Raw genomic sequence first — 288,358 nt, forward strand, 5'->3', positions numbered from 1 at the left:
GTCTAGGTTCCTAGAGCAATAAACAGTAATAAACTGGTCAGATTGCCCTCTTCCTGTTCCTTTTGCTTTTCTCCCTCTCGGTACAGTTTTCTAAATAACAATATTCTGTATAAAATATGAAGGATTTTCTTTTTCAGCCTCTGTCTGTGACCTTTTCCTGGTACCCACTGTACTCCCAAATTGTGTCAGCTCATCAGAAGGGCTCCCAGCAATCAACCAAGACCCAGAATGAAAATGAATCTTCTGAGAAACACTTACAACTCTCCTTAACTCTGAAACAAGATGATGTGAGGAGTTGTTTAGACAGCTTTAGACTAAGGAATACGGTGAACTAATCACCCCTGAGTTTGCAGGGCAAAAGCTGTATCAAGGCCTTTCTGACAATGTTGAGTTCCCATTTAGAGTAGAAAATAGTGGAGCACAACCCAGATACCACTGACTCCAGAGTCCTGCCACTCACCTCTATTGGGAAGTGGCTGCCTTGTCCTATGTGGCTGGGAAAGAGATTCAACTTTGTGATGGGGAATTTCCATTGTTAGCCAGTGGAAATCTCCCTCCCCCAAACAGTGCTCCAGTGACCCCCATCTTTAACCAAGCTCCTCTGACCACACTGCAGCCATGACCTGTTCCTGGGGTTTTTGGTACTCAGCACAGCACAATACAGCCCCATTTTTCTCCCATACAACAACATAACTGGCTTCTGCTTTTTTCCCCATCATTCTCTTCTCCTCATAACACAACATGACTACTCTAACCACTCTTCTCTTCCATTGGCGGTGCCATGATACTCACTCAACGCCTGCTTCCAAATGCGTATTTCTAAAACCCATTTGCTTTACCCCACAAGGCTTTCTGAAATTGCCACCATAGTCTCCCTATAAGCTATCATCAGACCTGACACATGTCACACACTCCATAAAATTTTTTGGGTTAACTATTTTTAATAAATTCAGAACATGACATATTAAAAATTTCCAGCCATATAAGAATCACAGCCTTGCTGTGATATTTATATCTTCATCAGAAAAATCTAGTGCCTTCATCCTTCTCTTTCCAACTGTGTCTTCTATCTCTTTTGTTATCAGTAATGATGATTGTTGTATATTATTTCTTTGTTGATTTATTTATATGCCCCTTGGTTCTTTTTTTTTTAATGCTGTGCTGAGAATCGCACCCAGTGCCTCACGCATGCTAGGTAAGCGCTCTGCCACTGAGCCACAACCCCAGCCCAGCCACTTGGTTCTTTGTTCTACCAAAGCACCTAAAATACAGCAATATGAAACATTTAAATTAGGTGGAGGGAAACAGGTCAGGAAAACAAAAGTACTGATATAAAATGGACTTTAGTATATCATCGACGCTAAACTTCACATGATTAGAACCAATACAGCTGGTCTGAGTGGATCACTCATCTGGATCCCAAGCTCCCACCTCTTGGTGCCAAAAGGAAAGTTCTGTCATTGTCACACTTCACAGTGTTGGTAAGAAATATAAAAGAATCACTCAGAAGAAACACAATTATTCTGGATAAGACCAGACAGAAATGTCTCCCATGAGAGCCATGAAAACAGTCCAGAGGATATGCCAAGCAAGCTTACAGGGAACACACAGAGGTTTTTATAAGACTGCTGGAAGAGAGCTCTCCTCCAAAAGCCTGTGGCATCCTTCCCAGGGACAAGGAAGTATAATCACCTTGGCAGGCCCCACTAGGAATGATATGGTGCAGACACACAGGTCTCTGGCCATCTGACTTAATCCAGAAACCACTATAAAGATCTAGAACAGACGCTGCAAAGCTTCCAAGAAATTCTTCCTGGAGATGGCTTCTCTCCAGTGGAGTTTTGATTTAAAAGTAGGTCCAATCACTACCAAGGAGAAACCAGCCATGTGTCAGCCCCTTCACATGTTATTGGGATCCTGAGATCAACCATGGAGGTGAATTTTTTTATTTTATCATTTTATTTTATTTTTATTTGTTCTTTTAAGTTATATATGGCAGTAGAATGTATTTTGACATGTCATACATGCATGGAGTATAACTTCCCATTCTTGTGGTTGTACCTGATGTGGAGTTACACTCGTCGTGTATTCACATATTAACATAGAAAAGTTATATCCAATCCATTCTACTGTCTCTCCCATTCCCATCCTCCCTCCTTTCCCCCATTCCCCCTATCTACTTCAGTGAACCTCCACTCCTCCCTCTCCCCTACCTATTTTGAGGCAGTCCCCACATATCAGAGAGAGCATTCAGCCTTTGGTTTGGGGGATTTGCTTATTTCATTTAGCATGATAGTCTCCAATTCTATCCATTTACCTGCAAATGCCATCATTTCATTCTTCTTTATGGTCGAGTGAGTAATATTCCACTGTATCTATGTACCACATTTTCTTTATCCATTCATCTGTCCAAGGGCACCTCGGTTGTTGGTTCCATAGCTTAGCTATTGTGAATTGAGCTGCTATGAACATTGATGTGGCTGCATCACTATAGTATGCTGATTTAAAGTTCTTGGGTATATGCTGAGGAGGGGATAACTGGGTCAAATGGTGGTTCCATTCCAAGTTTTCTGAGGAATGCTGGAGATGGATGTTATCCATTGGGTTTATGAGGGAGCTGGACCTCTGAGGAGGCCACCATTGTTACAAAGTAAGGTCACAGGGATTTAAAACCCAAAGCTTGATTCAAACATATCTAATTTTTTTTAATTATAAGAATTCTCAGAGAGGCATAGAGATGAAGTAACAAACAACCATATATGCACCAAGCAGATGGGCAGGTGTTAATACATCCCTGCTCTCCTTAGCATACCAAGTTTCCTCCTCTTAGTGCTCTTTAGTGTCTCAGAGATGGAAACAGACTAAGAAAGATGGGAGAATTGCTTTTTTTATTTTGTTTTATTTTTATTTTATTTTTTTAAATTTTCCATTTTAATTTATTTTTAAGCAAACCAACTACTAGTTCAGTACTTAAAAGGTTCTAAATTATTACATTAAAAATCATTGCATAGAGTTAAAAAAATGAGTGGTAACAAAATTCAAGTGATAGATATTATAATTATAACATGGTAAATTATAAATTTGATAATATTGATTTCACCAACAAAGCAAACCTTATGAAATTTAATCCATACTAATGTATGTATTTCTTTTTTTTTTAATTTTTATTGTTGGTTGTTCAAAACATTACATAGTTCTTGACATATCATATTTCACACTTTGATTCAAGTGGGTTATGAACTCCCATTTTTACCCCGTATACAGATTGCAGAATCACATCAGTTACACATCCACTGATTTACATATTGCCATACTAGTGTCTGTTGTATTCTGCTGCCTTTCCTATCCTCTACTATCCCCCCTCCCCTCCCCTCCCCTCCCTTCTTCTCTCTCTACCTCATCTACTGTAATTCATTTCTCCCCCTTGTTTTTTTTCCTTTTTTCCCTTTCCCCTCACTTCCTCTTGTATGTAATTTTGTATAACCATGAGGGTCTCCTTCCATTTCCATGCAATTTCCCTTCTCTCTCCCTTTCCCTCCCACCTCTCGTCCCTGTTTAATGTTAATCTTCTTCTCATGCTCTTCTTCCCTACTCTGTTCTTAGTTACTCTCCTTATATTAAAGAAGACATTTGGCATTTGTTTTTCAGGGATTGGCTAGCTTCATTTAGCATAATCTGCTCTAATGCCATCCATTTCCCTGCAAATTCCATGATTTTGTCATTTTTTAATGCAGAGTAATACTCCATTGTGTATAAATGCCACATTTTTTTTTATCCATTCATCTATTGAAGGGCATCTGGGTTGGTTCCACAGTCTTGCTATTGTGAATTGTGCTGCTATGAACATTGATGTAGCAGTGTCCCTGTAGTATGCTCTTTTTAGGTCTTTAGGGAATAGACCGAGAAGGGGAATAGCTGGGTCAAATGGTGGTTCCATTCCCAGCTTTCCAAGAAATCTCCATATTGCTTTCCAAATTGGCCGCACCAATTTGCAGTCCCACTAGCAATGTACAAGTGTATCCTTTGCCCCACATCCTCACCAGCACTTATTGTTGTTTGACTTCATAATGGCTGCCAATCTTACTGGAGTGAGATGGTATCTTAGGGTGGTTTTGATTTGCATTTCTCTGACTGCTAGAGATGTTGAGCATTTTTTCATGTACTTGTTGATTGATTGTATGTCCTCCTCTGAGAAGTGTCTGTTCAGGTCCTTGGCCCATTTGTTGATTGGGTTATTTGTTTTCTTATTGTTTAATTTTTTGAGTTCTTTGTATACTCTGGATATTAGGGCTCTATCTGAAGTGTGAGGAGTAAAGATCTGTTCCCAGGATGTAGGCTCCCTATTTACCTCTCTTATTGTTTCTCTTGCTGAGAAAAAAACTTTTTAGTTTGAGTAAGTCCCATTTGTTGATTCTCGTTATTAACTCTTATGCTATGGGTGTCCTATTGATGAATTTGGAGCCCGACTTTTTTTATAACCACACTACCAGAGAAATTTCCTGGCTACCTTGCCTTACAAATCTCCTACTCTCTTTGCACAAAATGGTGTGGGTTGAATTATTTAAGACACTCTGTGCTTCCCCTTTACTTTTTTCTTGGCTTACATGCAGGTGCAATTGGGGACTGAAGCCATCATGCTGCCCCGCAGAAGAGGCTTAGTGACTGGTTCATCTGCCAACTTGTGACAAGAAGTGGCAGTTGCCCAATTCCACCCTCAGAGAGTCCCAGATGACACAAAACACGGTGTGTGCATGGCCAATATCTTTTCCTTAAGTTTGCTGGACATGAATAATGTATGTTGGGAGAATATCTATTTCAAGGGTGCCATTTGCTAGTCAAGTGAACTCTTTCAAATAAGTTGGATGTTGAAATTTTAATATAAGAATTAAACTGGATTTAGGATCTCATAATCACAGATAGTTGTTGACCTGAAATATCCTTTTTAAGGGATGAAGTTGTACCTCAGTGGTACACTATTTGCCTAGCCTCTGTGAAGCCCTAAATTCAATCCACAATACTGGAAAAAAAAATTTAAAAAGAGGAGAAGAAATATAAGGAGGAGGAGAAATCTAATTGTCATTGCTTGCAGATGTGGAAATTTAACTAATTCTCAGAAAAGCTCGGAAATACTTTTCATCTTCTTGCACATCTTATTTAGTGTTAACTCTGAGAAGACAGAAAAACTAAAAGAAAATTGTTAGTGCACTGGGTGCAGAGACACACACCTGTAATCCCAGTGAGCGGGAGGCTGGGGCAGGAGGATCGTGAGTTCAAAGCCAGCCTCAGCAACAGTGAGGCACTAAGCAACTCAGTGAGACTCTGTCTCTAAATAAAATACAAAATAGGTCTGGGGATGTGGCTCAGTGGTCGAGTGCCTGAGTTCAATTCTCAGTACCTCCCCCGCAAAAAAAAGATGGCCTAAATTTCAGAAATAAAAATGAAAAAAAGCTTTAATGGGTCGACCCCCTACATTTACCCTTTAATCAATACTACAATGAGGGACTGAAGAGGGAGGATGAGTGCCAGACACACATATACTCATACACATGGATACATACATGCATGCACATTCATGTGCAAAAGCACAGATAGATTCATTTTCTTCAAATAATTAACATGAAACAGGATGACGTGATATACCTCATTTAAGTAAAAATGTGGTATATTTACTCTCATAGCTTTCTATTGGACTCCGTTTCTGAACCACCATAAGTGAAAGAACTTGTTACACATACTAGGAACATTTGAGTTAGTGGTCCTAAGTTCCAGATGTCCCACTATTGGCACTCAGAACAAATAAACAAAAAGAAGCACAGAAGAGCTCAATGTTCCCTGTCCATGTTTATTCACTACCATGTCTCAATAAATATCTGGGGCCCTCTGCTTTCTTCAGCCAATCTTTAAAGATTTGCACTCAGTTCAATTTTGTAAAGATTTGTTTTAAAGCTGCTTCCCAGGCAGAAAGTCACTGCTTAGACTTTGCACTACGGAATGATATACAATGACAATCAGGCAGAGTGTGCCTTTGTCTCCTGAACCAGAGACATAAAACAGTTATATGGATCCTTTGGACCAAAAATTCAACATTTGTGTGTAATTGTGTGTTTCCTAAAAATGTCAATTTAGAATCATAAATATTTACAATTAGGTAATCCTTAGTGATCTTAATGGTCAATTTTCCTCCGTTTCTTTTAGACTTGTACTCCGAGGTCAAAAGGTTCAAGTGGTTTACCCCAAGTCACATGACATGTCCATGGCAGTCAGCACAAAGTCCCCCAAGTCTTTTTGTCACTCCAGAAAAGCAGCACTGGGCTCCTGAATTTCCCAGGCAGTATTTCTTTCTGTTTTCTTCTTCTTTTCTGTTTCTTTTTTCTTTTCCTTTCTTTAAACTTGGAGACAAAGCTGTGGCTCTGATTTAAGTTAAATCACAAGGATTTTTGTGTAGCTGCTCAAAAGGAATAAATCTTCTATTTGTTTTAGTAGGTTTATTCTTTTAGCTCTCCCAGGAGAAGCCACTGTCCTCCTCTCTTTCACTGACCCAATAAAAAGATCGTTAAAACAGGCCAAATATTTTAATTCCTCCCTCCCACCATGAAAAGTACAAAAATATACATTCAGTTTCTCTCTCTGTCTCTGTCTCTGTCTGTCTCTCTCCACCCCCCACTTCGCACACACACAAACAAACGCACACCCCTATTGGGGCAACAAAATCAATTGCTGAAAAGCAATACAATAAAAGAGACAGAGACAGCCTCTGACAAGTCTAGTAAAATTCTTATTTCGTCACCAATTTCACGCTCCTGAACTCTGGTTGATCCTGGTCTAATATCCTCCGGTTACCATTTCTTGGTGTCCCAGCTCCAACTGGACATTGGATATGGAGCATGAATCTGTCCATTAAGGACACCGTGCCTGTAATCAAATACTAAGACAATATTATCTCAGAGTGTACAGAGGATATCACTTTCTTGCTCTTCTTAAGTATTCATAGCTAAATGATTTATAGGCACACAAATGGATATAATGTCCCATAATATATAACTGGACTAATATTTAATGTGTTTCTTTTTTACTTTGTTTGAATAAAATCCCCCAAAATACTTTTAGCAAATGATCATTAATTATGTGCATTGTCAAACGCTCTTGGATTCTAATAAGCTGGCCTCAGAATTTACAGTCCCCGGCTTTTTGCTAGTGCCCATAAATTCAAAGTGGGTGACGGTACTCAATAAAATAGCCCATCACCGGAACAGAAACCTCCAATGGTTCACTTTTGGACACACTACAATTTATTTTCCAATGCTTATAACCCAAGGAAAAAAGTACCCTTTACCAGTGTTATTCCAAGGAACCTCTCTGATTATTGAAGCTGTTCTTTAATAGAACTCTACCACCCACAAGGGCTAAATTTGGCCTTAAGCCTTTGTATTTTATCAACTGCATCCTTTGGATAGATGGACCACCTGGGATAGAGATGAAAACCACAGTGGCTTCTAAGGGAATATTTATCACCAAATATGTTTTCAAAATAGAAAATTAAAGAAAAAAATGTTTAAATACAGTTGTGACTTCTTAGTCCATTTACTTAATCTTCAGTGTCACAGCAAATCCATTATGCACTTGGGATGTCAGAGGGGTCTACAAATTACCAAGTTGTTTGAAGTTTTCTGCTTTCTGAAGTGGCTTTGGTCATTTATTTTCACAGAAATGTTATTTCTTCGACTTACAAGGTATGTAATAGCCAGGTCTTTTGAGACAGCTGTCTGAATAGCAAGTGATTATCCATGTTTCTAAAGAAAAGGTACCTTGTTCTTTATAAGAAGTCCTCCAAGGAACATTTAGCATTTTAAGAACATGAAAAGGCAAAGCTTCAACTTTTAAAATCTGTAAGAAGAATCTGTGCAAGAGAGAAATGCCGAGAAAATAAATGGAGAGACAGTTGCTTTGACCTGGGAAGGGGAAGAAAAACACAATGTACTTAACCTCAATTTCTTTTTATCTGAAATTCTCCAAATACTTCAGATGAGAAAAAAGTAATGTAAGGACATGTTATTGTCTTGTCATTTGAATTCCAGACGAGAGTGAAAACTATTTGGACCTTCCATTTGAGCTGGAATTAATGATTAAGAATGGCAAGCTAGATTCTAGGGCAAGTGGCAGACCCATTCTAGAAAGGCTATCCTGTGGACATTAAAGTACCCAACTAGGGCTGGGGATGTGGCTCAAGCAGTAGCATGCTCCCCTGGCATGCTCACGGTGCTGGGTTCGATCCTCAGCACCACATACAAACAAAGATGTTGTGTCCGCCGAAAAACTAAAACAAAATAAACATTAAAAAACTCTCTCTCTCTCTAAAAAAAAATAAATAAATAAAAAAGTACCCAACTAAGTGGAGGAAAATTCATATGCTACTAAACAATATAACAAGTGAACATTGCCATTAAAGATTTCATGTAAAAGATATACTGTAGTCCAAGGCTCCAACTCAAATGAACATAAAAACAACGACCCAACAAAGGAAAAAGTGTAAATGCAGGGGAAAAAAATAAAGAAAAAGAAAAAAAGAGGATAACTTACTTGTCCAGAGGTTTAAAGAAAATAAATAGAATAATGAATAAAGAACAATCTAAGGTCCCCAAGTCCAAATGTAACAATTTTTGTTTGGGGAAGTTGCACCCATGGGGTGCAGGGTACAGGATTATTGACTCCCTGGCCAGCACCATCTGCATTCTACAGGGTGAGACTGTGTATCACTCCACTGCACTGCAAACCACAGACCAGCTTGACCCTTAAGTCAAGACTGCCAAGCACCCGCTAAGACCCAGGCTTTTAGCTTCTCTTTCCTGAAAACGGGCCTTTCCTGATTTTGTCCAGGTATAATTTGTATATCCCAGTGTCAGGTTCATCCTAAAAGAAGAGGCTCCTATCTCTGGACCAGTGAGAGCTCGTCTAGCCCAGAAGACATAGTTTTTCACTATTTGCTTCAAAGACACAGTTGGCTTCCGCAGAGTGACACAGAGGAGGGCTGCTTCCCACACTCCCTCTGCCTTCCAGGTGGGGAACCTGATCCTGCTGCAGGAGGGCTATCTTCCCTTGGATTTCCCTCGTTCAGCTCCTCCATCGGTCCCTGCTACTCCCTTTTTTCTTAATGGGGACCAAAATAAGAAATTCCCCATTCTCTCAAATGCCATCCATTGTTAGCCTTCTCTGTGCCATTCAGGACAACTCTTGGCTCTCCTTAAGAAACAGGGCTTTTAGAGCCTTGGTTTGATTTCTATTGCTGCTAATCTCTCTGCATCGTGGTCTTAAAATCTTGCTGGTTTGTTTTAGAGGGATTGTGTTAAAGTTATTTGGTACAGTAAGCCTTCAGGCAGTGTCACCATTGTTTTTCAAAAGGGTTTTGTTTCTGAGCTCTTTGATGGGAGAAGTTATTTATTTGGGTTTGAGGTTGTGCTTTTGGAATGGGAAGACGGGTTACTGGGGTCATATGTCCCCATTAGGGAAGGAATTGTAACATTAAACAAGAGTCTCAGAGCAGGATTTATTATTCTCCCAGTGATTCACCCTTCAGGAAGGAAATATTTGCCTCTCCTGAGCAGAGAGAGAGATTGCTTCACCATGTTCACAAGTGAAACTAAGGCAGAGAAGTAAGATTAAAAGTAGACATTTTTGAATTTAGATATCCAAAGCATATTTTTCTATTGATTCATACTTAAATGATCAAGAGGTGTTGTAGAATGGTTTAGGGAGAACATAAATAACTTCTGAAAGAAAACTGAGAGCAACTAATGATGAAGGGAAGGAAGGGGCTTTGAAATCAGGGTTTTATCAAGCTATCCAGGAAGCAGAGGTCGCTTCTTAGTGTACATTGTTCAATAGTGATATCTGCCTGCAGAGCTTGAAAATGTTAATTTGCTTCTAAGGATAAGATCAGAAAGGTAATTCAACCCTGATCCTGAACACCCCTAAAGTAGCAAGTCACTAACAAAAGCATTGCAATATTTTGGCAAGTAGTCGCATCTGGCAATTTCATTAGCTTGTGTTTTTCATCTGGAAATGGATACAGATGTTTTAGGAGCATTTGTATTGGATCTGAAGGAATCTGGATCCTTTTGGCAAAGTGCTGTTTTGTAGGCTGATATCAGACCCTTGGTTCCATCTACATAAAAGAGTCCAGAATCTGTTTCTATGTGATTTAGACCCAATGGAAAGGCAAAATGCTTTTGTAATGTGTGCTCCATTCTGATGGGTCTGGAGACTGTTACTCTGTTGGCTCCTACAGACCACCCATAAAAAGAAAAGAAAAATGACCATCCCTAGAGTTTAATGCAGAGCATAAACATTGACTACTTTATTAGATACTATGTCCTCACAAAAATTGGCTTTCCTATTGAACTAAACTAAACGAAACTTAGATGAATCAGAAAGACCTAACTGAGTGATCTATCACATCTCCTTTCTTACCTTTGGAACAGATTATATTTACAACTCAAATCAATAAAATGCACAATACATTTAAAGCCCCCTAGAGAAGCAGATTCTACAATTGTTATTATTAGTCCAGTTTGGTTCTTAGACCCTCAGTGAAAAGGAAATTATGTTTATTGGGAATTATTGGGTATGAAGAACCTACCTTCCCTCTGCTATGGTTTATGGGCTACCTGGGAACGGAGGGAAGTAGTTCTGCATTCATTTTCCCCCTTTCTTGAGTAGACTCTCCAATCCCATGGTCCAAGTATAAGGATCTAACAGCTACCTCCTGACTAAAATAATTCCATTGCTAACCTAATTTCTATGTCACTTTTATGGCTCTGTACTAAAATCAGACTGTCCAATTTGCAAGATGTGCAAAATTGGGCAAACTGTGTTATCATTCAATTTCTTCGTCTGGAAAATGATGGCAATAACAACACATACTCAATATATTGTTTTAAGAAGCAAGTAAGATTATTTATGATTACTTATAAGTGATTATCATGGTAAGTGCTCAAAAATTGCCCATCATAATTGTGTGTATGTTTAAAACTATGGTACTAATTCTTTCTTGATCCATTCTTTTTCTCCCCAATGCTTACCTTTAGATTCTTGACCATAGAATAGGGATTCTTCCATAAAACGTATTTTGGAGCAAATGAAGCTATCCCAAACCTAAGCCATGGAAACCTTAACATATTCCTAAGCTTGACCATTTAGGGTTAACTTTTTACATTCCATCTTCTCCTTTAGTTCTCACAGAAACTTTCTGATATATAAAATATATATTTACATATGTGTGTGCATATATATATATATATATATATATATATATATATTCCAATATTACCAGTGAGTTAACCAGTGTTCATAAGAATCAATACTTGCCAAAGGCCATACGAATAATGAAATTTCCCATGTTGATTTCATGACTTCAAGCTTTCCATCACTGCACACTGCCTTGAATCAGATCTAGAAATTCTGGTTTCATACTAACTTGCAGCTCCAGAGGAGGTCACAGAGGGTTGAGCGTATGAAGAGAAAGAGGCTTCCACTTATTTCAGAGGAGCTTTGATGTATCTCATAATGTTTTCCTCTCTTTATCAGAAAATAAAATATTTTAATTCTAACTTAACCTCAGCATATGCTCAAGTCCCCCAGACTTTTGTCAATTGGGTAATGCAACCCAATGTTAATAGCTCCCAATTTTGAGTATGCATAAGAATCACTTCATGAAATTTTGATTCAGCGGGTCAAGGACTGGGACACAGAGATTTAGATGTTTAATTAACACCTCAGTAGATATTGATGTATATGATCATATTCATCCCTACTGCTTGAGCTCTGGGACATTGGAAATTCTCTACTCACAGTTTCTCTTGGTATTAACTATACTGTAATTTCCTTCTACTGATTTTATACCCACTGAGATATATTTTTCAAGTTAAATTTGCTGATCATGTTATATGTATAAGCATCAAACACTGCATGATGTAGATCACTTTTCTGCAATATAATAAGTGTGACAGTGTCATAAAAGAAAATTAGAGTAGTCTGACAGGATTTAAGCAATAACCAGTTATTTCTGAAGGTGGTGTTAAACGAGATGTATTATCCATAGAGAACATTGAACTGGTCCTAAATTATTGTTATTAGTAATAGGTAGTTTTATTTTTTTATTTCTAAGATACATGGCCATGATAATATGATATGGTAAAAAGTAACAGACTTGTTCCTTTACAAAATTATAGAATTAGAGGGAATATGAATTCAGTTCACATCCAAATCTTCCATGTTTCCAATGTGTCTGGTTACAACCTTGAGCATAGAGCCTATTTTTATAAAGTTGATTCACAGGATTTGTCCTTCAGTTTCTCAAAATGATCCATTGGCTTGGTGGAATTCTAGACAATCTGAAGTCTAAGTTAAAATACAAGTCTCTGCAAGTGTGTGGATAGTTATGGTGGGTGTTTATTTTTGTATTCGTGTATATCAACATGTTATGAAGCATTAAGATGTAGTCACAAAATTAACGAGTCAGATTTCATGAGAATATTTTCTATATGAAATAAAAATCAAATGTCTACATGATATAGCACTTGATGCATATGTATGTGCGCTACACAAACAGTGGTACAGAGGAAAATGTTTAACTTGCTCTTTGGAAGGAAAGGCACTAGTTTAGCATTTGCCAATTTCCTTGGTGTAAATGCTCCCACCATGGCTGCTTTAGAGTTAAAAATGTGGTTGAACTTGCACAAAATCAGCTGTTTCCTGAGCTGACAGGAACTGGCTTTCACATGCCATTGCTATACACCTCTTTCAACTTCTCGTTCTCAAGAGGAGAATTTGACTAACGAATCTCAAAAGGTGTTTTAACACTTAGCATTACTCTTCTTTTATTTATATGTATGCACTATAATTAATTGGTATAGCTTGACTAGGAAACTAGGTGGTCCACAGTGCCTTTAATTCTACTGAAGCTAAAACGTTTATCAAAGCAGAGATTTAAAGGCTGTTACAAAAATCTGGGGCTTGGAAATCTACTGCTTCTCCTACTGTCTCTACCCCCCATGTCTGCAGTATTGGATTTTCAACTGGACTTCTTATCATTGCAATCACTTCTTCCCATGGGATTAGCATATCTTTGTGTGTGTTTTTTCTCTTCAAAATGATTTTCTTTGTTTCAGATGTTAAAATAAGAAATCTTATTCCCCTTCCCACCAAAAAGAAAAGGGGAACAAAAGTTAATTGTATCTGAACTGAAGTGTAACTACGGCCCTATTAAAGAGGTGTAGTTATGGGCTATTGATCGCAGCGCACAGGAAAAGCTTGTCATGTAAAGTCAAGAGGTTAATGTAATTACAAGAATGGGCAGCAGGATCAGCTGTAGCCCAGAAGTGGCGAATAACTAAAAGCTGCTTTAGAGACACATAATGTTGTCAAAGCATAAATAATTCATTCTAGCATTCGAGAAGAAATTATTCCTGTGTGCCAGCCTATTATTCAGCCATTAAAATCTTGCCATCTAAAGACTTTTGATGTAGTCATATTTTCCATTCTAAGTCTTCATGAAGCTTGCCACCTTCATTAAACCTTATTTTGTGGAGTGTTCAAAGTATTAGAGAGGATGTGGGACAGAGACACAATTTGTTTAATAACCACAGTACAGTTCAGATAAGAGGAAAGAAGTTGGGGAGATGTGTGCTGAGTCCAGTAGCCAAGCAGGGACAATGATTGAGTCATGTGGGTACCATACTTCATTCTCAAGGTGGGTCAAGTCCTATTCACCCCAGTTCCTTGCTGGCACCAAGCCCTCAGTGATCCAAACCCTGAAATATTTATTTAGAGCCAAAGAAGAGGAGGCAGGAGAAGCAGCCGTTGTTCCACTGCCCTCCTTGTAAGTTTCTTCACGTGAACTGCTCACCAGCTCTGATGAAAAATGCCCTGACAATGTGGTTTGGAATTGAATTTGCTTTTCTTTGGATGTCCTTGTTATTGTTTTTCCTTCCATCTGTGTGTTTTGTAACACCGTTGCACATTCATGGCAAATTGATAGCTTCAGGCCCCTCAGAATGGGGAGCCACCTGCTATCTCTATACTTCTCACAACTATCATTTAGCTCACAAACTCTCAAACGCACCTAGGCATCAAGGTATCTTTTGGCAGGTAAATGACAGCAAAGAGGCAACTAGTGTAAGAATGAAAATAAACAGGACATCATATAAGCAAAAGGGACGGACAAATGTAGTTCTCTGTTTTAACCCAAATCCATTTTCTACTGTCCTGACCTGTGTCCCTATAAGGTGAGACAGGAACCTGACTTTCTTCTGGTGATCATCAATGGGAGACCCTAGGCACCAATCTAAGAACTGGAGGTGGGGGGCATTTCTTCACTGCTTTCTCTCTCTGTTGGGGTTCAGTTCTGGAGAGATTTGTGAGCTCTGGTGCAGCCTTCAAAATTCCTTTCTTCCCCATGTCTGGCCTCCTCCAAGCAGTGATGTTTCTGTTTTCTCCTTTGGTGCTCATAGACCTGTAGGATCTTAGCTGCACATCAGTCTCTGAGCACTTCTGCATACATGGCTGCTGCTCTCTTAATAGTCCCTCTATAGAAAATCTTCAAAATACCCATCTTAGTAATCTGTCCATTTTCCCCAAGGATCCTGATGAGTACATACAACTAGGCAGGGAGCAGAAAAACAACTCCTCCTTAAAACATTCTATAGAAAGATTCCTTGCCATCAATGTTTAAGACTTGTAATATTTACCGAAACCATGATCAAAATTTTTTTTAAGGAATTCATATCAAAACAAGATTCTGATACAATCCAACAATCAGGGAAGGGTGGTGACCCTTTGACAATCTAGGACATACCTAGATTGGCTGTCTGTGAAGGAGCCTGAGAACAGTTTCCTCTCTGCCCATGTTGGAATTGGGCTATGCTTTTAACACATTGTATTTGATTCCAGGTATGCACTGGATATTGTATATGTCAGTCATAAATATTTTCTGCTTAAAACTATGTTTTTCTTGATTGTTCCTGGCTTTAGGACTTAAAAGGAAATGATGTAAGCTTTGTTATTTAAAAAAAGAAATATAAAATATTTATCCAAAATGTTTGAGACATTCCCATTTACAGAGCCAACCAGCAGAGATGCACTAGCCTGAGCTGCACAATATATATTATAGGAGTGACACTGTGGTTCACTTAAACTGTGCCCAGCTAATGTCTGCAGTACTGGAAAAATATGGCTATTTCTCAATAGCACCCAAGGAGTCATGATTTTATTATTTCCTTATTTCCATGTTCAATCCATTAACCTATTGTTATCATTTTGAGCCTCAAAAATACATTCAAAATGTCTATTTCTATCATCATTAAACTCCAATTCAACCTGCATTCATTTCTCACTTGGATTAATATTAGTTAAATAACCTCACTCCTTCCTTTTTGCCTCCCAAGAATCACTGTACCCAGTGCCACTGGTGTGATAATGTTTCCAAAATGTAGATCAGATTGCATCACTACCTCTTGCCCCCATGAAACCCTCCAGTGGCTCCCTTGATCTACAATACTCCCATGTCACCTTCCTTCTTCCTGACATGCCCCCCTCACTCATGATGCACTAGCTTTGCTGATCTTCTTTCAAAGCCTCAAACACAGCATCTTCCCGTCTGCTGGCTTTCTTGTTCTGCCTGGAACCATCTGCCCCAAACCCTTACTTTGATGTCCAAGCCTTGCTGTTCAAATCTCAACTCAAATCTCAGTCCTTTGGAGTGAACTTCATAACCTCACCCTAAAAAGCTGTGCTCCATCCCATCTTACTGTGTAGCTTTCTTTCAGTGTGTATCAATATCTGAAATGCATCATTTATTTATTTATTTGTTACTCACTGTCTTCTCATTTAAAATGTAAGCTCTGTGGGATGGGGAATCTTGTCTGCCCTATTCTCTCCTTTCTCTCCAGCCCTGTGAGTGCACCAGCATATACTGTTCATTGTCTTTCACCAAATACCATCAATTTATTGTTTACCTTGTGCTCATATTATTTTATCTTCTCTTAAAATGTAACAGTAAGATCTCATCTTACTTTTTTTCTGTGTTGAACAGTATTAAAATGTATGTGATTATAAAATTACTCTCATTTTCAATGAATGATTCATGAATTGGTTTTAAACCTTTGATTCTTAGATACCACATTAACCTTTTGGTCAAGTAAAGAATGTGGAGTTTAAGAATGCAGAGTGGGACAAAATAAAGGAGAGATAAAGAAAACAAAGAGAAGACCCCCAAATCCAAGTTTTTTCCAGGATAAGCAAGTCCCATTCATACCAGACTGGGGAGGAGCTTAACCAGTGCTCCTCTTCTGGAAATTTCAAAACCAAAGCTTTCTGCATAGGATCAGGGATTTTCTGATCTTCTGTCTACTCATGACATAACTTGATGATGTGGAGTCTGATCTCTGGATTTGAATCCCAGTGGCATTGAGCACTGGACTTTGAGCAAGTTATGTAGCCTCGCCCAGACTCATTGTTCTTGTCTGATAATAAGGTACCTGCTAATATTTGCCTATCCCAGTGCAAGGCCAGTCAGGTAACCCAGTGTCTGTGTAAGTACTTTGAGGCACATAAATTGCTACACAAATTCTCGCTGTTGAAATCATTGTGAGAGAGATAGAAAAATAACTTACAGAGACAAGAGGTAGAAACCTGCACCAGGCATCATTACAGTATAAAAATTCCCCAGGTGCTGAGCACTCAGAACATGGGAAGAGATCAGAGCATTATGGAGAGATAGGAGCCCAGAGAGCATGGTGGTCTAGAAGGTATTTAGTGATAATGAGACTTGAACAAAGAACAGAAGAAAGAGACAGCCATCATTTAGTGTACAGTAAAAGGAAAGGGTGGTGTGACAGCAGGATTGACTGCCCAAAGGTCAGAGAGGAAAGAAGGAAGCAGGAGCAGAAACAGTTGTATGGAAATGCCAGGCAGGTTTGACTGGCTGGAGGACAAAGGCACAGAGTGTGACGAAGGAGGAGAAGAATCAGCCAAGAGAGGAGCTGAATGGCAGGAAGGCTTCACATCCCAGATGAGGAGAATGTGTCTGAGTCTCAGAGTGGGCAAGGGCATGATTAGCACCACCAAAAACCCTAATGCCGTTGTCCACACTAACAGGAGCTGCCTGTGCTAAGGAGGCAGAGTGAACCCCACTGCATCTGCAAATCAGCTACATCTGAAGAACTGGGTTTTGACTCACATTGGCCACATTTTTAAAAGGACATCAACTTCAAAGTGCCCAGAGAAGGGTGAGCAGAGGTAAGGGACAAATGAACACAATGCCATGCAAAAAGAATTTGTAGGGTAAGCTTGTATATAACCCAGAAAACTAAAGAAATATGATGTGATTGTCTTTCTAATGGGGATAATTTCTTTAAAGATATTTTTTTTAATTTAGTATACTCAATATGATTGAGAAATCTAAGAAGTATTTGGAAAAAGCCCACTTACCTAGAAGCTGGTTGACTTGGATTTAATTAATTTTGTCCCCAAAGTACGAGCACATTGCTCACTTTCCAAGTTCTTGGTTAATATGTGTGTTAAAAACAACATCTAATTATAATGGGAGATCTCTAAAACAATCACACAACTAGCTAGCAGCAGAGGAATGAGAAACTGTCTACTTATCTAAGTCTAGGAGTTAGTTAAATGACCAGAAATATGGAGCCATTTCCCTCATTAGAACTTACCTAAAAGGATGCAAAAGAGAGGGGCAGAAAAGGGAGAAGTTTGTCAGGAGTGAGAACTGTATGAGACCATAAGTGCCGGACTACAGGTCGAAGTAAAACTGTCCAAAGATCATGCCACAGTTCAGAGTCACAAACTATAAAACTTTCTTGGGTGTGGCTTGAAGAGACGCTGGATGGGAGATTGGAAGAAAACTCTCTCAAACAGTGTCCAACAGAATCCCGGAGTTTCTGGGGGCTAAATCTACTACACTGAGAAGAGAGAAAGAGAGAGGGTTCTATGGTAAAATACATTTGGGAAATAATAGTTTCAACAAAATAACAGAGCTGCCTTTGTTGCAGGAATTCTCAGTACCTTTAATGTGTTCAGCTGTTCTGGCACTCAATGAGGACGGTACCCAAATTAACTTCTTTCCTTCTTTTTTTCTTTTAGCTAACACAGCACCTCTCATTTCCTTCTGTAGGCATTTTCCAATGAGAAATGTTTGTCAAACATTCCTTTACAATAACCCCAGAAAGTCTAACCCTGGGTTGAGTGGACCCAGTAAGGGAGATAAGAATGCTCAGCACACCCTGGTCATAAATCTAGAATCCCCAAGTCAATCCCTTTACTAATGAAGCATCTACAATTGTCAATCACTGTGGTGGAACCAGAGATTGAAACCCACTGTCGTAACCCCACAAGTTTTCGAGGCACTCATAAAATGAAATTTATACATGTGAAAAGACAAATAAGCATGTAAGACTCTCTTAGGTGCTAAATATCAGAAAGAGCAGGTGGGTGAGTCTCAAGTTCACTCCAGCACTCAGAAGAGGCTTCCCCAGGGCGGGAGCTGGCACTGTTTCTGGAAAGATGGGCAGGATCTGGTCAGTTTACAGACAGAGTCAGGCATTTTAGCAGAGACTGCAGACAATGTCAGGGGCTTGGGGGAATATGGAAGAGATCAATCCACAGCTAAAACTTGGAAGAGTGAAAAAATAATGCTAGAAAATCAGGGTGGGGGTCATCAGTTGCAAAGAGCTAATTTATCAGATGCAGGATACTGGAGCCCTGACATACTAGTTTTGGCAAGCAGCTTAAGTTTTAGAGCAAGGAAATGACATGATCAAACAACTATTGTCACCATCAGCATGATAGTCATAGACCAAAGCTGCTGAGTACTCATTGACTCCCATTTCAAGGCAGACAATTTTTATTTCTGGGAAAGCATTTACCATTGACCCTCTGTATTCAGAATTTCCAGATCCACAGATTGAACAAACCACAGATCAAAATCTTTTGAAAAAAAAAATCACTGATTTTTTTCCTTGTTGTTTCCCAAACAATACAGTATAATGACTATGTACATTGCACTTACATTGTATTAGGTATTATAATTTAGGGATGATTAAAAGTTTATGGGAGGATGTGTGGAGATTACATGCAAATGGTCCCTTTTACATACAGATGTTTAGCATCTGCAAATTTTGGTATCCTTGGGAGTCTTTGGAACCAGTCTCTCTATATACCAAGAGATGACTATATTCAGTTCCAGAAGGAATTTAGGGAGAGCAGTGAAAGCAGCGTTTCTGTTTTCTTTCTCCTTTTAACAAGCAAACCTGCATCTGGTAGAGGAAAGGACGTGGTGGAGTCAGGCCTCCTGCCAGAGCCCCCCAGTGATAGAAGACACAGCCATGTTCTAATAAAGGTGCAGCTCTTCTGCTTGGCCACCTCTACACACTAAGTAAACACTCTAAAAATAATATAATAAACTTATACAACCAGGAAGACAAGCTGTGGATTGTAAAGTGATTTAAATTGCTTCCCTGTTCATTTTGGAGGTTTCTTTGAATTCCAGCCAGAGAAAAAGCCACCAACACATCTAAGGGAAGGGACTTCAAGGGAGGTGAAAGAGCCCTCCTGTGTGCATGGGGAGCCGTTCCTCAGTGAAGGCAAGGGTGGTCAGCAGTGTGACATGGGTCCTCCCCATTCATGTCACGGGTCCACACTCTGCCTGGCCTCTGCTGGCATTTCACTGGTGATTCTGACATTGAGGGATGGGGATAGAAATGGAGTGGAGAAGAAAAGCTCAGAGCATCTTCTCCTGTGTCATCCATGCCCCAGACTCACCTTCCCCCACCCTCCTCCTCCCCCATCCTGTCTCATTGACACTGTCTACTGCGTGTCCATCAAAGCCACAGGACCGTGAGGAAGAAACCACACTCCAAGGATCCCTCTGTGCCATAAAGACCTTCTCAGGTGAGGAAACAAGTGTGAGACCAGGTGTCTAGGGCACCCAACAGCCCTAGGGCCAGATTCCTTGTTACAAGTTCAGCTATGCAAGTTGAGTCTCTTCTCCAAAAAGCTTGGGATCAGAAGTACTTCAGATTTCAAACGTTTAAACAATTTCAGAATATCTGCATCTACATAATGAGGTGTCTTTGGAATGGGACCCAAATCTGAACACGAAATCTCTTTTTGTCTCATATATATCTTACAGGAATAGCATGAAGGTAATTCCATACAACGTTTTAAATAATTTTTTGCATGAGACAAAGTTTCATGGTGTGGAATTTTCCACCTGTGTTGTCACATCTGTGTTCAAAAGCTTTGGAGTTTGGAACATTACCAGATTCCAGATTTTTTGGATTAGGGACGTTCAAGCTTTATTTATAAAAGTTACTTCAGAAACATATTTTTTTTTCTCGTATGAATGTCACCAAACCTTATACATTGCTTCCAGTGAAAATACCAGGCATCCATATTGGAGATGTTTATTCTTTACAAATTATATTTGAATTTTGATGGTCTGGACTCCTTTTATACTTCAGTTAACTTGAGACTTAGGAGATCATTATACTGGCAAGCCTAGTTAGCAATAGAAGAAACAACAAACAAAGAACTGGAATGGCTAGAAAAGTAAAATATCAGACATTCCAAAATTATTTTCCAGGCTCCTCTGATGACCTCCTAGAAAAAACCTCTGCTTTCCACTGAGCACTAGTTAAAAACCACTGCTGTGCTGGCTTCCAACTCCTCCTTCTTACATATGTGGCCTGCGTCCCCACCCACATAGCCCAGCCCTGCTGCCAAAACGACAGTGTTTGGCATTGCGAGTAGATGCAATTGGACAGAACAGTAAGTAGAAGTCAAGTTCATCTAGACGGAATCACCAGATAAATATTCAGTTGCTGCTGCTCTCTTTTTCTGTCTCTTTTGAAAGAAAAGCCTGAAAATCTAATGCATTGCTTTTTCTGTATTTTGCTTGCTTACTCTAAATAATGCAATCCATTCAGCCCCGCCCTGGATGACAGTGCAGGCAGACAACATCCAATCCCATCAGCTGTCCTGCCAGATCCATCCTACCACAGCCTGGCCCTCTGCAAAAGCCCATTTACAGAAAAAACACCATCAAGTGGTCTCCAAGGAGCTGCCCCCATGGGGACTATGATGTCATTGCCTTGAAGAGAAAGAAATTCACCTTGAGATGCAATAAACTGACAGTGGCTCCGAGGTGTCATCTGCCTGATCTCATGCAAGAAGAGATGAATCCGGGATGCCCAGTGTCTATCCACTGATCTATGTGCTGTGGGAGCCAGGAGGAAGGCGAGAAGATGTTGTACGGTTACCACATGCAGCATTCACCTTCTTCCCATGATGAATCAAGGGACGTAATATTCACTCTGTTAGAAATGACAAACAAGGGGAGAAAACCAGCAGCTCCTTATCATTGCAAAACCTGAGTAGGGGTATAAGCAAGGCCCAGAAGCAGCAGAGAGGAGAGAAGGACATGTTATCTTCCCACTAAGAGTTTGAGAGAGTGAAATCAATCAGCCCCTTTGAAGATACAGAGCAGCCTCCACTGGCACGAAGTGGGGGGCTGCACTTTCTCTCCCTGAAGTTTCTGAAGCATCTTTGAGGTTAGGCAACTGTGGCAAAGCCCAGATGAACAATGATCAGGATCAGAGTGGCTGCCAGGAAACCAGGAGGAACCCTGTGAGTGTGTGGGCAGGGAGCCAGCAGCATGCTGACCAGGGCAGGTCAGTGGATACTGAAGCCCAGGTCCTGGAGGCCCACAGTTCTCTCTGACCACAGCTAGGCTATGACCTTGCTCAAAGATAAAACAGGAAAGCAGGTAATCTGGGAGCTGTCAGGAGTCAGCGGCCATCCTGGAGAGCCAATGTGTTAGAGCCTGTGTGCAGAGAGAGAAAGCCACAACGGGGAATGAAGGGGAAAGCAGAGAGAGTGATGAAGGGTGACCACGTGATTCATGGTCCACCCAGGAACGTTGCTTCATAATTCTGCCTGTACAGTTGGAGTAAACTGACAAAGCAAAATAGAGGCTCATTCTCATTTTGGACAATGTCAGGAGAAGAAATGCGAACAACCTCACTTTTATTTGAGAGATATGTATGCCTACTTCTCCATCCAACTCTGCATCTGAAAAAATAATTGAAGATCTTGCTCTAATTGGGCAGCATCTGAGATCAAGGTCAGCCCCACAAATCTGGAGGCTCTCCTACAAATGGTGTGGACCCCAAAGGCACTCTCAATGGGGCAGAAGGTGTGATTGGGTCAGATGGACCTAGCTTTGGGTCCAGACTCTGGTATCTTCTCAACTTCTTTGAGACCCAGATTTCTCATATCTAAAATAAGATGGTATCATTGAGAGGTTCCAATGACAAAATATACTCTTGTAAGTATCAATGCAGCTCACCACGCAATGGATTCTCTACTCCCAGACATGATTTACATGTATTTAGATGCATCATTTCTTTCTGGGCACCATAGAAAAAGTTTTCTGTCATAGAAAAAATTTTCCAAATTTGCTAGTTATTAGCCAGCAAGACTTTGTCCCTCTACCTTCTTTTATGACTTAGAATTTGAACTACTGAAAGAACCATGAAGAATATAGTCATGAGCCAAGGATGGTCATAGTTGCTGCCCTGAAGTTCTCATCATGAAATTATTTCAAAATTTGATCTAGAAATACAGACTCTAATAAATGATATGGAGGAAAATAATACAGAGTAGTTTCGCGGGTTAAATTTACTTTAGAGTAGGTATTCAAGAAAGGTCTTGCAAAGAAGGTAACATCTATCCAGTAGTATGTTCTGAACCCTTCCAGAGAAGTAGGATGAGGGCTGTTTGAGAATTAGTGCAAATATCCTGACCCAAGCAACGGGGCATGTTTGAAGACTTGGAGAAGATGGAAGAAGAAGGAAGGAATCAAGAAGATAACTACCCCAAGTGAGGGTCCAGCCTCAAGGGGTGACTGTACCAAAGAAATCCTTGGAGGACAGCATACTTTGTGTGTGTGTGTGTGTGTGTGTCCTGTTCTCCTTTGAGCACATGTTTAAATTTAATAAAGTTTAATGAAATGTTTAGCACAAGGATTAATATCCAGAATCAATAAATGGGATGGATTCAAACTAAAAAGCTGCTTTTCAGCAAAAGAAACAATGAGTGAGGTGAATGGAGAGCCCAATAATTGGGAACAAATTCTTGCCACACACACATCAGATAGAGCACTAATCTCTAGAATATATAAAGAACTCAAGAATCTTAACACCAAAAAAACAAACAAACAAACAAAAAAAAAACAAATAGCCCAATCAATAAATGGGCCAAGGACCTGAACAGACACTTCTCAGAAGATGATATACAATTGATCAACAAATATATGAAAAATGTTCAACATCTCTAGCAATTAGAGAAATGCAAATCAAAACTACTCTAAGATTTCATCTCACTTCAGTCAGATTGGCAGCTATTAAGGATACAAATAACAATAAGTGTTGGCGAGGAAGTGGGGAAAAGGCACACTCATACATGGCTGGTGGGACTGCAAATTGGTGCAGCCAATATGGAAAGCAGTTCGGAGAATCCTTGGAAAACTGGGAATGGAACCACCATTTGACCCAGCTATCCCACTCCTTGCTCTATACCCAAAGGACTTAAAAACAGCACACTACAGGGACACAGTCACATTAATGTTTATAGCAGCACAATTCACAATAGCTAAACTGTGGAACCAACCTAGATGCCCTTCAGTAGAAAATGTGGTATATATACTCAATGAAATATTATTCAGCATTAAAAGAGAATAAAATCATGATTTGCAGGTAAATGGGTCAAGCTGGAGAATATAACACTAAGTGAAATTAGCTAGTCCCCCAAAACCAAATGCCGAATGGTTTCTCTGATTTAAGGACGCTGATCCATAATATGCTGTGGGGAGGGGGGCAGATGGGAGGATTAATGAACTCTAGATAGGGCAAAGTTTGGGAAAAGGGGAGGGAGGGGAAGGGAAGGGGGATAGAGGTAAGAAAGATGGTGGACAGCGAAGGTCATCATTACCCTAAGTACATGTAAGAAGACAAGAAGGATGTGACTCTATTTTGTGTACAACCAGAGATATGAAAACTTGTGATCTATATGTGTAATATGAATTGTAATGCATTCTGTTCTCGTACATAACAAATCAAAATTTACAAAAAAAAAAAAGAGTAATGAAATGTTATTGAAGAATTCCAAGCTCTGAAGAAGCATGAAGCACAATCTATTTACATTTTTAAAGTATTATCCTGGCTTCTAAATGAAAAATCAGTGGGGAAGGAAGCACAGACGACAAGAAGGAGTCCCTTACTAGGAAAGAGTGAATGGAAAATTGGAGGAAAGTGGTCTTGGTGAAGGGAGAGAAGCAGATCAACTGAGAATGTGTCTGTAGATGATGCTGATGGCACCTGGTGATACTAGGTATGGAGAGGAACAGAGGAAGGGTATGCAGAAACTTCTGTCTGAGATGTGGACACCAGAATGAGCAAGAATGAGAGGACCAGCCATGAAAGGAAAATTAAGCACTGCTCGGAGATGTAGATTTTCAGATATTTTTCAGATAATGAAGTAGAAAAACCCAAGTACATAAGAATCTGAAGCACCCGAAAAAGATGTGACCTGGATGTATATAATTGGGAGCAGTGGAAATGGGTATGTCATTTAAAGATGAGCATAGAAGCAATTATATAGAAACCCTAAAGAAAGAATAGAGGGCAAATTGTGTTCAAAATCCTCATGTCCCCATTTCCTCACTTGTCCTAAGAATTATTACAAAAGAAAAATAATGATAATACAGAATGAATCTTTGGTTAAAAAGAAGAATTTCATTAGTAGCCACTTGATTTTTTATTATTTGCCATATAAAACCTTTCACACATTTCTTTTAGGATAGTCTTTTAAAAATTGGTTTATGAATGCTCTTTATATTTTAAGGATATGAAAATATTTTCTGCTATGTTGCACATAGTTCTGAGTGACATTTATCTTTTAAAATTCTTTGTAAGATAAGGTTTATTCCTTTTATTTGAGCAGCATGATTTTTTAAAAATAAGACTCTGCCTTTGGTATAGATTTTGGAAAGTCCTTGCCCACTAGCAAGCTTTTAGAACAAAAATGTAGCAACTCATAAGTTTATTATCATTGTTTATAATAGTAATTTTTTTAAAAACTAGAAACCACCTAAGTGTATAACAATAATTGATTTGTTAAATATGTGACATTACATAATAAAATGATTTCCAGCCATTACAAATTATGTACCTCTATTTGCTGAAATTGAACTATCTCTATTAAATATTTAGTAAAAAAAATATAAAATAAAATACCATTATAGGATGACTCCATTTTAGTAAGCTCTTTTATATTAACAACTCTATCTTTTTACTTCTGTTTCATTGAGAAAAGACTCAACGTTTAATTTATGTGTCTTAACTCTCAATTTGCTTTCAAGCTTATGTATTCTCTTCCTATGTTACCTATTTATTAAATTAATTAATTATTCAATTATATTTTGCACATAGGAATAAGTGGCCATTTACGATTTCCAAAGTGTATATGGCTACTACTAGTTAATGCTAACATTTGTTTAATACATACTATGACTAGAATCTGTCATATGTATATGTCAATTTAAAAGGGGAGATAACCGTCAACAAATATTTCAGCAACCACACAATGAAGTTATCACTGAGTTTCACCTAATTGGCAAGTCAGAACTGTTCCAGTTATTTCCTGGAGCCATCAGGCTGGGAGCTTTCCCCTCTTTCATGGCCAGAGGCAAATATTTGAAATAATCCAGTATTGACCTTGACAGTTTCCCACCTGCCTTTTTGCCACACTCTCTGCCTCTCTGGATAGCAAAACCAGCAAGCTAACCTCAGACTCAGATTCTGTTCCCACATAGATCTCCTTTACACACACAGGCAGGGTCCTCATCAACCAATCTCCTCTCCACCCTCTTTGCGTAGTTGGTCTTAGCTAGGAATTATGGAGCAGGCAATCGGAGTCAAATGGTTTTTCCTAGGTATTCATAGTTAATAGTCTATTGATCTTCCTGGAATTGAATCAAAAGTAAAATTATTTGCATTGAAAATAAAATTAACATGTGAAAAGGGAAGGAACACTCATTCGTGGAATATTAACTAGTGTAACCATCTGAAGGCAAAGAAGCCCTACACATATCCTGAGCAATCCTTCCCTGGCTAATGGTCTTCCTGGAGGTGGGCACAGGGAGGCAAATGGGCAGCACCAATGCTCTTATGATGCCTTTGACTTTCCCAGTTTCTTTCATGTCCATACTTCAAACCCCACAGGGCCTCTAAAACCTCTGCCCTTGTCCTGTTGTGTTTGATTCATGAAGTCCTGGTGTAGTTGGGGACTGCAGGGGCAGTGGGTTCCTTGTGTCTGAAAGCATCTCTCCAAAGGGAAGTTCAGGAGGATGCACAGTGCAAGGCAGCCCCAAACCATTTCATTCATCCATATTCCGCATCAACCGCACGTTTCCTGTCTCCAAAGAGTCTCACCAGATCCCAAGTTGGCCAGGACTTGAGAAAACTGAGAAACCACACTGTCTTGGTCCAGAGAAATAGACACACAGGGCTTACATTTTTCTCTTCCATTAGCATTCAAGTATTTTAATGAATACCAGATTTTACTATTTGTTCCTAGGGGAGGATATTTGAGTTTTCTGTGGCTCATTTTATTTTTAATTTTTAAAAATCTTTTCCCTCAATGAGGCATAGCCATAATTACATTTGTAAGAAGCAGGCTGCGTTTGGTTACTGGAACTGTTTCCTAAATGTGGTGACAAAAATTAACTTCATGTTCCTTTTGTAAGGTGCTTTTTCCCTTTTTACTTTTCCATTTATTAAGACCTAAAGGGTTTTAAGCCAACCTGAATCCTGTAATGTGTGAAGACCGGCGCCTAATGACTTCCAAGAAGACACTGAAGCATATATGGATAGATAGATAGAGAAAAACCCCTGCGCAATATAAAGGGTATTCAAATTGTTCCACCTAACCACGAAGAAGAATAAATCATTCCCAAGGCATAAAGTGGTTTAAAGACAGGGAATTGAGAACTAAATTTGAGGCTGACATCTTGACAGGCTCATGACCTAGTTTCAGGCACAGAGCTCCACAAGAGTGACAAACGAGGAAAAAGAAAGGGAGGTGAGCCCCAGGAGCCTGGGGAAAAGAGGAACAAGAGGAAGAGTGTGAGGTGGTGAGGGAGGAGAAGACAAGCCACCAGATCACAAATGAAACAGCTTCTTCTCAGCAAAGGAAACAATCAATAATGTGAAGAGCGAGCCTACAGAATGGGAGAAAATCTTTACCACGTACGCCTCAGAGAGAGCACTAATCTCCAGGATGTATAGAGAACTCAAAAAATTTAACAGTAACAAAATAAATAACCCAATCAATAAATGGGCAAAGAAAACTATAAACAGACACTTCTCGGAAGAAGAAATATAATTAATCAACAAATATACAAAAAAATGTTCAATATTCTAGCAATTAGAGAAATGCAAATCAAAACTACTCTAGTACTACTCCATTCAGTAAATGAATGGAGCTAGAGAATACCATGCTAAGCAAAATAAGTCAATCCCATAAAACCAAAGGCTGAATGTTTTCTCTGATATGCAGATGCTAATTCACAATAAGGGATGGGGGCTAGGGAAGAATAGAGTTACTTTGGATTAGGTAGAGGGAGTGAAGGAAGGGAAGGGGTTACAGGGTAAGAAGGATAGTAGAATGAATCAAACATTATGATCCTATGTGCACATGTGACTGCACAACAGGTGATTCTACACATGTACAACCAGAAGAATGAAAAGTGATATCCTATTTATGTATAATATATCAATGTGCCTTCTACTGTCATGCAAAACTAAGTGGAATGAAAAAAAAAAAAAAAAAAAGAAGAAGGATACCTTACCAGAACAAAATATAGCAGGTACACTGACTGCCATATAGCTGTTCTTTGGCAGGTGATGGATACATCAAAACAAATACTTCAAGTCTGAATATGATTTCATTTGTGAAATAAAAATTTATGTTTTTCAACATAAGAGTGATCAGTGCTCTGTCTACTAAAACAATTCAATGAATATTAAAAGAGGGAAGATAAGTTTTATCTTAGCCACTGAGATGGCTAAGGCACCCCAAATACCTTAGGATTTCTTTCAATTTCTCTGTTCTTGAAGGTCTCGCACTGGGGAAGATGAATGCCCCAGGAGCCTAATTCAGAGTTTGTGGTCAGTTGATCTTAAATCAGTGCCTTTCTTTTGACAAAAGAGACGATCTCAAACTTCCACTTTAGTCTCAATGTGTCTGAGTTTAAGAGATAACACCATGGGCCCCCCAAACACAGAGGGAAGATGAAGCAGATGATGTCATTGCAGAGTCACTGGCCAACTGGGTGTGCAGCTTTCAGCTCTCCATTTTAAAGGGTGGCTCATCAGGAAACACCACTTGCAGTTTTGTCTTCTGTCCCAGGTGAACTTTCTGTGTGTGGGTGAGCCTCTTGCACAGTCTCTACAGGGTGACAACCAAATGGGTGAAATCTGAAAAACTTAATCTTCTAGAAGTTTCCTGCTATATGTGATATTGGACTTTAATTTAATATACAGATGTTGATATAGATATTACTAAGAAGAAATATTCCAAGAGGATCAATCTAAGGTCAGGAGAGACTCCCTAAAGATGTAGCCAAATTAGAAAAAAAATTGAAAAATATCAGGATTAACTGTATGTACTTTCCTAGTAAACTAGCATACGTGTAGAAATTACCAATAGTACTCAGCTAGATCTACCATATGTTATTTCTGTTTAGTGTCATTCTTCCTCATTAATCAGGTTCAACCCTGATTGTTGGGAAACATGGCAGGAAGTGGTATTTTTAGAATGCGTGGATAGTTTTGATTATAGATGGTCTGGGACCACATTTCTAAAGTAGCCGTCAGCTTTGATATTTGTGCAGTTCAAAAGTGAACACCTACAACAGGATTTCTCTTCTATTACTACCTAAAGTTCAGCTACATTCTTTTTTTATTTCAGTCCTGCTGCCCTGAGAGGGTATGAGGCAGAATAGGGGCCTCCATAACACCTCCTCCTTCTCTCAAAGAATCCATGGGAATTGAAGGCTTACACTTGGATGACCGTAGACTCAAGAATCTAATTGTTTCCAATATGCACAGGTACAAAGGAGTTCCCTTGGGCAAAACAACACTGTGTTCTGATCCCATGAGAAATTCAGATATGCTCCTTGATTTCTTTGAAGAATCTGACTGAAACCAGATTATAGGAAAGACAAGGGCAGCACTGCGAGTGACCTCACCTCAAGGTGGGAGTCTCTACGGGAGCCAGACACATGGAGACAGAAGGACCATGGGAAGAGGAAACAAAAGTGCTCCTGATACAGGGCGTAGCTGCTCCACGATCCCACCTGGCCCAGCCACTTTGGCAGCCTGTGCCTGTGCCTCATGGGATGAGGAGGCCACATCAGCAGCCACTGTCCTATAAGCACCAGCAGTGAGTCTCCCAGACGTTGGACACAATAGCAGCAGCTGCAAGGTGAGCAGAGGTTAGTCCTGTCTCCATGTTGCAGGCTCACAGCACCATCTGGGATCATGCCACATGGATACCACAGCCCCGTGGACAGCTTAATGAGCGAGTCCATAAGTAAACCTGGGACACCTCACAAATAGGAAAGGGAATCAGGAAAGGCCTGAAAGCCCATGAAAGTTGGACATGAATGGTCAGTGTAGCCCATTCATACTCCCAGATAGAGAAGGCTGGTCAGCTGAGTTCTGTTTCTTCCTGTGAGTTATCACATAAATCCTCTCAACAATGGAGATGCTGAAGATTTAACTCCTCTGAGTGACAACCTTCTAATGCTTAAGGTTCTTTTTGTGAGTCTTCTCCTGTTCATGCCTCAGAGATGGAAGGGCTGATTTTTTTTTTTCAGGATATGCTGGAATTTAAGATGAAAACACACATGCATCTTCCAGGTTCAGTATGACCTGGCAGACCCCTTCATTACCTCAGTGCCCATTCGTGATCGGACTTGCCCTACCCCTGTAGCAAGGCTGGGCAGAGCCAGGAGCTACGGTGTTTAAGTTAGTTGAATATTAGTGCAGATTTCACCGTGGAAACCCAGCCCTAGCCTTTCCATAATCAGGCTTTGGTAGACAGAACCTCCATGGATTTTGTCCAGTGCTTAATTTCAAAATCCATTTAGCATCTTTCCAAGGTGTTTTCAACGTGAATGAACTGAGATTTCTTTTAAATATAGCTTCAGCTTTGGAAATGTTTAAGATAAAATTTGTCATAACAGAAATGAAGCACTGGTTGCGATAGATGTTCTGGCCAAGGACTGGCACACATTTTTCTGCAAAGAGCCAGATAGTGAATATTTTTGGCTTCGTAGGCTAAACAGTCTCTGTCACAACTACTTAAACATGCCACAGTACTATGAAAGCAGCCATAAATAATACATAGATAAATGGGTGTTGCTATGTTCCAATAAAACTTTATTTACAAAACAGGCAGATGGCCCCCAGGTTGTCGTTTATTTATTTTCATGCTAGGCTCTTATATTCTGCCACTCATTTCTTTATTTTGCTTAGTTGCATGGAGTTTTTAACAATGGTAGCTGTTGTTGAAATGAAAGTTACTTCATGAGAAGAAAAACATGGATTTCAGAAAATGGGGTTGCAACTGTTAGAAGTGGGAAATGCCTCTCTTTGTGTAAGAAGATCAGATTGCTGAACAAGCAAGAAATATAAGTATTTTATCTAAAAAATTCCTCTCTGTTTGAGACAAAATCTCAAATGAGAAAATAAATACACCAATAAACTCTTAATGTCGGGATATTAAAGGAAGGTCTGGTAAAGTTCTAGCCTAATTATAAAACCATACACATACACACAGTGAAAAGAGTGATACTTTCAGAAACAATAAAAGAATTGCTTTATTGTGTGGACTGATGAATATTTGAAATGCACAGCTACATAAAGTCACATGTGCCCACGATAGCGACAAAGCTGTGTCTCCTGATTGCTGATTAAGCCCATAAGTTCCAGAGGATGATAGGCAGAAAGAGCCAAAGCCAGAAAGAAAAACAAAACAAAACAAGAGAAAAATGGAACTTGCCTTACTTTGCTGTGGTCTCCGTCCGTGACAATCACCATCAAAGCTATAAAATTTGGACAGAAAACTTTCCTGTTAAGGACAGTGGTTTTTCATTAGCAAAATACGTCCAAAGATAACATGCTGATTTAAACTTTAAACTTTCCTCAAGAAATAACTTTTATGGTCTTGTATTTTGGTAAAACTTCTTTTCAAGCAGTAAATGTACAAGTAGGAACATGTTGGTTTCCTGTAGTTTCTATAGAAAACACAAATTCCTCATATGATTATTCATTTTGTACCTCAGAAGACTAGTCTCTTTCAAATTTGAAAAACAAAATGATAAATTCAGAGCGGCTTACCTGGTGGGTATTCAGTAGATTCCGCAACTTCTTTGTGCATCTGTAAAGAAATTCCTTTAGCATCATTCTTGGTTTCCCCCCACTTTGGGGGGTTTTTAGTTGGTTTTGGTAAACTGTACTTATGATTTAAGTAAATAGTAATTTGTGTCAGTTATTCTTTTCTGCCCATGCTTCTTGCCTCACTTTTAAAATTTAATTTTCAAATTAACATTCAGTCAAATTGATTTTCTGATGTACAGTTTTATTTAACACATATGTAGATTTATGAAACTACTACAACAGTGAGAAGAGAGATCTGTCACCCCAAACTGTCATTTGTAGTCCCCAAGCCTCCACCTCCCCCACTGGCAACCTCGGATCTCTTCTCCATCCTTAGAGTTTTGTCTCCTCAGACTTGCCATTTAGATAGAAGTACACAGTATTTTAGCTCTTTACACTGCCTTCCTTCACTTGGCATTCTGTTTTTTGAGATCTGAAAGGCTTTCTAATTGGTCTGTAATGCTGTCTCACCATCTTCCCTAAAATAATAAAATAGTTTTGCTTTCCATTTTGCCTTTCTAGGTTTCTATTTATACTTTTACTACAAATCTACAAATTCTATCTCCTAACTCCTAATTCTTCTCTAAGAGCTGAAGAATCTGTACTCTGAAAAAGATTATGCTCACTCGTTCAGCATCTCTTTTTTCTTCCTCCTGTTAATCAGAGATATGATTCCTATGTCTAGAGGAACAGACTCATTTGATTAGGTCCTACTGTGGACTGGTTGAGTCACCGAGTTTAAAACAACACCCTCCTTTGCCAGGGACCAGCCATGTCGATTCAGGGGTATATGGAATTTTTCAGGAGAAGAGCTGGATTATTTCCACAAGGTAACATACCTATGAATTATAGTGCATATGTAGGCTTGCCTTCAAAAGGAGATTTTTAACAGCCTATCTCAAAACGCATGGACAATCTACACTAGAATGGCATAATGTAAGTAGCAGAACTTGGAAAACAAACTTGCATTTGCATATCTAATTCTTGAGCTGAACCTGCTGTGGGCTAACTAACAATGGTAACAAAAGGGTATGTGACGGGATTTTCCTGCAAGGATTCATTCTGAAAATTTCCAGGGCCCAGGGAGTGGAGAGAGTGAATGCTGAGGGATTAGCCAGAAAGCAATAAACCTTGCTCTGGATCCAGTCCCTCCTGATCCGTCCTCTGATGGTGATCCTGGAGGAAGTCTAGGAATGGACACAAGCATGAAGGGAAAGAGATGTGTGGAATGACAGGCACTGGAATGACAAGAATGACAGCAATGGTGTGAGAATGTGCAGGGGAGGCTGTCAGGAAATCATTTGCATTTTTTTCACTGGAGGTTTTCAAGATTAAAGGTGGTGGGAAATTAAAAGTGGTCTTTAAGAGGGATAATTTGACAGCATTATATAGGATTACTTGGAAAGGGTAAAAAGGAACTAGTTGGGAGTCTCTTGAAATAAACTTGCTCTAGAATCCGAATGTGGACTCCACCTTTGAGTCTTCTGTGCAGCTGGCCCCGGACTCCTCTCTGGTTCTTTCTGTGGCAGTTCCACTTTCCTACCTCAGCCAGCACCTTGGGGCTTCTAGGCTGGGTTGCTCTTGGTTCCAAATTTCCTACTTATTCTCTCCTTAAGAAGGTTTAAACAATTATCTCATCTAGATACCGCACATCCTGGTAACATTTAGATAGGAAAGGGCAGTGACTTAAAAAAGATTTTCTCGAGAATATTTTCAGTATAAACATTGCTTCACAGATTGTTATTTTCCATGAAAAGAGAAATTCAAGTACAGAGTTATGTGAGTCAGTGGACCCTCAACCCCTTCTCACTGCTGGGAAGGCAGGTGCTGGTGCCGTGATACACCCCAACAGGGCCCTAAAGCCCTTGGATGGACCAAGTGCCTTTCCCAGAGCTACATTTTCTTGATAGAATTGAAGAAAGGGAGCTATTATAATCTAGGCATTCCTAGGGTTTGGGCCCACAGAAGGTCATCATCAAAGCCCATGAAAAGGACTAGACTTGAAATTCCTGAATTTAGCACAGGGCTTTTCTATGCAAAGTTTCTTCATGTGAACAGAGCTTTCTAAATGGAGCTCAATATCATCATATTGGATTAACATTATTTTTACTCCCCCATTTTCTTCCTTGCTGTAAAAAAAAAAAAACAATTAAAATGAGCAATTAAAAGAAAAAGGCCTTTGGAAGAGAAAACTAGTATCAGATTAGATGTAGATCACATTAAAATAGCTGCACAAGTCTTGTCTTGGGGAGGCAACCTTGTGTCCAAGCCACATGATGAGGCACTGTGTGGTGTGTGCACAGGGGAACCCCATGGTAGTCATGTTAGATGATGCAGAGTCTCCACGTATTTAGAGTTCAGAGGGAAATGTTACAAAACAAAGAATTCTGCTTGGCTGTCAGGGTCAATTTTTCATTCACTCTTATTTTCTACCTCTAAGTAGTTAGAAATAAAACAAAGGACAGAAGCAAAACGGGGGCAAATTTCGAAGGATCTTATCTTCACTAGTCACTGATGGATTGCACATACTTGGTTAACAGTTTAATTTAAAAAAAAAAATTAAAAGTTTGATCATGTTCATGCCACCACTTTTAAGAATTGCTTGGCAGTAAGAACCAACCTCACCCATTCAATGACTCCATCAATCAATAACTCAACCTTTGTACATTTTCTGAATGATTTTGCTCATCCAAACATTTTTTTTTTAAATCAACAAATTGAAACCAGTGTATTAGCAACCAGTAAGCAATGTTAGCTTGCTTGGTCTTTTAAATTATCACAATGTTGACTAGGGATATAGCTCAGTGGTTGAGCTCTTGGCTAGCATACATAAATCTCCAGCACCAAAAAGAAAAAAAGAGAATATGAAACTAATCTCATCCTTTTGGAGGTTGGATTACAGACTTCACCTTTTTAAAAATAAAACGATGTAAGATAAATGAGTAAGATACCACAATAAGGAATACATTATACACATCCGCAGTTCATCTCTCCATCTAAAACGGATATCTCGGGCAGTGCTCACACTGAAGATAACCTAACCAATACCAGACTGACTTGACCAGTTCACATGGTTAGTGATATCTAGTTTTCCTATTTACCAGGGAGTATGTTTTTAATTGGCCACATTTTTTAAAAGCTTCTACAGGATCAGTTCTATCATCTTCAGTGTTATGGCTACAAGATTGAGAAAAAAAAGGCTCCTTTTAAGAAAATCACATTATTTTTCATTATGCTTCCATTGTTAAAAACTGGGTTTAAATTTCAGAACAGTTCCAAATAATTAAATCACCTCCCCTTTCCTTCATCTTATTTGTCTCATATAATCATGTCTGCATATAATTCATCAAAAAGATTATGAAACCTAACCCTGGGAGAAGCCAGGACAACTATACTTTTGCAAATATTTCTAGCTCTTTCTGAGGCTCTGTGTGTAGACTTCCCATTTTCATTTGTGCTGAGTTTCAATGTACCTGGATGACCAGATTCTAAAAGATGCATTAGACAGAGATGGCTTCTGAATCGGCAGCTTACCTGATACCCAACCTTCAGCAGAACACCTCTTTTATCACAGTGTCTATTTCCATAAATGTTGAGGGGAGAGGGAGATGACTTTACTAGGCTATCTTTTGCTGTTACCTGTCATTAGTCAACATTAGCAAGCTCAACAAACAAATCCTAGCAGTTTCATGACTCTTCTCTCACTGGTGCTCCAGCTCCCAGAATTTGAAAACAATTTCCAAGCATAGTTTCTCACCCATTGAATGGCTTCCCAGATGAAAGTCCACCCTTAGTTCCTGAAGGTTGTGGGATTCCCCATTTTTCTTCCCCTTTTCCCCATTGCATATCCTCAAGTCTAGCTGGGTGGCCCATGCTATGTCACATAAGGTTAATTAGCTACTGCTTGTCCGTTTCCATCCCCTCTGCTTCTAATGTCTGTCTTGTGTACTCTGTGCATAATTTATCATCTACCTCTGCTCCTTGTTACCACAGAGTGAGTCCCTCTGGTAAAGTATCAGCCAAATTTTAAGTCATTTTTCTTTATTTTGGCACACCGAACAAATATTTGTTGAATAATAACTGAAATTGGTGAGGAATAACGAAACTATAGGCTCATGGACAGGCATGGCTTCCATTTAACTTTACTGTGAATTTTACCAGTTTATGTTATTAGCTGCTATTTCATTGTAATAATAGTTATGCAGAAAGATAATACAGGATTTACTGCCACCTGCAATGAATGACTGCTAAAATTGGGCCAAACTTCTATCTTCTCACACTACAATTCTTTTTGTTAATCCATGACTAAATATCTGCCCCTTCCCCACTGCCCCAGAATTACAAAAAACATATGGACAAAAATTGTGGGACCCATTATTCTGAGTCTTGAGTTACTAGAAGTTTTAATGCCCATGAACTAGCAGCCAATTGTGATCCTACACATCCTTCCAGGGAACCTCAGCTGCAGTCTTGGAATTCAAACACAAGTGGAAGTGGGAAGTTGGCTTGTCTCAGTATCAATAAACTTGTCTTTATAACGAAAGACAAGTCTTGTTTGCCAGATCTATAAGGAAAACATATCTGTTTTGTGTACCGCAGAACATGGGTGCATGGACAGTGTCTGAGTGAAGGCAGAGGCCCTCTGTACCGGAAAGAAAGGCCTTGCAAGATCGAAGGGCTGCCTGATCTTACCAAGAGCACACAGATGCTTGCTTGCCTGCCTGCCTTGCAGAGATTAACTGTTTTCTATCCTCTTGTGATTGTCCTTTTAAAGCTGGTCCTGAAATCTGTTTAAGCTTTCCCAGTCACATTTCTGGGGATTGATACCAAAAGGAGACACAGATTTGGGGTTTATACAAAGCAGGAAATGACCATAATTTTCCATGTGATTTTTTTTTTTTTTTTACAGAAAGACATCTGACCCTGGGTAAGTTCATTTATAAGTGAAATCTTGAGGTTTATTTATATTTGTCAGTTCCTTAAAGAAAGAAGAGAGGAGAGAGAGGGTAGTCAATTTCCTTTTCAGCACAAAATTTTGTAAAGACATTCTAAAATGGTACAAAAGGAGTTACATCAAAAAAGGATGTCTGTATCTCTATACTACCTGGGTAAACTGAGTTGGCTAGTATAAGAAAATAATTTAATTAGGAAAGGAACTGGGAAATTACATTAAGATAGTGATGCTAATATAAAAATTAAGGTGAAAAAATGTCAATCACACAGATGCATTTTTCTGCTCATGAGGTATAGCATTTTCTTGTTTCCCTTTTGTGATGTGGAGAGCTGACAGGAGCTAACTGGAAAGGACTGATGCCGTTGGGAGTGAGAGCCTATGCAATAGCAATGGATGCTTTTTCTTTTGCCCTCTTTGTTTACACACTCTGTTCTTTAAAATTCAGCTCTTGTGTATTTCATCTCTCTTATTGGAGGCATGAAAAGCAAACACCAGGTCCCTGAAATTCAGACAGCAATCATCTGGATGTCCTATCATGCTAAAGAAAGTGCTCTAGGTGGCTGGTGTAGCAGAGTGTGATGGTGTCAGGAGAGACCTTGGAAGCAAAAGGGACAAATTTCATTCCAGGCTCAGGCATTCCTCTTTGGTTGAATAAGGGAAAATTTTTTTAACTGAAAAATGGGGATAATAATTCTCATCTCAAAGGGCCATTGGGAAGACTAAAGGAAAGTTAATCTAGTCACTTGTGAGCTGATACGTGCTACCTGGCATGTGCTTCTTCCAGGCCCTGTATTTGGCGATAGTGGCGCAACACGCATTGTGTGTTATTTTAGATACGAACAAGCAGAGATCCTGCCAGCTATTGTTAGGAGGAAAACAGAGGGGGTTTGTTCCATTAGTCATGAAAAAAATAAGAACTGTCATTCCCAGAAGGTGACTGAGAGAAGTGACAAGAATATAGTAAATACAGTGTTGCCTGAAATAGGAGCCATCATAATAAGAAGAGTTTGTTAACTTTCTTTACCTTATTTTTGCTCCTCTTCCATAGTGAAGATCCAAGTTATAGTTCAGGGTAAAGTTTGGAATCTGATGTGCAAAAAGAACAAAAGAATGGTGTTATTCTGACTAACTGGAAAAAAATCTTACGCTCCATAAACACTAGGCTCTGGGATATGTTCATTTTGTGGTATGACAATAAATCACATTGTGATATTTCTTGCCCCATGATAAAGCATGTTTTAAAGCATTCTAATTGACAAATAGCTTACATATGTTAGAGTACACAGACCATAAGTGAGTAACTGAGTGTGTTATTACAAATTGAAGACACCCTTGTAATTTGTGTTTAAATATAGATGATTATCAACTCCACAGAAAGCCCCCTGTGCTCTGCCATTTGATTATCTTCTCCATTTTGTTGTTGTTGTTGTTGTTTCTAAAAACACCAAACCCTCAACAAAATTGGAATAACACAACACCTTTACAAGTTTTGGGTGAATTTAGCCAGTTTTAATATTTGGCTGCATTTGCTTGCTGGTGTCTATTCCTGCTCTCTCAATGGTTTAACCACTTTGAAAAGCATCATAACACCACAATCCTCGAAATGTGGTGTCTCTCTTAAGAGCAGATATTCTCCAATACAATCATTCTCCTATATAAACATTATCACAGTAAATTAAGCATTAATTCCATAACATTGTCTAATATCAAGTCCATATTCAAGTTTTCCAAGTGTTCTCCTTTGTAGCTTTCTGTCCATCCAGGATGGATGTTTCTGTCTTACTTCCAGTTATTATGTCTCTGTAGCCTTCGTTGTTGTGAAACACTCTCACCATCATTTTCACCTTCAGGACTTTGGAAACACAAGCAAATTGTCTTATAGACTGCCCTAGAGCTGAGTTCTGATGTTGGGTCTTGTGGCTTTTTTGGTTTATCCTCGTTGGCTATGTATCTATACCTGAGGGGGCTCACCTCAGATATCATATGCAAGATCACTCATGGGAGCTGTGAAAAATGAATTCAGAGCCTCTTACTCAAAAATCATGGAAATACTGCAGTTTAAGATACTAAAACAGAAAGCTTTTACCTTTGAAATATCATGTTATCACTATAAAGTATATTGGTACATAAATTTCCATACAAACTTAAAAACTGCAAAACAAATTGACATCATGTTATACATGATAATAAACCTAATACTTTATTATTAATAAATGCACAATAACTTGATTGATCATAATGTTTCTCTGGTCTATTTTCCAGTAAGTCAATCAAATTTATACCTTTAGCAACTTCATTTTCAATCAGTATAATTGAAAGCAATTGCTTTTGACAAAGGAAAGATCACAAATGATTTTTCATAATTCTTAACTTTGAGAAGGATCTTTCTACTGCAATTATAACCAGAGCTAAGAGAGTACACTATAGACTATGACAATATTGGGAGATATTTCAACATTTTGAAATATATTAATTTTGATACATGTAGAACTGCAGATTCTTGAGAAATAATTTTACTAGAAAGATTTAACTCTTCATACAAATCAAATTTGTGTTAGTCTGAATTTAATTATAAGTGTAAGTTTATACCATGGCATTTTATGTTTCCTCTGGCAGTTTTTCTTAATTTGTAAGGCCATTAAAGAAACTAAAAGGGAAGTCAAAATTTGCATTTTTCACATGCCTGTTTATTTACTGTATCACTGCATCTTCACACAAGGAAGCATTAATCTTAAAATTGTTTTCTTGTTAATAGTTGGTTCATCCAAAGCTTCATTTGAACACGTTGTCCATTGAATGGGATGATCCTTAAGTTTAATTTCTATTTCTAAACCTGTGCATATTAGATTTCCAATGGTGCTGTGGTTTCAAACCCAGACAGTCTAAACTCTGAAGAATTTTAATAACTTAGTCAATTCAGGCTGCTGTAAAAAAGCACCTTAGATGGGTGTTTTATAAGCAACAGAAGTTTCTTTTGCACAGTAGTGAAGGCTGGAGATCTAAGATCAGGGCACCATAATGGTAGCATTCAGGGGAGGGTTCTCTTCCCCATACAGATTTCTCTTTGTAGGCTCAAATAGCAGACAGTGGATGAAAAGAGCTTTCTAGGGCCTATATTATAAAGGCAATGATCTCATACACAGGTATCTTTCCCATAACCCAATCACTTCTCAAAGGTATCATCTCCAAATACCATCATGTTGAGGATCACAATTTCCATATGTAAATTTTGGGAAGACATAAACATTGTCTTTTGTACATTCATTACTTTTATAAGATTTATTGTTTCAGTGTGTTTGTGTATACTCTTTTTTTGTAGTAGTTTGCCAAGAACATTTTCTGCTTGGATATCAGTAGTTCTTCTCCTTGACATGGAAGATCACAATGCCTGACTTCTGTTGCTTCTTGTATCCAAGGGGTCTCCATCTACACTAGGCCTACACATGTGCCCTGAGTAGCCAGGCCAGTGGCTGAGCTTGTGAGCCACCCACTACCACGTTTTCCATGTCCAAAATACCTCCTATCAGGCAATTTATGAACAATAGAAGTTTCTCTCTCACAGTTCTATAGACTATAAAGTCCAGGATGAAAGTATGGCAGATTGGATATAAGGCGGGAGTCACTCTATTTTCAGGGTGGAGCCTTGCTGCTCTGTCCTCCGGAGGGGGCAAACATGGTGTCCCCACATGGTACAAGGGATAGCACGGCACAAAGGACTAACTAGTTTCCTAGAGGCCTCCTATGTAAGGCACGAATCCCTGCATGAGAGCTCTGCCTTGTGATCTTATTGCCGTCTTATGGCCCTACCTCTTAATACTATCACCTAGGGGTTTAAGGTCCAGTGTGTGAATTTTGGCGAGACATGTACACTCAAAACCACAGTAGGCTAATATCCAAAGTATAGAAGACGTTCAAGCAACTGAGTATTAAGAAAACAAGTAACCCCATTTTTTAAAAATGGGCAAATGACCTAAATAGATATTTTTCAAAGGACACACAAAGGCTAATAGGTATATGAAAAGGTGTCCAAGGTCACAAATCATCATGGAAATAAAACCAAAACTATAATGAGATATCGCCCCACACCTGTTGAAATGGGATACACACACACACACACACACACATACTATCTTTCTACTTTGAAAAATACATATTAACAAGCAACCAAAGCATATAAGTAGGTTAGATTTGGCCTGTGTGTTCTTGGGTTTTAACTCTTCCTCAAGGAAATTGTGTAAATTAAAGGGTCAATTGTGAGCTGAAACTTTAATGTTTAAAATTTGATTAGAAAGCTAAGGCAGTGTATATGCCTATAATTCCAGCTACTTGGGAGACTTGAAACTGTTCCCAAGTTTAAGGCCAGCCTGGGAAACTTAGACCCTATATCAAAATTTAAAAATTATAAAGGGCTGGGAATATAGCTCAGAAGTAGAGCACCTCTGGGTTTAATCCCAAGCACCACACACACACACCAAAAAAAAAAAAATTGACTAGAAAATTGGGTCAGAGATATAATTCAAATAAAGCTCAAACCAGGGGAAGTTAAACTGCATTACTTTTTTTTTGGTAAAACTTATTAATTTCCCCTGGACTCTAGGAAGAAGTAAAAATTATGATAGCAAATGCACAGGTACGTTCAGGGTTGCATTATCAAATTAAAAGGAAAACACATCAGAAATTAGGTAAAAGAATTTTCCACTATAGACATGAGACAAAACAGAGATAGAATGTCTTGGCCTAATTTTCATCTGAAATGCAAAGTACTTCTTTCCCATTAAGCCATCTTTCTCCTTCTTCTTTTTTCTCATCCCAGGCTCAAACTTCCCTTCAGCACAAATACTGTACAATTGGCAGTGCAGACTCAATATTCAACAGCCATAATTAAGATAGCTAGAAAGCAATGATGGTAGATTTTTCATAAAGTGAAAAACTACCGCTGAATTCATTTTACTTAGCAGCAATTAAAACACATTTGTGAATTTATAAATATTTTGTAACGTGGTTCTACAAGTGTTTCTAATTTGAGCAATGACAGGTGCTTGTTGTTTAAAATAAATAGTAATCCTGGGGTCTTTTACCTAGGATTCAAGATATGTCACTGAAGAGGGCTAAATTGAACGCCAGCTAAATTTTCTTCAGAAACAAGATCTAATATGCCCTGCTTGGTGAACTCTGACATGTGTCAGAGTAGCGGTGGGAAGAAGTGCCTACTATGTACCAGGTGCTATTATACCTACTGGCATTTAATCTTCAAAAAATTTTGAGACTTTGGCCTTAGTAGCCAAATGTTATGGATGAGGAATCTGAGCTGGAGAGAGTAAATGATGTATCCAAGATCATTTTGCCAGGAAGCAGTAGAGTTTGAATGCAAACCCTAAGATTTTCCATTTTGTGGTCACTGGTGAGGACTCTCTCCTTTTGCCAATGGTGGCTCAGCTGAACACCTGCAGGAGCTGCCAGTGGAGCATCACCCCTTTTACCTGCAACCTAGGAAGAGGGTTTCAAGTGAAGAGTGATCCAGATGTCTTCTTGTGTTCATTTTTAGGAAACAATCGCAAGATTAACTTCTAAGCTCTGAAATCAAACTGTTAGCGTTCAAATCCTGCTGCTGCTTCTTCATAGTTCATGACCTTGGGCAAGCTCCTTGGCTGCCTAAAGTCTGTTTCCCCCCTTTATAAAATGAGGATGCTAATAGCACTTACCCCATAGGACTGCAGTGAGAATAAAATTACATAATGCATATAATTTAACAAGTGCATAATTTTGCACAATGTGGAAATGCAAAAAAAAAATCTTGGGTAAGGCTGAGGATGTGACTCTGTGGTAGAGCACTTGCCTAGTATGCATAAGACCCTGGGTCCCATCCCCCACACTGCAAGGAGAAATAAAAAAGTATCATTCTGAAGTTTAATTTAAAAGGGCCATTGGGAGTATTTTCTACCCCCAAATATCCTGTCTACCCAAAATACAGACCTCAAGCCACAACAGAACAAATTCTGTCCCTTTAGTCCTTCCTTTCCTTTCCAAGATATCCCATATATTTTTGGGTACCATTCTGTTTGTCAGATTATACGCCACATTACAAGAGATACACCTCAAAATAATGTTTTACCAGCCATCTGGGCATCCCATAGCCAGTCAAATTGACACAAAGTTTACCCCTGTAAGTGAGGTTTCCAACATCTGCAAGGCCATTCTCTCTACATCAAATTCTGTTTTATTCTACTATGTTTGCTTATTTGACTTTCAGTCTGCTTAGACTCTGTGCTCTGTCTTTCCCATCCTTGGGTATTTGGTGAAGTGCTGGTTCTCACCCTAACCTGCTGTCACAGGCTCCTATCTCTGCAAAATGTTCCTCTACTCGGGGCGCATTTCTGAGAATCCTCGTGCTGAGCCACCTTGCAGAAACAGGGCCCGCTAGTGTTTTGGGGACACACCTGCCTCTCTCTTTGGGTACCGTGTTGTCCCCACTGTGATCTCTTCCAGACCCTGCTGGAACACAGCATCTGGAGTGAGCAGTAACTCTGTGAACAAATGGGGAAGAATCCTCCTCTCCCTGTTTGCATTTTGCTTTGTTCTAAGGTTTCCCAAAGAATATTGGAGAGCCAATTGGGGGGAAACGGCTTGTTCCACTCCAGGCAGAGTCAAGAAAATGGGACAGATCAGAGGAGAATTTCAATGAAATAAAACCAACTAGAAGTCAGTCTGCTTTTTACTCACAATGCTCCAGCAAATGAACGACAATAGTAAACATCTTTAGTTGATCTAATTATTTATTTATTTATTTTGTATTGGGGTTTTAACCCAGAGGTACTAAACATTGAGCCACATCCCCAACCCTTTTTATTATTTATTTTGAGACAGGGTCTCACTGAGTTGCTTAGGGCCTCTCTGAGATGCTGAGGCTGGCTTTGAACTCATGATCCTCCTGTCTCAGGCTCCCAAGCTGCTGGGATAGCAAGCATGTACTACTGCACCCAGCTAGTTGATCTAATTTCTTAACAATGCTGTAGTTCTTGTTGAGCTTTCAATGACAGCACTAAGGACAAAAATAATAGTACCAATATAGATCTCCAATTATGGAGCTTTGTTATTTATCCTTTAAGACACATGGCACACTACATAGAGTTAATTCAGAGAACTCTTAGTTGAGCATTCAGTTTGCAAACACACAGGCTCAGCTACAATTTCCTTTGAAGAGCAAAGGATGGTTTGGAGTCAGTCCAGCTCATTTGGGCATAGTTTATGTTTGTGTATCCAATCCCCTGGATCCTACATATTCCTGCATGTAAGCAGCAGATTTGCAATAATGATGGCTTGTTTGTTAGTTGAGAGATGAAGAGACAGAATCTGAGTTCCTTCACCTCTTGTGATTCTGGGTGATTTCTTGGCGGTTTGGGGTCTGAAATTTGAAAACAGCAAAGCATAGTGCAAGTTTTTTAGAATGTTCATTAAGTGCAACTTCAAGTTGGTACATTATTTTTTTTTTCTTAAAAACACTGTTATTTATTCATGTTCTTTGTAGAAATTAACCCCACATTTGGAGGTAGGAAAAGCTACATCCAATCTTTTTTTTTTTTTTTTTTTTTTTTTTTTTTTTTTTTTAATTTTTTATTGTTGGCTGTTCAAAACATTACATAGTTCTTGATATATCATATTTCACAATTTGATTCAAGTGGGTTATGAGCTCCCATTTTTACCCCATATACAGATTGCAGAATCACATCAGTTACACATCCATTGATTTACATATTGCCATACTAGTGTCTGTTGTATTCTGCTGCCTTTCCTATCCTCTACTATCCCCCCTCCCCTCCCCTCCCCTCTTCTCTCTCTGCTCCCTCTACTGACATTCGTTTGTCCCCCTTATATTATTTTTCCCCTTCCCCTCACTTCCTCTTGTATGTACTTTTGTATAACTCTGAGGGTCTCCTTCCATTTCCATGCATTTTCCCTTCTCTCTCCCTTTCCCTCCCACCTCTCATCCCTGTTTAATGTTAATCTTCTTCTCCTGCTCTTCGACCCTACTCTGTTCTTAGTTACTCTCCTTATATCAAAGAAGACATTTGGCATTTGTTTTTTAGGGATTGGCTAGCTTCACTTAGCATAATCTGCTCTAATGCCATCCATTTCCCTGTAAATTCTATGATTTTGTCATTTTTTAATGCAGAGTAATACTCCATTGTGTATAAATGCCACATTTTTTTTATCCATTCATCCATTGAAGGGCATCTAGGTTGGTTCCACAGTCTAGCTATTGTGAATTGTGCTGCTGTGAACATAGATGTAGCAGTGTCCCTGTAGCATGCTCTTTTTAGGTCTTTAGGGAATAGACCGAGAAGGGGAATAGCTGGGTCAAATGGTGGCTCCATTCCCAGCTTTCCAAGAAATCTCCATACTGCTTTCCAAATTGGCTGCACCAATTTGCAGTCCCACCAGCAATGTAGAAGTGTACCCTTTTCCCCACATCCTCGCCAGCACTTGTTGTTGTTTGACTTCATAATGGCTGCCAATCTAACTGGAGTGAGATGGTATCTTAGGGTGGTTTTGATTTGCATTTCTCTGACTGCTAGAGATGGTGAGCATTTTTTCATGTACTTGTTGATTGATTGTATGTCCTCCTCTGACAAGTGTCTGTTCAGGTCCTTGGCCCATTTGTTGATTGGGTTGTTTGTTCTCTTATTGTCTAATTTTTTGAGTTCTTTGTATACTCTGGATATTAGGGCTCTATCTGAAGTGTGAGGAGTAAAGATTTGTTCCCAGGATGTAGGCTCTCTATTTACCTCTCTTATTGTTTCTTTTGCTGAGAAAAAACTTTTTAGTTTGAGTAAGTCCCATTTGTTGATTCTAGTTATTAACTTTTGTGCTATGGGTGTCCTATTGAGGAATTTGGAGCCCGACCCCACAGTATGTAGATCGTAGCCAACTTTTTCTTCTATCAGACGGCGTGTCTCTGATTTGATATCAAGTTCCTTGATCCATTTTGAATTCACTTTTGTGCATGGCGAGAGAAAGGGATTCAGTTTCATTTTGTTGCATATGGATTTCCAGTTTTCCCAGCACCATTTGTTGAAGATGCTATCCTTCCTCCATTGCATGCTTTTAGCCCCTTTATCAAATATAAGGTAGTTGTAGTTTTGTGGATTGGTTTCTGTGTCCTCTATTCTGTACCATTGGTCCACCCGCCTGTTTTGGTACCAGTACCATGCTGTTTTTGTTACTATTGCTCTGTAGTATAGTTTGAAGTCTGGTATTGCTATACCGCCTGATTCACCCTTCCTGCTTAGCATTGTTTTTGCTATTCTGGGTCTTTTGTTTTTCCATATGAATTTCATGATTGCTTTCTCTATTTCTACAAGAAATGCCTTTGGGATTTTGATTGGCATTGCATTAAACCTGTAGAGAACTTTTGGTAATATCGCCATTTTGATGATGTTAGTTCTGCCTATCCATGAACAGGGTGTATTTTTCCATCTTCTAAGATCTTCTTCTATTTCTCTCTTTAGGGTTCTGTAGTTTTCATTGTATAAGTCTTTCACCTCTTTTGTTAGGTTGATTCCCAAGTATTTTATTTTTTTTGAAGATATTGTGAATGGAGTGGTTGTCCTCATTTCCATTTCAGAGGATTTGTCGCTGATAAACAGGAATGCCTTTGATTTATGCGTGTTGATTTTATATCCTGCCACTTTGCTGAATTCATTTATTAGCTCTAATAGTTTCTTTGTAGACCCTTTTGGGTCTGCTAGGTATAGAATCATGTCATCTGCAAATAGTGATAATTTAAGTTCTTCTTTTCCTATTTTGATGCCTTTAATTTCTTTCGTCTGTCTAATTGCTCTGGCCAGTGTTTCGAGAACTATGTTGAACAGAAGTGGAGAGAGAGGGCATCCCTGTCTTGTTCCAGATTTTAGAGGGAATGCCTTCAATTTTTCTCCATTCAGAATGATGCTAGCCTGAGGCTTAGCATAGATTGCTTTTACAATATTGAGGTATGTTCCTGTTATCCCTAGTTTTTCTAGAGTTTTGAACATAAAGGGATGCTGTACTTTGTCAAATGCTTTTTCCGCATCTATCGAGATGATCATATGATTCTTATTTTTAAGTCTATTGATGTGGTGAATAACATTTATTGATTTCCGTATATTGAACCAGCCTTGCATCCCAGGGATGAATCCTACTTGATCATGGTGCACAATTTTTTTGATAAGTTTTTGTATCCGAGTGGCCAGAATTTTATTGAGGATTTTTGCATCTAGGTTCATTAGAGATATTGGTCTGTAGTTTTCTTTCTTTGAAGTGTCTTTGTCTGGTTTAGGTATCAGGGTGATGTTGGCCTCGTAGAATGAATTTGGAAGTTCTCCCTCTTTTTCTATTTCCCGAAGTAGCTTGAAAAGTATTGGTATTAGTTCCTCTTTAAAGGTTTTGTAAAACTCTGCTGTATACCCATCTGGTCCTGGGCTTTTCTTAGTTGGTAGTCTTTTGATGGTTTCTTCTATTTCCTCAATTGATACTGGTCTGTTTAGGTTGTCTATATCCTCCTGACTCAATCTGGGCAGATCATATGACTTAAGAAATTTATCTATGCCTTCACTATCTTCTAATTTATTGGAGTATAAGGATTCAAAATAATTTTTGATTATCTTCTGTATTTCTGAAGTGTCTGTTGTGATATTGCCTCTTTCATCCCGTATGTTAGTAATTTGAGTTCTCTCTCTTCTTCTCTTCGCTAGCATGGCTAAGGGTCTGTCGATTTTGTTTATTTTTTCAAAGAACCAACTTTTAGTTTTGTCAATTTTTTCAATTGTTTCTTTTGTTTCGATTTCATTAATTTCAGCTCTGATTTTAATTATTTCTTGCCTTCTACTTCTTTTGCTGTTGTTTTGCTCTTCTTTTTCTAGGATTTTGAGATGAAGTATGAGATCATTTATTTCTTGGTTTTTTCTTTTTTTAAGGAATGAACTCCAAGCAATGAATTTTCCTCTTAGAACTGCTTTCAATGTGTCCCATAGATTCCGATATGTTGTGTCTGTGTTTTCATTAATCTCTAAGAATTTTTTAATTTCTTCCTTGATGTCTTCTATAACCCATTGATCATTCAGTAACCTATTGTTCATTCTCCAAGTGATGTATTCTTTTCCCTTCCTTCTTTTATCGTTGATTTTCAGTTCCATTCCATTATGATCAGATAGGATGCATGGTATTATCTCTACTCCTTTATATTGTCTAAGAGTTTCCCTGTGACATAATATATGATCTATTTTTGAGAAGGATCCATGTGCTGCTGAGAAAAAAGTGTAACTGCTTGATGTTGGGTGGTATACTCTATATATGTCAATTAAGTCTAGGTTATTAATTGTGTTATTGAGTTCTATAGTTTCCTTATTCAACTTTTGTTTGGAAGATCTGTCCAGTGGTGATAGAGGTGTGTTGAAGTCTCCCATGATTATTGTATGGTGGTCTATTAGACTCTTGAACTTGAGAAGAGTTTGTTTGATGAACATAGCTGCACCATTGTTTGGGGCATATATATTTATGATTGTTATGTCTTGTTGGTGTATGGTTCCCTTGAGCAGTATGTAGTATCCCTCTTTATCCCTTTTGATTAACTTTGGCTTGAAATCTATTTTATTTGATATGAGTATGGATACTCCTGCTTGTTTCCGAAGTCCATATGAGTGATATGATTTTTCCCAACCTTTCACCTTCAGCCTATGTATGTCTTTTCCTATCAAATGCGTCTCCTGTAGGCAGCATATTGTTGGGTCTTGTTTTGTGACCCATTCTACTAGCCTGTGTCTCTTGATTGGTGAGTTTAAGCCATTAACATTTAGGGTTATTATTGAGATATGGGTTGTTCTTCCAGCCATATTTGTTTATTTATGTTACTAAACATGGTTTGTTTTCCTCTTTGATTATTTTCCCCCCTTTAGTGTCCTACCTCCCACTGTTGGTTTTCATTGTTATTTTCCATTTCCTCTTCCTGTAATGTTTTGCCAAGGATGTTTTGAAGAGATGGTTTTCTAGCTGCAAATTCTTTTAACTTTTGTTTATCGTGGAAGGTTTTAATTTCATCTTCCATCCTGAAGCTTAATTTCGCTGGAAACACAATTCTTGGTTGGAACCCATTTTCTTTCAGTGTTTGAAATATGTTATTCCAGGATCTTCTAGCTTTCAGAGTCTGTGTTGAAAGATCAGCTGTTATCCTGATTGGCTTACCCCTAAATGTGATCTGCTTCCTTTCTCTTGTAGCTTTTAAAATTCTCTCCTTATTCTGTATGTTGGGCATCTTCATTATAATGTGTCTAGGTGTGGGTCTCTTATGATTTTGCACATTCGGCGTCCTGTAGGCTTCTAGGATTTGGGGTTCTGTCTCATTCTTCAAGTCTGGGAAGTTTTCTCGTATTATTTCATTGAATAGATTGCTCAATCCTTTGGTTTGAAACTCTGTCCCTTCCTGTATCCCAATGACTCTTAAATTTGGTCTCTTGATGTTATCCCATATTTCTTGGATGTTCTGCTCATGGTTTCTTAACAGTCTTGCTGAGCTGTCTATGTTCTTTTCAAGTTGAAATACTTTATCTTCATTGTCTGATGTTCTGTCTTCTAAGTGTTCTACTCTGCTGGTAGTATTCTCAATTGAGTTTTTAAGTTGGCTTATTGCTTCCTGCATTTCTAGGATTTCTGTTTGTTTGTTTTTTATAACCTCTATTTCCCTGTGTAGTTGATCTTTTGCTTCTTGGATTTGTTTATGTAATTCATTGTTGAAGTGATCTTTCATCATCTGATTTTGCTGTCTGATGTCTTCCTTGAGACTCCAGATCATCTGAAGCATGTATATCCTGAATTCTTTATCTGACATTCCATCTGCTGCAGCTATTACCTCTTCTAACGTTGAGTTGACCTGCATTGCTTGTGGTCCTTTCTTTCCTTGTCTCTTCATACTGTTCGCGTTCCTTTCTACTTAGTGAAACTGTTGTGTTATTGAATTTTCCCCCTATATATTTATATTGGTCTTGTATAGTTGCAAAGTCTCCCTCGCAGGCGCGGGCGGCGGCTCTGTCCCTCTGCGGGCCGCTAGGCTTGTTCTGTGGGTGGTCACAGTTCTGTCTACTTTGCAGGTGCCGGCAGCGGCACTGCCCCTCTGCAGGCCTCTGGGGCTGTACTGCCAGTGGGTTGCAGGTCCGCCTACCTTGCAGGTGCGGGGGTGGGGGGCGGCTCTACCCTTCCTCAGGCCACTGGGCCTGTTCTGTCTCTCGGTTGCAGGTCTGGCCTGTTCTGATGGTGGTCACAGTTCCACCTACCTGGCAGGCGCGGGGGGTGGGGGGCGGCTCTGCCCCCCAGCAGGCCCCTGGGCCTGCTCTGTGCGTGGTCACAGTTCCCTCTACCTTGCCGGTGCAGGGGGAGGGGGCGGCTCTGCCTCTCAGCAGGCCGCTGCTCCTCTTCTGCCAGTGGGTCACAGGCCCGCCTACCTTGCAGGAGTGATTGGAAGCTCTGTCCCGCCACGGGCCACTGGGCCTTTTCTGTCGGTGGTCACCTGGCAGGGGCGGGGGGTGGTTGGTGGCTCTGCCCCTCAGCAGGCCGCTGGGCCTGCTCTGTGCGTGGTCACAGTTCCCTCTACCTTGCCGGTGCAGGGGGAGGGGGCAGCTCTGCCTCTCAGCAGGTCGCTGCTCCTCTTCTGCAGGTGGGTCGCAGGCCCGCCTACCTTGCAGGAGTGATTGGAAGCTCTGTCCTGCCGCGGGCCACTCAGCCTTTTCTGTCGGTGGTCAAAGTTCCACCTACCTGGCAGGCGCGGGGGGTGGGGGGTGGCTCTGCCCCTCAGCAGGCCGCTGGGCCTGCTCTGTGCATGGTCACAGTTCCCTCTACCTTGCCGGTGCAGGGGGAGGGGGCGGCTCTGCCTCTCAGCAGGTCGCTGCTCCTCTTCTGCGGTTGGGTCTCAGGCCCGCCTACCTTGCAGGAGTGATTGGAAGCTCTGTCCCGCCGCGGGCCACTGGGCCTTTTCTGTCGGTGGTCACCTGGCAGGGGCGGGGGGTGGTGGGTGGCTCTGCCCCTCAGCAGGCCGCTGGGCCTGCTCTGTGCGTGGTCACAGTTCCTTCTACCTTGCAGGTGCAGGGGGAGGGGGCGGCTCTGCCTCTCAGCAGGTCGCTGCTCCTCTTCTGCAGGTGGGTCGCAGGCCCGCCTACCTTGCAGGAGTGATTGGAAGCTCTGTCCCGCTGCGGGCCACTGGGCCTTTTCTGTCCGTGGTCACAGTTCCCCTACCTGGCAGGCGCGGGGGGTGGGGGGCGGCTCTGCCCCTCAGCAGGCCGCTGGGCCTGCTCTGTGCGTGGTCACAGTTCCCTCTACCTTGCCGGTGCAGGGGGAGGGGGCGGCTCTGCCTCTCAGCAGGTCGCTGCTCCTCTTCTGCCGGTGGGTCGCAGGCCCGCCTACCTTGCAGGAGTGATTGGAAGCTCTGTCCTGCCGCGGGCCACTCGGCCTTTTCTGTCGGTGGTCACAGTTCCACCTACCTGGCAGGCGCGGGGGGTGGGGGGTGGCTCTGCCCCTCAGCAGGCCGCTGGGCCTGCTCTGTGTGTGGTCACAGTTCCCTCTACCTTGCCGGTGCAGGGGGAGGGGGCGGCTCTGCCTCTCAGCAGGCCGCTGCTCCTCTTCTGCAGGTGGGTCGCAGGCCTGCCTACCTTGCAGGAGTGATTGGAAGCTCTGTCCCACCGCGGGCCACTGGGCCTTTTCTGTCGGTGGTCACCTGGCAGGGGCGTGGGGTGGGGGGTGGCTCTGCCCCTCAGCAGGCCGCTGGGCCTGCTCTGTCCGTGGTCACAGTTCCCCTACCTGGCAGGCGCTAGGGGTGGGGGGCGGCTCTGCCCCTCAGCAGGCCGCTGGGCCTGCTCTGTGCGTGGTCACAGTTCCCTCTACCTTGCCGGTGCAGGGGGAGGGGGCGGCTCTGCCTCTCAGCAGGTCGCTGCTCCTCTTCTGCTGGTGGGTCGCAGGCCCGCCTACCTTGCAGGAGTGATTGGAAGCTCTGTCCTGCCGCGGGCCACTCGGCCTTTTCTGTCTGTGGTCACAGTTCCACCTACCTGGCAGGCGCGGGGGGTGGGGGGTGGCTCTGCCCCTCAGCAGGCCGCTGGGCCTGCTCTGTGCGTGGTCACAGTTCCCTCTACCTTGCCGGTGCAGGGGGAGGGGGCGGCTCTAAGTTGGTACATTATTTTACTGAATTTCAATATCATGAAATTGAAATGTATTCTTTTTATATGGCTTTTAAAATAATGAATCAAGAAAATAGTGATTATAATTATTATATTATTACTACTAAAAATAGTAGAGCAGGGAATGTGAAAATTGTCAAGCAATTCACTCTATCGCAGACATGAGGTATCAGAACAAGGGGTGCTCTCTGAGCCACAGAGAATGAATTTGCAGATGTTGGAAACCCCAGTTATAAGGGTAAACTTTATATGCTAACTTGACTGGCAATAGGATGCTCAGATGGCTTGTAAAACATTATTTTGAGGTGTGTCTGTGAGATTGGCATTTGAGTCAGTGGCCTGAATAATGACCACTCTTATGGATGATGGTGGGCATCATTCAATCCATGGAGGGTTCCCACAGAACACAAAGGTAGAGGAAGGGGGAATTCTCTGTCTCTTCTTGACCTGCGACATCCATCTCCTCCTGACCCTAAATGTCAGGGCTTCTGGTTCTCAGGCCTTCTGACTAATACATCAAGATCCAGACCAGAGAAAATAAAGTCTAAACTGGAGAACCAAGGATAAAACCCTCGCTTCTCAATCAAACTTGTTCTGCTTCCCACCTTTCTCCATTCCCAAGGCCTTTCAAACTCTTGTGCAAAGATTCCCAAGAAGCCTGCCCTGCTGGTTCTCCCACATTCCCAGCTCCTAGGCACAGGGCCATTCACACTGCATAGAGTCAAGCTGGGACCCTGCACCTTTGTACAGTCTAGTCCAGTATTGAGTCCAAACAAGACAGAGATGTAATGAATGTTAAGTGACAAACGAAAGAATGAAATTAAACCATGGTAACAAGATGGTATTTCATCTGATCTGTTTTCCTCTTGACTAAGTGAGGGAAGGAAAAGAAGGAGGATGGACGTGAACGGAAGTCAAGGCAGGGTTTAGTAAGCTGCTGCTTAGACTGGGGAACTGGGCTCACTTCTTCACCCTGCCAGGCTGAGCAGGAACGGACTATTTTGTTCACATGCTGTTACTTCCAGTGTTGAAGCTGAGCAGTAGAGAGTCCCTTTATTGTTGCTGTTTCCATAGCACTTCAGGTTTGATGCTTTGCAACCATTAATTATTTATTCCTCTAGGCACTCAGGAGAGATGGCTCAGACTAGGAAACACATGGAGCAAGATCGAGTGCCTTGCCAGCCTGGGAGCACTTCAGGGGGAACGAGGACGACGGGCTGTGCTGGGTCCCCAGGGCCCTTTCATCCGCCTTTTCTGAAAAGGTGAAGCAGTGCTGCCTGGCTTCCCGAAGCCGTCAAAGACTGGAATCACTCACTTGTGCTTCATCATAATTGAAGACCTTCAGGAAAATGACTTTAGCCTTTTGAAAGCACTTTAAGGTGAGAAAAGAAAAAAGAAGCATTTGCATTTCCAATGCAGAGTCTTGACTCAGTTTTTGCATCCTTATGAAGTGGTGACCAGGGATGAGGCAAGATTTTACAGAACCCACCATTCTGAATCCTGAGGGTATTTGGTATTTGGATCTCTCCTGCAACAGGGCAGGCAGTTAGTACTCCACAAACGAGATTGAAATAGGACTTCCAGAGTCTCCGGAGACTCCCACAGTAGGCCTGGCCTCCCTGTCTCTTGCAATGCTAAAGCCACCTTGGGGGATTTGGGGAGGCCCACGAAACTCCATGTGCTACTGGACACATAGGGCCAGGGCCATAGCCACAGCCACTTCATCCCTACAAACTAACCTAGAAAATTCCCAAAGAAAGGCTACACACAAAATTTATGATGTACCTTCATCTAAAAAGCCATGACAGCTACTCTGATCTCACTTGATATCTGGGTTTGCCATAGCTGCTTACAGTTTATAAATTTCCACTTTCCCGTTTTTCCTTGGGCTTTTATTCTTCTGAGATCTCCTTGTCTGACCCAGTCTCCCCTGACTACCCTGCCTCCAGACACTTCCACTCTTCCATGGGAAATTCAGTTTATTAATGACAAATTATTTATTTTTATGGTCCTGGGGATTAAACCCAGGGCCTCAAACATGATAGGTACCCGCTCTACCACTGAACTATATCCCCAGTCTTTTTCAAATTTTATTTTGAGACAAGGTCTTACTACATGGCCCAGGTTGGTCTTGAACTTGTGACCCTCCTGCCTCAGACTCCTGAGTAGCTAGGATTAAGATGTGTACCACTATGCCATGTTTAGCCAAATTCTGTAACCCCAACATTTTCTCCAGGTAGGTCTGGTTCCCTCTTGCTCTAACTGAAATCTGGCCATGGTCTGAAGTATGAGTGCCCCCATATCCCTCATCAGCAATAATGATATTCTTCTACCTCTCCCAGATATCCTAGGGCCTGAACCTGAGGTGGCTTCTTTCTTGCCCCACTTAGCCACCTCTGCAATTTCTCATCTTGCCTCCCTCACACACAGGCTTCCCTGGGACATGTCTATCAGGGAGCACCATTTGCTCTCCCATTCCAATTAAGCCTCCTTCTTTGCTGAAAATATTAGGACCCAGATCATTGCATTTCTTGCCAAAATGAATCCCGTCCTATCATTACCATTGATAACTTCAACTCTAGCAAATAATTCCATCTCCATAGCCTCTCACTTCCATCACCTTTCCTTTAGTTCACCTTAGGCATTAACTCTCATGGTCTTAACAACCAAGATCTCATGATGACTCAGAACTCTATTATTTCCATTATCTTGATTTAAAGCCCCGTACACTTTGACCAAAAACTCTATCTTTCCAGGTCGCATACCTTAACACTACTCCCATTCCAACAATTCTTTGATCTTCATTTGGGCTTTCATTCTATTGATTTTAACACATCTATCATTCTTCCTAGTCTTCACATATCCCTCATCTTATGTTCTGAGGATCACACAGTTTTGTGGCTCAGGAATTGGAAGGAGCTAGATATTTCTGGCTCATAGTCTCTCTCATGCAATCATAATCAAGATGTCAGCAAGGGATGCAATCATCTGAAGGCATGTCTAGAACTGGAGGCTCTGCTTCCAAGTGGCTCAACCACATGGGTGTTGGCAGGAGTCTTTAGTTCATCACCATGTGGACCTTTCCATAATTGTGCTTAAATGTCTTCACAAAATGGCACTTTCTCCAGGGTAAATATCCAAGAATAAAGGCAAATAGGAAATTACAGAGTCTTTCTTTCTTTCTTTCTTTTTTTAAAGAGAGAGTGAGAGAGAGAGAGAGAGAGAGAGAGAGAGAGAGAATTTTTTAATATTTTTTTTTTTAGTTTTCGGTGGACACAACATCCTTGTTTGTATGTGGTGCTGAGGATCGAACCCGGGCCGCACGCATGCCAGGCAAGCGCGCTACCGCTTGAGCCACATCCCCAGCCCAAATTACAGAGTCTTTCATAATCTAATCTCATAAGCCTCCCACCACCACATCTGCCCTATAGTTGTTTATGAATAAGAATGTTTCAGTCAATGATAGATTACTATATAATGGTGGTCCTGTTAATATTATAATTTTGAGTAATGTTATAGTTATTTTATTTTATGTGAGTACAGCAAGTCTATGATGTTTACACAATGATGAAATCACCCAAGGATGCATTTATCAGAATATATCCTCATCATTAAGTGATTCATGACTATATTCTGTTTGTTAGAAAGCAAGTTGCTAAATTTCATCTATACTTAAAAGGAGAAGTAGGTACCACCATTTGAAAAGAAGAGTGTTGAGGAGTTTGTCTACATATTTTAGAATCACTGCACCATTTTATAAATTAAGAAATAGACCTTTTTATTTCATAAATGAAGTCAGATAACTTGCCTGTGATCACACAATCTCAAATGTGAAAGAATTTTTTTCTTGCTCATATAATGTTGCAATCAAGAAATGCTTCTCCAACTAGCAACTCAAAGACCCACTGGGCTTCCATATTGTGGCTCTGTGACCTTTAATAGGTGGCTTCCAAGGTTGACATTTTTGTGGGCATCAAACTCTGGAAGGTAAAAGAATATGGAAAATAAAACATAGGAAGCTTTATGGGCAAGTCTGATGTACAAAATAACATTATTTTCATTCAAATTCCATTGGTTACAAATCAGTCATGTGAACACACCTGCTGGGAACACTGGAAATGTAGTCTAGCTATGTGCTTAAGAAAAGGAAGCCATATTTGGTGAGAATTTAGCAGTTTCTGCAAATCCCATGCCCATCCTTGTAACCACTATGATTATAAATAGAAAATGTACATGTATATGGCTGGTTGGGAAATGGTGTCAGATGGAGGAGCAGGTAGAACAATAACTATTTTCACAAATAGAATTTTTTGTGGAATTTTAGAATAAATCTGCAAAACCATGTTGCATACATTCAGATTGTTTCCATATTGTCATCATTTTTATTGTTTTTTCACTTGCTCCTTATTGGCTACAGACTGTTAGCCAGAGGTCTCTTGTTTGTTCACTGAAGCTACCACTGGATCCACATATCCACTCCACTGTGTGTCTAAAGATAATTTTCTAGGCCATCCTGGAGATAAGCATGTAGCTGCAGGCCAAATATATTATTTCATTATCATAGCATAGATACAAGATTCAGTCAGAGCTTTATTTTAGAATTATCTAGAAGGTGGGTTCAATTTCCCACTTCATTTATGAAACAAAAATGTGCAAAGCCTGTGGAGACAAGTTAATCTGTGCCAGTCTCTTGTTTGTTTAGGAGTGGAACACCTCTCCAATACTCCTCCAGGAATTTCTTAGGACCCCAGCGGTAGTAGCATCCGGTGTAGGAGCACCTTGCTGTTCTCAGCAGCAAGTACACACTCTTCCACTGTTTCACCATCTTGCCAACACTCCTTTCTGGCTACAGACTGTAAGCAAGAGGCCTCTCTTTAAACCATGTTTGACTCTGCTCTTTCATCTCCATAGGTGGCTACTCTGGACCGTGAGAGTACCAAAGACTAGTTATGATCTACGGCACTCATGACTTTGCTGGTATTTTATTTTCTAGCTTTGCTACTTTTGGTAGATAATAATGTTGTTGAGGGAGTATATTACTTGTCCCTTGCCCTATGACAAAAGATAATATTCTCACCCATCCCCCATCCTATCCACACGACTTGCCTTGACCTCTTGCTGGATAAAATGTACCTCTCTACCCCTTGTTCAACCACTGATTTGTTTTCATGAGTATAATATGAGTTTCTATGACACATGTGGTGATTTGAAATACACATACACGCTTCAGCTTGGCTTATCACTTTCCTACTTTTGCCATGAGAAGAACATACCTCATGTAATGTCTGGTTCAAGAAGAGACAGAAACGTGAGATATACAAACACATGGGAGCAGGGGAAGGAAGACCCGTCTCAGTACCTGTCCTGCACTCAGCCCTCAGCGTCTGCCTGGCCTTACTGAAGGTCTCCTGCCTCTAGTAAGGAAGCAAGGGCTTCATCTGCAAAGCTAAGCCAGACAGCTCTATCCCAGATCAGCAAAGGCTCAGCTAACCTACAGGGGGCAGGAGAAAGAAAAGAAGGCTTATTGCTCTATAGTCTCCATTTAAAGGTGGTTTGTATGCAGTTTGTATGTGACAGTTTAATCAAAATGAAGCAAGGACCCTAATTCAGTTTGAGACTTGTCTAAGATAGTTTGGTACATCTGAACCATAGTGGCCAGCCCACACTCCCCATTAGCTAATTATAAAATTTCTTCAAAATAGCATTTAGAGTGGCTATGGGTGTAGCCCAGTGGTAAAGCATGTGCTTAGCATGTGCAAGGCCCTACATTCAGACCCCAGCACCAAAAAGAAGAAAATAAAAAGGCATTTGAAGTAAGACTCAGTACAAATTTTCAATGCTTATGTAGACTCAACATTTCCTATTTTTCAGGGAGAGGTTTGCTGAGGTTTTCTCCATTTCATTGGGCTCTCACGAATCCGATATCTTTCACATAAGTGAACTTGCCCTCAGGGTTGGCCGTATCTTTGCTGGCAAGCATTTCACAAAGAAGGCATTTGTTTCAAAAATCAACATTTAATTTGGACAAATTTTAATAGTCACAGAGCTTGATGCTGATGAAAATATTTACTAGCAGCATTTCTGGTTTGGAACCATTTGTTTCTATTATTTTGACAGAAACAAAATTTGGTTGGTTGTTCGTTGGGATGTGAAATGGTTTTGTAAGCATTTCAGCTTGATGCCCAGGCAAGCAGTCACAATAATTCTTCTTCAAATAAATAGGAACCACCATTTTTCTATTCATTACTTCAATAAGAAAAGTTCTACAAGTGAAAGGCTTTGCAAAATACTGCATCATAAAAACCTTGAAGTACATCGCAACAAAAGTTAGTACACTGTAAATATTTTTGCAAAAGATTTGGGCCGTCTTTTCTTTCTATAAATACTTGTCTGCATAGCAAAGGGAATGAAAAGTCAGAAGAAAAAAATTGTGTTGTCTCATTTCTACTTTGGAGCATCAAATATCATTGATTCAGCAGAACCACTTTGCATGCCTTATGAATTATACCTAAGGTGGAAAAGTGGAGAAGAATTTCATGAAAACATATCAAGCAACATAGAAGTGACTGCTGTAATTAAATCATTTTTTTTAATCATCAAAATTGAAAATAAGAGAAAACAACTTCTGAAGAAGCCGAGGGTCAATCAGCTAAATAAACTGAAGTCGTTCCGTCAACTGGCATTGATTCGATTTTAGCAGGATGGAATTGACTTTGCTCCAACTCCACCCACTTCACAAACTAATTAGGAAAGCATATCGGCAACATCTTCAATCAGCTAAGGAAGATAAGTGGGCTTCAAAGTCATCAACTATAAAACTCTGTCAAGAATAGCAATAGATTCTCAAAAGAACTTCAGAGAGCTTTCAGAAAGTTACCCAATGTCAATCAGAGGAACAAAACCTCAAAGCCATGGGTTTTAATTTTTTTTTTTTGGGGGGGGGCTTTTGGGATAGCAAGGCTGACTTATAAGAAAGAAAATCACACACCAACAAAGCATATGTTAGCATCCAGTGTTCTCACTCAACTTCCGTTCACCTAAGTCCCCATCCAGGAAGAGCAATAACGATGCTGGGGTCTCAAGGATTTGAAGGGGCATTGGGCAAATTATTTAAAATATCTAGAAATGTATAAACTTGTACAGTCCTTAAATGGAGGAGAGAACTATTAGATTACTTCTTCAACGAACACTGTCTGCAGATCAGTAAAAGATGGTACATTTATGAGTGTCTTGTTCTCTTTACCAACCAAAGTACCACAGAACATTTTCTTCATTTTTTGAATGGAGAAATGAATAAAAGAATCACTTTGAGTTCACTTAATGGCACTTGAAATGCTTTTTTTTTTAATGTGTGTTTCTATTCCCAAAGTATTGGAAGTCTAATATCTTAATGACAGATACCTACCTACTCACTGTTGTGTTCTGATGAGAATCCTAAGTAACAGATCCAGGAAAACATGAAAACACTGATTTCCCCCTCCCCCTTTAAGTCTCATATTTTAAAAGAAGAAGGGCAGGGGAAGAAGGAGAAGAAGGAGAAAAGGAAAAGAAGAAGTGCTGGCTTTGGCAGCACACATCCTAAAACTGGAACAATACAGAGAAGATTAGCATGGCCCCCTGCGCAAGGGTGACACAAAAATTCATGAAGCATTCTGTGTTTTTTTAGATGCACACATGTGTCAGCCCTACAAAAAGTAAGTAAAGCTAGAGGCTATAAAGGAAGGATTCTTGTGTGACAGTGCCTAATAATAATGATCACAAAGGACTCTAGAGTCGCAAATTTGTCCTGAGTTAATTTGAGTCTGATCTCATAGACCTACAAATCTTCCTAACCTCCTTCATTGAGAAACTCGATCTGTTTTTCACTGATAAGATCATGAGTTACCATCCCCATGGTTTTCAGAGACTGGCTAAAATATCAATTGTTTTTATGCTAATTGTTTACAATTAGCACTTTGCTGTCTTGTTTATTGCTGTCTTAGCATAAGCCCTGCCCTTTGTATGCCTTGTCCTGTCACCTGCCACCAGCCACTATGGACCTCTGGACTGCTCTGAAGCTGAATGCCTTAACTATCCACATCCTACTTGGTGGAGAACAAGGACTTTGGGTTACTTCCCCCAACTTCACTTCCTTTCAGCAGAAAGCAGTTTGGACATGTCATTGCCCATTTTTCCATAGAAATGAAATGTAGAAATTGACAGTGGGAAAATGTAACAGTGTTCCATTTTAAATATAACCCTCGCTGCTCTGCCACCGTAACTTATTTTTAAAGTGGACATATTTGATTCTCTTCCTTTCTCCCCGCTCCTCCCTGATCTCTCCTTGTCCCTAATCTCAGGGGAAACAGGATTACCTTTCTTCCCTATTTTAGCAGATTTGTCTGTCCTTGAGCACACACCCACCATAGGTGCTAAGTAATCCAGACTTTGGGAATGGTACCAGCTCAGAAATGACTATCTCGCAAATTAACAAGTGAATTACAAGTCCAACCAAAACATGTGGAAGGTGGCCTTTAAATCACCTCTTTAAAAGCCTCCTGTTCCTGCTGATGGGCAAAATCACAGGCTCTGGGAGAGGAGTCTCCTGTGTTTTCCCTTTGCTAGCAAAGCAATAAACCTTCTTTTTCCTTTTTCTAGAAGAAGAAGAAGGGGGGTGGGGGGACAAAGGGAAAAGGAGAGAGAATGGACACAGGATGATACAGAAAGAGATCGTGGGTGTCCAGCATGATGTTAAGTTTTCATGTCCACCTCATCACCCTCCAGTGCTAGCACAATAGCCACTGCTTTCTCCTCCACCTGCACTCTCCCCCGAGTCTCTGATTGGGATGATAGTTGGTTTATAAGGGAGAAATTGTTTTAAACCTTAAAAAAAAAAAAAAAAAAAAAAAAAACTTCTATGAAGAACCATGACTCTGCTGCATGGGGGTTTCATTAGGAGAGCTGGAGTAAGGCAGATGCTTCAGATGAGCCACCACTTACTAAGTAGCATGGGAGCATTTGAATATTGTAACAACTGCCAGAGAAGTGCTTGTGTGTATCTGCCAAGTGAAGGTGCTGCCTTTCTGCACCTTTGCCTAAGCGTTCTTGCATTCACAAACTCATACCCAGCAACCACAGAGTTTAAGACACACATTGAATCATAGAGCTGAAACACATTAGAGATTACAAAGTCCTGGTTTTAAAATAAGGAGTCATGTGAGATGTACCCATGCTCACAAAGCTCTGTGGCAGAGTTCAGGCCAGACCCAGCATCCTCTAAACTGCGCAACATTCTTCTCAATGACATCAAGCAGAGAGTGCTACTCTAAGTAGGTTTTCTATCACTAGGGGAAAAATCAATTTCAGGATATCGACCTGAGAATTAAAAGTGTTACTTAAGATGTGAAATGTTACTGGTTCTCATGAAAACACAAATTTCACCTATATCCAACTCTTTCTTCTGTCAAGACATCTGGACAGACAATGATAATGATAGACAACTTATACTAAAAGAACCACTAAAACATAAGGATAGCAACACTTCACTGCCACCCTTTGTTTAAATGCCACAGGAAATTAACCAGGATACCACATTTGTTTCCAGTTGTATCTTCACTCCTTTAAGAGGCTTCATGGAATTCTAGAAAGTGCATTAACTTTGGTTGCAGACGAATATAACACAAATCTCAGTACAGTCATTTTACAAGCAGTTAAGACTTGGGAAAGCACTTAATCTATTTAATCCTCATTTTCCATAGTGGTAAAATAGAAGGGATAATACTTGCAACCTGATCATTGAGAATTAAATAGGATAAGAAATACATGTACAACCTATAAATCACCGATCTCACCAGCGAGTAGCTATAAAATGTTGCATTCTCTTTTCATGGTTCCAACTTTCTTCAAGCTACTAGTGGCAGATAGTCTTCCAAGAGTTTCTCAGTCTCCTGTCTCACATAGTCCTGAACAATCTGTCAATCCTTCTCTCTGATCCCTTGCACTACCCACAGTGCTCAGCTATTTTTCATGACAGCCCCCCACTGACTCCTCCTTGTTCTTTCTGTGCATTTACACAATTTTCCAAATCACAATGGGGACAGGATTAGGGAGGACGTGGCTTACCCCAGACTTAACAGAGCTTTAGAGATTCAGAAGTAGCTTGCAATTGCCACCATCGTATACAAACCAGTTCTCCTTACTAGGTCAAGCTGCCTGTCTTCTAGACTGCTCCTCTGAGCAACAGCCACTGACTCTCACCATTGGAAATATTCCAGATGCTCTCACGCCTGATTCCAGGGCCTCATGAAAGAAAAAATGTCCTCTCCAGCAATCCAAGGGCCAGAGCACGTCCAGTCCTGCAACCTCTTCCTTCTAGAGTGATTCAAAGTGGCTAGCCTTCCATTCAGAGCAAAAAAATTATCAACCATCAGATATAGACTATTCCAATGGCTCAAACATGACATTTACAAGACTCAGAGATATTTCCCAAAATCTGCCTTGTTCAATCTTAAAACCTCCTATAGTACACAAGTAACTCCATCTAAACTACTAGGAACAGCCCATCTCCCTCAAGAGTTTCTTTAAGAATGAAATACAAGAACATGACAAAGTATGATTGCTTTTGTTACACATTCTGGTAACATCCAGGTCTCACATCCTGATCGCCTGTGGATAAAAGGACAGTTTCTCACGTATGTACATAAATTCACGTACTGGCATGTACATACCAGATGCATACAAGCAATTCCTACATGAGAACGTACGTATACATTGGATCTATGTAAAAAAAAAAAAAAAAATGGAAGGGACCAAAGAAAAGTCATGACCTAACTCTAAATATCAGAAACGTCTTTCAGACCCATAGATGATAGAGATTCAGCTTAAAACACTTTACTTCCAGTTGCCCTAATAATAATTTGTAATTATTATTATGTATTATTATTAAGATTAATAGGGTGCAATAATAATATCAAACTAAGTAAATTGAAGATCAGATACTAAATCTAAGATTATAGACCTCAGGGGGGGAAAATCACAATGTGACTAAGATTATGGAGCATGCAGATCAAGAATTACCATTTATTAAATGCCCATTACCATGCAGCTGGATTTACCAACTACTAACTTTCACCTGGCAACCTTACATGTTGGAAATTATCTTCCCTCTTTATGGGAGAAAAAAAAAAGAATTTATCTAAGATGACATAGCCAGTAAATTATAGACCTAAAATTCATGACACAAAAGCCACTGATCTTTCCAATATCTCTGAATGTATTCTTCCATGGGCCGGAGACCTGGGAAGACCATATGTGAAGATGAAGATGGTGATTTGAAGATGAGGGGAAAATGAAGGAAGAGTTTTGATAAATTTGTGAAGATTCACCCATATAATATAAGAATATATGCTATTGAGTAACACCAGCCTATTTTTTTCTTCTTTCCTTGAATTTCAATGAAATAAAGACAAATCACAAGGGTTCATTCATTCATTCAAGTCAATTAGCCAGCACCCATTGAGTAGCTACCCTGTGACAACCACAGCCTTAGGCATGAAGATATAGACAAGAAAAAGATAAGATTCCTGCTTTTGTCAATCTTAGACTCTATAGATTCTACTAGAATCACCTATCAGGGAAAAGCACTAAGAAAATGAATAAGTACTCTACATTATTTTATCTAATTAAAAATCACTTTAAACAAGGTAAACACATAGGGAGAAGAGTGGTCACCCAGCCCAGAGAATGACAAAAACCTCCATGAGGCTCTGACTCACGATCCTTATGGGTGAGCTGCACCTAATCATATGGACATGGTCTATAAGAACAGGAAACATCGTAGGTAAGGCCCTAAGCCCTGAAAAAGCTTTGTACATTTGGAAAACCATAAGTAGTTCTCTTTGAAGCATGGATAAGAGGCTTTGCATTCTAAGGCTTGGTTTCTTTATGGATTATAGATTATAAAAGTACCTTCTTTGTGGAGATAAATGGTGTGCTTGAGCTAAAGTGAATTAGTAGCCACCGGTTCTTGGTACTTCATAAAGCTGCGTGATGGTAGCTCTTGTTACTATGGAGAACCTTGGAGGCCCTGGTAGATATGCTTCTGGTAAACAGAAACAGCAAATCTGGGTCAACTGACTTACACAATAGTTTCTAATATGGAAAGGAAAGGAGAAGGCCATGCTCCGGGCAGGGCTTAGCCAGAGATACGAGCTGCTTAAAGTTCATAAATGTTTAACAACCAGCTTTGTAGGGACGGAGAGGAGGAGAAGGAGGAAAAAAAAAATGAAGAGGAAGAGGAAAAAAAAAAGAAGAAGCAGATCTGATGTATAGGTTTTGTAGATTTTCATGATGTAACTTTCCCCTCAAGGACCAATTTTAAGTTACCAAGATTACATGAACAGGCTCATCAGATTCCTGAATATTTCTCCATTAGCTCTGAGGAGGCTGTCCACGCCAGCTCCAGTACACCACAGCGTCCAGCTGTTTCTTTGAGATTCTCTTCATCCTTTCTCCATCCCAAGGTTGGCTTTTCTCACAATCACCAAATGGCAGCCAGAGGGAATGGTGCCTTGTGTTCATACGAGGGTAGGATAGGGTACAAGACAGATTGTTTCCCATGCCATGGAAAACAAGATTCACATGTCACTCTGGACCACCTCGGAATCTGTGACTGGGTCAATGTTTTCTGGGGTTCTGGCCTATTAGAGTACGTTTAGAGTTAGGGATGGATCCTGGGAATGCAAATCATTGGAAAATTAGCCTCTCAATTTTAGATGCCAATTCTTATTTTAAAAGCAAGTCCTGTTTCTAGCATCATGGCAGTTTGCATCAGGAAAACCATGTTCTTTATGTTAGTTCAGGCTTTAACGTCAGATATTTTGTAAGCAGCCAGGACCTGACTTATAAAGAGGCAATTTGTGAATATCTTCTCATTTCACAAATGAGAATTTGTTTTGATTCTATAAGTTCCTCACCATTTTGAGGGGAGAAAAAAAAAGGTGAACTCAATTAAACCTTAACTGAATGGTAAATGAGGTAGTGATTCTATTATGTCATTCACATGATAATGCAAAAGCAAGAAGAACCTACAGGGCAATTAGCCCCCTGAGAGACTCTAATATTTCAATAAGTCACAGAAATAAATTCTGAGCCATTTAAAGAAGAAGAACTCAGTTAATTGCAATGTTCACCTGCCCATATAAAAACGGTTGCACATGAGTGTCTTCTTGCCTTTTTCTATTAAGTATTTCTTGAACTTCTTTGCAACTTTTCAGCCCCTCACATTTGCCTCTGGCTGATTTTAAATTATGCTAATTGGAAGAGGGAAAAATGCTGGTAATGGAATAGAATAGAACGCTATTTCTTATAGCATCTGGTGCAATCTGAGCCATGTAAAAGTGCATCTTATGGAATAGAGATATGAATAAGCAATGCCAGTCTGATTACAAACAACATGGGTCTCATTAGAGTACGTCACTCTGATTGCTAGGTAGTGATACACTGCAGATTAGCAGGCCATAATTGCCTTTTACATATTATGGGTATAATATATAGTTTCTCTGAGTGTATGATAAAGCCACTTTCTCTCATGGCTATCTTTTCCAGCCCTACACAAAGCAATGTCTGTGTTCTACTAAGCTGATTTTAACTGGGTTCTTGGGTCCTAATTCTATTTTCTTGGAAGTATTCATCAAGTTTTCTACTGCAGTGCTGTAAACAAAGAATTATGTCTAGGGTGATTGCCAGAAATAAGATATGTCAGTGGCATATAACCCCCTCAACTGGGAGCAGTCAATGGCTCAGGGAACTTCCTCCAAAGGGAAAGGGTAAAATAACTGAGGCCAAACCCCATGATACAGCTACAGGTCTTAATTAGGTTGTTGATTTAAGTGTGTGGTGCATTTTTTCACTGTCAGAATCCATTTGGTTCTTGACTGTGACTGGAAGAACTCAGACATCTTAGCTCAGGTCATGACTTTGGCACACATTGTGCAGTCTCTGTTGTACAACCTCCTAAGCTGGCTTTGAAATCAGAATTTGATGGTCACGTTTTGCAACTGGTAGCACAATCTCTCCAACCGTTGCTCTGCATCTCACGTGTTCTTTTAAAAAATAGAACAGCCACTGGACCACAAGGCAAAAAGGCCAATCTCTATTCAGCTGCAAACTTAGTAAGAACTTGGAACACATGTTGGGGCGTGGCGGTGGAAGGCACAGTGGATGGGGATTCAGCATACTTGAGCTCTGGTGTTGACCTAAACATCTGTGCAACGTGGGATGCATTTGTTTGTCTCTTTCAATTAGGTTTTTTTTTTTTTTTTTCATTTGAAACTCTCTGAAGAACAGATTTCCAAAACGTGCCTCAGAGGAGTTTTATCTGACTCTTCTGTTAGAAAGAAGGATTTCATTTTCTAATATAGTCACAAAATGCTAAGTTAAATTGGCAAAATGGGTTTCTTTACTATGGGACTTTTCAGAAACTTTCATATACCAAGGTGTTCTCTGGAGCTTCAAAGGAGGTTGTGAAATACACCACTATTATCCGGTCTTACCTGGCAGTAGAATTCTCTCCACCACAACCTGCTCATCAATGTCTTGTCTACCTAACGTTATGACCAAATACCTGTTCTCTGTTGGCTCTGTTGGAAGGCATCACTCGCTCACATGACTGGACTATGTAGACATCTGTTTGCACTCTTCTTACTTCAGCCGATTCCCATAGAATTGATTGCACTGATTTCTCCCAAGAGGCTGGCAATTTACTTCTATTTTAAAGATGAGTAAGCTGAGTTTCAGGGAGGTTAAGTGACTTATCCAAGTCACACGATTTGAAAGTCACTGAGCCCTTCATTATATCATGCTCAGCCTGTACCTCAGTTGATTTTTCTCTTGTCTTGGGACCTGACTTTTGTTTCTGTTTGGATAATGACTAGCTTCTTTGTCACAGGCCATCATCAAAGTGAGGAATGGCCTCTAAGAAGTGCCGTCCATGGCTTTATGCTTAGAACGTGAGAATGATAATTAAAGAAAATCACTACCTCTTGCCTGATTATCAGATGGAAATATCTTAGCTGCAATAGATCACACTCTGCTTTTAGTGAACAGCAGAAGGCAGAGATTCTTACAAAACAATGTGTTAGATGAACATTATACCTAAGTCATAATTTGTTCCATTAGAGCTTCCCAAAAATAAACAGCATGGCAAATCAGTCAAAAATAGTCCACCTGGCTGGGCGTGGAGGTGTTCTTTTATGATCCCAGCAACTTGGGAGAGGCTCAGGTAGTAAGAGTACAAGTTCGAGGCCAGCCTGAGCAGCTTAGCAAGATTTTGTCTCAAGATAAAATTTTCAAATGGGCTGGCTGTGGCTCAGAAGTAGAGTGTTTACTTAGTATGTATGAGACCCTGGGTGTAGAGGGAAAAAAAAAAAAAAGCAAAAACAAACCAACAACTAGGCAAAAACAAGCCATCTAGCAACAGCAGAGGCCAGCAGGGGCCCAAGGAGAAAGCAATGGCACAGATCATGCTAATTAGGATGGTCAAGCTGGAACATAAGCCCCAGACAAACAGTTGAATCAGATGGGATACAGCTACATGGACAAGCCATATAGTGTCAGGGTGGCTGAGAATCCAGGGGCAAGTTGTAGGAGTCTGGCTGCTGGTGTGTAAATCCAAACTTCCAACCCTAGGTGACCTTATACTAGTCATCCACCCTTTCTTTATTCTGTAGAGTTCTCCTCTATGAAATGAGGGCAAGAGAAGTTCTTTTCTGTGCTTCTGGGCTCTTTTGAGAATTGAAATAAACAAAGCTTAGCACCATCCTTGGATGAGGTCATTCATAAATGCTAGAAGAAATAAGTGTGGGTTCCAGCTCCAGTTCTTTTGATGTCTCAGAACAAATCTTTAAGTCTTGCCCATCTGATAGAGGTCTAAGGGCTAAGGTGGTGTGGTTTTGCATTTTCCAATTGTACCTTTATTTTTTAGAGGAGAAATAACTCTTCCAATCTCTGGCCAAGGATGATTTACTCTGAGCTCCTACTCCTTTCCTTCCTAAGTGACCAGGGCAATTGAAATCCTAAAAGCCAGGCACTTCTAGGAATCAGTGGAATGCTGTGCCTAGAGAAGACGTGGAGATCTGCACACGTAGAAAGGAAAATCCGGTCAATTCCCAATGCATCTGGATATCCAAGGGTGAAGACACAAAGGGTACAGCACTTCTCAGCACAGCTCCTGCTTTGGCACCTCTGGGAAATGACCCCTGCCCACGTTTGAGGACCAAAGTCAAACTCAAAGCTCAGAGATGTGCTCACTTGTAGGGGAAGCTCTCTCTGACTTCCTCCAGGCGCACTGTCCCCCTTCGTACTTGTGCAGGAGACCAACTTGCTCCTTGAGTTTCAGTTTCTCTTCCTATGCTTTTCCCAGCATCCTAGCACCTGTGTTTGGAACCATGTGATTGGGTTCTGGGCAATGAGATAAAAGAGGCAGAAACAAAATCCCCTTTCCAAGTCCAGCCATAAAGCTTCCAACAAAAGTGAACACATCTGTCTTCCCTTATGTGATGACCTTTGGACACATATTGTATATGGCAGTATCACATGAGATAAAGGAACTTGGATCTATCAGTCACTGCTTGGAAAAGAGTGACCAGGAAGATCCTTAGATTCTTAATCAAGTTGGATCTTAATCAAGTTGGGATGTAAGCTAGAAATATGTTTTTGATGAGTTAAGCCACTGAGACTATTGGTCATTTATTATCGAGAAAAGTTGGCATTCATTTCCCCAAATACAAAATCCCATATTACACTACACTAAAATCAATCTCAAAATTACTGTCAAGATTGTAGGTAGCAATTTTGATACAATCCTATCAGCTCTTTCTAGAAAAATGTATATGGAATGATGTTTTGTCTTGCTCAACAAGCAAGGGAGAAAATTCCAAATCTATTCCCTTTCAAAACCTACTTATGCTGACAACTACCACACAGCTATTACTCTAACTGATTCTAGAGGGAAACTTAAGAAATAAACAGAAAATAACCAAACATGACCCAGACTCTGAAATTCTTTTCATTTCATTACCCATGTTTAAAAATGTTGCTGGTAAGGATAACTGGCCTGCCTATGCTTGCTTAAGCCAGCTGCTCTTAGGGCTTTGGTTAATATAATGTACTGAGATGTCTTGAGCCTAATTTTTTTTTTTATTGACAGTGACTGCTAATTAATCATTAACCATATGAAATAGCATCATGGTAAGAGCATTCATCCTTAAGACTGCAGTTTTTAATATATTTTTATCCCATATCAACTTAGAATTTGATAAAATTTATGAAATCTCCCCATCAAACTGCATATTCAGATATAATTTTAACATTTGCAGTTTTAGGGGCTATCTTGGAACTCTAATGTACCTGCAAGGATCCTTGGATCCTACGTAAAAAGACCCCTGGAAATAAACTGGTAGCTGGCCTTTCAGGTCAGTAATAATGATATAGGAAAACAAAGTTCTTTATTATTTTTGGATGCAAACAAGGAAATAGGCAGAGGGGAGGCAAGAGACTTGCCCTAGATCACATAAATAATAAATGGGCAGAACCTAAACCAACCAAAATTTTTAGTCTTAATTACAATGGAATATAGAATGAGAATATTGTATCTCAAAGTCAGTATTTCTATTGCATTGTTTTCCAGGACAAAGATTAGAATTAATGTTTTTTTTTTGTTGTTGTTGTTTTTTATACTCAGGTATACGTATTGAATTATCACACTGTATTCCATAAACTAATACAATAACCATTGAAAAAGTTAAAATGTTTTTTTATCCTTTAAGTAAGCATGCTCAATTGAAAATTAAGATTTTCTATTTTAATCAAATGACAACCATTAATTAATTAATTTAGAAGTACCCTACACATGGTAAAAATAATCAAAAAGACACAACCAGATCCCAGGTTTGTATACGGCAACTACTTTATTATTTTTCAAATGCAAACTCTTTGCATTTAGTTTGCTATTTTACAATTTTACAAACTAGGTATAAAAGACCATAAATAAATGACATAAGTTATGTGTACCTAAAGTTCATGAAGGGAAGAAAAATACCTTGACGAATTAAAACAAAATAGAAAAATCTATGACTAACTCAAAAGATTGCTCAAATTTTGGAGCATGAATGAACCAATCAATGATCTGTTAATTTCTTTTTCAGTATGAACTAAATTATAATATGCCTTATACATTCTAATTTTAACCACAGTCCTTGCATATTCCAACATACTTGGAGTGATACAAAAAAATAAATGCACTCTTCAGTGTGTATCAATGCTTGATGTTGTTTGGACAATGTTAAGTGAAAATATTGCTTCTAGAACTTTCCTTTACTGGTCAGAATTTAAGTGTTTTTCAGACAAATATTGAGGCTATACGAGTGTATGGATTAATACACATATCTTTCACAGATTGAATACGAGGTCTCAAAACACACACACACCAGCAGTGTAGTGAGAACCACCCTTCTTTTAGGTAACTTTTTAAAACACACCAGAACATTTCACTTATAAGATCGCTAAAAATAATTTGGAGCCTGCAGACACATGGTGAAGCTATTTGATTTGGTGCAGCGGAAAGCTTCACTCTGCTTAATAGAAGATCTGAGAATGATGTAGCATCTAAGCTCACTAGACCAGTGCTTGCTCGTGGGCCAGACGCAGCCCAGAAGTTGGACCCCTACCCTTACCTCTGGGAAAGATGACCTGCTCAGAGATTCATCCTCATTTCTTTATACATATTTTTCAGGCATCAATGCATAGGCACATCCCTTTAAAAATATATTAAGGTCCCCAAAAAGGGGTGAATTAACTTTGTCACTCTGGCATAGTTATGAGAATACAATGCCACACACCCTGTCAGAATGCAATAAATATTTATTGATGATTTTCCTCTACTTGTTCAACAATATATGGTTCAGAATCATTTTCCCCTGATTTGATGTTATAGCTTATATAAATGGCCACAGTTTCTGCAACCACAGCTTAGAATAAGCAAGGCAGCCACTCGGATTATCTAAAAGGCAGTATGTTGGCTGGAGTTTGGTACACGTATCATATCAGAACTGAATCCTCACATACTGGAGCTCGGATTCTAGAAGACTGACACCCTTTTGAGGCAAGAGGAGTTAGCTGCATATGAATTACTCGAGAATTTTCCATGTAATTTGGGAACCTGAAATTGTTTGAGACCATTTCATCCCAACTACATTAACCTCAAGAGTCACTGGCATGTATTTTTCTGTGATATCAGGAGACAAAGTATTAATCCGGACACATCATCTCAAAGCTGACACACATATCTACGTTCATCTCCAAAAGTATATGAATTGCATATATTTGTTCGCATTCAACAAGTCCATTTATGCAGGGAAACAAAGGCTACTTATACTCCACGTGGGGCTTCTAGACGGATTCCTTCCCCTTCTCTCTCCACTGAGAACTGGTGAGTCTGATGAGTTCAATCAGAATCTGTGATTTCATGGATGGGCTGTTACCTGAATGTATTTATATTCTAAAATTACTCCACCATTATAAGGTGAAATTGCCTCCATCCAGAGCTGTGGAATTACTTCTTAAGGTTAGTGTGGCAGCTACGAAATACATATATAGATACATGACATTTAACATTTCCAGGTTGTCTTCCCAAGGGAACGGGCACCGTCTCCAGGCCCAATACATCATATGGTTCTTTATCTTGGAGCTGGTGAGAAACCAGAACTTTCCAGGTGTAGCATTCCACAACATTCACAGGCAGTTCTAAGCATGAGGTTATACACGCACACATGCCCATTCGCACGCACACACACACACACTCACACCTATGTACACACATCAAAAGAGATATTCAGCTCATATTTAGTCTAGGAAAAAAAATATATTTATATCACTGCAATGGCACACCCTGGGTAAAATGTCACTTCAGCAATGCATATCATAGGCAGCTCATGGGAACTGGCTTTGTTCTGTATAGTGGCACCTGACCGGTGTCCATAATAAAACCTGTAGCCTTTGGTCACTTGCTGCCACACCAATGCAGCCGTGACGTACAGGAATGAAATATGGAAATACATATAAATTAAACCAGGAGTTTGGGAGCAAGGGCTCTGCAGAGCTGGTGCCGTGAGGCAGTACATTCCTCAATGCGACTGGAGAACAGATGCTGAACCTCGATGCTGCTGCTTTTCCACTGGGAAGGGAGATGGGAAAGTCAGACATTTATTCTTCCCAGGTATCGATGCTGTTTCTTCAGTGTCTTTGCCCCAGAACTGGCACAATAGAAGCAGAAGAAACACATTTGGAAGGAACTGAGGAGGGCGTGTTCTGTTTTCTTCCAAGGGCTTTGTAATCAACAGGAAGGGCTGTGAGGCCAAGATAGCAGATTCTATTCCCTGTAGAGAAGAGAACAACACTTTAGACAACACATCAACAGTATTCCCTGTTGGCTGTCAACAAATATCGGGTGGAAGAATACAGGTCTATAGAAGCTGGCGTGGCTCAGTGAAAGTAGTTTAGACGTGACATAATGAATTCCTACTTTCCTCGTCTGAAAAATAATGACAATTACAAAAATAATATCTGTCAGCAACTAGGTAACAACTCTGACGGGTGCTCTATGTAAACCTATTGTATGGATGAGGAAGCTGAGGCACAGAGAGGCCTGTGTAACCAAGGTCATATACTCTGACATTGAAAGATGTGATCAGAACCTGCAAAGCCAGAGTCTACAGCCACTCCTGAATCACTATGTCAGATGGACAGACTCTTTGAAATGAAGATCGTGGCTTATTTCAGTCCACAATCGCTTGTAGTCATCACTAATGATTGGAAATTTTAAAAAAAAGGTGTTTTCCTTAAAAAAAAAAAAAAAGGTAACTTCTGATAAATGGGAGCATCTTATTTAGTGAAGGATCCATGTATTCTGCTGGGAAACAGACAGCAAAAGGAGATTGGGGCCAGAGCACCTGGAGAAACTGCTGATGTCAGTGATGGAGGTGAGAGATACAGCCTACCTTGGCGCACCAAGAACCCATCAGCCACAACCCAGACAAATGCCCAGGCCTCCGTCTAGAATCAAATCAGGCTGACAAAAAAGCAAGGAACCCTCTAGACTCCTCACCATCTTCTCATTTGTCAAAGGATTGACTCAAACCAAAAGAAGCAGTTGTTGGTCTTTTATTTCCCATCAAAGTTCTTCTTGGACTGCATCCATTAGAGGGGCCATGCATAGCACTGGCTTTAAGTGGAGAGCGGGAAGTGAGAGCGCACTGCACTACTGCAGATGATTGGCTTATTAAATCCATCAATTGTTTCTTTCTTTTGTGTAGGTATGTGTTTATAAGAAGAAATAATTAAATTTAATTTCTTTGAGTTAAATAATCATATTTAAACATGTAAAAAACGTAGTCTATTTGGAGAGACAGAAATAAAGCCTTATGAATTATTCATATAGAATATTTTTTATAGTTACTGAAAATTTTAAATGTGGGCTAGGGTGTAACCACCAATATCTTCAAGTCACTTGTTCAGGATAGAAGGAAGGGTGCCAAAAGGGGAGTTGGATTTGATCAGTGCATACGCTGTGTGCATGTTTGGAAATATCACATGGCATCTCACTAATATGTATAATTAACATGTGTTAATAAAAAAGAAGTGAGTTGAAGGTACTAAGATTGTTCATTTTGACAAATTATGAAAAATGAAAGAAGAAAAGAAACAGAATCGGATATATTTTTCTAATTCTTTCCTCTGAGGAAATCAGTAAGCTCATCAAATGTAATTTTTGAAACCTGAATGCGCAGGAATTTCACCCAGCAAGCATGCATTTATGTGAAGGACAAGGAGAAAGTGAACTTGACCTTAAAACTCTAGAGTGCAATCATGCTAGGGGGAGAGGCAAACTTTTTGATGAAGAACTTCTTTTGCTACAAGAAATTTCATTCTTGCAAAGGAAAGAGGGGTCTTATGAATACACTCTCTCTTTTTCCATCTGCCAAGCCCCTTCTTCACTTAACACCTGGAATAAAATATCTACTATGTAAATATATTTGCAGTTTTAAGTGAGCATTGTGGGGACTTCTGTTTCTATGAAAATGGTTGGACATCTGAAGTTACAAGTGTGGGAATGTGAAGGCGTCTATCTAGTTGATCGCAAAAGAAAAGTAGAGACCATAAGCCCGTCTCCTTTGAATTAGGGCAACTCCTCTATCATGGGTAATTTCTTGGATAAAGCAATTGGCTTACAAGGGGGTCACAGTTGTTAAAAGAGAATCCACAGTGACTAAGTAAACAAGGTGCTGCTCCTGCAAGTCAACTACCCAGACCTCAGTAGATCCTGCCCATCCGCTGCTTGCATCCAAGTGGGGTTTCACTTGTGCTTTTCACTCTTTTCAATTATGAAATAGTAATTTCATAAACTTCAAGTCTAAAATGTGCATGCCAGTCCTTTTGAGTGTAATTAGATAGGACTGCCACCTTTCAGGTATTCCCACATTTACAGGCTCATAAACGTATTTAAGGTGAAGGCGCCTCAGGCACATGGCCCCGGCCACAGAAACACACTTCACCCCACTGGGGCATGGGCAGCAAAACATCCAGGAACACAGGAGAAAGACAGAGGAGTAGCACTGGGGCTCGGCGGATACAAGGGTGCCCGAAGCTGCGGAGCACACTGTTTTCCCTGAGAACATCTCACGTACACGTAGGACAATACCAGGCTGTGAGAAAGGTGTTATTACTAAGGTGTCATTAGCTTTCTAGTTCACAGGCGGAAGAACTGAGTTATAAAGAAAAGTGGGGTGAACTTCCCAGTGTCAACATTTGGGTTGGCTTTAGAATTCATAGCTGTCCGGATGCCAGGGTCTGGCTCCAGCCTCAGGAAACACTGGAACGTTCTATTGTTCTGCCATTACTCCTCTAAAACTGCATCGAGGGAATGGGGGTAGGAAAGGCTTTTATTGCTACTGGATATTATTTTTGACACTTGGAAAATCCATTTTTGTCTTTCTATTGGCCTTGACCCTAACAAATGAATGTGTTAAAAGCAAGGTTCAGAAGGTGACCTTTGAATGACATAGGATTTCATGTTCCACCTGATTATTTCATTTGGAGGTACCTGCTGGGCAGTGGCAAAACTACTGCCTCAGAACAGATGATGACTTGTTAGATAACTTTCCCTTTCTTTGGAAAAGTTCTGCTTTGAGTATGTTTAATGTTTAGAAAAATACTTCAAGCCCTAAGTTGCTGACTTTAAAGAATGCCAAAATTCTAATTATTCAATGAATGCAAGGTTAACATTCTGTTTTTCCTTAAAGTCTAATTTCATAATGCTGTTGACTGTAGAGATTAAAAGCAAAATACTCCACAGCTTTTCTGAAAGAAAAAATAAAAATTTTAAAAGCAAATAAAAAGAAGAATCATTTGCCTACTTTTAACATGAACATCCAGAATTCCTAGACTTCAGCAAGCATGGCAATAAAATAAAAATTGCTGGACTGGTTTTAGAAACAAATTTCACATTCTTTCTGAACAGAAATGCTTTTACAACTAATGTTGCAAAAAAGGTTTTTACTAAACTGTCATGGTTTGACAGCATTAAATTTAACATTCCTTGCTTGGAAAGAAATAGCTTTCGGGATAAAACTGAAAGAGAGAGAGGGAAAAAAAAGGTCATTAAAATTAGCCAAGCTTTCATTTAAAACTGAAAAAAATAGTTTAAAAAAATAGTTAACATTTTCTCAGTCCAACATTAGGTCTTTTACTTCTAGGAATGAACAAAGCCATTTAATTCACCTGTTTCAATAATAAAACTCTGGAGAATAAAAGAAAAGTTGTGGGCTTGTGGATGAACAGTGCATTTTTAGTGGTCACTTTCTGATAATGACAAAGTCAAGGCTCAAGACAAATCTCCTTGCCTAATCCTGTCTGGTGAAGGGTTTTAGGAGCATAGGAGGCTAAAGGAAAGACTTCCCAACGCTTCTCCAGCAAAACAAACCCTCCACAGTATGGGCCCATGATCCAGCCATTGGGGAGAAAGGCTCCTGAGGTTCTTGCCCAACACCCATAAGACAGTCACTAACAGGCACAGCTTGAACAAGAGGTACCAAAGGACAAGAGGAACCTTCCTGAGAGAACCCACAGCCAGTGGGTCTGGGTCTCACCCTCCTGAACCTGACCTCACCTCGTGTAATACAGACTTCACTTCCCCGTGGAAGAACATCAGGAGCGTCTTTCTGTTTGGGTCTCCACTCCTACTGTCAAGAAAGGACTGAGATCCTGAAAGAACCCAACCCTATCTGATAGATGAGAAAGAATATTTTCCTAACAGTGTTTCAGATGAGATAAAGTTTACCGAAAAAATTCAAGGGCAGGGAGGGGTTTATTGGAGAAAGACTTGTCGCTGGTTCTTTTGACTTACCTTGTAGATTTGGGATTGCTTCTTTAAAGGAGGGTAGTATGAAATTTTCCTAGTCAAGATTGTCACAGCCCACTAACCATAAGGTAGTTATAAGTTTGCAGGGTCCCAAAGACTTTATATGGCACAGCCTCAGGCCCAAAGAAACAGACCTCAATTGTTCAGTTAGGGATTATGGGGTTTGAAAATTTTTTTTATATATCCACTTTTCTTTCCAGCCCCCATTGTTACAGGAATCTACCAGGTGATGTGAGCCCTGAGGAGGCTGCATGGGTGAGCCACAAGATTTTCACCCAGGTCTTTTCCCGTGGTTTGAAGAAAGCTTTAAATGCTACAACTGAGTCCTTTAAAAAATGTTCCTGGGCATGGTCATAATTCCAGTTGAGCAAAACGAGTGTCAATTATGCCACAAACAAAATACTGCAGTTGTAATTCCAAATGGAGGGAGGGTCAAGGACATCTCAGAGCAGCGCAGGGTCTGGCAGCAAGTACAGCATCAAAACTCAGAGGCAGAGATCTATTTATATAGGTACACGTATTTTACAGACTGGTGATGGACTTAAGTACTGGTGAGAAACAATTAGTTCCAGGTCTAATTCCAGTGACCGGCTGTCATTTCTGCAAGCCCCACAGTTTCAGCAATCTGTACACCAAGCGACGCTGCAGATAAATTTTTCCTTTAATTTCAGAGGGCGAAGACGAAGTAAAAAAAGTGCAGTTCTTCAATTAAAGTGCATGGATGAGGTAAACTAATTTCAAGAGTTTTGAGTTTATTCAGTACTGGCTCAGACAGGGACCATCCTGCCGTGCATCTGCTGCATTTGGGTTCTCATGGCCTGGACACTGCTCAGAATCTTGTTCTGGTGTGTGATGGCCGTGATGCCAATCCTTGCCAGGTCGCTGTAGGTAGGACATAAAGAGAGGGAGAGAAAATGTTAAGGGGGTTGAGAAGCTGGGTTTCCTGACTTCATGCAGACACACATTTGAATCAACCACAATTGATACAGCACAACAAGGCAGGTGTATTAAAATGTTTAATCAAGCAATTCAATGCAACAATGTAGGTGCTATATAGAGACTGTGTAAAATTACACTCAATCAGGATGGCAGACATTCCAGTTTTCTTTTCTTTTGTTTTCTTTTCTTTTTAATGAGTAGGATGATTATTGATTATGGAGCTCAAAGAAAAAAAAACAAAAAAAAAATAAAAGGAAAATACTATTAAATCTAGATTTACCCTTTGGTGTTACATCGCTGAGTACTTACTCCTGGTTCATGTGCACCACAGCCTCTAGGGTGGTGTAACCAGCAGCTGTGAAGTTATCCTTATACCGGTCCATTTTAATGGCCTGGAGCCAATCGCCCACAGATACTACAGCAGAGAATTCAGGGGAGCTGGGATCCAGCAGAGCAGTGTTAGGCCTGGAAAGAGAACAAGAGAGTATAAACGAACAGGTGCCATGGGTACGACAGGAAGGCTAAAACAGGCAAGGGGAGCTAAAAAGCCAAGAGGTTTTAAACAGAACAACTGTGGTCAAAGGGAACCATGTGATTTTTTTGCCCTTATTTCACAAAGCTGCTAAAGTATGTATCCATCGCTCTTATTCATTCTTAATTCCATTTCCTGCCCTTGTTTTATGTGGTCCTCTTATAGCAGTTCACACCCTTGCTTGGGGTAAAATTTGGGGGAGCTCTTGTGGTTGAAGTCTGTTCAGTCCCTGCCAGCTCTGAATATCATGGGCTTAGGTTCAGCAACTATGGAAACCTTACTGAAGTATGAGCAAGGAAAACTGCAAGCCTGCAACCTGCCAGTCTTGAGCAAAGTGGCGGGAACAGCAAGGGTTCAAGTCCATCATGGTTCCAGCCGGGTCTGCAGGCAGGCGGGTGCACTCATACAAACTCAGGCCAGCAGGGAGTTAATCCCCTCTAATCAGCCCATGCCTGACCAGCACGTGTGCCAAGACTGGCAGGAAGAATGGCCACTTTGATCACTGTTTGGATTATGGAATGTGCTTCTTTGCTGGGCTCCTGAATAACGATTTCAACAGATTCAAAGAACTTCTTATTAACTTATTTATTAGTTTACGTATTTCTCAAGCCAGGTGTTTTATACTAGATCACTGTCAAGAACAACACAGGCAGGAATTCTGTTGCTCCTCTTGATATTGATGTACAATAAATCACCTATTTATGAAAAGTATTTATTAAGAGAATTATAGTCATCTTCATCATCAAACTACTTAATAACTATAGGATCGGTCTTCAAGAGGTATTTTAGAACACCTTTACTATAATTACCCACATAGCAATACTGTTATTTGTTAAATTATATTTTCTTGAACTTCTCTTTTCCCTGAAAATCACAAACTGTGTTTGATTTTAACATTTTGTCCTGATTTTCATTTGAGATTATACTTGAGTACGAACATTTAAATTGGAATTACCTCATACTACTGAATTCTTAAACAAAAAAAAAATGTTTCTTGAAAAAACAAAATTAATATAACGTCTTGATTAGTTTTCTAATAGCAGAAGTAGTCCAATTTTAAATTCATTTTAGAATATTTCATTTTCGATGTTATTTTGATATGCATGCTTTCTTTTAACATATTTTAACAAAGACTATGTTTTAATTTCTCAATTTTGTGTCCAAATGATAGTTTGCCTGTCTGACCTTTCTGTTGTGTCCATTATTTCTATTTTTCTGAGTAAAATTATGCAGATGTTCATAGAGAGAATAGTCAAAATTTAATTCTTCTCCCATTCTGAGTTAGTGACAAATACTATCATGTCGAATTTTAGCTATTTAGCTGAGTATTAGATGTATAGCAATATTTGTTGGTAAATAATGACTGATAGTTTGCATTTACTTCCAACTTTAAGCCATGTACACAGACAGAGTAAGATATAGGCTCTAAGTGCCTGACAAGATCAACATGAACTTAGGATAAAAATATCTTCACTCATATTAATTAACTCTATCGGTCTTTCTCAAGCTTGTTCTGGAAGGCTTTGTGTTCTTTGTGGAAGGGCATGACATTTCCTAATTTTGTGCAGAATGCTTGGGCTCTGTGGCTGAAGATCTAACAGCTGGAGGAGATTTACCTTGGAATTGAAGAGGCTGGATTCCCCTAGAAAGGAGGGCTCACAGTAAATTATTTTACCCTCTCAGAGAAAAGAGTAACAAAAAATAGCCCAGAAATGGTAGATTTCTTTTCTTTTCTTTTTTTCCTGATAACACATGGCAGAGGTAAGATGTGAATTCAGCCCTTTTCAATGTTGTTTGCAAAGAGCACAGCTGCTATGGTTTTAGTCTAGTGGCCAATGGGAGGGATTTGAAAGATTAGAGAAGAGAGGAATTTTTTTTTTTTTTTTTTTTTTGCCATTTACTCCAAATTCTTCTTCACGTGTTGTGATCACAAATGTGTCCTTCTCTTCCAGGACATTTAAGCTAAATTTTCAGTGGAAAGATGGGAGGACCCAGAGGGCCAGCAAACACTACAAGGCCTTGGGCATAGGGACTGAGAGGACTGCCCTTCTGTTTCTGACTCCAGGTCATGCTGAAAGACAAGCTCCAATTTGGAGGCACACAGGCACTTCACTTCACACAGGCCTGGGCCACTAGTCTTATCATTGTTTGTTTCTTAATCCAAAATAGATTTTTGTTGTTGTCACAAATTGGCAAAGACACACATTACTATTCTCCTAGTCATTGAAGGCTCCCCTAATGATTTCTTTGACATCTCCAGGCTGGGACTGTTTCTATGTGTCCCAAATTTGTTGGCAGGAAAGCCCAGACTCTATGTAGAAAATGCTTCCTAGTGAATCATAGCAATTATGTATCTCTAGGTTCCTAGTAGACTGATGTGTCTCCTGCTGCTTCTCCCAATGAAATGACCACCTTCTTCACAGCTGGTCCAATCATTTTGGTTTTCAAACCCCTTCTTTAACATGCATCTGCATACTCTGCAACATTACCAGTTCCTATACCCTGCTCTGCAAGATTCAGAAAGGGGAAAGCAGAAAAAACAGACCTCATAGCTCTCTTGGTACAAACACTTGGTAAGTTGACTTAAAATTGCAGAGTTTAGAGACCTATCCTCCAGTCTTAATTCCTCACTATTTCAATGTTTTTTTTTTTTTTCCTTTTTCAAAACATAGCATCTACTTACCTAAACGTCTTCTAAGACTACATTTCATCCCTCTTCCTAAATTTTCAAGGCCAGCATCATAAAAGAAACACTTTATTTCTTTTCTTTTTTTTTTTTTTTTAATTCTTACCACTATTTGAGGCCTGACAGGCACGAGGCTGTTCAAAATGATGGAGAGAACTGTCTTAAATACTCCACTGATTGAGAAAGAAGCTGCCCAGATTATACAGAGCTATGAAGTGGCCACTGAAGAAAAGTCAGGAACTAAACTGAGTCACCACTGGTCTGCCAGCTCCAGTCCCCTGCCTCATCCATCACTATTAGGTAAGCATAGCCAACCTGGAGCTTTCTGTCCCCGTCCTCTTCAAGCTGTTGGGATTGCGGATGAGTTTATCCAACATGTTGACAATCTGCCCAAATTTAGGCCTGTCGCTTCTCTCCTTCTGCCAGCAGTCCAGCATCAGCTGGTGGAGGGCAATGGGACAGTCCATTGGCGGAGGTAGCCGATAGCCTTCCTCGATGGCTTTAATCACCTGCAGAAGACAACAGGATGGGAGGTTAAGCCGCCAGGCGAGCTGCTGTCAGAGGTTCACCCTCCAGACGAGCATGTTTCTTGTGCCAGCGAGCTTGAGTAGGGGCACGGTTCCAACTTCTTCACAGAAGCCAAAGACAGACCAGAGTCTCACTGGCATGGAGAGAGGGAAACCAGCTGTTGCTTTGAGGTGTCCTCAAACGGCAAGCAATGCCAATTAGACATGAAGATGAGAAATATTCCACAGTAGTTAGAAGCCAGCTAGATCAGCAACACGGTATCAGCTCTGGAAACGGCTCTCAGGTCACCTGGTTCTGCCACTGCCCCTCTGCTCTCCTCTATGCAGCATTAGCACACCTACACGCTCCTAGCAACAGACTCTCTAGTGCCCAAGACCTTCCCCAGGGGGGATGTAATGTAATTCCCTTGCTTCAGCTTAAGCCTGTGTCCCCCTGCTCAGACATGAATGGGCCAACTCCAAGCCCCCATCTCCTACATGCTCAGCCAGTTTCCCTTTGGAAGACCACACCCTTAGGCACCAATTCTATATCTTTTTCTGGTTTCAAATGGCTAATTGATGACTCTTTTAGAAGTATAAGTAGATTTTTTTAAAAGTGTCAAGAAAAAAAATGACTCCTTTTAGGGCATTTATATTGGAAAGGGAGCCCTGACACCTAAGGAAGGCAGGAATAATGGTAGGTGATGATTGTCCTATTGCCCAGGACCATCCAGACTGGTCTCCTTGCCTAATAAGAAAGAAACACATCATTCCACAGTCTCCCTGCTAATCCTAGTTTTTTCTAATCTAGCCTTGGAAGTGTTACACGGTTTTCTCATAGGCTCTTCTCTAATCCCCTTCCCCTTCAGGGTGTGAATCCAGGTAATGTAATAGGGTACGACGCATGCCAAACTGAAAGAGGGGAATGACTTCACAGTTTCTTGGCTATGCATAAGCTTTGTTTATGAGTATCCAATGAGATCCTGTAAATGCTTTTATTTGTTTGAGGCTTTAAAAAGTTTTATTTGTTTTAAATCAGTGCATGTTCTTCCCTGCCTACCAACATGATGGCTGCCAAAGAAACCCACAGTGGCTGCAGATTCTGTAATCACCCCACTGATTTTCTCTGCATTGAATCTATAACTGCACAGAAACTGGCCCTCCACATGCTGGATCTGATTTTTCTGTACCAGTTTGTTGTCTTTTTAATCAGCACTCTGCTTCCAGATAACAAGCCTCTTAATTTAAGGGCCCCCATGATCCTTTCCCTCCCATGGGTTGTTGTTGTATTAGTAGTACCTACTTCTCCTTCGAAGGCAGATTTCTCTATGCTATCTCACTTAACTCTATCCTATTTATTTCTGGCAGCTACCCTAGGTCAATTTGATCCTCTGGCTTTCTTTTATCTTACCTGGTACACAATATTGACTCCAGACTTGATGGAAACATTTCAGATTGAATGGATGAGAATGTAAGCAGCACTGGGCTGGTGCCAGGGCAACTCAATTTTCTGTAACCCCCCTGACTGATTAATACCCTTTCCTATACTCACTCTCCACTGTCAGCTTGGAAGATTGCTTGTGGGTTAACAAAGCATATTTTCTCAGTGTACTGATGAATCTTATGGGGGCAAAGGATTAAAGCAAACAAAAAAACTTGCTAAGTTGAACACATTTTCAACAGTTACTTTCACTCCATTTCCCCTAGGCCGAATGAATTCTGCTTAGGAAAGTCATTCTCCAGCTACATTTCCTATTGATTCCTGTTTCACCCAGAATCCAGCATAGAGACAAATACACAGAAGTGGATGATAGGTTAATATTATTTGTGAGCCAGAAATGGATTGAAATGCTTTTTTATAGATACAGCCAGAAGATTGAAAATGTAAAACAACCAAATCGTTTTAATGTAATACAGAACCTGTCAAAATTACAGGTCTGAAAACATTTAGGGTGGAAAAAACTGATCATCTTTAGATACTCTGTTCTTATGGATATTTGGCTATGACTCATAACTGAAATAGTCAGTAAATAAGTCCATACACTGCTTGCTCATTTAGTTTGTTTTTCTTTGTCCCTCTGAGAATCTCTAATCTGAATCTAATGTTGCTACTTGAAGGTCTCTACCTTATATAATCACATCAAACAATGGAGTATACATATTACTCACCTTTATAATTACCTATCACTTAGGCAGGCTGCCATATTTCTTCCCATTTACCATGACTCTTCTTCTTCTTCTTCTTCTTCTTTTTTTTTTTTAACAAATTACTGATAATACAGTGTGGGTTCTACCATTCCTTTTAATCTGGTTAGTCACAGTAGAATCTTTCTGCCACACTAGGCATGGGGTGCATTAGTGTCTCTATGACTCTGAACATTCTTTTACTGATAAGGCAGCCTGCATTCTATTTAAGTTCATCTGGGTCTTTGTTTAATTGTCAAGGCTTTGCAACTTCCTGCTGCGTGAGGAGAAGGCGGATGGTCAGGCATCATCCTGCATCAGAGAGACTTTTTGAAAAGAAGACTTTCTAAAATAGAATTTCAATTGATAAACTGAATACCATGCATTTGGAAACACTCTCTGATAATGTTCTAACTCATGCATAAAAAAAATAGTAAAGCTCATGAAGTATAGGTGACCATGTACTTTTGATCAGACTTCCAACCCTTCCTATACTAAACCTCTTGCAGAATTAGCGAAAACATGTTCTAGGAAGACCCCCTGATCTGGGGCTTTCTCTTGTTTTGTTTTTTTCCTTCCTCACTGGAGATGTTTGTAATTAAATTCTATTACTCTGGAATCTTATTAGTGTCATTATTGAATGCTTTTCTGAAATTGCAGGCACTGTGGATACTCCCTTACCAACTAGTCCAGATGGTACATTTAAAGGGATGTGCATAATTTACAAAGGGTCATTTAGTGGAGCTTTATTTTAGAGTCCTCAAGGGGCAAACTCTAATTACAACTATGCCAGCTTTAAAATATTCACTAGTTTTCTTTCATGTCAATTTCATCACATGTGAAATTTGTTTTCTCATAATCCTTGCATTTTCTTAAAAGTCAAAGTTCAATTTTGTTTCAGTGTGATTTTAAAAGTCTGCCTGCTGAACATATTAATCCATACTGTTTATCTATGGGTCTATCTCTCATACTATACCATAGTCTTTGAAATGGAAAGTCACTGTTGATCACACTGTAGAAGTGGATCTAAAGACACATTTGTATTAAAAACTTCAGCTTTAATGCATCATTTGAAGCCAAAAGCACACTCTATCATGCAGTAATGCACAACTTTCTGAATCTCAACATAAAGACATATGTTTCAGGACACAGAGACTCACGTCTTGATTGGACATGTCCCAGTAGGGTCTCTCCCCATACGACATCACTTCCCACATAACGATTCCATAGCTCCATACATCACTTGCTGATGTGAATTTACGATAGGCAATTGCTTCTGGCGCAGTCCACCGGATAGGAATCTTGCCACCCTGTGACATTGGAGCCATAAGTTAGTCCCTAAGTACATCACTGACATGCTATTTTCATTTCTGAATGCAGTTACTACTTGCCAAGCAAGACCATGGCATTCTGGAGATAGCAATCAGAACAATAATAAGAGATGTGTTTATTTTAACTAAAGTCTTCTTTCTAAGTTGAGGTGGTTCTCTTCATGTGTTTTCTTTAGTCACAGGGAAGTGAACAAGTAATCTGTCTACCTATTTTTTAAAACTCTACCTATTACCTGAGTTTTGCTTGAGGCAATGTCACAGAAGAGAGGGAATCTCAGGTTTTACAAAATACACATGTTATCCAGGGCATATCAAAGCATATTTGTGGCTGACATTTGTTTTGACTTCTTGCTGAATTCTGTCATCCAGCAGCACAAAGGCAATGCTTAATATTGCATCAGAAATCATGAATAAAGAAAGATAAATATGAAAATTCTTGTCCATCACACTGTCTCTAGTCTTACAAAGCATGAGAAACAAGCTTGATACATCTAGAAGATAATAAGCATCAATAGGCCCTGAGAGAATGCCAAAAGTAATGCCAGATATTAAATCCATTACTGACTTTAGTGGAGGAAGGGCAAGATTTTAGTTATTAAGTTATTATTTTGTCTATGTGGGTTTTTTAAATACTTTAAAAAGGCTAGGGATTTAGCTCAATGGTAATGTGCTTGCCTAGCATGCCTGAGGCCCTGGGTTCAATCCCAGTAATATTACCCAGGAAAAGTTTAAAATGCTTTCTCCACCGGACTCTCCCACCTCCCAGCTCTTTGTTGGACCCTCCCACCTCCCAGCTCTTTGTTTATCCTTATGTGCAACATATTTTTAATTGTGTTTCAAATTTCTGAGGATTCCATCTGGAGAAGTGAATTCAGCCTGAATTCAGACCCTTGAGCAGTGGGAGCAGCACTGTTTTACACGTTTCCTTGGCTTTATTAGGGCTACTAGACAGGACCATCAGTCTTCCTGGGAATTGCTGTGATGCGGGGGAGGCCCCTCACTCTGTAACCCAGGGCCTTCCTTGTGTTTCTACTCCTCACCTCAGGACACTGGTGCTCCTCTGCCTTCATTAAGTGTGTCTCTAAGGGTTTATCTATGAAATTCTATCACACTAGAAGATTCCTTTGACTTTCCTATCTTCAACTACTGGGAAAAAAAAAAAAATAAGAGATCTTTGCCTGTCACAAAGAAGTGTTCTTTCCTTAACAAATGGACTTGGAATTCAAAAGAGAATGCTATAAGCATCAAAACCAAGGGCCAAAGAAATTTAATTGAATGCCACCCCCCAAAAAAAACCCTAGCCAAAAAACAAATCCCCGAGGCTTGGAATTGTAGAGGAAAAGTGGTGCGTGTTAAAAAGGGAAATTGTCTGGTGAGTGCCTCATGTTGATTTTAACAGTGTTGGCTTTAATAGCCAATAACTGTTTTATGATTCTGTGTTGATTCCATTAGTATTTTATATGCAGATTTTCAGATTAAGGTAGCATGGCCATTAACTGTATTCTGAATACGCTTAACTATGTCTCATCCCTGTTATCCATCTTATCAGTTCTATATATGTATTCTAAGATTCAGCAGTCAACCAACTAGAAACATTGGTTTGTCTTGTTTAGAAAAACGATTTCTTTTCCAAGAGCAGAAAAGAGCCAAATAGAAGATCTCAGACAAGAAAGTGAAGAAAGCAAGAGAGCCAACTGAAGTGTAAAAAAAAATACAAGGGATGTTTTCTCCTGACTTTTTTTTTTTTTTACTAATTGACACTCTGTTGTATAAATCGCCCTTCATTTTTCCTTCTCATTTAGCTCATTTTTAAAGATACTTTCTTAATGTTCATTAGCACTTTGCCCAAGAAAATTCAGAGGAGAATTCATTTTTGCTTGTAGTTTATGGTACTGTAAAATTGTCATTTTTTTCAGAGTCTGCTTCAAAATTCCTTTTTTTCTTTTTAGAAATGTGGTTTAAAAAAGGGTGCAGGGACTTAAAACAAAAATAACAACAAAAACAAATCACAACGGGCTTAAACATCGAGGTGTGACAAGAAGTCCAATCTAATCAACATGAAAGGCAAGTCACCTTACCCTAGTAGTATAAGCTGCTTCTGGATCGTCCTCAAGCACTCTGGACATGCCAAAATCAGACACTTTGCAGACCAAGTTGCTGTTTACCAGGATGTTCCGTGCAGCCAGGTCACGATGCACATAGCTCATGTCAGATAAATACTTCATTCCGGACCCAATGCCACGCAGCATGCCCACCAACTGGATGACTGTGAATCTGCCATCATTCTTCTGCACAGGAAAGGGGCAGGGAACAATCCCATTAGCATTAGGAGAAATTAATTTCGCCAAGCATTTATTACTTGGGTTTTTTTTTTTTTTTAAATATATATCTGTATCCGGTATGCAATGAAACTCAGCATTATTTCCGGGCCTTTCTGATCAAAGTCACTAATTCACTAGTAGAGTGTACCCTAGAAGCAAGGTTTGCTTCCTGATAGATGGAAATTTTCCAACTGTAATGAATCTATGGCTGGAGCAGCTCTATGATACAAGAATAAATCAAACACTCCTTTCATTGCCCATGGATTATTTAATAGCCTTAAAAATCACATCATTCTTTATTTCTCCATTTTAAAAAGTCCATGAGTACAACCACCCAGGATGGATAGAAGGAATCTGTTGGGGTTTTTCTAAATACCAGTATTCTTGGGTTTAATAGAAAGTAGATACGTACCCTGAGGAATGCATCCAAGGAACCGTTCTCCATGTACTCTGTTATGATCATTACTGGTTTACCTAGAGTTTTCAGAAAGAAAAACAAAAACCCTTGATGAGCGCTGCAGTTAATGAGATAAAAATGGGCTGTGCACAATTTTACTGCCAAGACACCTGTCTTGTGCGATCTAATTTAATTAAAACAAGCCAAGCTTATGCCTCAGCTGTGGGGAGCTAGGAATGAAATATTAAAAGGACGAGTAGGTGTAAACTCCATCTGGAAGGTTAACCCTTTGGGTGGCTTGTTGACAAGGTCTTTAACGAAAGTGGCCTCGGGTACCTCGGGAGCACATCAGTGGATAATTGTTCTCTCAAGCAAAAGGGGAAAACGATAAATGGGCAGGCCTGTTTAAACGTGAAAAAATCTTTAGGATAATTAATTTATTGTGCTCCCAGAAGAGCCACTTGTGTGATGCTTAACAGTGCAATGGATGGAGAAAGCATTTTTCTTTATTTAGGGACACCCAAGTTTCAGGGGGCAGTAGCTTGTTGGATATGCTTCATTATTCAGACACCATCTTAAAACCCAAGTATGCATGACATAAACTGCTTTCCCCTCATCTTGTATTGGTCAGGGTCTGCATCTTTCTCTTTTCTTTTCCTATCTACAAACAAACTTGCTCTTTTTTTTTTTCTTTCCTTAAACTTCCCATCTTAAAAAACAAACAAACAAATTCCAAAACCATCACAGGAAAGGTTTAGTAAATCATTTCATCTGAAACAAGAACTTCCATAAAGAAATCAAAATGAGTTTCAGGCCTGGGGGAGTGGAGAGAAGCAGCACTTTCACTTTACTATAGTTCTCTTTCTAGGAACCTTAAGAACCTTTCTTTGGTCTCTTCATTACTTTTAGCGGACTTAAGGTATCTAATGCCTTCTGTACACGGGGCATTGTTGAGGGATGGAGAATGGTAATCATCCATTTTTTACTAAGTTAAGAGGAAAGAGTTCGTAAAAGATTGCTTTGGATGAAAACAAAATGTCAGTTTGATGTATAAAAAATATTCACATTTATTGCTGTTTTCCTTGACTGGGCTTAGTCATTTAGTCAGGGAAAATGGTCTGGATACTTCCCTACAGAAGAATACCCATAACTATTCTAATCTTTCACCCAAAGATGCTGTCAGTAATTTCTACAATAGGGAAGTGGGAAACATCTTTACTTCAGAAGTAAACGTTTTGAGGAGTCAGATTTTTAAATTTCAGTTAAGTCTGATGTTTTCTTCATGGTTTTCATTGTCATGTCTAAGAAATCTTTCAGAAGCATTTTTTTTTTTTTTTTGCATCACAAAATAACACAGTGGAGATTGTGTTTTCAAGTAAGGAATGAAAGCCCACAGAACAAGTAGGAATCTTGGTGCAGACCAAAAGACGAATAAGAACTCTTCCAGATTCCTCCTTTGCTGGAGGGGGTGGGTTCTGGTACTTACTTCCACCCTCCATCAATGTAAGTAGGAAGCTCTTAGTCCTTGGACACATTTACCCTCTCCATCAGGGACCAGACTCTGTACAGAACAAATGCATCTAAGTGAGTTTTAATTAACCTGCCTCAATCAAAGGACACTTTGTCAACTAATGAGAAAAGGGCAACTCTTTGGGCCATGTATTAACACCTACTTTCATTTCACCAGATTTCTCTGGAGCTTTGGAGAAGAGTAGAAGATCCAACAGAGAGGGAGTAGTGGGGAGAATTTATGGTCCTCCTGTCAATTTAGAAAGTTCCTCAAGTAACTGCTTGTAATGAAATCACACTCTTCTATCCCACCCTCACACCTCCCTGGTCTGACTTCTGGCACAATCTTCACCATTTCTCTGCATTCCTTTTTCTGTTCACTAAAAGTATCCATTTATCAGAACCTTTACGAGTTCTGCAAGAGGAATAAAGATGAATGTCGCCATAAGCAGAAGGGCTTATAAAGTGGACCCAGGCTGGGCTCATGGATGGAGGTGACTTCCTTCCCTGCAACAGGCAGGGAGGCAGCGGGGAGGGGAGACGGGAGGGATCAGGACAGCTTCTCCGGTAGAAATTTTAAATCATTTTAATTCAGTGACAACTGCATTATGCAAATGCATCCAGTCGTTTATAACAGTTACAGCTGTAATAGCTACGGGTTTTAGAGGCGCGGTGGGACTTTAATACAAAGATTCCCTGTTCCTTCTCTTCTCTGCAGAGGTGCTATGAAAATCACTGTCTGCGGCAGGAAAAACAGCCTAAGCTGAACAGAGCCTCCTTTTGAGAAAATGGACCTGCAGAAGTATTTAAACAGGAATGTTATCTTTTAATTAAAGTAGTGAGGGGCTCGAGGCAGCCGTGAAGGCCACAGGCAACAGAAAAATATCCTGTCTGTAAAACTAATCTTAAAAAGCAAATAGAGCTATTCTATGCTAATTATAGTCTTCACCTTAGGCAGAAAATTATATCTTCTTAGTTTCCTTTTTGGAAGGATTTTGAAGATGAGGGAAGATGGACTCCTTAAGACATAATAGCACTACTGAATAACACTAAAGAGGTCTGTTTTTTAAAAAAATAAAATAAAATAAAAAATCTGCCATTATGTTAACCACTCTAAATATTTCATTTTATTGCAAAATAAATTCATAAGGCAAATTCTATTTTTAATCTCCGTTTTACAGATGAAGAAACTGAAAGAAAAAGACAGAGCGGCCAGTCAAGGTCACCTGTTTACTAGCCATAGAACTCAAGAGGCAAGTCTTTCATCCATCAGGCCAATGGCTCACACAGTGGGATCCCTTGGACCTGCCAAACTCCTGCTGCTGAAGCAAACTTTTTGGGACAAGGCCCAGGAAACCATTTCAGTGAACCTTCCAGAAAAGCCTCAGGTAGGTTTAAATCTGAGAACCTCAGAACTGGTGCATATTTTCACTCTTTAGTGGTCTCCTCATTTCCTCTTCCTAAAGACTTTGTTCCTTGGATCCCACTACCAGTCCGTCCCAGACCTAACATCTCCATTTGCTCTGAAACCCCCCTCATCCCCACTTCACCTACCAGAGTAGCCATATTCTCACTTCTCTGCACTTGCTGATTGACAAGCTTTCCACACACACCTTGAATCAATAAGAGAAACACGGGCCTCACTGAAGACAGAGCCAAGACCTGCAAGGTCCTTGACTTACACTAACTGCAGCAGGTACCGTAGCTCCTGGAACAGAGCCACCTCAGACGGTAACCGCTTGAGCTGCACAGTCGGTGGGACCCTTCATAAGTTGGCCTCAGCCAGCCTTACATCTGTCGAGCTGGGTTGCATTTTAACTGAAGCATGGTTCACAGGCTCAGCGAATGCTAATGGACTAAAAAGGGAAGGTTCAACCAGGTGTTACTTTAAATAGGTGCTGAACAGCAAGAGCCATAAATCAGGCAGTGCAGACAAGCAAATCCCCTGATATAATGAAGAGTCCCAAGATTCACTCCCTGCATCTGGAACAGAAGCTTCCAGTGCAAGGTGTGTGGAGGTTTTGTTGTGCTTTATATGAAAAATACTTAAAATTTATTTTGCTCACCATCTGCTTGTGCCTACCCTGTGACAATCAGTTTGGTCTAGTAAAGATTTGAAAGATGACTTGGCGTACCAAAAATATGCAATATTAATTTCCCTAAAAATCTCACGCAGGCTGCCTTGGAGATAGGGTATCAGCCAAAATCGTAGACTCATTGAGAGCTGACTACAAGATTAATGACTTGTCCTGCACTGATTTCCTCCTATTAGCAATCAGTGGGTCTGCACCATCTGTCATTTCCCTAGAAAGAAAATGTGTGTTTAATTTCCCAGTAACTTCGGACTCGGCTTTGTGACAGGAATGACCCACGTACATTTGGTGACGACGCCTTCCAGGTGAATTATGTTTGGGTGGTCAAATTGTCCCATGATGCTGGCCTCGCTCAGGAAGTCTCTCCTCTGTTTGTCTGTATACCCAGCTTTCAGCGTCTTGATGGCCACACAGATCTCTCTCTTGCCAGGCACTTTGAGACGACCACTGCAGACTTCACCAAACTCACCTTAGGAAGAGAAAAGGGTTCTACAATGACGGACTGGAAATGCATTTAAGATGAAAGAGGAATAGTTGACATCCATTGCATGTCTATTACATGACAGCATTGTGCATACGTATTACATAAATGATTTCACTTACTCCTCCCCAAAACTCAGAAGTCGTTGCTATTATTAGCTCCGTTTTTTTTCAGGGAAAACTAAGACTTAATGAAAACAACTGGCCAAAGTCTTATAGTTGGTAAGAAGTGGAGTGAACATTTTGAATGCCATCGATCTGACTTCAGATCTCATATGCTTATTAATTTAATCCTGGGAATATATTGAAATCTGTGCCAGAGTTTTTCATTGCACAACACATCTTATACTTCAAATAAGGAAATTTTGTATGCACCAATGTTTACATATATGAATGTGCATACAATACACTCATACACGTGCATCCATTTATATAAGCCACATACATATATTTAACATCCACCAAGAAAATAGACTTATTAGATAATCAGACTTACCAACTCCTATAACTTTTTCAATCTTAATGCAGGATGCGTCAATTTCTTTGGCAAATTCTCGAACTGCCTGGTTGGGGTCTTCATATGTAAAGGGATCCACGTAAGTCCTAACACCTAAGTAAGGAGCACGGAATAAGTTGGCTGAACACAGTTCAGGAATGACTAATAAACATAAGTAGTCTGGATCTAAAATCCTTAATGTAGGAAAAGCCAGGTTAGCTGTGTGGTCTTGCATGTACAGAAACTTTAACTTCTTGCTCTGATTTTCGTTAGTGGGTAGACAAAGACTTGTTAGCTATTTAAGACCCTGAAGCTCTACTGACTTCCTGGAATGTCTTCCCACTTCAAGGACAAGAATTTAAAAACAACACATCCCACAGAGGAAAATATGGTCTCTAGGAGGAAATTTGGAATGTGTTAGCTGAATATTGTTAGCCTATCCAGGCTCGTGGCTCCTCTGTCCTTGCACTAAGTCCAAGACCTACTTTCAGTTAATGTCCCTTACCAAGAAAATAGGGACTTTCTTTTTCAGCCGGGCCTGTCCACAGTGTCACATTTCGCCTACTGTCAACCTGTTAAATTCGTGACCTCTAGTTAATGAACATAGACTTGGTTTATATAGACAAAAAGAGCAAATCTACTAGCTGACTTGAGAATATACTGACTCTATTGAACCTATACTTTCTATTTTGGAAAAAAGGTGTAATAAACAAAGATATTGATGTTCACCTGGAAGCTTCAGCTGGAGATAACCGTGGAGACCTAATTGTGAATGGATTAGATGCCAGGAAGTGCAATCCAGCCACGCTGCACACAAATGAAACTCAGAGCATGAGCTCTGAGAAACGCTGGGGACAGGCATCACCGAGAGTTTCCAGTGACATTTGCACCTGTATTCACTGGAGTTCCTTGGGGCCCTGTGATTGTGTGGGCCACCAGTCAGCCCAATCTCTTTGATTTTCCAACCTTGTCCATCTTTTCCATTGTCTCTGCATCCACTAATATGAATAATCTACATATTGGCAGTTTCTTGCTACTTCTCTTGTATGTGTATGTATGTGTGTGTGGGGGGGGTACTAGAGTTGATCCCGTATTCTTTACCATGGAACTACTTTCTCAGCCCTCTTTACTTATTTATTTATTTTCTCATTTTGAGACAGGGTCTCTGTAAGTTGTCCAGGTTGGTGTCCAACTTGCTGTTCTCCTGCCTCCCTGGGATTCCTCCCAGTGGGATTGCAAGTGTGCACCACCACACCTGGCACTACCTCTTTTTAGTATATCGTTTTTGTTTATGAACATGGTAGGTATGACGACAAAACTAAACAGTATAGTTTTAAAAACAAAACAAGGTGGGCAGATAACAAGTTGTCAGATACCCCATATGCTTTGTTGCTTTCAGACTCTAGTCAGAAAATCTTCCTAGAAAAAAATCTCAAGCTGCTCTCTTTCGCCTACCTCCTGGTACTCATTTCTGTTAGTGATGAGCCACCCATGGATATGAAAATGTAAATGGGTTTAAATTAGATTTAAAATTCACTTCCTCATTCACATGGTCTACGATATTCGATTGCACTTGTGGCCACAGGTGAACAGGGCAGCCACAGCCCACTGTCAACATCTCACAGGGTCCCACTGCAACCTGCTCCTGGAGAGGTCAACCACTGCTGCTTTCAAGGTCATTCTGGAGTCTCTTCTTTCAATTTATTCTTTGACTCCATTTGGAACATCAAAACACCTAGAATCCACTCAACAATTGATGAGGGTCACTGATTTCACATCACATACTGCCATTTTTGGGGGGAAGTAGTAATTACTGTTCAATTTCTTAAACTTTTACTGGCCCTCCCCCAATTTTTAGCTGGTAAAAGAAAAAATTAGCCATTTTAATCTTGCACCAAGCTACAAAAATATGCTACCTTGACTGACATTTTTTTTTCAGGCTAAGATAAGGATAAAGAAGATTCTGAAGGAACTTCTCCACATTGACTGTGTCTTTCATTTCACTTGAAATCGTCCTGGATTACCTACTTCAGTTTAATATCCTTAAAGTGTATTATTTGGATAAGGAATACATTATATAATCACTAATGGCCATATTAGTTTTATCTAGACATTTTCTAAACTAGAAAACATGACACATGCTCTAGAAACACAATTCTTTTAACCTAATGTTTTGTACCTTGGTTCAAATGTTTTTCTTCATCCGCTTCTTGTTTCGCTTTGCTGTATTTACTCCGTCTATCAAAAAATTGTTAAAATAAGAAAATTATTTCCCTCCAACACAAAAGCTATAGCAAAAGCCATAAGATGGGTTTCGCTGTGAATCGGGCAGATATGTGATGCACATTTCACAAATGAGAAAGCTGAGACTTAGGAGACATGGAAAAATGAGGTAACCATTTGTCACCTGGATGTAGTCGTGGTTCTTAAACATAAAGCAAGCATTTTACGATTATAAAAATTTCAAACTCTCAGAGGAAATTTGTCTTATTGAAAATAAGGTCATATTTCTGTATTCTTGATTGAAATAAACTGTCATAGGCAATTCTCCATGAATCAAAAGGCAATAACGTTCAGTATATAACAAGTAATATAATAAGTCTTGTTGTTGTAACCAGGATAGCCACTACCACAAGAACTTCACATCATATTATACTCTCAAACAATATGGTGACTCAGTTTAGCTGCCACATATAAATCCCTAAATTATTAATGAAAATAATAATTATTTTGAAAATTTAAGAAGCAAATATTTACTTTCCACGGGACTACAATTTGTAAGATTTTGTAGAAAACTAACAAGATTAAAATGGAAAGTTTTTATTTGCTTTGCTAATTCTCTTCTTGAAAATGATTCATTAAATCTTGAATCAGGATTGTATGTATCATTTACATGAACTGGGAAATTAACACAATTCTTGGGAATCAAAAATCTATAATATTAAGTTATATATATGTATAAAGAATTTTTTGCAGTGCTGGGAATTAAACCTAGAGTCTTGCTCTTGTTAAGCAAGTCTTCATTATATGTAAAAATTGAGTCAGGAGAATATATATCAATATAATTCTTTTATATATAAAAGAATTAGAAATCCTCTTCTCAGCAAAGCAAACAATTAATAATATGAGGAAAGAGCCTACAGATTGGGAGAAAAATCTTTACCACATGCACCTCCAATAAAGCATTAATCTTTAGGATATATAAAGAACTCGAAAAACTTAACACCAAAAAACCAATAACCCAATCAATAAATGGGCTAAGAAACTGAACAGACACTTCACAGAAGAAGAAATACAATTGATCAAAAAATATAGGAAAAAGTGCTCAACATCTCTAGCAATTAGAGAAATGCAAATCAAAACTACTACTCTAAGATTTCATCTCACTCCTTTCAGAAAGGCAATCATCAAGAATACAGGCAATAATAAATGTTGGTGAGTATGTGGTGAAAAAGGTACATTCATACATTGCTGGTGGGACTGCAAATTGGTGCAACCCCTATAGAAAACATTATGGAGATTCCTCAGAAAACTGGGAATACAACTACCATTTGGCCCAGCTATCTCACTCCTTGATTTATACCCAAAAGACTTTAAATCAGCATACTATAGTGACACAGCCACATCCATGTTTATAGTAGCTCAATTCACAATAGCTAGACTATGGAACCAACCTAGGTGTCACTCAATAGATGAATGGATAAAGAAAATGTGGTATATATACTCAATGGAATATTACTCTGCTTTAAATAAGTGTGAAATTCTAGCATTTTCCAGTAAATGGCTGGAGTTGGAGAATATCATGCTAAGCGAAATAAGCCAACCCCACAAAACCAAAGGCCAAATATTTTTTCTAATATGTGGATACTAATTCACAATAAGGCAAGGGACACTAGGGAAGAAGAGCATTTTCTTAGATTAGGTAGAGGGAAGTGGTGGGAAGGGAGGGGAAGGGATGTGGGTATAAGAAAGATAGTAGAATGAAACAGACATTATTACTGTATGTATATATGTGACTACATGACCAATATGATTCTGTAACATGTACACTCAGAAAAATGAGAAATTATATCCCATCTATGTCTGATATATCAAAGTGCATAAATGCATTCTATTGTCATGTACAACTAATTAAAACATTTAAAAAATGAATTAGAAAATTAGTTGGTTGTAACTCTCTAAACCTGAAATTATATTAGTGAATAAAACGTGTAATTTTATGACTGTCCAAATATAAAATTCACATTGGGATCTATAATCATCCTGACTTTGAATTTCAAAGACAAGGTAAGTTAGGACTCTCACAGATGAGGAAACTGAAGCCCCCAGGTGAGGAAATCTCTCCCCACACCACAGTGTGATCCTATCAGGATCTGATACCCTCGACTCCTAAACATTGAATAGGCAGAAAGGCAGGATGACCAAGCAGAAGCCAAAATAGCAGAGAACCTAAAGGAGTAAGGAGGGGCAGCCAGAGAGGCAGCCCAAGGCAGCACATGGGCATCAGTGGGAAGCCTTCCTCCCACATCCCTCCTGGAATTGTCAGCCACACAGGATCCAGCTCAGCAACCAGACCTCGGCGGAGCCTGCAGATGTTGCTCCATGTGGATGATTCTCTTGCAAATAATAATACCTTGCACTTTTACACTGCATTTAACTTTTCAAAGTGCTCTCATCACATATATTATCTCCTCCCCTAACTGTTTGCAAAGCAGGAACCAGCTTAGCAAAACAGAGACCCCAGTTACTACTCTTAACGACAGAGTGCATATTTCAGTACCAAATAATAGCCTGTGTTTTCCTTTGCATTTAACTTTTCAAAGGGCCTTAGAAGGGTGTATTATTTAATTGCATCTTCATGACAACCCTATGAAAGGAATTAGGTGGAAGGACACACACTCAGTTCCATTGTACAGATGAGGACGTGGAGCCAGGGGGGCGAGTGAATCACCCACGTCCCTTCTTGGCAAGTACAGGATTTGGTGAGTGCCCTGATCGGGCCCATGCCTGCACAGCATGTCTTGTAGTGGGGATATGGTTGCAAGGGCAACTGATGAGACTTACATGAGCAATGGTACATTTTACATCAGTAAATCCATTTACATTTCATCAAAGAAAACAAACAGGTTTAAACACCCCAAACCAAACAACTTTCTCTGAAAGTTAAAGTTCCCTCCAAATCCTCCTCCTTTACCCTCTTTTAAAGTAAATATAAGAGGGTCAGGTCAAAGATTACTAAAACATTTAATGTCAGGAGAACACCATGACTGGGTCCCCAGGAGGTAACAGGGTCCTGCCAGCCAGAAGGATTGTATCTTAACAGAGCTCCTAAAAGCTTTATCTAAAATCATAAGCATGTTGTTTAAGTCATTTTAGATCTATGATGCTAATGCAATTTTTTTTCCTTTAAAGGAAAAAAATAATGTATAGAACAAGAGAGCTTTGATAGTACCCCCCACCCCACTATTTCGTGGGACCAGGGCAGAATAAAGGGCCTCAGGTATGCTAGGCAAGTGCTCTCCCACTGAGCTACACCCTCAGCCCTGAGTAGCCACATTAAATTGTCAGTGAATTAGTCAAAAACCTGGCATCTACACAAACCAGTGACTTCACACTGCCCAGAAGCATGACTTTCTGTTTGACACCAAGCACATTCATTTAATATGGACAAAGCCACAGGAATACAAAGTGGCAGGGGTCACATAATTACAAGGTAGAGCCACCCACCTACCCCTTCCTCAGACTTCCAAACACACAAGGAGGAATTCAATGAGTGGAGAAGGTATATTTCTGAAGAACTGCTTTACTTGGAGGGCTATTTGGAAGAGGGGACCCTTCCAGGCTACAGGGAACACTAAAAAGGAAACACAAGGATTTCTGTTCAGAGACTAATTGTAGCCTATTAGCTCTCTAATAATACCTTAAAACCCAAAATGCCTATGTTCTGCCCTACCTTTGTCACCTGATGACCCTTTCTCCTTAGCCCAGAGCAGGACAATGGGGCTCATTATTGCCCCAAGAAAGAAAGGCCACTGAAGCTTACTACTGGGTCAGCCAGCGTGGAGGAGCCCAGGAGCCTAAGGAAGAGATGACTCCAAATTGTCCGCTGGGGAGCACCTGAATGGCAGAGGAAACCTTTGTTGAAGATTTCCTAATTATGGAGATGTGGGCAAGCCAATTAAAAAGGGGCAGGAGAGCAAGTGAATGGTCCAGAAGGAAACATGGAACCTTTCAACAGCAGGAGTTACAGAAAAGGGCTTGCTCTGCAGGTGAAGCTTTGAAAGAGGGACTGGGCCCTCCCTGCAGTCAAAGGGACACTGTAATAAGGGTATTAGCCCACATTGTGGAGGAACAGCATGAACCCTCGGGGGCCATGTGTTGATTCTGGCACCTTGACTATTCAATACACCCAACAGAATAGAGGAGGTGAGCGTGGCAGGGGCCCTACCGCATAAACCCTGCTTTTATTAAAATACTAACTTTCCCCATCAAGTGGACAGATTTGATTGATGTGGTTCACTGTTCCAAAACTAATTAGTAAAAGGTAAGTAATTTATTCAGCTAAAGTGCAGATTAAGGGAGATAAAGCAATGCAATAAGCAGAACTCCAGGTGGGACCCTTCACAGGGCTCCCCAGCATTGCCATGAAGATTCATAGACTCGATTCCTCTTCTTCCCCTTCCTTAAGCTGTCATTGTGCTTGCACCGAATGGTGTCTGAATGTTCTTTGTGAGCAACATTTTGAAATAGTTGGAATCAAACCGTACTATTGCAGGCAAGTTGTTTAGAAATGTTCTGAGGTACCATCTGCCCCCTAATTGTGTGAATTTACATGATTTCATCAGTCGATTTAGGCTAACATTTAAATGCATTCATTCTTATGTGATCATAATATTGCAGAGGAGAAAATTAGGGTGCAAGGAAGATACAGGCTAAATGGAAACTGTTTTTGCATTACATGTACCGTTAGCTCCAAAATGGAAAAATCTTAACATTCTAGAAGACAAAGCTAACTTACAAATTTGAACTTTATATTGTGCATTAGACTTGTATATTAATTCACAGATTGCAAATTCCCAGTACCTAATTTATATATGTGATATATATATATATATATATATATATATATATATATATATACATATTTGTATATATGTAGATATACACATATATTTATATTGCCATAGCTATTTTATTTAATTCTTTCTTTCTTCTTTTTTTAAATTTTCTCTTTTTTTGCATTTTTTTTCCCTAAAATCAATTCATTTCTTTTTCTTTAATTCAGGTAGAAGAGGTATTTTATAACCCTAACATAAATGGAAAGTCATCATTAAAACGTTGCTAAGAAAAGCAGTTATCAGGTAATACTTCCCCCTGACCACAAAATTTCTCCTTAAAAAAAAAAAAAAAAAGATCTCTTCTTGTATTCCAGTTCTTTCTTAAAATTGTTTCTCATGTTTGAACAATAAAATATTGTTGAGGAAAACAGACTAGCCTGAAACAATCTGAATTATTACTAGTTTGTATCATTAATATAAAGGAACGGGTTTGTCAGAGAAATTCAACACTGATCCAGTCCTTAGTCCTTAGCACTTAGGACTTTATGATGGTATTGTTAACAGTCCCTTTAAAAAACACTTTACAAAACAAGTTTTGAAAAGTGGTTACATTGTGGAGAACACAAAGTTAAAATATGTAAATAGGGAAATGGAGCCTTGGATTAAGATACAATTCCACACCCCCCACCACCCCTATAGTGCCGGAAAAGCATTCTACCACTGAGCTACATCTCCAGTCCCTTAAGATAAAATTTCGAGGGTCAGCATCTCATTTTTGCACCTAAAACAACCTACACAGCAGATTTGATTATGTACTCTGAAAGTCTAACATCAGTCTGACATGATAACTTGAAGAAGACACGAGGAATCAATGATGCCTATACAAATGTAAACTGATTTATTTAACATATCGTGAGTGGTAAAAACATATACAGATCAACTTTATAAAATCTTGTTTCAAATAAAGTTCATAAATTTAGTAGTTTGAGTCTTTCACTGAGATCCCTAAATGCTTACACATTGAAGTGGCTGAAAAAATAAGTAGATCATTTGAATTAAAGTAAAAATGGGAGATTATTCTGGTTAATCCTTAAACTCAGACTGCTCAGCATAAATTGAAAACAACATAGAAAAATCAATTGCTATTAAAAAATAAAATCCAGCAAGAAGCTACATGTGAACCTGAAGCTATTTCCTTTTAATAATGAATTACAACAAACACGGTTTTCTCCTTGAGGTCATCAGAAGAACTGAGGCTTTTCTCACCAGGTAAGTCCTTTCTATCTACTTTCTTACAAAATCTCATAGGCCATCAGTAGTGTGGGATCCAGTTCAAGGGGACTCCTTTAAGGGCTCTGTTTCTAGCAGCCTTTCTGCCATCAACATCCCGTGACTCTAAGAAGCAAGAGGCAGTCCCACTAGAAAAAGGACAGAACTGCAATTTTTCAGGCAAGGACGTTTGATCTATTGCTTTCCTGTACTGCTGGATGAAGTCTGGCAAGATTATTTCGGAGGTACCATTTACTACCTTTTATTGGTATTTTGCTGAGAGCCTGGGCCTGACTTTTGTTCATAGTACCTGTCTCCTTTCTGTTCACCTGTTCTTGTCCCATTTAAACATTTGTAGTCCAAGATAAGAGAGCAGACAACCTGTGCCGGGAGAGAACTGGCTGAGTGAGCATCGGCTGCTGCAAGCCTGTCAGCTACCTGGCTCCAGGCAGCCCTTCCCATGACAGCTTTATGGCCAGCACTAAAGAATAATCAATATGAGGGCAAGGGGTTGACATTTCATTTTCTAAAAAGTGATCCATTGAGGACCAATCACCAAGCAGTGTTTATCAGCCTTGGGAAGTGACTTTTTTTTTTTTTTTAATGGGGGAGAAGGGACAGGAATCATCGCTAGGTAACTCGACAGGCTCAATTCTCCAAGGGGGGAAGGCTCATAATTGGAAATCCGATGCATCCTGCTATCAATCCGGCCTTATGTAATAAAGTGATCAATAAAAGCAGAAAGGGAATTAAGTCATCAAGCTTGAGGATGCTATTTTCTATAGCCATGGCTTTTAATAATCTTGTCTCCCTGCATTACCTTTTCATATGTTTTTTTCTTTCTTTTCATCAAAGCCAATATGTTAACCAGAACGTCCAGGAAAAACTTAAGAATGAGGTGGCTTATTTGTAAAACTCCAGTTTGACTCTGTATTTAGGGCCACTTAAATGAAAAAGGAAAAGGAAAAGGAATCTAAAGGAAAATTGAATATGACCACAGAATGTTTCAAACCAAAATCTTAAGAAATGGTCAGGACAAAAGATAAGACCCACTTCCTCACATGGTTCTGAGCATTACATAATGCTGGACTTCAGATATTATTTTTATTTTCAGGTGGAGGTAATTAATACTATGTTCCCTATTTCCACACTTCAAAACATTTTTAATATCTAACAAAGATTGTTAAAAATTAAACATTGTAATAATTTCAGAAAGAAATTGCAGAAATATGTAATAATGAAAAATAAAAGTCCATGCAATTTCTAGACACTCCTCATCCCAGTCGGTTCCCCACAATTGAAAGGGTGCATATCAATGCGTACAGTTTCCCATGCGTTACACGCATGACACATGGACATCCGGAATCAAATGGCAGTGGACAAAGAAAAGGCTCATCTTTTATTTGGTGGGGTAGAGTATTGGGGATTGAACACAGGGGCACTCAACCACTGGGCCACATCCCCAGCCCTATTTTGTATTTTATTTAGAGACAGGGTCTCACTGAGTTGCTTAGCGCCTCACCACTTCGAGACTTTGAACTTGCCATTCTCCTGTCTCAGCCTCCAGAACCACTGGGATTATAGGCGTGCACCACCATGCCTGACAAGAAAAGGCTCATTTTGATTGGCTCCTGCAACTTAACTTCTTGGAGATGGAACTCACTGCTCTGAATCAGACACCTACTTAAAGATTTTGCACCAAAAGGAATGAATTTAGTGACAAATGCAGATGTCAGTACCAAATGTGACGTCGTTCCATACTGTGTTATTACTAGAGGGAACGAATTGTTTTCTCCAAACTAGGACTTGTGGAGAGTGAGGGTGAGGGCATGGTGTTAAGAAATGTATGTGAAAACTGGGGCCATCCAGAGAAACTAACATATGTGGTCATCACCCTGATTATAATGTACGTCAGAGCAAAGCAAAAGCGGGGTGGCTTGCCCAGGCAGTGGAAACAGCTACAGGCATTGTTGTGACATTAGTGAGATCATCCACAGCTAGGGAGGGACAGTACAACAAATGTTGGCCTGAGAGCTAAGCACGACTATTGGGGACATAGTAGCTCTAGCTACGAGTATAGTAATGCAGTGTTCCTAGACCAGCAATTCACCTGTCTTCTATCACTTTCCTCTTCTATAACAGGAAAAGCTGTTATTTGAAAGGATCATTCTGACACCTTGTGAAACTGTTGATGGTGTAAGGAGGTAAAGGTGAAATAAGAGGTAGATTCTCATACATGAAGGACAAAAAGGCCTAGACATGGGACACTTATTGATGATGAGCAGCTGTACCCCTTGGAGCATCTGGCAAATTCTAGGTAAGTTAGATGGATGACAAGACTGGTTCAATAGCCACTGCTAGCACTGAGTCAGACTACAAGCACACCGAGTATAAATGATCTGCTTTTTGAGATTCCTTTCAAGGGCAATGTCATGCCCACCATGTAATCCACGAATACTTTCTAAGAATACTGACAACCTTTCCCACAGGGATATGACAGTGTAGTATTCATTTCTTTGCTTCAGTTACTGTCATTTTAACCAACATCATGTTGAAGCACCTACTATATGCGGTATCTCTGATGCCTCTCAAATTCCTCTTGTTAATAATATTTGGAAGCAGATAATGATCATTTCTTTTAAAAGTGAGAAATGAAAGTTTGAACAGGTGAAGAAATACAGCTGGCAGATGACGTAGCTCAACTTTGGGGCCACGCTTTCTCTTATAGTTTCATTTCCCTTTGGCTGTAGATCTAGGCTGAGCAGAGAGATAAATGTAACACCCATAGCTGAAAGTGTCTGCGGATCGCCTGTTGACTTGCTTTTCAGCTTGGTTTCCTGGAATTAGTTGTGTCTTTCTGGGACACTCAGCAGAGAGGGCTGCCACCCAGTTACTGCCATTAGCCACAGTCGGGATGTGGGAAGATCAAAGCAACAAGGAAGGAGCTTGGCATGCGGATGCCCTGTTTATGATGCCAATCAAAGGCCTTGGCTTGGTGTGGAGGAGACAAAACGTTTCGTCATAAAACAGAGAAAGTGGGGGTGGCTTCAGAGCTTACCTCCTACTGATGACAAAAGCTGCAATGAGAATGACCACCAGCACCACGCTGCCGGAGACGGACACCAGCAGGACAGTGGAGTTGGCTCCATCACCAATGATCCGGGAAGGCACTGCAATGACAGTGACAGGAGGTGACCTGGTGAAGGTGCTATGGGGTGGAACTTCTGATTGGGCCAGAATATTCAACTGTCTGAATCTTTCTGGAGTCTACAGCCTTTGCTAAATACAATTGGAACAGGATTTTCCAAGCCTTAGTGAATATAAGGACCCCCCCCCCTTTTTTTTTTTAAATCATTGTATGTCAAACTTAAACAGAAGACTCTTATTAAATCTCCTGGCCAATGCAGGATTTTTTTTTTCCTGTCTTCTTTTTCCTTTCTAACATTATCCTCGCTCTGACGTAATGACCAAATGCATTGGACATTTGGAAATTTCAGAAAGAACAAATGGTTTTGAATGCCCTTCCTTCCTTACAGCTATGAAAAGCTTGACTATTACTGCCCAGGTCTAAGCCCCTTCTTTCTGGTAGCTTCCCTGGATGATCTCAATGGCATCAATTCCCTTCAGATTCAATTCCACTTTCACTTCTGCTTTTTTACATTCTTATTTTATTCAATTGTTTGTTAATAAAACTATTTTCTATAACTGATGTTGAAAATTCTGCTATACCATCTCTTTCTCAAATAGATCCAATTTTGGTTTCTTAATTAAGGGGGTGGAAATGTCTTATGCAGCTGCTAGTGTGGATAGGCTCCTGGGTAAACTTTTGATTCAACCAACCAGTGGATTCAACTGACAATGTGAAACATTTGATATGTTTGTGTAAAAAGGCTTTAAAACACACATAAACACAGAACTCATCTGACTAGGTTTTAACAAACTCCTAGAAATAGGTAAGGGAAAAAAAAGCATTTTTGGCCCCTTCTTCCATTTTCTCATGGAAAAAAAAATTCCTTGTCTTAATGGAAGATAGACATGCAACCCTTAATTAGTCAGTTTAATAATCAATCCCATTTTTCATGGTTTATAGAAGGCTCAGAACAAGAGGAAAATTGGCAACACTTTTCATTCACATGAAAAGACACATCAGACAGTATTATAAAAAGTGTCCTTCCCTCAACAGCATGGGGTTTCTAAGTGACAGACATGGGCCATCTTATTTCATGCAGCATTCATTACAACAAAACGTCTGCCTAACCAAAAATCAAGTACGGCTCCTTAGGTTTCATGTTGGTGGAATTGGCCCTGTACAGAAAAAATCTCCGAGGGAGTGGAATCAGGGGTCCATGTTACCTGTGTTGGTTGTGACCTCCAAGGGCTCACTGAAGTCCCCATAGCCAGCTGCCGTCCGGGCCCGCACATGGAAGACATAGGAAGTCAGGGGGTTCAGGCCTTTGATGTCCGTGTTCCTGGCAGCTGTCCGGACTATACGATAACTCCGTTCGTTCTGATCCTACATTATAGAAACATAAAGTTGATAAAGGTGACAAAATAAATCATAATTCTTCTGCTTACTCTAGGACCAACATTGAGGGAGCTAACACAATCTCCTCAGAGGTTGAAAGAAAGTAGGGCAGAACTCTCGAACTCTACATTCTCTTCTATGGACTCTTTTTCTTTCTTTCTTTCTTTTTTTGAGGTGTGTATGTGTGTGTGTGTGTGTGTGTGTGTGTGTGTGTTGCTACAGATATAACCCAGGGCCTCACACATATAGGCAAACACTCTACCACTGAGCTATGTGTCCAGTCCATTTGTAAAATTCTATTTTGACCCAGAATCTTGCTGACCTGGGAATTGTGATCCTCCTGCCTCAGCCTCCAGAGCAGCTGGGACACCAGACCACTGAGCCAGGCTGGTAAGCACCCTAGTTATTTCTTAGAGGTTGAAAGAAGCACAGAGCTAGGTCTGGCTGCCATTGAACCTGAGTACGTACAGATCTTTACTCATAATCATTTTTGAAAAGAACATTAAATGATGGTTGGTGGCTTTTCTAGCTCCACACCCAGCAATTTAAAAGAAATAACTATAAGAAGGTCCCTTGTCTTTTTCTATTTTCTGTCTGGAAAATGCCAAAAAATACTGTAATCTGATTTCAATTAAAAAATCCAGTCCCTTTTCTGTTTTTAATAAGGAAGTCAATAAGTGATTATCTTTAAAAGGAGAGGACAATTGTTCATTTTCTAGACAGCCTTGAGTGCAAACAGCTCTCTTCAGAATTGTTCTTTAAGAGACAAGTTATTTGTAAAAATAATGCCTTTCTGTAACTTTAAGAGGTTGAAGAATGTAATTTTCCTTCCTTGATTTTCTATTAAAAGTCATCAAAACCCACACCCTCATTCTGAATAGCAGTCACCTACTTAAACAGATCATTATTTCACTGTTATGAGTCACTCTCCCTGATAGAAGGTTTATAGATTAGGACTTCTCAGCAGTCTTGATTCTCATTACTAGAAAGAATATAATGATATTAGAACACAATATACCTTTCTCTATTTTTCAAGATAACTAATTAAATAATAAATGTTATAACCAGATTTGATTGGGAAGTAAGATACATTTGGTTTTGGGATTCACAGATATATCCCAGTTTAGAACTGGCCAACACCTGAACACAAGAGGCAGAAGGGAGGGAAGGAGGGAGGGAGCAGGGAAGGAGGGAGGAAGGCAGGAAGAGAAAGGAGGAAAGTGGCTCATCCAGCAATACCTTCTCATAGTATTTGACTTCATATTCCAGGATTACCCCATTGGGCCGATCTGGTTCTAACCAAGCCAGAGCCACGCTGTATCTTGTAACTTCTTTAGCCTGGACCAAAGCAATGGATGATGGTGCTATTTGGGAAAAACAAAACATTTTATTTTAGGGGAAAAAATGTTTTTGGTGGTATCAGTCAATAATTCCATCCTACTTAAAAAAATCATATGGAATCCTTTTCCTTTTGATCATTTTGCTCTTCTCCAGTACAAAAGTGCATCACTTTTTTATCATTCTGTCCAAAATGTGCTTACATGGTTTGACTTCATAAGACCATCTCTGAAGCAAAGGCCTGGTGGGTCTGCAGTTCCATAGGCACTGGGAGCTGTTCCTCATACAAACTGCGGCGTGTTCAGAGCATGCTCTCTGGCCTTTGACCTTTGGTAAACCATAAGAGCCTTTGGGAGACCTGACTCACATCCTATCTCCAGGTATTTGAAGTGTCATCTTACTGATATTTAATTTTATACAAGCAAGAGAATGTGCAGCTCTTTCCTGGTAGTGTGGGGAATACCAGGAGGCAAGCGATTTACATACTTTTCAATACAAATAAAGGCACTGCTTAATTACAGTATGAGTTTTCAGTTTAAACACAACCGTGAAAATAATGAAGACCACAAATAAAGCACGAAGGGTCTCTCTGGACGTAAATTTTGCAACTATTTCACAAGAGTTGAAATATTGCTTGTGCCTGCTGAGTAACAACTCTTCCTCTTTCCACCAGGAAAGAGACAGACGCAGTCCTCTGCTGGGTGTGCTATTGGGAGAGGGAAGGAGGCCATGTTTGAGATGTGTGAAACCAGGCTCCTGCTCCCCTCCTGAAGCGGTCACACCTCCAGCCAGCTGCCATCAAGCTCTGCTGTGACTGACAATAGCCAGAGGGGGAGGAGGAAGCTTATCTAGAAAAACTGGTCTGTGGAACCAGAGAAGGATACCAATTGTGTTCCTAAATTGAATGTATATTGGATTTTGTTCCCAAATTGTGGAACTCTGTGAAAACAAATTAAAAAAATATGGCTACCGAGGAATAATAAATTCAGTTGGGTCATGCTGTGCTCCCCCTACATAGAAGACTTCCAACTCCTTATCTTTTTTCAGAGGAAAACAATAAGAAAAAGTAAAATAAATGGTCACTGCAAACAGAATAGGAAAAGCTTCAAACCCACTTTACCACCTCAAATGGGTCCACTAGTGGCAGGACAACCAACTGGACACACCATAGTCACGGCCCACTGAGGCCACTCCAGCAGGGACTGTCTCCTAGAGCTACTAATTTTACAGCCTGGCATCTCTTTTTCAGGAAGCTTCAAGATGGGGTCTCTCTCTCTCTCTCTCTCTCTCTCTCTCTCTCTCTCTCTCACACACACACACACACACACACACACCTCCTAATATTTCTCTTTCTCTCTTTCAATGTCAAAGCGGTTCCAGATTGGATCTCAGGCATAAACACAAGTGAAAGATACAATGCATACACATGTTCTCCATCAAGGGCAACTCCAAGGTTAGCAATACCAAACGAGATGAACAAAGCTGCACGCAGCACACATATGGAAGCCACTGAACATCTGAGGAAAATGAAAAACGGAAATGTGCTCGTTAGGTCCATTAAGGCTCCTTCCCCCAGCACACACACATGCATGTGCACACACGTATGCTCTCTCCTAACTGGTTGACACAGCCGTTGCTCTGTAAAATACAAGGAGCAACTTTCTTAAATATGGAGGCAGCAAAAGGGCCAAGAAGACTGACTGCCTGCAAAAAGCCATTTCATTCCAGGTAATAAATATATCTCCTAACAGAGCATTTTTACCATACACTTTATAAAAAGGGGCTCTTTAAATTCCAATGTTAGAGATTGGGAAATGAAATAGAATAGTGAAAGCCGTTAGAAAGAAAGCAGGAGGGAAGAAAATCATAAAATTATAAAATGAACTTTCTCTCCAAAATAGTCTGGGTTAGATTCTGATAATCGACAGATTCCTTGGGAAAGAATTGCCTGCCCGGCCTCACGGTGCTCTGATGAACTAAGACAGCTTCTCTCTGCTTGGGTTATAACTAAACTGCTGCATGTGGGAAATGAATCCAATTTCTATTTTAGAAGTTGGAGCAGCAGCGTTCCTGTGACCATTCAAAGGGAATATGAGCTCAACCAAGGTGCTCAAAAATCTCAAGCAGGGAGTCAGCAATATCATATAATCATGTTGGCTAATAGAATATTTCTAATGCAGCCCTGCTTGGAAAAATCGATGGGCACCAATGTGAACATAAATGAACAAGAGTGTGTACCTAGACTCAGGTGTCATCAGAATGCAGAAAAAATGAGAGATTAAAGAGAAATACAAGTGTGAGGCAAGAAGGACTGAATAAAATAGAAGGCTCGGATGGGGACAGTCAGAACACTGCTATGCTGATCTTGGTCGTCAGTACCTACCAGAGACTGTGCAATCAGGGACAGGAAAAGAAGTAGTTCTGATTCACACACACACACACAAAAAAATATTACCTTGTATGGCTGTTCAATCTGAATTCTTCACTGAACCTATATCTTTCAGAAGAGTGTGTTACCAGGACACAGTGACAAAAGCCATCCATGGCCACAGGATGCTGGGAATAGTAGCTACAGCAGACAACTGCATTGTAGTGTAATATGGAAGTCATTCCTCGCCCTTGAAGGAGAGCTTTGTGTTTTCTCTGGCCCTGGTCTGAGAAAAGCTGAGCTTTGCCACACTGTCACTTTAGAAAGGGGGCATCTGGGATGTCACCTTTTCTACCCAACACAGCCTCCAACCCTCCATCTGGAGCCCTTGCATGGCCACATGTGCCTGCCTGTGGCTCATTTCCCAACATAAGGGTTTTGGCAATGGGATTTCCCAATCTTTCCCTACCTCAGTGGTTCTTATAACATGAGTCCTCTCATGCCACCACATCTCTCTGTCACTTGGGCTAAGACCTTAGTAATATTTTTCTTATATAGATACACTATTTTTTAAGCTTAATTATTTTTGGAAAAATATTTCCCATTTGTTGGCATGAACTAAACTCTATTATCTCTTCTAATTAATGGCAGGTAACCCTAAAAATGGGTGTAGATGAAGCAACGTTATCAATGTTTTCTGGGCACTCTCATCACCCCAAGCATTATTAAAAACAGATTAGATGGTGTTAGGGAAGCAGGAAGGATGTACAGGCACTGACTTGAGATTCTGACCCTGGAATACTCAGAGTTACTGACTGAGACTTGAGATGGAACTAACTTTTTTACAGGGTGATTCAATATTAGGTAACATCCCAACTGATTCTTCCCGGAAATTATTTCTAATGGCACCGCCAGTATGTTTGTACACTTCGGTAAATACTGCCCAACTCTACACCAGTTAGAAATATCTGGATCCTGAATCCCAATATCCCAGGGCTCTGCCCTTTGCTAACAGAATTGGATGAGATGATAATTCAATAATAAAATAACATATTGAAAAATCTCCTCAAATCCATGGTAAATTAACAAATCCATGCTTTAGTTCAAAAGAGGGCTTTTGAGCCTGGTAGAAATTTTGATCAACATAAAAAGATCAAGAAGATAAAGTCACTCTGTTACCTCTATGTAACCTCTCTGATTTTTATTCTAAAACCTTGTAGAGATAAAGTGCTTCCTCAGTACTGACTCATCCACCAAGCACACACTGAACCAGCAACTTCTGAACAAGGCAAAGATCAGTGAGGAATGATCTGAACAAGGCTGAACTTGAATCATGTACCATCTTGTACATTAGCCTCTCTTTAGCTGAAGAAAGGTAAGGAAACTTCCGTGTTAGTTTTACACAAAAGATACCTTCTAGTATCAACCCAAGAACTCATTTTTCTATAGTATAAAAGAAGGCAGTGTCTGCTAATCCTCTTATTCACACTTTTTCATGGTGATGGGGAGAAGAAAGAGGAGGGGGCTTCATCACCTTATATCCATAGACACAAAATTCACCTACTGAAGAGTCAGAAGTGAGGCCAGGAGGAAGCTGGGGGCTGATGTGCACATTCTCACTGAAACAACGTAGATTGGAAAGCATTCCTATCCACCCACGGACTGCCTTCATTAAAGCAATGGTTGTTGTAAGAAGCGTCTTGCACTCCTAAACAAAAGCAGGCATTGTTTAATGCTTAGATATCACACGCAGCAAAGAGGGCTGTTCATGCTAGGTGACAGCATGGTTACAGAAAGCTGATGGATGGACAAGTCACAAAGGCAAACCCTACTACAAGGTGGACTCTAAAGAAGGATTTATGATTTAATTCCAAGAAGTCTAGCTTTCACGCTTTCTTAGTAGTTTGACCAATGCATGTTGATTTTCCTGTCCTGAGATAACAAAACTGAGCGCATCTTTTCCTTTTATTCTCATGGGGATTTTGGTAGTTTTTTTTAATCCAAAGTGCATCCTTCATTTCCCCTATTCCTTACAAATCATACAGACATACGCATTCATTCAGTAATAAGTTTCCTGAGAAACTTACAAGTAGAGATAAATAGGTATTCTTGTTTTAAAAGTTAAACATTATTTGCCTGAGGAATGGCAGTGCCCAGGGATCAAAAGTTGGAATAAGAAAGGGGTACATGGTATCTTGCAAGCACACCACGGGAGGTCTGGAGAAAGGTTGATGGGGTGTGGTCAAGGGTTGCAGGGACAGAGAAGAGGCAGAACTAGGAAAGCATGAACAAGAATAGTATACCTGCTGCAGGTGTGATTGTAATTTTCAGGGTTTGATTCTATGTAGAGGGAGGCTCCTTAAGATATGTGAACCAAGGACAAGATGACAAATCATTTGCTCTACATGCTGTAAGTACTTGTCGCTTTGCTAGTTTGTGAAAGCTCAATGGACTTAGAGAAGATTCTAGAAAAAAAATTCTGGGTATGACATTTACTAGCTGTCATCTGACTAGGGTCACTCAAACTTTCTCATCTCAGTTTCCCCATTTGCAAAATATCTACAAGCTTGTAATCCACCAGAATGCATGTTCTTAAGGGCCGAGTTCTACCTTGTTCATCTCATTCTGGACATCTTACACATAGCCAATCACCAATACTGAGTGCATAAAAGTTGAAATGGATCTAAAAAAATCTTTGTAGACGGTGAAATGTTTTCTAAATATAAAGTACCGATGATCACAAGCTATCCTTAAAACAACTTTCTACCTACACCTGTTTCAGATGACCTTTTGTGGGTTTAGTTTTGCTATTTAGGTTAATCAAGACATTGACAATTGGAGGTGAAGCAAATGACAATTCTAATTATAAATGGGGTCTCTGTTTCTAAGGTATACTTATGAAAAATTTTCAAACACACAGGCTGTAAAATGTCAAAAACTGTAAGTTAGCATTAAAATGAGGCTTCAGAGCACCTGTTACAGACAACATTTTGAGGGGCGCTCTTTAGGTTGATGAAGGTATTTGGCAATTTGCTCAAAGTTCTCCTCTGGGTCTGTATTTGCATATGCAAATAGCTCTGCTGACTTACTAGTGACAAAGGGAAAGTGGTATTGAGATTCTAAAGTCATCATCCTAATCCAGAAAGGACTCTGAGCATTCCCCTTGTTTTGTAAAACTAGAGTTAACCTCTGAAAATCCAGTACTTGGAACAAGTCAGGCCCTGCTAGGAGTTGCCATTGGTTACCATCTGTGCCCCCCACAACTACCAGAAAGACACACAGAAGAGTAAGGGTGATGGGGAGCCCGGGGCAGTCAGTAGAGGCAACAGGATTATGCATTTGGAACAGAGTCTCTACAGATCCATGGAAACAAATAAAATTGTGGTGAGATACCATTTTTATGGGTGGGGCCAAAAAGAAAAAGAAGAGAAAAAGAGAAAAAAAAAATCACCAATGCATGGAAGCTGAATGATTTGAGTTTTCTAATAGAAAATCAAGATAAATTTCACCTCAAAATTATTTTGTTTTCAAAGTTCATATATCCCTGAGAAATGGAGACTGCTTTTGCAAAAGAATCCCCATTTGCTAGGTACCTGTGGTTACGTTTGGTCTGAGAGAGGACCAAGATGCATTCAGCAGGCACATGTGGGTTTTATCTCTGTATGTGTTTTGGATAAACAGAAATGGCACAGATGAGGGGGTTCTATCATGACTCCAACAGTGGTGCATTTCACAAGGAAGAATTACAGGAGATGCTTTGATGTCAAACAGAGGTGGCTCCCTTTAAGAAAATGGCAAATTTAACTTTCTTTGGTTCAAAGCTCAGCAGTTCTCCTTTGCTCCCCACTGACGCGAATGCTCCAATTTTCTTTTATTCACTTCCTCAATGACTTGCCATTAAACACCTACAAGTCATTTTACTGCAGTAGTTTGGTACTTGTGACATCCAAATGGGATGGAGAAGAAAAAAAGAGACGTGGAGAAGAGGAAGGGGGCGGGAGGAGGATGCACTTGGTTCCTGGGCTGGGAAACTGTTTTCTTGAGTCCAGCACCACTAGCAATGAATTAAAAACTGTGTGGGGGGAAAAACAGACTGCATTTTATTACCAGCTCAAATTAGGGAGGCGGAGGTATGAGGCCGGAAATAAAGAGATGCAATGAAAGGTCTGTAGGCAAGAAGAGTGAAAACCGCTCCTGAAGAAGAGAAGGAGTCTGAATCCCTGTATGTCAGTCACATACAATAGCTAGTGTTGGGAGGAAAGATGATTCCTTAACCACAGCAGGGTTATCTTTTCCCTCCCCAGGACCTGGACCTAACAGGGATCATGTTTACTGAAGGGATCTTTCCCTGATGGACAAAATAAACCCACCTTTCATATGTATTTCTGCTTAATGCAAATAGCATATTTAAATTTAATTATTTGGAGATTAAGGTAGTTTTTGTTCCTACTTTCTTTCTCGATTCAACACCACAGTTCTGATTTGCTCTTTATCAAAGGTTTGTGCATTTTAAAATGCTGTCAAGCATCAAAATTAAATGCTTCAGAGCACTAATGATATTCTTGTGATTAAGGGTTTTGCATCTCAGAGATGTTAAGAACGCTGGTGCTAATATTAATTGCTTTATTCCACATCCCACCAAAAGGAAAGGATTTCTTCTCAAAAGCTTACAATGGATGGAACCACGTGTCACTGATCAATCTGCTATTGCTGATGTTGCTTTATTATTGCCTGTACAGTGTTTTATGGTATTACCGTTTATGAAGTTCCTTCACATACATATGATCTTGTTTGCAGCACAATCAGCTGGGTTTATCCCTCTTATTGCTTGGGTAAAGCAATTTAAAAACTCAACTTGAACCATCATTGGTGGACACATCACAAATGTAAGAACTCAGGCAATATATCCCACAGCTCTTAGTTGTTACAACACTCATCCATTAGCACATTTACTTAGAGTCACGAGAAACTGTTTTTGAAACAAAAAGCAAAAGGTATAGAAAAAAATTGATCATTTCAAATTGATACAGATTTTTTTCCTATTTAACAACAACAGCATCAAAAGAAAGAAATTCTCAATCAAAACCTTTAGAAGACTAAATTAAATAAAGCACGTTTACAGGTAAATATGGAAATATTCATACTACTTTATACTTCGAAGACATGGGTAGACTGTATTTGTTTTCCATAACAGTGATTTTCAAGGTCAGTATAGAGACTATTTTAAACAAATAACCATAAAATGGAGCAGCATATTAACACACTGAATGATACCACTGACCCATGCTTTCAAGGATTTTTAAGGGATCTAATTTTGCAGCACTAATAATGCTTCAACTGAATGATTAAGAATAAAACTTTGCAAAGTCTTTAACTTAAGAGTCTTTATTTTTGCCTTAATATGAACCAAAACTTTAATAAGAATTTTCAATGGAATGGCACATCACATTCTTTTTTTTTTTTTCCAGACAGTAGGCAGCAGATTATTTTCAACATATTCTTTACAGTGAGTATCAATAAAACTCTAAATAACAGAATGTGGTGCTATTATTAGCTTTCATGGAAAGCATTTGCATACAGAAGTGGAAGGTGTTGGGATTGGTCCCTTTGGCTCAAATCCAAAGATGCAAGCTTCTTTCTCTTAAGTAGCTGTTTCTGGGATGGAGCTGCCTAGCCAAGACCGCATTCCTAGACTCCTTTGTATCTAGGGTGGTTCATATGACTGGGTTTTGGGCAGTGGAATGCGGGTTGAAGTGATTACTTTTCTTGAAGACCTGACCCATAAATAGCTCCCTCGTGACTCTATTCTCTCTCACCCGCAATCTGCCAGCTGGAGGTTGATGCATTCTTAGGCCGTTCCTGGAAGCCCCACACTGACTCTCTCCTTGTCACCTCCAACTGTATGTGACTTGAGCAAGAAATAATTTTCTATTGCAGTCACCTACTGATTGACATTTGGGTTACAGCAGGTACCCATTCAAGCAAAGTGGGGTCATTTAGGGGGGAAAAAAGGAATTTTCATACAACAAGGAACTTAAATGAAGTGAGGCACGCTCTGGCCTACAGAAGATTGATCTGTGGTTGGGAGCTGCCAGAATAGCCTCCAGGTTTTCTCCAGTTCCTGACGACGCACTATGAGCAGATACCCAGTCATTTGTGAAAAACTGGAGCGTGCCACCCTGAGGTCAGCAATGGCAGCAACAGAGGCCGTACAGCTTCGAAGGGACATAATCACAGCCACAGGTCTTCCAATAGTGAATGAGTTCAGCAGAATCACAAAACACTGGGCCAAAAGATTCAACTGAGCTTGTGTTAATGTTAAATGGGAAAAGACAGTGGGGTTCTCCAAATGGCTTAGTTGAGTTTTTCTTTTCAGAAAAGACTTAGTTTACTCTTCCTTGCACAATTAACGGTTAAGCAGTTGAAAACTTAGGCCACGTGAATCAGAGCTAAACAGAGAATGGGTAAAAGAGCAAAAAAAGATGCTATCGGCCTGCTCTGCAAGACACTTGCACGGAAAGCTTTCAGTTCTTGCCACTCTTCGAAGTAGTTATAATTATTACCCTTGCTTTTCAAATTTTGGAAACTCTGGCACAGAGAGATTAGATAATATGATCAAAGCTATAAAATGAGATTTAAAACCCAAGTGTGCCTGAGTCAATCTATGTGATCCTCTTTCTAGACCATATGTCTACAATAATCCACCCACTGAACTAGCATTTATTGGGTTATTATGGTATACCAAGCATTATTCCAAATTTTCTGCATGAATTAATTCATATAAACATCATAAAACCCTATGAAACAGGTACTATTAAAATTATCCCATTTTATATATGAGGAAAATAAGATACAAACAGTTTGAATAACTTGACCTAAAGATATAGCTTAGACTTGGCAAATTCGAAAGTCTGGTAGGAGAGTCCACAATCTCAATGACAGATCTCTAGAAAGCATAGAGTGTCTTCTCTTGCTTTCACTGGAAATGGGAAATGGGCAACTTGAAGGTTGAAGGACTTCCTGCAACAGCAGCAGCAAAAGCCTTGGAGCAAGTCCTCCTGAAGTCGGTACACATCAGGTACAGGGCCTCGTACATACATTAGTGGCTGCCAGAAACCCAAGGTAATTTAGACACAAGCCCTGCCCACAGACAAACCTTCAAGTTTCTGATGATGAATCATCTCATATAGAACTAACCTGAAGAATAAATATGGGACTAAAACAAAAACTATTTCTAATTTAAAAATCTATTTCAAAATAATATAATGATATCTGGCATTAGGGAAAGGTGCTCCAAAGCAGCCTCTGGAAGGTTGCAGTGTTTCAATTGTTCTGTTCCTTGGCTTGCCCAATAGTCACATAGGTGTTTGCTTTGAGATAACTCAATGACTATTTATTCTAGTCTTGGGCTCTTTCCTGTATGTGTATATATTTCACAGCATAAAGACTATAAAATGAATACTAATGTTAACTAAGAGTATTAAAGATGAAGAATTTCTAACCATTATTAGAAAAATTCATCCATAATTTTTAGTAAACCATGTGGACAAGAATCTAAACATGTATGGAACATCTACATTTTTGCAAATCAGAATTTTGTAACTAATCATCCCTGAGCATCATAGCAATTCCCGCTCTTCAAGAAAAAACAACAACAAAAAAAGCATCACTAAATTCTTGCTTTACTTTTAAAATAGCTGTTATCACGAATTAGCATTGCCACAGGTATAATCCCAGGATCCCTTCTAGAATTGCTAATGAGTGGCAGCTTAACTCCAAACTAAGGTCCACACCCACCTGGATTCACAGGGAATTTCTTAAGAAGCACCCAAGTTCCTGTCATAGCTCTAGTGGGTCCTGTGTTTCGTCTGGGAGCTGCTTGTTTTACTCGCTACTTGCTTACTAAGAAATTCGTTGGCAGGTTCTGACAAGGATAGCCCAACACTTGCCAACAGAAACATGGCAGGATTCAGCGAATGTATTTCCTGTTGAGTAAGAATGCCAGTTTGAGGCTAACAGGAAAACAAGTCTTTTCACTGGAAAGTTTTGCCTGAGCAAGACAACTGTTTTAAAATTAGATAGATGATTGATAGATAGATAGATAGATGATAGATATAGATAAATCTACCCTCCCCCTGAATTCTTCCAGTAAGATGAACTTGTTGGGCCTAACTAAGCTAAAAAAAAAAATCTGTACCATTTCAATTCTTAGTTGAAATTGTTTTATGTATGATGTACTTGGAGAATCCTGGCCAAAGGTAGGTCCTCCATGACCTACAACACCCTCCAAAATTGATTGGTAAGGGAAAGGTTCCATTCTCCTGAGCAGGAATGAGAGCAAGGGAGAGATTAACTGCTGTGAACCAAGGCTTCTGTCCCTTTAGCTGTCAGCTCCACTGGAGAGCATCAGACATTCCAAATCTGGAAAATAAAAAGTGCTGCTGTGGGCCTCAGGTTCTCTTTGTTCCTCAGACAGCTGCTAATCGCCCTGCTGTGCTAGGAACCACGGAGACAATGCTGTAACATTTAGCTTTCTGACATCTGAAGCATCTAGATCAGTCCCCAATTAAACATGTATTAATCACAAAGACTCTAAAAGCCAGGATGATAGATGCACCCAGTAAATCTTCGCTCTTGCCTTTTACTTTCCACACTGAATTTCTACATTTACAGGCAGAAATACTTAAAAGCCTACTCCAGAAACTGACCAATAAAAAGCCTTGTTCATTACTTTATATCGGATGCTTGATGATTTCCTACCTTGGAAAAGCTTTTCAGAAAGAGGCAAGACATTGATCATTCTGCTAAAAAAGCCTGTCTGTTTCAATACATAGATCCATGTGGCTGTGGTCACCGTGTTTTTAGTGTGATAACTAATTCAGGAAAGTTGTGGCTTTGGAAGTTACTATAGGGACATCCAAATCATCTGTGAAGTTAAAACATACACCAAGAGATGAACCTAGGTATCTTCAGGGTAAAATGTTCATCGTACTAATAATACTGACAATCTCCTTCAATTCAGGCCAAAGTGTCCCCAGGACATGGCCCCAAGTGAATGAATGAATGGCATCTGATTCTGGACTCAGAGAAGATTTTAGCATTCACTGAAACCACCTTAATTTCATGATGTAAAATTTATGTTGGTAAAAGGCTCTTAGTGTTGCTTTTTCACAGTGGTCTCCATTTCAATAGGGCATAAAGTAGTCACATTATATTTTCTATGAAAGAGTATCATTTATAACTTGTGCTATCACAAAAAATAGTTTTTATAGGAGGTAGCTAATCACCATAATATAAAATGAATAGGAAAGCAGTAATACACGAGACACTTTTGACCTCAACAAAACAGTGTTAGTCATTCTAAGATATTGAGAATCTTTTGAAATTAGATTCTTTTTTTTTTAATTTCTTAAGCTAATGGAACCCACAAAAGACAAAGACAATATTTTCAAGGTGCCAAGCTGGTGCTAGCTCAAGGAGCTGATCCCTTGGCTTTTGATGGAGCCTGAATATATCATGAAAAACTCCTTCCCCATCACTGTCTCAATGATGTTCCACTGTCTTCCAAGTTGAAAGACTAGAAAGCCAATTAGTGTCAGTTATGATGTGAACACCTGTCGACTAAGACCTGGACTGAGACCAATTCCATTAACATAGTCCCTCTATGGCTGCCAAATGGTCGGGCTTTGGACCACTTATGAGCTAGTCCACATTCAAAGAGGTGACCCAAAGACAGAAAGGTCCAGAGTCCCATTAGTCATCTTCCAAGCCATCCAATTCCCCATCACATATCCAGTTGGAACAGGGTAACTATCTTTTCTAATGGTCATTTAAAAAGATCACATCAGCCATTCACAAAAAAGTCATGGTGACCATAAATTGGGGATATCAGCTCCTTAGCATTTTTATTAGCTATTGTACTTTTTAACTCTGAAGCTATTTTTTAGCAACTTATTTTTCTTTCTTTTGTTGCATTTGAAACATATCAGCAGAAGACAGAGAAAAAAATAAATAAAAAATATTTGACAAAGAATAAATCATAGCATGAAATTATAGGCTCCAGATTATTACTGACAGAGCCAGATCACAAAAGGAAATATGTCAGTAAAACTTTCATTGCTAATCAATATGTTCTACACCAATTGGACATTTCCCAAGTCCAAAAGTCCCTAGGCTTACAGAATAATGGGTTAGGGCTGAGAAGTAATGACCACAGATAACGAAGTGGAGTGTTACGAGGAGAAAAGAGAGAGGAAGAATAGCAGGGTAGGTATTGGGGTAAAGTTCTGAGATAATGTTCTTGTTCCAATTTGACTCCACTGTATGAAAGTCTGGGAACACAAGGAGTCATATATTCTAGGGACAATGTCCATGAACAAGGGACTGCTCCATTTTGGGGTGCTGGCAAGTTTCTTGAAGGTGTTCTATAGATAAGCACAAAGGAGTAATTGCTAAGTGGAAGCAAAAGAGGTAGAGACCTTTGGGCGAATTACAGTCAGTACCTTCGAAAATACTTCATTTACAAATGGTCACCACATGCTGTGCTCTCAAAAAATTTGGTTATGAAATGATATTCTTGCAGCCCTCATACTTGAAACTATTTTTTCAACAATTCTCTTGGAAGCTATAATAGGAACAAAAGAATAATTAATGAGAATGGATTTTAAGCTTGGGAATTGGCAACTATAGAGTTATTATTATTATTATTAATTTTGGGGTATCAGCCAGAAACTGAATTGTAGTGCCAGATAGTTTAAACTCCTACAGGCATTATAAGACCAAGGCAGAAGCAACTGAGCTATTACATTTTAAAATATTACTTAGGCCAATAGATGTCTTCAACTAGGTCTAAGCTTGAGAATTCAATGACTTTATTGTATAATCATGAAAAGTAACCAGGAATGTATTAGGAAAGCTATATTTGTTTTAGGGTTATTTTATTTGGCGGGTTCAGGGCATCTCACAAGAGCCTCCCTTTAAACATCATTTGCTGAGGTATGAAATTCAATGGATCTGGCTCCACCCAGGAGTCATCCCTAAATCCTGGAAGCATCTCATTAGAACAACATCTCACCTAGAAATAGTCCCACAGCAGTTTCTGAGAAAGACGGGAACAGAGTCCCAGCATGCTAAGAGCAGTGGTATGGAAGTTATTTTTTGTGTGCTCTGAAATAGAGAAAAAGCCATCATGTAAAGAGCAGGAACAGTTAAGGTATGCCTTTGAAAAGTGAACAGTGAGATTTAAAGGGTTTCTCCAAATAATACATTTTTAATATATTATAGAAAGATTCCTTAAATATATCTCCAGTCTTGTGGAGACACCCACATATCATTTGATTTCTCTGCATTGGAGTACACAATGAAGGCTGGGAGTTTTCTGCTTTTAAAATCCTCTGTCCATTGTTCCTGTTTACAATAAAATTCTCTTTTAACTTTTAAGGGGGAAGGGCAGGAATCTGCCATTGTTGTTCTTGCTTTCAGTGTAAAACAAAGCAAGAAGGAAGCCTAGTACATTCAGCAATGATAAAACAGTCTCTATTTTAAATCAGGAGAAATGAGATGATGTAGGTTGGAAGAACTCCCAAGTCTCTCAAAGCACTCTCCTAGGAAGCTCCCTAATGCCATACTCTCTTGAGAAACCAACAGCATCAGGATTCAGTGGACTCCATCAGCAACACTTCAGATCATCAACAACTTTCCAATGAAAACAAGGTCTTTTCGTTATCTTGGAAAGTATAAAGAATGCACCATCAAAAAGAAAGTTGCTGGGCTGGGGTTGTGGCTCAGCGGTAGAGCGCTCACCTACCACATGCGAGGCCCTGAGTTCAATCCTCAGCAACACATAAAAAAATAAAATAAAGATACTATGTCCATCTACAACTAAAAAATAAAATATTAAAAAAAGAAAGTTGCTACATTATAATAACACCTTTATTAAAAGATTTTTTTAAAAAATACCCCATCAAGCTTTCTGCTAGTTGCATATTCAAAAGCCCTGCTTGGCTTGTTTGTGTGCCTGCCCTTAGCTTTAATAAAGAAACATGAAGGAACCTTTGTTCCCATCTACCTTCACACTTATTATGCCCAAAATACACATTCAGTAGACCAAAAAAAAAAAAAAAAAGGTGGATTGAGGAGGCAGATTTACAGCTGGCAGTATGTTATCTAGACAAACACAAACTCTCCAGGGAGCCTTTGTGAGCTTGGCCCTTTTCAATGTTTGTTTTAATGGGTGGCTCTTACCCAAGATTACAACATGCTGGGAAGTTCAGTTTGTTGGTGGCAGGCCCCTATTTAGCACCCACTATGAAGTTGAAACTACATATTTTAATCTTGTCTGAATGAACATGTCACAGACCAAAGTTTCCTAAAAAAATCAACCACTCCTTAGTCTTTTTATGAAAGTAAGAATCAAACTGCCTGAGAAATTTGTGTTCATAGAGTGTCATTTGCGAAGTGTGAAGCAAGGAAGAGTGGACCATCCTTCCTTTCTCTCTCCTCCCTTCCCACCCCTCTCCCAAGAGCAATAGGAAAAGAGAACAAATATTTCAACTCACTATAATTTCAACCTATATGATATTTTAGAGAGACTGCATTTTAGAAAGCAGCCTTCTTGCTTTACTGTAACCAAACACAAAGATGGTTCAGAGGAGAATGACAATATAATTCCTTAAGTTCAGGCTAACTGTGTATCAGAATAGAGAAAGAAGGAGTTTGTTTTTTAGTGCTGAGCCTATTTGGCAGCCATTTTGCAGACCAGTGAACTGGGTTCCCACTGAGCACTCCCTTCTGTCCCTCACAGGTGAGTGCAAAGCCTGGGTGACATTTCCAATGAAAGCCATGGCATCCACTGGATAAGTGACTGCACTGATGTCAGGAGCTCTCTTTTTTCCCATTATTGCAATTTTTGGGGTGACTTGGGCGCAAGCAAAGGAGGAAGAATCATGTTTGTGTGTCTCGGAGACATAGAAAGGTGGACACCAAGAGGAAGTCTCATTAAATAAAAGCCATTTTTAATACTAACAGATGCTTGAAATGCAAACCTACAGCCCTCACTAGTCTTTACCTGAAGACCACACCCAAGATGCTCTCTTCTTGGACAACCACAACACAACTCAAGGAAAGTCTCTGTTCCTTGGGTGACATGAACGGGCATTTCAATTAGTCGCTGTAGATTTAAAATCTCTCAATGCAGGATTAGTCCTGTTGCATGGCTTTTGGGATTTTGTAATGTTTAAAGGAGGAAAAAAAAAACTACTTAAAGACATCAGCAGGGGGTTAATGGAAGCTTTGATAAAGTCTCTCTGGATCTTTTCATGGATGTTCAATTACAGACTGGACTCTGGGGTCTCTGGTGGCTGCTGTGAGGAGGTAGTAATTAATTTCACCAGTTGGAAGGACACCTAGATAATTTAGAAGCCCACCTGAAACCCTCGCTAGCCCTGCAGTGCTCATTTCTCAGTTCAGCCAGGCACTTATTTTTCAAATCCCTCGGTGGCTTCTCCAGAGGCTGTACACATTGGCAGCAGTGCTGGAGGTAACCAGTCCAGCCCTGAGAACCGAGAAAGGAATGAGAAGGATACTGCCAAGGGCATGCTGGGGGATGGATATCGCTTCCCACAAATGAACGTGTGTGTGTATATTTATGTAGGAGCAAAGTGAACAGAGTCAGGAAAAATAGTGTTCTCAGCCCTGGGTGTATACATAAAACCTTCATTTTCTTAGAGTGAAATATTTACCTATTTTTAAAAAATGCAACCTAACTTTTACTTAGGTAAAATAATTACCACTAGGCTCCACAGACAAACCACTTGCCTCTGCTGTTTACAATCTTGAAGTTGGATAATTTAGTAGGTTGTTCTGGAAGGCTTTGAGTTTTCTCCCCTCACCAGAAACATGGTACCCACCCCGAATACAAATTCTACAACCCTCTGTGCCACACAATGGGCTGCACTTTTATCCAACTGCTAGTGTTTTTCAATCTGAAATGACAATCGTGATGAGCGAGCATGCTCCTTAATTGTAGTGTTAGCAACAATATTTTTTTCAGTAAAAAGTTAAAATCAAAAGAATGTTTCCTCTGTAAAAGATGTACTATATGTTTTTAAAATGTACATTTCATAGGCATTATGAATGAAACCAGGTGCTGGTCGCTGGATCAGAGCTGTTAGTGAGAAAACCAGTCAGGCTCCTCTGAAGCCCACCATGCGCTAGCTTGAGCTTATAAATTACCCAGGCAGAGGAAAGTCTCCCAACCACCTACCACTTTCGAGGGCCTAATGACTTCATACCAAAATTGAGGATGCACCAATGATATGGCAGCAAAATCTCTCAATGGGATTGTTTCATAATCTGTTGGAAGCATTTTAAATATGTCTTTGGAGAGAGTCCTTCCTTTTATATATTTTCTAGCACTATCGTTTGTTTTTTCCTTTAAATGTCTTGGGGGTAAGGAAAAACAAAAACATGATTTACTTGACATCAAAGGCAAACAGGAAATCATCTCAGTGAGAGGATAATATAAACACACAGAGCGCATGATCATTTAAGAAGAAAATTGCTACCAGCATCTAAGACCCAAAACATTAAGAATGCAGTCTTCAGAGAAAAATCAGAGCACCACCCTCTCAGAATGGCTGAGCGCATGTCCCCAGGATCCATACAAACCTGAGCGTCCATGGGAAAAGACCAGTGTCCACAGTCATCAAGGCATATATACAATCTAATTATTTCAGCTAATTGCTTTTTACATAACTAAAACACCTAACAAATAAGGTGTCTTGCCAAATATAAAAATGGTTTCATACATGAGATTATCCCAAGTATTAATCCGCTACATCCTTTGCCTACAGCAGTTTCCCACAAACATCGCAGTATTTCAACATCTCAAACTCCCTTCTGACTGGTCCCCTGTCTTGACTCACTTCTCCAGAGCAGAGGCCTGCTAACTTTTTTCTGTAAAGAGCAAGATAGTTAATCACGTCCATGTAGCAGGCCATTTACGAAGGCTGTGTCTACCAACTATGCCCCTGCTACAGGAAAGCCCTCGTGGACAACATATGCACAAATGAGTGGACTTTTGTTCCAATAAAACTTTATTTTCAAATACCAAAATTTGAATTTTAAACAATTTTCAAATGCCAGAGAATATTATTCATCTTTTGTTTCAACTCCTTAGAAATATAAGTGACTTTTAGTGAGTTATACAAGGACATGGAGAGGGTCAGATTTGGCCCTTGGGCCATAGTTTGATGACTCCTATTCCAAACATTTGTGCCTTGCAAATATCCACAAATATTTAGATTTAAGTGGATACAATATCTTTATTTTACATTTATGTAGTGCTGAAAATTGAACTCAGTGACTCAAGCATGCTAGGCGAGCGCTCTACCGCTGAGCCACAACCCCAGCCCCTCAACAAATCTTTTTTTACCCCCTTTCTTCTCAAGCTTTCAGAGAGCCCTTGGTCCTTATCCTATCTCCTTTGAGTTTAGCATTCCAGTATGGTTCTGAACACCAATAGGAATATGTTTTCTGCTTGTTACTTTAATTTTGAACCTTATTTTGACCACAGCTGCACTGCCCTTCTTACCTCACCCTGTGCCAGAATCCCCCCCTGTCATGACCTTGTCTTTCAGCGCCTTCATACCAGGTCAAACTATCCTTCCCACTATCTCCCTGTACTTCCTTCCGATGGCTTGCTACTCACAGGCACAATTACGCAATAGTGCTCTGATCTGATAATCACATTCATTTCAACCTAGTCAGGGACAGAATTTTACATACTGAAACTAAGGACGTTTACATGGGCCCCTTTCCAAAACTCTGTTGCTAATTTTATATTTATAATATTGTAGGATTTTTTTTTTCCTTTAATCACACAAACAAAAAATTTGTCTAAGCTTCAGTCCCCACAAAACCTGGCTCCACCATGTCTCCAGCACATCACCTAAAGCAAGTGCTCTAAGAATTTTCCCCTTTCTCACACCAGTTCCTGGAGCTTTCCTTTTACTATCTAGCAGACAGGTAGCAATTATACCCAGTGGGGATGAGAATTCCCACTGTTCTCCATTACCCCACTCAAATAACATAATATGTCTAATTAAAAGATGGCAGAGAAAGAGAGAATGGGAACTAACAGTTGAATAATAAAAGACAGTCTGCCTCTTGTACTTAGTTATTTTCTTTTATCTACACATTATTTGGGGTTTATTAAATTTATCACTCCTTAACAAAGGGAGTTAACTCGTTTTTTTCTGCTGTAAATAAATGTGTTAATCAACAAACAGTTATTGAATATCGATTACCCCATTCTGCACAATGGCATTATGACAATGAGGATACTATTTTATTGTTGGTAGCTTTGTTCTTGCAGTTAATTGTTCAACCCTAGAGAATAATGTTAGCCCAACAAGCAGTACCAGTTCATCTGATGGCAAAACAACTGAGAAGGGATTCAAGGCCTCCAAAGCCTCTTCACAAGTGCCTGCTCTGCAGGATCAGCAAAGGGAGCATCATGCTCTCAGCTCGGAGCAGGGCAACCAAATCAACAGGGTAGTTGCCCTGTGTGCTGAGCCACTAGCCAGACCAAGGACACTCCGGTTGGCAATGGGAACCTTGGGAGGCAGGCATTACTACGGAGACTGAGATCTGCTTTTCAAACATATCACTAGAAAAATAATTTCTCAATCTCAGCACTCTGGATATTTTGGGCCACATCATTCTTTTGTGTGGAGGACTGTTCTGTCCATATGGGATGTTTTGTAGCATCATTGGTCTCTGCTCACTGCACCAAAATTATCTCTAAACAATATCAAATGTCAGGGATGGCCAGGGGCAAAAGTCACACCGGACTGAGAACAACTGTCCTTGAGGTACAGTTATCTGTTTTCCTCTTCAAGTAAATACCCTGGCAGGGTGAAAGGACAGAGGGGGGCAAGAATTCAGAAGAATTCATAATAATTCTGCTGAAGCATTTTTGGAATTTTCCTCTTACTCTTGGTATGTCCATTTCCAAACATTATGCTCTAGGACTCAGAGCCCTGAATCTCATGCTTATAGTCTGTGGCTGTAACTTGGATTCATGGAATTTTAGAATTAGAAAAGATTTTAGAGATTAGTTCATTTAATTTAATTTAATTAATGACCCTATTCTTTTGGTACCGGGATTGAACCCAGGGGCACTTAAACCATTAAGCCACATCCCCAGTCTCTTTTTATATTTTACTTGGAGAGAGGGTCTCGCTGAGTTACGTAAGACCTCCCTAAGTTGCTGAGGCTGGCTTTGAACTCCCATGATTCTCAACCTCCTAAGCCACTGGGATTACAGGTACACCCATCAGTTCATTTTAAATAATTATGTAATTTACCAAACATCTGTACTCTTCCAAACTCTGAGTATTACAGATTTATAGATGTTTATCACTAAAGGATATTAGAGCTGTACTAGAGATATATGACCAGGTTATCCCATTGTGAAGTGTCCCTAGCAGTGTTACAGGCAAAAAAGTAAAAAAAAAAATGGAGATCACTGCCTGTGGGTGTGGGTGCAGTTTGGGTAAGAACACTACTTGAAAGGGTTACATTCCTAATGATTTAAACAAGCACCCCTGGAGGAGTTATGATCCTGCTCATAGCTGGGAGAGAGACCAAGTCTGGGGTAGTTCGGTATGTATAGTAAAAATGGCTCACTGATATTAGGGCTGGCTGCCATCACTATATTTTTATGAAAAGATACTCCCAGTTCTATTGCTTGGCAAGGAAAACTTGTTTGATTTACACAGCATTTCTTCCTCCTAGGAACACATCCTCTATCCATTTGCCTGAGATGGTCCACTTAAGTAAACGGAAACTGAAGGGAAGCATCTAGAAGACAATCAGCCAGCTGATGCTTATCCATTTTTCATAAACCTCAAGACTATCTCTTCCTAAACAAAAGAAGGACAGTCACTATGGCTATGGCATGGAACATGGAGGAAGCTCACTTGCTCCTTTGTCCTGGAATAAAGGACATTAACCAGGCAGGGGCTTCCGGGAGCTACTGGGGTGAGACTCACTGGAAAAAACCCTACCACCTCCACCCCCTTCCCACTCTCCTTCCCCATCACCACTCCTGGCAGGGGGTTGGGTTGGAGTTGACATTAATCAGAGAATTTGGGAGCCTGCAGCCAGTCAGTTGAGAAAGGATAAGTGTCACTAAAACTAGCCATTCTGGCCACGGATACAAAGCCCACATCCCTCAGCTGTCCAGCAACAAAGCTGACAGACTCTAATTTCCTTTGTTTTCAGTGCCCATTGGTGTTTGAACCCAGTAAGGTGCTATTAGCCTTGGGTTTGAACTCAGGAAAAGGGTGCTTAGGCCAACATTAAGACTTGGGTTAGCATGGCTTCCATACCCATGTGAGAACACAGGCCCGTTCACACCTCCTCCTGCCATTAAATGATCAAAGCCCTGTTAAACCTCAATCTCCACATGCAGATACTCACGTGATTTGCTCTCACAAATGGGAAGAATGCAGCACTGACAATATTGACACTACTAATTACCTCATAAGTTTAAAGGAAAACAGCTTTTACATTCAAGAGGAGGTTCTCCTTGGTGTCTTAGTACCAGCTCTGATGTTGGCTTAGATGAGTTGCTTCACCTACATGGAGTGGTCCTTCCCTCAACCATTAAAGTCTCCATAGTAGTGAGCAGAGATGGGGAATTCTAGGAGGTTCTGTATGTTTGGTTCTAGTTTTTAACATGTTATTGACAAGAGAAAAACCCTGTGACGACAGCAAAATGGAGAACCACTAAATCTGTGACCTCCAGGTGCTAAATGCAAACATTTATTAATTCTAAGCATTCCTTATAGAGTGAGACATCATGGTCTGTAGAGTTTCTTAAGGAATTTAATTTAATGGAATGATAGGAACAACTGCAATTAAAATATAATTGTGTGTATGTAAATATGCTTAGGGGAGCTTTGATAGAGATTATGGTTGCTACATTCACCCAGAATTTTGGCCTACATTATTAATTTGCACTAGTAAGAAGAAAGGGTTTGTTAATCAAAGATAAAGTATCCCAATGATTTTGAATTAGTGAACTCCAAATTATGTTAAGATAATGAGGCAGTACTGTGCATATATATATATAATTCTCTGCTAAGTGAAAAGCTTTCCGGCTGGCCACATAGGAGGTCTCCTTATTGAAAGATTCATTTTTAATTTTGAACAGCTTCCCAGCATTACCCCTTCAGGAAAATTAAAATAAGGAGATGGAATTTGGTCCTATTCAGCAAACCTCCCAGCAGGATTGCTCACCATGGCTGAGAAAAAAAGTTACAAAGTGTCAGGGGAATTACCTGACCACTTTTCTGCTAGATCTATAAGTATTACACCTATATTATTTAAAAAAAATTTTATTCCCCTACCCTCTGTAGAGATATTATCATACATATTCCTCTTTTGCAGGATTTTTAGCCTGTCTTTATGTTGTTTGGACCTTGTAGCATGGTGGGAGTTGACACCCATCATCTCTTGGCTTGAATCCTTACTTACACTAAGAATCATGGAATTCTCCCCTAAAATCAGTGGGAGTCAATCCTGCTCTGAGAACATTTCACAGGGCTTTTCTCTGCCAAAGGGAATGATTTCAGGCTTCAGCTGACATAGCAGAGGCTTCAAATTTCCACTCTTAGTTTTAATTCAGTTAAGAATACAACATTGTCATGTGTTTGAAGATACCCCAAAAGTTATCATAAGGGGCCTGAACATAAGAATATTGACTGACTCATAAATCCAACTCTGCAGAACCTGCAAAAATTGTTGTGCACTGTGCGGGTCCTCCTGACTCAGAGACACCAAGGGCACCAATGCATAGTCCCAGGTTCTGTGTGTGATATTCCCATTGCATCCTTCACAAGAGAATGAAGGGTTGGCAATCACAAATTGCTTGTGATGCTATCAAATCCTCCTAAATTATCCTAGTCTTTGTAAGAAAAGTGAAACTAGTGACCAGTAACAGTGTGCACAGTCTCAAAGTTCAGAATTCAAGACAAAAGCTTAGCCAGATGACTTGTCCATACCACGTATCAATAAGGACCATTTCCATTTGAACAGATGAAGAAGCATTCCGGTAAGATTAGCCTTTCTACCCCCCATTCAGAATTTCTCCCAAGTCTCTACTTTTTATGTATGCTAGAAAATTCGAAGCAAAATGGAAAAATAATGGCTTTGAATTGGGACTCTGGAGTACTTTTCAGTATAGGATCAATTAATACAGATATTTTACTGAACTGTGAAGTGCACTTACTGACACATTCATTTAAGAGAAGAGTGCAGTACAATAGGATTGCTGGCAATTTGTAATTCTTCTCTGGCTGTTTGTTGCTTGTGATAGCCTTACAAAAGGATAAGCCACAGTAGTGGTTTGGGGGGTGGGGTTGTTTTGGGGTTTTTTTTGCTGTGGTTCCTCCTCTTAAACTCTTCAGGAATAACATGGGAAACAGATAGTAGTGTAGAAACTTTTTCATGGGAGGAATATAGATGAGTGGATAGGAGCCAGAAGCTAGAAAGCTAGATTTTGAAAAATACATGACATCAGATTTCTATGAGAGTTCTGCGATCAACTCAGCAGAGACACTTCAAGAACAGAAGTGCTTCCTAGTCATCTGCATTGATGCAGGGAATGGGGTGGACTAGCAGCCCTCTTGCCCCATGTTGACCACAGATTCAGATATAAAAATGGTTGTAAAACTCCTCTGTGTCTTAAGGCAAATTTTGTTAAGCACACCAAGATCTACATGGAGATTCAAATATTGGTCCATGCAGATTATTCCTAACATTTTACATTAAAGAATAAGATCAAAGCTCTAACAGCTAGTGCTTTTGTTGGAAAATGCAGCAAATACCAATACAGCATTGGTATTGGTAAAATCAACATTATTATCATACATAATCTATACTTGCTCCAACATCCAGCCACATTGAACTTTCTGAAGTCTGTAGTGGAGGGCCTTGGCCCCCTACTGTAGCCATTATCATTCAATCAGACACTATCTTATCTTTCATTTTATCTCCACCACCTGGGACAGAAACGTGCTATACAGTTATTTCCCCAAAACCGTGTTTGCTGAATGATTCGATGTCCTTCTACATATCTTTTGTATTGAAACATAGCTTCCAAGTTTTTAATGGGTTCCACTTCAGTTGCAGAACTTTAACGAAATTTATGGTCACCACCATAATCCTTTTCACAATGTACATTCAGATTAGGAAAAAACAAGGATCTTATTCCTACCTGCTTGGTTGGTTGTCACGGTGACGGAAACTGATTGGTCTGGGCTGGGGTTATACTTGGACACACCATTCACCGCCCAGATTTCAAACGTGTAATTTGTATGTGCCAGGAGGTCGGTGATTGAGACTTTGGTGGTCTTCAGGCCATTCTGCTGTGGGGTGTAGTGGACCCCACTCCCGCAGGGTCGGCACTTGCTGGGGTCACCGGCTCCACACTTCTTACAGACGACATTGTAAGAAATGTCCTGACGACCACCTGTGTTCTGAGGACTGCTCCATTCCAAGTTCACGGATGTCTCGTTGACATTGGAAATCAAGTTGAGTGGAGCAGATGGTGGGCCTGGAGAAAGAAAAATATATCATTGCACCAAGAACTGAAATACCATTTTGGAATCTCTCTGAGTTTGTATTATTCTCTACAGTTCTAAGAAGTATGATGGGCCCATTTGGCAAAGAAAGTGAAAGGCAAATAAAGCCCGAAAAAAGATCTTTTAAAAGAACAATATAATAGAAGTCTGTATGTGCCGTTCTCATTCCTATGCAAACAAACAGAGCACCAACTGCCACTTAGAGACATGAAGAAATCCTACCGTAAATGGGGTCCACACCCAGGGGTTCTCTATCAATTGGCAGGAAAATAGCATCATCTATCTAGTCTCCATGTTATCTTCTGAAAAACAGGTATACAACTGTGATTCTAGCTTCCAGGGCTGCTATGAGGCTTGGTAAATTAATAGGTATAAACCTTTTTTGAAGACAAATTATGATTCCTAAGTACAGTATATCATCAATAGCAAATTAAACTAATAGATTTGTGTAGATACGCCTCTGCAGTTCATCATGGCAGTTGGGGTTGAAGCTGTTTGTGGGTAATTAGTAGAAACTGGTTTAACACAGTTACAGAGATTTTGAAGATACAGCTGTTGAGAGCTCTCAGAGGTAGGCAGAGACTGTCCAAAGCTTCCAGGCACCTCCTCTGCTCTTCAACTGATCAGGACTGCACCCTGCACCAGATTATTTTTTCAGCTTGCTTATTCCCAGTGCACAAGATGGTGATGGTCATTATGAAACAGAACAACTAACGGCTGACCACTTCACGGTTGATTTAAAAATAATAATAAAAGACTATAGACTTTATATGCCAACAAACTGTGTTATAAATTGCTGTCAAAAAGAAGCAGACTGGGAGAAGAAAGAAAGAATTTTCTTGGTCTAACCTAGTTTCAAAAGTGTAAAAAAAAAAAAAACCTGTCGCATTCTATTGAAAAATATTTACTCCTTGTGACAGTTGGGAAGCTCTTTCTCATTTTGGTCTTCCAAGGGAAGAACCAAAAGTGTGTCAATGAAAATCTGAGGTTTCTTGATCTTTGTATCTACAGGGATGACTAATATCTTCGGAACAATGGCTACCAGGGAAATTTCGCATGTTCCTCAGGAGAAGCAAGTTGACTGGAGAGATCTATATGCTCCCGAGGGTTTACCTAGCAAACCACAATGAAACAGATGGTTCCAAAGTAGCCTTGGAGAGAGAACTGGAGAGGCAACCTGTGAGCAGGAGTGATCAACAGGGCTAATGGATTTTGCTGATAACATTCATACAGGAAACTCACTCTTCTCTCTTCACACAGCTTAATTGAAGACTCTATTTTAATAAAATAAAAAAGCTCTCCCAACTCCCATTGGACTAATTACCAACAACCTCTTTTAGCATTAAGACTGGCACTTCATCCTTCAAAAAAAACCTGAAAACTTTTTAATGAACTTTGCAAAATGTATGCTAAATGTAAGCCTACCTCACAGAAGTCCTCAGAAAGGAAATACAACATTTATTTCTTGTTGAGCTTTCAGAACTGTATTTATGGTCTTTAGCATGGTGGCGAGAGTACAATGAGGGTAAATAAATGGTTCCTGAATGAATGAATGAATGAATGAATGAATGAATGAAGTTATTTAACATCACAGTCTCTGTAAGCCAGATAGAATGCTAAAAATCTTTTGGTCAAATACCCTCATTATAAAAATGAGGGAACTAAAATCCAAGAAATGGATCTGATAACAGCAAAAGTTTATGAAGGCTGATTTGTAACAGAATTTGATGAAAATCTAAGGGAACTGTCTCCTCCTCTGGGGTTCTTCCTGCTCTACCATGTATCACCCACTAAAGGTATAATGATAATATAATCAGAAGATTTGCCTGAAGTTTGAAGAGTAAAGGCAGGAAAAAGAGCACACACATCTTCAACCCTTCTCAAATTGTGTCACACTTGCCGCCGTGGTCGAAGCCACGCGGAGACTGCAGCTGAAGCTGGCTATGGCTTGGTTTATAAAATGGGTCAGCCCCTGGTTCTTATTTTGCTGTGACTTTGAGGGTTAAATAAGAGTGACTCTGAAATCCATTAACCTCCTTGCCAAGGTTCCTGGTCCACTTTCACATGGGAAAATGTGACACAATGAATCAAGAGCTGCAGAAGCAAAAAGTCAGTAATTAGTATGTAGGACGGGGCACGGCAGTGTCTAAACAGAGAAGAAATGGAGCAGAAAACTAAATGGTCACAGGACTCGGAGATATAACACTGCCACGTGGAAAACAAAACACAAAGATGCTGCAGGATTTCAAAATGGGGGGTTGATTGGAAAACAAGAGCTGGCCTGGAGCTGCCTTCTTTCAGAAGTGACTCTTGAAGACGAGCTTGGGGCAAACGTTCCAGGAAAGATTTGAGAGAACTGGGAAAGTTCAAGGATGCCACCATGAATGGTTCAGAAATTGGACTGCATATGTTTTATGTTTTGCTCTTACAGAAAGTGATACTTATATGGGAACATAGTAGCAGCCTAATAACTGGAGTATGACAAAGTCATATAATAGAGGAGAAAATGAAATATAGAAATGTCCACCCTCTATGATGGTAATGTTGCCCTGAAAAGACCTGCAAAGACCATGTTTTACAAATTAAAATCATAACAATGGTGTTTTGTGTTTGTGGAATTATGGTTTCTTTTTGTTGTTGTTGTTTGTTTTGTTTTGTTTTCAAACTCTTCTTCATTAAAAGATAATAAATAAGTAAGAAATGGGCTTCTTGCGCCCGGTGCAGTAGCACATGCCTGTAATCCCAGCGGCTTGGGAAGCTGAAGCAGGAGAATCCAGAGTTCAAAGCCAGCCTCAGCAATGGCGAGGCACTAAGCAACTCAGTGAGACCCTGTGTCTAAATAAAATACAAAATAGGGCTGGGGATGTGGCTTAGTGGTCAAGTGTCCATGAGTTCAATCCCCAGTACCAAAAAAGGAAAAAAAAAAAAAGAAATAGGCTTCTTATTTCTAGTGAGGGCCTACCTCTTCCCCAAAAAAGAAAATATTGTCTTCCCAAGATGAACAGAAAAAGGCATAGACTCAAAAACAGACAAAAGTCAATCCAGGTCCACAGTTAACACTTAACAGTAGCACCTTAAAACAATTACCTGCAACAATGGGTAACAACAGAGAAAACAGACATTCTGGGAAACCTCTCTTTCAATAAATATAAGGCATCTAGAAGAAAAAACTTTCCCTCAAATTATTTTCTCTTTCATTCATGTTAATATTGTATCTGGATATTTAAGAGGAATCAAATTTCTATCACGGATGATTGCCTTTCTCGTCAGAAAGATGCTCACCTGCAAGAAAGTCTCCAGTTACAACCACAGAGGGGCCCTCCATAGCCACAGGTTCCACCTCCACAGATTCAACCAGCTCATCAAAAATATTTTTAAATACACTTCTGTACTGACTGAGATGTACAGACATTTTTTTCTTATTATTTTCTAAGTAATATGGTCTATTTACATAGCACTTACATTGTACTAGGTAGTATAGGTAACCTAAATATGATTTAAAGTACATGGGAGGAAGAGGAAAAGGGAAGGGAGTGGAAATGAGATTGATTGAATTGTCATATACATGTCCTAATATGGCATAATTAATCCCACTGCTATGTACAATTATAATGCACAATAAAAATATCTTTAAAAAAATAAAGTGCATGAGACAATGGCCATAGGTTATATGCAAATACTACATCGTTTTATATAAGGGGTCTTGAGCATCCTTGGATTTGATATCTGCTAGGGTCCTGGACCCAATCCTGCAACAGCACAGAGGGAAGAGTGTATGAGGTTTACAGCAAAGAGAAATAACTGAGTTATTTCTGAGCTTCTAGTCTCTATATCTTCCTCTTACTTCCTGAGCACACATTGACATTAGGTAGCTCAAAGGTCCTTACAAGGAGCAAGGTTTTACGCTTTTCAAAACTATCCACTACCAGCCTGAATCTAAGTCTGGCAGCAAATCTTGTTTAGGGTTTTGCTCTTCATTCGGTTCCTTAACTTCTATGTCCTTCTTCGGATGTAACATCTAATGGTTTCTTGCTAACCCTTTCCACATCTGGCTCCACACCAGTCAATGTGCTCCTTGAGAAAAGTGAGGCTTTTATCATTCCCAGTGTCTAGTTCATAGAAAGCTCAATGAATGTTTGATGAACCCATGAAATAGTAAATGAATGGATGGAAAATGAAAAAAAAACGTCCTTTAATGCATCTTATAGCCACAAACCTACAGTATTGGGAAGTACGTAAATTAATGCAGGTTTCAGCTTTTCACATAAGGTTTATTAGCATTAAGCCTGTGCAGGTCCATCCCAACATAACTAGTTTAATCAAGTTCCTCTTTTTCTATAGTTTAAAATTACTTTGAAAAAAAAGTTGGGAAGGCTGTATAATAAGTATTAGTGGTTATTTTGCAAATAAGGAGTCTTTCATCTTTCAAAAAATATTTATTGAGTGTCTAATGTTTATCATCTGCTCAAGAGGAGAGAGGGGAAAAAACCTGGATCACTTTGATACTTTCCTTATAGTTTCCTGGATAGTTGAAAGAAGGAAGTGGACTCTCAAGAAAGGGAAGAGACTGAAGGAAACTAAACACATATTATGTGTGTACTGGGTATCAGGGAATCACCCTACTCAGTCCTGTTTTTATTGATAGTGCAACCATCCACCACAACTGGGAATTTAGAATGTGGGTTCTACTAATTACAGTTCCCTCTAGTTGGGATTGGCTATTATAATTTTTTGTACTCCACTTAGGTTCCAGGCGATGATTTATTTAGGTATGAAGCTAGGGACAATGTTCTCTCTGAAGAAAATTAATTCTAACATTTCCAAAGGAAGTCTGGCATGTTCCCTATTAGTCTTTATATATCTTTAGTGGTTTTCCTCTTGAATTTTATTTTATCACCAAAATTAAGACATTCTAAATATAAATTAATCAGATTCTAAAGTGTATGTAAGGGAAAAAGTGTTCTTCCTTTACATTTTGGATCATATTTGTAAATTTGCCATATTCACATGTAAGTTCAGAATTTGCTCTCTCTGCATCCTGCAATAGGGATGGCGGGTTGAAGTATTCTAAAGTTTTCATGTTTAGAATGTCCATCACATTTTTAGAATGATTTTTTTAGTGGCATAGATAATAGCCGTACAAGGAGCAAGGTTTTACACTTTTCAAAACTATCCACTACCAGCCTGAATCTAAGTCTGGCAGCAAATCTTGTTTAGGAGTCAAACACAATAGTTTTCAACTTATGAAAAGATCAGGGTTCAGCATACTTTTTTTCTGTAAAGAAATTTTACTATCTGGCCAGATAGTAAGTATTTTAGGCTTTATGGGCCATATGGCCTCGATAACAACTATCCAACTCTGCCTTTGTACCTCCAAACAGCCACAGACAATACCTAAGCAACTGGGCATGGCCGTGGTCCAAGAAAACTTTGCAAAAATAGGCAGCAGTTGAAATTAGCCTTCTGGCCCTAGTTTGCCAACTATGGTTACAGAGAATTTCATGAGAACATGCATCTCCTTCCCAGGATGGTGCTTTCTGGTACCCTCATGATTTTGTATAATTCTATGCACCTTAAGCACATCTCAAGCCTACATAGAGCTCAGCCCAGAAACTCATGATAAAGCCCAGGTAATGACCCTGGTTTCTAAAGCACAAGTTCTATCAAGTTTCATTGACTAAGGAAGAAGTAAAGTATGTGAAATATTAGTGCATATTTTCTTTAGTTTCTCATTGCTCTGACAGATGGGCATAGCATTTCTTGCCATTGTGGATAAATTAAATGAACATCCATTTTCTTCACTGGTGCAAAACACTTTTCTGCATCACACAGCAGGTACTGGTGAAAGGTGTTACAATGGGTAATTATTATTTTCTATGGGAATGTCAACCTCCATTCAGTTGACAGGAATTTGACAGTATGAAGCTCTAAAGAAATTGTAGCCAAATTATAGCAGATGCAAAGGTCTATAACGTCATATCATACATTCTATCACAAAAGGGGTCTTAATCTTCCTTGACCAAACACACGCTCTCCTCCAGGAAAGACAAACTTCCGGAAATAAAGTATATACTATCTAAAGAAATTCAGTCAATGTGACATTTAAGAAAGGTGAAATTCCAAGCATTGAAAAAACAAAAATCCAGTAATTCACACATCTTCCTTCCCATGGATTAGACTAAAGTTTAGTCCTGAGTAGTTTGGAAAACACACTTGCTGGCTTATGTCAGGATTAAAACAGTCACATTAGGACAGCTCAATATGTACACATCCACATAAAATCTGTATGATCCTTAATAAGGTCATTCAAAAACCATCAGCTAACATTGAACCCATCATCATAATGTCTCCCATGTGAACTACAAGGTTGGCATTCCATAAGAAGCCCAAGTCAGGAAAACTCACTTCTTTCTTATAGGAACAACTGAAATTTCAGAAAAAAAAAAACAAAAAAAAAAACGGAAAACTGCAATCGTGATTGCATTTAGAATTGGGTTTAGCAGGAAAGGTTTCAATCTATATATGGATGTCTGGTGAAATTTGCCACATAGCTTGAAAATTCTAATTCTATTTCTTATAACAATGGGAATTAAAATATTAACAGACACAAATATTAAGGGGTTAAAAATAAGTTTAAAACAGACATCGTTAGCAAAGCTTTAAGCATGCAACTCAGATACTATGAGCTAGTAGCTCTGCCTTGCACCCTTAACCTGGCTCTTAGATTAGCAGATCAGTGTCCCTGGGTCTCACTTTGTCATTCCTGACTGTTCAATAAAAAACTGAGATTCTCCCTCCTCTGCTCTAGTGTACCTGACCATCTTGTGAAAATATTAAATTATGTTATTTATTTGTATTTTATTTATATTCCCATTATAACACAAGATCCAGGTGAACAGGAATCTCCCTTCTGGATTCTGAGAGTACTCCCAGCCCTTAGAACTATGCCTGACATCTGGATGCTCAATAAGGGCCTGCTGAATACATAAATGATTTTTAGTCCGATCCAGCCCACTCATCAGAAGCATCACTGCTTTAACACTGTGTATGTCACAGAAACTGAGCAGAAAAAAAAAAAATAACAATAAAGGGGAAAAGAGAAAAGGAAAGGCAATCAGAGGCTGAAAAAAATTTAAGTCCCCAACCAAGGCAAGGAGATAGTTGACAGCAAAACTATAGTAGTTTCCAGAGCTATTACAGATTTTTAATACTTAACTGATTTTTAATCACCATTTTAAAATTCAAATGCCTGAGCCATGAAATTAATTCTGGAAGTAGCAAGAAATATCCCAAGAGCCTGGGCAGAAACAGAACTCCTAAAAGATCAATTTCTTAAAGCATGACTGTCAACCCACTAAAATGCCAGGGCAACCAGAGCAAGGCGTATCTTCTGAGGAAGAGGCAACTTGGGTCTCAAGTTCCATTTCGTAAGTCTTCATCAACCATGCACAACTTTTAGAGTGTCAATAATACTTCACAGCGTCTTAGCCATAAGCCCTTCAACCCTTCAAATTAGCTTTTGTCGTTAATCTCTCTCCAGCCAAAAGACAGGCCGTAAGGCAGAGTAAACAGTTGGGGTGTGTAAGTTTTGACTCTGAAATAAAGCCCCTCCTTCCACTGACAGTTGTATATGCTGCTACCACTAATTGCCTTCTTCCAGCCAGTGTTGCTGAGGGTTAGTTTACATAAAGACTGCTGTTCAGCGACACCTCGGCTGAGATATATGAACAGAGCATAACCTTTTATCACGGCAGTTTATGTGTTTTAACAATGAATAAAGCCAAAGCAGAGCTGTCCGTTATTAACAACCAACGCCATCTGGCTGCTTCCATCCCTGGTTGCTGTTATGGAAAATTCATAGTTTCCTCCTGAGGTCAAGTTCTTATTGAGATTTGACCGTTGTCTGTTTTTCTGCTATCTGTTTTCCCATTCTTTCCAGGAATCTCCTGTCCTTTCCTTTTTTGGGTTATTGAGGGTTTCAGTTTCTTTGTATTAAGAAGACTAGTTCATGACTGAAGTATTTTACAAATCCTCAGCTGTACGTGTGGAAGCTACATAACGAAAGACCAGGAAAAGTAGGATTGGGCGTTTCATTTGGGATTTAGCTAGCCTATGCATTGATTTTACATTTCTCACATAGCACTTTTTCATAGTTCATCTTTAATTTAATCCCTCTAATAAAATCATACAGAAAAGTATTTCTTACAGCAATCTAATAACCAAAAATGAAGATAAGAAGAGTTAAGCAACTCATCCAAAGGAACACAGCCGATACCTGCAAACCTAGAAACTCTGACTCCCAGGCTGAATGATACCTCTGCCCCTTCACAGGGACAGACAGGGTTTAAAGAAAATATTCAAGCTTAACTCTGAATTCATTTGTGGAATGAAAGGGGAAAGTTTCAAATTTTCTCAGTTCACCCAGAGGTAAATGTCTCTTAGTTTCCCTCCCCTTCATGAAGATGGCTAACCAGAATTACCTTCTGGATGATGCTTTCATTTAGTTGGGCTCTTTTCTTGCCTGGTTTCTACCTTCCAGGCAAGAGAAACCTGGGCGTGGCAGTGTAGGCTTGAAATTCCAAATACTTGGGAGGCTAAGGTAGAAGGACTACAAGTGTGAGGTCAGCCTCAGCAACTTAGCAAGAACCCCATCCCAAAACAGAATTTTAAAAAGGGCTGGAGATGTAGCTTAGTGGTAGAGAATTGGCCTGGCATGCATGAGGCCATGGGTTCAGTTTTCCCCAAATAAAAGAGAAACCAAAAGGGGATTTCTGTTAAAGATTCTTTCCTTTTTCCCCTGGAGGATGATCACAGGAGGGGGAAAAGGAGCAATTATCTCTCTACAACAGGACTCTTTGCTCAGCTCATCTTCTGCCAGCCTTCAGGTAGTAGGTGGAGCAAGAGTCAACTCTAAGAGGAAAATCAAAATGCTGATAGCAAAGAAGATACACAGTTCTCTCCCCAGGGGATCTCAGAAAAATGCATAATTGACCCTATTTCAAAGAAGCATGCTGTGAATAACCAATGTATGACTTCCATGAATAGTGTCAAAAAATGCCATCCAGAAATGAAGGGGCTCAGCTGATGACAGGCCACCCTTAATTATTCATGGTGGTAAAAAAAAAAAAATCGTGCCTGGCTAAATGGCATTGGCAGATCATTTGAGACTCACTTGAGCATACATTACTGTTCCTCAAACCTGTGCATTTTCCTAACTGAATCCACACTGTACTGTTTATCCCCATAAAATGCAAAGTAGGCTGGAGAGGAAACAGGGACAAAAATTGCATTGTTTTTGAAAGAATTCAATAAGAAGGTACCTGATCTTTATGAGCAATCATGATGCTTTTAAATTTTGCAAACAACTACCAAATGGCAAGTGATGGGTCTGGAGTCGCCTAGTACCTTCCACTCTGCACACCTGGTGGTCTCCCCTCTGTATCCTTAACTGTCTTCAAAAAAAGAATCATACACTCAATTCTTCAGAGGTACTTTTTTCTATTAGTAGTTAAAAGCAATTTGAAAGGAAGAAATGAGGAGGTGGTTTACTCACTAGTTAAGGTCAGACCTTGAACTACTGAGCTCTAAGGAAGCAGCCTAGAAATGGAACAGCTGAAGGCTGCGTCTGAATTGCCAAAATGTCTTTGGTTGCTTTGATCCATTTGTACAGGGTCTGGGGACAGACATATTAGCCGGCTTATCAACTGACTAACAGGCAGGGAGACCATATGTTCTGAACTCAAAACCAACCACGTAATCAGACAATGGGGAGCTGGTGTCTCAATTTGCGCTTTTGCCCCATGGCAAATGGAATGCAGTAAGAAACGACGCTATTACATTGCAAATTCGATATAAGACATGAAATAGGAAATCCCCCTAGAAATCTTGTATTTGAGATTTTTTTCATACAAACACCTTTACAGAAATGATTGATGGCATGAATGATAAAAGGGTCAGAGGTCAACAAATGGATCTTCTGAAACAACACTTTGGGAAATTTGGGGCTTTTTTTTTTTTTTTTCTCACTCTTCAATTAACTAATCCTGCACTACAGCTAATAGCAACCTCACTAACTAGTTTCATAGAATGCATTTCCCCACCATTATATTATTAGCTGCTTGTAGCTCTAAAGCAAAAAGAAATATGCTTTTGGGTGAATAAAAATGTAGTTTACTTGAAACTGAAGGCTGCCTTTTATCCCATGGTTTATACATCAAAGCCTCACTCTAGACATCACTCCCCAAATCCCTAAGCCAGACTGTTAAGCATGTAAATCTTTGGGGTAGAGAATTGAACTGAACATCAGGGGCACCTTCAAGAGGGGTTTTGAAAATGGATGTGAGATTCCTCAAATTAAAGCACTTTAAAAAAAAAAAAAAAAGGAGAAAGAAAAAGAAGAGTCTCTCTTCTCCTGACCTTGGAAACAAGTAAGGACGATGTTATTTTAATTTGCATTCAAATTTTAACAACACAGTCACACAGCACCAGTGGGATCGACACTGGGTTTCCACGAAGATTGCTCATCATTTCATTATGGCTCATTATGTTGATAACTGTCAGAAAGCATTAGAGGCGAGGGCTTTGAGTAATGGAACCGAAATGGTAATTTTAAAACAATACACTTTCTGGAGGAAATACAGTGGTGCACTAAATTCAATTAGAAAAGGCAAATGTAGACAAAGTTAGTGGTGCTTGTTGTTTGGAACTTGGCCGTTTCAATTTCTTGATAACCTAAACCTGCAGAAGGCACCCTCAAATCAGTACTTTTCATCATAGATCTTGGTAAATTTGCCCTCATTAGCTCTAAGCTCTTCCCGTCTAAATTGTCTTAAAAGCTGCAATTTTGGAATATTTTAGGCCATGTCTAAGCATCAACCAATCACTCTTTGTTTGACACAGCTGACGAATTATTCAAGGCCCGTTTACTTGGATACAGATTTGTGAAGGCCCTTCAAGTTGGCAATCTAAAATCATAAGCTCTCATTGAGAGAGGACGCCTGATCACAGTGCCCTGATAAGTTTCACCAAACACCTTAAATAAAGAGCAAAAGCACAAGGACTGATTTTTCAATTGAAAAATATGGAAAAACCACTCGGGTAATGGTGGTAGGCAAAGGGGGCAAAATAACAAAGTAGCATTTTTCTTAGATTTACAAAGCCAATTAGGGACTTCCTAAGGCATTTTTTTTTTAAACCACATTTTGAAATATGGTAGGAAAAAACATGATATTGGCCCTGCTTGCTAGCAGGGGAAAAGAAGACCTTTCTCACACCAGTTATTGGACAAGGAACCAAAGGACTAAGGTAATCAAAAATATCCCTGCTGAGGCACATGGTGGACCCCTCCCAATACTGCTGATTGGCAGACCCACTGCAGACTAAAGCAAAATGAAGGGACTGGGAAGGAGATCTGGAGTGGGCCAGGGGGTACCGCAGTTAGAGGACACCAATTTCCTTAGTAAAAAATCACATCAAAATTTCTGCAAAGAAATGATTCATGAAACCCAAATTCCTTCTTCAGCTTCAATGGTATCCTTGTGTGTGTAGGAATAATAGCATCTGTCCTACTGGCAATAAAAACCCTGTTGCCCTTCTTGACCCATATAGCCATCTGAGGTGAGCATTTGCATTTGTATTCTCTGGAAATAACCTAGTGAGACTCTGGAAGGGAAAAAAAAAAATCAACAACAACTATAAAAAACAAAACTGCACAGAGAGTGTATTTGATTGTGTTCCCCCAAACCAGGTCAGATTTTCTTCATTTAGAAGACAGATTAAGTACTCCATTTCCAGCAAGCGAAGAGTGTTGGAGCGGCACACACCTGAAAGAGGGGATCTCCCGCCTCCTGCCATCCTTGTTATCTAAGGGTGACAGGTTCACATTCCAGCAGCTTCTGTATCACTCAGAAACTTACTTAAAATGAAGAATCTTGGCCTGTCCTGTGTCCTGTTCTGATTCCTAAGTGATTTCCAGGCACACTGAGGTTTAAGAAGCACTATCCAAACTCCCTAAACAGTTACCACCTGAAAACATTCATATCACATGTCCATTGACTGATCTCACTACCTCTGCCAGCAGCTGTTTTTATTAGCCTACCCAGAAGCTCTTGTCAAAAATCCTCCCCAAAATAAAGTTTACTGGTTATTAAATTCTCATAAGTCCTCCAGCAGTGCAGATGGGGTGGGCTTCTAGGCGTCTCCCTCTAAATTAGCTGATGCTACTTGTATTCACCTGGTCTCATCGTTCTCCAAGTGAACAAAAACCTGATTTTACAGGCCAGTGGAGCAGAGTCTCTCTTTGGCTAGAAGAATGAGTCTCAAAGAGTGTGTTTTATTTCTTCATTAGTGTGCCGTCACAGTGAGCGATCACTAAATGCAGGGCTGCATGAGAATCCCAGGGTTAAAGACAGCGTAATGAACAAAGAAGGCGCCTGATTATCATGGCTGTCAGCACGAGGGAATTGGGTTTGTCACCTGGCTTAACCAACTGGTAAGAACTGATTAGAGGCTGGAATCAGTTTGAAAGGATCCCTGATGTTTATGTTCCTTTCCATCCCCACATCTTGTCAAAAGAATCCGATAAAGCTGGGAGTGGGGAGGATTATTCTGGGGGTTATCTGAACAAGAGGTTCTTTGAGAAACTCCCACTGTGTTCTCTATTGAAATGTCCACTACAGTGCTGTCCAATGGGACTTTCTGCAAGGACAGAAACTTTCTGTCCACTACTATTGTCAGTACCCCATGTGACTACTGAGCCCTTGAAATGTGACAAGCATGAATGAGCAACTGTATTTTAAATTTAATCATAATGACTTCAAATTTGGAAAGCTGCATGACCTAGTGGCTACTGTATTGGGCAATGATAGTCCACTATATTCAACAGGAAGGAAGAGATCTAATGGGAGAGCCATAGGCTAGGAATTGGATTTTAATTCTTCTGCCTAACTTAGTAAATGTTATTATATCTAGGAGCAAAGAATGGTCATCTCCCTGACTGTACCTTTCTCAAAGGAGATCTCAAGAGACTTACATAGTTAATGCTATAAATTTAAAAAGTAATAACTTTAAAAGTCAAGTCTGTAGAAAAGTGGTTTGAACTTCAACTGTACAATGGAATTGATGACTATCTTTTGAAAATATTGATGCTTGAGTCCCATTCCAGTGAGCCAGGGGTACAATGTGGTCATCAGAAAATCTCATTGTATAGTCAGAAGGAAATCACTGATAAGACATAATGATAACCTGCTGGGGAGGTGGTCTGGGGGAGGAAATGAACTTTCAGGGAAGAAAGAGGAGGAGAACAAACATTTATTAGCTCCTCACCATGTGCCAGACCTTTGCAAATATGTTCTTAGCTACTTTTTAACACAACCACAGGCATAGAAGTGAGAATCCACTTTACAGGCAGAGTAAGGACTTGGAGAGATTAAACACCCTCTCAGTGTCACCAACTTGGTTAGTGGTTAAAGCCAAGGCTGTCTGCCTGGTACGACTAGTGGAACCATCTGCATTGAGTTTCCGCTTCACTGAGGGGCTGGGTGCCGAGTCAGCAGGATTCAGTCACAATTAGGACAATGCCTGTGATCTTGCAGCAGAGAGGAGGAGGAGTTCCATGTGCAGGAGGGCAAGGACCACCTGTGGCTTTGGTGTCCCCATGGGTCTTCTATCCATGACTCAAAAACCCACTGCCCTTGCTCCCTTTACCTTGTCAAAAACCATCTCAGAAAAACACAAAAATCACTTTCATTTTTCAAGTTTTTGTTTCATACGTATGTTAAAATCATTTTTTTATTCATCTATAATATCAGGATAAAGCTAATTAATTCATTTCCACAGACATAAAATTCTAAGGGCTCCTCTGCCTTGTCATTATTACACATATGGCCAGCAGCCCAGTATCACAGACACATGGCAACCTTGGGAGGGTCCCTAAACTCCCAAGGAGCAGGGTACAGAGGAATTCAGTAATGGTCACATGGCTCCCTATAGTGCTGGACAACAGGTCAGAATCAGGAGATGGCCAGGCCGCATGGTCCAAGGTGCGACTCCTGACATTTGCGACACAATCCAACTCAACCTGGAGAAGCTTTTCCAATGGAGAGGGGGACTGCCTGATGCAAATAAATGGCCATGATCACGATGTCAGCCCCCAATAGTTCCCCTCTATTGTGCTCGAAACTCCCACTAGAGAGTTGTTGGTAGTGTGTGTGGAGAGAGGCAGGAAGTTTATGATTAAATGAATCACACAAACTTGAACACATCACAGAAATATTTCAATTGGGAAAGACAAAGCCAGGACTTGAACAGAGCAAACAAAAGCAGCCATCCAGAAGGAACAAGGGGAAAGAAGGCCAAGAAATCCTTGTCGGCTTAGGTTACACCCAAGGCTGACCTCACCTCTAGAAGTTTATGCTTGACCTGGGAGACGGTGCAAGAAAACCTCCCAGGAACTAGAAACTATGTGAGTCTTCAGATTGTGTGGCTTTGATACCACAGTGGGGTGTGGTCTGGGGAATGCTTTTTGATCACCTCTGAACTGGAAGCTGCCTTATCTATAAAATAAAGATAACACCTACCTTATAGACTCCCTACAACTGAACCAGGTAATAAACTTTTTTGAAAGTCCCTCATATATTAACTAACTGTGTATGATTTTTAAGTTGTCATCATCATCATCATTAGTAGTAGTATTGTTTCTTGTTATGAAACCCTGCAGAGGTTATGGAAATATCAGCCCAAACTTGGAATGGACCAGAAATCTCTCTCCCCACTTCTTTCAAAGGTGATATACCTGGTCATGACAGACAACGGCCCCCGTGACAGCCCAAACTACTTAAAGGCCAGGAAGAGCTTCTATTCTCAGGTGATGCTGGTCCTGGGCCAGCCAAGATGGGATTTATAGTTGTTAAGGAACATAATAAGAATAATTATAATTACAGTAAAAGCCAAAATATATCAGCAGCATCATTTTATGCATTTTACATAACATAAGCAGTATGAGGCTGTGAAATACCAACAGGCACGAAAAGACACGGAGGCTGTGCACCCCTAATCCAGAAAATGCAAATCCAAAATGTTCTCAACTCAGATATTTTGAGTGCAGACATGACACAATAAGAGAAATATTCCACACCTGACTTGTGATGGGGGACAGTTAAAACATTGATGCCCTGAAAATATTGTACAAAATCCTTCAGGCTACGCATAACAGCTGTATATGAAACATAACCACATTTGATGTTTAGATATGGGTTCCATCTTTAAAATATCTTATTAGCTGTATGCAAATTTTTCAAATACCCCTCCCCACCAAAAAAAAAAAAAAAATATCCTAAATTTAAAACATTTCTGGTCCCAAGCATTTTGGAAAAGGGAAACTCAATTTGTACTATTATTAACACATTCTACAGATGAACGAACTGAAGCTGACCAGTTACCCAGCTACTAAAGAGTGCGTCAGAAAACAAACGCAAACCCTGGGGACTTTGCACTAAACCACTACATCCCCAGAAACAGACTTCATTAACAAACCCAGGAAGTGAAATGCTGGGCTCTTCACTCCTGTCCTGGTCCAGGTCACAGCCACTGCAAGATCCATGAAGCCCAGAGTGTGCATGAAAGGAAGAGCAACACCTGGGAACACTTTCCAAATAAGGTGTGAGAAGAGCTCTCTCTACTGCCCTTCACACCAGGCTTCTCAGCTCCATCCATTCATTAGCCCAACATTTATTAAGTGACTATCATTAAAGAAGCATTTATTAGGATCCAGAACTAAGTGTTATGAACACAAAACTATGAGGAAAGACGGAAGAGGTGTAATGGCAGCTACAGCAATGACCTCAGACACACTGAGCTGTCTCTTTGCACACTGAAACCACATTCTCAAACCCTGCTCTCTACCTGTTTCTCCCACAGCTGTAAGCTTTGCGCAGTGCTCTATGCAATGGTAAAGCCATTTGTAAATTCCAGTCTCAGCTCTAATTACACTGTCAGACAGCCCCTGAACACTCAATCTCTGTTCCACAAAGCAGTCTGCTGGCAGCTGCGCATTTTGAAGGCAAGCAGAAACGGTGAAAAAAATTCTTTCTTTTCATGAGCATTTTCCCTGCTATGATTGAGAAGAGATGCATGCTTGATCTAATTTGCCCCCTGCATGGCTATCCTGGGAGAAGACCTGGCAGTGCCCTGCTAGGTGGTAATGAAAGCTGTTGGCATCACAGGAATGGGAGACAAGCAAACAACTTACGGGTGCAGGGCATAGAGGCAGCATCATTGTCAGCTCGGAAAAAATCTCGGTCACAGGTGCATGAGGTGGCGCCTTCCCAGACAGAGTAGCTGTGGGGTGGACACTTGGCACAGGTGGCATCCGTGGAGAGAGCCTTGTAATATCCAATTTTGCAAGCTGCAGGGAAGGAGAAAAGAACAAGAGAACAAATATAAACCACTGCAAATACAGCAAAGCAAAATGTGAAGCCACTTCCTTAGCTCAGAGGAAGGAAGATGTTTATGCTAATTACTGATGATCAGCTATGGCTTAAGATACAGGTATAGTCGCCCAGCCATTTATTGATTACAGCCACCCTTTAAGGGTCCTTTACATTCTTGGTTAGGTGGCAAGAGGCCCCCTAGGAGATATTTGCTTAAAATTGGTGGTACCCACTAAAAGCAAAGCCTAAGTTTGCTGAATGCCTTTCCATGTGCCAGGTACCCTGTATCTGCACTCTCTTGTTTAATTCTTATAACACTCTCTTTCCATAAACACTATTATTATCTTTATCTTAGAAATTCCTGCTGAGAGCAGGTAATTACTGGTATGAGACGAAGTGTCTGGTAAGTGTCAGTAACCAGGTTTGACCCTGGGTGTTCTGCCCCCAAAGCCACCCGCTCTGGGATCTGAGAGCATGGTCTTTAACCAACCAGTTGAAAGTATGTCTAAATGGTAGCAAAGAGGTGGTGTGTGATTATTTCCTATTATAGCTAAAGAGAGTACCATAGTACACAACCAAGAAAAGCAATCATATATATATAAAATGTTTTGTAAGGCATGTGTCATGATTTCAGGGCAAAATAATAAAAACTACTAACTGTAGATCCTGGAATATAATGTGGTGGTTTTTTGTTTGTTTGTTTTTAGATCAGCAAATATTTTTTGTTTATTTCAAGTTAATGAAACCCTCCTGTTTTTTTTCTTCCTCTATATTCAGCACCCTCACCCTCAAGAGTCTGGTACAGAGAACAAGAGTGGTACAATTCTTTATGCACCTGAGATGTTTTCCATGACTTCATTTTTATAAACACCAGACTGACACTGAGAACTACTTTTCCTAATGTGGAAAAATTCAATAATGCTGCAAAACCTCATAATAAAAAAAAAAATAGTTAATAAGGCCCTGCTTCCCCAATTTCCCACTCTATGTTATTCATGATCTGTTCCAACATGAAATTAAAACTGACCAATATTATCAGTATTAAACTCACAGAGGCAAGGTCATTAAAAATAAAGTTTTCCCAGCCAGGTGTGGTTGTGTACCCCTGTAATTCCAGCAACTTGAGAGGCTGAGGCAGGAGAATCCCAGGTTCAAGGCCAGCCTTGGCAACTCTCAAAGTAAAATAAATAAAAAGGGCTGAAGATGCAGCTCAATGGTAACGGACCCCCAATCTCCCACCACCAGGTTCAATCTTCAGTACCAAAATAAATAAATAAAATTATTCCATAACATCAAAGGTGTATTTTTTCTTCTTCTTTTTTATTTATTTGTTCTAATTAGTTACACATGACAGCAGAATGTTCTTCGGTTTCATTGTACACAAATGGAGCACAATTCAAAGGTCTATTTTAAAAAGTGAGATGCCTACAATCTTCCCAGCATGATCCAATCTCAGTCCTCTCCATTTAATACATCCCCAGGTTGTATCCATACTGTCAAAAACACCAGCTGGGAGAAGAACCTATGGGGACATTTTCCATCAGCCTGACCATCAAGAAACTAACCAATGCTAGCAACCCAGCAGATCTTTCTGGAAGGAGATCTAAGGGACCTGCAAAGATACTTGATTCTATGTGGCTGTGATCCCCTGCCAGCCCCATGCATGAAGCATCTTGCAGACTCTGCGGAAGCCTGCTCCTTTCTTGCGTGTCCTCTGACATTTTCTGCCTCACATGCTCATCACACAAGCGGAAAGGGAGTTTAGTGGGAGCTCAGAAATGCACACAGTTACTTCAGTCTTATTAACTGAAGTTGTTTATGGAATTTCCTTTAACGAGCTCAAACTTTATGACGTGTGCAGCACCAACAATAAAAGCGCTCAGAGATCAATCTCTCCCTTATTTGCTTTCGTCCTTCACTGGACCGAAGCATCTTAGAAAAACAAGCTGCTCCAGTGACTGAGATTTATGTGTCTCAAGTTTACACACATCGCATAATTAGATAAGGTTCACCTTGCAAGGGGCTGTTTGGTCAACCTAAGATGGCCCTAGGGTTTCCATTAAAATCAGAAACCCAGGTTTGGTAGGAAGAAGCACTGGGGCTCAGGCCAGGCCATATCAACACAAAGAGTCCAAACTCCCTGGGTCCCACCTTTCATCAGCGGGTCACAGTCAATAAAAACAACTGGAGGTAACTTGTTCAGAACTGCCAAGAAGGCACACATTATGTCTTTTTTGTTTTTTCCCAAGAATATCTGCTGTTCCTGACTGATTCTCATGTGCTTTTGATTTCATCCACAATCAAAATCTAAAATTGAATAGTGGGAGTAGAAGATGAATAATAATGAAAATTAACCAATGACTGGTCAATGTGACACAAAAAACAGCACTTGTTTTGGTTGGGGGATTGGGGATTGAATCCAGCAGTGTCTCACCACTAAGCCACTCCCCCATCCCCCTTTGTGATTTTTTTTTTTTAATGACAGGGTCTGGTCAAGTTGCCCAGGCTGGCCTCAAACTTGAGAACCTCCTGCCTCAGCCTCCAGAGCCGCTGGGGTGACAGGTGTGTGCCATTGTGTCCCACTGAAAACAGTACCTCTAAAAAATCTCATGGGGTCACTGCTATTTCTTCAACTTATGTAGGTAGTTCTTTTTTTTTTTTTTTTGAGGGTATTTATTTATTTATTTATTTATTTAAATTTTTTATTGTGGGTTGTTCAAAACATTACAAATTTCTTGACATATCATATTCCACACTTTGATTCAAGTGGGTTATGAACTCCCACCTTCACCCCATACACAGATTGCAGAATCACATCAGTTACACATCCATTGATTTACAAATTGCCATACTAGTGTCTGTTGTGCTCCGCTGCCTTTCCCATCCTCCACCCTCCACCCTCCCCACCTCTCCCCTCCCCTCCCCTCCCCTCCTCTCTCTCTACCCCCTCCACTGTATAACCCTGAGGGTCTCCTTCCATTACCATGCAATTTCCCTTCTCTCTCCCTTTCCCTCCCACCTCTCATCCCTGTTAAATGTTAATCTTCTTCTCCTGCTCTTCCTCCCTACTCTGATCTTAGTTACTCTCCTTATATCAAAGAAGACATTGGGCATTTGTTTTTTAGGGATTGGCTAGCTTCACTTAGCATAATCTGCTCTAATGCCATCCATTTCCCTGTAAATTCTATGATTTTGTCATTTTTTAATGCAGAATAATACTCCATTGTGTATAAATGCCACATTTTTTTTATCCATTCGTCTATTGAAGGGCATCTAGGTTGGTTCCACAGTCTTGCTATTGTGAACTGTGCTGCTATGAACATCGATGTAGCAGTGTCCCTGTAGCATGCTCTTTTTAGGTCTTTAGGGAATAGACCAAGAAGGGGAATAGCTGGGTCAAATGGTGGCTCCATTCCCAGCTTTCCAAGAAATCTCCATACTGCTTTCCAAATTGGCTGCACCAATCTGCAGTCCCACCAGCAATGTACAAGTGTACACTTTTCCCCACATCCTCGCCAGCACTTGTTGTTGTTTGACTTCCTAATGGCTGCCAATCTTACTGGAGTGAGATGGTATCTTAGGGTGGTTTTGATTTGCATTTCTCTGACAGCTAGAGATGTTGAGCATTTTTTCATGTACTTGTTGATTGACTGTATGTCCTCCTCTGAGAAGTGTCTGTTCAGGTCCTTGGCCCATTTGTTGATTGGGTTGTTTGTTCTCTTATTGTCTAATTTTTTGAGTTCTTTGTATACTCTGGATATTAGGGCTCTATCTGAAGTGTGAGGAGTAAAGATTTGTTCCCAGGGTGTAGGCTCCCTATTTACCTCTCTTATTGTTTCTTTTGCTGAGAAAAAACTTTTTAGTTTGAGTAAGTCCCATTTGTTGATTCTAGTTATTAACTTTTGTGCTATGGGTGTCCTATTGAGGAATTTGGAGCCCGACCCCACTGACTGTAGATCGTAGCCAACTTTTTCTTCTATCAGACGGCGCGTCTCTGATTTGATATCAAGCTCCTTGATCCATTTTGAATTCACTTTTGTGCATGGCGAGAGAAAGGGTTTCAGTTTCATTTTGTTGCATATGGATTTCCAGTTTTCCCAGCACCATTTGTTGAAGATGCTATCCTTCCTCCATTGCATGCTTTTAGCCCCTTTATCAAATATAAGATAGTTGTAGTTTTGTGGATTGGTTTCTGTGTCCTCTATTCTGTACCATTGGTCCACCCGCCTGTTTTGGTACCAGTACCATGCTGTTTTTGTTACTATTGCTCTGTAGTATAGTTTGAAGTCTGGTATCTCTATACCGCCTGATTCACACTTCTTGCTTAGCGTTGTTTTTGCTATTCTGGGTCTTTTATTTTTCCATATGAATTTCATGAAATTAAAGGCATTCCTGTATATCAGCGACAAATCCTCTGAAATGGAAATGAGGACAACCACTCCATTCAAAATATCTTCAAAAAAAATAAAATACTTGGGAATCAACCTAACAAAAGAGGTGAAAGACTTATACAATGAAAACTACAGAACCCTAAAGAGAGAAATAGAAGAAGATCTTAGAAGATGGAAAAATATACCCTGTTCATGGATAGGCAGAACTAACATCATCAAAATGGCGATATTACCAAAAGTTCTCTATAGGTTTAATGCAATGCCAATCAAAATCCCAACGGCATTTCTTGTAGAAATAGAGAAAGCAATCATGTAGGTAGTTCTTAAAAGACTATTAGTTTAAAAATTAAACTCCAGAGTTCACAAACATCAGATTGGAAGATGTTTCTTTCAATTTGTTAAAGTCCCCAAATTCAGTATTTTAGGTGAATTTAAGGAAAAAATGAACTTGCAAGCTTACATTTTCTTCCAAGCTGATACTAATATGTTACCAAGAATAAAAATATGTGAATTCATTGGGGAAATACACAGCTTCATACCAATTTGGAGAATTGAAAGCTGTGGGTTTTTTGTTTTTTTTTTTTTTTTAACATGTGGAGTATTTTTACCCTTTTCCTGTTTTACAAGCACAAGCAGAAAATATAAAATTGTCATTGTACTATTCTCGGCAGCTCTTGCTACCCTTAACACATTCTTTTGTCTTCAACTACATTAAGACCATGTTATTAATATTTCAGGATTCTTAGAAAGGCGCTCTCAAAATACAGCAGTGGCTATCCACACAAACAAACATTTGGCAGCTTAACGTTCAAAACAACCTACCAAATAGATGGTTCCCCTACATTTCTCTGCTGTGTGGTTGACGGCGGCCTTCCAGTATTTGATGCATGAATGTGTGAAGTCCATTCTACATTTTTCTTATTCAACACTCGCTAGCATCTGAAAATATTCACTGTCTCCTTCATTCTGAACAAAACCCCTGTAAGAGATTCCCTTGGCATAGCAGGCACTGATGTGTGTTAGTTTTTCCCATCATTCTCTCCTGGTTGAGAACTGCTATCCTGCATTTTTTTTTTTTTTAATGCTACTGACTTTTTAATCAAGTCCAAAGTGCTTCCTCAAGATACATCTTCCTCCTGCCCTCTTCCCAGTGAGGCTGCAGCAGGCAGGGAAGGGGTACCTGAGAATAGTCTCCTTACTTGGCCTTCTGACTTCCATTATGGGAAGATAGTTCACATCAGCAAAACAAAACTTGCACCCAGTTCCTTTAGCTTTGTCTTGATTACTGCTTTCTGTTGACATGACATGAAGGAAGAAGATGGAGGAAAAGGAGGAGGAAGAAAGGCTATGTTCTTTCATCAGCTCACCAACTACCACAACAAGGTTAATTTTAAAATTTATCAGGATATTCTCTTTGTAGAATATTGAGTTGCAGTTACCTTTTGTTAGATGCAAAAATGTTTTTCAAGCTAATACAACATCTGCTAGATATATTTTGGTGCACAGACACGAATACATGGAGATGTAATGCCCAATTTCATAGCTGTTATAGCTATTCTTTTACACATGTCCTACATAGATGGTCAGTCTTGTTTTTTCTTTCCAAGAAACATAGAAAGAAAATATAGAACCTGATTGTCTTTACAGCTCATTTTAAACTAGCTTTAAAAAATAGCTATGTGTGTCATAGCAAGTGTGGTTTCAAATATCAAGCAATTGAGTACTGTATTAACATGTATTACATTGTTTCATTTAATTGTCAAAATAACCCCATGAGCTTGTGGCACTAACACTAGTCCCATTTTGCAGATGAAGGAACAGGCAGTTTTAGGTAGGCTTCAGGATCATACCAATAAGCAGTAAAGTGTAACATCTATCTAACTCCAGCGCTTATGTTTTTTCTGAGTTTTCATGTACTGTGGTTACCTAGTATGAGGATTCATCTTTAATAAAAATGTGACTTGGCTATCAATGATGGGGTGGGGAAGTGAGTTAGTCTCAACTTCCATTTGCCCCCAAGTCCAACTCATTGCTGGCTGCATGGACCACACTTTGTTAACTGTGATCCACTACCTACATCACAAAGACTTGGGGAAGTTACTAAAACCAGGCTCCAATCCAAGTTTAGGATTGTCTGGTGGGGCATAAGAATCTTCTTTTCTTACAAACTCAGAGGCCAGTGAAAATCCTGCTGGTCCAGGGACCACACTTTGAAAACCATTGCCTGGCAGAAAACAGATCTACCTCCAAGAAAAATGTCAAAGTGTTGTTCATATCAGATAAGCTCAAACCACTTCACTCCTCTTTCTCAATATCCAAATGCTACTGGGTCAAATGATTGTCAGAAGAAAAATAGTCTTGGTGTGGGGAAATGGCATGTCAGAAATGTGATAGCTTTAAAATATAAAGAATAAAGAACATCCTTAATAGAACTTAAATTGTTCTGGGCTGGGGATGTGGCTCAAGCGGTAGCGCGCTCGCCTGGCATGCGTGCGGCCCGGGTTCGATCCTCAGCACCACATACAAACAAAGATGTTGTGTCCGCCGAGAACTAAAAAAAAATAAATATTAAAAATTCTCTCTCTCTCTCTCTCTCTCTCTCTCTCTCTCTCTCTCTCTCCCTCCCTCTCTCACTCTATCTTTAGAAAAAAAAAATTGTTCTTCAAGCAAAGATAAATATGCCCTGTAATGTCCCCAGTGTGAATAGAACAGAACTTGGGGTAGAACAGCCTTGTAAAAATGAACTGCTATAAAAGAAGGAAAAAACACAAAATTTATACCCAGTTATGCTAAAGGTCACATTTTAGAATTCAAAGTCGCCCATCCCCATCCCAGTGTTCCAAGTCACAGCCTCAGCACTTGAAAGGCAGATGTTGGAGGGCGGTACAGCAGTTCAAGAACACCCTGAGCAGTACAGCAAGACCCGGCATAAATAAATAGAAAATTAAATAAAATATTTCAAAGGAAGTCTACCACATTAGTACTGTCTCGAATAAATTGTCCTCTCATATCAATACTGTGAAGTTATCACTGGTGTCTTCTGATATTGTACTTTACAACTATTAAGTGGCACAATAAGTCTATGCTTATTTGATTTCACACACTTCTGTTTCCTTGACAATAAGTTTAGGATAGTAAAATATAATTGTTTAAAAACACTTATTAAATAAATTAATCATCTGGGTTTTTGTTTTTTTTTTTTTTTTTTTTTTTTTTTTTTGGTGGGTATGTGTATGCACTCTGGAGAAACAATTTTCCAAAAGACAGTTGCAAGACTAGAAATTCAAGTTCATGCCATTCACAGGAAGGTTCGCAGTCTCTAATGAATATTTGGGTAATTTGTAAAAAAGATTTACTGAGTTGTTTTGAAGGTTCTAACTGGATGTCGATCTTTAGTATCCTCAGGACATTTTTTTGAAATGGCTTTGGGGAGATGATGGAGATACAAAAGATCAGATAAAACTGAAATATTCTATTTTGGTTACCTTAATCAAATTTATAAAGGAATAGGCCAGAAATCCACCTAGGACAGTTAAGATACTTAAGACGGAGATGTTTTATAATCAACAACAGCAGGAATGTTAAATGAAGAACAGCAAACGCAAACAAACCAACAACAACAACAACAACAAAAAGGCTATTTTCTACCTAAAAGTCCTACTCACTGTCTGATTTGCTCTTAAACTTCATAGTACTTTATACCAAGGGCAGCCTGGACATATGATAATGGGCTGGCTTTGGACCTGGAGCTGTAGAGACCAGAATTTGTGACTTAGCTCTGCTATTTATTAGCTATGTGAACTTGAACAAGTAATTTGGCTTTTCTCTACCTCAATATTGTCACTTGCAGGGCTGATGTGAGGAAGAGGAAGATGAGAACACAGCCTGGTGTGTGGCGTGTGCTAGCTATGCACTGAAAGATCACTTGCTCTTACTACTGGTTACAACTAGTGTAACTGGCTGCAAGAAGTGAAGATAATCCACATATTTAAATTTTTTAAAAAATGTTTTTCTTTATATAAAATGGAAAAAAATCTAAAAATGAAAATAAATAAGAATACAATTTCTAAAACATATAGAATGACATTTATTATTGTTTTATTTTCCTCCCTTAACAGAAGGTGGAAAACGTGGGGCTAACTTCTGATTCATAGACCTGCATCTTATTCAGTAGCCACCATTAAGATAAGTATCAAGTAAAAATGTATTTTTATTTTAAAAATGTAAGCAAACTTTTAAATTATAAAGTAACTTAAGCTACTGGGTTGGATTTTCATGGTTTCTTCTCTCCACCAGTAGTGTATGATGCGAACCTTCTCCTCCGTCAAGCCCGGATTCTATTTTCTGCCCTCCATCTCCTCCCATTATTTCCCTTCTTACTTGGGAGCTAGCTGTCAGGAAAACAGACAAGGGAAAAAATGACAGGAAAAAAAAACTATGCTGAAAATTGCCTTGCTCTTTCACGAACAGAATGCAGCATAATCCCATAAATAGGTGGGTAATTCTAAAATGTCAGATGTATGTGGTTTCCACATCAGGTGCAGTAAATCCTCTAGAAGCAAATCCACATAAAGCTTGATAAATTTAAATGAACTCCATAAACATTATTGAGCACAAATGAAAAAGAACACAATAGAGAGATAACTTCCTATTCCCCCACCTTGACCATAATTATTTGAGGAGTTCTTTCTCTTTGGTGAATTTGGAGGGAGAGAGCTTGCACAGGAGAGGTTCAAATAAACAGCAAAGAGAAGCAAATTTTCAGCCCATTTTTCAAGACCTAATTCCATTGTCAGAAACTTGGCTTAAAAGCAGCCCTGTTCCCTACACATGTGGAGGCGATGGGGCTGGAGATCACGCTCTTCAATCTTGTAACTCTAATCTTTGCCTGGTAAACCTGGGGTTCTCTCAGCAGGGACCCTGCCAAGGCATGAGGCTTCCCACTTACCTGGAAGGACTGACTGGAGGAGGGAAGGGCTCCAGTGTCTTTGAAAGACATGTTGCATGCTGTTCTAATGCCTAGAGGTTGCTCCCAGGTGTGACAAAAGGACTGTTCTGAACTTGGACTTAGGTATGTTCATTGCAGTTTTCTCTAGGAGGGAGCTGTCATGAATTTGTAACAGATCACAATAGAGCATTGTTCAGAATGAATGGATGGATTATTTCAATTTGATAAGGTGACAATTTTATAATAGAGGGCAGCAACAGCAACCTATAATCACCATAAGATTTTTTTTTAATGCATCTATTTTACTAAATGAAGATCTCCTATTACCCACTGTAATCCTGTTTCAATTCTCCCATGTAGGATATTGAAAATTTACTATATAAAGAATGCATATTCTGAATCTCAATATTACCTTGAAAAATAATTCAGGAAAGCAATCTAATCCATAGAGCTATACAGATTTTATGGACACATTTTTTTCCTTTTATTAATGTGAAGTTTTTCTAAAATTTCATACAACAATGATTATGACTTTCTTTGGAAAACTTTGAAATTATGAAATATTCATTTGAGTTTTCTCAACTTATTGATCTATCAAAGAGATAAATTTGAGTAGAATGAGCACAACTTAATTAAAGGACTCTATAATCATTGAGGATTGTGGAAATGATGAAAACATCTCTTTGCCTACTATGCTAAAGTTTATATTAGCAAAGGAAGTGAATGAAAGCTGAAAATCACAGATCACCCCAATGCAAAAAAAAAAAAAAATCAAGACACCCAAATACTTCTTAATGAGCTAAATTTAGAAATTTTTAATCATTTTTTTAAAAAAAACTGATCTCTGCCTTGAATTTAAATATAAAAATGACTAAGTATCTGAAACACTTTTGAAAGATTTAAGCAAATGCTACCATATAAACTACCAACCTTACAGCAAGGGCACATCCATCCCAGCTGTGGCTTGCAAATCCAGAGTCACTGAGAGCAAACTTGATTGACATTTTACAGAGCATCAGGCTTTTTGATGAGTCTCCACTGTCTTCCTCACCCTTTGATATTTGGGATACATAAAGACTAGTGGCTCATTACAGATCCTCAGGTGACAAATAACAGGTTAGGGCACTGAACAGAGGAAGCAGCTGTTCTTTCCTTCTTCCACTCCTTACCCTCCTTTGTGGATCTAGATAAAAGTTTCATTCATTGCTAGGTATGTACAACTGTTCATTCCTTGGGTCATTTATGTTTTAGCAAACATTTATTAATCTTTTACATAATAGTGGCAACAGTAATAATGAGAGTGACTATTCAGTGACCACATACTGTTTAACAAACACCTACTAAGAGTCTCAGTCTGAGAGGTTGAGACTTTCTATGGAACTGAGACCTTCAAGGGAGAGAGCAGAACACAACTCACTCTCACATCTACAGGGGTGCTCCCCTGCAGAGGTGCCTCTGGACTTCTGTGGGGACTCTCGTCACGCATCTAACCCAGGTTGTCTGTCATAAAAGGAACTGAGTAGAAAAGCCAGCTGAGTTAATAGGATTTCTGAGTATCAACCAAAGAAAGAGTCAAGCCAGGAAGCTGGTTCCAACCAGAAGCTAACATAGTAGTTACTGATTGCCAATTGATAGTTGTGGGTATTGGAGGTATTTATCAAGCTCATTTAGACAAGAATCTTCTTTTTAAGGGAGATCCCAGCTCAATGAGAGACAGAAATGATTCTCTCATTAACTTCAGGTATCGCCTATGCTTGCTCAAATTTTCTATCAATTTAGAAATAAATGTTGCAAAGAAAACTGGGGAAGAATGAAATATGATTTGGAGCCAGGACCAGACCGAGAGAAACATGTGTTAAATAATTATTTGATTAGCTCCGGTGGCATTGCCACTCATTGTCACCCAAACTACTTTACAGCCTGAGTCGTCACCACTCATGATTTATGCAGCTGAAAGGAGTGCAGTAATAACTGCTCAGTATCCCTCTTTCTTTTTGATATGCTGATGGGGTCTAAGGATCTCAGAAGAAAAGAAAAATCTCCCCAGTGTTGTAGTTATTAGTAATGCTCAGCAATTCTCTGCTGAGACTTTTTCTGGGGAAGTGGGGGGACTGGAATTCAATCCCAGGAGTGCTTTACCACTGATCTACATCCTCAGTCCTTTTATTTTTATTTATTTATTTTTGAGAAAGGATCTTACTAAGATGTTGAGGCTGCCCTCAAACTTGTGGTCTTCCTGCCTCAGCTTCTAGAGTCCTCGGCTGAGGTTTTGAATCGTGATTCCAATCACCATTTGCTTTTCAACAATTAATATATTGAGAATTTTTTGAAAGAGAATTTTTAAATTCTGAGTCTAAATGATTTTTATAAAGTGATTTATGTTTAAGAGATATGATCAGGCTAAACATCTGTTTCTTGGTATTGTGCATAGTGGATTAAAGATTTTATATAACTACCTGCCAACATTTAATATTATATGTGTTGGACCATTCCAACTTTGCTTATGTCTGAGGAGAACAAAATGAAAATTCCCCAGGGCTCCCTGAAGAGACCTAGTCTAGACCAAGTGAAATTTATGGGGGACTTGCACTGTCTGTTTTCAGAGCAAAACAGACATGATCCCAGGGATGATAGTAAAGACCAGCACTCCAAATACCTGGGATAGCACAGATGATCTTGCTATTATTTAAAAAGTGCTAGCATCAACCCACCCTCTTCCACTGACTCAGTGACACTCCTACAAGCTGGGGGGTTTGAAAATTCATCTAATGCATTCTGAACTCATCAGCTTGATGGATTGTTGTCCCCAGAAATCAGTTTAAATTGCTAGCAGAAATATGCAGTGTGATGACAGACTGCTCATCTACTCCCACCTTGACAAGGATGACCTAGCAACTTGACGAGGCTTACCTGCAAGCTTAGCACAGGACCACATGCGTAAAAGTGCAAGGAAGGGAGCTGCAGACTCAGGAGCCTGAACTCCATGGTGTAGGGCAGTTTTCCTAAGCTTTCACTTGATCCCCTCTCCTAGAGCACAAAGGGCTGGTCTCTAGATGCTCCTAACTGTATGGCATGTTGGACGGGTCCCACCCTCAAGGGTTCTGGGAGGTTCTGCAGAAAGTGCTTTGGCAGCCTGGGCACTCTCTGTCATCAGTCTGAATTCATGGGAAAGGGCAAGATGCCAGAAGTGCTTGCAGGTGAATACTTGGTCCCTTTCAAGTGCATCTGACTTACACTGATGACTTAAAAGTGTGTTTGTCTTTTGTTGGGAAGGATTGTCAGTGAGGTGGGTAAATCTTTTCCAGGTATAAATTATAAATCACAAACGGGGATGGAAGGGTACCACCAAGTCACAATCTGCTTATCTGGGCTTCTCTCATCCTAAATATTAAACATGAGCAATGAACATAAAAATAGATATTGATAATAGGAAAAAACAAAAAAGGTACATCACACCGACATGTTCCCAAAGTGTTGGGTCATGAAGGAAGAAAAAGGGAGGACAAACTGCCCTTTGTAAAACATAAATGCAAGAGAAGCCAGACTGACCCATTTAAGAAAGCAAAAGAACAAATCAGGATTTGTTCTATCAAACACGGAAGAACTGCGTATCATAACAACCTAAGTTCACCTCAGATGTACAAAAATCTTTACTCATCAAAGACAGACCTTTAGAACAAACTTCAAATATGATTATAAACAGCATAGCATGGGCAGCTGAAAACCTTTTCTAGGATTCTATTTAGAAGACGTAGCTGACCTGAATTTAGGAAAAAAGGGTTTTCACATCACTTTGCTAATTAATGCCTCCTTCTTGTACATCACAAAGTAGTTGAGGATCCTTTACAAGGTCCTTCCAACCAGCCATTAAAAGTTGATCACTTTTACTCTGCAGGGCTTGGAGGGAGTCTTTCTGTGCCAATGTGCCTTTTTTTTTTTTTTTTTTTTTTTTTTACAGTGGCTGTAGAAAGTTTGTATTTATTAGGTATAAAATACTCCATAATAAAAAACTGAATTAAAAAAAATGTTGATCACCTTGGCATGCAGAAATCGAGACCTGATTTTATTCATCAGAATAGGAAAAAAAAATTTTTTTTCATCCAAGACAGGATCAGCCCTAAAGAGGTTCAGATTTGAAGGGGGAAATATGGTGAAGTCATAAATCATTCTCCCAGAACAAAAGAGGGAAAAAAAAAAAGCATAAAAAAATTTTTGGCTGATTAATGATTACCTTCATGAACAAAATGAAGCTGTCCTTCCCGAGGCTGTGCTGAGCTTCCACTTACTTGTGTGGAAACACAACTAAGAATCCATTCATGCATAGGTGGAAATGGAGGAAGGGTCCTTGGGGAGAAGACCTAAATTCCAACCCAGGCATTCATTCACCAACTCTAGCCTCAGTGTCCTCTGAGGGCACTGGACTAAGTAATTTTAAATATCTCGTTTTAAACTTCTAAAATTCTGTTTCCACGATCTGACAGACTCAATAATTCTGAAATAACACAAGCTGTTTTAACGAACACCAAAGCAATAAACAATTGGGTTCAACGCTATTCAGCAGATCATTCCCATCCCTCCGTGTATCTTTCCTTCCCAGACTAGCATGGGCTCATCATCAAACTCCAAATCTAAGCTCCGCCACTTCCCAGCCCTGGGATTACAGCAAGGAACTCAGCCATGGACCTATGTACTCAATGTTTTTTCTCCAATAAATTCATCCCTTTAAACTCTTCATTGAACTTTTTCTTCTCTTTCTTAGTAGAGATCTCCAAATGCACTTGTGCTCTTTTTGCTAAATACTAAGAACCAAATCAGACAAGACAATGAGGGAAAGAAATGTGTTAAGAACCTCAGTGGCGTGAAAGGTCATTATTGCACATGTATTTTTGAGCATCTGCATGTGGGTGACATGAGTAGATGACCCACAAGGTCTGTACCACGTTCTAGTGGTAGGGACAGAATTTAGCAAGAGAATAAATAGGTGATAGGAAGGACATCAAGGGTAGGACACTTGAATTGGGATCAGAGTCAAGAAAGGGCTGGTAAATGTGAAGGTCATATGGGGGAGGTGGCATTCAGGGACAAAGGGAAAGTTGCAAAATCCCTATGGGCAGTGTATCAGAGGATCAGTAAAAAGAGGACTGTCATTGGGAAACGCTTCCAAGACCCATCTGAGAAGTCACCCTGGTGCACATCACAGGCCCTTCACTCAGTGAAGAGATGAGGGCTTGTCCTCAGTGTGGCAATGGGATCCTTTAGAGATTTTTCAAAAGATCTCTAGCTGCTGGTGGAACATGGAACACAAAAGTGCCATCAGAAACAGGGGGTCCATTAGGAGGTCACTGAGGTAGCCAACGGAGAAAGGAAAGCCACCTGGCCAGGGTATACAAGCTGGAGCTGGGAGTCAGCTTCCACGTAAAGACATAAGGGACCAACATTGCTCTTCCTCATAGCCCTAAGATCTTCCTCTTAAATAGACTTGAGATTCCAAACAAGTGACACAAGGAGCAAATTTTGACTCTCCCCCCTTGGCTCCATCCTTCAAAATGAGTCATGTCTAGATCCACAGACTGGGGCTGTCACTTCCACAGCTAATTATGGCTCAAGGATGCTCCTGAATGTGCCAGAACAACAGCCCTGAGGAGGCTGGCAACCAGCCCCTGGGTCCTGACCACTTACAGGTGGTCACACCTTGATAGCAGCTGCATGACAGCACCTACCAACTAAGGAGAGGAGGGACAGATGCCTGGGAGTGATTCAGGCTGGAACTAGGAGTGCAGACGGAACCTGTCAACAGCGACAAAAGGAAATGAGGAGTGAGTAAGGTTTCAGGGAGACATTAGGTGGCTGTTGGGGTGGCCAGCACCAGTTGTTGTTCAAATGAGGCCTTCCCTTTCCTTTCCTCACTGAGCTGAACTTGACCTCATCGGAGGCCATAGATTGCTAGCTGACTTCTAGGAAAACTGAGAAAATAAGTTGATATACTCAGACCTGGTTCTGTTTATGCTTTTCTTTCCCGATTGATCCTCCAGAGGAATGGTCCCATCTCAAGTTGCAATAAAGGAGAACTCTCCCTCCCAGGCTCAGTCTTGACCCCTGCTTCTGAACAACTATAATTCACTAAAGAACTGTCATCCCAGGGTTTTCTGCCCATCTCTCTCTACTGGGCACACTCCTAGCTCAACAGCAGCAGCAAATGTGCCTGCTCATTTCCTCTCCCAGCTCTAATGTCGAGTCCACCAGAGTAGCCTCAGCAAATGAATGGATGAAGACATAGTTGCCTCTAGCTTCCCAGTGTTGGTGACCATCCTTCTGGACACAGAAGGCATCTCAGACCACCAGCCTTTGCTATGAACCAAGCAGTACAAAGATTATCTCGGGTCTACTTTCCTGTTCCTACTCCATTGTGACTTAGATTTCCCCTCAAACAGCCTTGGAACGTGACAGACAGGCTCTGCTGACAGTTGCCAAAAGGGAAACAGGACAATCCCAACCTGGGCAGCCAAGAAGGTCTGCTGATAACACTTGACGAGGACCCCGGAGGTAGAGTTTCACAATTGTCACCTAGAGGAGTAGGAAACCTATGGTTCCCTTCGCCTACCAGCAAATGAACCCTGAGAGTGAAAGTTGAAATATTTAGATATGAAATAATTCTCAGAGGAAAGGGAGCAGTAAAGGTTGGAAGCGGTGGAGCTGGTGGGGGAAGAAGTTAAGTTCTAGGAGCAGCAGCCTAGGGAGCTGAGCAGATAGGATGAAAGATAAGGGCCCTGTGAGTGGGTCACACCCTCACACACACAATACACTGGCCAACTCCTTTACTAACAAAGGCGGCTCAGATCTTGACCAAAACCCAGCCTAGTGTAACAGTCAGGGTGCTCAGAAAAAAAGACCTAAAACAATGTTTTTCAAAACCATCCAAGAGGGCAGGATATAACAAAATATGATTCCTAGGAAGTCTGAGAATAACATGGCCCTAAGGCCACAAAGGAAGTCCAAGTTTCCTCATTGTATTTTTTTTTTTAATTTTTTATTGTTGGCTGTTCAAAACATTACATAGTTCTTGATATATCATATTTCACAATTTGATTCAAGTGGGTTATGAGCTCCCATTTTTACCCCGTATACAGATTGCAGAATCACATCAGTTACACATCCATTGATTTACATATTGCCATACTAGTGTCTGTTGTATTCTGCTGCCTTTCCTATCCTCTACTATCCCCCCTCCCCTCCCCTCCCCTCCCTTCCCCTCCCCTCTTCTCTCTCTGCTCCCTCTACTGACATTCGTTTGTCCCCCTTATATTATTTTTCCCCTTCCCCTCACTTCCTCTTGTATGTACTTTTGTATAACTCTGAGGGTCTCCTTCCATTTCCATGCATTTTCCCTTCTCTCTCCCTTTCCCTCCCACCTCTCATCCCTGTTTAATGTTAATCTTCTTCTCATGCTCTTCGACCCTACTCTGTTCTTAGTTACTCTCCTTATATCAAAGAAGACATTTGGCATTTGTTTTTTAGGGATTGGCTAGCTTCACTTAGCATAATCTGCTCTAATGCCATCCATTTCCCTGTAAATTTTATGATTCCTCATTGTATTTTAAATGAAGCAGAGTTTTTGAAAACCGGTGTTTGGACCTGAAATGAGAAACACCAAGGCTGCCGATAATCCCATTGCAAGAGGGAGTAGAAGCCAGATGGGGATTCCAGAGCAAGAATCGGAGGAAAGCAGAGAGGTGGAGCAGAGGCCCACCTTTCACAGGCCCGTTTCCTTCAGCTCTGCAGGACAATTCAACAGCACTTCTTTCTTCTGCCCCAGCTGTACAGAGCCTACCAGGAGCCCTGAGCCCTGTATCAATGTCAATCCTACAGCTAACACCCCCCACACACACACACACCACAACCCCCAAAGAGGGCATCTCTCACACTTTAGGAATAAAGAACATTAAAAGACCCATGTATAATGTATAATAAGCAAATTAGCTGTTTAAATGCAAGGAACGACCATTCTCATGTCACCGCCTAAGTAAACAGCAGCGTCTACCTCCGACACACCTGCAGCAGCCCAGCCACACCCTTTCCACCTGCCTGGACCAAGGCCTCTTGACTTCCTCTCAGCTTCCTCAGTGTCTCTCCTTTTCTTCTTTTGCTTCCTCTCTCACCTTCTTACTGGCCATTATCAACTTGTGTTATGGTTTGGAAGTGAGGTGTCCCCCAAAATCTCATGTGTGAGAGACAATGCAAGAAGGTTTAGAGGAGAAATGATGGGTTATGGAAGCCAGAACCCAATCAGTGAATTAATCCCCTACTGGATTAACTGAGTGGTAGCTGAAGGCGGGTAGAATATGGATGGGGGAGGTGGGTTGTTGGGGGTGTGCTTTTGGGGTATATATTTTGTATCTGGGAGTGGAGTCTCTCTCTTTGCTTCCTGATCATCATGTGAGCCACTTTCCTCCACCACAGTTTTCCTCCACGATGTTCTGACTCATCTTGAACCCCAAGGAATGGGGCCAACTGTCTGTGGACTGAGACCTCTGGAACCATGAGCCCCAAATAAACTTTTCCTTCCCTACCATTATTCTGGTAAGATCTTTTTAGTCACAGCAGTGAAAAAGCAGGCTAAAACAACTTCTAAGGTTAATTTTTAAGTACCTGTTTTATATATTTAAAAGCATAAGATGCTCATGCTGATTATGTCATTCCTGTGTTTTAAATCTTTAAATGGCCCCTATTGTGTAGACCATGAAATTCAAAGAGATGACTCTAGAAAACCAAGGGTCCCTTCTGCCAGCCTCCATTTGTCCTTCAAGTACCCAACATTTTAGTCAAACCAGGCAGCACCCCCTCTGTTGTCACCTGAATTGCTCTTCACACATTCCCAGTTATCTTGAATAATGGAATCCTGACCCCTAACCCCTTTTAAAACCTGAAATCAGCTACCACCTCTTCCATCAAGCATCACCACATTCGGGAATGAGACCTCGAATTTGTGTTTACAACACGGCACTGTTACGGTTTATGCTCACTTGAACATATAGTCATTCATTTTATTACCCAGAAAGCCACTGGCTGGTAGACCCAGAGTGTAATTACCACTTCCATCACACACACACACACACACACTTAGAGGAATTCCTATTATCTTATCTTGAACACAACAGATCTGTCTTTAGGAAGTGAGAGTTTTAAACTCTCACCAAATGCTTTAAGATTTTCAATTCCCATTTCCCTCCTAAAATTCTATTTTTAAAAATTCATGTAATTTCTGATTTTTTCCCTATAAGTTGGTGACTCTGAACAAATGAAATAAAGACATCAATCATTCTTGAAACATGTTTCATAATATGAAATTATAATCTTTTTGATGAAAAACCCTTGACAGTTCTACTTTTAATGTGCATTCTTTGAAAAAGCATTCCAAGACAAAAGGCACACTCAATAATGCCTCAAAAATGTATTTGCATTTTATTAACCTTAATATTGTCTGCATCCACCTGAAATTTCCTATAAATCACGGTTAATTACATCCCACCCTCTTGGATTTGTTTGTTTGGTTGGTTGGTTTAAATTTGTTTAAACTACTATTTTAAAAAAGAAAGAAATGTTGAAATTCTGATTATTTCATGCACAGCAAGGTTTGGCCATGTAGTGTTAGCCCACGGACATCCTGTAATAATTCTTTCCCGATTTTCAACTCCTTAGACTCCATTATTTAGTATTGTGAATGTCAGTGGAGTAGTTATTGCCTGGCCAAACTTCTGTCAGCCAAATTCACTTTAAACCTGTGCTTGTGTATGAAAAGGAAGCCCAAGCCTGATGCAATAGGAGGAAATCTGTTTAGATCTTAGATGTTGCAAGATAAAAATAAGAAAAATTGCTACTGAAACTGGCCTCAGGGTTTCCAGATGAAATGCCAGAGACTGTAGAAATACTATAACCAAAGCAGGGAAAGGAGGAAGAGGAGGTGGTTTTAGAAGGAAGGGCATGAGGTCAGAAGGCCTTTGCATTGAGATGTTCAGGATGCAATCCAGGTGTGGAGGTGGGCTCTGGAACTACCAGAACATTGGAAAACACCTGCAAAAAGCACAAGAGTTGCCGAGGGAGGGTCTAAACTGTGGAGCCGGGAAAAGACTCAGGAAGAAATTTGCAAATTTCAGAGGGACTTGGAGAAAAAGGAATAAAAAAGCTTGAGACAAGAACACAGAGGAAGAAGGGAAGGAGTAAGCAAGTGTGCTCCTCCACCAACCACCAGGCTCTCCTGACATGGGCACTGCCCTGTTGATGTCATTGTACAAGGAGGCACCCAAGAATTTTGAAGCCCAGTGACACAAATACATGCACATAAAGAGCCCAGAGGAAGCATGAAGAAAACCATGGGAGATCATAACTCTAACCAACAAGGGAATGCCAAGCCAAGGAGGAGGAGGCCAAGAAAAGACTCGAATTGCCAGTGTCAAAGAGAAAAGTCCCACCACCGTGACACCAGGTAAGGGTGGGGAACCAAGTTGTAGGATTGGGCAGTTGATAAAGAAAAATGAATCAAAAGTTAGAAAAATGTTTCACACAATGACCACTGGTAGCAGAGGTGGAAAAGTCGATTCCTGTTACAACACAACTATTATTCAAGGGATTTGTGAAATTTTGTCCTCTGTTAAGTAAACTAGCATCCCCCCCCCCCACAAACCCCACATACAACCCCAGAAATGGCTTTCTCAGGTATTTACGGAGAAACCGTATTTACTGATATTCCATTTCCACAAGTTTTAACCTCTGAGAGTTCAATTATGTTCTTGAGATTTTTAAATCAAAAGCCAAAGTTCCTTGTCATAAGTTGAAGATTACAATAAAAATAAAATCCTACTTTTTAAATATTTTCAGTTAGACTGTCACTATGCAGAAGGTGAAGACCCCAATACTCCCAGGAAGCCTCCCGCCTTACAGAAGCACTGGCGATAGCTGGAGTGGTGAGGGTAGCAAGGGCTTCCTCCTGCTCTCCAGGTGCCCTTCTCTCCTCATCTGATCCTCCCTATCATCCCGAAAAGTAGAGGCTATTTCAATTGATTGATTGATTGACTGATTCAACAAATATTGGGGCGGGGGGCATCTAGTACACGTCAGACAATGTTCTAGGTGTTAGGAATAAATCAAAATCCCTTTTGTTACATTGATGGAGGCAGAGGGAATGGAAAGAGAGAAATGATCAAAAAAACCCAAACACATGTAAAATGCCAGGTGGTGAGAAATGCTCCAAGGGGGATACAGAAGAAGAAGAAGAAGAAGAAGAAGAAGAAGAAGAAGAAGAAGAAGAAGAAGAAGAAGATAATATATTTCATTTATTGAAAACTGAGGCACCCTATTGATGCTTGACCTGCAGAGGACAAGACAATGTTCCTTAAGTAGTGGGGTAAAGGTCAGATGCAGAGAGGATGGTCCCAGGGTAAAGGCTTCCAGCCACTTCTGCATGCTGCCTTCTCTCATGCCAGATGTCAACTGCACAAAAGGTACGCATGGAATGCCCCAGATTCTGCCCAAGCTCACTTTAATGCCAGGCTTCTGGATGAAAGAAAAAATCAAAGTCAAGGAAGTGTAATATCCCATATACAATCAGTAAGGCAAGTGGTGAGTTAAATGTGTCTTCTAATTTCTCCAGTGTTGCTCTATTGCTTCAGGTCTTTTTGTTGAAATGGAAAAGAGGGTAAGAATGCAGGTAGCAGTTAGTCCACAATAGATTTTGGTATAAGTCGTTATAACTCACCACATTAGACTTATAACCAGTCTTCCGCATGCACAAATGTTACCTTGGAAACATGGTTGTAATTTCCTAATGAAGCCTGTGTCAAATGAAGAAGCAAACTAGAAAAGACAAGGAAGTATATTGTACTTAGCGACCTTTCAGAATTTGCCAAATGCTTAGTCATCTACATAAAGCTTAAGTGTATCTTATAGCTTCACTTCAGCCAGCAAGATACAACATACAAAAAAAAAAAAAAAAATTGTACCTGGGCTTCTCAATACTTTCTACATCTCAAGTGTCAGTCCAGATTACTAAACACAGCCTGGGTTAATGGCTATACAACTGAAGTTTATTAACATCAAAAACCTTGATTTGGGCCAGGTGTGGTGGCTCATGCCTGTAATCCTAGTGGCTCAGGAGGCGAAGGCAGGAGGATCTCCAGTTCAAAGCCAGCCTCAGCAATTTAGTGAGGCGCTAAGCAACTCAGTGAGACCCTAAGCAACTGTCACTAATAAAATACAAAATAGGGCTAGGGATGTGGTTCAGTGGTCAAGTGCCCCTGAGTTTGGCCCCAGCCCCCCCCCCCCAAAAAAAAAAAAAAAAAAAAAAAAAAAACCTGATTTGGCTGGGCATAGTGAAGCACGCCTATAATCAAAGCAGTTCTGGAGAATGAGGCAGGAGGATTTTGAGTTCAAAGTCAGCCTCAGCAAATTATCAAATTCAGCCTCAGCAAATTATCAAGACCCTAAGCAGCTTAGTAAGATCCTGCCTCAATATAAAAATTAAAAAGGGCTGGGAATGTGGCTCAGTGGTTAAAATCCCCTGGGTTCAATCTCTGATATCTCCTCCCACCCACCCCACCCCTGCTTTAAAAAAAAAAAAAAGGAAAACATTGATTTGAGTTGATTTGATTGCATTTTATGGCTAACTACCTATTAATCAAAATCTTACATGCACACATTTAAGGTATGTATTTCCCAATTCAGGGATTTAAAATTAAACTTTCCAGCAATGATCATATTTTTACAACTCTTAAAACCTCTAAAGTGTCCTAGCTATTGTCTCATGTACCTGAGACAAGTGGAAAGGAAAGAATAAAAAGAGGCAAATTTCATAAATCTATAAATATATAATTTTATAGCTGACGGAAAGAGCTTACTATTTTCATCACTCACCGAATTACATACCCATGATAGAAATTTCTGTTTCATAAAAGAATGTGATAAAAATTGACGATGTAAACTAGACCAATCTGTCAGGGAATGTGGCATTCATGGTGGCCTCGGGGCAAACCAGCTGCGAGTCATCTGTCCCTGGCAGAGTGGATATGAGGGGACAACCATTATGCTGCATGAAACTTCCCATTCAGGTGAATGGAAACTGGCGCTAAACTCGATGTTAGTTAAAAGGTTAATTTTCTCACTCATGTTGTGGATATTAGTGCTGGGGAGGAAAACCATGATCACAGGCTCCCTGAATTACCTTTCAGTTAATCAGGATAAGGGAACTGAGAGTGGGATGGTTCCTTCAGTTAGGTTGAATAATTCCCGCACTGGGCATGCTCAGGGTTATGCTGTTCCCATTCCCATGTCTCATCAATGGAGGCAGAACTGCCCAGTGGTTAGACACAGGCTCTGCAACCACAGATATGGTTTGAATGATGGAGCTGCCCTCTGAGGGCAGTAAGATGTGGAACCTAACTCATCCGCAGATTCCTTTCTGAAATGGGGCTGCTGCCAGGAGAGCAAGAAGGAGAAATCACCCACCAAGGTCCTGGCCCAGCAGTACCAAGTTCCACCACCACTGGGTGTCCTCAGGTGCTCTCTTGAACTTGGAGCCTGTGTCCTCTAGATACAGTGTTGCTCCCTGACACTGGAATTCCTTGAAACAATGTTGCCAAGAAATGTGGCTAAGACAATCCCAAAGAACCATAGGCCAAATGTTTTCTCTGATATGCGGATGCTAATTCACAGTAAGGGGGCAGGGAGAATAGACATACTTTGGACTAGAAGGAAGGGAGTGAAGGGAGGGGAAGGAGTAAGGGATAGGAAGTACAGCAGAATGAATTGGACATTACGACCCTATGTGCATATGTGATTACATGACCGGTGTGACGCTACAGCATGCACAACCAGAAGAATGAGAAGTTATACTCCATGTATGTATGATGTGTCAAAATGCATTCTACCGTTATATATAACTAATTAGAACAAATAGCAAAATTTAAAATAATAAATAAATAAAAGAGGCTAATAGAACAAGCATTGAGTACTTTTAGGAGGTACCCAAAGGGTTAACTAACTCCCTGTGCAACTCTGAATTAGACACGGGGTTTTTCCCCCCATTTTTTGTCTAGTTAAGAAAACAAAGGTTAAGCAAAGATTCTAAGTAATTAAATGGCCAAGGTGGGAGGGGGCAAGCAAAAATTTAAGTTTGCCCCATTACCAAACTAATTATAACTAATTTTTATAGAATGATCATGCCATAGTATTTCACACACTGAATGCTACTAAATACTAAGGGCAATTTTATGAATACGGAAAAACATGATCTCCAGTTTAAATGACAGAAACGGAGACACATGTAGTCAGGCAGTTGTTCTACCACATGTGGCAAATACTGTGCCCAACTCAGGATTTGAGCCAGGGCAGTATAATTCCAGTACTAGGGCACAGTACGCCCAGGCCTCAAAAGCCTCCAGTCTTTCTCTGGGCTCAAGAAATGGCAGGGCCTAGGATCAAAGAAAATACACACACACACACACACACACACACACACACACACAAACACACGCTTTGAAGGATGAGTACTAAATTCCAAGTCTACTAGCTTGTCTTCAGAACAACAGAAGAGAATAAACTTGAACTCAAATGCCATGGAAATCAATTAAGTTCAACATGCCCCCATCTTGGCTTGGCTGAGCGAAGTCTTATTAATAAGTCTATTCTAGTCTTGATACCTTCCTCTGAGTGACACCCGCCTCTGATTTATGTCCCTGTGCATGTGCCCACCTGCTCAGTCTTCATGGGAAAACATTAAGAGGAAGGAACAGAAAAGGAGAAATAATAACCAGGACCCTGGGAAGAGGTAGCTGAAATGAATGGATGTCTTCCTCAAAGGACACCTTGGATCTTCACAATATCCAGACTCAGAGCAATAATTCAACTCCCCTAGGACGGAGGTACTCTAGCCTGAGCCCACTAGAAATCCACTCCCATTCCCATCCAGCTGAGTGCAGCTGTGTGCAGCTGGGCATGGTAGCCCCCATGTGATCAGAGTTGTAGGCTCTGGGCAGACTGGGTGTCCATGCCTTTTTAGGGCCATCTTTTCAAATCCTCACTAAAGATTCAACATGAAGTTGGTATGGCTTCATTCTAACATGTCAGCATCTTGTATTTATCTCACAACAGCCCTATGAAATCAATATCATAGTTATACTCTGTCTACAGAAGGGAAAAATCAAGGTGCCCAAAAGACTTGTGACTTAGCTCATCACAGAGTTAAATAAGGGGTGGGCCAGAGTTTAGACCCAGGTAATCTGACTCCAAAGGACCTGATGTTGCTTTACAAGCCCATCCTTTTAATATTTCCCCAATTTCTGTGTCACATGAACAGAGACAAAAAAATTCTCTCACACATGAAAGGCCTGTATACATCTTTCCCAGGCTCCACCCCATCCAACTGCTCCCCACTTCCCCTCCCTCCCTTCTGTGCACACACAGCAGACAAACCTTATCTGTTGTTTAAAACACAAAGCTATGCCTGTCCTGGTCTCTCCTGTGTAAATGCAGCCAGATTCCTGATAGGGAGGCCTGTAATCCATAGTAAAAGTCTGATAAGAGACTCTTAGGTGAGAGAGCAAACATATTAGCTTTACAGGAGAATGCACTCACGGAGTGCACACACAGACACAGAGGCAAGAATGACCAGCTCAAAACAGTAAATAGCCGCCTCACTAAGCCACCCTACTATAAAATCTCCTACGCAAATAATCCTATTCCCAGGTTGGATAACCATCTTAACAGAAACTATACATTAACCATTAGACACATCAATCAAAAAAAAAAAAAAAAAAAAAAAAAAGAATTCAAGCAGCCAATTAAACATTTTCTCTGCTTAGCCACACCACATCCAACTCCCAGCCACCTCTTGCTCACTTTATCTTGATTCCCTCTGAATCTCCACAGCCAAGTTTGAACACCTATTTCATTATGTTATCATCCGATTCTTATAGTGATTGTTTGCAAAGCATTTTCCTAACCAGAACCTCAGTTAATGAATTGAATCAAAAATACAACTCAGTAAAAGGAGTCCTTCTGTTTCCTGGGAAAAGAAACTGGGTTTCAGGGAGGTCACCAAACCAGTGGAAGCAAGAACCCCGTCTTCTGATTCCAAAATCCAATCCAGTGCTGCTCCTATCCCACCATGTTCCATCCCTTCCTCTGTCTCCAAACCCTACCTTTTCTGTCCTAGCCCTCTGTGTCCAATGCTCTTCCATGTCATCACTAAATAGGCTACATCTCAGATTTTAAATATTTTTCAAATGCACAGACAACCAAAGGCATGCTGTTAGCCTAACTCTACCATGCCCTCTGAAACAAGCATGATAAATTTAGCATTTGCAATCTCAAATAAATCAAATGCATGGATTTAAAAAAAAAAAAAAGGTCTATCCATATGCCAAAAAAAAAAAAAAAAAGAAATTTTTAAAAAATTACTCCAAGAATATACACAATATAGTAATAGCTGTTCTCCCAGAGTAATAGGATTGTGGGTAATTTCCTTCACTGCAATATTCTATACTTCCTAAATTGTCTATAATTAACATATATTACACTGTTTGACATCAGAGGAAAAATGATTTTAAAAACGTTAAGCAATGAAAGTGCTGAGAAACACTACATCCCTCAAGAAAGGAGGGAAAGAGACCATGCTGTGGGGGACCGATGGTGCCCAGTTCTGAAGACAGATGCAGAGAGGGTGGAGTACAGGCAGTGGCCACATTTCCCAAATCAGAGGAGGGAAACTGAACAGCCCACTTCCTCCCTGCTGCGGGAACTGTGACTTGTGAAAATAGCCACCCTCCCCTAAGCTGTGCCAACCCTTCCCACACCCACCTGCTGACTGGCAGCATCCGAGAATGCATGTTCTCTAAGACAAGTTCAAAGCCTGGTTGGACCAGGGTAGAGAGGGAGTCAATTCTTGTGCAGTCAGAGTGAATTATTTTGACCTAATGCTTTGAGGTACTCAATGTGTGACTCCAAATCATCAGAGAGGTCAGCACACATTAAGCCTAGACTCAAAAATAAAATTTAAGATGGTGCGGGAGAGCGTGACCTGCTTAACTTTTAGCAGCTCTAGAGCAACCCACTCTGCCACATGAGACACCAGACAGCAGCACTGCACAGCTTTCTAAGCACTGCACCATGGAGCCCTTACATGCAAATCACACAGCCTGTTCCTCCAGGTGAAGACAGAACTGGGTAACAGAGAAGGTGTTCTGTGTGCATGCTGTTTTCCCATGAGAGTCTGACCCACCACACCACTGCTTGTCAAAAGAGAGGAAATGGGATTCAGAAAGCAAATGATTTCAGTGTTATGTTAACTGAATATCAAAATAATAAACGCCAAAGGCCAACAGTCCAGCAGGGGCAGGTGATCAATCATGACACTTGTGGGGATCAGATCTCATTAGGCTGGAAAAAAGGACCCCTGTTCTCCAAACTGGCTATTGGAATAAGGTCCTCCTTCCTGCTGTGGTTCTCCCCCTTCTCTCTCTCTCAAAAAAACCCAAAAACAAAACAAAAGCAAGAGAGAGGAAGGAAGGAAGGAAGGAAGGAAGGACGGAAGGAAGGGAGGGAGGGAGGGAGGGAGGGAGGGAGGGAGGGAGAAAGTTGGGACAAAGCCCAATTCTTTTCCCATGTGATTTCTTCCTCACTGCACATGTCTCAGCAAGTCTCCAGCAGCTGGTATTTGTTATTAAGGATCTGTGTAAACACCAAGGCGAGGAGACTGAGTCACACCTCAGAACAGGAAGAGAAAGGGCACGAACACACTGTGACTTTCATCTGCAGTCACCAGGCATTACCCAACGTGGGGGAGATGGTGTTAACATTCTGACATGAAACACTTGAATGAAGTAAGAAGCAAACTCTAGAATGAAACTGGGCAGGAACCAGGAGGTCGAAGGACTCAGGGGTGAGGGCATGCCTGTGCCTGACTGGAGGCAGCCCTGCCACAAGACTGAGGGGGGCCAGGGACAGGAATCTGGGTATCCTCAGGAGAACAGCAACCACCAGGAAACCTCCAGGCTAATAATTTTTTTCTTTTTCTTTTTCTTTTTTTTTTTTCATATCCCCCGCCCTTTTTTAATTTTTTTTTTTTTTTAAATTAGAGAAAGGGTCTCGCTGTTGTTTAGGGTCTTGCTAGATTACTAAGGCTAGCTTTGAACTTGTGATTCTCCTGCCTCAGCCTCCTGAGCTGCAGGGATTACAGGCATGCGCCATCACACCCAGCTCAGGCTAGAAATTCTTAAATCTGAGGGCCAAGGATTTTGTGGGTGAGATTGGGGAATGAGGGGCAAAAAATTCTGTTCTCTAGCTCCACAGGGTGTATTTGTGACCTTGTCCCAACTAAAGGAGGAAAGAATGACAGTAGGACATTGTGGTCTATGGGAAGTCAGTGTGTTTTTGAGTCCAAAAAGCAGCATACCCTCTGCAGAGTCCAAATTCTACTACTGCATTCTGTCATAGTTAAATCTATTTTTAATTTTTTTAAACTTTATTATTTTTTTAATGGACACACACACAAAAAAAAAAAAAATCTACATGTTTATGGGGTGTAATAGAAATGTGACTCTAAACACTACCTGCTTTCCCTCCAAGTATCCTGGATTCCTTCAAATATAAGTGGCTAAAGAGCGAGTTGATACCTCAGAGGCCTGAGAAATAACCCATAATGGCTACTTTTAAGGGTCACAGGTTCAGCCCATCATACCCAGCCACCACCAAGTGAAGAAAAGAGTCAGGGTACAACTGTTTCAATTGCAGCAAACAAACATGCTCCAAGACTACTCCAGAGAGCGAGAACTTTGACTAGGCTGGTCTAACCCAGGCTTAGTATCAAAAAATGCAAAATTGGAAAAGTAATATTAAACTTTGTGTGGTAAACTGAGAACTCCAGACTCTAGTTACAAAGTAGTTTATATCTGTGGGTTTTTTTTACTCTGGTATATAGATTAATAGATTAATCACTTTCATGCTTCTGAAATACTAATCATTTCTTACATTCTTCAAAGCCTTATACCTGTTTCTGCTTGCAAAAGCCATATGTACTTTTTGAGCTTAAAGAGTCAGTGTCCCTGGGACTCAAAATCCTCTTTCAAAGCACTTTCACATTGTATGATTTTTACAAAGTTCCTGGCAGTCCCCAGGCAGGACTTTCATAGCAATTGCAAATGGAAGTAGGAAAAAAAAAAACAGCAAAAGATCTTAATTCAAGATTGAGCCATGATAGAAAGGGAAAATACGCAAATCTATTTCCTTTACAAATAGTCCTTCCAACTCAGGGCTGATTCTGGATAATGTGCTTTTTTATTTATGCATGTAAAGGGTTTTGTAAATTTTTTATTTTTATTTTTAAAGAACAAAGTAGAGATAAACAGAGTAGCGGTTACATCTACCCAGTCTCATGCCTAGCTTTGGTCTAAATAATTTCTATGTATCTAGTCAACTTTATTTTTATTTTTTTATATCACAGACAGTAAAACCCAAGTAGGATTTTGTCTTTGTATAAAGGCCTTGGCTTGACTTTACTCCCAGGAAAACAGAGCCTTAGAAGAAAAACGCGTGCCGAGAAAAGGGTCAAACGAACAAGGCGATGCCTTGAACTGTTTTTTTTTTTTTTTTTTTTAATCAGAACCTGTTAGGAGCAGGGAACTCTGGCTATCTCCCTGACCCCTTGCCCTCATCAAGGGTGTAGCAGGACCCTTTGGAAGGTTGGCCTCATGCTTAGGCCAAACAAACACATTGGGGTGTTTGCAAAGGGAACTTCAAACACAGGTCATGAAGATATTTCAACGTATCCTATTGAGGGATGAGAAGACCTTTTTGATAGCTGAGGTTTAACAACCTAGTTCTGATCTCTGGGTCACTTTAACTGTCTAAGGAGATACCAAAATTCACCCAAATCCCTACTCCTCCTAAGTGCAGATTATTAACTCCTAGTTCCTCCTCAAGGATCCAACATCTTGGAGACACTCATGAACTTCTAGAAGACCAGGAGGAAAAAAAATCAAGGCAATGTGTCAACACTGCCTTTTACGTATCCACAGCCACGGCAGGGGCTGTGTGACACCTTGTTTGGAGCTGAGGCCTTAGACTTAACCTCCTAAGAGGCCCGAGATGCCAGTTCCAGGAAGCCTAGTGGAAGGAGCTTTTTGACAAGGTCAGTAACACCACTTGGCCCACGGGCTGCCCTCTTAAGGGGGCCCCACTGCACACAGGCCCTCTGGGCTGAGAACGGTTAGCCTCTGTGCCCACCTGACTTTGGAACAGCTTTTGTTACAATGCTCTGAGTGGAGACTCCAGCTTCCAAACTCTCCCTTCCTTTAGAAGGCAGGCTGCTAGGCTTGGACTGACTTCCCTTGGCTCTTTGAGTTCCTTTGTATTTAATTACTAGTTTTCTGGGTGATTTGTTGAGATTTGGAGCAGGGAGAGGATTAAAACTGAAAGGCAAATCAAGAACAACAGCAAGAAAAAAAAAAAAATGCCTAATCCATTTCATTTGAGCCACGCCATGGCCCTGGCATATGAACTGTGAGAACATTACATTTCAGCAAGTGCATGCGCGGAGATGACCCAGCATTTATCCTACCACAGGCAGCTCCCTGTCATTAGCACTTGCATATTTTTGGTGTTGCTCAAAATCAGCTACAACCCATCATATGTATGGGCTGTCTTCTTCTGCCTTGGTTTCTCTATTTCTGTTTGTGGCCCTTCACAAATATCTGAATGAGGAAACAGAGGCCATGATAGTACCAACCACCCTGCCATGCCACAATGCATACCAATAAAAAAATGCAGATGTGCACTTGACTGCAATGCTTGATGACTTGGAGGGAGGAGGAAGCCAGTGTGTTCAAAGCAGAAGTTCAAAGGGTGCTTTCCCTGAAAGAAAAATGTTGAAACCCTGGTCTACACCCACCTGTGACTCCTAAAGTCAACACAGTAGAGTACAGCACACTGAATGAGTTTCAGTGCATGAGTTTCAAAAAACAGATAATGGGCTGGGAGTGTAGCTCAGAGGTAGAACATTTTCCCAGCATGCCTGAGGCCCTGGGTTTGATCCCCAGCACCACCAAAAAACAAAACAAAAATATTATATGTGTGTGGGGTGGGCGTGTGGGGGTGGGTATGTATGTGTTTCTGCAAAATAATGATGGAATGCAAGGCTGTGAGTGACTCTTCCAAGGAAATCAGTCTGATTTCACATGCTGACACTGAGTTTTGTGACTATGTCTATGAGGGCAGAATTTGGATTATAAAGACTGGTCAGATTATCTCTCACCAATGAAATATCAGAATGAACTTCCATGGGGGCTGTATCACCCCCACTTCCAGATAATATTGATGAGTAGATTTCTGGGCACTTGGGGCTATAGTAAAAGCCATCAGAGCCACTCCAGAAGGCCCTGTGACACCACCTTTTTCCACATTTCTGTGGCACTTGGTATAGTCCACACAAAAGTTAAAAAAAAAAATACACATTTAAGAACAACTCTGGTTAATTACTGTTTGCTCCTGGTGCTTCTCACTTGGTCTGTGCCATCTGAGTAAGCAGAGATGTAACTGCAAAAATCAACCCATCCGCTTCTCTTGCAGGACATTAGGATATCGTGATGTCTTCACAAAGACACCTCAAAGGATGGATTTGAGAACAGTCCACAGAAAAATAAACTGTATCCTGCTTACTAAAGAATAAATGGATGCAAAAACATACCGGCAATCATAAACCACTGGTGATCTGGTTACCCACATGGTTTTGGGAAGTTTCTCTGCTCTGGCCCTGTCCCTATTGCTGGCTTATGTTTGCCTTGGCTAATTCCACATTCATCTATGCTTTCCACAAGGTTTCCTTTAACCACAATGCTGTAAAAGCTCCAGAAGACTCTGAGGCTGCTCCTCTGCAAGTGCTCCAAGTTTGAACACTGGCGCCTAGGAAGGGACTCCTCTGATGAAAAACTGTGTCTGGCTGATGTCTGGAAACAGCTAAGTAGCCTCTGAACTGGCTGCTTCTGGGACAGGGTGCAGGAATTTCCCTACCTTGTAAGGGATAGAACGGACTACCTCCAAGCTGTGATTATTCCTGGTCAATGTGTTAGCTCTGTCTGAATTTCTCAACAGTCAACAAATTTTTGACTAGTTCTTTTTGTTCTACTAAGGCTACTGAATTTAGCTGGTCATTTAATTTTATATCTATAATCAAACTGAACAGCCTTTCATTTTTGTTCAATGCATTTCCAATTACACCCCCCATACACTGCCCCCAAGAAATGGTTTCAATAGAAAAAAAAAGGCATTAAGTATCGCATACCTTCCCTGTAGATCGAATTGCTCCTCACTTAGATTTTCTTTCCTTTAGTGCTGGGGGTTAAACCTAGGGTCTTGCACTTGCTAGGCAAGTACACTACCACTGAAATACACTCTCGGCCTTAATGTTTGTACTGACCAGAAAGAATGTCATCCACAGCATCCAGTCTGAGCACACATGGTATTGCTAGTCTCCAACTATCTGAGATACTCTCAACAGGGGGCAGTGTTATCTCCCTTGGATCTTCTACTCAGTAAGGGAACTCAAAACTCACTTTCAGTTCTGTTGTCCAGAGTCAGTCTGAGTACAGGCAATAAGAGAAGTCCCCAGTGGCTTTGAGATGCTATTCTTTAGCCTAAACTAACCAGAATTGCTCAGGAGTTTGATAACCATTTAGATCTCAAACTCCAATCCCCAAATTCTTGGTAGATAATCTTAAAAATGTATTTTTTTGTGGTTGGGACTGTTGTAACAGGGGTTCACTTGATGCTTTGACTATATCCATTGTGGCTTTTGAGCCTTTTTTTCTTTTCCCCAATATTCTTTTCCTTAAACTTATGCTTTTGTGATCTTTCCTCCATAATCTTATTTTCTCTGAATCACCTCTATAACTGCCCCCCACCCCACCCCGTTTCTGATGAGGAGCAGAATTATAGTCTTTGGGACAGGAGTTCCCTGTATTTCTCCTTTGCTAGCAAATCAATAAACTTTCCTTTTTCCTTTTTCTCAAAACCATGTCCTTGTTAATGGATTGGCATTGGGGACAAGGACGGAGCTTTCAGCAACAGTGTCACTCAGTGGCTGATAGAACATAGGTTCTGATTGGTTTCAGTCCCAAGCACCAAAAACATGTACATTTGTCGCTGGTACTTGAAATTATTTTAATGCACAAATTCCTTTTTGAAACCACTGCGGTTCATCAATCTGACAGAAAAGCCCAAAATACACTCACTTTCTGCTAACTTATCATATGCCACACTTACACTTACAGAAAGTAACAACCATGTGTTAACTTGGACCTTCTACAACAGTGTCAAATTCCAAATCTAAACAAATATTGTCCCCTCATCCACTGCCCTAAACTACCCATCTACAAGGTAGCAAAGCATCAGTCATGCCAAATCAAGGGTACTTCTTTTTTTTCCTTTCAAATAACTGATTTGTTATTTTCCCCTTTTGTTTAAATAAAGTCAGTCATCCTTTAAATATAACCTTCAAGTCAACTTTACTCTGAGGCTTTCCTTATCTTTCTTTTTCATGCTCAAAGTCTTGGAACAAAGATTTTGGTAAACATTACAAATCCTCATATCAATGGCACATTCTCTTTGCTTGGGTAAAAATCTACCACACCAACTCTAGTATAGAAAGACTCTTCTATGAGCAATGGCACTCAATGGCTGGAAGATAGCCGGCCATCAAACAATATCTGATAAATGAGCCAGGAGGGAGATACCAAAGGGCCTAGCTCTTCAAAGTCTTTCAAAACCTAGTCCCACCCACCTGGTCAGTCTCTTCAACCCCAGAGGGAGGCAGGAAACTCCTGTTCTTCTCAAAGGACTACAATTCCTGTTACCATCTTTGTCTATCTACAGGTCATCAAGTTCTTCTTCTTCTTCTTGGAGTCTTTCCAGATAACTCCAGTCAACACAGATAGCTCTTTCTGATCTCTGGTGAGAGTTCCCATCATCTTATCATATATATTGACACATTGGAGCTATAAGGCACCCATCCAATGTCCTATTCCAGATAACTGTTTGCTAGATGAGGAAACTGAGGTGGAAAAGCTGAGGGACTTGCTTGTAATCAGATTATTCAGTACTTTCAAAAAAGAGATGAGCAGCTCAGTCTGGAACCCTAATTGATACTCAAGATTACAGGCCTTTGGAGAATTTGGCCTTTCCATGAGAAATGATTTCATATAAATGTATCAGGGTTACCCTTTTATTAACGCTGACCTTCAGATTACTTGCTGTAGGGTGCTCACACTCTGCAGTATACCCCTAACATTCTTGAAGATATTTGTTAAGACCCTCATTAAATCCCCAATTAGAAAATCCCTGTATCAAGTGCATTTTGGTTATTTCCCTTATCTCTGAAAAGACATTGCTATATCCTCAGTTTAGGATGATTGGGAGCATAACTCAAGACCAAGCATCAAATCAGAAAAATATGCACTGAAAGGGAGCCTAGAATACGGTGGAGAGTAAGCTTGGTCAGTAGCTAGACCCGTTTGCTCCTCACTTATTGCCATGTAACTTTGGGCAGGCTGCTTAGCTTCTCTAGGCCTTAGAGTCATCATCTATGAAAAGAAGATAATAATGATAGTCACTGTTTTACCAAACTGGGGTGCTGTAATGAAATACTTAAGGTTATCAAGAAACTACAGAGCAGCCACTGCCTAAATGATTTAAATTAATGTCAGAAAAAAAGAAGGAAATAAACTACCACATGACATGGGCTTTTGAGTGCTTCCAGGAACATCCATTGGTACATGGTGATTTCATGGAGGTTGCGTCGCAATTAATGGCAAAATTCAAGAATCCTGGAGGCCTACCATCCTGACTCCACAGGTACTACCAATGATCCTTCAAAATTGCCACCAAAGCAAGTTAGAAGTCATTCACAAAAGGAGCTTGCAATCACTCATTCTTTCTGACCAGAAAAACAGTACTGCATAGCATGATTGATCTCATTTATCCTCAACCTGAGGAATCTAGGAATTATTTGCTATTCGAAAGTCCAATCCTCCTTAAAGAACAAAAGGATGAAGCCCATTGGAAAAGAAAGTCCTAGATATTTTGAAGAACAAAGGTCCAAAAAAGTTCTAAAAATGTCATTGCGGCATTATCCTAACCTATACATGGTCTCATTCAGAGATGCATGTGCGAGAAAGTCTCTGTATTTACTATTTAAAAAAAATGAAATAAAATTGTAATTTAGAGTTGCCCAGATTCCCTTGTGTATATAAAATACACTTAGTCTGGGAGGAGCGTGAAATCTGGCATAGAAGTAAGCATCATATACTGTCCACAGAGCTGACCCAGAGCTGGGCCCATAGCAAGCATAAAATGAGTAATTTATAGAATTGAGCTGAGAGCTGAAAACATGGTGGGGTGAAATAGACCTGTGAGCGGGGTTATTAGTCTTCTGTCCCAAGACAAGAGTGAAAATCTCCTTAGGGATTCGCCTCTACCTGTAATTTATTTCGACATTATTCTTGTGTGTAATATTATTTTTGGCATGTTAATGTATTGTCAAAGAATTCCAATCTTGTGACATGACAAAAGTTGTATTTCATTTTGGAATGTAAAAAGTGTGAAAATCAATTGAATTATATATCAATGACATGCAATGTGGGTAACCAGCATATTCTGGGTAATGTCACTGCTCCAGAATGATTAGCAGCCTAGAGCTATTAGATTAATTACTAGAGTCTTATTCTTATGGTTATAATCAGTTGGATTTGCTGAAGGGGAGATAAAAATGCAAAGCCACCCCTCTATATATATATATATATATATATATATATATATATATTACAAAGAGTGGTTTGCCAGAATCCACATAATTCAGATGATTAACTTCTTCCTTTGGCACTTGACTAAACCCATAAGTTTATGCTGGCAAATAAAATAAGTGCTCAAAGTTGAAAGTACTATTTGATCTAGTAAATAAACCTGCAGAAAATTCAAGCCTCAATTACTCTTTAGATTTATGACAAAGGCAGTATTGTAATCAGGTGGTGACAATACTGGTTTCTTACTGAAAGTACAAGAAGCATTCTGCGGGTGTGCTACCAAAGTCAACGGGGTGCTTACAAATAAACAAAGCCACATTGACATTTTTACATTTCCCTTTCCACATTGGCTTATTCACTCATTTCAATGCTCACATGTGAAGCACCAAGACTAAATAGGACTCTCTGTACCATATTGCTTTGGGTGTTATATAACAGACAAGGATAAATAAAATACAGACTTGATCCGAGAGGAGTGTCAAGTCTGGCACAGAAACAAGCACCATAAATGCTTGTATAGGTTTCTCATGAAAGAAAAGCAGTAATAGTAAGAGCTGATATGCAATGAATGATCACTTTGTCCCAGACATAGTTTTATGTATGTTCCACACATATGCCCACCTCATCTACCCAGTAACCTGATGAAGCAGATACTATTCCAAGTTTGTATTGTATCTATGAGTAAATCCAAACACAGAGAAATGAATTGATTTGCCTGAAATCAAATGGCAAATAAGTGAGAGGGCATTTACTCACCTAGTAATACTCTGCCCTGAAAAGTAAGATGATAGGATGTTACTAGGAAGTTCAAATAACATTAAGGAATGCAATCAAAATAAATTACAAGAGTCAGAAGGGAGAAGAAAGTGGCGCTTGGGCAGGGCTGTGGAGGATGTGTGAGTGTGCGGCAGGAAGGAGGGCATTTAGAGCAGGGTAAACTGAAGGAAGAAGCACTGTGTGCAGATTCTTAGAGCAAGAAAAGAATATCGGAGAAAGCTTGGACACCTGTCCCTGCAAAGCCAGAAGTGGCTGCAGAGTAGGAGACCATATGATTGACAGCCAGGATTAGGAATATCTGTAACCCCCTGTACAGTGAAGGCTGGGTAGGAACAGATGGATGAGGAGAGGTTTGTCACTCCACTCAAAGAGTTCCTCACTGTAAGTATTTGTGCATTTTTACAAGACAGTTTTCTTCTTTAGTTCAACAAATTTTCTCTATTTGAAACAAAATATCCATCCAGCAGCTCTTGAGGTTACTTAAGTTTCCCTGCACAAAACACAACAAATCTACATCCAAGTAGTGATACGTTGTAGCCAGTGAATCAAAGCATTTTCCTTCATCACACTGTCCCACAAAACCAAACAGGATCAATATGAAATTTCAATAATTTGGTCAATGTAATTTAAATGATCAAACATGGTGGTTTTGATCAACTTGGTATTTTTTTCTCTCTTTTTGCATTGATGTGACCTTCATAAAATTCAAATTTACATTAGACGAGCAAACAACCAAAACCTCCCATGCCAACTCATGCCCTCAGCTCAGGACTCAGGATGTAGAAAGAGTGTTTTTATTGAATCCATGAAGTGGGAAGGGCAATTACTGTTGAATTACAATATTCTCAGAATTATAAAGGATGAGAGCAGTTATTCCAGTCCATCTCTGCAGTCAGGGACGCTTGCTGAAGCTCCCTTACTAATGACTCCCTCTAACCTCTGCTTCAATACTTTCCATGGCATGGTGCTTCCTGCTTATCTTTGATGGGCTGGCTGTCCAGGCATATAGAATCCTCCCTGACATAGTAACAGAGCAAGATGGGAAGCAACTGGAACCAGAGGAGATGGCATCTAAAGAAACTGACATAAGGCCAAATTAGGGTGCAAAATGTTGGGGAGAGAGCTCAGTCTTGAATTGGGACATCAGACTCTCAGGATCTTCCAATGAGAGGGCAGAGAATGTAGCTTGGAGGTCCTAATCAAGTACCATACCAGAAGTCACATCAGCAGGGTATGGTCAAGTCTGATGGGTCAGAACAAGACTGTGGGATTGAGAAACAGAGCCCAACACCCTAGGGGGAGGGAATGGCAAGGACTCATTCATGGAGGATTTCAGGTTCCAGCTAGGGGTGCTGGACCCAATAAGGAACCGGAATGTTGAGTCAGAAAGAGAGAGAGAAGTAGTCCTGGTTTCTGGGCCAAACAAGTGTGTGGGAAGCTGGAACTTCACGCAGGTGGATGCCGATATCCATCCCAAGCAAAACAGAAGGGCAGAAAGAGCAGGAAAGTGAATTTCCTACCAGCAGTGGGTGCATCTGAAGTTACAAAATAAAACCCAGGTGCCTTTGTCTATACTGGTGTTCCTGACCAAGGGGAAGGTGCCACCACCCAAGCAAAATAAAGCCATTTTAGATTGAGGCATGCACAGCAAGCAGACAGTCAATAAGTACCATGGCGTGAACCGATAGTAACTCTGTGTTTACTTGGTCTGTGGCAGTCTTTCTCTGCATTTCCAAAATGTTCCACAACCAAGACTATTAATTCCATAAACAAAATTTGTTAGATCATTTCACAGGAAAAAAAGTTTCAAAGTAAAATATGCTTTTAGATTTCTTATTGGTAAGACAAAGGTTATAGAAGATGGAATATATGTTTTAGGTTCAAGGAAATATAGCTATGGTTTCAGTGTTTGGGGGAACTCTACCCATTACTACATGGCAAGGGCTTCCAGACCCAAGCCAGTGTGGCAGCCGTCTTACCCAGAAAAGAGGAAGCAAAGGATCAGAGGCATCTTCCACGCTCTGTCCGCAGAGTTGGAAAAATAAGCTGTAAGATGTTTAATTTGTTTTAAAAGAACTTAACTGGACAATTAATAATCTATGATGAATAAGTAGGAACCTGGGAGATAAATGCGTGGCAGGCTCCTTAGGCACTTAGATGACCCAGTTTCATGGTGGGAAAGCTCTGGAGTATAAGAAGATGAATTCTAAGGTCACAGAAACAATTGATTATCCAGCAAGTGAAGCATTTGACTCATACAGAAGGAGAAGCAGCCAGCTCTGTGGGGATTTGAATTCCTGGTTTCTGCATGTGTAGGTATTTTTAAGTCCATACTTGGTCCATGGAATCATTTTCCTTCCCTGGTGGTAAGACCCCGTGGACAAAGGTACCTCAGCCCGGCATGGAGGTGCATGTCTGTAATCCCACCTGGGGAACCTGAGGCACGAGAATACTGACTTCAAAGCCAGCCTAAGCAGCAGTGAGACACTAAACAACTCAGTGAGACCCTGTCTATAAATAAAATACAGACTAGTGCTGGGGATGTGGCTCAGTGATTGAGCTGAGCTCAATCCTAGGTACCCAAGAAAAAATAAAAAATAAAAAGGTTGCCTAAACCATGGTATAAAAACAGTTGGCTTCACCAGAGTGACTTGAACAATGTCTTTTTGAAAGGTAGCCTTTTCTGATTTCAAGGACAATGGTCCTTACACCGTGGGAGGAAAAACTCACTGTAGATCTAGGGGCAGTAACTTCCATCAGACAACTTAAAATATATATAATCCTTTATATTAAAAGGCTGCTGCCAACAGCTGTCATGGGTAGATAAGAAATCCTACATTTGTTTAAAACAAGCTTAAAAAATGAATTGATTTTTTTTTTTAGAATGAAAAGAAAAGCTTTGATGACAAAAGAAAGAAAGAAAGAAAGAGAGAGAGAGAAAGAAAGAAAGAAAGAAAGAAAGAAAGAAAAGAAAAGAAAAAGAAAAAACAAGCTTGACAAAGTAAATCCTTAGAAGAATTTTTCTCACAAGCAAATGCTAATGAGTAAAACTACTTTCACTTTGGAGTTGTATTCATTAATGAGTATCGTGTGGAAATTAACATATAATGAACCCCATCTGGATGCTACTTCTCCTAAGATTTGTTTCAAGCCCAGGTAAGCATGCATCTCTAAACTGAGCCTTTCGGTATGTATTAAACCCCTTAAAATGCACACTTTAATCCAATATAGTAAATTGTTATTTGAAAATAACTAAAGGTATGTTTTAAGTTTTTGCTGAGGATATATTTAAGGTATAGTGATTAAAAGCCCTAAACAAAAATAACCTCAAAGTCCAAAAATAGAGAATAGTCGAAGAAACTGGAACACTCTGCAGCCATTAGAATCAATGTTACGAGGTTGCATTTATTGATCTGGGAAGATGTTATGATGATGCCGCCTGCTCATTAACCCATTTTGTAGTGTGTGTGTGTGTGTGTGTGTGTGTGTGTGTGTGTACACACTGAGGAGAATTGGGAAGCATAGAAACCAACATGACAAGCCTGGCTCTCATTATGTGGTGAGATTATAGATGAATTTGACCATCTTTGTCCTTGCCTATAATCCACATATTTTCTGCAAATAACATGAATTTGTGATTTCTTTTCCCCTAAACCCAATTATCTTGTGATTCATATTTTCTCTAGAACATGGCTTTAAGCCATATTTAGACATCTCAGTACGTGGAGTTTTCCATGCTGTGCTTAGCAGCTATGCATAAAATAAAACCAGAGGACAATTAAATCTGACTATGTAAGAATCTATTGAGGTATTAATCAGCCAAAATAGATGATTGATAGATAAAATATTAAAATATTTTCTTCAACCAGTGATTAAATAAATGTATAAAATAACATAAGTGAATTATATGTCATATATCATAAACTTGAAAGTATATAGTTATCATTTTCATTTTACAGGTGAAGAACACAAAGGTATCAAGAGGAAATGATTTCTATAACATCCACACACCTTAAAGAGCCCTGGTCACTGGGTGGAAGCTTTAGGACACCAAGTGCCTTAGTCTGTTCAGACTGCTTTAACAATAGGTCACAAATCGGATTGAAACAACAACAACAAATACATTTCATTGCTTTAGAGTTTGGGATGTGCAAGATGAAGGTTTGGTGCTACTGAGGGCCCATTTCTGTCTCACGCAGGAAAAAGCCAGCTAGCTAACTCCCTAGGCCACATCCCAAAGGTTTTCCTTTTTAATACCACCTCCTTAAGGGAAATGGTTATTAAAAAGTTATTATTACAACTTTTTAAAGTTGTAATTATTGTTGTAATTGTATCAACAATTACAACACATGAATTTGGATGTGAGGCGTCCCCCAAAAGCTCATGTGTGAGACAACACAAGAAAGTTCAGAGGAGAAATGATTGGGGTTATGCTAGCCTTAACTCAATCAGCAAATGAATCCCCTGATGGATCATCTCAGTGGTGGCTGAAGGCGGGTTGGGTGTGGCAGGAGAAGGTGGGTTACTGGGAGCCTGCCTTTGGTGTACACATTTGGCATCTTGCCAGTGAAGTCTCTCTCTGCTTTCTGTTTAGCACGTGAGCTGCTTCTTTCTACCTTGAGCCTCACCTTGAGTCCCAAGGAATGGAGCCCAGCTGTCTCTGATACCATGAGCCCTCGAATAAACTTTTCTTCCTCTACAATTGTTCTGGTCAGATCTTTTAGTCACACCAACAAAAATGATGACTAATACAGGGGCCTAAACGTGAAGACCACAGCACCAAGCCACATTGTCATCACTAGAAACCCACATAGCACACTTGAATACAATCAACTTAAAAACTCCAGCTTGAGCATCACAGCATCAGTCCTTATTAACTTCTTAAACACTTCATTTGAGCCTCAGTCTTCTCATCTGTAAAATGGACAGGCTGAACTGACTAAAGGAAGGTCCTTCCAGCCTGAAGATCCTCCAATTCCATAGAGAAAGTTGTTCCATTTCTCCATGCTATAGGATGGGAGAGGTTCTCCAAATGCTCTGCAAGCCAGGAGTTCAAATAGTCCCTCTCTTTCAAGGGCTTTGGGTAGGCTGTCCTGTTAAAATGAGATGATATTCTGTCTTTTGTGAAATTGGCCTATATGATAAACCCCCAAATCCTTGGTCCAGTTCAAGAGAAGTGCATCATGCCTTTTTGCTGAGGTATGGAGTCAAAGTAAATATGATTTCTCTGTAATTTACTCTATGACAAGGTCTCCAACATTGCAGGTCATCCAAAATAACACACTGGCAGGTGAGTATCTTATCGTTGTATCAGTGACTTATGTTAACAGTGCCCTATAGTTACTATCACTCTGGAATTTTAAAGTCTTCTTACCTTGTAAGAATACAAGGCATATTCTATATTACTGGTTAACTTGGGAACAGCGTTTTTTTCCAATGGTTCTTGCTCATGGGAAGTATGGCATAGGGTTGACAAACCTGGAGGCTGAATCAGTATATCTGGTTTGAAATCATTTTGAGTTATCTACATAGCCTTGGCTTTCTGTGCCTTACCTTTCTCATATGTACAATGGGGATAGTAATAGCAAATTATTAGGGTGTTTCAATACTAAAAAAGTTTTAAATGGTTATAGTGGTTTGTTGATGTCTCTCATTACAGATGTTTTCATAAAAATGATGGTAATTTCTTTGAAAAGACATTTCTCATCTCCTTCAATTCATGCTTCCTGGGGATCGATGTACATTTAGATTTAAGAACACTAAAACTATAGATAGATATTGCTCACTGGTGTTGGTGATAAAGTGTCTCTACTTTTTCTAAGCTCTAAGATCCTAGGCCTAGATCTCCTACTCTAGGAGATCAGAAAAACAGTAAGCAAAACTGTACGATCTTAGAATTTAGAGTTATAACTAACCTTACAGATTGTTGAGTCTCCTAAGTCTATTATTGACATAAGCATGCATCTGGGGCACTTGGAGCAGTGGGGGGAAGAGCTAGGCTTTCACAGTGACCTGGGGATGCTACCTTTAGTACCCAGCATTTGCTGTTAGGATCCCTAATACCACGATGTGCATGCCCACAGCACACAGGGCAGACCTAGATTCTTGCTGGAGTATTAATTATTGAAGAATGATCCTGCCCCAGTGAGAAACACAGTGCCTCCATCTCCTACTGCAGAGATACCATGGGTACCAGGGACTGTCCTGCCAGTGCGAGCACAGGCAAACAGAAGAGGCTCCCTGCCTCAAAGGCACAGCAGCCTACTCTCATCTAGTTAAAGATGTCACACAGTTCTTCTTTATATAGAGTCAGTGTCTGTCCTCTGGTCTTACAGTATTTGTCTATTTGATTAAATAAATAAAACTTGTCAATCCTCTACTCTTAATACAAAGTATTTACAAATTATTAAGTCAAAGTTGCTGCTCTAAGGAGCACCTGGTGACTACAGTCATTTCATGCCCTCTTTCTCTTTTTCTCTGAATAGAATAGAGTAAAGCACCATGGATAAGAGTGGATGCATCCACTTTTGCTCTGCCATGGAAGAGAGTTTTCCCTATTTTGGATTATGAAATAATATTAAATATTTTCTCAACTAGATTCTCATTTACAGCTAGACTCCTGGTTAATACTAGAACAACCATGCCTACGAACAAACTCCGGCTTAATGATCCCATTACTTTAAGCTGTACACGAGTAATGAGTCCACCATGTTCTTAAGGATGAAAGTAATGGTGCATCTTTGCTTTTTCCATGAAGGCAAGAAAGGCCGAGAACAGTCCACATCAAAGTCAAAGAACATGTCTGTTATCAAGGGCCTAAAAATCCATGTACATGATTTGAAAGCCAACTGAATAAAGTTCCAGAGCTAGTTTTGTTCTGGTGGCTGATACATTTTTTTTCACGATAGGGTCTCACAAATACACAGAGAAATGTCCCAATCGAAAGCACAGGGTTCAGAAGCAACTCTTCCAAACTAGCAGAGAAAAGATAGTTCTCATGACAACTTTTACAGATATTTTTGAAATGGGAAACTAGCTTACTTTTATAAAATGACTACAGTACAAAAACCTGCTGAGAAAAGGAGTAGAAGAGGAAGGTGTAAATATGGGGGGTGGGGTGAATGTATAGGCTAATATCTAATGGATATTCATTAAAAATTCAAAATAAATAACAGAATGTCTGCATTTCCCGAACATAGAAGCCACTTCTTAGGTAAAACTTGTATACACTGCCTTATTTAGTAGTAGCATACCCATGATGCAAAAACCATTACTCCTACTTGACAGAGGGGAAAAGTAAAGTGCTAGATTTTAGTAACTAGCCCATAGTCATGTAGAGAAAGTTGAGGTTAAAATTTAGTTCCTATTCCAAAACTCTGGCTCTTTAATCACTATTTTTAATTAACAAAACAAATTCAAGAAAAAAATTGAAGTGTATTGCAATCTCAGAGTTTTTTTCTCTATGAGGCATATGATTTATTTTAAAAAGTAATGTATTAGGGGCTGGGGATGTGGCTCAAGCGGTAGCGCGCTCGCCTGGCATGTGTGCAGCCCGGGTTCGATCCTCAGCACCACATACAAAACAAAGATGTTGTGTCCGCCAATAACTAAAAAATAAATATTAAAAAAAAAATTCTCTCAAAAAAAAAAAAAGGAATGTATTAGATCTCATAAATATAGCTAACTAAAAAAATCACATAATCAAAAAAATACTTGAAGTAATTTAACAAAATTAACTATTCATTTTTTTTCTGAAAACTGTCTAAAAATTAAAACATGCAATTGAGAAAACAAACCTGATGTCGTATTTAAATTATGTTCACTAAAATTGGGCATAAAGTATAAAATAAGAATTAGAATGCTCACAGTCTAAGTTATTATGTATTAGTACTGGCCTGGAAATTCTGACCAATGTTTTAAAACAAAAATCAGAAATAAGAGTCCTAATTTGAGGGGGATGGGGCGTGGAGGAAAAGCTATATAATTGCTTGCAATAAAAACTATTTGCTTTGTAGAAAACCCTGGAGAATTGACTGGAAACCTATTAGTATTCACAAGACAGCTCAATAAAGAGATTGGATGTAAGATGAACCTACAAAAATCAATAGCTTTCCTGTAGATCACTGATAACCAGCTATAAGATATAATGGAAAATATTGGGAAAATTCAATGGGTTTGTGTTTTTCCGTCATTACCTACTGTAGAATTGGACAGTTCTTTTTTGGGAGGGGGGTAGGGGAGTTATTTTTAGTATACCTGGCTTTGAAAGTTGCAACAGTTGTTGTGATTTTTGTAAAGTCAGATACTGCCTTTCTTCAGTAAAATACTTTGTTTCTTGGGAAAAGGAAAGCAACCATCTCAGAAAGCTTTTCACAAGTTTTAGTCCTATTACTGAAGTCAGTGTAGAATTTTTGCCGTATCCACTAAACACTTAAATACTACCAAAATAATTACAGTTACAACATTTTGTGAAAGAGGCTCTTAGAATCCTTCAGGAAGGCTAGGATAAATTAGCTACTAGGGTTTATTTTAGTTTTAAGTACAGTAGCCATTTTTGCCCCAAGGACGATAACTTCCTCTATCAAGGTCTATTTCAAACCTCTAAGAAATACTTTTCTTTTCATTCAGGCAAAGATAATGTTCCCATTGTTCTATCAGTATGAGTTGCTTTTCTTTAAACAGACCTATACTCTTCTATTGTTTTACTGTAGCCCTGTGTAAGTACTAAATTCAAACTCCAGGATACAAATAGAGCAGTCGTTCCAAAAGAAAGTGCTTTAAAAGGAATGTTCAAATGCTACTTTCAGTTGTACTTCTTTGCTGGCACCTGATTAAAGAACAGAGTAATGGAATCTCCATTTCTCCCATTAGTTAATTAGCACCTTTGCATCTTAAGGACTGGAAGCATTGTACTGTTAATTACCTTGGAGTCCTCTCTCCAACATCCTTATATCATTTTTTTTTCTTATGCATAGGTTTACACAACTTTATGAAGAACAAATCTATAAAATATTCTTCCCTCAGCGCAGGCTAAATGTTACAAAATGGAGTGCTCTGACAGCTAAAGGTGAGTTCAGTCAACCAATGGCCTTGTATTGATCTCTTATCTCTCCTGACACTTTTCTTCTAATCCTCTCCATAATTACATGAACTGCAAGAGCATTCCTGAAGCTGTCAATTTCTCTTGCATCTATTTTCAAATGGCCAGCGGAGAAGCAGGCTGGGCACTAGATCAAGCTGTCAATGTCCCCCACTCTGCTATCGACAGTCCTCTTGGCACATCTGTCAAGGGCTGCCTAGGGTTCTTCAAAACTCTTCTCCATTGGAAGAGAGCAGGAAGGGTGGAGAAGCCAGCAAAGTATTGATCCATTCTTTTAACATGCTAATTTGCCTGGGGCTGCTTCAGTCACTGCCAAGCTGGACACTTCAAAAGGAAACTGTTTTTCAAAGTGGAGATGTCTTTTTCAAACACTTAAAAACGGAAAACAAATGAATCCAAGTATCAAGTTCACAGTGCAACGGGGAAGGAGGTTGGCCAAACAGAAACAGGAGAGTTGATATATAAAAAGGAAATCTAAAATTAATTGATGGTGGCAAGGAATTGGAAAGTTTGAAACATATTCTAAAGCATGTGTGTATCACAACCAATTAGAATGGAACCTACTGAGTTACATTAACCTTGGGGAGAAAAAATTAAGGCTGATATAATTAATCTGATGTAAAACATTAGCATCCTTGAATGCTTGGCAATTTCCATAAATAAGAAAAATGGCAAATAAAACCCTTGATGTCATTGCACCTCTAACTAGAAACACATCATGAAAACTAGACCAAAGGGTGGGGGGGTGGGGCGAGGGTTTGGTATATTATTGAAGTTTTTTTATTGACTGCTTTCATTATTCATTTATTATTTTATCAGTGAAATGTGGCACAGATAAGAATACAGGGCATAAATTAAGTGTCTCAAGATTGCAAAGTATTACCATATTAAGTTTGTAAAAATTAAATCATCAAAAGCCTAGATTTGTTCACAGTTTTCAGGTCATGTATTTCTGGGGATATATTGTTAGTTGTGAATGGTTATTAAAGGAGGAAGTTAAATAAAAGAAAGTTTTTTTTTTTTGTTGTTGTTGTTGTTGTTGTTTTACTGTGGAAAGCAGTAGTGGGAAACTTGGAAGCCTTAAATCCAGGGACACTCTTAAGGACAAAGGCCCAAGAGAAAAGTATTCCTTACTGGCTGGGTCTTAACTGATCCTGAGGTTGGCCCATATTTACCTGCCATGGTATTATGGGAGGAAATCAGTATTCTGTTAACCTTTGACCCCTAGGAGCTAAGGCAGACAAAGGCTCAGGCTGGCGGCCCAGGAGAACACAGCCAAATGTCAAACAGCAGGGAAGCGACTGTGACAGAAACATTTGGCTTGGGCACAGCCAGTGTCATTGGGGCAAACTGCTATTCACACAAACAAGCCATGAAGAGATAACGCCATAAAATATGAACAAAACAGGACCTTTTCTGCCTTCCTTCTAAATTGTTAGTTTTATGGGACTTCATGCTGAACAGTATGAAAAAAAATCCAATTTGCTTTGAAGCGCATTAGTCTGTCTAACATCCTAATTATTGTTTACATTGCCATTTGCCTTCTATTAAGAATTGAATAATTACCCAGCACTTCATAGTTTAAAAATACAAGCAAACAGGATTATCTGGGTAATTAAGAAACTGTACCACAGCTTTGTACTGGTGTGGAAGATATCTGTACACGTAAGGGCAATGATAATTATCAATCAACTGACTTCAAATGGTATTTTAAGGATTTGGGGCAATTTGAGATCTGCAACTTATTAAGAAGAGGTTAGTAAGATCACCTTTGAGAAGTGTGGGTCTGTTTAAATCCATCCTTAGAAACAAGAGCCAGATCAGCCGTTGAATTTTCTCATCCACTAATGACAGCAGAGAACACACCAAGTACAGAGCATTCTGCTGCTCTTTAATCCTAATAATCCATCCCAAATGGACTTTGAACAGCATCATCAAACTTTGTCAGGCCATGTGGAGCTAAACCAAAGCTCTTCCGCGTTTAGATGTTGTTTTAACTGACCTTGCCTCCACTTAACGACACAGAAAAGTCTGGCTATGCCTGCTTTCTGCCCTGAGAAATTAGTTTGAACTCCAGACTAACTGAACTTCAAAAACCTTTCATGCAAAATCCTCTTCTTCTAGTTGATAGAATGCATCTGAGCATGGTCCTTCTGAAGACAGTGCTGCTTTCCAGAGGAGAGTGGAGTTGGTTGGGTAAAATAGGCAAAATGGGCAAGTTCCCATTTCAGAAGGAATAAAGTAAAGGGTGAATACATTTGGAAACTTTGGGGGAAAAGGGGAGGGGACAGGAATTCAAAAGACAATGTTCAGCCAAAAGTGAACACACACACCTAATAAAGTGAATATGATGTTTGAAGAATTTTATCTGGGATACCTAAGTGAAAATGAGATTTTACTTGTTATTCTGGATATGAAGACTGATATTTTCATTCATAGATGCAAAAATACAGATGAGAGAGCCAGTGATGATTTGTATGTACGTTATACACTTTCAATATTTTATTTATTGAAGGAGTAAATAGATCCCAACTCATCAGTGACCTAAGAACTTTTTTTCTGAACTTGCTGGGACCTGACAATTCTTTTACAAATAATTTTATCTTTTCCTTCACAATTTTTTTAATCCCTTTGTTGGGACACTCCTAAACATTCCTAGAATAATCTACATAGTGCCCTCCCCTCCCACCTCAGAAAGAACAAGGTTCCAGCTGAAGCTGTCACTAAACAGACAAGCCCAGAGATTCACCAAGGCTGGGCTCCTTTTCTAAAGGTCAAAATTAAATGAGCAGCGGGGGCTTGGGTTATTTTGCATGGGGCAAGGAGGGGCCTGAGAGTGACAACCAGTCACTCTGGGGGTGGGGTGTGCGTGCACAAAAAGGGCCCTGTGCAAATAGTCGACCCTGGCCTTCAACCCCCAAGCTCTGGAAGCATTCAAATCAAAACCGAATTAATTTGCATGGTGTCTAAATCACTGGGTTCTGCATAAACAGAAGGCGATTTTGGCTGGAGTTTCCAAAGGAAGCCCTCATTGCCTTTGTACAACAGGGAAATGGGTGTACTGTTTTGCATGAGGGCCATACAGAATATGCAAATGAAGAATCTGCTGCCTGGAGAGGCAAGGCCGGGCAGACAGCTGAGGACCCGCATTCACCCAGAGAAAACTCCCAGTCTCCAAAGGGAGTTGTAAGCTGGCCCAACATGTTGGTTTCCCAGGAAGGCGAAATGGACCCTGAATATTCATAGAATGTCCATTTAGTCATGGGACTATTAATTATCCTCTAGATCATGGGACCAAGTGACCTCACCTGCTCTGCTCCTCAGAACAGCTAGAAGGTACCAGCTGTAAGGGGATACAGTGAAGGAAGTTTTATGCTCTAAGTGAAAAAGATACAGTCTCTCTGGTCCAGGGGACAGCTGAGGCCTTCTTTACTCATCCCTTCTCACAAGCACAATAAAACTACAGAGAGCACTGAGCTGTGTTATTGGTCACAGATAGGCAGTTTTTAAAAAGCTAAGAGCTATAAATTGCTGCCTAATTTTATAGAAATATTAAAAGGGCTGAATAAATAAAATGCCATTCTTCAAAACTGCCTAAGTCTCCTGGATTATGAAAAAGTTTTCAGAGCTTCCTTATTTCAGTACAAATATTAAAGCATCTCCTTGACCTGCAGAAAGACTGAGTCAGTGTTCTGTGTTGTCTGCCCAGGAAACCAGAGGCTCCTGGACTCCTGCAGTGGTCTCAAACTCTTGGGTCTAGGAATCCCATTTCCATACTTAAAAATTATGCAAGATTGAGCTGGGTGCAGTGGTGCACACCAGCAATCCCAACAAATCAGGAGTTCAAGGCAGGAGGATCACAAGTTTCAGGCCAGTCTCATCAATTCAGTGAGACCAGGTCTTAAAATAAAAAAATTTAAAAAGGCTTGGGGATGTAGCTCAGTGATACTATGTGTTTGGATTCAATCCATTATACAAAAAAAAAAAAAAGTCATTAGAGAAGCCACAGTGGTTCAATTTGTGTGTTATAGCTATCCATATTTACCTTTAGAATTCCAAACAAAGCTGGGTGCTATGGCGCTCCCCCGTAATCCTGGTGGCTTAGGAAGCTGAGGCAGGAGGATTGAAAGTTCAAAGCCAGCCTCAGTAACTTAGTTTGGCCCTAAGCAACTGAGTGAAAATCTGTCTCGAAATAAAAATAGAAAGGGCTGAGGATGTGAGGATATGGCTCAGTGGTTGACTGCCCCTGGGTTTAGTCCCTGATACCTGCCCCTCCAAACAAAACAAAAACAAAACTAAAAACTTTCAAACAAATTTTAAAAAAAAATTTTCATTCATTGAAAAATAATATGAATCCATTCACGATAACACAAATAACATATTTTAATAAAAAATACAACTATTCCAAACTGAAAGAAAATTAATGAGTAGCATTATCTTAATTATTTTTCTTTTCTTTCTCCCCCCTCCCCCCAACATATCCCTTTAACATCTGGCTAAGTAGAGGACAAGTAGATTCTTAGATTTGCTTCTGTATTATAAGTGAAGTATCACATGTCAGGTAGCCCCTGGAAAACTACACTGTATACTCATTGGAGAATGAGAGAGAAGAGTCAAAGAGCATCTTGTTATTAATATGAAAGTTTTGACCTTAGAAGCCACATGAAAGGGGTTTTCACAGAGGAACCCAGATAGGCCTGGTACTATGACTTGGGGAATGGGAAGTTTGATAAATGCAGACAAGACCAGTCATTTTCAAACCACCATTCCATTACTCTTCCCTGTATAAATGGCCATACCATAGTCCCTAGAATCAACAAAAAGCCTCTATTCTGAAATCTAACCCAAAGGCTTTCATTGTAGAAGAGAAACTCATCAAATAGCTCATAGTACCATATTTTTAATTAACAATCAAAAAATCAGAGTAGCAATTTCCACCTAGTGTGTGGTTAGTGACTCTATCACTGTGCTAACTCCTTTAGGCATGTGTCTATGTATGTGTCAGTCATAATAGCATATGATCCAGTATCACCAATTTGCAAATGTGGACCTGAGGTTAAGGAAGTTAATTTAGTGTCTACAGTCACACATTTGGTCCAACTAGAAACTCAACCCATATCTCAAACTCTAAAAGAAGTCCTTAACCATATATACTATGTGTTCACTTGATGTGCTACAGAGGAATGTTCAGGCAAAGAGATGATTCACAAACATGATGAAAATAGTTAAGACCCAATTGAAGGAGGAATCATAAAATAGGACCTTGTTAATATATCAGTCATATTCAAAGATTTGGATATATCATGTTGACTTTATAAAGCATAACTCCACCAAATAAATGTTTAACATGAAATAGGTCAGAATTCCTTATGCATGTATTGATTTATTTATTCATTTATTCAATAAACATTTAGAAAGACTCCATATGTTACATAATGGTTACTCGTGTTACCAGTTTTGATAGACCTAACTGCGCTTATTCACTCATATTTTCATGAGGAAATTTTACTAAATTCATTTGCTCAAAGATGAAATCAGAAAACTTAAAAAGCAAGATTATCGTTTAATGTTTTTTTTTTTAAAAAATGTTCAAATTAAACTGTTTGTATAAAAATATTACCAGGATTGGAGGTGTAGTTCAATGGTTGTCTAGCATGCATGAGACCCTGGGGTTAAGCCTCAGCATCACACACCCCCAAAAAAACCCACTTTCCCCAAAAAGCAAAACTGAAAAACAAACAGAAAACACTAAGAAAACCTACATAATCTACCAATAAGGGAAAAGTCAAATAAAATAAGGTACATCCTTAACAGACTACTGATCATCATCAATTAAGGATGAAAAAAAAGCTATATTCTCTAATATGGAATGATTTTCATGATAATTAGTCAAGCATCATAAAAACAAGACAACAATTAAAATAATGACCCTGTTATTTTTTAAAGTATATGTACAACAGTGTACTTTACTTGAGTTATCTGCCAAATAGTGAAGAATGGTAACTCACAAAGTTGGAAGGAGAGTTTGTGTAGGAAATGGAAGCTTCGCTTTCTACTTTATACAACTCTGCACTGAAAAAATCTTCTGACATGCATACAATACTTCTGTAATATCAAATTCATCAATTAAATGCCCCCCCCCCAAAAAAAAAAATAAGTGGTCAGGCTTATATCAGGGCCACCTCTGTTCTGCTGTGGCAACTGAAAAACCATTTAGACAGTATTTTTCCTAAACACTCAAGTGTTAAATGAATGATTATGTCTCAATTCAGTTTTGAAAGGCACAAGGAAGCTCAGTTAGACTAAAATAAGTCATCAAATCTTAAATGCCATATTGCAAAAATCCCTGAGATGATTTTACATGATGCTTTAGAGAACCCCAAATAGAGACCATCTCATGATTCTCACTCACAAAAGAAATCTGGTCACACAAAGAAGGAAAAAATAAAAAAGGATAATAGAAGAAGGACAATAATTAAGCCCTGCTCTTCTCATAGATAAAGAATGACGTTTTCCAGTGATCACAGTCATGCTTCAAAGCCAGAGATAAAAGCAGCCCTGTGATTTGAGCAATTGATTCTTAAAGACGGGATTCAAAGGTAAAAGAAAAATTTCAAAAGTGGAAGGGATATGAAACAGCGTCTCTCTGAATTATGTTTTAAATGCCTCCTTTCTGTTGTTTTTTTCTCCTGTGGTTCTTCTATAGTATGTTAGAAAAAAAAAAGTAATTATTATTATTATTATTATTATTATTATTATTATTATTGGACACAGCTACAATTCTCTCTTTTCAGAGCATATATTTAAACTATTTTTATTTTAAAGTAATCAAATCATTTCAATCTTGTTCTTTCTTCAAAGCACTTTTAATAAGACACCTTTTGCCGATATGAACACATTGTACATATAATAGATAATACAGGTTCAAGGTAATGCCTCAATTATATAGTAAAATTATATAAGCATTTTACGTTGCTGGGGATTAAACCCAGGGTCTTGCACATGCTAGGCAAACATTCTACCATTGAGCTACACTCCTAGCCCAGTAAAATTGTATATTTTAGCAAGTTTCGATTCTTGTGTAACTTAATTTTGTCACAAGTATGATTCTTCGGCCTTAAGAGTGACTGTATAAGCATGCCTTCTTTTTACTAGCATTATTTTTGTGTACACCCACCCACTGAAAACATTGCTTATTGATATTTCCAAAGAGTAAATAGGGGCCTCTCATTTAATTTTTTGGCATTTTAATTAAGCAAGAGATAAGTTACTGAAGAATCTTTTCCTCTTTTCCTTCTGCTTACTGTTTCTAAGGTATTGAAAGTGACCCCCTAAACATCTGGCACATTTCCTAACTGGGGGCAAATGAGAGGAAGACACTGGAGTTGGATTTGGTTTCTTTGCTTTGACAGTGGGATGGGCCCTGGTAACTGGACCAGCACAGTTAAGTTTCCTCTGCACCCAATCACTATGCAAGTGCTAAGTGCAGTCACACAATCTCCTTGAGAGGACAGACAAGTGGCTAAAACTCTTTGTTGCCCTCTGAAACCAAACCAAATCATTTCAGAAAATGCTCTTCACGAGCACAATGAACTTGCAGCTGCTGCGGGGGCAGGCCCTGCATCTCCCTGCCGCTCTTGACACCCCTTCATCCTTCTTCACATTAGCATGTACTGCTGGGCATAGGAACTGCAAGAGGAAGTGTAGTTCTGTCCCCAGGGTCCCTTGATGACTCCAGTGGATGACCAGGGTTAGATTCCAACAACAGCACACCCCAGGCTCCCCACCCGCCCTGGCCATTTTTACCCAAGGATCCTTTGTCAAACATTTTAGATCTTAATCAATCTTCACTCTGACCTCCCAGACCCCATGGAAGATGGATGAGGAAGTAGGTGACCTTTCACCTGTTCTTCTATTTGTCCTGCCACAGTGGACCCATTGAGAAGACAATGGGGAGGAACCTGCTGCCAGAGTTCTAAAGACCTGGCCTGGTCTCCTTTATATCCCTCCTTAAGCTGCCTTTACATTCCCTTTCTTGTCCCTCCCCCAAATCACTTGTCACTCTTTCAAAGGAAAGTTCTTTTTCTTACAGAGGAGAGAGAGGGAGGGATAGCCACAGAGAGAGGGAGAAATACTCTCTAAATATCACTTTCAATATGAAATGCGAAAGTGGTCATTTTGCTTTGTTAGGTAAAGGGTAGAGGGATTCTTCCTATCTTTAGCCTTGACTTTGGAGAGTGACTTTTATTATTTCAACTCAACACCCTTAAAGTCAACATCTATGACCTTGAGAAGGGCAGGTGGTAAAAGAAATGTTTGTGTTCACACTTATTTAGTGTTTTATGTACTACAAGATGACTTTATCAATCTTCAATCACGGACTCCTCATAGCTAGTTTGTGAGTTAGAGAGAGATCTTCCCATCTCATTTTGAACAAACTGAGGTTCAGGGGGCTTAAGAAATGTGCCCAAGGTCATCCAGCTAACTAACCCAACTCAGATGCATTTCCTTGGCCCCACATTCTTTCTGCTATGCTCAGATGCTCCTCCTACACCAGTAACCATGTCAAGTGCCAACCATTTTTGTTACTCCTGGGATTTTTAAGGTGTTGGGTCATCTTTTAAAAGTCTCACTAAGCTTTGGAATTTAAAAAAACCTTGTCTTTCCAAGTTTTTCCTTCTTCCCCAATTTCATCACAGACTTTCACTTGGTAGAAATAAAAACAAATGAGTAAATGAACTGCAAGATTTTGTGTAAGATGTGTCTTTTTGAGAGAGCTAATAATTTTATGAGAAAGAAAATCTCAGTAGCATGTATGAAATCTCTGAAGTTTCTTAAAATTGGCTTAACCGAACTTCCCCTTGCATTAGATATCTGGGCTTGTTAGAAACAGCTCTCTCATAAACGGACTGGGTCTGAACTATGGAGCCCCTCCCCTTCCATGAATCACGTGATTAACTGGATTCCCAAGATGATTTCCATAAAGCAAACCACTAAAATGTTCAATTGCCTTTACATCCACTTCGCCCTCCATCTTTTTCTCTTTTCCTTCTAATTTGGGTTGTAAAAATGTCAAGGAGTTGCACAATGTGGCAATGTATGAGTTACTGGGCTCTATGACAATTGAAAATCAATGGCATTAGTTACAGGGAGATGAGCTAATGCTGGAAGGGTGAGCATTTTAACAGGAAATGGAAGACAATGTTGGTTTTTTAAAATATATACATTTCTATAAGAAAATTTGACATGGAAAGATGGACAAGTCGCAGTCTTAAAAAAATTGGGAAAGTAGAACATTTTACTCTAAAGTATGATGGCGGTGTCATTGACCCATTCCTGCTAGACCACTGGAATTTCGTTGCCAATAACAATATGCTCACATATTTTCTAATATTGATGCCAGAATATTTTTCAGAGTTTCAACTCTGTACAGCTCATCACTTTTGCCAGGTCAAAAGCAAATAAAAATGCAAGAAGTCAATCTTTATAAAAAAAATCAAAATTCCAACTTGCAAATTTTCAAGTTTCCTTTTACACTGAAGGTAGAAGATAGCCAGGCTTTATTCTGTTTTATTTACAATGAAATTAAAGGACAGTCACTGTTAGCTACTTCTACAACTAACCATTAATGGCATTTTGGGAAAGTATAAACCATGAAAGGAGAAATGTCTACATTTATAATGAAGATGAATTATCAAAAATGCAATTTTCTTTAGGTTGTGAAGGCTGGCACCCAGTCAATCAAGTGAAATGCCCCATTGTTAATCCCACCCTGTCATTAAGATGGTTGAAATGCCAGACAAATTGTTTGGCAGTCAGTTATTTCAGGCTCTTTAATCACCAAATCAGATGAACCATGTGGCAATCCAATCTACAGCTCCACAATCACCAGAAGAAAAGATTAGTGGGATCTTTTCTATAGGTGGGACTAAATCACAGTGCAACTGTTTAGTAGTAACCATCACCACCTAGGCCAGGGTAGTATCAGACTAGTGATAACCACTGAAAATAAACACCAAGCAAGACAAAAGCTTAAGATAATTATTTTTTTTTAGACTTAATCCACATAGAATATAAACAATCCACAGATACGTGGATTAGTTTCATTCCTTACTTGGATATAAAGCTGCCACTAAGTGAAAGACTTTACAAAATCCCCAGTATTCTAACAGAGGGAAAGAGGCAAGATTGAATCATGTATACTGAACTTGAGGTGAGAAAAATCACCTTAGTAATATGTGAATAGCAATCAACATGATGAAAACTACATTATTTTTCCAAAAACGTAATTACCAAAGTGAATCACAGTTTACTCTCGCCTCTGATCAAATAAGATCCTTAACTCTATTATAATCTCCTAAGAGAAATGAAGAGGTCTTTGGTCAAGATTTAATTTCACTTAGAGACTCTATCAATGGGTGTTCAGTAGAACAGAATGAACTGGAAACCCTTCATTGGGCCACTTCTCCACTAGTCCACAAGGCAGAAAGACTAAAAAGACATGGACTTTCTTCACACAGGGTGATTTTACAGAATGTCAGGGAACTGAAACAACACAATCTCTGATTCCACACTCTAGTCATTCATGCACATATATTTAAGATGGAAGATATTCACCAACTTTGTCATTTGACCAACTCTATAGATGGGAAAACTATGTCTCAAAAATGTGTCCACCTCTTTGAGTGAGGATCAATCAAGCCCCCTTCTTCAGCTTGTTCATTTACATTTCAGAGGGTGTACCCAGCCAGTTCAGATCTAAGTGCCTGTTAGCAAATGTGCTTGGCCTTGGGCTGATGACAGCAGCATCATTTATTTTGTCAGTATTAGAGATGTCTTAGCCTTGCCACCTGGAGCTACAGCACTTACTCATTAGACCCCTCTGTCCCACCACATCCCACAGGGGCTGCTAATTACTGGCTTTACTCCATTTAGTCTCATCTCGGATTTAATTATGTGCACTAAGCCCTAATGAAAAGTACAATATGGCTCTTCTTACCTTGGCATTCTCCATTTTGCTCTTCGTGCCCAGCATTACACAGGCAGTTGCCAATGGGTACCAGCCATTCACCATCTGCCCCACAGTACATTTTTGGCACATCCTTCTCTTCTGAGTTGTTGACACAGGAGCCTCGAACTTCCACCAGGGAAGAGGTATCAGCCCCTGTGATGGTGTCTGGAAACTGCGCCAGGTTGCGAACTGTGAGTGGACACTTCTTATAGAACACTCGGACGGACACCAGAGCAATGCAGGCCCCTACGTCCTGAAAAGCCAGGTAAAACCCCTTTTTGCTCAGTGGTCCTACATCCCGGATCTCGGTGTTCAGCTTCATGATTCTGTCACCTATGTCCACTTGGGTGAAGCTCTCATCCGCAGCGATGGTGTCAATCTTGGCAAATTGGCTCTCCCTGATGAAACGCTCCTTATCGTTGTCTGACTCATAGTAGTACAGATTAAAGGTCTCCTTGCAAGTCCCCATGACGCCCGGGAGACTGTTGCAGTCCCTCAGGGTGAACTTGATCTCGATGTACACCCTCTGAGCCCCTTCTCGCGTGATCCAGTCAGTTCGCAGCCAGTTGTTCTGGCTGGGCTCCATCACGTTGCACACCTGGTAGGTCCGGATGGGTGTATTCTTTTCATCCATGATACTCACTTCCTCCCACTGCAAAGACCCAGAGGGAATGCATGAGTTACAAAGTCTCCTCAAACAGGGATTTGCTAATTCTATTTTATTCCCATAGGACATGGATCATTTTTGTTTCAATAATTTAGAAAACTACTGAGTTCCAGCCCTCATAAATAAAGCATCTCTTGGGAGATCAACCTTTTTTTTTTTCAATTATTGTTTTGCATTTTTGCCTAAAATCCAGAAGCAATGGTGGATGTACTACTTGTGGGTTCTCAGCAGCTCCTTGTGGTGGTCTAACAAACTCACATTCCTCTATTACAATAGCTACAATTTCAAGTGGTAACAGTTCAAATTTGCTCATAAACTTTAAAAAAAAGAAAGAAAGAAAGAAAAACAAACAAACAAAAAAGAAAACAACAACCCAAACTAGTAAGTGTATTATTCCAACCACAGAAACAGAGACAGGCAAATTAAGGGCAGGAAGAGTAAAGCTTGCCAAAGGGAGACAATTATCAGTTAATTAGTGTTGCTCCTGTCAGAACTTTGCTCTCTAATACCTAAAAAAAAAAAAAAAAAAAAAAGTCAATTGATTTTTTTTGGACACCATCACTAGTATTTAAAGGGGAAAATAAATTCCCATCATTTTGGTTTCGGTGATCCTGGCAAGACAGTAAATACGGTTGCATTTCTCAAAAATACAGTGTTCCACTAACAAAAAACTTTTCAAGACCATGCTTTCAGTTCAAAAGTTTGCACGTGTTCTTATTTTGAATGAGACCCATAAGGAAACTAGAGTGAAGACGTGTTTTGCTTCTAAATCTTCAGCCGGATATTGAAAATAAAACTGTAAGTGGCATTCATGATGAGAAGCCCAAGGAAAGTAAAGGAGGACTCCAGTGTTTCCTTTGCCTTCTGCTTCCTCACACAAGGATTCTTCAACGGTGGACAATCTGAGTTCAGACTAACTAAAGTGGCAATTTCACTTTCACCATAGCTTTAAAAAGTAATTCTAAAAGCAAGACAACAGTTTGGGCTCCTATACTCTGACTTCTACTAAGTTGGTAGGAAGTCTCCAGTTCCTCATTAACATCCACAGCAATGCATTAATATAGATATGGCATAAATCAGCTTAAGTACCTAACACATGAATGTAATTAGAAGAAAAAAAAGATAGTTTAAAAATTTGTATTCTGCAATAGTTCCACTTAAAGCTCCATTCAATCCAGTGAAGTGCACACAACCATAATGTACCTTTTAACAGGTTTCCCATCTGTGCATTGGAAAACTATTAATGGATGGAAATGTTGCTATGGAAAGGGCCATAATCCATAAAATTCTGTATTCCTTTCATCTTGCTGCCATTATGAAAGTTGGAACTGGGAGTGGGGGTGGTGATTAAAACTGCTTTTTATCTGGTAAGCAATACATCACCAGTAACTTCCTTGTTTGGGGAAATTCATGTAAATCCAAAAGAAGATCCTGTATCTTCCAAAAGACCTGCTCAGCATGTTTCTCATCTCAGAACAAAGGGAAAATGGAAGGACCCATTTCTCAGTGAACACAGAAGTATTGTCATAGAGTACATAGAGGATAATTCAGGTCTAGTGTGAACTTTCCAACTTGAGCTTAATTGTCTAACCACATTGATTAGTTCACCAGAACAGTGACATGCCTTCCCTTAGTTTTGTATTTTACAATCAGCATGAGCGCCTCAATATACTCGTTTAAGTGAACACTGCTAAGATATCAGTTTTGTTTTTGTTTTTGTTTTTTTGTTTCCTTTGCCATCAGGACCCATCACTTTCCGTTATTCTCCTGTTCTGCATAGTTGTTCTGATGGACAATGACTTGTCTCTGACTCAGTCTCATATCTTACTTAGTGGTATTATCAAATCAGATTTCTTTTTAAAAATAACACAAGTAGCAACAACCAGATGTCATTATCAGACAACTATCCTAAGTTTCTAGCAAGGATGTGAAATGTTATAACTACAAGTAGAGATTTTAGACTTTGTTCTCTATTACCTAAAAAAAAGGTCAATTAATTTTCTGTTGGGGGGGGGCACCATCACTACTATTTAAAGGGGAAAATAAATTCCTATCATTTTGGTTTCAGTGGTCCTGGCAAGATAGTAAATATGGTTGCATTTCTCAGTATTTTTGAATAGTTGAAGACTCAGTATTTTTTACCCTAACTAGAAGGAACTTTTAACAATCAATCCTTAGTTGGTACATATCCAGTTCATCCGGTACTCTAAACCTAAAAAGTCTCCTTCAGTGATAAAATCTAGAGCTTACTTAAATGTCATAATTTGACATAATTTCTCAATGATGGCTATGTCTTTTGGAATGACTAATTCTCTTGTATACTAGTAGAATTTCACTTCTAAATTTTAATAATACTTAAATGCCATACATCTAATATTTAATGAAAACAAAAAGCTACCTATATCAGCTTATAGAGAGGTCTGTTTTATACAGTAAGATATCATTAGTATTTTTTTAAAATAAGACTTCAAGACAATTAAAAGAAGTTTTGAGTCTATTAAACATAACCAGGTATTCTTTCAGCAGTTCTTTGAGGGAATTGAAAAGAGAGCAAAAGAAAGCGGGTGGGGGAAGAAGGAAGGGAAGAAAGGAAAAAGGAGGACATTTGTAGCATAGTAAATTGCAATAAAAGCTTTCTGGAAATTGGATAGACCATAGGCTGTCCTCTCAAATGTGTCCCTCCTAGTTTTTATGTAATTCACAATCTATTTAGTGAAACAAATTAGGGTCAAAATCATCCTAGATATATTTGCTCTTCAAACCTAAGAGCAAGCAGTAAGAGAAATAAGACTCATTAAATTTATTAGTACAAGTAAGGGCAACTTCCACCCTCAATTTTGCCAGAAGCACTAATCCATTTTAACCTAAGGGGTAACATGCGGGCTAGAGCCTGGGAAAGCCCAGCCTGAATCAGTGACCTTTCCAGAGTATAGGATTAACAATGAGTCTGACTCTCACTGAGATAACGCTGTACCTTTCTTCACATTCAAAGGATGAGGGCAATTGCCTGCAATCAGTGGTGAATACAGCTTGTCTACACCACCAGAGGCCTGCCAATCACTCTCCCTCCCCTTTAAATCATGGTTTTGGGGATAGACTAGAATTTTTCAGCAAAGACCAATCCAAGGGCAGGCAGTCAAGTTCAGGCAGAAAGACAGGAAGGCAAGGCAATCTTCATCTTACTGCAGATGGATTACAGGCCCTGCTTTGATTCTTCATTTTTATGACTATTTTTTTTTTTTTTGCCCAGTCTCATTTTTGAAACAGATCTTCTATAATAGTTCCTATGAATCCCCCGCCCCAATCATTTATTGTTTATTCAATTGCTGGGTGTGAGGCCCCATGAGGGGTGCTGGCATTACAATTTTCTCCTGGAAGAAATTCCTAATCTTTCTTTCCCATTGTTTCTAATCAATGGACTCAGGCAAAAACCATCAAGCAGGTGAAGGTTGGATGATTTGCCTAATTTTTAAAGGGTACAACAGTTATTTTAAGGTGGCAGAAATCAGACCTATAGGTCCTATTGACTTCTTTCCAAAGCTGAGTCATCTGGACTTGCTATTAAGGGGGTTGGGAGAATGTGACCATAGACCCAGGAATATTCTGTGAATCTTCCCATGGAGGTCTTGCTACAAATCTGAGAAAAAGTGAACACGAATATATGCTCTTTCATACTTTATAACCTAGCCTCTCTCACCCCTAAAGATTCAGATTCCAGACACTCAAACTTTTCACATTTAACACTAACAATCTACATGCTCCGGGCTTCTCTGCATGCAGTATGCCCCTGGCTCAGGCTCACAAGGCTTTTTCTCAGCCTGTAAAAGAGAACAGCAACTGATTTAAGGTTGTAACATCGAGGTTGGGAGCCTCCCGCCACTTATATGGGGCAATTAAAAATGTTTTCTCTCTGGTATTTCTATTTATTCATTTTTTCTAATCTGGAAGCAGAACAATTGCTCTAAAATTAACCCTGTCAGGACTCCATGCCCATCAGAGTAATAGGCATAAATTCTAATTTGGTCCCCGGATTGTATTTCTTCTTGGTATTTTAGTTTTAAATAGGCATCTAAGTCTATTCCTCCACCAATCTCCTACTTTTGAAACCCCTTTCTGCCCTTTTGGTTTCTAGTTCTTCCATGACAGCGCTATCCAAGGGAGTATAGGATTTCTCCAACAAAGCCTAATTCACTTCATAGGCCACATCGGAAATCTGACCCCCTCACCACAATCACCAAGAATCAAGCCATTAGGACTTTCAGAAACTTGCTAATCACTCCTTTTTTACCCTTTCCATCAGAGAGCAACTCAGAACTTACCCCTCCTTCCAGAGGGCTTGCTATCCACCCAAGTTCTCCCTGAACGGATCTGGAATCCAATAAAGTAACTGCAAAAGAAAAAAAAAAAAAAAGGAAAATAGATTAATTTCCAATTGCAAAAAGGCAATAATACAAAAACCATTTGCCTGAGCGTTTCCATATGTGCTCAGGGTGTGCATATCCAACTATGATCAAAACCTAAACTTGGTCTCACTTATGTAAATAATCATTACTCACTTGATCTTCTCCCCTCTTTAAATCTACAGGTTCTTATTTATTTAACTTGCATAACATTTAAAATTCCATCCCAGGTCTCAGTTGATTCATTTTCCAAAAAGGGTGAATAGTACAATTCGAATTTCAAGTACAATTCAAAAAACAAATACATCAATGTAGGGCAGTAACACTCCGGAGCAAAATTTGCATTCATCTCTGTCTGGTATCTACTAGAAGTATTTGTTTTTGCAGGTTTCAGATGACCATATAACTCCTCATCATGGTGACAGAGCCATAAGTGAATTCTACCAGAGAGTATCCAAAGGGTCAAGAAAAAAACTCTCTCTCCTGACACCCCTCCCCCAAACAAATAGGCTCTGGAGGTGGTATCCCCTGCTTTTTAAATATCAAAGTTTCAGGAAGAGGGAATGCCAGACACATTGAATTCGAATGCAAATGCACTCAAGTATTCTCCTTCCCCGGGTCTTTTGGAGGACACTCGGAGACCAGCCTACCACTGCAGAGAAAAACACTGGTTTGAATTTTAGGTGTGGAGTGCTGCCTAATGGATATAGGGCGCGTGTGCTACAACACCTAACGAGTGTGCCCCAAAGCTTAGGGGGAAGGGAGAGAGTGCACACAGAGCTGCCATACCCGGCTTAGGCTGGAATAGGGCTAGGTACCGATGACATTGAAAGACGCAAAGAATTCGAAATCTCTCCACATTCCCTTTCCCACCGCTATCTGCAGGCCTGGGGGTCGAAAGGCCCATCTCAAAGGAACCACTGGGTTATTAATTTGATCAGTGAGACAGGCTCTTCAGGCTGGGGGAGGGGTGGGAATGGAAAGCCTCCATCCTTCCTCATGCGCACCCCAACTCACTTTCACCCCCAGGTTCCTGAATTCTACCCATTTCCCCTCTCATTTCATTCACAAACTAAGGGCGTTAAAATCACTTTCCCTGGTTTTCTTGAGGAGCCTGAAATCCTGGGGTGTGTTAATTATTTTAAAATGTAAAGCCTTCCCTGGGTTGCTCCCGCCGGGAGTTGAGCCCCCCCTCCTCACTCTCTCTTCTCTGTCCCTAGAGAAAAGCCCGCTACATCCATTTGGATTTATGTAAGGTGGATTAGGAACACAAAGGGAACAATAAGACCCAATTTACAAAAAAAGGGAGGGAGTAGAAAGGGAGGGTAAAAGGGAGAAAAGGAAACGTGATGGGAATAAAAAGCAACAAAATGAATTAATTTTTAAGAGAAGGAGGGGTTGGAGAGGGGTATAAACCCCCTCCCCTTTCATTCAACATCAGCCCACGTTTCCACCAGCGCCTTTTTGTGTAAGGCTCCCAAGTTTGGCTTCCAACAGAAAAAGCCAGGGGGTAAAAGGTAAAAATAAAGAAAACAGTCTCTACGTCTGCGATGTGAGAGTAATCTTAGAGGACGTCCGAACAAGTGCGCAAAGTAGCCGGGAAAACCCGAGATCCAGAATTCCGTTCAGGGGGATGACCCTAGAGACCGAGGCGAGGCGGCCACGGCGGCTGGGGTGGCAACTCCAGGCGCGTAGGACGCAGGGGAAGATCGGAGAGGACAAGAGAGCGCTCCTTTCCTTCCAAGCCGTGTCTGTGGGCAGGTGTTCGACTCTCTCTCGGAGCCTCCGTCTGGAGAGCTCTGGGTACCGGCTGCCCAAGCGAGGCTAACTAAGTTGGGTTTTGGCTCCCTCCTTCGGAACAGGGAAAATGATAGTTTGCACAGGGATGTATGGGCTGAAGTCTGGGGAGACAGAGATGGATAAATGGATGGATGGATGAATGTGGGAGGAGGAAGAGTAGATAAGACGAAAGCAAGGCTAGATGCACGCAGGTTGGAGCGTGAGCGTACGTTTGGACACAAGCACACGCACTCGGGGCACTCGCGCAGGGGCAAATCGTCCGCGTCCGCGTTCACGAGGGCACTCTCTTCCTTCACGCATTTGTGCGCGCACATACACAGACGGAAATATACACACTCAAGCAAACAGCTCCCCTTTCTCTGGACCCCTCAGAAACTAAACGATCCTCCACCCCAACCTCTACACAGAGACATGGGCATGTACAATCCTCCCAGCACGTCGGAATAGACGCGCAGAAAACAGCACACAGATGGGGTGCTGTCGCTCATGTTTCCTTTAAACTAGCCAAATGTACTATTCGGGGCCTAAAAGCAAAAACTACGTTCAACTTGCTGGCGGGTTCCCGGGATTGAGAGGGCAATCTGAGGAGCTCAGGGCTCTGGAGGTCGTCGATGGCACCCCTAGGGTGTGGGGCTCGGCGAAAAGAAAGGTGTCTGATGCTTGTTGCTAGAAATCAGGTCACAGGCGCCCGACGAGCCGCGCCACGACCGCTGCCCTGCGAAGGCCCGGCTGCCGGGTCCCGGGAAACGCGTGGCTTGGGAAACTTTGCAGAAACCGGAGAGCTCCGAAGGCTTTCTTAAGAACCCGGGAGCACTAAGCCCTCACTGCATTCCAGGCTTGCGTCTTCCCCTTGCGCAGGGATGGTAATGGGGGCGGGGGTGCATAATTTTTTTGTTGTTTTGTTTTCAAATCCTGCATTGGCTCCAGTGCATCCCCTCGGGGCGCCTCCAGCCTCCTTGCCAGAGGATGCTGATAAACTTTGGCCTTTCACTACAAACTTGGACAGACCGGCCGCCTGCACGGGTCACGGCCTCGGGGCAGGCTTCTTGGCGTTTTTCCATCACCCTTTCGCGGATCTCTTCGACCTAGAACCCTTCACCAGGGTCGGGACGCACCGCTCACTCTAGGCTCCCTCCACACCAACCGGCCCTATGCTACCGAAGACCATTTACCCGCGGATCGTCCCCAGTCTGTCCCCGATCCAGACAGGCTGCTTCGTTCTTACCTTCATTCGCCGGGTATACCCTGGAACCGGTGACAGCGTCGCAAATCCCAAAGAGAAACGAAAAGAGGACGAAATAGAAAATCCCAGCCATGGTTCGCCGGTGCCAACGCTGCTCCTGCCGCTTCTATCCCAGTGGAATAAATGCTTAAGTTAGGAGTGCAGCAGGCTGAAGACATTGCCAAGAGGGTGGGCCCTACCGGTGACGTGCGCACGCCAGTCCAAGGCCGGAGACCAATGGTGGTGCAGACTGGATGGCCCGGCCTCGCCCCTAAGCTCAAGCCCGCCCCGAGGCCCCGCCCCCTCCGGTCTCCGCGGGGCGTCCGGTCTCCCGGGGTTGGAACCGGCCAGCTCCGCTGGGTTCCCGCCCCCGCGGGAGCGTAGCAGCCTGATGCTCAGACACCAGGGTCGAGCCCCTAGACGGTGGAGGGAGATTCAAAAGACTCAACTGACTGTGGGAACCCGAAAAAAGGTTGGCAACCTTCTTTCCCCTCAACGGACCCTCTGAGATGTCGAAAAAGGCCCTTACTGAAATAAAATAAGTATAAAGTTGACCTGCCCTTTTGCTGCCGCTCCTTTCCGAGGAGCAGCGGCTCTGCGTCCCGCCTGCACGTCTGGGGCTGCACACTTCCTCCTGCAGGCCGCCTCCTCTACCCTCTGTTTCCTTGCCCTGTTTTGTGTCTTTTTATGGCGCTCCTGCATCTGAAATGCTTTTTTGGGGAGTTTCGTACCTGGATTACTCGTTTCTTCCCTACTTTCCCAGCAACCTAGAGAGTGGGGACCAAGTCATCCCCAATCCAGCCCCTAGCAGGACTCCAGTCACTGCCTCAGAGGCTTAACCCGATGACTTCTAGCATCAGGGAAATCCTCCCTGGCCGGGTCCCAGCGTTCACACCGAGCGTCTCACCGGGAACCCGGACAGGTCTCTCCTGGCAGCCAGATAGCCGGAGACGGTCTTGGCTACAGGGAACCAATGTGCGTTTTCTGGGGGGAAGTCCCTGGAACCCGATTTAGCAATTTCGGGACGCAGTGGAACAGAGCAAAGGGCATGCGAGTGCCAGGACTTGCAGCTGTACGAGGACGCAAAGGAGACTCGGAAGGGGCCCGGAACTGCTGCGGTTGCTGGGCGCTCGACCGCTTCTCTGCGCTGATCAGGACAGTTCTCCCAGCCCCAGGAGAGGGTGGTGAGCGGCCAGAAGCACAGAACGCGCCCCGCTGCCCCGGTCTCGGCTCCACGGTTATCGCTGTGGAACCCTCCGGGCGTGCTGGCACCTCTGGGCCGTGGTCTGTCCCCGGATGCTTAGGTCATGAGCGCAGCCACCTGAGCGTCTACCGGTGACAGAAGCTCAGGCAGTTACCCGGGGACCAAACCCCAATAAAACTGAAAGCATCCCCCCGGAGGTGTGAAGGGGACCCTGATTCTCAGTGAAAAGCCTCCCTTTCTTCCTCCCAGGCCACCTCTCCTCTGGTTCCTCCCAGGGCCGGGCAGGGTTTTCCTCTGGAGTCTGGGTCCCAGCGGGAGTGCTACTGCCTAGAGGTGGTGGGGCCTTCCAGCTCGGGAATCGGCTCTTTGTGAACCAACCGCGCCACCTGCCGGCCAGACTCCGACCTGCGCTGCCCAGGAGGAAGGGTGAGCGGACAAAGACCGAAACCAACTGCCCGCCCCTCTGGGAGGTGGGAAGCGTCGGTAGACTTTGGTAGCCACCTGCCCACGTTCAGCCCACTCAGGCCACTACTAGCGGTGTGGTGGCTGGAAGAAGTCCTTGGAGTCCTATCGCTCCCCGCCATCCAGATTATGAAAGATGGACTTGGAAAACGTTTCAAGGAGAAACAGTTGACATCCGAGGGGCTGCTTGAGTAGCTAGCTGCTCTCCCTAAAATCGAAAGTCCGAACGATGAAGGGCCATGTTGAGGAGGGAATAGACCCGGCGTCACTGGCCGCAGTTTTAGGGCACTGGCCTCGACAGCAGATCCTATTTCCCTCAGTGGCTCAGACCTGCGCAGACCTCGACTGATGACACCGGCAACTTTGACTTTTAAAGACCAGCGCGCTTGACTAGACGCCGGGCAGTCGCTTTGAGTCGGGGCCTGGAGGGACAGCTTGTGCAGCTCTGGCATTTTGGCTCCTTGGTGAAACACCTATGAAATGTCTCCATCTGGGAAATGGATTTCAGTTTATTGTAGCTACTGATTTTACACAAGTAAAAGGAGGGGTGGGGATATGCACACACGACGTGTGTGTGTGTGTGTGTGTGTGTGTGTGTGTTATAAATTATTTAAAACAACTTCCCAAGTCCCTTTAAGGAATGCATTTCTAGGTTCTTTCATGTGCCTTTCAGAATTTTACAGGAAAAGAAGATGAATATTGGTCCCTGTCATTTGGCACACAGATTCAAAAGAGAAAAGAGCAATCCAAATTCTTCTTAAAACATTTTTTAAACAATAGACGCTGGTTGTTTCTCTGCAGGAGTTGGAATATTGCATCTATCTGTGGTTGAAATGGAAAACTGTCTGCCTGCATCATTAAAAACAGAAAAATTTCTAAAACATGTACCATCCCCACCCCCCAGGATATGCACACTGAATATTAAGCAAAGTCTTTTTCCAGCCACAGCTGCCTGGAAGCAAGACACCATTTGCTAGGGTACATTCACTGATCCCCCTTTTTCCTGTTTTTCATTTTAGGGCTCAAAGTTGCCCAATAATCAGGTGAACTAAGAAGCTGGATTGCTGACTGGGAAAATCTGCACTCCAACTTCCCTCTGGAAAGCATTTCTGGGCTGCAGATTGTAAATGAACTGCTGTTCATTGTGACTACCTGGAGGAGAATTCTTCTGTCCTCTGTGATTACTTAGAGGGGAAAGACTTCTAACCTAACAAACAGGATTCCTTCTAAAAAATAAGATAAAAATGGAAACACCATCATCAATGCAAAACCCTCTCTGCACCCCATAATCGGAAAACACCCTGGAATTTTAAAACTTATAAGTGTGTACAATCAGTCTGTAGAGCCATAAGCACAGAACCCAACACAAAACCTACCTAATATCACCTACTTTTAAAATAAAGTTGCTTGGCTTTTTTGAGTAAAACAAGCCTCTCAGAACTATGAGAATGTAGGGGTGCTTTGAATCCACTAAGAGGAATCTCAAGATGAATCTGCTAATAAGCTTAATATAAAGGATTAATTAAATGACTTGATAGCTTTAACTTTTTTTTTTCATACTGTGCCTAACACAAAGACTTGAGCCAAGAAATACACTGTCAATACTAAGTTGAATTAAGGTTGGATTTCAAAGGCATCTCTAATCTGCGAAAGACATTTTTAAATGGCCACAAGAAAACCTGATTTCTGCCTCCAGGTGGAAGGCCAGTTTTGCCAAAGTAATGAGAAAGGGGCCTTTGACCTGTGGACAAACAAGCCATATGATAGTGTGTTTGTAGACAAATAGCAATGGATAGAAGACAAGAGGGAGGGTGAGAAAGAGAACATGAATCCATTCCACCTTTTCCTAGGCACTGTGGTAGGAATTTGTGGTAGGTTTTAGCCTGACTTCCCTGGATGTTAGTCTTTCTACCACTAAAACGTAGCACATCCACAGTGTTCCAATGATGCTTTGTCATTTCAGTTCAGAAATACCTAGGTTAATTTGCTTGCTGGACTTTTGCTATCTGTATGTCTTTGAGTAAGTTCCTTAACCTCTCTGAGATATGGCTTTCTTTCTGTAAATTGTAAATGATTTTTCTAAATATTGAATGATTTTATAGAACACAATATATTATCTGGCACATGGGAAATAGCTATTATTATAGATAATATCTCATTAAGAATTATAAACATTATTAACTGTAGAACAATTTATTTATCTCAAATCTTCTTTTTCACAAGGAAACCAAACACTGTGCTTAACTTCTTGTGCTCCATGAGAAAATAATTCTTTATTTCACAAACTCCTGGAGGAGGGAAGGAAGATACATTCTAACTTCTTCCCTTCTTTCATTGATTTATGAAGCTTACACCTAACTCCTCTGTTCCTAGATGATTCAACTAAATTTGAATCTAAAAATTTTATTTGTCTTCAAATATAATGGTTACAAAAACATTTAAGTAAAACAAGGTGTGAAAGACCAAAATTTCACAGCCAGGAAATAGTGCTGATGGTAAGTAAGCAAGGCTCCATCTAATGAAATCTCCACTTTTGTCAGAAAGCTACCCTCTTAAATAAAGTCATCTGAAATAGCATTTGGTGGGTTTTCTGAAGCCCCCAGGAAACCCAATTAGAGATTTTATCCTTTGATGTCAAGGCTTTGATGCTGTTTCTTATGCAAATGAGAAGCAGGACTATTATTAGGCCTTTGCACCTGAGTGAGAAAGATGGCCATAGAGCTCAGGTCTTGATGGATCAAGAAGGTGGGACAACAAGACACAGCAAGAAGCCTTTTGAGTCACTGAGGTGGGGAAGGGCTGACAGGAAAGTTGGACTACTCAGGGGGGCAAATCTGAATTTGATCCAGTTCTAACAAACCTTTCTCAAGGGCAAACTATGTATCAAACACCACAGTTTGAAGACACCAAAGGTTTCTTCTGGGTCTTGTCTGTGTATGACACCCACCACATGGCAATGTGGAGGACGTGGGGGACAAGTAGAAATCATTGGAAACATTTCCTTTATCTGGGCCCTGGAGGAAGGCGGAGAGAGAGACAAACAACACCAAGTCACTCAGTCCTGTACCAATATAGGTCCTTTAAACTAACACTTTACAGAGACAATGAGTTTTTCTGGAGGAGATAATCTATATCTGTTTTTGGCTGCATTGGTGAACATGAGTTAAACATCAGAACTGTTTTATGGCTTAGACATGAAACCCATGCCCCAAAGGAAGTTTAAAACATTATTTCCTGGGAACCTTGCAATTCAACCTCTGTGACCATAGATTTCTTCATTTTAGCTCAAAATGTGAACATAAAATTACCAAGTCACAGTCACTAAATAATTTGCTATTAATACTTTAATATTTAATAGCAATGTTGATTTATGGTTATTAGAAGAAATTTTGGAATTATGATTGTATGATGAAAAACTAATGCTAATATACATGTGTATTACATCAAGCTGACACGGTTTTATAAGCCACTTTTAAGAGAGAAATAATTATCTGATTGGAGTACTATTATATTGCAGTACTACATGCCCTGCCCTTATTTTTCTTTCTTGAAAAACAATGTGTAATGCAATGAAATTCTGTAATAAAGTAAGTTTATCATTAACATAATTTACAATTTACTACATAAGAAGAATATAAATTTGGAAACCTAAATTTCCCTTCCCCCATAAGCCAAAAGCACTTCCAGAGCACTTGTGTTCCAAACATTTATTTTTTAATTTCAAAAGATCTCAGAGTATTTCATATATGTCTAAAACAACAGATTATATATTTCTTTATGTAGAATATAAATTTCTCAAATGCTTATTTAGATAATGGAATTTTGCAAATGTGCTTCTAGAGGAATTAGAACTTTTGAAATTATATTTATATTGTATTTCTTTAACCTAATCATTTATTTCCATTAGCAAATTTTGGTCTTTCACACCTTGTAAGAAGAAATTTTCTCCTACAAAACAAGTATGCCTTTAACCCTTATTCAAGAGGACTAAAGAGGAAACTCAGGGTAAACTCCAAGAAACATAGTGTAGGTTTTTGTTCCTAAATTATATACTACTTGAATACCCCTGTATATTAATGAAAACTTATTAAAATCAATTGAATATAAATCTGCTCTGTATGAAAAGGAATACAAAAGTGAAATTTATCAACCTGGTTTGCCTAGAATTGGCAGCAGGGGACGTTTTCTGGACACAGAATGTTTATAAGCACTGAAGAATTTGCAGAAAGTCTTAGCTTGGGAGTCCACAGACAGACATATGTCACACAATTTTAAAATGTGCAGAGCAGCCCCTCACAGGTAGTGATATGTGGCATCACTTTCGGTTAGACCTTAACTATGTCTGCACAAACAAACTGGCTTAATTCGGGCAAACAATGAGTTATTTGAAGTAGGGAGGTAAAAAGAAATTCAGTTAGTAACGGATCATTTGACTCCAGCTGACATTTAAAGTATATCAATTCAGCCCATTTGTTTTTTCTTTGTATTCAACTTCACATATGTATGACTCCCAGGTTCTCTTTCTGCTGGGAGTTAAAAATTAGGAACTAAAGGACAGAGAAAATTGTCCCCAGTCCATTTATTATTGAAATACATAGATCTGTATAAAAGCAGGTTTTAATGAACACCCCTAATCATCACTAACTTAATCAAGGCTGTCTTGTACAAGTTTGGGAAAAATCTTTCTCATATATTTATACATCATTAATATTACAGGATTTACCCCCTTAGATTTAACATTTCACTTTGACATTCAGGATTAAGATGTGAGATAACAAATATGCAACCACGCTAAGTTTCTATCACTTTTATCTCTGCAGTTCTGAATCAAAACAAATTTGAACCAAAACATGCAGTGGTTGTGAGAGGAATTCCAATGTACATTATCTTAAAGAGAAGGTCCCATCTCTGCAACTTCAACTTGTCTATTTATATTACATTAGACACCTAACAGAGGTAATTGAACATTGGCAGGAAATTAATCAAGTCTGTTCCGTTAAATGGTCAGTTTACTGCAGCTCAGTAAAGCTGGGTCCCATTTCCTCTTTGTGTCTCATTATGTTCTCATACGAAACTTTTATAGTTTTCACTTGGATTGTTGCAATTTAAAATGGTTGGATAAATACCTAGTTGTGTCCAGACTGCCTAGCAGGTTAAGTTACTCAGTGAACTGAATTTGTAATGCAGAAATCATGCCAACCGTAGAAGGCACAGTAAACTGCAGAAGTCATGAGAAAATCCAGGCTGCTTTGGGTCTTCCTACTATAGGAGCTTTCTTCCAACAGCTCCTTGTGTCACTTTCCATGATATATTTATGTTGTAGATACCTATCTATATATAAAACTGGATGCTTGCTTTAAAAACCTTAGATTAAAAATAAGATCAGCCAGTTCGAACTCTCCTATCACAAGGGCGTCACATGGTTAATGATGAGGGTCATTTAGCTCTAGGTCTGGAAAGTCCTGTGATTTAGAACCTTCCTCTTGCGGTCCTCTGGTTAAATCTGCTCAGCTCTTTGTTGTTGTCGTGTCCACCTACACACAGCTGTCCATCTTCCTGAAACCTTTTTGCTGTCAGTCAAGTGACAGCCTTGGATGGGGGGCTTTGTGTGCCGAGGTCTCCTGAGGCCCAGCACTACACTCAGATGGAAAGGAGCGTGGGCAGGGGAACACAAGGAATTCTTCCAAAGGGGTGGGGGACATGACAGACTACTGGAGGGAGAGACTCAGTGCATGGCTCCTTCAGAAACCGCTTTCTCAAACACATGCAGCAAAAATGCAAACACATATACCAGAACCCCCACATCTGCAGCCCAGCACCACCTCAATGTAAAGTCACCCCGGGAAGTCAGCATTCCAGGGCTTGTGGAGGCAAAGAATAAAGCACCCTCTGTACTTGAACAGGGATTAGTGTCCAAGAATAGTCCTAGTTTCTCTCCTAGTGTGAGCGATGAGATGTGTATATCTTTCCCTTTCTTGGATTCACTGATTCTTAGATGACCTGTAAGTACTAATATTTCTTCCTAAAATTACTTGGGAACATTTGTTTTGGCTAATTGGAGAGTAGCTGGAGGAACATTCTGCTTATGATTTTCTATGGATTTCATCCTGTATGATTTAATGTCTTAATTTTGGAAGGAGGTTGCATTGAATAGTGTGAAGCCACACTATTGAGACATCTCTCTTTGTACAGTAGATTACTTCACTGAAAACTGAGATAGGTCATTAGCACAGATTAGATTATGATCTCTAGGAAAAGAGCCCAAATTGAGATGCAGGCTTCATTTTAATTACTTTGTTTTTATTCGGTGCTGTCTTCATTCTGATTATAGAGACTCTTAAAGTTGCCTTCCTATTCCTGAGCAGCTAAAGTTCAGAACCTTGAAACAAAAGCAGTCTAGTTTATGCTAAAATCACCAGGAACCCTGATATTTTCTAAAAATAAATGGATTAATTTCCATCTTGTCTCTGGATGTGAGACATGTATGCCTGTCTTTCAATTAAGGTACGAGTCACCTAAAATAGTCCGTACATTTTAACATGATCTTGTATTACGTTTTATTTTTTACAGTCACTATACTCAAGCTTTGTTTTTATTGTGTTTCTATTTCTATTTTCGTTTTATCAGAGATAAGATATAAAAGTAAAAATGGTGAATGATAAAAATTGAAATATTGTATATGATCTTTCTATATCAAATGGTCTTCCTTGCTGTTTGTCTAGGAGCACTGCCCCTTGTAACAACTGGATCTTTCATCTAGCCAGGCAAAAAGTAAGCAGCAATTGCTCAGGAACAAGAGTGTAACCAATAAACCCAAGCAAATAACTTTATAACCCTGGAGCTTATTTGAGATGTTAACACAGATGCTTGGCAAATCCATGGGGAATGTTTGGCAAATGTTTGATTCACCAGAACCTTAAACTTGTTGAGTGTAAAGCTAATAATTACCAGGAAAATAGTTTTCTGATCCTTTTTTTCTGAATGCTGTTGCTCTTCAAAAACAGTTCTTTTATTTGACTTAAGAAAAAAAAATAGAAAAAGTCTAAGAAACGTAAAGAATTCTGGGAAATTATGTGTTTACACACTTGATGGAAGAATTGCAAAAATAGTGAAAACTTCAAATTTTAAAAATTAAAGCCATATGATTGATTATTCTCAGTTTACACAGATTCCTCTTCAGAGATAATTTATCTATTTATTATCCCGTGATGTTTTGCTCTTCTTCTGATAAAACACACATGCATAATTTAAATCTAATATCACTTAGAGTTCAACTTTTTTGACAGTTGATTAATTTTCAAAATGATGAAATTGGTGAGAACAAATGAAGCAGTACTTGGAATTAATATTTTAAGGCTCTGGAAACCCCCAATAAATTACACGTGGTTATAGATAGAAACAGGCTTTTAGGAAACCATCTTCTGAATAAAATAATACCAAGAAAAATACTGGTCTCTGGAATTCAATTTGGATTGGTTTGATGTATTTTGATATAAAGTATATTGCAGTCATCTAAAGGACCATATCTGTAAAATACCACACACATTTGTACTCACTCAGGCATGTACTCACACATCACCAAAATATTCTTTGTAAGTCATTGAGGTTCATTATTTTTAAATAATCTGCCTTCCAAGTAGTACCTTTTGCCTTTTACTTCAGAATAAAAGCAATTTATACTGGGGGGGGGGGTGGTTAATTTGTTAAATTTTTAAAAATCAACTTCTTAAAACTAGCACCTGCACAAAATTGCCTCTTTAAACCTCAAATAAGTTATTGATTTTCCATATTATTGAGATTCTTTTTAGTTCCTTCTTTACCATGGAAAACATACATTTTTTCCATGTACAATGGCTGTTTTTCATTTGGAAAATAATAACCATAAAAATAAATTTCCACATGTAGTCACACAGTGTGTGGAGGGATATTTCTTTCTACATGTATGTTCATAAATAGTCAGTTTGTTAATAATCCATATATTATGACTGAACTAGCTGATGCTGAAAAATTAGCTGAAAAATTGCCCTAAACTTTGGAAGGTTTAATTCTTTGCTGTAAACAGAGAATTTGCATTGGTTTTCCTTATGGACCTATTGTTAGAGCCATTTGAGGAATAAATGTAAATTTTCACACAATTCCTTGCTTGCTGTCACACCAAATGAATGGCCTTATGTTGTACCATATTGGACAAATGTGCCCACTTCTGTAAACAGAATATCCCATTCCACATCCCATTGTCTCTGCAGTTAACTCTTGATTTCAGGAGCCTGCAGACCATCCCCCAAAGCCATGGACATTTGCTGCTTCTTCCAGTTGTTTATTTGCCCCCAACAAAGAGAGGAAAGGAATCAAACTCAAAACAAGCACAAATAAGTAGCTTAGCTGATTGATAGCAATTATGCCAGAAGTTTTGCTGGTGTAGAAGATTCAAACTGCCATTCAAAAGTGAGGGTTAGAGAAACTAGTGCTTTTACATTTTTACCCAAGTTTTCATTTTTCCCAGGTTTGACCTTTTAAAAATATTGTCAGACTTAACCATTGTATAAAATTCTAGTTTTTCAAACAATCTTATTAGAAAAAAAAATGTATTGCTTTATTGCTATGGCACAGTAGATTCACCTACAGATTTAACGTTGGTAGTTTTGACCATTTGGGATAATCCTGACTACCCATGACATGTGATTTGTAACTTTATTGAGACTTAAATTTGATTTATGTGTATTCAGGCTAAAGCAGAGCAGGGAGTCATCTACAGGACAATAGCTGGCCACTGGATTCAACCTCACCTCAGGTCTTGTTCCCTGCTCTTCATCTCACGCATAACAATTCTCTTTCTATTCTAGGAGTTAAATGAATGCCTAAGTGGGAGTTTCAAAGTCTTCATCTGCACCTAGGGCTAACAAGAGTGGTTACTCAGGATTGCTGCAAAAATTAACTGAGATGCTCCATATAAATAAAGCACCTGGCCAGGCATGGTGGTGCACGCCTGTAATCCCAGTGACTCAGGAGGCTGAGGCAGGAGGATGGCAAGTTCAAAGCCAGCCTCAGCAAGAGTGAGGTGCTAAGCAACTCACTCAGTAAGACCCTGTCTCTAAATACAAATACAAAATAGGTCTGGGGATGTGGCTCAGTGGTTGAATGCCTCTGAGTTCAATCCTTGAACCCTCTCCCACCAAATAAATACATAAATAAAGCACCTAAAACAAATAATTATTAGCTCTTACTATTACTGTACCTTAAGTTGTCTTCTAATTAGTGAGGCCATAAATAATTGTAACAAGGCTTTTATTTATTTGTTTTAAATTAGACAAATTGATCAAATTTTGTTTGTATGTATACACAAATATGCCCTGATGAATCTCACCATTCTGAATAAATAATATGCAGCAATAGAAAATTGGACTATAATGTCAGCTACTCTCTTGATGGATGCGTTTGAAAAGTCTCACATGTTGCTTTTCTATCAGAGTATTGTTTGTACTTGTTCTTATTCTTCTTTATTAGAAATTGACTCTTTATAATTGCATACATTTATGAGGTACAAACTTATGATTTAGGAATATGACATGGGACAATTTTATCAAGATTATTAACATAGGTGTTACCTTAAATATTTATAATTTTTCATAATGAGGATACTTTAAATTGCTCTTATCATATTATTGTTAATATTCATGACACTGTGCAGTAGATCCCCCAAAATACTTTGTTACCCCTAGATTTTGTACCATTGCCTAACATTCCCCCATTCCTCACATCCCTCAGCCTCTATAACCAACATTCTCATTTCTATGAGTTTGATTGCTTTAGATTCCACATTTAGGTGAGAATATGTAGTATTTTTCTTTCTGTATCTGACTTCCATTTCCATCCAGGTTGTGGCAAATAGCAAAATTGTCATCTTTTTAAAGGCTGGGTAATATTCCAATATGTATATATACCACACTTCCATTATCTATTCATCTGTTGATGGACATTTTGCTTGATCCCATGACCTGGTTATTATTATCAGTGCTGCCAAAAAACATGAGATTGTAGACATCTTTTTGACAAACTGATTTTGATTTTGGAGGTAACTACCCAGAAGTAAGATTGCCTGATCATATGGTAGTTCAATTTTCATTTTTATGTGGAACCTCTGTTCAGTATTCTACATTGACTATATTAATTTGCATTCCCACTAACAATGTGTCAGGATTCTTTTTTCTGTACATCATCATTAGTCTGAAACTTAGAGATGGATGTCCTGTTAGCTTATAAGGAATCAGCTTCTTTTGATGTGCTATCACTTGCAGATCACAATCTGTTTTTATACATAGGGTTTTTTTTTGTTGTTGTTGTTGTTGTCGTTTTGGGGGATTGAACTCAGGCACTGAACAACTGAGCAACATCCCCAGACCTTTTTACTATTTTATTTAGAGACAGGTCTCACTGAGTTGTTTCAGGCCTCGCTAAGATACTCAGGCTGGCTTTGAACTTGTGATCTTTCTGTTTCAGCCTCCTGAGCTGCTGGGATTACAGGAGTGTGCCATTGTGCCAGGTATATTTAAGTATTTTAATCCTAACCTTCATCTGTTGCAGAATGTGTACATGTACGTGAATACAACCTACTTCTTTTCATGACTGTCAAAAACTATGACCACAGCTTTCCTAAAACTGATATTTACAATGAAATACAGATGTCAGTCAAATCTCTTTCTCCCAAACACAGAGACGACATAATCTTGATCAAGGGAAAGTGTATTCTGTTTATAATATAACAAAACAGAGTATGGGAATCAAAGAGTTTCATGAAGAGTGTTATAAAAACTCATTCAACAACGAAAGGAACATTGTATGAGAAGGGAAGAACTGTGGATTCTGAATGTCTAAAATTGAACAAGCAGTTGCATCTCTTTAAGCCCTAGCTTCCAATGCAGACCCTGATGGTCCTTTTCAACTCTAAAATAATATCATCCTACTTCTAGCAGTTCTTTTCCTTGGGGAAAAATAAAGGTTTATATTCTGTCACTTGAAAGTCATTATCTACTATTCATATACAAGGTAAAAATCAAATGGGTCATATGCAACTTGATGTGTTTGTTGATAAATCCCATATTTTCTGCAAAAATTCTATAAGGAGAATAGTTGAATCTTATTTTTTTATATAACATTTCTTTTTCTTACCAAAATTACTTGTTTTAAAACTCAAATCTATTAAAAATATAGAAAATGGTCTGTATATTTAACTTTTGTTACAGTGTCAACCTTTATTGTGCTTATGAATGCAAGCTTATGAATTCATAACTCACACAGAGGGTCTTCATAAATAAAACAACCCACTTAGATCTGCATGTTGCAAATAGCAAGGCAACAAGCAAACCAACAGATGGATGCATTTTTAATTAGTCAATCCATTGCCATCTCTGGGTTAGAAAATTTACTTGGAGGTTGTAACAAAATCTTTCACTGGGTTAAAAAAAAGTGCAATCTCAGAATCACAGGTTTCCTAAAAGAATTATATATTTCAATACTTTGATAACCCATTCAGATTTTGTATAGTGATAAATTAAACTAAATTATTGGTGGAAAAACAAATCAAGCAAAATAATTTGAGGTTATTGTAAATCTGAGACATGAATAAAATTACCATCAGTAGCTAGCTTCTTTCATGTTTACCAATTTTAACTGAGTTAAGTAAGCCAGTGTGATCCAATTCAATTCAAGGCTGTTTTTGCAATATTGTAAGGAAGGAGTCTACAATATTATGCTTCAGTCTTTAATTTGCATTATACTCACAAATAACTTTGGGAAAAGATGCTCTTTGTTTTGGAAAAATCACTATAAAAATGAGAAGATAATATTTATCAAAAGATGCCAGATGCAAAACTGTGAAAGGTTCTCAGAGATTATATTGGGTGGTTCCCAATTTTAAATGACTGTCTTTTTCTAAAAAGAATAAAATAGTCTGCCAGATTATCTCTTCATATGCACAGAGGAAGGGGAATGGAGAAATGAAGTAATTATTTTGATAATTTAGGCACTTAAAACTTTCCTCTGAAATATCCAAATGATTGATATGATAATTTTGACTGAATTAGTCAAATTACTCTTTCACAGTTTGCCTTCTCATTAAATGAGTAGATACAATCTAAATGTGGATGTAACATTTATACATGCAGAACACTAAACTCACAGCTTATAGTATCTTTTAAGATTTGTCCAATTATATATAATCACTTACCTTTGGGCAAAATAGGTAGAAACAATTTATCATCCTCTTCTTCCAAGCACCTAATTACAACTTTTCCTGATATACCACAACATTGCTGTAGAAAAGATTTCCATGTATGACCACAGACCATAAGCACACAGCCATGGTCAACTATTGTGCTGTGTACATATAGGAACTCTGGGGAACAATACAAACATTGACTGACATAAGTTGACAGCATAATTATTTTCACATTATTCGACAAAATGTGTTAATGTCAAAAGATTGTGTGCTTCTTCATAAGCTGCAAATAAATAAAATACACAGATAACTAAATTAAACAAAATTTTAAAAAATAAAGAAAATGGAAAAAACAGGATCAGTCCTATATAGGAAATTCAACAGATTGTTTCTGTAGACAATATGATGAAAATTTTTAATAAGGTTTTCACTTTATATAAATGCATTTTTATAAGTTAGAAACACAGAGTAGAGGGGGGCGGAAAGCCAGCTAGATAAAAGTTTCAAATAATCTATACATCAACCTAAGTGTAGGAAAAAAAAAAAAAAACCCTTCTGGACTCTGATTTCTCTCTTTTTTTTAAAATATATAGTTTATATAGTTTTTAAATATTTAGTTGTTGATGAACTTTATTTTATTCATTTATTTATATGTGGTGCTGAGAATTGAACCCAGTGCCTCACACATACTAGGCAAACTTTCTATCGATGAGCCACAACCCCTGGTTTCTTTTTTCTTTCTTTCTTTTTCTTCTTCTTTTTTTTCTTTTTTGGCAGGAGAGACTGAACCCAGGGACACTTAACCACTCAGCCATACCCCCAGCCCTTTTTTATATTTTATTTTGAGACAGGGTCTCTTTGAGTTGCTTAAAGCCTCACTAAGTTGCTGAGGCTGGTTTTGAACTCACAATCCTCTGCCTCAGCCTCCACAGCTTCTGGGATATAAGCCTGTATTCCCACATTGGGCTGTTTCATTTTTGATGAAAATTACGTTTTAAGTTTTTTTTTTTTTTTGTACTAGGGATTAAACTCATAGGCGGTCCACCACTGAACTATACCCAAGCCCTTTATATTTTTTATTCATATTGAGACAGGGCTTCGCTAAATTGCCAAGCTTGGTGTGAACTTGTGATCCTGCTGCCTCAGCTCCCAAGTCACTGGGACTACAGGCATGTGACACTGTGTACAGCTTGATGAAAATTATGTGTATAAAACTAGATCAGCCTTTTGTCTTCAGAAAATTAATGAGAAACAGATTTGTTAATTATTGCTGGGGAAAGATGTTTTGGTATTAATCACAAAAGAGAGAAGGCAGAACTCAGTGATGCTATTTTTCTTTGTTTTCATTATGATGAAGAGATGGACTTCAAAACTGGAAAGGGAAAGGAAGGAAAAAAGATTGAAAATTTCCACAGTCAACAATCAGGTCCTGGGGTGGATGCCAGCGGCACCGGTGAGCTAGGGTGAGCTAAGGTGAGCGAGGCAGGCACATTTTCACATGAGACTGGAGGAAAACAACCAAAACAGAGAACAACCAAAAATGATAGGGGCCAGCTCTCTCTCAGGAAAATAAAGCGACTTACAGGTGTAAGCGCAGGGTCACAGTTGATAGTCTTTAAGATACCCTGAGAATGAAAGGGGCATGAGGAAATTGGCAAGTGACAAATGGCATCTCGTTGAAAGGCTAGACTCTAGAAATTATCAAATTATCAACCAGTAAAATTAATGCTGATCTCTGGGCACATGTCCTAACAATCTTAACAGGTTGTTAAATGGACAGCTGGGAACATGTGGTTAAAAGGCATCAGAACCCACTCACAAGACTCATTTCTGACACATAGTAGGTGCCCAGTCAAAACTCGCTGATGGCTTTCCCTTCTGGTAGAGCAATTAGATCAGATGTCACCACAATGTATCTTGACTTTAGAGGCACAGATAATGAATTCTTTCATATCTTTTTTTTTTTTGTTTTTTTTTTTTTTGGTACTGGGGATTTAACTGGGTTTGGAACTTAACCATTGAGACATTTTTATTTTATTTTATTTGAGACAAGGTCTCTCTGAGTTGCTTAGGGACTTGTTAAATTGCTGAAGCTGGCTTTGAACTTGTGATCCTCCTGCCTCAACCTCTCCAACTGGTGTCTTCCATATTATACTGGATAGGATGGCTGTCTAGTACAACATGTTTATCAGTGATTAAGACAACATCAAAAGCAGGTTTCTTGTGTCTTTGGTAAACAACTGGGAGGGACTAGCTAACCCACAGAGCAAGAACCAGACCTGAAATGATGCTGGTATACTGGAAAAATGGAATAAAGCCCCGATCAGAAATTCTGCAATGACAAATAAAAACTCCCTTAGCAAATCGGTTATATAATTCCATGATAAAGAAGCTGTGATTTTACAGCCATTTATATGAAAAAGGGGTAATTTTATTGAATGAAGAGCTCAATATGTGTCAACAAAAAGATAACATGATAAAACAAATGCAGTTTTAAGCTAAAGCAACCAAACTCTAATGTCCAGATGAAGACAAAAAAGAGTCTCACTGGCTTCTACACAGTGTGCACTGTCACATTGGGAATGGCTGTTCACTTCTGGAGCCCACATTTTTACAGGGACATTGACAAACGACAAAAATCTGGGGGAGGGCAACAGGGTGATTGAGCTCGAGGCCATGTCTTACGAGAAATGGTTGAGGAGGTGGGTGATGTTCAAGGAAGAGTAGCTTAGCTTAACACACCACGATGTTGTCCTCAAGTTATTGGACAGCTGTCATGTGGCAGAGGAGCACCCTTACTCTATCTTATTCCAAGTGCAGAACTAAGATCAGCCATTAATTTTATAAGAATGCAGATTTCTTGACAACATAAGAAAAAGCATAGAATTTGAGTTTTTCTACATTGGCTATTCTGTTAAGTAGTGGCCCCTAGGAAGGACCTGTTTAGCCATCTTTCAGCACTTCTGTAGGATGGGATTCTTGTGTTTATGGGAAAATTCAATCCTTTAACCACTAAGAGTGATTACAAAATGATGGGTAAAACAAGGAAATTCCTAGGTAGTCAGACAGAATTAGATGTGAAAGTTCTGCACAGGGCAACGGCCATTGAAAATGTCTATAAGGATTAAGATAAGTACTGATCAGAGGAAAGATTTGGAAAAGGTATCCATTATCTAGGACGGTGCTGCTTATAAAAAAATAATGTGGAACATATAAGTAAGCCAAATATCTAATATTAAATGTTTCAGTAGCCATATTTAAATAGTAAAATGAACGAGGTGAAATTAACTTTCATAAAATACTTTATTTGACTCTATATATCTAAAATACTAGCATTTCAATGTAGGCTTAACATTAGTAAAATTACTAAGGGGATATTTTACATTCTTTGTTTCGTATGAAGTCTTTGAAGCTCTTTGTGTATATGCCACTAATAGCATATCTCAATCCAGACTAATCCCATTCTGAATACTAAAAAACTACATGTGGTAAGTGGCTACCATATTGGACAGCACAGACCAAAAGCTAAAGTTCCCAAGCATGGCCAATTAAAATAAAAGAGGTTATTAGTAAAATCAGGCTGAAACATAAAGGTTACCAAGAAATTCCAGAGACACAGCCAAAATAAAGAGGGTAACACTGTGGAATGTTCGCATTCTGGCAGTCAGGAGAGTGATAAGAGCCAGGAATACAGGTGGAGTTTGACCAAACAGAGCAGAGAATCCAATTGAGGCTGAACTGCACCTGCCCCCACTCCTGGTTGCTCTGGCAACCAGACTCCCTCCCCATGCTAATGACATTATAATGAGAACATCCACATGCAAATGAATTAAGCAGTAATTACAGGCAGATCCTCGGTTGTTCTAGAAGCTCCACTTCAGAGGGCGGTGGTTGAGAGAGGAGTTGGAGAGAGTTTGATACTGCCCAAAGGAGACTGCAAAAGCAAAGCCTTCGAGTTACAAAATAAAATGGATATCAGAAGCCTCTAGGACAGGCACAACGTCTTGTAGTTACAGATTCACGTTGTTCTGTGTGTTTGGTTTCTGGGCTCTTAATATCACTCAAGGGGAGAGAGAAGAGCCAGGAGAAAGAAGGGAAAGAACAGGAGACAAGAGCAACTATGTATCGAAAGCAGAGTTTGGGAGAAACTTCTCTTTCCCTCCTTCCTTTGCTTGGAAATAAATTACTTATGAGTTGCTCTACCTCTCAAGCATCCATGGGGAGTGAAAAACACCGACATTCTAGGAAAAGATAACAAGGAGCAAGAAAGCCTGTCCTTTATTCTTGGTTCTGGTTTGTTCTTAATTGCTTTTTGCAGTTTTCCCCAAGTAGATCAGAGCCACATTGTAATTAATAGTGAACAAGTTGAATACTGAACTTCAGAAACTTGATAACCTGGCAATGTGATGTGGGAATAGTGAGTATATGGAGGCCTTGTATCTTGTAGGAAGTTTTAGGTTTCTGGAATCTTATTGAATATTTCAAGAAAAATATGCATAAAAATATGGTTGATGACATGGTCAAAAATGTTTAGATTATTCATGCATTTAAGAATACACTATTTTAGCTACCATACCAATATATATATAATAGCATTATTTATACTATACATCAGTATATGGCGTACAAATGTGACTCTGCAAAGGAAACAAGATAGCGCTCTTCTTTGGAATAATAGCCCAAATATCTGAAGCTTATTGTGCGTTGAGGACTATTCTAAGTGGCACAACAGATCTGGGAGTAAGTATTATTACTAGTCTGTTTTCCAGGTGGGAGAGCCAGGAGTTAAATCTAGTTATCTCAGCTCCGGAATCTTCAGATGTATAAGATAGGATAGAACCTTCAAAAGGACAGATCAGTCTTTGTTGATGGTTAACTAATCATCAGTTTGGGTATGTAGTAGAACTACCAACATAATAGGATTATTTCATATGGCTATCACATTTAGAACAAAATGTAGAATAATGAGTAAACCAGTTTTTCTGGAATGGGGAGGTCAGGTAGGGCACAAAAGGAAGGTGCTGGTAAGGACTTACCTGTCAAAGAATCCTAAAATATGTGGGCTCCAGAAGAGTGCCATAGTAAACTTTTGATGTTAATAAATTTCATTTAGGGGCTGAGGCTGTGGCTCAGGGGTAGAGTGCGTGCCTTGCACATGTGAGGCACTGGGTTCAATCCTTAGCACCACATAAGAGAGAAAGAAATTTCATTTAACAAAAACACAAGCATGGGAAGGAAAACTTGAGCTACTGAGATGGATTAAGCTGTATATATTTTTAACCAAAGGCATGCACGAGGTAATGGCAGTAGAATGTATGCAGAAAACAATCAGTGGACATAATTTCCACTGATGGTGGTTGAGTGGAGTAAGAGCAATGAGGAAAGAAAGAAAGGACAATTACAATTACAGACTAAATCTAGGACTTTCTGCAAAAATGACCAGGGCACACAAATGGGGAAGTTTCAGTAGCAGTTGGATTAGAGATGAATTTCAGCCTGCTTACCATTGACATTTGGATTCTTAGCTGTGGTAACTTCCCTGAGCTGCAGGATAATGAACAACACACTTGGGCTCTGCCCACTGCATGGCAGAAACACCACTTTCCAGTGTGATAATGTCCCCAACATTGCCAGATGTCCTTGGGGATGGGGGTGGGTGATAAAGGGGTACAAGCAAAATCAGCCTTGAGAAACACGGGTTTAGGCAAATGGAGTGGGTTTAGCAGATTGCTGTATTAGCAGTAGTTAGATACATCCAAGGTGGAGGTTTAGAAAAACTATAGCATAGAGCTTTGGGATAAACACAAACAAAATAAGAAAAACCTCCTATGAAGGAAACGGAGGCAGAGTCCTGAGGAGAGGGGAAGGTGATCATCCCAAATCAGGAAGCAGTGTGGAGGAGGAGGCACCTGCAGTTCTAAGGGGCTCAGGGCCAATTTGATGGAAGTTGTTGGTGAGAAAGAGCAGGTCTCAGTTGTCCTGGAGAGAGAGATGACAGTAAGGTTTCTGTGTGGGTGGGGTTTATGTGGGGGAGATGGTGTTGAAATGAGATTTCAGAAGGCTACAGTATGAGTCGATGGTGATGACCTTGGGCTGGATTATTTGGAAAACTTTAGCACTGCTACTTTGAAGGTACCTTACAAAATGGCAGGATCAGATATAAAATAACAGATCAAATTTTAGGAAAGGCAGGCAGACAGAAATCAGAGAGACAACCTAGAAGCCAGGCCTGCAGGGAAAATTCAAGGAAGAAGGCAGAACCTTGGGGATGAACATGGATGGCTCTAATAAACACTTCTTTCTAGAAATTCCCAAGAGCAAAACAGAACAGAAAACAGAGATGTAAATTTGCTTCTTGGTAAAACTGGGAAACCAACTTCCAAAAACTTTGCAAAGGAAGGACTTTTCACTGTCTGACATTCATACTTTTTGATGTTTGACTCATGGAAATGCATATTAATTTTGGCAAAAAAAATATGCAGTTTTGTTGAAAGATAAGAACTAGGAAATAAGATATGCTTTTTTGGTCTTCCCTCAAAAAGAATTCTAGAAGGACATCATGTATACTTTTAAGACACATTATTCGTGGGTGTGAAACTGTATGAAGTTGGTCTCTTGCCAGGAGTCTGAGAAAGTTGTTTAGATGTGGTAGCCAAGAGGACTGCAATAGTCACAAAAAGTGTGGCTGAAGCGGGCTCTCTTGGATAATTTGTAAGAAAAGTAGATTTTAAGTCTATGAAATCATTCACTTTAATTTTTAACAGTTTTCAAAAGTGTAATCTCAAGGGCCTAGAGAAGCAGGTAAAATCTCTCTTTGAGGAATTTACTTTCTGTTTTTGTTAACATTTTCATCTGTCTATGTATTTATAGCTGATTAGAATTAGAAGTGCTTACTGTATACAAACACCTCAGATTATCATTAGTTTGCCATAAGTTATACTAAAATTACACACATTAACTGAAATTTTGAAAATGTTATATGTGCTGCTTTCTGTTATCAATCATCATTATAGCTGCTTGCCATCCACAAATTTAATGGAGACAGATAATACATCCTTTTTGGCAAACAAACTGTATATAAAATTCAGAAAATTGAAGTATCGAATAAAACGTGCTGAATTGGGCTTCATTTAATTGATTTTATGGGTTTTTATTTTCTGATTCATGGAATGATACCTTGAGGATTTCATAAATTTTAATCATAAGCTTTTATCATGCTTCATCTATAACCTTCTTTCATATTCCCTTTTGAGTTGCTCTATGGAAAAGTACTTATTGAAAATGATTCACTGAAAAAGATTATTTGTGAAGTGCATATTAAAATACTCCAAGTAAGGCATTTAATTTGAATGAAATGTTTTATATGACAATTGACATCATAAAATCCTAATTATACACATGCACAGCCTTCTTGGTTTCTTCTTCCAATTTTCTGCAAAAGAACAGGTGCATTCCATACACATGCAAGCATTCACCCTGGCTTTTTGGAGTGCCAGACACTATGTTAAGCATTTGGAGTGCTGTAGGTATGGAAGCAGCCAAGTCCTTATCCTCCCAGTAGAAGACTTTCAGTGTGGGTGAGGAACAACAAAGCAAATGAGCAAATCACATAATGTCATAAGTGGAAGAGTCATTGTTGCTACAGGTACCGGATGTCACAGAGGGCCATTTGGATGAGGTGATGGAAGCCTGTATGTAATGTGTTCTCTAACATGTCCTCACTGTTTATATAGGTAATGTGTGAGCTACATTGCCACATATATTTTATGCTGAGATACAACAAAAGTTTACTCATCAAAGTCAAAATGTCAGTCTCTAAGTGCCAGATTAAAAAGGTACAGGTATTTTAAATGCAAACCAATGATTTTAATATAATCTCTTACCTATATTTATTCTAGTTTTTAAAATTACAGTTTAATTGTAACACATGGAACTTGTTTATAGGAAACATATATTGAATACATCCTTACTGCCCTTATGATTGTTTTTTTGGTTTGACTTAAAGTTGAGGAATCAAGCTGGGGTGGTGGCACACACCTGTAATCCAGAAGCCCAAGAGGCTGAGGCAAGAGGATCATGAATTCAAAGCCAGCCTCAGCAATTTGGCAAGGCCCTAAATAACTTAGCAAACCCTGTCTCAAAATAAAATATAAAAAGGATTGGTGATGTGGCTCAATGGTTAAGTACCCTTGAGTTTAATCCCTAGAAGAAAGAAAGAAAGAAAGAAAGAAGGAAAAAAAGAAGGAAGGAAGGAAGGAAGGAAGGAAGGAAGGAAAGAAAGAAAGAAAGAAAGAAAGAAAGAAAGAAAGAAAGTTATTTAGTTGAAGAATCAGGTTAGATATTCTGTTTTACTGTGTCCTAACATCAACCTGTTCTTAAAAATTACTAATAATCATACACTTAACTTTGTTGTGTTACCTCCCTCAACCTACATTTTGGAGAACATTTTATAAATAAGAACTAAATAAAATTTTCATCAGAGTAGGGACTTGTCATTTCCATCAAGTTGTTCATCTCTGCCATATGTAGACATGATAAATATGAAATATATTTACAGCATCAATGCTCCAAATAAAAGTCCTTTCAAAATGCAGTCAAAATTGTATCAACGTATAAGACTCAGATTAGGTAATATATTCAGGAATGGACACAATACCCCAACCATAATATTAATTAACTCTTTTTATATGTGTGGTTCAGATTCACAAAATGCTATAAGAAACAAGAATAATTAGGATTTAGGAAGAAGTAATTCTTGTGGTCAAATACAAAGGATAGTTCAACAGACATGAAAACAGTATATCTTGTTTAGATAGCATGTTATTTTTCCAGATAATCCTGAATTACCCACTTCAAAATATGGTTGGTATTTTTGTGATGTTATTTCCAAACACAATTTGTTCAGGTAGAGATTCTATTATTTTATACTCAATCAAGTTATTGTTCTGAAGAAGGGTCCTTTATTTGTAGATTTTTCTGGATTCCTTAGAGTTAGTAACCAATATACTTAAGATGTTCCTACAAAGGCCATTTATACTGTGGTTATAAACAAGACTGGAACATGAAATGTTGGACTGATTTTTCGTATATTAACCTGCATAATCATAATAAACAATCAGAAATTTTATGCTACTAATATCCTCAGTTCAAGTGATAAAGTCTAGACTGTTTAGATTTGTATTTTTTCAAATTTTTCAAACTGTTGAAGCCAACAGTTCAAACCCTTGTTTTTTCTCCCTCTTTAAGTTGTTCAGCTTTCTTATGTAACCTTTGGAAATGTTTTAAAAGGTAAAGGAACAAACAAGATCCTATAAATACAAACATCAGATCACTAGTATGTGTTAAATATTGGCTTAGGTCTTGTGAGGCCACTACCCAGGGTGTCTGGAAAGTTTGTGATTCCAATAGGAGATAAGGAGCACATAGCATACAGAGGTTAAAGCAGGAAAATATAATAAAATGTAATTATAAGTAATGCTAATGCTAAATGTGTGTGTGTGCGTGCACTTGTGTGCGCGGGCCACCTGGTACTGAGAAACCAAACAAATAACTCTTGGATATAAATGGCAGGTAGATATTGCACAGTGATATAAAAAGAGAGCTTATAGTTTTTTTCTTGTTAATCTTTTTTTTTCTCATTTTTTAATTTGTTCTTTTCATATATATGTGGCAGTAGAGTGCATTTTGACATATTATACAGACAGGGAGTCTGACTTATTATTATTATTATTATTATTATTATTTTGAGAGAGAGAGAGAATTTTTAATATTTAGTTTTTAGTTTTCAGCGGACACAACATCTTTGTTTGTATGTGATGCTGAGGATCGAACCCGGGCCGCACGCATGCCAGGCGAGCGCGCTACCGCTTGAGCCACATCCCCAGCCCAGAGTCTGACTTATTCTAATTCGAATCCCAGTCCTGTGGTGGTACACACGGCGGAGTTTCACTGGTCGTATATATACATATATAGTATTATATACATATATAATAAGAAGTTATGTCCGATTCATTCTTCTGCCTTTCCTATTCCCATCCCCCATCCCTTCTAACCTAATCTGTCTTCCATTTTTTTGAGATGATTACTTAAAAGGAAGGCCTACACACGTCAATGAAAGGAAGTGGACGGAAGCCTTGGCCTATTCTCTGCGTCCCTGAGCAGCTGTCCATCTGAGCGCTTCTGAGCGGCCAGGAGCCCTCGCGTGGCCTGCATTGTTCTGTCCCCTTGCAACGCTGTGGTTGCACTAACCCAATTTATGAGATCCAGCAACATCTGGTGGTGTTGGCACCCTTGCTCGGCTTCGATTGTCACTCCGTGTCACCGGATGAATGCGTCCTGAGCGCCTGTTGGGGTGACTGATCCTAAAGCCCACATTAGCACATGTTGGGGGCGGGGGAGCAGAGGCTTTCCCGGGCCTCCCCATGCAGTGCAGCCGAGTGGGCAACAAAGGGGAGGTGGCCGGATGCACAAAAGTGCTGATTCGAGAAGGCCTGACACGCTGCAGGAGGTGCGTGACATCTCGGGGCTTCTGGCTGCTGTTGGGTGTGATGCATGTCACTGTCGTGATGGATGACTTTCAGATCTTTCCCATTATATCATATCTGTAAGAAATTCCCTCTTCCTCAAATGTGCTTTTGTTCCCCCACCTCTGAGCTGCAGATGGCATCTGCCCACGCATTCCCATTGTGTGAAGCCTACAGAGGACTTCGCCATTCTTCTGGGATGCTGCTCAGGGTTGAATTGCCAGCCTTCAATTAAGACTTGAAATTATGGCTCTGGGCAGTTTAACCTCTTTCAACAGAGCAAAGGAAGCTACACTTGTCATTTAGGAATTTCCTGAGGTGTCACAGATATATTTCATTAGGATCTCACAGGATTGAATCAGCAGATAAAACAAAGGCTATTGTCTTTTTCTACCACTTTAGAATTAAATTATTCTTTATACATAAAACATTCTCTTTGTGTACTCTTAGAACACATGTGTGAATTCCTAGCAAAACATGAACTAATCTCTCAATTACAAGATGCAATATAATAATTCATCTAAGGTACAGAATTTAAATTTACATGAATGGATAGTAGGCCAAACTTAAAGCTGCTTCTTTCTCTCTGACTTTAGTTCAGTGACAGATTTTGCAGGTTCAATTTATGAAGCAAATTTCTTTTTACTTAGAAAAAAACTGCACTGATGAGTAATGAGAAAAGGAGCATATTGGTTATACATGGCCTTTCGTATTCCTTTCTTATGCTTGCTACAAGAATTATGTCAAAACAGAACAAAAGTGATAGTTAGAGATAAGTCAGTGAATAAGCATAGGGATTTCCTTCTAAATTATAGAAAATACCAACCTGCCATCCGGGTATGTCTGGGTTCAACATAAGCCACATGATAAGTACAACATGTGCATTGTTTGGACTACTCAAATGGAGCATTCCAAGGTAATGTGTAAACACATGTTGCAGAGAGTAAAGACCATAAAGATCCCTGGAGAGTGCACGTCAATTTTAAACAATTAGTCTCAGACTCCAGGTAACAGGTAAGTTAGACTTTCAAAGTAGGATCAAGACACAAACCTCAATGGTTATCAATGGAATGTTAGAATTCCCAGGAAGGGCTACTTGTGTGCCCAGATAAAGAATGAAACATCTCTTGGAAACAGTATCAGGAGGAACATTCAATTAACAGGAGAGATAAGAAAGCAATCAAGTGGGGAAGTTAATGAAAAAGAGACAAGAATTTGGACAGGCACCTGAGTTAAAAGACAAAAGCAGTCACAGAGCACAAAAGTACGCAGCTTTGGTCTATTGACCCAGAAGGGCCAGTGGTTTTTGAAGTTTGATGTGGTGGGATGACAACCAGAATCTACATCAGGTATGATAAGAGAAAAGAGCAATATCTACCAGGTATTCTCACTATGTGCTAGATGCTTTCCTATGTTCTCTATGTATCAAACAAAAATAGATACCCAATCATTCAATACAATTAGTAGTTTAAAATGGTGCCTGTTCCAGTGTTTATATGTACACACACACACACACACACGCACACAAACATTCTCCCAGGGAACTGTCTCCCCAGTTACTAAATGCTGTGAGTCCCTGTGTGCTAATTAAAAATACAGAGTCCTAGGCCCCTTCCACAGAAATATTAATCAGGCTACATGGAACTTTTTCTTTATTGAGCAATCTAGATGATTCTTCAGTTTAGGACATCTTGGTACTGTGACTTTAGGAAAAGAAGAAATTTACTTAACTAGATTTTTCTCTTTATAGATCATACTTTTAGATTCAGAAATAAGCAGAGCAGAAGTTTATATTTTATATATAAATACATTAGGCAGTGGACACATAATGGGTATCTTTGATAGATGACATGAAAATCTTGAATTATAGAATACTAAAGATATTCAGCCTAAAGTTTCAAGGTAGCTGGACGATACATAAAATAAATGTTCAAGAGAAGTCATGCCTAATCTGTTTTAGTTAGAAGACACAGATATAAGTAACTGCTGTTAGTGCCTGGAAAATTACTCAATGATTTCCTAATTTATATGTAGCGGCTAGCCTGTGAGAGAAGAGAGCATGTACAGCATTTCTCTCATTGAACTTCAAAACATCTAAAAGGGTACTGCAGTCTAATAGGATACCATGTTAAACTGCACAAGCAAACACAACTGCCTTCCTTCCTGTCAATCCTAAATCATATAAAATGCAGACTGAACTATCAGGGAAAAAAAAAACTAGAACAGAGGATTTTAAAAAGAAATCCTACTATAGCAAGTTGCATTTGAACTTTCTGAGAAAATCCTCTGTCCACCTTTGTGTTACAACAGAAAATGGTCAATGAAAATTACTTCTTTTTTTTATAAAGACTATAATTTGTGAAAATCAAATAATTCCCAAAGTAAAAATGCTATCATGCTGTCTGTATGGATTGCTATAAAAGAGGAATCACACAAAGAATAAGGTAGGAGATAAGGTCTGCAGAGCTGCCAAGCCATCTCTGGGCACAAGATCCCTAGTCACGATGGGAATGCCAGAAGTGAAGCAAAGGCGTGGAGAATTACTTTGCCCTACAAAAGGTTTGTGCTTAAATTAAGCCCAATAACTGAATTATGAGTCCTCCAATCACTGAATATTTCTAAGAACTTGAAGTTTGCAATACACAAATTGGAGGCATCCTACGCATTTTAATAGTAAATATGCGATTGTTACCTAAGCAAAGTTGTAATTTGATCATCCTTAATGAAAATATAAACTGCATTTTTTTTCTGTAAAAATGCTCCCATGAGAACAAAGGCGAAGTGGAGGGAGAGTTGAAGGGGTTCTCCTAAGTTGCTGAAGTTTCTCAGCTCTTACACTATTGGCATTGTGGGTTGAAGAATTCTTTCTTAGGGGTGGCAGGTTAGGGTTTGTGGAGCAGCATCCTGTCCTCTGTCTACTTCATGCCAGCAGCACTCACTTCCCAGTAGGACAGGGAGGGTCACCCCTGGTTAGGAAGCACTATTCTACTGTGAGCCATTTTTTAAATAGGTTTCTCAAGAAAATGATCTCAAAGGTGTTCATGATCCATGCTAGTCCTTTTTGGCTACAGGACAGTGTTTTTTTGTTTTTTTCCTTATCCTAATATTTCTTTTTTCAGAAGCTGCAGGAAGAAGACTCAGCTTTTCAATGGTCCACATTTATTCTTCAATAAATAGTATAGAGATATTGCACTGCGAGGCAACTTCCTTTCTCTGGATATATCTGTCTGTCACAATACTTAGGACTAAAGAGGCACAAGACCTGATGTCCACTTGGGTCTATTTTTAGCATCCTAGGTTTATTTATAAGGGCTTATATTTCCCTCCCACATATTGTCCTTGCATATTCTGCTAGATGTAGCAGGAGTTTCTTCTGCTTTCACACTGCAAGGAAAATTGCTGTGGTAAGGAATCCCATGTCCTTGAATAGTGATTTGATTCATGTGGGTGAAAACCGCATCTTGCTTTCAGGTGAAGTAAGCCCAGGAAATTAGTTTATTAAACATGTAAAGATCATTTTCGAAATAAAAGTCAGGTAATAAAAAGAATCTAGAATGAGATAAAAATACCATTACCCATAAAAATACTACAATATGAGAAATAGGCTCCAAATAAATGCAGATACGTTTATTGGGAATACTAGCCTCACAGAAATAGGCTGCCCAAATATGTATTATGTTTTAAAAGTGGTATTTACAAAAAAAATCCATCCTCTAAGGGTAAGAAAAAGTACAATGTACGTATTTAAGGCTAATAATCATAATTAGGAAATGCATTGTTTAGATTTCCCAATTTTTTTTTTTTTTTTTTTTTTTTTTACCTTTAAAAAGTCAAGTTCAGAAAATTTACCTTTAATGGCAACATCTGATCAAATTTTCCCATGGATCATAAATTTGTCTTCCCCTAGAAATAAGATAAATGGAATCATAGATTATTAACTTGCTATTTCTCCTCTTTCTGCAGGTATGGGTTTGCCTTTCAGATGGCCATCTGCTCTCTGGTGTTTCTCTATTTGTGAACCCCGCCCCTCTCTCTGTTGCACCCTATTACTGTAGCATGGTAGCAGAGTCAGGCTCACTGACTTGAATGAGATGAAAGTTCTGGAAGATTAGAGGCAAAACCATATTCTTATATGAATTACTTGAAACTAGGTACATGCACTAAGGAACTATAAAAGAACAGTATCAAAGAACCCCAACTTTTGTTTTCCTAAGAAATCAACAATTATTATTTAGTATCCACTTCCATCAGTGTCCCATCTCTCCTCATTGCTTCACTGAGTGGCGTCCACCCAGGGCTCCAGTGATAAATATTTAATAAAGGGAACTCCCCCTACCTTTTTTTCCATTCCCCCATATGCATTAAATTAATTACTTCATTTTAACAAGCTAAGCTGCTCTCTCAAATGCAACGTCAATATTTCACACTCAAAAAACTCTCTGTCACCATGATGATTTACAGGGAAACATTTTGAAAGATTAAAGTTTTGGGGGTGGATTTTGGCAAGAAAAGAGCATAAAAGACTCTCAGCTCACAGTAAATGGAAACATTCTCATGAGCTTCCCTCCTTGAGAGCTGCTGGTGGGCACTGCCCCATATTTGGTGATTTCAATGGAACGGCATAGAAATTTTGCCTACTGCAAAGGGAAAATAAAGACATTTTACTTGCTTTGTGGAGGGCTTGATTTCCAAAAGAGTTTTTTTTTCTCCTTTTCTTCTTTTTCTTTTTTTTTTTTCGTTAGAATTCTCTGTGTGCTGAAGACATTCTGTTCTGGTGAGCTCTGCACTTCTTATTCATGGCAATTACGTTCACATCTTTGATCTTGGATGAGATCTCTTGTGCATATTTTGTTCTATTTATGTCTTTGATCTGGTTTCTTGTGATTTTTTTTAAGGTTGTGTTTTAATTCGAAAGACGTTCAGCCTACAATATTTAAAAAGGAAAAGAGGTGACATTTAGTTTATCCATATGACATTGTCTTTTTAGGCATATGGGTAAATTTGACTGTCTTTATATCTCTCGGCTCCTTCTTCCAATATCCTGATGGTTTGTGCTTTTTAGCTGTCATAACAGAGGAAAGCCTAGCAATCAGATGGGTTGCAAGGTGGTCGATCTCATCTGGCTCAACAGTTTTCCAATCTTCTTATTCCATTTGTCTTGAAAAAATCCATCTTCCAATGATCTGGATTGTGACAGAGCTATAAAATAGTGAAGGAGTAAATTCATAGAACACCTGTTTATGGATGACTTAAGTAGTCTTATTTATTTGCTATTACCATTATCATTTTATTTAACATGAATTTATTTTCTTGCTCATGTCACATCATTTATATTCAGGTTTGAAGAATTCACTGAGGTAGCTTAAAGGTGATATGTATTACTAAGGGGAGATTCAATAACAAGATAACAGCTAGCGGTCGCTGTAGCAATGGCAAAGTGCTATGAATAAGGGGGCCGCGCGGGACCTGGGAATGTACATGACAAAAATTGGTCACCATGGCAACATTTGAGCAGTGGGAGACAGGGAGCTGAACTGAGCAACACAGAACTGCAGTGGCCTGATTGAAAAGAACTGCCTATAATTTAGCTTGACTGACTTGTTATGTAATATGTTTTCTGTACTATGCAAATGACTATAGAAATGTGAGAATCCAAAACAGCTCATAAATTTAGACTGTAATAGAAAACATGCACCTTTCTTTGGGGGTAGGATTAGGAATTACAATTTGTAGCAAGCCAGAGGGTTTTTTATTTCTAATGATCTTAGCCTGGGAGCATTGTCACAGGTATTTCTCTATAAAACCCTGTCTATAAACAAGATTTCCATATTTTAGAAACCTATTTATGCAAACACTAAATATCATTTTACTAAAGCAAGTAAAACCAGAATTAAAAGGCATAAAAAGGTGGCACAACTGTAAGAAATTGTTAAGTTGAACGGCTCCAGGGTGAGCCTCATTATAGAAAATAGAATGTAATAAAGTTTTCCTTTTAATTCATTTCTAGCCAGTTGTTAGCTTTTTTAATTATTGGAATAATTGTTCTTGTTTTTCTCTATGCATTGCCTAGAGTCACGTAGACAGAGGGAGCTCAAACTGGACAGGCTGGTAACAAAAGGCAAACGGCATTTTGTTTTGTTTTATGCTTGCATAGTAGGACAGGGGGCCTCTCAAGGGCACTTGTATCATGCAAAAATAATCAGGACAACTAGAATATAATTTACTCAAGGTGTAAGAAGAACAATGATACCTCAGTTAATAAATCTTCTTAACACGAAATCAGAACTATTAAATATACAAGCATTTTATGCATCATGCAAAATAAAACTGCCGTGAATCATGTAGCTTAATGGCAATATCCCTGCTAAGCTGTGCATATGATAATAATGATAATAGTGAAATTAGTAGTAATTACAGAAATGATTAGAGCTTAAATTTACTGAGAACTATGGATATTTCATGTATCCCACTGCTTCATTTAATCCTCATAAAATCGCTGTAAGATAGAGACAACTATTCTCCCCATTTGGCAGATAGAGGCATAGAACAGTAAAATAGTTTCCCCAAGGTTTCTCAGACAGAGTCCTCATTAAAACCCAGGACTTCTATCTCCGAAGTCTTGTTTTCTAAGCATGGTTCCTTCCTGCTTTGTGTCCATGTTACCTCTCTTGAAGACCTGACTTCTCTGTTCCTGTTACCTACACTTTCCTCTGCCCAGATTGACTTGGACCAATCCGCTGTGACCTTCTTTGGCGCCCCAGCTTCCTGCCACACACCTAGACACTGGAAACTTACTTCCTCTGCTCTGTAATGTCAAGCTCCCTAACTTGCCTACAAGGAATTTGCCACTTGTATTTTCCCTCCCTTATGACTTATGATATTGTGTCAGTCAACCCTTGCTTCTATTTTATTTAGCAATACTAGATCAGAGGGAAGAATTTGTCCTTGATTAAACCTTGAATGTCCACACTCAAAGGGCGCACCTGTATGTTGAGATGAAAGGAGGAAGCAGCACAAGGGAAGAACTGGCTGGAATTTACTAGAATCCAGAACTCAATGGTTGGGAAGTTTCTCTACTCTCTTTGTGTCTGGCTTTTGTCACTTGGCATCACATTTGTGATACTCATCTACGTTGTTTTATACAGGACTAGTGTTTTCCAGTGTAGTTTCTCTATGGTTTTCCTTTGGGACACATTCTACGATCTAGTCATTCATCTACTCTACCATTGATTTTTTTTAATTACTTCCAGTTTAGGGCTTATCTGAATAAAGCTATCATGAACATTTTAACATATGTCTTTTGGGAAATACATACATTTCTGTGCTACAATTGGTGTGACGTGGCACATATATATGGTCAATTCTCGCAGTAGACAACTGCCAAAGAATTTTCAAACATGATTGCACCACCTGACTTTCCACCCAAGACAGCATCAGAAATGTCCAGTTGCTTCACATCTCCAACAGTATTTGGTGTGATAAGTGTTCTTAATTCTAACAACTCTAGAGGTTTGGGGGTCATATTGCTTTGTATTGTGGTCATCCCCGAATGAATGAAATGAGAACCTTTTCATCTGTTGGGTGTCCAAATGCACATCTTCTTTTGCAAAGAACCTTTTCAAGTACCTTGTCCATTTTTCTACTTGGTCATCTGTCTTTCTTATTGATTTATAGAAAAATGTTGACATTAAGTGATAAATCAGTGCATTGATCAATCACGTACATGGGATGCTTTTCACTCTTTTTTCTCTCTTTTTCATATTTTTAGGCATTTTATTTTCTCACAACACCTGAATTTAAATTAAGATACAATCTAGCCTGCTGTAGTAGAAAACCCCAAGCTCAGTGACCTAACTAAGGTACAAGTCCATATTTTTCTCACATCACGGTATAAATTACCCAGAATCTGGAGCAGCTCTGCTGTGTTGGAAAGAGGATCCTTCCCTCTCTGTATCTGAAATACTGAAGGTTGTGCTCGTCTCCTAACATTAGACTCACCACCATTTCTGCGCTAAGGCTCAAGGGTAAGAGGAAAGAAGACAGCTTCTTTATGGAAATGGCTCGGAAGTTGTACATTTCAATTCATACCCCTTGCCTAGATGCTAGCCTCTGTTAAGGTCTGTAAACAAGTCAAGATGGCGCCTGGCGTTTGTGAAGTAATGCCAGCGAGCCATTAAGTGTGGAGATTCCTTATTGGTTGACTGCTGTATCTAGTTTATGTTAATTAGATAAGCTGTGTGGAATGTATATATACCCCTCCTGTCCTACAATAAATGGCTCCCACTCCTGCTGTATCAAGGTACACAAGTTGTTCATCACCCCCCGGTTATTTTGCTGTAGCCGGACTGCGGCAAGCCTCATGGACAAACCTCTCCCGCTGGAGAGGAACTGGGAAATATGCCCTTGATAAATCAATGGCAATGTTTGTGGTGCTGTATTAGTTTGTCAGAGCTGCTATAACAAGTACAACAGACTGGATGGCTTAAACAACTGAATGTATATTCTCACAACTTTGAAGCTCAAAGCCTGAGATTGAGGTGTCAGCAGGGTTGGTTTCCTCTGAGGCATCTCTCCTAGGCTTGTAGATGACATCTTCTGTCTTTGCATGTTCTTCCCTTTGAATGTTTCTGTGTTCTAATCTCTTTATCTTATAAGGACACCAGGTACTGGGTTATAGTACCCCAGGGAACTTGTTTTAGCCCAGTTACCTCTTTAAAAGCCCTGTCTCCAAATATGATTAGTCACAATATGAGGCATTGAGGGTTAGGATTGCAATGTATGAATTTTGGCCCATAACAGGTGTGAAAGACAGATTAGTTGGCTCTAGTGGGGTTAGTATGTACAGAAATGAGCCTTAAGGAAAGGAAGAGGAAGTTTTGTGTGAAGCTTGGGGCTAGCAGTCCCACAGTTGTGAAGTTGCTCCCTCCCCTGTTGAACTTGAGCTGTGAGTGTTTGTGGGGATTATTTCCTCTGCCTCCATCATCACCTTCTTCCTGAGGCTCTTTTTGTATATGGTAGTGAAGATTTCTTCGCCAAGCATACATAAGCACATTCCTTTGGAGCAGTGTGTTGCTGGTTGCCTGAGCCAGTGCCGTTGCCTAAATAAATACCAGGAGCACGCATGCTGGTCTTCACTCAGGCATTAGCAGCCTGGGATGGCTGCTGAGTTTCTTCTCCTTTCATGCAACCTTCCCTGTGATAGTTACAGGCTTGAAGCAACTGGTGGGGTTTCCTATGGCCAAAGAAAGAAGATTCAGGGTACAACAGGGTGAGGAACACACTGAGGCCCTGAGACAGGTGCAGGGAATAAATAGTAGGGACTGGGATGGGGAGGAGCTATTGAGAGCCAGCCTGGAATAGAGAGAATAGGTGACCTCAGTGATGTGGGAGCAGGAGAGGCTGTGCCCCTCCCCTCAGCGTGACATTTTGCCACATCACCAACAAGTTGATAAGAAGGGTATTTGGGCAATGGATGGTGTAAAGACTGAGAAAGAAAGAACAGGAAAGAGAACTGAGGGTTGTACCAATGCTGGAGGAATCGCAGCACTGTATCTAGAGCTGGATTTCCAAAAGGGCATGTCAGCCTCTTGTTCCCCAGAGTAAACTCATGGAATCTTTTAATTGTTTATACTTGTGCTTGTTTGTTTGTTTTCCAATCAGGAAACATGGAATGTGGCCCTGTTTTTTCCCAGTTGGAAAATAAATACATGGGATCACAAATAAGAGCTAAATTAACTTAATTGCATTTAAATTTATTTAGAAGTTATGAGATTAGAAACTGCTTCTGGAAATTCTACATCTTATAATGCTGGAGAAGTAAAACTTCATTTTGTATAAAAATAAGAATTGCAGAAGTGGATGAATAAGTTTTTTTTCCTGTGACTATTTGGTGCTTGCTGGATGTTACCAGAAAAGACCATGAAATCATTTAGATATAAAAGTAGCTCGTGTTTTGTCTACACGTGCACATTCATCCCATTTGCCTTTCTCCCTACACTTATCCCACAGGTTGTTAAAACAGCTCTTCCTATGCACATAGGCCATTTCCTGCTAGGGCTATCACCTATAGTGGGCTGGGACATAATTCTAGGCAAATACCTAAGCCACGGTCCTATTTGTCTTTTGTTTCCTCACTTCTATTGTCCATCAGCATCTCTGCACTGAGCACATAATGGAGAAAAGCATCCTGCCAGCCACTGTGAGGTTTTACCTGGTCCAGAGAAACGCTTTTTTGCCCTTTAGCAATTTAGAAACTAAGTGGGGTGACAGCCATCCCAATTCCCAGCCCATATGTCAGGGGAGAGACTGTCATATGGCCACATAATGAGGATCACTCTGCAGAGGTCCTCTCCTCTGTAAGCACAGAGCACTGTGGCCTGTTCCGACTCTACATATATTAGATTTGCTCTTGGGAAGATCTGTGCCATCTGGAACCTGGTGGGATGGGCCAAGACCACCCGTGGTATAGCTCCTGTGGCTTTTCAAGCAGCTGGGCAGCCATGCTGCATGGGCTTAAGGAGTCCATCAAAACAAAGGTCTGCCTGCATATGAAGTTTGGAATGGGAGTAGGCTTTCTCTTTATCTGAGAAAACTTCAGGGGGAATGTGGGATGAAGATGCAATAGGGGCAGGAGGGAAGAAAACCACTCTTATTAATGAGCTTTGTTTTGTGTGCTTAAAATGGGGAGTCAAGGGGCAAAGAGAGTGGGTGATGGTGAGCCTGCTTCTTGTTCACATGTTTTTTTTAAATTTAATTGATTTTTAAAAATACATGACAGCAGAATGCATTACAACTCTTATTCTACATATAGAGCACAATTTTTCATATCTTTGTATATAAAGTATGTTCATTCCAATTCATGTCTTTATACATGTACTTTGTTTTTTTTTTTTGCATTACAATTTTTATTACACATATATACCACAATTTTTCATCTCTGTATATAAAGTAGGTTGACACCCAATTTGTGTCTTCATACATGTACTTTGGATAATGATGTTCATCATGTTCCACCATCCTTGCTAATCCCCTGCCTCCTCCCTTTCCCTCCCACCCCTCCTCCCTATCTAGAATTCATCTATTCCTCCCATGCTCCCCCTCCTTACCCCGCTATGAGTCAGCCTCCTTATATCAGAGAAAACATTCAGCATTTATTTTTTGGGATTGGCTAACTTCACTTAGCATCATCTTCTCCAACGACATCCATTTACCTGCAAATGCCATTATTTTATTCTCTTTTAATGCTGAGTAAAATTCCATTGTGTATATATGCCATGTTTTTTTATCCATTCATCCACTGAAGGGCATCTAGGTTGGCTCCACAGTTTATTGTGAATGTGAATTATGCTGCTAAACATTGATGTGGCTGTGTCCCTGTAGTATGCTGTCTTTAAGTCCTTTGGGTATAGACCAAGGATAGGGATAGCTGGGTCAAAAGGTGGTTCCATTCCCAGATTTCCAAGGAATCTCCATACTGCTTTCCATTTGGCTGCACCAATTGTTCACATGTTTTGGAAGCAATTGACTCTAGAAGTACTTATGGAATGCCTGATGGACACCAGGCACTGGCCCACATCTTGGGAAGACATGAAGAAACACAAGAGTGCCCTGTTTTTGTGGGCTTTATATTCTCATGGAGAGAATTACAATGCCAGAAAATTAAATAGATAACACCATATAATATCTTCGAAGGTGACGGATGCCAGCTTAAGAAGATGGAGGCTGATGGGGAAGATTAGAATTGGAAAGAAATGAAGATGACACACTTTGGGGACAACTGGGCAGAAGAACCAAGAAGTCCAAAGATGGCAGTAAGAACAGGAAGTAAGCAGGCCATGTGCCTGGAGCAGCAGGCAGGGTGTGAAGGTCTGTGTTGGAGCATATTGGTCCCAGCCAGAGCTTTGGCTTTTCCTCTGAGTCAGTTGGTAGCCACTTGGATATTTTGAGAAGCAGAACAGACTAATCTATTCAAATATTTCACAAGCCTGTGTTTCAGACCTAATGCTGTGGCCAGTCCTGGGGAGATGGTGGTGAATGTGAGAATCATCTCTTCCTTCAAGGACTTCAGTTTATGGGAGCGTTTGGACCCTGGTACCTTCTAATGATGAAACACATCAGGTTGGGAGCTGTGGTAGCAGAGAGAGTATGGTATGCTCAAAGGTCTGAGGTGTGGGCAGTGACTTGGTCAAATGTTTGAGCAGCATTAGGAAGATGATGGAAACCTCAGCGACCCCTTCCAATCTTACAGCTTGTTCTCTGGAAAAGCACTCCCCAGGTGGCTTCTCACTCTCCAAGCCTAAAGTTTGGATGGAAGTCACTAAGGTGTCTATATCTCTGTCTCTTGCAATAAAATCAAATGCTTTTGGAGAGAGGGAGCATGATGTGCCACTCTCCTCCATTCTGATGAAAGGAGTTTGGATCCTGAATATGTATTGAAAGGGGAAAAGAAGATTCTGGAAGGACTAGTTTTTTGAAGTGGGAAGGAGGGGAAGAGAAGGCATGCAGAGGCTTTTAATCACAGGGGATGGTGACACCATAGGTACACTAACTCGAGGTTCACTATGTGTACCACAGACAACGCAGGAGGGCAGGCGAGTCGTAAAGGAGATCCACCTGGTAGTGACTAAAGCTGGTGAACTCATCAGCAGAGACAGGAGCAAATTTAGGCAATGCTGAAGAAACAAAAGCATTATCAATTAGTAATAAACTATGTAGAAAATGTAGGGACAGGATCTCCTGTTTATTGCAGTATTTTTTTTTTTTTGATATCTGAGGAAATGAAAAGACCAGCATGTTTATTTCTTCAGTGATGCTCCTGAGTCTCATTTTTTCTTTATGCTTTTGTTCTCTTTGAAATTCCTTTTTGGAAGTGACCTGCTCCTTAAATCAGTAATATTGTCTAGATATTTGACTATTTGTTGCACCCCCCTCCCCCAAAAAAGGCAAGAAAGCATTCATCTTATTTCCTGTGCTATAATTGTTAGTATTATTATTATTGGACAAAGCTAAAGATTTTATGCTTTAAATGGGAAGTTGGCAAACATGACCTGTAAAGAACTCAGTGATAAATATTTTTAGGCTTCACAGGCCATACGTCTGTGTATGTAGCTACACAGGTCTGCTGTTGTACTGTAAAAGCAGCCATAGGCAGTATGTAAACAAGCGTGGCTGTGTTCCAATAAAACTTTATTTAAATTTTTTTTTTTTTTAGTTTTAGGTGGACACAATAGCTTTATTTTATTTTTATGTGGTGCTGAGAATTGAACCTAGTGCCCCACACATGCTAGACGAGCACGCTACCACTTGAGCCACATCCCCAGCCCCTAAAAACTTTATTTTTTAAAAAATGGCCAGTGGGTGGATTTGGCTAGTGACCCATAGTAGGCCAATTATAGCCTTGTATCTCTATTTGCCTTTGGGAATATCATTTTAGATGCAGCTATTTGCTCTCGAGTCCTTGTCAATCATTTTCATTCCTATTCTGTATAATTTTTTTTCACAACTTAATTAAATGAGTCTAACAGCAAAACATTTAAAGGTTAAAACTTTTATACTTTTTTTTTTCAAATTTGAGTTTTCTATGAACTTTTAGGATGGATACAAGAGCAATGTTAACTTGCTTAATTGTCCACTCTCTTTTCCCTGAAGGAAATAAAATTCATAATTTCTGTGTCATTTTTATGCTACTGCAGCTATGTCATCAGTAGTTTTCTATTTCCAATATAATAAAAAAGTAAAAATTAATTTTCTATCATTTGAATCAACGTGTCCCAATGCCTCGATATGGTGCTAAAGAAAAACTGTAAAGTTAATGGAATATTATAATCTGCAAGATGCTCTTTTGTGGAAGAAGGAAAATTGGCTCATCCTCCATGGTTTGAAAGGTTTATAGCGACAGGACCAACGAATCAGCAATTACCAGTAAAAACACGAGATAAAAATGGATCCATACCATCCTCTATTACAGAGAGTGGTAATCCTATCGGAATGCTAAAAGCTTCTTTCGGTCTTATTTTAATGCTTAGGTAAACAAATGCCTTTGCTTCTAAATCTTTCATTGAAAAAAAAATTAGCACTATTAAAAAGAGCAACATTTACTCTGTGGCTGCATGGGAGTGATTAAAATGTTGATGGCAAACCGGAATCCCTGAGCTTCACGACAGCTGCCATTGCTATTGAGCCCAGCCACAGAGCCAGGGTGAGCTTTATTGGTGAACTGCTCTGCCGGGCACTGACATCCTGCATCCATTTCATAGTAGCATCTGTTACCGTATTTTAAAGCTTTATTCCATAAACTTTGAGAAAGGCAAAGATTCCATACCATATGCATTTTTCTCTTCCAACAGAGCAGTATTGAACAGGTTTTCTAGGACCGTGACCACAAGCTTTCATTCCTGGAAATGAGCACAGCATTTTGCCCCTGATTTTGTGAGTAGCAAAAACATTTTCACTTCTTGTACGATCTGCATTTAGGCAATGGAAATTACCTTGAGTTACGTTTTTCTTTTCAGCAGAAGGGAACATGAATGCTTCTCACGAGCCTCCCTGAATGAGACTGGCAGTAGGCATCATTTAGGCATTTTCAAGCTTACCCCAGTTTGTGGAGACAGCCTTGGTACCCTAACTGATGACAGTTTTAAATGTGGTGGTATCAGTGCTACAATATAGTCATTTACAAAGATAAGCATGTAAAGTCCAGATTTGAAATTCAATAAGGAATTCAGACAAAAATTTTGCTTTCAGACCATCTCCTCACTAAATGAATAAATGAATAGGCAATCTATTGCATCAAAAAAAAAAAAAAAAATCTAGAAGGCAACCAAAAGAAGCCTTGCTCACTAATGTCTGAAAATAGCCCCGTCTGGAAAGGTATGCTTTTAGACTATGAAAGCAGAAAAAACTAATTAGACAAGAAGCAGCCATGAACAAACATGTTAGCAGAATCAATAACTGGAACTGATCAGCTATTTCTTTAATTGTGCCAGCTGGGCGTCCGTGATGTGCTTAGCAGAGCATAATTACCAATTTCTCTCCCATAGCAAAGACCTTTTCTTTTCTTTTCTCTTTCTTTTACATAAATAGCTGGGCACATGCCATTTAATAAATTAATAATCATAATATTTTTAAAACTGAAAAATTAGTAGAAAATGAGGCATCTTAGGCAAGACGTTGTTTTAAGAATAATTAGGTGGCCAAGTAAGTTTTATATGCCAATCGCGCTAACAAGAATACAAGCTACCGAGGAAATGTAACTAATTTCTTAATTTAAAGGCCATTATGTGCTCCGTGTGCTAAGCTGCATTATTAAAAACAGGGATAATTTGCTTTGTTATTTTAGCATGTGTTCCATAGTTTGTTCTCATTTATAGAGCTATGATTGATTTGAGCCCAAAGCCTTGCTCCTACTACAACTTGAAAGATCATGCAATACTTTGTCTGGTACCATTAGGAGAAATTAAACAGACTATGAGTTGTGTAAGTAAAAGGAATAGAGAAGAGAAAGATTTCTCTAGTTAATTCAAAGAGGGGAAAAAAAACCCTAGCCCGATTGATTTGTACACTTCTTTCCCCCCGAGTGACAGCAAAACAAAGCTTTGTAAGCATGTAATAGACTGGAAAGTCCACTGTTTAAAAGTCCAAGTGTAGCTGTGTGTAACCAAGGAAAGCTTATCTTTTCTGACACATTTCTGTGGGAAACTGGCCTCTTTAGGGCAGTTGTCACCTGGAAAAGTGACATGTTAAAGGAAATATGTACATAAGGAGTAAGGGGCAAGCCAGAAAATACTGGAAGATTCTGATAAAAGTAAGGATTTACTGACACTTATTCAAAACTTATCTAAGATGGGTTTTTCTAGAAGGAAAATGTTTCCTCAATTTACTGTGAACAGAATGAAATAACTCATAGTAATAAATTCTTTAACACATGGTCCTAGATGTAGAGTTTCTTGGGGTGGGAAAGAGTGAAGTACATATTCAAGTGACAAAGGACCTTAGATCTGTTTATATTTTATTTTTCTGAGTTCTATTGTTCCACAGGGATTGGAAAGGGGACTGCTTTAACCCACACAGTTTGAAAGGCTGTAGCCACATGGAGCCTGCTGATGCGTGGATTTCACAAGCCCTGGAGAAAGGTCCCTATTTCTTCTATGACTTTGAGGGAGGAGAGTCCTATATCATCTCTTCTCATCACCTGATACAAAACAACTGGAATGGATTTGGAGCAGGTCAGTGCAATTTGACACACTTATTGTGCAGCTACTATGTAACAGTCTACTCCAGGGATTTATCCTTTTCATTGATTTTTTTTGATGTAGTGCATTATAATGATGCATAAAAGTGGAATCCATTGTGATGCTCATGAAATAGTTTGGTGAATTTCATTCTGTTGTTTCCTCCCTCTTCCTGGTCCTCCTCCTTCCTTCTTGTTCCCTTCTTCTACTCCACTGTAAGATATTAATCCTTAAGGATTCCACCTCCTTCTTACCCAAGAGGAAATTGTGTGTTTCCTTTATTTCAAGCACTCCAAACACTCTAAGGGCAGGGTAAACCCAAGCTGTCCCTATTTGGGATTCTAGCTAGTCTGGCTTGAATGGGGATGGGGCGGAATTGACTTCTTTCACCAGTAATTTGCTTTATAATTTTGGAAAGGTTATTTGAGCTGTCTTTAGGCTTATGAGTCCCATTTGTCTCATATTTCTTTTTTTGGAGGAAAATTTTAAAATCACACACTAATACTAAAAATAGCATAACAAACACCTGGGCTCCCAACATCCAGAGTTCATAGAAGTTTTATGTTGTAATATTTGCTTCTAATAATTTTTGTTTACACTTTAAAAATAATGAGCCAGAGTAGATAAAAACACTGTGTGTGCATGCGCGCGTGCACACACACACACACACACAAACACACATGTACTGGAATATTATTTAGCGACATAGACATGTGAACTGCTGTCAATAACAAAGATCCACCAGGAGGATACTGCTTTAAAAGAAATAAGGAAAGCACAAAAAGACAAACACTGCATGATCTCAGTTGAAAGGGGAATCTAAAAACAGCTGATATCAGAAACTGAGAGCAGAATAACAGTTATCAGAGACCAGAAGAGAGGGGAGTAGGGAAGGGGAGAAGTCAATCAATGGGTGCAATGTTATTGCCTGTTAGGAGAATTAAGTTCTGGCACTCTGTAGCACTGTAGGGTGCATAGAGTCAATAAAAATTAATTGCATGTCTCAAAATAGAAGAGAGGAATTTGAATATATATATTATAAAGAAATGATATAAGTTTAAGGTAATAGGTAAGTTAATTACCCTGAGTTGGTTACTACCTGATATATGCTTAAATCAAAACATCACATTTGGCTGGTGGAGACACTGAGGCTGGAAGATTGAGAGTTCAAAGCCAGCCTCAGCAAAAGCAAGGTGCTAAGCAACTCGGTGAGATCCTGTGTCTAAATAAAAAACAGGGCTGGGGATGTGGCTCAGTGGTTAAGTGCCCTGAGTTCAATCCCTGGTACCTCCCCCAAAAAAACAAAAACAAAAAAACAACAAACAAACAAAAACCATCACATTGTATCCCATAAATATATATAGATATTATATGTCAATCAAATAAAATAATGAGTTGTGTGTGTGAACAGTAGCTAGAAAATAGGAGAACAGGTTTCGGGTGGAGTGCATGGACTTCAGATTCACTCTTAGTGATGCTGCATTATTAAATCCTTTAATAGCCAGCCTCTACCCCTTTTCTTGAATTTCTTCTTTCCCCATTACACTTACTGCTCTTGATTTTTGCACTGGGGATTGAACCCAGGAGCACTTTGCCATTGAGCTACGTCCTCAGCCCCTTTTACTTTTTATTTTGAGATAAGGTCTCACTAAGTTCCTGAGGCTGGCGTAAAATTTGTAATCCTCCTGCCTCCGCTTCCCTAGTCACTACTGCTTGCCATATTATTTAGCTTACTATTCCTTATGAAAGCTGCTTTTCATCTGTCTGCCTGTAAAATGTAAGATTGCGTTTGCTATTATCGACTTATATAAATTATCCAGTGCATGGACAAAAGGTAAGCTCATTTTAGTTTATTTACTTATTATTACTATTATTATTTGGTACTAGGGATTGAACCCAGTGTCGCTTAAGCACTGACCTACATCCCCAGCCCATACACACACACACACACACACACACACACACACACTACATCCCCAGCCTATATATATATATATAATTTTTTTGGTCTTTTTAAATTTAGATATAGTGTCTCACTAAGTTGTTTAGGGCCTCTCTAAGTTGCAGAGGCTGGCTTCAAACTTTCAATTCTCCTGACTCAGCCTCCCTCCCAAGCTGCTCATTTAGCATTAGCAAAGCTTTTTCAGAAAATAGGTAGAGGTAAATATCAAGAGAACATGGCACATATATTGAAAACATAAAAAAATTAACTTTTTGGCAAAATGACAAATTGTACCTTTCTTTCCCTATTTTTAAAAACTTTGGTAAAATTGGCATCTTAACCTTTTTAAAATGTACAGAAGTATTAAGTACTTTCTTATTTCTGTGCAACCACTCCACCATCATCTCCCCCAACTGAAACTATATATTCATAAACAATAACTCCCCATTCCCTCTCCCTCCAGCTCTTGGTAACCACCACTATACTTTCTGTCTCCATTTCTTTTCTACTCTAACTACCTCATAAGTGGACTCATACAGTATTGGTCTTTTTGTGACTTATTTCACTTAGCAAAATGTTTTAGAGTTCATCCATGTTGTAGTCTGTGTTAGAATTCCTTCCTTTTTTAAGATTGAATAATATACTGGCTGTGTAGACCATGTTTTTCTTATCCATTCATCTGCAATGGGCACTTGGTTTGTTTCTGCCTTTTAGTTATTGTAAATAATACTGTGAATGTGGCAATACAAGTATTTCATCAAGATCTTCTGGGTACATATGTAAAAATGGGATTACTGGTCCATTTGGTAATTCTAGTGCTGATTTTTCAAGAAACTGGCATACAGTTTTTCCCAGGGTGTACATTTCACATTCCACCCACCTGCACAAAGTTTCTGTTTTCTCTACATTCTTGCCTACACTTGCTATTTTCTGATTTTTTTTTTTTTGGTTGTTTGCTTTGCTTTTTTTTAGTAGTAGTCAACCTGATGGGTGTGAGGTGACATTGTAGTTTTTATTTTCAGTTTCTTATTGATGAGTGATATTGAGCATCTTTTCATGTGAATATTGGCCATTTGTGTGTTTTATTGGAGAAATATCTGTTCAGTCCTTTGGCCCTTTTTGAATCAGATTATTTTTGTTATTATTGTTGATACTTTTGAGTTTGGGGAGTTCCCTCTGTATTCTAGATACTGATCTTTTTCAGGTGAAGGATTTGCAATAGGTTCTCCCATTCTGTGGATTGCCTTTTTTTCTCTGTTGATAGTATTTTTTGATTCACAAAATGATTTAATTTTCATGAGGTGCAATTTTCTTCTGTTTCCTGAGACTTCAGTGTCACACTCAAGAATTCAACCAATGCTGAGCAACTTTTGGCCCATATTTATTTCCAAGTGTTTTTTAATTGTAGGTTTAACTTTAAGTCCTTGGTCCATTTTGACCAATTTTTGGACATGGTGTTGGGTCAAAGCCCAACTTCACTCTTATGCCTGTAGGTCTCCAATTTTCCCACCACCATTTGTTCAGAAACCAATCCTTTCTCTGTCGAATGGTCCTGACTCCCTTGTTGAAAACCATTGCACAGCGGGGCACATGGCGGCCCATGCCTGTCATCTAGCATCTTGGGAGGCTAAAGCAGGAGGATTGAGAGTTCAAAGCCAGCCTCAGCAAAAGCAAGGCACTAAGCAACTCAGTGAGACCCTGTCTCTAAATAAAATACAAAATAGGGCTGCGGATATGGCTTAGTGGTTGAGTACCCCTGAATTCAGTCCCTGGTACAAAAAAAAAAATGGAAAACCATTGCACCCTACATGAGAGAGTCTGATTGGGCTCTCTGTGGTCTTCCAAGGTCTATGTGCTTATCTTGATGCCAGTGCCACACTGTTTTCACCACTGTAGATTTGCAGTAAGCTATGAAACCAGGAAGCACAAGTTCTCCGGCTTTATACTCCTTTTCAGACTTTTAGTAGGGGGAGTCCCTGAGATTCTGCACAAATTTTAGAATAAAATTTTCTATTTCTGGGGCTGGGGTTGTGGCTCAAAGGCAGAGCGCTCGCCTACCATGTGTGAGTTATTGGGTTCGATCCTCAGCACTACCTAAAAATAAAATAAAGATATTGTGTCCACCTGTAACTAAAAAATAAATATTAAAAAAAATTTCTACTTCTGCATAAAATGTCTTTGGGATTTTGAAAGGAATTGCATTAACTCTGCAGATCACTTTGGGTATTGTTGGTATCTTGATGATATTAAGTCTCCTAGTCCGCTGGTTGAGAGTTGTGTTGTCTAATTTCCACAAACTTGAGAAATTTTAAAGTTCACTTTTGTGGCTAATTTTTAACTTTATTCTAGTGTAGTTATAAGAAATACCCTATATGACTACGTCTACATTTTTAAGACAATTGAGACTTAACATGAGGCCTAATATACGGTCTACTCTGGGAAATCTCCCATGTGTGCTTGAGAAGAATGCGAGGGATTACTGAGCTTTTTTGTGGTTATATTTTCAGTTACTTTATGATCTTCACTTTCGATCTACTTGTGCTTTTAAATCTCAAGTGAGCCTCTCATGGACAGCATGTAGTTGGATCATGTTTCTGTAGGCTGAAGAGATTTTATTCCTTGTTTGCTAAATTACTGTCTTCTTTTGTGTTCATTTTTTTTTTAGTGAAATATTTTCATCTCCTTTTGTGTATGTGCTGCACCTATTTTCCTTGTGGTTACCATAGGAATTTTATTTAACATCCTAAAGTTATACCATATTAACTTCAGTAATACACAAAAGCTCTCCTTCATGACAGCTCCATCCCACCTCTTAGTTGTTGATGTCACTCTGTCTGTATACATTATGTGTCTCATGACATTCTAACACATGAGTCTCTTCAGTTGGAAACAAAACGTGGAGTTACAAACCACAGCTATATTAACTTTTATCATTAGTTTCAGGATTACTTCTTTGTCTTTGGCTGAAATTGATCAAAATTAACTGCAATTTATCATCCAAGCCTTTCCTAGTGCAATTGTTACCTGTGGATGGAAGGGTTTCCTGGCACTAGATTTCTTCTCTTCCATCTTCTCTGAATCCTTTGAATAATTTTTGTTCTTGTTCTTCTTGTTGCTGTTGTTGTTTTTCTTTTCCTTCTCCACTTCCATATATATATATATATATATATATACACACACACACACACACACACACACATATATGTATTTATGTATTTATATATTTATATATATGTGGTGTGTGTGTGTGTGTGTGTGTGTGTGTGTTTGTATAATTTTTTGTGGTCCTGGGGATTGAGTCCTGGGCTCTGGGTTTCATGTATGCCGGTCCTAGTCAAGTACTCCATGACAGAGCTATACCCCAGTCCACTTCTAGAGATTTTTAAGAGTTAATTACTAATTACAGAGAGTCTCTCTTTTTTTCTCTCTCTTTCTGTGATAATGCATGTCCTCTTTGTCTGCCATTCTAATTTTTTCGTGCAAAATTATGGGATCATGAACAGTGTGTACTATTTCTTTGTGTGGTTAAAAAACATAACACAAATACAGAAACGACTTTACAGAGATATATTCTGGAACTTTTTTTCCACTGGACAATTTATATGTTTTCTTAGACTTTATTCCTTGTATTGTTTAATTTTGTGAATGGTAACATCACAATATGATATCATTGACTTACCCAATACATTAAAATAAGTTAGGCTATGTAATTATTTATTTTGTGGTATGTGGTATTGAACCCAGAGCTTTTTATATGCTAAGCAGCCACTGAATTCATCCTCAGTCAAATTAGGGTATTTATGTAGTTTCCAATTTTTCACTCTTGAAAACAATTGTTCTATGAAAATTACCCATCACACCTGTGTAAGAGCTTGTTCTGAGGGTTGTATATCTAGAAGTAGAATTCTTGAGTTTTAGGGTATGCACATTCTTAATTTGACAAGATTTCTCCAAATTTCTATTTAAAGTGGGTGGACTAATTTACATCTCTGAGCAGCTTGTAAATATTTCCATTTTCCCACATTCCCCACAAAACTAGAAATGCCACGCTTCTGTATTTTTACTAACCTGACAAATGAAATACATATTTCATTGCCTGTTCAGTTTAAAATTTTTTAAAGTGTATTTTGCCTTGTTATGCAAATAGGATTCTCTTTCTCTGGACCTTAAATTTTGAGTCAAATTTAACGTGGGCAAGAAAAAAACAGGTTTTTCAAAGATCAGAATCTTGGTGCTACCATGACTCTGGGGAGAAGAGACAAGGTCCCAGGTGAGGCGGCCTCATGTACTTTCTACACGAGGGCAGTGGTCTCTATCTGTGCTTTCCAAGGTGGTAAAACACCAGCTACCCGTAACTATTAAAAAGTGACCACTGTGACTGAGGAACTGAATTTTAAAATTTTATTTAATTGTAATTAATTTAAATTTAAACAACCACCTTTTGCTCATGGTTACCATATTAGACAGCACAACTTAAGGTCAGTTGTTCAAATCCAGCTCTACTGCTTAATGTTGGACCTTATGCAAGTTACTCAATCTCTCCAGTCCTCTCTTCCTTTTCCTGTAAAACAGAAACTTTTTGATGATTTGGTGAGTTAAGATGCAATAAAGTGCTTAGTATGGTGTATAGTAAGGCTGGCTACATATCAAGTACTATGTGAATTATTTTTCTTCTTTTATTAATGAGAGTGAACATTTTTTATATTTATTTGGCTATTTAAATTTATTCTGTGATTCTTTGCATATAACCTTTGCCCATTTCACTATGTGGTCATTTGTCTTTATCGTATTGTTTCTTTCCAAATTAAATTAATTTTAAGAAACCCTGGTAAAGACTTTAGAGAATGTGTTGCTCTCAGAGAAAAATGAGAAAATGACATCCATTGTAAGTGCAGAATAAAGAAATAATTTAATATTAAAAATTTCTCATATATCTCTAATTAAAGTTCAAAAAGGTGGAAAGCAGGGAGATGTGTAATTAGAATTTTTCAGAATTAAAAAAAATTCCTCAAAAGAAGATATACAGATGGCTTTTAAGTCTATGAAAAAATGTTCAACATCACTAATCATCAGGAAAATGCAAATCAAAGCTACCATGAGCTATCACTTGGCTCCAGTAGCAATGGCTATTATCAATGAGACAAAAGACAACAATTGCTTGTGAGCAACTGTCATGGGAATGTAAGTTAGTGTAGCCATTATGGAAAATGGCATGGAGATTCCTCAAAAATTAAAATTAAACCTACTCTATGATCCATCAATTCCACTACTGTGTATGTAACCAAATAATATCATATCAGTTAGGCTATGTAATTATTTATTTTGTGGTATGTGGTATTGAACATACTTCACCTAAGACCCTATACTTTTCAAAGAAGCTAAAATAAACATTTCTGAATATTTTCACCATGAAGACATGATAAACGTTTAGGTTTTGTTGTTGTTGTTGTTGTTGTTTGTTTGATTGATTGTTTGCTTGTTTGTTTAAACCAAGGATTGAACCCAGGGTCACTTAAACATTAAGCCACATCCTCAGCCCTTTTTCATATCTTCATTTCGACACAAGTTTTCACTAATTTGCTTAGGACCTTGCTAAGTTGCCGAGGCTGGATTTAAACTAGTGATCTTCCTGCCTCAGCCTCCTGCACCACTGGGATTACAGGTGTGTGCTACCATGCCCAGTGAGATGACAAATGTTTGAGGAGATAGACATGCTTAAATTGATTTAAATGTTACACAATGTATGTACATATATTATATATACATTAAAACTATGCATGGCACCCCATAAATATGAAAAAAAATTATTTTTATGTATCAGTCAAAATATATTTTAAATGAAAAAGAAGGGAAAAGGAGAAATAAATCTTAGAACAAAAGTGTACTTTGAATATCAAGCAGGAAATATCAAGATTATGCCACACCTGGTAATGAAACTGAAGAACAAGAAAAAAAATCCAATCTATCAATCTCCTACTGGGTTTTATTCCTAAACATTTAATTAGTTTTTTTTAAGGAAAGACATATTTTAATTCTTATTTTTGTGAAGATTTACAGATGGTAATCCCTTTTAGCCATAATGTTTGAAAATTCTCTGCCTTTGTCTCTTTCTTTCTTCTTTTCTTAAATGTCAACCTTTTATTTCAAGATGAAATTTGAAATTGGCCATTTTTCCCCTTGGCATTATAAAGATTCATTGTCTTCTGACCTTTATTATGACTTATAAAATGTCCTCTGCCAATATAATTGTCTTTCATTTAAGGAGAAGTACATGAGTTATAAATCATTTATTATTTTTAAGATGTTGTTCACAATAATAGTAAAAATTATAAGTTAACTAAACATCAAATACAAAGAAGAATAAGGCTTTTGTGGGGAAAATCACAAAAAATTTACAGAAAAGTCTGTGTAATCTCATAGGTAGTCTATGTTCATGGATGTGTATAAACATGCATCCTTGAATATGTGTCATAGATATTCATTCTTTATAAATTCTATTGCATTCCAATAAGTATCCCAACATTTCTTTTAGTAAAATATAGCAATTTCATTTCACCCCATAATTGTGATATGAAATCATGAAGGGCCCAAATTAAGACAATTTGGAAAAGGTAAGTGAGAACATATCCCACTTGGTAAAACAGATACAGCAAATAGATAATTAAGAGTATGATATCAATAAAGAGGAAAACTGATAAATTCATGGAACGGAATAGAAAAACTCTGTTAATTTTATCTTCTGCCTTTTTTAAAGTTAGCTTTGTTTGTAGGTTTGAAAAATAGCCTTTCAGGCTCATTTTCAGGGACATTTCTGTTTCCACTTTCTTTTTGTATTTCTTTGTCCTTGTTTTGTAATGTTGGTTTCTCTCACCAGGACCTTTTAATTCTAATTTTAAACCAGAACTTAAAATGCAGTTTTTGAGCCCAGTATGGTTGTGCATACCCATAATCCCAGCAACTTGGGAGGCTGAGGCACAAGGATCATAAGTTTGAGGCCAGACTAGGCAACTTAAGAAGATCCTGTTCCTAAAAATAAAAAAGGCTGGATGTCACTTGCTGGTAGAGTGACCCTAGGTTCAGTTCCCCCATTTTGCAGGAAAAAAATTCATTTTGGGGGTTGCTGTTCTGCGGTGGTAAGGAGTGCCACAGATCCAGTGAAACTATCTGATTGATTCCTTCAAGGCCTAATCCAAAACCCACTTGGAAAACTTTTAATTTTTTTTTTTAAACAAGCAAGCATCATCAGCTTGTCTTCAGACACTGGGTTCCAGTCCTCCTTCTGGTAATTTTAGTCTTCATTGCCTTTTAGAAATTAGACTTTCAGTCACCACGGCTGGTTTCCAGCAAATGGAGTCCAACAGGTCAGAGGATCTAGCGCTATGCTTTGCACCCCTAGTCTCCTTTCTGCTTTTCATTCACCTTTGTGAAATTTTTGGGGCAAGGGGGTGGGTGGCTATTTCAAGTCATGTGTTTAAAGAGCCATCATGAATAGAAGTCCCTTGGAGTACCATAAAGTCTTTTCAGAGTTTTCTCCCAGTGAAGTAAGAGGGTATGGATTCAGGTCTGTGAATTAAAAACAAACAAACAAAAACAAAAACAAAACAAAACAAAACAAAACAAAAAACCCACCTGAATAGAAATAAAGTAAATGCCTAAGTAAGAATCAAAGTTGGAATTTAAATAAAGTCAACCAATTCTGCTTTTGGCATCTTTGCATTTGGAAGCATCCAATGAAAATGAAAGGTACGTGCTCACAAAATCATCAAAAATGAAGTGAGTATCCAGGCCTAACTCTTGCCTGCCCTCTGCCTAACGGGCAACACAAAACTAGTAGCAGTCCTACAAAAGCAATTTTTAGATTGTGCTCTGTAAGGTCTATAGAGGTGAAATCAAGGGGGCTCTGCTTCTCTTTCCTTTTTATTTGTGACTCTCTGGAACATTTCATTTTAGAGAAATTTCTACTGCCATAAATACATTTGAAAATTTATGTTCTATCATACAATCGAACTGTAATTGCTACTTATAATGAATCTTGATATTCTTCACAATTTCCCAAAATTGTACTTGCAAATAACCAGTATGGAATTAGTTTTCTTAGTCTTGTCATCTGCAAAGTGATCTTACAGTAATTACATCTTAGCATCAGTGGTAAAGGCCTACGTGAGATCCTGTGTTGAAAAACAGACCAACAAGTTGCATTGAGAGGAAGGCTAGCTGATGAACTATTCTCTCTCTTCCTAGTTGACTGGCTTTCTCTCACACACCAGCCTTAGAATATGGAGTTCTAATTCATGTTAAGAGGGAAACAGATTATAGTAAACCATAAAATTTGGTTCATCAACAGATAATCAGGACCACAAATAACCCCTGGAAAGCGGCTAGGGTCCCTAATGTTAAGGGTCTTCTCAACTCAGGATGCGTTGACCTGAGTTCTCTTCTCCTTTCTGGAAGATGTTTTTGATGCGGTATCAGCAAACTACCCAATGCAAAACACTTCTTGAAATGAAATATCCAGAGAGCCTTACTCAAAGAACAATCAGGATCTATGCAGAAGTCAATACATAGGTACTTGCTGAGCAAAGTGCTGGCTTTGAACCCTCTTTAAAAACTTTAGAGAGCAGATAGGTTTGGAACTCATCTTAAATGCTATTTCGCAATGCAATAATCCCAGTAGAAAGCAGGAGGCATGCTTAAGGAGCGACCTGGTGGGGAAGTTCCTAGTGGTAACTCAGGGTAAGCTTCAGATGCTTCATGGAAGCCACAGGACAAGCATTTTTCTTTGGTGCAAAGGGACCCTGGTGAAGATGGCACAAAGGCAGAACCACTTAGTGGTAAGAGCATGGGCTGTGATCCAGGCCACTTGAATACAAATCTCATGTTCCCTGAATACAGTCCCTGATCCTGGATTTCCCTATTCTTGTGATCTTGGGCAAATTTTCTGTGTCTCAGTTTTCTCATTTGTAAAGTGGACTTTCATGAGAGTACCTGCCCACATAGGGCTGTTGTGAGGATTCAAAATTTTAGTGTCTGTCAAGTATTCTCAAGAACAGTGCCTAGCATCTAATAATCACAGTGTCTATGTTTGTTAAATAAAATATAAAAGGAACTGAGAGTGCCTGACCTGACCTCACTGAAGCTGCTTTGGAACTCTGCAAAGCTCTCAGTGGTGTGATGGAAAAGGGAGCTTTTTGTGTCTCCAAAACAGATGGGCTTAATTTCTTCCCCTGCTAAGATTGTAGGACTATTTCTAGATACATATGAAAACAGTGAGCTACAGAATGGCCTTAAACTCATGTTGCTGGCTCAGTGATTTATCCAAGTTAAATTCTCATAGATGATACAGAACGCAAATTTAGACTTAAACGCAGTATTCTAAAAAGTTCACATCTTCCCCACGTGTCTGGTCCTATGTGATGTGAACTAAATACACTGGTATTTGAGAACAATTGCTCTTTCTGGTGAGATGAATTAGCTCTTTCTGAAGTCCCAGGGTACTTCTGAATATGCTACCGTTTCCAATTAGGAGCTCTAAAAGAAGTTGTAATTCTTTTTTGATTCTGTGATTTATAATGTTCTGCTCTCTCATACTGAACGTAATTTGGCATAAGTAGAATTAGACAAGCTACCTTGTCTGCCTAAGTTGCTATCACCTGAGCATTGATTTGAAATAGCACCTAAAGAGAAAGAGCAAATAAATCTACCGTGTATGTGGAACAATGTGGCACAGAGGTAGAGCAACTTACAGTCACAAAATTGTCAGCGAAGCCAACAAAGCTGTTCTGAGGATTTCTTTCTAGCACCAAATTACAGTCTGTCCAAACAAGGACAATTAAATTAGACTGCTTATAAATTAAACTTCTTCCACAAGCCAGATTGCTCTGCTCTAAAGAAAGCGTTGTTCTCAGGCAATAAGCAACTTCCATAATATGACAGTTGGATCTGTCACCAAACTTATAAAGCCATTCAAAAGGTCATCCTCTTCTCTCTCCCAGCTCTGGCCTCCCTCAGAGAGAATGAAATTGGCACCAGAAGCTTGGTTCAAATTAGGTTGGTGGAAGGACCATCTCAGTGCCAGGGGTTTGGTGTGCTCATTATTTTAGAGCCATGTCTCCAAATATGTTCTCCCACACTTACAGGAGGCCACATCATGTTGTTTAATTGGGGGAGGGGCACCCAAGGACAGTCAAGCTCCAAAATGTTTTCTCCCTGACTCTTTCATCAGGTTTCAAGTCTCTTCCTAGACTTGTTCTTCTGGGTTATGTTAGGGCAGGCCCAGGCAAACTTTCCCCATAAAGGGACAGGTAGAAGCTAGTTTAGGATTTTAGTGGCCTTACGGTCCCTGCTGTAGCTACTTGACCCTGCCATTGTAGTGTGTGAAAGCCATCATAGACAATATGTAAACGAGTGGCCACAGCTGTGTCTCAATAAAACTTTATTTACAAAAACAGGCAGCCATATTTTGTCTGAGAGAATAGTTTGCAGATATAAAAGCAATGCAAGAGCAACAACAGAATGTTTTTATTCTATCAGAGAAGCATCCACTTTAAAAAAAAAATAAACATGGAAGCTAAGATGACCATGGAATAATGTGCACACACTGTAAATTCCAAGATCTCTATGATCAGTGAAGATGTACCACAAATTAAAAACAACTATAATCAAAAGAATATGTTATTACCAGAGATTTAGAAAAATATTTCCTTGAACTATAGATATCATTAGTGTTCATAAAATCTACAGTACAGAAATAAGATCCAATTTGTTTTGGAGACCACCTGTGCGTTAAAGGTGGCAGTACAGGCCAATGGGAAAATGATGGACTATTCAATATAGATTTGGAACAACTGACCAGTCACTAGAAAGAAAGTCATGAAGAACTCTTATCTCATAATATATAAGAAATAATGTGCAAAAGAATTGAATGTTCACATAAAATTAAAATATCAGAGGAAAATATAGGCAAATATTTGTCCAACTTTGAGGTAGAGGGGACTTTCATATACAAGACAAGAAATTCATTTTTGTTTCATTAAGAAATGGACAGGTTTGAATACATAAAGATACAAAAGTAATGTGTAAACAAAACATAGACAAGAGGTAGAATGGGGGAAAATATCCTCAAGAGTGTCCTGGATGACCTCAGAATGAAAAAGAAATGCTAAAAACTATTTTCACAGGCCTTCCAGATATGTCTCTGACAGTGGCACCATTCAATCCCCACATACTGAAACTCATATTTTTAGAAATAATTGTCCACAGAAAGAAACAAGCAAACAAAAATGCAAAACCAAACTGCAGCATATACTACAAATATTAGCTCTCCTTCTGCCTTAACTTAGAATAAACAGAGTCCTTACAGGTTGTTATAGAATCTATGAAAGAAATAATCTAAGCTCCTGGAATTGAATATATAAAGACAATCATGAGTGTAGGTGTGTGTGCACACACACCTACCCTCTTATAGAAAAAATATCACAATTCGTTGAAAAAGATTCTGAATGTTAAAATAAAAATAGAAACACCAATCTGAAGAATGAGATTAATACCTCTATATGAAATCAATTTGTAAGAAAAAAATTCAGAAATTATTGATTTTGGATGTGTATATATATATATATATTATTAATAATATATTATAATATTATATATTATCAACAATAATATAATATATATATCATTGATAGTGAGTAATGAAAAAAGAAAAGAGTTAAAACCTTAGAAGGATGAATTTCAATAAAAATATGGTTATTGATTTTAAAATGAAGTGGAGGGAGTCAATAGCAGATTCACTAGTGCAGAAAACCAATACAGGCATTAGAAGAACAAATCAAAAAAATTCTTCTGTTCTGAGACAGGAAAGCATGTAGAGCATCCATATATCTTGCCCAACTAAATTATATTAAGAAATACTATAGCTGACTACAAAGTCAATCAAAATAAAGCAGTAAATAATAAGGAAGATGTTCAAAATTATGTTGAGAAATGAATTCTGAAAACCATTATTTTTATATTATTATTTGTTGAAAAATGTTTACAGAATTGAATGAAATTTCTTGTAATTTTAGTTTTGCTTAAGTAAAGAGGAATGAAACATGTCTATTTATAGTGATCTGAATTTAGACAGTTTATAAAGTTTAGTAGGTAGTATCAGAGGATACACGAATTAGTATTTTAATAAAATTATTAGTTTCTATGAAGGTTAATAGAATAGTCTATTTCTCATTTGTTAGGAAAGAATAATTTTTTAAAACAAAAAGAATTAGCGGAAAAAGGAAATGTACTACTTCCAAATCAGAAAATGTATTACTTCCAAATAAAACTTGAGCAATATGGTCTGGGGATGCAGCTCACTGGTAGAGTATTTACTTAGCACATGTGAGGTGCTGGGTTCAATCCCCAGTAGCGAGAAAAATGAAAATTGACTACGTATTTCAGGTTATTAAAATTCATGTGAATAACTCATGTTATCTTATTAAAAACAAAACTACAGATTGGATTAAGATAGACACCTAAAATAAAATTACTTACAAGAGTTAAAAGAGATGAACAAAGATATATTTGACTAGAAAGGAACCAAAATAAATTTGTCCATAAAGATTATCTTTATCATTAGAAAAACTACAGCCCCAAATTAGAAGCCATCTGGTGTCCAGATATAGGGGTCTGGTTAAATAGCATATGGCATACTCACACAGTGCAATGCTAACAGTTAATCTTGAATATTCAGTGTTAGCTGAATAAAGTGGTTTACAAAACAATATTATATGAATGGTCCACAAAGTGACAATGTGAATGATATTTTGAAAATACAACCACAGATCCTTCAAGTATCTTGAAGTGGCCTGAATTGTATCTTTGCTTCATAAATAGCCTGGTAAGAATGCAACTAATTGTACAACACCCTTCGTAGTCTGTTCATGTATATAAGAACATGAGGTAGCCAGGCACGGTGGTGCATGCCTATAATCCCAGTGGCTTGGGAGGCTGAGGTGGGAGCATCACAAGTTCCAAGTCAGTATCAGCCAGGCACCAAGCAACTTAACAAGACACTGTCCCAAAAAAAGACACAAAACTGGCGGGGGGAGGCTCAGTGGTTAAATGCTTCTGAGTTCAATCTCCAATAACCCCCCCCCACACACACACACACACATACACACACACAAAAAGAACATGAGATAAATGTGTGTGTATGTGTGTGGCACACATTCATATCTTGGCTGGGTATAAAAAAAGACAGTAACTTTAGAGGTGACTTAAGATGAACTTTACCAAAAAGTGGAGTAAGAAGTGTTCAGTTGCAGGGTAGCAAACAAATATAGTAGAATCTCCAGGGAAGTAAAAGTGCTAAAGCATTTTTTGAGGGGTACAGTGGATTGAACACAGAGATGCTTTACCACTAAACTATATCCCAGCTTTTATTATTTTTTTGTTTTGAGACAGGGTCTTATTAAGTTGTTTCAGGTTTCACTAAGTTATTGAGGTTGACCTCAAACTTGTGATCCTCTTGCCTCAGCCTCCCAAATTGGTGGAATTATAGGTGTGTGCCGCCAGGTCCAGAAAAGTGCAAAAGCATTTGATGTATGTGGATCATATGTACAAAGAGAAGACTTTTCCACTTGACCTTGGGATATTACTGTCTTAGAAGCCCACAGTTTTAAGGTAATTTTATAGCTGATGTAAGTTGTCCTTGTCATTCCATGTCGCTAAGAAGATCTGAAATAAATCCTCATCATTGATAGGAATCTGAAATGTTTCTTTTGTGAGACTATATATATATATATATATATATATATATATATATATATATCCATTCATAGCATAAACACATTACTTATATGCATAAAGAAAATCTGAAAATGCATGCAATGAGCAGTGAAATTGCTCATGATTTTTATTTCATTCTTATTACATAACTATATTATCTAATTTTCTATAATGACTTTGTAGGATTTATCACTAGCAAAACAATAAGAAGTACTTCAAATTTAAATTTAATTTAAAGGCAAATTAATTTTATGGGTGAACAACAATGCTTCTTAAGTAACAAAGTAATATGCATATATATGCTTTAAAATTATTCATATTCTTTGACCCAATCTTTGTACTTCTGGGAACTGACTCTAAAAATTATCTTTAATATACAAAAAGCTTTATGTACAAAGTTATTCATCAAAGTATTATTTATAGCCATTCAGAACTGGAAGCAATATTCATCAAATGAAATTTGGAAATGTCATTTATTAGAATACTGTGGAATAAAAGATAATGTATATCAAGGGTTTATAATAATGTGGAAAACTGCTTAGGAATGAATGGAAAATTACAACTAAGACTAAGTACCATTTTTATGATGAAAAATTATATGTTACATATTTTAAAAAATAAAAATATAAGAAAGTACAGGCGATAAGTATCAAAGATTTTTTTTCTTCTTCTCCATGAGATTCAGCTGTAAACGTTCTTCCCCTTCCTTCTATCCCAGATTCGAAAATCCCTGAATTACAGTACCCAGCCTATGTTCAAGAGTCTGTACAGAGACACAGTGTCCTGGCAGACCACCCATCCCTGTGATGTCCAGCTCAGCCACTTTCAACTGGTGAAAACCATTTGTAGGGACTGAGTACTCTCTGGGAATGGAAAAAGAGAGAGTGATGGGAAGAAAGAAAATAAAAGCCCTGACAACAGGAAGCATTCTTATTCCTTCATCTCACTGGGGGTGACAGCAAGTGTATCAAGCCTGAGGTGAGGGCGAAGCTTTGATAGATTTTCCTGGTTCGTGAGCTTGCCCCAATGAACCATCTTGCTCTAAGACCCAAGAGTATCACTGAAAAAGATATTAGGACCCTGTGGGGGTGAAGAAAAAGGGTGGCAGTTTAACTGGGTTTCTCTAAGACATGTTCCTGTATCCAACTCAATTCATAAATATTTATTAAAGAAGAACTCACTGTCACTTAGTCAGCAATACTTCATACCTGGCATGTGGTGCGCGCTGTGCTAGACTGATTGTACCTGTCTTCAGTTTGAGGGGAAGTCGCACTTAAATTTAAATATTATATAATATTTAAACACTGACTAGGTATTTGATAACTTGAAGACACTCATCAACTTTTAGAAGAGTGACAATGTGAAAATATTTTGTGTGTTTTTTTAAAAAGAAAGAGTCCTTTGCCTTTAGAGGTACAAACAAAGGTATTAGGAGAAACCGTGATATTTAAGGAGGAAGTGGAACAGGATAAAGATGCAAAAGATAAAAAAGATTCATTTGCTGCTAATTGTAAAAGCAAGGTGGAAGAAATGGGGATTCATTACACTCTACTTTGTGCAACTTTGGAAATTTCCATGACAAAAGATTTCTTTTTGTGAACACAAAGAAAATCAGATGCCGTTAAGTAAAAAACAATTGCCCAGAAACAGGAAACATGAGCGGAAATGACTATTTTGAAAGAATGGAACATAGAATTAGGAAAATGAATAGCAGGGAACTTGGCCTAGACTCCTAGGTGCAGGACTGCATGGAATATTCTAGAACCAAATGATGATTGGGGGAAAAAAAAAAAAACAATAGTTCAAGTTAAGTGAGGTTAGTTCAGAGGTTGGACAGGTCCAGACCGTTCAAGAAGCTTTAGACCATCCAAAACAACAGGAAGCCATTAAAATTCACTTACATGATTATATGTTCCTTTTGCAAAGCACACCAAGGAAGTAATGAAAAGAACAGATGGAAGGGAACCAAAGGGCAGAGTTGGAGAAGATTCCTCCTGCCTGTCAGCCTTGAACTGAAACATTAGATTCCAGTGTTTGACCCTGATGTCCTTTGGGCTGTATCTTTACCTATGTGTGCTGCTGTAGGAAAATACCTGAGATTGAGTAATTTATAAAGAAATCACATTTATTTCTCACAGTTCTGGAGGCTTAGAAGTCCAAGGTCAAGGCACCAGCAGATTTGGTGTCTAGTAAGGACCCAAGGTCTCTTATTCCAAGATGGTACCTTGAACGTTGTCCGCTGGAGGGGAAGAATGGTTTGTTTTTAAATGGTGGAAGGTGGAAAGGCCAAGAGGTACAAGGAAACCAAAACTGACCTTTTATAACAGCAAAAATCCCACCCATGAGAGCAGAATCCTATGACCTAGTCACCTCATAAAGGCTTCAACTTTTTATATTGTACAAAAGCAATTAATTTCGACATGAGCCAGATGCAGTGGCTCATGCCTGTCATCTCAGCAGCTAAGGAGGCTGAGGCAGAAGGATCACAAATTTAAGGCCAACCTCAACATCTTAGCAAGGTGCTAAACAACTTAGTGAGTCCCAGTTTTAAAATAAAAGGGCTGGGAAAGTAGCCCAGTGGTTAAGCAACACTGGGTTCAATCCCTAGTACAAAGAAAAAAAAAAATCCAACATGAGTTTAGAGGAGGCAAATGTTCAAACCATGGAAGACTGAAACCATATTACTGGCCCTCCTGTTCTCCGACCTTTGAAATTAGTGGAGACCTCTACCCTAGGTTCTTCTGTGTCCCCAGCCTGCCAACTCACATTGCAGATCTAGAGAATTTCCAGCCTCCAAAGTTATAACAAATCCTTCCTATTTGCTCTGTTCTTCTAGAAAATGCTGACTAATGAAGAGATATTTTGTGATATAATTGTAAATAAAAATAGGTCTCATGTACCTCTTCTCAGTCTGTTCACACTGCTATAACAAAACACCTCAGACTAGGTAATTTATAAACAATGGAGAGTTATTTCTTATAGTTCTGAGTTCTAGGATGTCAAAGATCAAAGTGCTCTCAGGACTGGTGTCTGGTAGAGGTCCTGTCTTCACTTCATGGTGGCTAGCCTCAGTTGTTCTTTCTCCTACAGAGGACAAAGACTTCATCCTCAGAGGGCAACAGGATGGAAAAGCAAGAGAACACTCCTCTCGTTCTTCAGACATTTCGTAAGAGCGACAATCCTATTTATGAGGGTTGTGCTTTCACGACTTGATCACTTCCCAAGGACACATCTCTTACTATGGTAGCCTTGAGGATTAGGCTTCAGCATAGATTTTGGAGGAAACATGGTCACTCCAGAACTGTGAGAAATAAATGTAATTTCTTTATAGATCAATCTCAGGTGTTTTCTCACAGCAGCACATATAGGTAAAGATAGGCATGATATATGCTTCCATCTCATTTCCTCCAGTGGTAACATCTTAAAAAGAATAGGACTTTATCACCAAAAGGATATTCACGTGAACACGATCTTCTTATCTTACTCAGGTTTCCCGTTTTTCTCTTGGGTGTGTGTCTATATGTCTGAGAGTTAAGTTCTATGTGATTCTGTCATGTATAGACATCTGTGCATTTATCACCTCAGTCAAGATACAAAACAATTCCATTACCCAAAGGACCTGTGTTAGTCAGTTTTCCATCACTATGACAAAGTATCTGCAAAAATTAACGTAGAAGGAGGGAGGATTTATTTTGGCTTGCAGTTCCAGAGGTTTCAGTCCATGATTGCTGGGCCCCATTACTTTGGGTCTGTGGTGAGGAAGAACATTGTAGCAGAAGGATGTGGTGAAGCAAAGCTGCTCCACAGGAAGCAAACGAAGTGAGAAAGAAAGGTTTCAGAGACAAAAGATCCCCTTCAGGACACTCCAGTAACCTGCCTCTTTCATGGATGCTCCACCCGCCTCCTAATGTTTCACTGCCTCCAAATAGCACCACTAGCTGGGACCAATCCTTTAACACATGAGCCTTTAGGAAACATTTCAGATCCAAACTACAACAGGATCAGAGATGTCGTTTTTCATAGACAAATTTGCTATAGCTCAATTCACAACAGCTAAGCTATGGAAACAACCTAGGTGCCCTTTAACAGATGAATGGATAAAGAAAATATGATATATATACACAATGGAATATTACTCGGCCATAAAGAAGAATACAATTATGTCATTTTTCAGTAAATGGATGGAACTGGAGACTATCATGCTAAGTGAAATAAATCAATTCCAAAAAACCAAAGGTCAAATGTTCTATCTCACATGCAGATACTGAAACACAATAAGATACTAAAACACAATAAGGGGATGGGGAGGATGGAAGTTCATTGGATTAGACAAGGGGAATGAAGGAAGGGGAAGGGGCATGGGAATAGGAAAGACAATAGAATGAATCAAACATAACTTTCTTATGTTCACACATGAATGCACAACCAGTGTAACTCCACATCATGTACAACTTCAAGAATGGGAAGTTAATATGTCAAAATATATTCTACTTTCATGTGTATCTGCAAAGAATAAGAGAATATGCTAAAAAATTGAATGAAGTTTTGTGATTAACTACTTGAGTTTCCTCCTGTCTCTGCCTTTTACATCGTGGTGTAAATTTATCACGAAGGGTTTCCTTCCTTCTCAAACTAGGAAACATGTGCTGCGAGATTCACAGCAGTATGCTGTACCATGGGCACATTATCACCAGGAGAGAGTACAGTCTGGATTGAACCAGACTGGCCTTGCAGCTTATGACCTTGAGTTAGCCACACTGCTTGACTTTTCTAAGATTTGTTTCCTTTTCTGAAAAATCCAAGACAGAATAATCATTTCATGAGATAATTGTAAGAAAACATGTAAAAACAGCACAATGTGTGATACAAAATAGGCACTAATGAAAATGGGTGCTGTTACCATGGAGATGATAACCTGTGATATTGATGATTACTCTTTTTTTTTTTTTGTATCAGGGATTGAACTCAGAGGCACTCAACCACTGAGCCATATCCCCAGTCCCATTTTGTGTTTTTTTTTTTTTTTTTTTTTTTAGACAGGGTCTCACTCAGTTGCTTATCACCTTAGCTTCGAACTTGGTATTCTCATGCCTCAGCCTCCTGAGCCTCTGGGATTACAGGCACACACCACCGCGCTGGGTTCAGATTACTCATAATAACTGGAATAAATCATGAGAAAGGTGTAAAGCAAATAATAATTAATGGGGAAAGACATATATATATTTGTCAACATCAAATATCAATTTCACTGTACCCAGTAAAGAGGGTTAAACTGATGGCTGCTAAGTTCACTGAGAAATCATAAGAGATGCAAAAAAAAAAAAAAAAAAAAATCATCAATATTCTCTTTCCTAAATCTGTTACATAGAAATCCCAAGTCCAACTCATATTTTCTAAGTTAATTAGAAATCAGATAAAATCAATGTTATAGGGAAAGCACTGAAAATAAAACTAACATGTCCAGGGCAAACAGGCTATAACCAGAGCTGCAAGAAATGGAAACCACTGAGAGCCATTTTTCTCTGTCCACTTAGGTGAAAACATTGTAAGAAGATGCTACAACACTTAACAATATGGAAGAATGATAATTTGACGAGACCTGCCCTCAGACCTGGAGCATCTAATGAAAATGTGCAATCCTCTGTTCTGGGAGGAATTGTTCTCTGCCACCCCTCATTTCTGCTCAGGCTGAGATCTATCAGTGTGTGCCACAATCGCCATGTCAGCAGGCCTGGTTGAGCCTCCAGCCAGAAACCTTCGTTCCCAGAGCGGCTCATGTCTTTATGTGCTGTCTCATCAGGGCGGGCCGGATGATGGCTTTGAACATTGCTTCAAGTCCCATAATTCCTAATAGCTTAGAGCTCTTCTCACAATATTAAGAGTAGATGATTGAATATCTGTCCAGGCAGGGCCTGCTCCTTGAAGCAACTGTCCGTAAGAAGAAATCCACAACTCCATGGGGTAAGATATTTCAAGATGTTCTTAATGAGACAAATTTATAGATCTTAGTGAAGGTTGAACATGGTTTATATGGGGACTGAAGTATCAATAAATAGTATTTATACTCTTCAGTCAAATCTTGAAACAAGTAACAGGTTTATTACATGCCTTAGGTGTGGAGAAGTGACGAGTTCTGCACTACTAACTTCCAAGTTATACCCACTCATCTGCTCAGGCTCAGACAGGACAGGGCCCGTGTGGGCCTCCCGGAAGCCGGAACCATAAAGCTTGTGGTATGGAATAAGACAGCAGAAGCCTATGGGTTGCTCAAGCCCCCCAAAACAGGGCTTAGGAAGGGCATGGACTTTGTATTCCCAAGTCCTCATCCAGGTTTCCAAAATGCTAAGAATCAGCCCTCCTCTGTGTGGGAAGCAGAAAGTGGCCATGGTGGGTAGCTGATGAACCTGGGTCTAGGAGGGACAGTTTCTTCCCTCTGACGACCCATACCGGTCTTCCCCTTCCTCAATGCCACTGGTGATTTGGGTCAGAGGTGGGACTGCCCTGCACCTGGTAGTATAGTGAGCACCATCCCTAGCTTCTGTCCCCTAGCTATCAGTAGCACATGCCCCCACTTTGTCACAACCCAAAATGTCTCCAGATACTTCCAAATGCCCCCTTGTTGACGAGGGAGAAATAGCCCGAGGTTGAGCACACTTGTTTAGACTTCAGTTCTATTTGCTGTATTGGTTCACTCTGAATGGTTCTGCTGAGTGTACTGGGTACCAGACTTTAGAGAATAAAGGTGATGAAGATCTAGTTTTGTCCTTAAGGAGCTTGTGCCTAGTGGATTTACAATGACATGTCTGAGGAGGTACTTGGTGGTGCACACAAATGCCTATTATCCCCCAGCAATGGCCTGATTCAAAGAAAATCCAGTTTGCCCATGTGGACATAGATCTGTCATTTCTTCTTTAAAGAACTGCCTCCTAAGGAGATAGGTATCTCTCTATAGGTCCTTCAGTTTCTGTTCCCAGAATGACCAGTACCCAGGCTTGACATTAGGAGCATGTGCCTGCATCCCATTGCAAGTTGTTTTTTTCCGGAGTAATGGGGTTCTTCCACCCTGTCTCCATGGCACCGGGGAGATCAAAGGCATATATTTCACAACAAATATTAAGGCCTGAACAGCTTAATCTTGACAGAAGGCAGAGTCTCGGGGGAAAATGTGGAATTTAAACAAAAATCACTCACTAATGACCTTACTCGGTATTTCTGAATTTTACATACCAAATAGAATATGCCATTCACTGATATGATGGTTATACTTAGCAGATCATGTCAAAGTGTCTTTTTTTTTTTTTTTTTTTTTTTGTAGAAGCAGCATTTCATTTCCACTATCTCAGCTTCATGGCAAGACGGTGGTGGCCTAAATGTTGGCCCGGTAAAGGAAACATTTTCTACGGGATCTTTTCCATAAAGGTGTCAGATATCTGGGACACAAAATGATGGTGAGATTTGGGGCTGACTTTTTAAAAAATGACCTCAGTGGAACAAGAAGGAAAATAATGTCTTTTTATAATAGTAGCTCTCACATTTTCTAGGGCACAGGCCATTTTCATGAAAGATGCTTTTGAGTTTTCCTACTTTATAGTGCATAGAAACATCACCAGGAAAAATGGGAATGTGGTTCTTGGATTTAATAGGATGCTGAATTAGGGAGAGGGCTGGAGAAGAGACAGCAGGAGTCACAGCACATTAGTTCTAGATGCAGACTTAACTTTTTTCTGTGAGACGATCTTTGATGTCATTTTCCTTTAATTTTATTAAGGCTTAACAATGAGATTTCCTCTCTGAGTCTGAGTTTTCTTACTTTAAAATAAAGGGTTTAGGCGAGATTCAAGTTCCCTAAGAATTCTCACAACATAGGTTCTGGAAGATCTATCATTATCCACTGAACATGTAGAATTTTACACACCCCCCCCACACACACACACACACATACATACACATGCATACACACTCGCTCAGCATACATGTGCACACAGGCCTGAGCTACCCAAGCTGGGTAAATCTGCAAAGAAACACTAAAGAGAGGGCATCACTGTTTTGAAAAGAAAGGACAGAACTACAGTGAATAGAATAAATATTTCAAATTTCAAGCTCTCAGAGACTTAATATCATGGTGCAGTTAGTATAAAATGATAACAAAAATTATTCCTGGCTAATGATAGTGAATCTTTCTTGGAAATATCAATTGATATTTTGTTTGATTGGACAATTCTGGAATTTAAAATGTTCTTCAGTATTGAGTAAAACATTTTCAAGTAATGATTGATTTTTCTTGATTAAGGATAGGAGACGGGTGATTGCTATTGGAGAAAAAAATATTAGCACTGTGGTTTCATTTGTGATATGAATGATTCTCCTTTGAATGTTGATATTCTGGAATATTATCTTGAGTACTATTCATTAATGTTCTGCGGTGTGTCTGGGGAACAGTGGCACTAAGCCTGGATGCTTCTTTTCCCATGTAATAAAAAGGCACAAAAGGAACAAAAAAGAGTTTATTGCTTTTCCATGAATGTCTAAGAAGAGATTCTGAGAGATACTACATACTGGACTAATGCATTTACTTTGCAGTCAAGACTAGGTCTGACTTATTTTTTGAGACTTTGTTTAATTTTGAACCCCGACTATGGTTAATCACTGACAATTTTTCCTATAATTATAATCTGTTGAAATTTCAGACACACAAGAGGCTGTAAACTTCTTTTAAGTCCTGTTGGTAGAGTACATGTTATTCAGACAGTTTAAAAATCCACCAAGAGTGAAAAATGTGGAGGAGAGGAAATTGACCAGACCCTGGGAGTGAGAATGTTATCGAAATAAATCCAGAGGCCAAGACACAACATCCCTGGGACATACAGGCTACTCATGCTCCAGCCTGTGCCCAGGCGATCCCAGGTACAGCCTTGGAATCTTTTGCAAGCCAGGCAGCCATGACCACTCAATTATCCTGGGCACTAGAGAGGAAACCTATTTTCCATTTTGGGGGACAGGATTTATGAGATTAAAAGGCAAGAAATCATGGACAGCTGAATCAAAAATATTTCTGAATACTCACCAGGCAGGTGGCCTAGAAGGTCTGATCTGAAAGATGCCTGAGACATAAATTTTACAAATGAGGAAGCTAAGTTTCAGAAGGCTGTTCCCTGACAAACACCAATATAATTGATGACAACCATAAATAGCATGTTTCAATGGCAGCACCATGAACACTGTCCCACCCATCAATCAGAAGCATGCATCTGCATTTTAAAATATGCCCATAATTGCTTATTATTCAAGTTTACTGTTAGAAAAGCACTCTTGGTCCTATATACCGTGAGTAATTGAGTCTCTACTATAGATTGTTAAATGATTTGCATGATCTGGACCCCAAGGCCCTAGCATGACAGTTCCCTCTTTTCTCATTACTGGCTATTCACAGCATCCAAAGACACGACAGAGGCCTCAACTATGACGCCCTGGATCACTGCCAGGCCCCAGGCATTGAAGCCATACTTGCTGCAATTCTCTTTGGCTAAGAGGCACATGTTAAAATGGATACAAGGATCCCAAAGCAATTGCCTTGTAGGACACTTAAACAAAGGCGACTGAACACAAGGTGGACAAGGGAATGCTTTCAAGAACCTTGAAATTGAATTTGGAGTCACTAATACAGCTGGGAAATGATAGTGCTGAATGTCTCAAGGTCACTTGCAACAGAGAAGGGGGCCTTATTTCAAAGAAATTGCCCTGTCTTCCAAGATAAAAAGGAGACATGTATACAGCAAAAAGAAAGAGCAGCTGCCACAGAGCACTACCCAGGGAGAGCTGCAAAACAAATCATCAGTGGGAGAGGGAGTGAGGGACATCACAAATTTCTTCCATCATTGGGCAAGAAGAGCTCTCTCTTTTAATTCACGGGAGAAAAAATAGGCTGGCTTCAAGTGGCCATGCAGTCCCAGTAGGAACATTTGCATTTATAGGAAAAGGGGGAGGATAACATAATTTTCTCCACTGTGCCTAGACCCATGCGTCCTTTTCACTTGCCGCTGGATCATGAAGGCAGAAACTTGTTCGGAATCATCTTGGACCACACAGTTCTCACATTCAGTTCATACTCCCAGAAATATCTTCTATATATGTGTCAGATCTCCAGAAGATTCCTGGAGATATGGTTAATAGACTGAAATCTCTCTTTTCTCTGGAGATGGGGAGATATTATGGAATTCAGTTTTTCTCTGATGCTTTCTTCTAGGACTTTAAATTTCACTGTTCAGGTTGTCTATGATCCCTTTTGAGTTGATGGGTGGTGTAGGGTGGGAGATATGAATGGAGATTTGAATTTGCATATGGATACCTAATTGCTCCAGCACAATTTGCTGAAAAGACTGTCCTTTCTCCACCAAACTAACTCTTTGACTTTGAAAAGAATTAGTTAACCCAGATATGTGCATGGCTATCTCCAGACTTTCCATCCTGTTCTACTGGTCTGTATGTCTGTCCTTTTGCTATTACTGCACAAGCTTGAAACTGTGCCTGTTTTAGTAACATTTTTTTTTGCCACTGTGACCAAAAGATGTGACAAGAACAATTTTAAAGAATGAAAAGTTTATTTTGGGCTTACCATTTCACAGGTTCAGTCCATGGTTAGCTGACTCCATTTCTTTGAGCCTGAGATGAATGAGGCAAAACACCATAGAGGACGGGTGTGAAGGAGGAAAGCAACTCAGGCAGCAAGGAGGCAGAGAGAGAGAGCTCACCAGGGACAAAATATAACCCCATATGAATGCCCTCAGTCGCCCACCTCCTCCAGCCACATCCTACCTGCCTATAGTTACCTCCCAGTTTATCCCTGTCAATGGATTAAAGCATTAAGTTAAGGCTCTCCTACCATGAACTTTTCACCTCTATACATTCTTACAGTATCTTACACATGAGTTTTGTAGAGACATCTCATAACTAAATCACAGTAGAACCTTTCTAGAAAATTTTGAAGTCAAGGGATATGAGTCCTTTTCCAAATTGTTTTCTTATATAGTTCTCTTGCCTTGCCATTTACATTTTAGAATCCGCTTATCTATTTATGTACACACACACACACACACACCCACATACACACACACCCTGCTGGATATTTAAATTAAAATAGTATCAAATTCATAGCTCTATGTTATTGTTTTAAGGTTAACTGCCTCATGAGCTTATACTGATACTTCTATGTAATTCAAATTCAAGGCTACAAAGTTTTTAACTTAACTTCTTCTCTGTGACACCTGAGTTTCCCTTCTTCCATAACAAATGTCCTGGTTCTCCAGGACACTGAGGATGATAGAGTTGAATAATCCACAATTACTTATTTACTTTATCCCACATTGCACACATAGTCTCTGCCCGGTATACTCATATTATCACCGCCAACGTAAAGACTAATAATGTTTAAAAGCTCTTTTTGCTTTTGCATTTTTGTTCTCCCTCTGTTATAATTGTATGATATCTACATTGTCTGAACATATAATTGTTGTATAATAAATGCTCTCCCTTAATTAAGATTCTTTTTTCTCAAAGGCACACTTCAATCCATTTATTCAACGTGGTTATATTCCGCCTCCTTCAAAAATGATTTGAAGCTGCCTTGAAAAGGGGAAAACACAGATGAGAAAGAAACAAGGAAGCAAATATTCTAATCATAGTTTAAATGTGTTGTGATTAAACACAATATTTGGCTCCATGCATCCCAACAGTCTAGTAGAAGATTGAAACGTGACAAGTTACATAAACCATTGTTGTTTAAAGAAATTTTTTAAATTTTTGTTTGCTTTTTTCCTTAAGTCCAACTACAGAAAAACATTTTTCATGTTATATCTATAAAAGGCAAAATTTAAGATTCATAATAGCAGTCTCAAAAGGGACTCATAGAAATGCAAAGTGAAATTAGTAGAAAAAAATCCAACACATAAAACTAAAGTACAAATCAATAAACTTGAGAGATGTTTTAGGGAAAGGCTACTTATTCTGTTTTTAAATACCTTGTTAGGTTTGAAATATAGTTGTTTCTATCTACATATATTTTGTATTATCTATTATAATTTACATATTGATTTTAATATGTAAAATATATACTGTGTATGCACACATATTTTTTGCTTATCTAATTAGAAAGAATTCTCTGGCCAAAATATTATTTTCTAGAGCTCTAGCTGACTCTTTGAACCAAGAAAAGGCAATTATAATCAGCCACTCCTTAAAGCTGCCCAGATTCTCTGCTACCATGCTTATGCCATGTGAAAGCAAAGTTGGCATCAAGTTCAGGAGCAAGATGGAGAAGACATTAACTGCAGATAGAACCACATGGAAAGAAGGAGTGAATGGATGAGAACCTCTGAAGTAGACATGTGACTAGTGGAGGGCCAGTGAGAAAGGAGTCTTAGTGACTCATTCAGTGAGGAGAGGGTCATTGTGCCTACAGGGAACAAATGGGCATTAGAAAATTCTGAATTGTTAAGGGGAGGGTGGCTTCATGGACAGTAGATAGTACGATTATAGGAAAGGCAATCTGAATGGGAACAGGATATAGATAATATAGATAGGTGAAGCAAAGATAAAAGTTTCCTGTATTCTCTGTAGAGCTGAAATTGTATTTGATAAAAAGTTGATTGCCAGAATATTCTGCGTGTTAAACCGTGCTTCATGACCTTGCTTTATGAACACTATTTAGTTACTCTTTGTCTGGGAAGGGGTCCACAGGTCCATTGCCAGATAACTACATTTTGTTAACCAGTTAAGGGCTGATGGGCTCTCTCACAAAACCTTGAGTTTACACAGAATGGAGAATCTCACATTTTTATGCCAATTTCTTGACTTATCTCTTGTTAGTCCTTATTTCATTTCAGGACTTTGAAGTCATTTTGACCTCTTAATATCTTCAGGGTCACAAGTGACCTGAAACATTCTTCACTGCACAGGGAATTGAGTGGGAACTCTTGATAGGTCTTTGGTCAATCATTTAAGAAAATACATTTCATTTAAGACATTCCTGGAAATTTTTCATCTTACTTAATTATTCTGCGTACCCTTTTGCTTCCCACACACAACATAGAGACATAGAGGTTAATGTGAAAGGTGCACATCAATTTACTAAAGAAGTCAAGTTGTGTTACCAATAGGTATAAGGGTTAAGTTTATTATTAACACTAATTTCTTATGTTCTTTCCTTATGACTCCTAAGTAATAAATTATTTGCATTCGTGGGTTATTGAAATTTCATGTGAATAATAACAACAGTCCCTCACTTGTAGATTCCTAACCAGCAGGAAATCAGGGTTTCACTTGAAAAGCATAGAAGAGACATTCTCAGAGTAAAAGAAGATAGATAGAAAATTTAGTATATTGGAAAAAACAGTAGAGTTGGAACCACATGCATGCTTCAGTCTTAGGTCTGGACCCTACAGCTTCCATAATATTGGATAAGTCATTGAATATCTTTTGACCTTGATTTCCCCAATTTTAAAAATTGATTTAATAATTACCTCATAAGATTATGGCCATGATGGAATGAAAAAATGTTTGACAAAGTCCTTGATAAATGGGAGGGTATTCTGTAACTGTAACCAGTCTCTGTGTGTGTGTGTGTGTGTGTGTGTACACGCCTATTTATAAAACTCTGGGTCTGCTTTGTTTGCTCACAAATTCACTTCATGCTGTTCTGGGCTGGGGCCTGCCTTCGTGCTGCCATGTTTCCACAAACAGCTGTCATTCCTCCCACCTGGTGAGAATGATTGGCTTGGGGATGACCCTTCGAAGCCCTGCAGGGAGATGGAGCCAGGGAGCTGTGTGCAGAGTGAGAGAACCCAGGCCTTGACAGTTTCTAACTCCTAAGAACAACAGCAAACCCAGCAGCTCTTCCTTTCATCTTTAGGACAAGACATTGGCTGCTTTAAGATTACAGATGCTATTGATGTGGGTAGGAGCAGAAGTGACCTTACATACCAATATATTTTCATCAGCTTTTAAAAGAAATCCCTCCATCCACAGCCTCCTCTTCCTCTTATACCCGATGGTTACGTACCAAACATGCCATTAAAGAATAAAATTTTCTTTTTGCTGACAAACAAAATCAGATGCTAATCAATAGGAATTCAGCTGGCAGAGATGTTTTGCTCATCAGTGAAATTACATCTGGATCTTGTTGGCTTGATGGTAGGAAATCCTTTTGATGGGAAGTTAAAAAAAAATGTTCTCTGTCACTTATCATAAGAAAAAAAATCCCAATAATCAATCACTCAAGCAAACAAGCAAAACACACTCAGTTTTGGGGTGTTAGGAGCCAATTTTATCACTGTTTTTCCCCACTCTTCAATTTAATATAAGTAAATAAGATACAATTAATAAATTCACTTATGCAAAATTTAAATGCTCTTTCTAGGTGATTACTCTCAAAAACAGTAAGGGCTTAACCAGGCCTATCCTGCCCTATTGTTTTTCCCTACCTCAGCAAGTCTCTAAGTCACAACTGACCCTTTCAGTCACATAAAGTTACTAACCTAACGTTAGCTATTGTTAACCCTTTAAAGAAAGCCGGGAAGCATTAGCATCTACTAACAATAAGCCTCCCCAGGTGGTCTTACTTAAAGGTAGAACCCCCTCATCCATCACTGAGGGTCCATCAACTGAATTGTAGATCTAGGTTCAGGTTGACTTGTTATTAGCTAAGCTCTTAACACATCAAAAGGAAGTCACTCATTCCCTCTTTTCACCAAATATGGTGAACATAATACACTGAGGGAAAAAAACCTACCAAAAACATAAGCACTGATGTAACTTGCAATGGCCATTAAAATAGAATATCGAACGCCACGCCCCTTTACCTTGCTCTCTACCTCTCCTTTTCTCTTTTTAGCTGACCACACATTCCCATATATCTGTTTACCTTATCTGCATAGAACTCCTAAGAAATAGAACCATTAGAAGGATATTTGAGTGTTACAAGTAAGATTAGGGACTTTTCAAGATCACATTGAGATCTCAGATGCATTGAGAGAGGATGCATCTGAGATTCAAGCCCAGGTTTTGAAACACTCAAGGCAGGGTATTCTCTGTATTTCTAACTACTCCATTCTTATTTAATTTATGGATGAAATGTCTGGTGGTCCATCCAAACCTGACTAATGTGCTCACTAGAATCAGTTACAAGTACAAAAGTCCAAGCAAGCAAAATAGCATATTGAAAACAATTTCAAAATTCTGGGAGAACTACCAAAAATATCAATAAGAATAAGCATTTTCTAGCTTAATCCTTCACATAAATAGATGCTACTGCTGACAGTGTTTCTTCCCAGAGCTGGACTTCCCACTGTCAGCAAGACACATGCTGAGATATTTACAGTGATTGTGTTTTACATCACACCATCTATATCCTCGTTGGCTTTCTCAGCATTCTCTGAGCAAGATGGGATAAAAGGCTGGTATCACACAGAGATGACCTCAAAAGCCCCAGACTGGGCATTGTCAGTATCACATGTTCTTCCCAGCTCCCAGTTTTTGAATCCCTGCTCTGACAACTGGATGGATTGTTAGGCATTTGCTTGGGTATTATAGCTCGCAATGCTAAACTCACTTCTTACAGACAAGTAGTGAGTTTCCAGTCATTCTCGCTCCAGGCTCAATCAGAGCCGATTATTTACTTGCCTGGAATCCAACAGGAAGGACCATCACCAAGGCTCACCCGAGTGCTCCAGAAATTGAGATTCACTCTGACACCACATTGGGTGGATGAAGTGTGGAACAGAGTATCACCATTCCAAAACCCTGAATTGCAAAACAAATAGAAACCATTTCTTAGGGAGGAGAATTAGTGGAAGGTAAAGGCTAGCTAGCAAAGGGGGCTATAAGAATGAACAAAGATATTGGTTTAACATAGGCTTAAGAAATCCAAGAGAATCCTCTTGTGGCCGTCCTTCTCTGGGCAGGCAAGACTGTCCTCAGCAAGGTCTGTATTGAAAGTCATCCTCAGTGGTGAGCTGGCCAGGAGCCTGAGGCTGCCTTTCTGATCTCCAAGCTTATACCAAAAAACAGACTTATTGTTTTGCAACCTCTGCTCAGTCACCAGATCCTGATGGCTTCTTAAACCTTTACACTTCTTTTGGTGTATTTGTTTGCTTTGGATGTTTTATAGGGAGTTGTGTACAGGTCTTTTTACCCTTTGTTTTGTGATGTCTCTGAGACAGGGTCTAGTCCTTTTAGGGAATCATACTCAGTAACCAGGCCAGTGAAATAGACGTAATATATCTCTGAATTAACTAACGCTGATTCTCTTTTTTATTGGTGCTCATTAATTATAGAAAATGGTGGGTTTCATTGAGGTATGTTCATATGTGCATAAAAATATAATTGGATTAATTTCACTACCAAATACCTTCCCTCTGGCTCTTCTCCCCGACCCCATTCCCTTCTCTTATGATAGTGGTCTTCTTTCTACTTTCATATTGTTCATTTTTCCCTAACAGTGTTTCTTTTCTGGGAGATTTTGCCTCCTGCTCTGGGACGAGAGAAGTGGGAATGTTTGGAAACATTTTCGGTTGTCAGAACTTGCATTGGGTTCTGGTAGGAAGAGGCGGGGAGTACTAGTGAATACCCTACAATGCACAGGACGGTGTCCCACTACAAATGAGTATCCAACCCAAGGTTGAAAAACTGCTAAAAAGAACAAAACAAAACAAGCAACAACAACAAAATTACCTTCCCCAATAGATACAGCCCTATGTATCTCTTCAACTATACTGTTTTCCTTAGACCTGACCAACGTGTCTGTCAGGAACAGAGTCCAAATGCAAACAGCATTGTCTCTAGCCTAGAATGGCTTCCTTCCCCAAACTTACCTTGCCTCATCCTTTATAATCCTTTATGAAACATGAAAGAACGAACAATGCTCGTCGTCAGAGAAAATGCCCGTTTCTTGAGGCAGTTCTGCATAGTTATAGAGCCGTGGTCTGACGGTTGAAACAGTTCAACAGTTTAACGGTTTGGGCAGCTGGCATGGGGTACTTTCTGATTGGTGGGTAAGGATCATGTGAGTCAGCAGGGCTCACCATTGGACATCTCTTCTCGGGAGATGGGGAGGTTGGTCTTTGGAGCTCGGGTGACTCCCAACAAAACATGTTAGGGAGATTATATTATTCACATTTTACAGTTAAGGAAATTGAGAGTGAGAAAATGTTTCATAGCTATGAAGGGAGCTGCAAAACTCAAATCTGGAACTTCTGGTTCCATGGTCGAGTTGTAGGGGAACATGTCCACTTTTAGGGCAGTCAAACATGCTGGAACTGCCATAGTCAGCTCAGATTATGTTAAAGTCTTTGGGAAGATAAAGAACTACTCTCTGGGAATTATTGTACACATTTCATATCTGCGTTATCACACACTGAACTAAAGCTTCGAATCCTTAGACTTTTCATTTTAGACCAATAACTGAAGTGTATGTAATCTATAGGCCTATAACTTAAACTAACATGTTCTTGATATATGATGACTAAATGATTAACTCATTTCCAGGACTCAAAAAAACAATATTGCAAGACTTCTTTTTCTATTCAATTACTTGAGCCTTAATGGATATAGTAGCAAAGCCAGCCACTGCTGACTTCTGGGTAAGAGGATTTAGTAAACATATAAATGAAGGATGTAGTAGGATTTATTCTCAAGGATCAGAGTTTGATTTGAGTTTTGAGAAGAAAAATATTCTAAGCAGGTAGAATTTCAGGGGGAGTGTACATGCTCTCAAAAGAATAATACACAAACACAGCCCCTGAAGCCTCCCACCAGTCATACCTGGAGCGAGGCGTATTCTTCTGTGAATGCATTTCTTCTTAACCTCCCACAGATGAAACAGAATCCAGCGTCACCTGTGATCTATTTCTCATGTAACCAGTGGTGGCAGCTTGTTTTGCATTTTTTTCCACCTTCTTTTTAAACATCAGACTAATCCATCATGAACAGGGACCGCTTTCATTGTATAGGTCTTTGAATTTCAGAATGCCTAATTTGTTTATCTAAATGAAAAAGAGTTTCTTTCCAAAAGAAAGTGAAAAAGCTAAGAAGAGCTTTAGCTTCTCATTTGCACTCAAATATTAATTTTGCTTCTAGAATTTTGAGAACTATTGAAAAGCAAGTGTTCCCTGCTAGCCCCTTTCAAGGGCTGCATTGTGATGGATAAGAGAGTTGTCTGCAGGCCACAGCCTCTCTGAGTTTACAGCTCTTTAACCATCTTATGGTGCAGCAGATTTGGTGATTTTCATGAGGACTTTTCTTCTCCAAATCCTTTTAATAATTAAGCAAGTGTTCTGCTCACAGGGTGCTCTGGGTTGGGTATTTAGAATACAATTGGAGGTAATGTTCATCAGTGAGCATGCTTCTTCCTTTTGAGTTACAGACAATCTCTACTTGTTATCCTTGAGCTTCTGGGTTGGTTTGGAGGGGAGACAATTTCCCTAAGTAAGACATATCTTCCCGGACAAGTCATAAGACTGCTCCAGAGTATTGGGCAACAGAATTCCTGTTCACAACTGCTTCTCTCCACGAAAGTTTTCTTTCTGTTTCAGCAGAAAGTCCAATAGGGTATACTTGGCATATTGAGAATAATCAATTAAGTTAATCCAAAATTTGGACCTGTGGCTCATGTGTTAAGCAAAAACAATTTATAAGGATCCTACTTAGGTGTTGCTTCCTAGGATGGCCATAATTGAAGAGTGGCATTTAATTACACTGCCCTAAGGAAGTGTGTGATCTGTGTGAATGGAAGTGAGCTGTTAAGATTTATAGAGGAAGGACAGAAATGAAGGTTGGCATGCTTAGAGAATACTCCCTTGAGTTGGTAACACTTAAACTGCACTTTAAACCTCAGAGAGCACTTAAATACATCAAAATGAAAGGGACAGAATTTCTAATCTGGAGAGCAACATAAATAAAAAGTTGGCATGACACAGTAGGATTGCGGGGCAGGAAATTGGTGGTGTAGGCAGCAGTTCTTTCTGACAAAAACTAAATTTTAAACGTAGGAGAGTGGAGAATGAGGTCATGGAAGGATAATGGGAGCAGACTGAAGGCCTTTGAAAACCTATCAGAGGAATGTGGACTGGATTCCACAGGCCTGGAGTGAGTGTGGATTCTTGGAAGGGAAACTCGTGGTGAGAGCCGTATTGGCATGAAAAATCCTTTCAGCAGGGCGTAGGTTGGGGGTAAGTTACAGGAACTGAGTTGTGAAGTGATGAGGGTTGGTGTTCATGCTGATTGAAGAGAAAGGAAGGAGGCGGGGACAAATGCCAGAGCCCTTTCAAAGGCTTGGTGGCAGGTTGAGAGGTGCAGGAGAGGGCATCATTGGCAGTGAAGCCAGGACTGTTATCACCCACAGAAGGACATCTTCCTTGGGTTTGAGCAGGACTACCTGTGGCTCTAGCAGAAGAGTCCTGTTAAGCTCTCCCTGGAGAATCTGGGTGGAAAAAACAAAAGCCAGCTATCATTTTCTTGAAGCTGGTGGAAGACTAAATGGTATTTCTGAGAATAAATCCTTTCAAATATAAAAAGTTATTGATTTGATAGAGTGCTTGATTTAGTCCATTTTTTATTCTATTATACCAATGTCACTGTATAATTTTTTTTTTGAGAAATAAAATCAATAGGAAAAACATAGAGCTCCTTCTTTGTTGCTTTGTATTCTCATAATACAAGCTTTTGTCTCTCTTCCCAGGTCTACGCTCATGTAGCTTTCTTCTATCCAGTTCTATCACGTCATGTCCCTACCATTCCTGACCACTGATATTAACCTTCCTGCTAGTATAGTGAGATCAAACAGATTTCCTCTTCCTTTTTAATTGCTACTCTCAGCATTCCATTTTCCACCCCAAAACTCTTTCTATATGTTCAACTTCATTTGGGCAACTGAGTTAATTGGAAGGCAAGTTAATATACAAAATCTTGCTGTTCTTTATTTCAATTCTTTTTATTTTGAACCAAATAAGCAATCCAGCTAAAAGGAGAAAGGGAAAAAAAAAGTGATATTCATGCAGCTGAATTTTCCATTCTAAGGCAATGGAAAGCAATAGGAAAAACTGGGAATAAATGTAACAGGCCATATTTCAATGTTTACATGCTTCTACCTACTAATCTACTTACCTATTGATGGTATGTTGAAATTACACATGTATCATATTGTCCAATGTCAGATAGGGCCCTTTAAGGAAAGATCTGTGAGCTCTGATTCTTGTCTTCTGAATCAAATTAACAACTTTCTCAAGTAGGACAAGATGAGCAATAGTGAATGGTATAGAGGAAGAGTATCAGGGTTGGTGCAGAGGTTAATCCTAAGAGAAGCTGAGGTGCTTGAGATGATTCCGAGTGGCTCTAGAAGGATGCCCTCGTTAGCATCTCTTGCTTTGCCAATATTTCTTTTCTGATTTAGCCAAATAGAGAACTGTCCTTCAATGTGTGGACAAAGTCCAGCCTTTAAACACTGTTGGCTCTTTGCCATGCAAATACCAGTGTTCTTTTGCTCAAATAGACCTGATGTTCCATTGCCAAATACAAACGTGGCAGCCATAGCAGAGAGTCGGAATGTAATCTTTGGGACCAGTTGGAAAGACCTTTGAGAAGTGAACTCTACCTCAGCTGTGTTCCAGACTTGTGACCTAAAATGTCACTTAATATTCTGAACCTTGATTTTTTTTTCTGTAAAATCAGAATAATAGTTACTAATTAGTTGTTTTGAGAATTAATAAGAATTTATTAAAAGGGCTTACAAAGCATCTGATAAAATATTTAATACCAATAAATATTAGCACTGAATAAAACATTATAATTTGCCATTGCATCCTATGAGGGGCATCTTTTTAATGATGGAGTGCAAATATCTTAAGTTTGTCCCGTATAAAAGGTAACTTTTTGTATTTTAAACAAAGCGCCTCTTCTCGTTGTCCTTAACTTTGTGAATAATATTATCCTCTTTCCAGTCAGGCTGGAAGCTCTTGGACTTTTTACTGTTTATACCTATCCTTTACCCTCTCATCCCCCAACCTAGTTAGTCAATCTTCTATCATTGCCAGTTTTTCCTTGAAAATAGTGGATTTCCAACTTTACCTAGTTTATAGACTTCTTGGAGAATTGTGAAACCATAACATATTCTCCATAGTATAGTACATTCAAGTGTCCAAAACCTTATAGGCCATGTTTTGTATAAATAGACCCTCCAAATGCATTATAAATAACTTAGAGCTATCCAGTGGCAAAGCTAGAGCCAAGATCTAAAACATTTCTCCACATTAGATGATCCTTGATATTTCTCTAGCCTCTACCTTAGTTTCAAGGCTTCCTCATCTCTTGACTAAAGCCAATATTTTCTCCTCAATTCCACCATGATCTTTCTCCTTCCTGACTCCAGTCTGGGTCCAGAACCTTTTCTTATAGAATGACATTTTCTGTTTCAAATTCTTTTGAAATCTTTTATTGTTGCTAACAAATGCAGTTCAAATATTACCTTGCACAACGAGCTGGAGAGATTCTGAACACAGAGCTAGGATGAGTTCCAGAGATCTGTAGACTTTTCTAGGACTTTTAAG

At 39.5% G+C, this 288,358-nt stretch overlaps 1 protein-coding gene and 1 non-coding gene across 2 annotated transcripts; one reads left to right on the plus strand and one right to left on the minus strand.

Moving 5' to 3' along the window:
* Positions 1-59,270: 59,270 nt before the first annotated feature.
* On the plus strand, positions 59,271-59,378 carry LOC124089771 (U6 spliceosomal RNA). The gene has a single exon (XR_006850859.1). It is a non-coding gene; the product is annotated as a U6 spliceosomal RNA (small nuclear RNA).
* Positions 59,379-69,642: 10,264 nt separating this feature from the next.
* Positions 69,643-210,590, minus strand: Epha4 (EPH receptor A4). Its single transcript, XM_046439765.2, has 18 exons — positions 210,434-210,590; positions 207,328-207,395; positions 202,330-202,993; positions 146,099-146,254; positions 129,486-129,824; positions 105,733-105,857; positions 104,322-104,481; positions 103,027-103,138; positions 93,821-93,879; positions 91,642-91,755; positions 90,949-91,134; positions 87,079-87,140; positions 86,424-86,633; positions 84,175-84,324; positions 80,640-80,833; positions 77,416-77,571; positions 76,153-77,049; positions 69,643-72,127 (listed from the first exon to the last, which is right to left on the minus strand). Exons 1-17 carry the CDS (start codon positions 210,522-210,524, stop codon positions 76,935-76,937), a joined length of 2,961 nt encoding a protein of 986 aa, XP_046295721.1. The 5' UTR covers positions 210,525-210,590; the 3' UTR covers positions 69,643-72,127; positions 76,153-76,934.
* Positions 210,591-288,358: the final 77,768 nt, after the last annotated feature.

The sequence above is a fragment of the Marmota monax genome, unplaced genomic scaffold (genome assembly GCF_021218885.2).
Source record: "Marmota monax isolate L192 unplaced genomic scaffold, Marmota_monax_Labrador192_F-V1.1 WCK01_AAM20220418_F8-fsc00041, whole genome shotgun sequence".
In the NCBI taxonomy this organism is placed as follows: Eukaryota; Metazoa; Chordata; class Mammalia; order Rodentia; family Sciuridae; genus Marmota; species Marmota monax.

Bases quoted from the DNA above. Each gene is read 5' to 3' on its own strand.
- Epha4 (XM_046439765.2), bottom strand. From the start codon at position 210,524: ATGGCTGGGATTTTCTATTTCGTCCTCTTTTCGTTTCTCTTTGGGATT. The intron at 202,994-207,327 runs GTAAGTTCTGAG...GGGTCTTTGCAG, and splicing joins CAAGCCCTCTGGAAGGAGGG to TGGGAGGAAGTGAGTATCAT. The intron at 87,141-90,948 runs GTACGTGGGTCA...TGAAAACTCTAG, and splicing joins GGAAGGCGTCGTCACCAAAT to GTAAACCAGTAATGATCATA.